Source organism: Schistocerca nitens, chromosome 2, assembly GCF_023898315.1.
Source record: "Schistocerca nitens isolate TAMUIC-IGC-003100 chromosome 2, iqSchNite1.1, whole genome shotgun sequence".
Taxonomy (NCBI): domain Eukaryota; kingdom Metazoa; phylum Arthropoda; class Insecta; order Orthoptera; family Acrididae; genus Schistocerca; species Schistocerca nitens.
In genome coordinates this window covers 101547942-101836299 of record NC_064615.1, presented here as the reverse complement: position 1 = coordinate 101836299, position 288358 = coordinate 101547942, and the positions used below count along the sequence as shown (strand labels likewise).

Here is a 288358-nt window from a genome sequence, read left to right as displayed (position 1 = left end):
CTTTGTGGATTAGTGCATTGATATGAGGAATATTTAAGATTCTAAAAGACTGTTTGATAAGATCCATTTGTTGCCATCTGTATCCAAGTGATTAATTTATCTTGTGGTTCGATAATAGAAATAGAACAGCTTACTACAAGGAATTCTTTACTTGTACCACTGCTTGAACATAAAACTACTGAATACAGTCCAAAAATAATTTTTTGTGAATCCTTTCCTTAATTACTACAAACTGTTAACTGTATTTGCATTAAGGGCATATTTATGCATTCACAAATAAGGAAAATTTTCGTATAAAGTAAATGGAAGGTGCAGTTTGCACTTTTCACTATCGGAAAATTGACTGTTAACCAGCATCAGCAACAACAGCTCAGGTATAAATGCTGACATCACAAATAGAAAATGAAGAGATAGATATGAGAAATTTGAATGTGTAATTCAGTATGTGAAGAGAGATGAAAATCTAATAATCACAGGTGACTGAAATGCTCTACTAGAGATATGAATAGGAGAGAGCATAGTGTGAGAATATAGGCTCGGTAGTTGCAATGAGAAAAGAGAAAGTCTAATTGTATTTTGCAATAAAAATTTCAGCCAGCGAATAGACAGGTCAGAATTCAAAAGAGTGGGAAATGTACTTGGAAAAGGTCTGGAGACATGGGAAGATACTAGCTGGATTACATTGCGGTCACACAGTGATTTAATTGTAAGATATACCCAGAGGATGATATGGACTCAGTTTACAATTTACTTATGGTGAGGAGTAGGCTGTAATTTAAGAGAATCATCCGGAAGAATCAGTAAGCAAAGAAGTGGGATTCTGAAGTACTAAAGAATGACTAGGTGTATTTGCAGTTCTATAAGGCGTAGGTACTGCGATTGTGAATATCAAAATAGATAGTTCCTTTGAGGAGGAGTGGATATCCCTAAAAAGGGCAATCACTGAAGTTGTACACTTAGGAATGGAATAAACATGACGTTTTGGGAAATCAAGGTGAAATGGCTTCAGGAAAAATATGAACTAATCGAAAGAGACATATTCGTTAAAGGACTGATTCAGAATGAACAGTCCGAACAATATTCTGTGAAGTTGAAAGCAAAGGCATCAACTTTATGAATGTAAGAAGAATTCTATTGTTAAATTACTGACAAGAATAATATGCAGAAGAATGGAAAAGAAAGTTGATGATCTGTCAAATAATAAATAAACAGTTCGGTTTTAAGAAAAGTAAATGCAGCAGAAAGACAGTCCTGAAGTTGTGACTGATTTGAAAGAGTGTAAGACAAGTATGTAGTCTACCGCTCAATCTATAAATCACAGAAGCAGTGACCGAAATAACAGAAAGTATTAGAAGTTCAATTAAAATTCAGGATGAAAGGATATCGATAAAAACATTCGCTAATGACATTGCTATCCTCAGTGAAAGTGAGGAAGAATTGACAGATCGATGGAAAGGAATGAACATACTAATGAGAACCCATTACTGATTGAGAGTAACCAAAGAAATCGAACGTACCGAGAAAAATCAGAAATGAAATAAGCGATAAACCTAACATGGACATTGGTGACCACGACGCGGACGAAATAAAGAAATTCTGCTACATTGGAAACAAAATAACACATACTGGACGAAGCAAGGGGGACATAAAATTCGGACTAGCGCAGGCAAAGAGTGCATTTTAGGCCAAACCAAGTCTACTAAAATCAAACAGAGAGTTCACATGGAAGAAGAAACTTCTGAAAATGTACGTCTGTTGCACAGTATTGTATAAAAAGGAATCATGGAATGAGGGAAATCTGGAGAAGAAGAGTTGTGGTGCTGTTGAAGAGTATTGAAGATTAGGTGGACTGATAAGAAATGAGGAGGTTCGCCACAGACTCGGTGAGGAGAAGAAAAATATTGTCTGTAAGGATGACATGATGATAGGACAAGTGTTCACACAACAAGGAATAATTTCAGTGATACCCGAGAGAATTGTGGAGGATAAATACCGTCGGGGAAGACAGAAATTGGAATACATTCAACAAATGAGGACTTTCGGTGTACATGTTATACTGAGATGAAGAGGCTGGCAGAGGGAAGGAATTCATGGTGGGTTGCATCAAAATAGTCTAAATACGAATCACCTAAATTAAAAAGATGTTGGCACTGGTGTTTGTGGGGGGCAAGGGTGTGCCCCCTTTCACACACTAGCCAATTTGCCTCATCGATAGCCAACTAAAAGTAATAGTATTTAATCTAATAGAATGAAAGAGCTTCAAACAGCAACACATATCTTTGTCTGCCTTCGTAGGACATTAATGGGCAAAGAACTGCCATAAAAATAAATTTATTTTCTTTGCTGTTTATGGCTCCTCGTAAAGTTGATATTATGTTTTACCATAGCAAGTCATGATAAATTCCCATCGTCTAGCCACACAAACAATGAAATCAAACCAAGACGTTACTCAATCTTAGGATTATTTCTTAGTGTACAGTAACAGGACAGAATAGTAATGATACAGTAACATTAAACAAATAGCAGACTACGCACACACTATGTTACTTACTTTGATGCGGCTTCCTGCCCTTTACGCGGGGAGCGCCTTCATTCTCGACAGGAAAGGGGCCTTTGCGTCTTTCTCTGGTCTTATATAGCCCGTTCCGTGTCACAGCATGGAGGTGGGGAAACTACCGACCTCGTGAAAGACATTCAGCAATCTTATCACGTACACCGCTAAGTACTGATTAGCCTAGACCTTCATTTTCTACTCTTTGTGATGCTAGTTGGGGAAAGTGAGGAACTACCGACCTCGTGAGAGACAATCAACAATTTTATCATGTACATTGCTAACAACTGATTTGACTGGACTTTGAGTTTCTACTTTTTGTGCTGCTAGTTGGCTGTCGATGTTACTGATTAGTGGAGGTAACTCAGTTTCAAATGAATTTACTTTCTTTACTTGATCTGTTATCTCATCGTCCACGTCTTCCATCTTCTTGCTCAACAAAACAAATGCAATCTCCTACTAATCTAATCGCATACCTGAGTTATCAGTCTTACTGTTTACAAGTTCAGACCGCTATTAAAATTTGCTGCATCAAACTGCATCGTGATTTCTGTATCTGATCGGCCGCAACTAGATTAGATGTGTCCATCAGATGAATGTGCTGAGGACCGGGTAGCTTGAGTTTTCTGTTTCATATTTGCGACAGCCGAACGATGGGATATTTATAGTGAGCCTAGATAGAGGCTCTATAGTTGGGGCTGCCATAATTTCTCTCTGACAAACCGAGACATTGCTGTTAAACTGACTAAGACTGGAAGTGATTTGGGAAGCGTAAACCGGGACGAATCGTGACACTTCTCTTAAGCTTAAACAGTGAATTAATTAATGGAAATATTTTCTCGGCTTTGTGATTACTACTGTCTGAGCTATAGCAAAATAAGGGATCTTTGAATGGTCATTACATATTTGTTTGACAGTTCCGCGCGCTAACACTGATTTCACAATTGCTTTTAATTTTGTTCTGCCAACGTTGCAGTTTTTGATGCTTCGGAATCATTAAAAAGTTTGGAGCCTAGCCTAGAAGTACAGTCCAGTGATGTCAAAGACATTTAATGTTTAACGGTATGATACAGTACATTGCTAATTCCGCTACTGTCATTAATTTGCCCTGTTTAAATGAATTTGAAACAAAATAACTGTCCATTTTTTTAAGTACTTGCGGAGTACACATTTGATTTATGCTTTACGGTAGCTAAATGATCCTTAATATTTGCTCTTCTCCCATGTGCAATGGAAACAGAAGACAAATTACACATTCTGTTTCACAGTCATTTCTCCCTCGTTTTATGAAGAATCATTCTGCTGAGTATTTTTCTGTGATTGAACAGTTCCTCTTTGGCATTTAGAGTTTACGTGAAACATTTTAATAACAGATTAATCGCGATATGATTCAGGCGGAGAAACAGAGAACCCCATTGCTGCAAAGATTAAACTGAACTGGGATAAGGGACAATAATGGAAACTCAGCAGCTAAACACGCAATAATGCCCTTTAAAATAATGAAAACTTCCGGTATTTAGCTTAACAGCGAGAGTTGAGTTTTCTTATTCAACTACCCCATCATTATATACTGTAAGGTGTACCCATTTTATCTCACCAAGTAAGAGGACTGCACTATAGAGGCTACATATGCTGTTGTTATCATTACTAGTATTATTATTACAAGCGTTCATTTTTTTCTATACAAGCCCTTTGCACGCCAAAACCTGATGGAGTTGGTAACACGGGTAACACGGTAGGGTGGGTGAAGCATCAGAACTTTGTTGTAGGTGACTGTCCTGTGATGCTGCAGAAGAAGACTGGGTTGATGTCGTTTGAGTGCGCAGTGACCAGAAAAATGGAAATGAGCATATGGCATCGTTGGCCGGCAGGCCCCCATTCGGGGAAGTTCTGCCGCCAAGTGCAAGTCTTATTTCATTTGATACCACACTGGGCGACTTGCGCGCCGGTTATGAGGATGAAATGATGATGAGGACAACACAATGCTCAGTCCCCGGGCGGAGAAATCTCCAACCCGTTTGGGAATCGAACAACCCGGGCCCGCTTGCATGGGAGGCGAGCACGTTACCACCCAGCTAAGCAGGCAGACTCGCAGTGACCAATTTTACACCAAAGCGTTGGGCGAGTTCATTCGTTTGTTCGGAAGGGAGGCCGACTGGGTTTGCCACCTTTCGGTCCGTCGGCAATGATAGAGTCGAGGCGCACGTCCTTACTCTTACGCTTCTTCTGCAACGGAGAGGCAGATGACGGTCTCGACTGCTGACAAGCTTCATGGTTCTTCTTCTTCCAGAGACTGACTGCGAGTGGGAGCAGTGACCTATCGTGCCCACCTTATATCCCCTGCATGACGATCACGTGACCGGAAATTAATTACTCATTCAATTTATTGACTGCAGCAGTATTTCTGGAACGATTCTCTGTGAAGCCTTTGCCTTGGAAGGAGATGTTGCATGCATTGTTATTCCACTGATGGGAGTTTTGGGGGTTTACCAGGTAAACACTGCTTTGTTTGCGGTTTGGTCCAACCATGACTGACAGCGTGTGCAGGACTGGCTGTAGCATGCTACAGGACGAGTGAGAGAGAGAGAGAGAGAGAGAGCAGGTGATTCGACAGGAATTTCTTGAGTATCGAATATCAAAGAGTTCCAGCCACCTGACGCTTTTGTTCGGGCGTTAGCACGACATCTGGTCTGTCAGTCGCAGGGCCCAAGTGGACACCTCTTGGACACTGGTGCATGGCACAGCTGCTGACAGATGCATCACCCTGCAGAACCCTGAGCAGCCTGCATGTCTGGTGGCGTGACCACCTCACTGTGCGGGCCAGCGGTCGGTTGACAGTGGACCGTGTGTACTTCACGATCGAAAGATTTTTGAGTAAGTACATGTTATGAGTGTTTCATGATGGTATTACTTGCGTGATTGGAATTTTAAAAATGCAATCAATTTACTGCTTTCTGATATATTTTATAAGACCTGCATCTTCCCAGACAGCAGAGAATGATGAGCAAGAGAGATCCAACCCTGACAAATTGAATATTTTTACAAATAAACAATATACCCTCTGCTGTGTAATTGAATTTCCTGTGGGATCCTTCCTTTCCAGCACAGAGCCGCCATTTTCCAGGTAGGGGGGATGTTAGGGGAGGGTTGGGGGATTTACCAGAGGGGGCGAGGCTTAATTAATTGATCAATTTAATTAATTAGTCAATCAAATTGATAGAGTGGGAGGGGGTATTCGAATAACTCAGGCCTGAAAGTGTACCTGTATCAGTGAGGGGGAGGGGGGATGGTTGGACATTTCCTGAGGTTTTGGAAGGAGGAGGGGAAAGGGTGGGGGGAGGTTTCTCAGAAAGACAGATTATCCACAGGGGATAGAAGAATAGGTTAAGGTCCTGTCAATCAAAAGAGAACAGTAGGTTTGCCCCTGAATGTATACTCGTCCCTCTTCTAATGTAACCACACTAACAAAACGTCCTCATTCTGTCTTTGTCCTCCTACTAGTGTGTAGGACACTTGATGTTTATGCTTCATATTAATGATCTTGCAGGCAATGTTAACAGTAACCTCAGTCTCTTCGCAAATGGCGCAGTTATCTGTAAGGAAGTAAGGTGAAATTCCGTATCATCCTCTGCCAATGGTATTATTGGATGCATTATGGAGGGGTATGTGCTCAATACACCGTTCTTCTGGTCGCTGTAGAGTGTATTGACCTTGGAACCACTATTAATCCGTCGATCAGCTCCTCAATTAGCGCCAAGAGGCTGAGTGCACCCCCTATCAGACGTACCAGCAAGGAAAAGTCCATGGAAGTACCGGGAAACGAACTGGGATCCTCCTCATGGCAGTCAGCCACACTGACCATTCAGCTACGGAGGCAGACATATATATAGAAGTACTGCCTGAAAAAAGCTACACAGATATTCACTCAGGTCTTGATGAGATTTGAAAGTGGTGTAAAATTTGGCAACTTGCTTTAAATGTTCATAAATGCAAAATTATTCGCTTCACAAAACGAAAAAAAACTACATTAACAAAGAGTCGCAGGTGAAATCGGCCAAATCTTTCAATTCCCAGCTATGAAATGGATCGATGACATAGGTTCAGTCGTAGATAAAGCAGGTGACAGTCTTTGGTTTACTGGTAGAACACCGGGCAGATGCAATCAGCCTACGAAGGAGGTTGTTTACAAATCACTCGTGAGACCAACCCTACAATAATGATCAAGTGTATGGGTTCCGTAATAGAAATCTATCTCATTCTGATGACCTGAATAAGGGGCCATCAGCACTCTTTCCCTCATTTCTATCCTGTGCCATAATCGTATGTGACAGTGTAGCTGAAACCAAAGAAAAGAGTTTATTCTGGAGAAGAATGTAGTCATCATATTGTGTTAAGTTGATAGAAACACTTTGCAGCAGTGTCTTTAGCGACATAGGGATCTTTACACTTGGGTGTCAATGTTTACTCCCTACTGATTATGTGGATCATAGCTAGAGTGAATTAAAGGTTAACTCTACAATTCGCTACTACTATGCTAAAAGTAAAACTTTACATATAGGTCTAGATAATGAATCTTTACCTAAAATTCGAAATGGCGTTTTATAACCTGATGCAAAAGCGTGTAACAACTTGCTGAAGGACTTTACGCTGGGAATAGTAAAGCCCTATATGTTAGCGGCAAGAATCAATGACAGTACTGCTAAAACAGAGTTACATAAGCGTAGCCTTCCGAAATTCCATCACCAAAGAAGATGAAGTAAACATTCCCTATTTCGAATCAAGAACAGCTGCCAACATGAATAACTTAGGAATAGAAATCCTCAGAGTAGTGAAGCAACTTAACCCTTCACTGCGTTGCTTTGCAGATGGGCAAAGCAAAGTTTCAACTCTCTTTTCGCCTTTGTTCTTGACGTTCAACGCTTGAAACTGCTTTGCTGATGAGCTATGTTGTATTATGAAGGTAACTGGTAAGATTCTGCCACTAGAATGCGCTACTGAGTGTATGACGCGACAATGTGTGTTGCTGTGAGTAGCATTGTAAATCACGCTGACATTGCTCTCTTTCGGCGGTGATTGTTAATGTTGTTGTTGTTGTTGTGGTCTTCAGTCCTGAGACTGGTTTGATGCAGCTCTTTATGCTACTCTATCCTGTGCAAGCTTCTTCATCTCCCAGTACCTCCTGCAACCTACATCCTACTGAATCTGCTTAGTGTATTCATCTCTTGGTCTCCTTCTACGATTTTTACCCTCCACGCTGCCCTACAATGCAAATTTGTGATCCCTTGATGCATCAGAACATGCACTACCAACCGGTCCCTTCTTCTTGTCAAGTTGTGCCACAAACTCTTCTTCTCCCTTATTCTATTCAATACCTCCTCATTAGTTACGTGATCTACCCATCTAATCTTCAGCATTCTTCTGTAGCACCACATTTCGAAAGCTTCTATTCTCTTCTTGTCCCAACTATCTATCGTCCATGTTTCACTTCCATACATGGCTACACTCCATACAAACACTTTCAGAAACGAATTCCTGACACTTAATTCCTTCAGAAACGCTTTCCTTGCCATTGCCAGTCTACATTTTATATCCTCTCTGCTTCGACCATCATCAGTTATTTACTACTCTAAGTGTCTCATTTCCTAATCTAATTCCCTCAGCATCACCCGACTTAATTCGACTACATTCCGTTATCCTCGTTTTACTTTTGTTGATGTTCATCTTATATCCTCCTTTCAAGACAATGTCCATTCCGTTCAAGTGCTCTTCCAAATCCTTTGCTGTCTCTGACAGAATTATAATGTCATCGGCGAACCTCAAAGTTTTTATTTCTTCTCCATGTTTCCCTTACTGCTTGCTCAATACACAGATTGAATAACATCGGGGAGAGACTACAACCCTGTCTCACTCCCTTCCCAACCACTGCTTCCCTTTCATGCCCCTCGACTGTTATCGCTGCTATCTGGTTTCTATACAAATTGTAAATAGCCTTTCGCTCCCTGTATTTTACCCCTGCCACCTTTAGAATTTGAAAGAGAGTATTCCAGTCAACATTGTCAAAAGCTTTCTCTAAGTCTACAAATGCTAGAAATGTAGGTTTGTCTTTCCTTAGTCTTTCTTCTAAGATAAGTCGTAAGGTCAGTATTGCCTCATGTGTTCCAACATTTCTACGGAATCCAAACTGATCTTCCCCGAGGTAGGCTTCTACCAGTTTTTCGATTTGTCTGTAAAGAACTCGCGTTAGTATTTTGCAGCTGTGACTTATTAAACTGATAGTTCTGCAATTTTCACATCTGTCAGCACCTGCCTTCTTTGGAATTGAAATTATTATATTCTTCTTGAAGTCTGAGGGTATTTCGCCTGTGTCATACATCTTGCTCACCAGATGGTAGAGTTTTGTCATGACTGGCTCTCCCTAGGCCGTCAGTAGTTCTAATGGAATGTTGTCTACTCCCGGGGCATTGTTTTGACTCAGGTCTTTCAGTGCTCTGTCAAACTCTTCACGCAGTATCATATCTCCCATTTCATCTTCATCTGCATCCTCTTCCATTTCCATAATATTGTCCTCATGTACAGCGCCCTTGTATAGACCTTCTATATACTCCTTCCACCTTTCTGCTTTCCCTCCTTTGCTTAGAACTGGGTTTCCATCTGAGCTCTTGATATTCATACAAGTAGTTCTCTTTCCTCCAAAGGTCTCTTTAATTGTCCTGTAGGCAGTATCTATCTTACCCCTAGTGAGATAAGCCTCTACATCCTTACATTTGTCCTCTAGCCATCCCTGCTTAGCCATTTTGCACTTCATGTCGATCTCATTTTTGAGACGTTTGTCTGCTTCATTTACTGCATTTTTATATTTTCTCCTTTCATCAATTAAATTCAATATTTCTCCTGTTATCCAAGGATTTCTACTAGCCCTCGTCTTTTTACCTACTTGATCGTCTGCTGCTTTCACTACTTCATCCCTCAGAGCTACCCATTCTTCTTCTTCTGTATTTCTTTCCCCCATTACTGTCAATTGTTCCCTTATGCTCTCCCTCAAACTCTCTACAACCTCTGGTTTAGTCAGTTTATCAAGGTCCCATCTCCATAATTTCCCACCGGTTTGCAGTTTCTTCAGTTTTAATCTACAGTTCATAACCAATAGATTGTGGTTAGAGACCACATCTGCCCCTGGAAATTTCTTACAATTTAAAACCTGGTTCCTAAATCTCTGTCTTACCATTATATAATCTATCTGATACCATTTAGTATCTCCATGGTTCTTCCATGTATACAACCTTCTTTCATGATTCTTGAACCAAGTGTTAGCTATGATTAATTTATGCTGTGTGCAAAATTCTACCAGACGGCTTCCTCTTTCATTTCTTACCCCCAATCCATATTCACCCACTATGTTTCCTTCTCTCCCTTTTCCTACTCTCGAATTCCAGTCACCCATGACTATTAAATTTTCGTCTCCCTTCACTACCTGAATAATTTCTTTTATCTCATTATACATCTCATCAATGATGAAGAAATTGATGAAATGATTGTTAGTAGTTGAATGGAAGAACACGTGAATGCAAAAAATTTGTAGTGCTTCTACAACCTTTGGAGAGTATTCCGCTCCGTTCATCTTGTATTTCTGCTAATAAATATGTGAGTAGCATACTAATCAATTTCGTTTGCATATGTGCAGTAGTGCGTAATAATACTTCTATCCACAATCGAACGATGAGAAAGTAGTGTTTCCTTCTTTCTGCTTTTTTCTATAGTTTATCGTGATAGTTCGAGTGCTGTAATGGAGTCATTCTCGTATTTCGACAATGGACGACGTAAAGTGATGAAGTATGAAGAGTACATGGCCCTAGAATGCCCTTCTGGCAGTGAAGATGAGTTAGATTTTGACGATTCAGATGAAGACCCGACAATAAACGTAAATTATCTGGAATCTGCAGATAGTGATAGCGAGCCTGAGGCTACTGTAGTTAATACAAATAATTCAAATAATTATTGTTTGAAGGATGATGAGAATGAAGCTTTTGCTGATGCACAGGCACCACAAGCTTTTGCATATGTGCAAAGTGTCACTGATAAAAACTGCTTTCTTGCATTCCATAGTGCTTAAGATATGTGTCTTTCATTAATTTTCGAATATGTCATTAATTCTTTCATATCTGTTGTTAATTTGACATGAAAAAAATATTTTTACAGTTGATAGCTTTTTTGTGTGAAAAATTTCACACGGTTTTGCATATGTGCAAAGAGTCACTTATGAGTGTATATGATACGTTTCTCACAGTTTTGCATAAATGCAAACTGAATAAAAATAATTTTTTTCTGAATTAAAAACATCTTATTTTTTTCAACATTTTTCCTGACATCCTTGAACAATTTGAAATAAAAAAAAATTTTTTTAACTTCTAAAAGATAAAGTGTGTAATGAAGGGTTAAATCACTTAATAAAAGCAGGTCTTCTGGTCCAGACCGTATACCAATTAGGTTCCTTTCAGAGTGTGCTGGAACAATAGCTCCGTACTTAACTATCATATACAACCGCTCGCTCGACAAAAAATCCGTACCCAAAGACTGGAAAGTTGTACAAGTCACACCAATATTCAATATTGGAGAAATACAATAGGAGAAATACATTAAATCAAAGGTCTATATCATTAACGTTGATATGCAGCAGGTTTTTGGAACATGTATTGTGTTCAAACATCAACTCGAAGAGAATGGTCCATTGATACGCAATCAACATGGATTTAGAAAACATCGTTCTTGTGAAACACAACTAGCTCTCTACTCACACGAAGTGTTGAGTACCCTCGACATAGGATTTCAAAATGATTTCGTATTTCTAGATTTCCAAAAGGTTTTTACACCGTACCTCACAAAAGGCATGTAATCAAATTCGTGCTTATGGAATATTGTCTCAGTTGTGAGACTGGATTCGTGATTTCCTATCGAAGAGGTCACAGTTCGTAGTAATTGACCGAAAGTCTTCGAGTAAAACAGAAGTGATTTCTAGCGTTCCCCAAGATAGTGTTATAGGTCCTCTGCTGTTCCTTATCTATAACAACGATTTAGGAGACAATCTTAGCGGCCATCTTTGGTTGTTTAGAGGTAAGTTGTCGTTTATCACTAGTAAAGTCATAAGAAGATCAAAACTAATCGCAAAAAGATTTAGAAAATATATCTATATGGTGCAAAAATTGGCAACTGACCCTAAATAACGAAAAGTGAGATGTCAGCCACATGTGTGTTAAAGGGAATCCGTCAGACTTCGGTTACACGATAAATCAGTCAAATCTAAAGACAATAAATTCAACTAAATACCTAGGAATTACAATTACGAACAACTTAAATTGGAAAGAACACATAGAAAATACTGTGGGGAAAGCGAACCAAAGACGGCGTTTTGTCGGCAGAACGCTAAGACACGATGCTAAAGAGACTGCCTACACTATGCTTGTCCGTCCTCTTGTGGAGTGCTGTTCTGCAGTGTGGGATCATTATCGATTAACACATCGAGAATGTTCAAAGAAGGGCAACACGTTTTGTGTTATCAAGAAACAGAGGAGAGAAGGTTACGGATATGATACGGAATTTGGGGTGTGCATAACTAAAACAAAGGCGTTTTTCGTTGCGGCTGGAGCTTCTCACGAAATTTCGATCACCAACTTCCTCCTCCGATTTGCGAAAATATTTTGTTGACCCCGCTGGCCTATGTATGGAGAAACGATCATCGTAATAAAATAAGGGAAATCAGAGCTCGCACGGAAAGGTACAGGTGTTCGTTTTTTCCGCAGGTTTTTCGTGAGTAGAATAATGGAGAGTCATTATGAAGGTGGTTCGAAGAACCCTCTGTCAGGCACTTAAGGGCGATTTGCTCAGTATCCTTGTACGCACAGATGTAGATGTAGATGTAGATCACAACCGATATATCACATTTGGAACTTCCTGGCAGATTAAAACTGTGTGCCACACGGGAACTTGAACCTGGAACTTCCGCTTTCCACAAACAAGCTCTCTATCGTTTGAACTGAGTTGGAACGTAAGACATAAAGTACTGTCGGAAGTATAGCTTTGAGGGAGGTTAGTGAGTCATGCTTAGACAGATCAGTCGGAAAAGTCGATAAAGCAGGTGCTCACAAAAGGCGAAGTTTCCAATTTCGAGCCCCATTCCATCGCACAGTTTTTATCTGCCAGGAAATTTCAAATCAGCGCACACACCTTTTTTTATAGATATTAAGTGGAACCTATACACGCCCACACTTGCATGGGATCATTCAAGATGTATCCCTGCTGTTTTGGTTTGCATCTAAAAAGGATTCCACCAAAAATTCAGCGATTTATTTTCGCCTGGTTTGTTAACCATTTGATAAAGAAGGACAGTAGGTGTGCGGTTCGATTGTCGCTCAGGCACATAAATTTGTATCCTTATTTTAGATTCAAACATCTAGCAGCTGGTAAGAAAAACCGATACGTAACATTTGATTTTACTTAGTTAACAATCCGATTGCGTGCTGGGTTCGTATCTCCGTCACAGAACTTCACATAATGCGCTTCATCTTTAAATGCATGAACACTTTGTTCCTTCTGAATGGAGGTCTATCACACATCTTTCATGGTTAGTTAACAGGGACGAAAGGGTCTTTACAGGAGTCCTGGTTTATTACAAAACTGTCTTTTTTTTTCAAGTTTAGATTTGGTTACTGATATTGGCGAAAATTTCTGTAATTCGTGCATCTTCATGACTAGTCAGCAATATGATATGATATGATTAGATTAGATTAATACTTGTTCCATAGATCATGAATACGACATTTCGTAATGATGTAGAACGTGTCATTTTAATGAAAGATTTCTTTACATACCACGATTCAGTTTCTTTGCAACAATTTTTTACTCTCTCTCTTTCTCATTCTTTTTTATTTTTATCTCTCTCCCTCTCTCTTTTTTCTCTCTCTCTCTCTCTCTCTCTCTCTCTCTCTCTCACACACACACACACACACACACGCACACACACGAGCGCGCACACAGTCTTTTTTTTATTTGTTTTTTGTGCTCGACTATCGGTGAGGCACGAAAACGTTCGTCAATGATTTTCTTAGTTTTGAATACACTTACAAAAGATATATAAAAACAACAATGAGAGTTACTGATTTATGAAGCTTAGTTTGCAGTCAGTTCTGAGTAGTATTAGTAACTACGCTCCAGTCCCTAAACCCAGTTACAGAAATGTGAATCAGATGGATTACGTATTCCAGACCGTAGCACCGGCGTCTTTGAGACGTCAGCTATGGTCACTTCCCAGCCCACTGTAGGATCACATCGGTTCGTCTTCTTCCTGCTGGTAATGTAACGGAGATGTGGCAACAAGGCAAGGTATATTTGGCAACTCTGTGATCGACGAGTTACTTCCTGTTGTGCACGGAATTAAGCCTCAAAGTTCACTTGATTTTTCCTGTCATTTCCATTGATTAATCTGAGTTATTACTAACGCTTGAGCTGTAACAAAGATTGTAAATTTACGGTATTCAGCCCAGGAAAGTCGTTGCACGTGAAAATCGCATCTAATCTCGTCCTTTAAATAGCGGTTTACGAGTTCTAGCCACTACTGGTCTCGTAAGAGGAGTACTAGATGTATGCCTCTTCCCTAGCTCTGTGGAAACGTGCTAACCTGAGCGAAAACGTCTATTGTAGTTTGCGGTTCCAGTGTTGCTGACTGTAACGTTTTTATCCCTTCTGTGAAAGAGCTACAAGCAGTCAGATCACACATCGATAAGGAAATCACAAGAAAATACTTTCGGCTCATGGTGCAATGGTGAAAAACTTACAATGCTGCACAACAGGTAACGCCTCTTTCTGCTGCTGACAAACAAATTTTGGGTTTCTAGGAATACATAACTTTATTTATGAAATGCCACATTTGCATACCACTTGAGTATGACACAGCATACCAATCAAACACTGACCCAATCGAAATCTAAGTGATTAGTATTTTACTAATTCGTGCCGATAGAGGCACGCCTGTGTACAGATACTCAGTTTTACTGAAACAGACTTTCGTCATAAGGTTACCGTGGGTAGCTTTATTTCATTTCTTATAATACAGTGCACCATTTTTGTACGGTTTCTTTTAGTGTTGTTAAAACATTAGTTAACATGAGAGAGAAATTAATCATTAACGATATATGCGAATTCTCTGATGTTATGTATAACAGTCTGACAATGCACATGCAGTTTATTGATTACATGCATGAAGAAAACTTGTTCTGAGTTAAAGCTGTCAAACAAGGTTTTATGAAGAATCAAATGCCACTGCCACACGACAGCTAATGTAGAAAATACTTTTCTGACGTATTTTGGCACGATACGCTCTCCCCATACATTATACAAAAGTTTCGAGATGCATCTGCAGCCTGGCTATCTATTAAACCTGAATAGAACAAAATGTCACAGACATGCGACTATTTTGGGTTGAGAAGTGAAGGGAATTATGTTCAAAGTTCGATTAGATCGATAACTTCAGCAGACAGCAGTATGGCGTTTTAAAAAACGTAACACTGAACGCACCCAAACTCGCGATGTCTTATCAACAGTGCGCGACGCTTACCGTTACGCTACTAGCTGACACATAGCTACTACACCTCCAGAACTCAACAACAATTCCTCCAGAACTTGCGCATTGCACAGTGCTGTGAGATAATGCATATGGCCGAATCTAGACTTCTGAGAGACAGACAGTTACAGCTTCTCTTTTGCACTGCACGACGTTTTTAACATCAGATAGCGCAATAGAGTAGCCCAAGTCGAAAGGAACACTTCCTGATTACAAAATAGAGTCGAATGTATGCACTGTGTAGCCGAGGCAGCTAGTTAATGGCAATTCGGTCAACCAAGTAAATGAATGTACTGAACATGCTGCAAACCACTACAGGGAGTCTGTGTGTCAGAATTCTCATCCGGTGTGGCGCAACATTGTTATGATATAAAAATGAGTGATAGAGAAGAGAATTTGGTGGTCCCTTGGATTGATGCTAGGTTCATATACTTCTGGTCTGGGTTCGATTCCAACTTCTCCTGATGATTTTTGGTAAGGAGAGACAGATTTTGTTCTCTTCTGGCTACGCCAAGTGAAGAAGGTATAATGGCATTGTGGTATGACATTCATGTTAAACATGATATTCCTTCTCTACCAAGTAGACATTAGGTTGAACCACAATAAAGTCAGGAGTCGCGACACGTAGAAACTCTAACAGTAACCTTTCTTATACTAGTCATTTATTTCTAGTGACGAAACAAACGCTATGTAGGGTCACAGGACACTTATTCCATCTTTTATTTGAGCTTCTGTATGTCGATAAAACTGGTTCTGATCTGGGAATGCAACTCAGACCGCCCTTAACGCGGAATTTGATCCCTTCCTGACAATACAGCTCGACTGCAATTTGTTGTTTGTTCAAAACTGCAGATTCCTCAACATATCAACCTATTACGCGTGAAAGGGTTCTAATCCTGGCCCGGCACTAAAGCTTTCATTATGTAGTATCAAGCTCTAGCATGAGAACACCTATCTGCTGGTGGGTAATAATTTGGATTTTTAACGTATTTTCATTCGTTGTCAACACTAACGGTATCTGACGTTTTTGAGTCCCAGTGAGACACAGAACTGTTTGCGAAATCATTGTAAACTCAAGGATGTTATTTCGAGCGGCTGATGGAAAAAAATTCGGTAGCTGACGTCTCTTTGTGTGCAGTCAACAACGATACGTGTGGGGCTCGATTCCCAGTCAGCACTGAACTCTTCGTCATATTATTTCTAGTTCAAACATGCTCACATGTCGCTGCTGGTGTAACAAACCCATTTTTAACGTTCGTTTTCTCTAGGATATAACAGCGATAGGTGCCAGGTTGGAGTCCTGGGAAAGAAAATATTAATGTTTCGTCTCGTCATTTCAGTTAAAACATCTAGCTACTGCCGAGAAAATCCGATATGTCACAGTTGATTGTGCTTCGACGACAATCCAATTAGGCTCTGGGTTCGAATCCCTGTCCAACACAAAGCTTTACCTCACGGCATTTCAAGTAAGTTACTTGTGAAGAAGCAATATTTAACATCTCTCGTAGTTCGTTAGCAAGGACAATAGATGCTGGGTAGGAATTCGCGTCCGTTAACAATGTTTACGTTATGTAATTTAAAGTTGATATTCGCTAACTGACACTGTCTGAAATCGAGCTATATCACTCTCTGTATGCCTAGTCAGGAATGACTGTTAGTATCCGTCAGTCACGAAGTCTTAGCTTAGTTGCATGACCTAGGTTTGAATCCATATGCAGAACGAGACGGTTCGTCGTGTCATTTGAAGTTCATACTTATTCTCAACTAGCTGCTCGTGAATAACTTAAATTTTTAATGTCATTTTGTGTTAAATAATAGGTACGGTATGTTATTTTGAAGAGGAAATCATGAATACGACGAACTTACTACGTGAATTACCTATCTGACGTAATAATGAGAATGGTAACATATCATGTATGTCATTTATTGTAATAAATGAGAACTTACAAGCCTGAAGAACCGTCTTATCTGTGATAAGATGTTCTCTGATATTTGTAGTACCTTGGTATTACTTTACATCTTGAGTTATTGCGATACAGAGCAGTGTTTTCTAGTGGTGACTTGTTGGAACCATTTTCAATAGTCAAACGACTGTACCGAGGGGCGATTAGAGGACCTGCTAGACTGCTACGCTATGTGGGTTGCATTCGAATCAGGCGAAATACAATTCAGGTCGTTCGGATACTTTTGAGCACGACTGTACATAGATGGAAAATTTCAGTCCTTCGAACGTAAAGTTAAGGAGCTATAGACGTATGCCCGGACCCTTCTGAGACTGATCAGTGAATTAAATGCCACTATTAAGGAACTAGAGGTGCACACCGACACCATTTTTGAGAAAGGAAGTTGACGACATAGCTGTAAAAGTTAAAGGAAATGAAAAGAAAGTACACGACTTAACTGTAAAGATTGAGCGAAATTTATGTACGGTGCAGCCTGTGAGACACCCCGCTTAGTATATAGCAAGCATAATGTCATTGCTGCACGGAAGGCCACTCGAGAGAAGATACGGTTGCTGAGGTTAGGACTTTTGGATCTGTAGCAGACATTGCGAGAAACATTTAAACCAGTTATTGGATCGCTCGACGAGCTCTCTGCGAAATTACAGAACGATGACGATGATGCTATTGTCGGTTTCATTAACCATCACAGCAACGCTAGAATAGACGAAACATTCGGCGTCAGTGGCGAGAAACCATACATGTTGGGCATACAGCCTATAAGTTTAAATGAAAAAATTAATACAGACAGGTGATAGGGAATTTCAAAGAACACCATGTCTACCGAATCTCATTTTCCTCAAACACTCAAAAACAGTAAAATTTTCCCCCAAAGATCTGGAGTTGTATGGTGAAATACTAGAACTGACCGGTGTACACAGGAAAGCAGAAAATAAACGCAGTGCGAAATACAGGAACATTATAAAACCATGATTATTAGACGGTCGGTATAGCAGTGGCGATGGTATTGAAATTCAGCATAAAAGAGTCAGCAGTCAAGTGTCCTCATACTACGATGAACCCAATGAGATAACAGCTCGACTACAACTGCTCATGGCAGCAGCTGCTGCAGGCAATATGGCTCATTCGAATGAGATTGTCTCAATGATTTCAGAGCTTAGAGAGAGGTGTGATCGAATAAGTATGGAGACAGTAGTTCGAGAACTGCACAAACCAACATACCCTTGTAGGCATGTTATGATTAAAGGTTTGAATGGCTTATGGCAGGCTGATCTTATAGATGTGAGAGAATATTCACATGAGAATAATGGATTCAAATATAAAAACAAAAACGGGCAGAAATGTCGAGAATGTGTTTGAGCGTTTGTTGCAGACAAGGACGAATCGATGCCCCGACAACCTCCAAACCGATCACGGTGGAGAGTCTTACAATTGGTATTTCAAGACTGTGATGCAGCGGTATGGGTTACATCTCTACTCAATATTCACCCGCCTGAAAGCGAGTATCGTGGAATGTCTGAACAGAACAATAAAAGCACAAATTTTGATGGCTTTTAATCTTCGCGGCTCATACAAATGGACATATATCCTCCCAGAAATAAATGCGCAGCATAATCGAGCCAAACAGAGCACAATAAAAGTGAGACCAATCGAAGTTCGTAATAATGGAATCACAAATACGGTGTCCAATTGTATTAAAATGCTGCATCCACGTAAACAAAAATTTAAAGCAGGTGTTGACGCATATCTCAAAACACAAGACGGCATTTGAGAAGCCATACCTCCCAAACTGGTTGAGTGAGATATTGGCAGTTTCCAAAGTGTAGAGAAGAAATCCCAGAACTTAGATCTTAAAGGATAGCAATGGCACTGAAATTTCGGGATGATTTTACACCGAGGAAATGCAGAAGAGCTCAGAACCACACGTTTTTCTCGTAGAGCGCGTCATAAGACGTCGAGGGAATGGAGCACTAGTTAAATGGCTCGGTTTTCCCAGGACACAAAATAGCTGCATTGACGCTGAGATTTGCTGTATAATGGGGTACACAGAACACAACCAGCGCAGTAGCATAACACGTACTACAGAAGGAGGTGGTATTCTAGACAAATTGCCAGTGGATTTGCACATTCCAGGATATAACTACTGTGGACCTGGTACGAAGCTTCAAAACCGTTTGGGCCGTGGTCATAAGGGGATTAACCTGCTTGACGAGGCGTCGTTGGAACACGACGCTGCATACGCAAAACGTAAAGATCTGCCACGACGTCACGCCTCAGATCGAATTTTAGCTTATAAAGCCAAGGCGATACACAGAAGAAAGGATATTGGTACACGACAGCGCATTGTTTCATTTGTAGTTGATAAAACCATGTGTGGTAGAATTAAGTTGGGCTTATGGGTGATGAATTTCAAGCAAGTTATGAATTCTGCATGTCGTGCACTGAAGAAGAAGGAGAAGACGATCACGACGACGAAGAAGAAGAAGAAGGGGTGTTTAAAAAACTGTATCCTGACAGCGATGTGTGCTGATAAAGGTACCCTGAAGTAAAACGACCTGTTAAAGCACCCAGGGTTCTGCCGATGCCCAAGACATCAGGTGGAGTAATCCCCTTCCTCATTCCTGCCCTCGCAAGTCTCAGCGGCAGGTACACTGGCTGGTGTGCTGCGGCTATTGCCAAAACAGTAACAAACGCACAAAACTCCCAGGAACAGCCAGGGGAATCAAGCAAACATGACCACATAATGGAAGCAGCAGCAATCGGGAAAGGACTATACTTGAAACCGTACAGGAAAGGACTTCATGAATAGGAAGAAACCCGTTAGCTATTCTACCGGACAGACCGCCTACAAATACAGATCTGCTCAAGTTTGTCAGGAAAAAATTCAGCATTCCGAGATTCCGTGGTGTGTTCATGCGGGGTACATTACCGGAGACGATGTGGAAATCCGGAGAATGTGTAATTATGAATTTAGATGTTGCTGGGGGACCAGGAACGCACTGAGTGGCGTATGTTAAGCAAAATACAAATAACGTCTACTATTTCGACTCATTTGGAGACTTGCAAACGCCAGAAGAGTTACAACGATACTTCACCAAGAGAAGACGTGTGTTCTACAATTTTCATCGCTTCCAAGACTTTGATACCTACTTATGCGGGCCTCTGTGCATCATGTCCCTCGTAACGTTTACGAAGAAGCACATACACTACTGGCCGTTAAAATTGCTACACCACGAAGACGACGAGGTGCAGACGCGAAATCTAACCGACAGGAAGAAGATGCTGTGATATACAAATGATTAACTTTGCAGAGCATTCACACAAGGTTGGCGCCGGTGACGACACCTACAACGTGCTGACGTGAGGAAAATTTCCAACAGATTCCTCATACACAAACAGCAGTTGATCGGCGTTGCCTGGTGAAACGTTGTTGTGATGCCTCGTGTAAGGAGGACGAATGTGGACCATCACGTTTCCGACTTTGATAAAGGTTGGATTGTAGCCTATCCCGACTGCGGTTTATCGTATTGCGACATTGCTGCACGCGTTGGTCGAGATCCAATGATTGTTAGCAGAATATGGAATCGGTGGGTTCAGGAGGGTAATATGGAACGTCGTGCTGGATCCCAACGGCCTCGTATCACTAGCAGTCGAGATGACAGGCAACTTATTCGCATGGCTGTACCGGATCGAGCAGCCACGTCTCGATCCCTGAGTCAACAGATGACGACGTTTGCAAGACAACAACCATCTGCACGAACAGTTCGACGACGTTTGCAGCAGCATGGACTATCAGCTCGGAGACCATGGCTGAGGTTACCCTTGACGCTGCATCACAGACAGGAGCGCCTGCGATGGTGAACTCAACGACAAACCTGGGTGCACGAATGGCAAAACGTCATTTTTTCGTATGAATCCAGGTTTTGTGTACAGCATCATGTTGGTCGCATCCGTGTTTGGCGACATCGCGGTGAACGGACATTGGAAACGTGTATTAGTCATCGCCATACTGGCGTATCACCTGACGTGATGGTATGGGGTGCCATTGGTTACACGTCTCGGTCACCTCTTGTTCGCATTGATGGCACTTTGAACAGTGGACGTTACATTTCAGATGTGTTATGACCCGTGGCTCTACCCTTCATTCGATCCCTGTGAAACCGTGTATTTCAGCAGGCTAATGCACCACCGCATGTTGCAGGTCCTGTACGAGCCTTTCTGGATACAGAAAATGTTCGACTGCTGCCCTGGGCAGCACATTCTCCAGATCTCCCACCAACTGAAAACGTCTGGTCAATGGTGGCCGAGCAACTGGCTCGTCACAATACGCCAGTCACTACTCTTGATGAACTGTGGTATCGTGTTGAAGCTGCATGGTCAGCTGTACCTGTACACGCCATCCAAGCTCTGTTTGACTCAATGCCCAGGCGTATCAAGGCCGTTATTATGGTCAGAGGTGGTTGTTCTCGGTACTGATTTCTCAGGATCTATGCACCCAAATTGCGTGAAAATGTAATCACATGTGAGTTCTAGTATAATATATTTGTCCAATGAATACCCGTTTATCACCTGCGTTTCTTCTTGGAGCAGCAATTTTAATGGCCAGTAGTGTATATTACATCCATCCGCCAGTCGAGGTTCAGATGCAATGTCGTATACTCTGACTTTAAAAGAACGATCGTCAGTATTACGTGCGAATTACTTCCCACCGATTGATTTAAGCATCGTAGAGTGGAGTATTGCTCTGATTGCACTGGAGACTTACAACAGCATTCCGAATATCACAGAGGCTAACAATAAACTTAATCTGGAAATTAACGGCGGAAAAGAAATTGTTAAAATAGAACCTGGTGCATACGATATCAATGATTGAAACGAAGTTTTAAAACGGCGTGGAAAAGGGACTGTGCTACGTGCAAACATCAATACACTTAAATCTGAAATAAACACAACTGGTACATCGATTGACTTAACCAGAAAGGATCAATAGGACGGCTACTGGATTTCGCAAAAGGAAGGAGCTTAATAAATTCTACAGATCCGACCAGTCAGTGGATGTACTACCTGTCAGTACTATTCGTGTCGTGTGTAACATTGCAACACACTCCTATCTGAACAACAGATCGATTCATACAATTTACGGATTCTTCCCATTACTGAGGTCGTTCAGACCCCTATCAACGATATTTACTTCCGAGTAACATTCAGGCTTTGGACTATCTGGAACTGCGTTTTGTGGACCAGGATAACCAACCTGTCGATTTTCACGGTGAGGAAATTATTGTACGACTACATATAAAGCGGAAGCAGCAGCGACCTTCAAGCTGCAGAGACCCAGAAGCGGCGGCGGTAACCCTCAACCAGTCAGGGGATCGCAGCAGACTCCTATTGTCAACGAAGACACGATGGGCATAAGGTATAAAACAAAAGTACACAAAGTGCAGCGCGGCACTTCACAACAGGACAGCAAGATGATAGCACGTGCAAACTATGAGTTTCTTAAATCAGTGGGTCTGTAGCCGCACAATGACGTCGTTCGATATAACTATAGTTCAATTCCTTTATCTTGGCGGTTCGCGCATGCCCGCCCAGACGCGGGAGATTGCTGCGTTGCCAGTTGCAAACGACGCACGCGCCAAGAGAAGCAGCGCCATAGTATAGTATAGTTCGCAAATTTATGTTTATGGGGAAGCGCGCAGTTCATGAAGCAAAGCCACCACGGCCGCGTTAGCCTTTCGCTGCTACAGAGAAGTGCTCCCCGCATTCCGCGCTGTGTGCGATTTTGTCATCACTGCACTTCCCGCCTGTGCAGAGACATGCTGTTCCGACTGCTTTGACACACGTATCATTCGCTTTCACAAAAACTAATTGGCCCAAAAATTTGATTTTTACACATCTTCTTGACTGATACCTTCCCTCCATAAATGACTTAATTTTGTTTCGATGTCCAATGCAGTTATTGTGCAGCATTAAATGTAGTAAACCACTGCACGGAATTTTGAAGAGTTTGCAGAGGTAAAAGTTCATAGCGTATGCTTTCTGTATGGTCGATTTTAGTTGCCACAATGTTGAGAATGAAATGTGGACAAGATACCTAAATTTCATATAAAATTTATTGTATAACAATATCTCTTTTAATTTAAGTACCAGATAGGTGTCGCATGTAATATTGAGAAATATTCCGTCTTTCGCGGCTGTAATGAAAGTTTTATTCACACCGGGCGCGTTTGGCTTTATTTTAAAGCACTTCAGTCAATAGAAAGAAAGTAGACAAAATACTTTAAACAAAACTGTGGACTTACAAAAGCATATCCCCAGTTAAAATGAACACCCTTTATAACATAAACAGTGTTTATAAATTGGTAAATATTCCATCTTTAGCGACTGTAATAAAACTTTTATTTACAGTAAAGTCATTTCGCTTTTTTTCCAAAACGTTATGATTAAAACAAAGTTGGCGAACTACACAAAAGTGAATTGTGGACGTAATAAAACATAGAAACTAAAATATATTTTCAGTGAGGCGCAGTGTGCAAACAATTTGTGTTTGTCACAACAGACAGCAAATACTTGCCAAAACATAAATCAGTCGTCGAAAACATTGAATATGATTTTGCCAAAGCAGCGAAGCAAAAAATTGCGTCAGACTATCAAGTAGCTCGGCAACGTACGAGCCGAAATTCTTCTCTAAATAATACTTTTAATACTGTCAAAAAAGAATATACCTCAATATGAATAGTAAAACAGCGACGGCGGAAGAGAAGAAATACAAACAAAACAGATAACATGAATATTGTATGTGTGCCTTTTCATTGTTTTTAATTACTGTGAAAAGAAATATTGGAGGAGAAAATTAGAAAAACCGAGAATTTATTATGATTACAGTGAAGAGACAAAGCACTAGAAATTTCAAAAAAATTACATTCAAACGAATAAAATTAATGAAATAAGACACTTCGATATTGTTTTTAAATAAAGAAAATATTAAGCTCCGAAAAAGGTTTGAACTAGGAACCTTTTGCTGAGCAGCCAAACAGTTTAACCATTACACTAACACAGCTCACTGTTAAATAGGTCTCCTGGAGGACTATAAAATATCACGCAAAATACCAACAAACACTGTTGGTATGACTATGAATTATTCACGTTTCGTCGAAATACAATAGGAAATAAACAATTACCGCTGTTCTTTGTTGCGAAAAAGTGGTTTGTGAGAATGATACAAACACATTTCCTCGCTATCACCTGAATTAGGAGGCTTATTGCTTGTTTGGTTTAATTAATTAATAGAATATGAAGCAATTGGTATAAATAATGCTTTTTCCAAAATTTCTATAAAAAAAGTATGCTATCAAGACATTGCTTTTGTTCTATTACTTTATTTATGACTGAACGTTTCTAAAACTGAAGACACTCGTCCGTGCTCTGCACTGCAGTCGAGCTCTGGCAACGTCGTTCTTTGTTCATTGGCTGACTGTTTTGTGACGTCAGATGCGCAGAACAAACCTAAACTTGGCTGCTGTCGTAAATGATGCGCACTATAGCCCTGTGGAATATGACGAGAATATTATAGGCCAAGAATACTTCTCACATAAAGCTTATGCATTAACCACATTTAAAACGAACTATGAAATTAGGATTGTCATCCAGCACCAGGACGCCTTAACCCTCCCATGCAAGAGTTTCATATATCTTGATGGATCATTTACGAAAAGGGATGGTACCGCTACAATAGCATTGAAACATACACGTAATCCTTTAGTGTTCCTGTTGCATGAGATACGACATGAATTTAACGGGCTCGAGATTGACCATATACGTAATGTAGGCATAATATCGACTATAAAAATGTACATCTCTGCTTCTCCCTCTAATCTGCACTATTTAGAAAATGCTGGATGGTTCATTGAGAGACAGCGGATAGAAGAGCGGAAGAGTACATGAGCTTTACTGCGTATATACCTTTAAAATTGCTTATGGGATACTTTGTGGACACACGGCGGAGTGTTCTGAACGCTAAACAGGAACCTATTCCAGTACAGAGTGCAACGGATAACAACTCATACGTTCAAGCAGCTCAAGAGGAGAACGAGATCACCATCAATAAAATAATATGGAAAAATGCTATACATCACAGTATCGGATGAGCAGCGTTTGAAGATTTTAAAATTTCTGAATGCTGGGGTGCTTCTACCACTATCTTTCTGTTCATGAGAAGTTTTCGAGTACCCAGAGCTACTGACTGCAAGCAGGTAAACGTGGTCTGTTAAAACCTCCTGTCAGCTAGAGATGCCTAGGTACTTGCGTTTCAGACCAATAGAAGAGGGAATATAGCAAATGATTCCACTGTATTCGACAACTGCAAGTTAACTAATTCAAGAGTCTACATGAACTATGAGTTCTACCCATATGATAATTTACACCTGCAGTGGAATGAAAATCTATACAGTCTAGCATATGATATGTATGTGAGATTCTGTGCTTCATACTATGAAGGGGAGAGATGTCTACTCAGTCCACGGAAATTCAAGGAGCTGGCGCCAAGCATCGTAATAGACTGCTCAAAACAGAACGAGATAATTAAATCTCGACCTATAGAGGTACGAATAGAATTTGAATCTTCGACAAATTTACTGGAACACTCTGCACCGTATGCTCTATTTCTACATGACCGTGTATTAACTACTGCCCACTCACGGGTGTTATGCAATGAATTCTATACATGAACAAGTGTTGCGCCATACCCAGAGCATTCCACAATGGTACCTCAAAGTGTCAACATCATTGTATACACTCAGAGTTTCTATGAGGACGAGCGTAGACAGTTCATATCTAAAGATGTTGCATTCGTAGCGTACACAGAAGATGCCGGAATAATGGAGACGTTCTCAGCAAACATTCCATCACTGAAGTCGTTCAAGGATGAGAAGTGCGCTAAAACACAGAAGAGTGCGAAGCAGTTAAGGGGACAATGTATGTGCAATTCGTTGAAATTTGACATTTTCTGTTTTCTACTCCATAATGTACTTTGGATTCACCTGAACATTTTGGTATATAATACATCAAAATCAGACAATTGTGAGACCTTCAAATAATATTTTGAATGAAACTTCCTGGCAGATTAAAACTGTGTGCCCGACCGAAACTCGAACTCGGGACCTTTGCCTTTCGCGGGCAAGTGCTCTACCATCTGAGCTACCGAAGCACGACTCACGCCCGGTCCTCACAGCTTTACTTCTGCCAGTATCTCGTCTCCTACCTTTCAAACTTTACAGAAGCTCTCCTGTGAACCTTGCAGAACTAGCACTCCTGAAAGAAAGGATACTGCGGAGACACGGCTTAGCCACAGCCTAGGGGATGTTTCCAGAATGAGATTATCACTCTGCAGCGGAGTGTGCACTGATATGAAACTTCCTGGCAGATTAAAACTGTAAAGTTTGGAAGGTAGGAGACGAGATACTGGCAGAAGTAAAGCTGTGAGGACCGGGCGTGAGTCGTGCTTCGGTAGCTCAGATGGTAGAGCACTTGCCCGCGAAAGGCAAAGGTCCTGAGTTCGAGTCTCGGTCGGGCACACAGTTTTAATGTACCAGGAAGTTTCATATCAGCGCACACTCCGCTGCAGAGTGAAAATCTCATTCTGGGAATATTTTGAATGTTCACATGTGACTGTCAAATTTCACGGCTACGCATGTACTGCCACAGTTGAGCAGTCATATCTTGGGAACTACACAGTCTAGAAGTCTGTGAATTGCTTTGTTTTGTGCCTACTGCTACGTCTCAGAAGTTGGCAAAACGAATAAACAAATCCGTCCTGTGCTCCTGATACTAGTTTTCGTTGAAAGTAGTGAAAATATCGGCTATTTTTGTAGTAAACTAACTTCTGTTGCTTTTTATACGCTAATAACTTGACTAAGCATAAAAGTATCTTCAAGAAACGCAAATTTGCGGGTAGCAGATATGTGAGACCTGCATTTTGTTCTGAAGTACTTGAAAACAGCTGTGCTAGCAGTGAAGGAAGGGTGACAGTGGTAAAAGTAATGATATTATGGACAACGTCATTATTGAGCTGCAAATCTTTGCACAAGTTCTTTCTGAAACTGTATCTTGCTGTCTTTGTGGTGGTGAAATTAACCTTTATGAGGATATTGGAGCTAGAATAGGTGTTGTGTCTAAATTAATTATTTAATGTCAGAAGTGCAGAAACGAAAAAGCATTTCATACTTCATCAATGTGTTCAGTTAATGAATTGTAAGAAACTAATGTGAGACTGCTCTATGGCCTTAGATGCATTGGCAAAAGTGCAAGGGCTGGTAATGTTCTCTGCACTGTGTTGAATTTGCCAAAACCACCTTCTAGGTATACGAATTATGTAACAGCAATTGGGAACTCTGTAAAGGCTGTGGCTGAAGATTCAATAGTTGCTGCTACATCAGAAGCTGTTGAACAAAATGAGGGTGACACAAACATCAGCATTGCTGTGGATGGATCCTGGAAAAAGAGTAAGGTTTAGTTCTAAAAATGGTTTTACATCTGCAATAAGTATTGACACTGGAAAAGTTTTGGATTTAGAAGTTCTCAGTAAGTACTGCCAAGGTTGTGAACCAGAAGAACAGATTCCTTCATAAGCAGCGGTGTATAAAAATTATGATGGCACAAGTGAAGGAATGGGGGTAAAAGGAGCAGTTAACATTTTCCAGCTTTCGCAGAAGGAGAGAGGTGCCAGATATGTGAATTACTTAGGTGATAGAGACAGCAAGGCTTTCATTCCAGTACAAAACAGTAAGTCATATGATGTTCTTATACAAAAACTTGAGTGTGTAGGACATGCCAAGAAAAGGATGGGAACACGTCTGCATAACCTAAAAACCAAGCTGGATAAGACAAAACTGTCTGATGGCAAGACAATAAAATGTGCTGGAAGACTAATGGACAAAGTAATTGATGAATTACAGGAATATTATGGGAAGACCATTAGAGATAACTGTGACAATTTAAAGAAGATGAAAAGAGCTGTGTGGAGCACTTTCTTTCATCGAATATCAACTGATAAAAAGCCATGTCATGCATTGTGTCCACCTCCACGAAACACTTGGTGTAAATATTGGAAAGCTGAATTTTCTGGCACGCTGCATTAATTTACACTTAAACATTCTCTTCCTTTGGCAGTAATGGAGGCAATGAAACCTATTTATAGAGATTTGGCAAATCCTGAGCTACTAAATAAGTAGTCCTTCAATAATGTTGTGTGGTGCTGTGTGTCTAAAAATGTATTTGTTGGCCTTATGACCCTAAAGTTAGCAATGTATGATGCTGTAATAATTTTTAGTGGTGGGAACTATGAAAGGCAAGGTTCTGGAGAAGTTAGGGATAAGATTTGGACAGAACACAGCTAAAGGACTGTGGGACATGGAAGAGCTTCGTGTACGTGAAGCAGAGTTAGCTGCTCAGCAAATGACAACAGAAGCAAGAAAGAAAAGGAGGAGGCAAGCACTGGGCTGTTGTGACACTGAAGAAGGCAATTCTAGTGCATAAAAGACGCAGAAATGTAAGTCCATATAAGAATTTGTAATAAAAAAGTTTTGAACCTCAATATCTCTGAACTACATTTAAATATCTCTGAACTACATTTTTTGCAATAAATGACCCATTTTCTAAAAAAGTCCTGATGGGAGAGACATGAAATTTCCACAGCACGCCAAGTGTGAGATTCAACACATACGGAACTAGAATAATTAAAATATACTGAGTTGTTTTGTTTTTATGTTCATTTACTTACAAAATTCTGTAAAAAAAATAGAGTGTTTAAAAAAAAGATAACATTCCCCACAATACAATTTTAGTAATAATTCTAGTTCAGTGTATCTAGAATGTTGCATTTAATAATTATGGAAAACTGTAAGTTGGTGTCTAAAAATTTTCCAAGATTATGGGTCACAAAATTCGATAATTTAACAATGGCGGCATAGGACATACAATGTCTCCTTAACAAGTTTCTACCAAGGAATTCACTGGGATTATCCTTGCATATCTTATAAAGATATGGTAACGTCACTGTGATTATTCGATCACATGGATACCATCATCAAGGTGAAGAGGAAGGAGAAGATCTCGTGAATGCTTTGAATCTTCAAGTTTGCTGCTATTCAAGACCTGGAATTCTATGAGTGTCCTCCTCTTACCTTTGGTAAGTATTTGCCTGTCTCTGTCACTGGGGTTTTCCTACATATTTGTGGTATTTTGTGGACTGAATACAAGTGTTATGACAGATGACAGTGACGGACATTTTTACCCAGATAAAATTGCAGTTACCTTGTCAAATGGACGTAAGCGAGCCACGATGTCTTCTACCAATAACCACTCTAGTGAATCCAAATTTTCTGGGTGTGATTTCGTTGTTTGTAAAGTGGCAGAGCTGTAGTAGGCGATCGAGCATGTAAAATGTACTGTTCCAGCGAGTGTGAACATCTTGATTTAGTTTGATTACGTCCAGATTAATTTGCTTCCGCATGGCGACCAAGGTACACGAAGATTTTGAGCTATGTTTAAAATGAAACAATCGCTCGGCATTTACTTAATACTTGCAATAACTGATTATTATTACGCAGATAAATGGTAAACAGTATTCTGCTTGATGTTTTATTTTAGTATATAAGCTTATTACGGCTTCATTGCCTTCATCAGTACATGTTCTGACGTTGTAGATGGGTGTATGTCAACTCTGAGTAAACCATTATTGCTGTCTGTAGATGCTGGTTGTAATATTGTTTCCAGCAACGTTTTAGTTGTTTGATAATTTGCTGTTCCACGTTTATAAATTATGTTTTTTACTATCTTACAATTGTAGACAATCAAGTTTGACAGCTAGTTGCTTATTACTAGACCGCGGATTTTAGGTAAAAACCTATTTTGTTTCTGAGTTCCTATTTGAATAAAAATTTGTACTTATGCGTTTCATGACTATTTACACTTAATAGCGTTAATTCTATAGGACCTAAAAAAGCCTATTTCGACGTTATTGCCTATTTTTGCCTATTTCGGCTTTAATATCTTAAAAAGTGCCTATTTCATCATATAAGACAGTGGCTCCAAGTTTTTCCACACTATACGACAGATGGAAAAAAAATATTTTCTGCCCAGCGTGCAGCAAGGTGGCTAGCTGATATGCGCTAATGCTTCGTATTTGCCTAACGCTTCGGTCTTTCTTTATTTTTTTATATCGCTATCCCTGTTAATACCAAATACACTTTATAGGTGTTTTATTATTCATATGTAAAAAATAGATCACGGATCTTTAGGTTAAAACCTATTTTTTTTACTAAGCTCCAGTTTGCCTATAAGTTGATACTTATGCGTTTCATGACTAGCTGAACTAAATACCATTAGTTCTATAGGACGTTGACGCCTAATTTTGCCTACTTCGGCATCAAAATCCTAAAAAGTACCTATTTCGTTAATCTGACATAGAGTTCTTGTGTTTTCAAAGATTAGAAAAAGGAAGTAAACTTAGGGCTTTACGTCTCGTCGAAGACGAAGGTCGTTAGAGACTGTTTACAATTCCTTTGCTTGCCTCACTACCAACAGCACTCGGCACTCCATCCAAGTACGCGCCGAGCACGACAGTGCTTAACTGCGGTGAGCGAATGGGAAGCGGTCAAAGATTTGAGTTACACATTAGAATCGAACGTGGGAGTACTAAATGTTATATTTGAAAATATTTCGTTCGTAGGATTCTGGCCAGCTGTGTATTTTCGCAAAGAAACGGTTTCATAGGCCTTAAACTGAGCACGGATTAAAAAATCACAATGTTAATCGTAGACGCCCTCTATAGCTAAATTACTGCCCTTCGCGCAATTTCTCGCTGCTGTCTACAGGCAGTTCTATCAAACTACTCTGTTTCGTGAAAGGTATTATACGTGAATTTTCCGGTTCGAAAAATAATTTGCCAGTAGTGAGAATTTTTCATCTGAAGCACCGGTAGATTCCATTCGCTTGTTCAGAAAGGGCGGCCGTCCGTCAGGTGCCATATGTCCAGCAACGAGTACGGTACTTCCCCTACCACTCCCATGCACCGCAGTAAAATGGAAAAAAAAAACAGGTCTTCGTTCACTTTTTCCCAGCGAAAACAAATCAGTACATTGTGTAGCGACCGACGTGTTAAGTGTTACTGACGTTCTAAGTGCAAAATAAATTCTAGTTTCTGTGTGAGAATACTACGCCATGCCGAAAACAGCTAGTTCAAAGTCTACTCATATAAGGCAGTGGCTGCAAGATTTTCCGCATTATACAACAGATGGGAAAATTATTTTCTGCCAAGCATGCAACAAGGAGGTTAGTTGATGTTTTTCTTAGACTTTTTATTTTCCTGTCACTTAGGATTCTTTTTTATCGCTATCCTTTAGTAATACGAAATACTCTTTATATGCGATTCTAAACTGCATTTCCTTTTTCTCTCGTATTAGGTTTCGAGTGTTAAGAAATCTCTCAGCATGCAGATGGAATCGCACACAAAGCTAATGTTGAACGAAAGTCAAAATTGAAGCAAACTCTTTTAACCAATAAATCTGGTGAATCCTCCGAAAAAAACAAGTTCTGCAGTGATTTGTGTCATGCACTTGTGGCAGCAAACATCCCCTTTCGGAAACTAGAAAACCCTATTTTCAGAGGTTGAGAAGTACTGCCATCAGTCTATTCCTGCAGAGTCAACTTTACGTAAGAATTATGTGGATTCAGCTTACAATGCTGCATTGCACAGAATCCGAGAAGATGTTGGAGAATATTGTATATGGATTTCTGTGGATGAAACTACTGACAGTCTTGGCCGTTACATTGCAAACCTGATTATTGGCAAGCTAGATCCAGATGCTCCATCCAGGGCTCATTTGATTTACTCAAAACAGCTTGCAAAAACTAACCAACAAACAATAGCACAGTTTGTGAACAATGGGCTTAAGATGCTACACCCAAACGGAGTGGATTAGAATAAGGTGCTTCTGGCCGTCACTGATGCTGCTACATATACACTCCTGGAAATGGAAAAAAGAACACATTGACACCGGTGTTTCAGACCGACCATACTTGCTCCGGACACTGCGAGAGGGCTGTACAAGCAATGATCACACGCACGGCACAGCGGACACACCAGGAACCGCGGTGTTGGCCGTCGAGTGGCGCTAGCTGCGCAGCATTAGTGCACCGCCGCCGTCAGTGTCAGCCAGTTTGCCGTGGCATACGGAGCTCCATCGCAGTCTTTAACACTGGTAGCATGCCGCGACAGCGTGGACGTGAACCGTATGTGCAGTTGACGGACTTTGAGCGAGGGCGTATAGTGGGCATGCGGGAGGCCGGGTGGACGTACCGCCGAATTGCTCAACACGTGGGGCGTGAGGTCTCCACAGTACATCGATGTTGTCGCCAGTGGTCGGCGGAAGGTGCACGTGCCCGTCGACTTGGGACCGGACCGCAGCGACGCACGAATGCACGCCAAGACCGTAGGATCCTACGCAGTGCCGTAGGGGACCGCACCGCCACTTCCCAGCAAATTAGGGACACTGTGGCTCCTGGGGTATCGGCGAGGACCATTCGCAACCGTCTCCATGAAGCTGGGCTACGGTCCCGCACACCGTTAGGCCGTCTTCCGCTCATGCCCCAACATCGTGCAGCCCGCCTCCAGTGGTGTCGCGACAGGCGTGAATGGAGGGACGAATGGAGACGTGTCGTCTTCAGCGATGAGAGTCGCTTCTGCCTTGGTGCCAATGATGGTCGTATGCGTGTTTGGCGCCGTGCAGGTGAGCGCCACAATCAGGACTGCATACGACCGAGGCACACAGGGCCAACACCCGGCATCATGGTGTGGGGAGCGATCTCCTACACTGGCCGTACACCACTGGTGATCGTCGAGGGGACACTGAATAGTGCACGGTACATCCAACCCGTCATCGAACCCATCGTTCTACCATTCCTAGACCGGCAAGGGAACTTGCTGTTCCAACAGGACAATGCACGTCCGCATGTATCCCGTGCCACCCAACGTGCTCTAGAAGGTGTAAGTCAACTACCCTGGCCAGCAAGATCTCCGGATCTGTCCCCCATTGAGCATGTTTGGGACTGGATGAAGCGTCGTCTCACGCGGTCTGCACGTCCAGCACGAACGCTGGTCCAACTGAGGCGCCAGGTGGAAATGGCATGGCAAGCCGTTCCACAGGACTACATCCAGCATCTCTACGATCGTCTCCATGGGAGAATAGCAGCCTGCATTGCTGCGAAAGGTGGATATACACTGTACTAGTGCCGACATTGTGCATGCTCTGTTGCCTGTGTCTATGTGCCTGTGGTTCTGTCAGTGTGATCATGTGATGTATCTGACCCCAGCAATGTGTCAATAAAGTTTCCCCTTCCTGGGACAATGAATTCACGGTGTTCTTATTTCAATTTCCAGGAGTGTATGATAGCAGCGTTTCAATTATTAAAAGTATTCTACCCATTGATGCTGCACGTAACTTGTGTAGTGCATGGGATCAACCGCACAGCAGAGCAAGTAAAGCTACAATTTCCTGAAGTAAATAAAGTAATGTCTATGGTGAAGAAAATTTTTGTTAAGGCACCATCAAGAATACAGGCATTCAAAGAACAGCTTCCAGATGTCCCATTGCCGCCAGAGCCTGTTGTCACCCGCTGGGGCACGTGGCTGATAGCAGCAGAATACTATAGTACGCATCTCTCAGCGGTCCAGAAGGTGGTTGAAAATATACCGGAGGATGCTGCATCCGTAACTGCAGCAACGGAGTTACTCAACGATTCTTCTTTAAAACTGGACTTATCTTACATTAGGGCCCACTGCACATTTATGGCAAGAATAATTTCACAATTAAAAGGCTCAGGGAGACCTATCTAACACAATATTTCTTTGATTGAAGAAGTCAAAATGAAAATTAATGAAGCGCCAGGTGAAGAAGGGGAAAAGTACAGGCAAAAATGCAAACGGTTTTGCAGAAGAACACTGGCCTGAAGGAGTTGTGTGCAGCTGCCGACATACTTAGTGGAAAATCCAGCACTCCTGACTGCAGCATTCCTGTCCAACATGTGCCGAAAATGAAGTACGCCTCTGTCACATCTGTTGATGTAGAACGTTCTTTTTCAGCGTATAAATTGATTCTGACTGAAAAGCGCCACAGTTTTTCACTAGAAAACCTAGAAAAGATTCTGGTCATTTGTTGTGAAGCCAACTATGGTCAGAATATGTGAAACTACGAATGTATTAATTAAACCATTGCCACATCCTTTTTACGAAGATCTTTGTCTTGCAGGAACTCAAAAATATTTGGAGTTATGTTCAACATTAATGTTGTAGATTGCTGTGTCTGTAACTGTGTAAATATTCATTCTCCTTGTTTTAATGACTAATAAGATGTTCGTACTGTCAACACTGTGTATTTTAATTAATTTTTATTTTCTCTGCATCGTTTTTATTAGAGCCTATTTTAGGTTTTATAAAGCCTAAATTAACTACTGAAGGAGCCTATTTTAGGTGCCTTAAACACACTTTTTTACGACCTAAAAATCCGTGGTCTACTTACTACTATTATTGTTATTATTATTATTATTCACTGTGCTGTCTCGTAAGTTAAGCCTGTCTTATTTCTATACAGCCTTTGGCTGCAAGATTGAGAGCATGAGCGACCCAGAAATGATTTCGCTTAAAAAAATTACACTAACGGCCTTTGCCGTTGAAGCTGCAGTGTCTGCAGCTACAGTCACTATTTTTGAACTTGTCTGCCAGTCTTCCAATACATGTCGAATAATATTTCCTATGTTTCAGCTGTATTTCCGAAGTAGAAATCAAAATTGACAGCAATTTTGTTTCTTCTATAAAATGGGCGGCCACACTAATAAATCATTTGTTACTTTCTGAAGTCCAAATATCAGATCTTTATTTAAAGCAATATTTTCAACCTTCTGCATTTGTTCTTATAAGCTGTGGAATCAACAGCATTTAATTTTTTTTTGTGTATTCGTGGAAACCTTCATCCTCGACAGTTTGCAATGTTTGCGAACCTCTTTGATTGCAGTTTTGTTTCTTATTTGAAACTGGCGATCAAACTGAAAACATTTTTTAAATTGCCTGGCATGTAAATATATGATGTCAAACAATATGCCCCACCTATTGCAATTTTCTTCTTAGAAGCTACATACCCAATATTATATAAATCTTCAAACGCACTAGCACAATTTTTTTCTTGAGAGCAGTTTTAGTCGGCGATCTAGTAGCCAAATTCTGCCGCGGTGCAGGCAACAATTTTGATTCTGTTGATATAAAATTCTGAAGATGGTGATACACCTGGAATTTTCAGTAATAGTTTGTCGGCCATCAGACGATCTTAAGGTAGCCAAATACCTCATCACGAGCATGAATGGATGGCACACTACAGGCTCGAATTTGAAAATACACTCATGAGACACTTTGAATTTGCTGTAAGATTTGGACGGTGACCGTACGATCTTAAAATAGGCAAATGCCTCGTCATGTGTGTGAATTGTTACCGTGCTATATAGGCCACAGTTCTAAAATATACTCATGAGACTCCCGGAAATTGATATAAGGATTTTGACGACGATCGGACGATACTAAGGTAAGGTTCTGTAATCAAACGCCGCGCACAGCGTGAACACAGCTCCACGATATCTCATTAAAGTGTTTCCACGGCTAAACGGAGTATAAGAACAAGTTTTTAAATAAATCATTAAAGTCAGCTTGGAGTCCCCCAAAATATGCTCCCCATCCACCCGCCCCTTTTCCCGCACTGCGGATAAAATGAGTTCAAACGAGAAATATGAATACTTAACTACATATTATGGCTATCTCTTTATAAGTGTTATTGAAATGACAGACGTTATAAAATGTCTTTTCGTATTCCACCCCATAAGAACGGTTAACTGTTTATTTTGTTTAATGAGGAATTTTTAGCAGGATAACTGAGCAATTAAGAAAACTGAGCACGAAGTTGCTATCAGAACTACCAAATTATAAGTGTGTTTACTGACTGTTTTTTTTTTTTTTGTTTAAGAGCGTTTAAGTTTGACCTCGCAAAAGAAACTGGCTGCAATCGATTATTAATAAACAACTGAAAATGCCCAACTGACTATTTTTGTTTAAAATACGTTATTCAACTTTAGGGCAAAAATGTCCAACTAAATATAACGCCGAGTCCGGTTTTCCTATTTTTGGACCTGCGAACCTGATTTCCTAGGCTACTATTCGTAGATTTAATCGTGAAAGCTGGCTCCTAAAATTTGCTATAGAGATAAATGGCGTCCCTGTTCGAGTATCTGTCGGCTGAAATTTTGCTCTATTTCTATTACATTCTCTCGAGTGTCAGACCTTTTTTTTTTTTTTATTGTCGTGGACCGGTGGGGGCTCAGGGGCGAAGTGGGCAGGGGTCGAAAACGTGAGGCCTGGCCACAGTGTCCCCCTCACCACCAACGAGCCTGTGGTGCTTAGGGAAGTGGGAGAAACAGGAATCAACAGTAGTGGAAGGCGTTGTTATTTATTTATTTGTATGTGTTTTTGTAATATTCACTAATAGCATGAAAATTATGGGAACACATATGCGAAAGAGAAAAGAACTATAAATTCTGGGTAAAGAAAAAGAAAGGAAAAAAGGAAAAGCAAAAAGAAATAAAATGCGCGCAATCTGCGACGCGCTCTCCCATCCGCGGAGGTCAGAAGTAAAATAGATCGTAGGCGGTTGAAACTCAGACACCGCCGGGGGAGGAGGGGTGGGTGCCCTCTGTGCCAGGCACCCCCCCCCCCCCCCCCCCCCAACTCAGTGGAGGTCTAACAAAGACCGCTCGAAGATAGTTAGCAAATAATGTTCGGTAACGTGGCGTGTTTTCGAGAGGTGCATGGGCTGTTCGTAAATAGGTCCAGAAGTCGAGGCGGGATTTAGGTCCCTCATTAAAGAGATAAGCGACCGCCCACCCTTTGACCCACGTAATAGCATGACATTTGGCGGCGGGAAAATGTCGGTCCTCCGGGTATAGAAACATTCGAGGCTCGACTGTGTCTGGTGGCACCCGGAGATAGCAGGCAATGATTTGCTGCACGAAGCGCCATACATCTTGCGATGAGGCGCATGTCAGACGGTGTTCATCAGTGTCCAGTTGCTGGCAAAGGAGACAAAGAGGGGATTCTGACAAGCCAATGTTGTGCAGGCGCTGCTTCGTGGCAAATTTCCTGTTGACTATGTGATACCACAGTGCCCGGACGTTCGTAGGGAGGAAGGGCCTGTGGACGGTAGTCCACACTATGGGCCACTGGATGGAGGGGTGTTTGGTCTCCATCACATTCCGGGGAACACAGCGCAGCAACAGGCTGTAAAAATCCTTAGTCCTAGGTGGGCGTGTATATGGGAGACTGGTATGTATGTAACTGTAGTCGACGAAAAAGGTCGAAATATGGGACAAATGAGGCACGATATGGCCGACAGACACTGGTGGTGAGGTGGAAGCAGGTAGGAGGACCTCAAGCAAGCTGCGTGTTAGAGATGTACCCTGGCCCATCCACTGTTTTCTCATGGTACTCATGTACAAGGCTGCAGCTCGCATACGGACATTGACGAGCCCGACGCCACCAGACCGTGAGGGCAGGGTAAGTGTCTCATAACGGACTTTAAACATTGAACCGACCATTCGCACCGTCCTGCTTCCCACACACTCCATATTCGCTGTCAGTTCGGCACTTGATGTTTCCTGTGAGTGATCTGGTGCGAGTATCACGTGGACAAACGCGCGGCGCAGAGCGGCACTTCTGTCATTTGTTTTTAATCTCTTCATGTAGTACCTTGTAATGTATATTCGTTTACTTCTGTTGTAGACTCTTATCGTGGTTACTGCACATCGGAAACGGGTAATTCTATTCAAAAAGCTGTCCGATCAAGAGAATAAAAAAAATGTGTTTGTAGGTGCGCAGCAAGATTCCGTTGTGCAGGCTTCCGCTTCAATAACAATGGAAAACAAGAAACGCTGTCCAAAGAGAGCCGCGCACGAACTATTTCCTTTGATGTACCGACACTGGACGGAATTTGTTCGTTGTTGCAGACAGGAGCGGTTTGACGTCCACACCGGACGCGTCACGTTTAGCCAAACCCCTTTCCACGGTTTTACGCGACGCAGCGCTACCAGTATGGACGCAGCTTTAGGTTTCACAGAAAATAAGGAGTGATTTATGTAGGTGTGATATGAAAACAGTCGGTTTTTAAATTTGACACGATTTGTTGTACCGTTAATTAGTTTTCTAGCCACTGCAATCTCAGATATTCACAGTAACATTATTTTCTGGATCATGTGCAGCTAGACGTTAGCATCGTGGTGCATTGGGATACGGAAATTTAGACAGAAATTCAACACTCTGCACGAAAATGAAATTTCGTTATTTTTTAGGATACTCACATTGCTTTGCTTCACGGTATCGATGAAAAATTCATTTCGACATTATAAAATTTAGTCAGCTTACACGCAAACACAATATTTAGGTTCATTTGCGCCTACAGTAGACATGACCATAATTGCAAAGAGTTATGAGAATACTAGATATTACTACACTTCGCCACCTCGCGATCTTTGACATTTCTTTTTTGTTGTGGTCTTCAGTCCAAAGACTGGCTTGATGCAACTCTCCGTGCTACTCTATCTTGTGCAAGCCTCTTCAACTCTGAATAACTGCTGCAACTTACATCCTTCTGAATCTGTTTACTGGATTCGTCTCTTGGTCGCTCTCAACAGTTGTTACCGCCCCTCCCCCTCCCACACACACTTTCCTCCAGTACATGATTCCTTGATGTCTCGGAATGTGTCCCATCAACCAATCCCTTCTTTTAGTCAGGTTATACCACAATTTCACTTCTTCCCAATTCTGTTTATTACCTCCTCCACTACTTACATGATTTACCTATCCAGTCTTCAGCATTCTGCTGTGGCACCACAAGCTTCTATTCTCTTTTTGTCTATATTATTTATCGCCCTTGTTTCAGTTTCATACATGGCTACATTCCAGATAAGTAGTTTCAGAAAACACTTCCTAACACTTAAATCTATATTCGATGGTAACAATTATTTTTTCAGAAACGCTTTTCTTGCCATTACCAGTCTACATTTTATATTGTCTTTACCTCGACATCATAAGTTATTATGCTGTGCAAATAACAAAGCTCATCTACTACTCTGAGTGTCTCGTTTCTGAATCGAATTCCCTCAGCATCACCTTATTTAATTCGAATACATTCCATTATCGCTGTAATGTCTCACGTCTTCCTACATTTCTCCGGAATCCAAAGTGATTTCGCGAGTTCGGCTTCTACTAATTTTGCCATTCTTCTGAAAAAAATTCGTATTACTATTTTGCAGCCTTGATTTATTAAACTGATACTTCGATAATATTCACACATGTCAGCACCTGCTTTCTTTCGAATAGGAATTATTACATTCTTTTTGAAGTCTGAAGTTTTTTCGCATGTCTCATACTTTTTGCACATCATATAGCAAGGTTTCGTCATGGCTGGCTCTCCCAAGGCTATCAGCGGTTCAGATGGAATATCGTCTACTCCCAGGGCCGTGTTTAGACAGGTCTTTCAGTGCTCTGTCAAATTCTTCTCGCAGTATCATATCTCCCATCTCACGTTCATCTACATGCTCTTACATTTCTATAATATTCCCACGCCTGTTTACGCAAATATTGGGATTTTGATCAAATTCTGCCTCCGAGAGTATGATACACGAATAGTTAAAATACGGTAATGCCCACAAGCATACTTAGCATTAGCAACAATAATTAATGCTTTACCTATAGGAATTGAAGTATTCAGATGATTAGTGAGATAATATGGAACAAAGTTTAATCCATGCTTTACACCATTCACAGACAGATGGCACACAATTACTACTCCCCCCCCCCCCCCCCCCCAGCCCCTAGGCTGCCTTGACGACTCTGGCGCCAGAAGGGGCAAGGGGCGTCCGGCCACAAAGTTAAATACTAAAATAAAATCTGCCAAATCCTGGAAAAGTGTAGCCTGCGTTAGACGGGATGAACGCTGGGGAGAAGTAGAAGGATCTTAGTTGTAGGTCCAAACAGCTTTCCTACATCAACAGTGCACGATGAGTATTAAAAATAGGCCAGGAGCAAGTAGGACTCTGGCATTGAGGGTTCCGTAAAAACTTAGTTATCACTAAGCAGATTCAGAAGGATGTAGGTTGCAGTAAGTACTGGGAGATGAAGAAGCTTGCACAGGATAGAGTAGCATGGAGAGCTGCATCAAACCAGTCTCAGGACTGAAGACAACAACAACAACAACAACAACACGTATATAAACATTTCTATTCCGGTAATGGGATTCTCAGAGGTTCGAGAATTTTTAATTTCAGCGACATAAAGCCATGCAGGAGACAGGCGACCATTATTATCATAATCAGTAGTCCTCCGGTCCAGGTTGACTGAGTCGCAATGGTAAAAGTCAAACATCAGGCAAGGAATGGCCTTATAACTCATATGACTCGTTTCGGAATGTATCCAAGGAGTGATTGTTGCACATACATATGGCGTTTCAAGTTGTATGTGAAACAAACATTTGCGGACTAGCAATAAAGTCATTCTTTGCCTGATATTTGACTTTTACCATTGCCAACCAGTCAGCCAGGCTGCAGACCTACTGACTGTTTTAATTTCAAGTTTGACGTCGAATAGCAAATAAGAAAAGAAATATTTTTTCATGCGATGCAGTTACAAATTAACCATTTTCGGATTTTTTCCTTTACTTGTACTGTGAAACCTTACTTCTTGGCAAATTTTATCACTGTGGATCAAATGGAACTACCCTAAGGGTTTTGATGATTGAGTTTGTAACAATCAAAATGTGTGACATAAATGGCGTACTCTTTGACTGCATTGACTTAGAAGCTAACGTTTACTACACCGCCAAGGGACCTTAGGCGTAAGTATGTGACATAAATGTCTACTTGATACGTCTAACCGTTCCTGAGAAAAGGAGTCTTGACAGACGGATGGACAGACAGTCTGATACCAAATGGTAAATTTTTTTTCGTGTGAGATAATTACAAATTTACAGTTTTCGCAATTTTCCCTTGGTGTTACGTGAAATTCTCCTTTTTGCCAAATTTTATGATTCTAGGCCAACGGGAAGTATCCTACAGGTTTTGCGATTATTAAAATATGTGACATAAACGGCCATAATTATTGACTGCATTAACTTAGAAGCTTCAATTTTTTACACGCCAAGGTGCAGCATCGTCGATTGAACCGACTGTGGTCCTTTGGTGCAGAGCCGAGTGGAGGGTCTGAATCAGAGGCTCAGGCGGTTCTGTGACCGTGTAGGCTGCAGATTCCTTGACTTGCGCCATCGGGTGGTGGGTTTCCGGGTTCCGCTTAATAGGTCAGGAGTCCACTACACACAGGAGGCGGCTACACGGGTAGCGGGGGCTGTGTGGAAGGGACTGGGCGGTTTTTTAGGTTAGAGGTTCTCAGGGAATCACAGAAGGGGCATTGTCTAAAAGTGGGCAGGTAAAACACAGTAAGGTAGTTGTAGAAACGATTGGTATTGTAGTTGTAAATTGTCGTATCTGTGTTGGGAAAGAACCCGAGCTCCAAGCCCAAATAGAAAGCACTGAAGCTCAAATAGTTGTACGTACAGAGAGCTGACTAAAGCCGGAAATAAGTTCAGCCGAAATTTTTTCAAACGATCTAACAGTGTTTAGAAAGTATAGATTAACTACAGTTGGTGGTGGAGTATTTATTGCTGTCAAAGGTAGTTTGCCTTGTAGCGAAATTGAAGCAGATAGTTCATGTGAAATAGTATGGGTAGAGGTTATACCTGACAATCGGACTAAACTATTAACTGGGTCATTTTACCGACCCCCCCCCCCCCCCCGACTCAGAAGACATGGTTGCTGAACAGTTCAAAGAAAACTTGAGTCTCATTTCAATTAAGTACCCCGTTCATACAATTGTAGTCGGTGGTGACTTCAATCTACCCTCGATATGCTGCAAAAATTATGCGTTTAAAGCCGGCGACAGGCATAAAACATCATCCGAAATTTTACTGAATCCTTTCTAAAAAATTATTTTGAACAATTAGTTCATGAGCCCACTCGAAGCGTAAATGGTTGCGATAGCATACTTGACCTTTTAGCAACAAATAGTGAGTGTTATGACAAATACAGGGATTAGCGACCGCAAGGCAATTGCTGCTAGGCTGAATATCGTAACACCTACAACAATCAAAAAGAAACGCAAAGTATATCTATTTAAAAAAGCTGACAAAAATAACGCCTTTTTAAGAGACAGTCTTCACTCCTTCCGATCTGATCATGTAAGTGTAGAAAAGTTGTGGAATGTTTTAAAAGAGAGTATCAACAGCAATTGAGAGATATGTACCACATAAATTAATAAGTGATGGTACTGATGCCCCATGGTACACAAAACAGGTCAGATCGTTGTTGCAGAAGCAACGAAAAAAGCATGCCAAATTTAAAAGAACGCAAAATCTCCAAGATAGGCAAAGTTTTACAGAAGTTCGAAATATGGCACGTAGTTCAGTGCGAGATACTTTTAATAATTTCCACAACGAAATTCTGTCTCGAAATCTGGCAGAAAACCAAAAGAGATTCTGGTCATTCATAAAGCACACCAGTGGCAAGACACAATCAATACCTTCACTGCGCGATAACAACGGTTAAGTCACTGATGACAGTGCCACTAAAGCAGAGTTATTAAACACGGCTTTCCGAAACTCCTTCACCAAAGAAGACGAAGTAAATATTCCTGAATTCCAGTCAAGAACAACTGCCAAGATTAGAAACATAGAAGTAGATATCCACGGTGTAACAAAGCAGCTTAAATCACCAAATAAAGGCAAGGCCCCCTGTCCAGATTGTATACCAGTCATGTTGCTCTCAGAGTATGCTGATACAATAGCTCCATATTTAGCAATTATATACAACCACTCGCTCACAGAAAGATACGTACCTAAAGACTGGAAAATTGCTCAAGTCACACCAATACCCAAAAAGGGAAGTAGGAGTAATCCGCTGAATTACAGGCCTATATCACTAACATCGATTTGCAGTAGGGTTTTAGAACATATACTGTATTCGAACATTATGAAGTACCTCGAAGAAAACGATTTATTGACATATAGTCAGCACAGATTCAGAAAATATCGTTCTTGTGAAACACAACTAGCTCTTTATACTCATGAAGTAATGAGTGCTATCGACAGGGGATGTCAAATTCATTCCATATTTTTAGATTTCCAGAAGGCTTTCGACACCGTTCCTCACAAGCGTCTTCTAACCAAACTGTGTGCCTGCGGAGTATCGCCTCAGTTGTGTGACTGGAATCGCGATATCCTGTCAGAAAGGTCACAGTTCGTAGTAATAGACGGAAAGTCATAGAGTAAAACAGAAGTAATATCTGGCGTTCCCCAAGGAAGTGTTATAGGCCCTCTATTGTTCCTGATCTATATTAACAACATAGGAGACAATCTGAGTAGCCGTCTTAGATTGTTTGCAGATGATGCTGTCATTTACCGTCTTGTAAAGTCATCAGACGATCAAAACGAATTGCAAAATGATTTAGATATCTGTGTGGTGCGAAAAGTGGCAATTGACCCTGAATAAAGAAAAGGGCGAAGTTATTCACATGAGTATGAGTACTAAAAGAAATCAGCTAAACTTCGATTACGCCATAAGTCACACAAATCTGGGGGCTGTAAATTCAACTAAAATACTTAGGGATTACAATTACAAATAACCTAAATTGCAACGATCACATAGATAATATTGTGGGTACCGCAAACCAAAGACTGCGATTCATTGGCAGAACACTTAGAAGGTGCAACAGGTCTACCAAAGAGACTGCTTACACCACGCTTGTCCGCCCTATTCTGCAGTAGTGCTGTGCGGTGTGGGATCCGCATCAGGTGGGAGTGACGGATGACATCGAAAAAGTACAAAGAAGGGCAGCTCGTTTTGTATTATCGTGAAATAGGGGAGATAGTGTCACAGACGCGATACGTGAACTGGAGTGGCAATCATTAAAACAAAGGCGTTTTTCGTCGCGACGGGATCTTCTCATGTAATTTCAATCACCAGTTTTCTCCTCCGACTGCGAAAACATTCTGTTGGCGCCCACCTATATAGGGGTAATGATCATCACGATAAAATTAGAGAAATCAGGGCTCGCAAGGAAAAATTTAAGTGCTCGTTTTTCCCGCGCGCCGTTCGAGAGTGGAACGGTAGAGAGAGAGCATGAAAGTGGTTCATTGAACCCTCTGCCAGGCACTTTATTGTGAACAGCAGAGTAATCACGTAGATGCAGATGTAGATGTAGATGTAGATGTAGGGACCCTAGACCTCAGTATATGACACAAATTTCAACTTGATACGTCGACCTCTTTCTCAGAAGAATGGTTTTTAATAGTCGGACAGAGAGATGACAACAAAGCGATCCTATAAGGTCTCCATTTTTACCAGGTGAGGCACGGAACCCTAAACAGGACATAGAATGATTCCCGTGCCAATCTCCTGTAGACGGTGCCTGCCTGTGTGTGATGTCTCGTAGTGGCACGTAAATGCGACTTTTAAACTAGAAATTGTAGACGTATTCATCGCGCAAAATTCACAGTTCCTTCTGCGACACCATGCATATGCATTACTCTGCACTTATCCCGCAGTCATTCTTGCTACATTTGACAGATGGCGAAACCGACGGTTTCGTCGACTTTCACATTATCGGTATTTGAACATTCAGTTTTTATGTAGTGATATGCAGTTCGAATTAATTTTTCTTTGAAAATAACTTATTCGTTTATTTTTGTTAAAGATTATCCAATAGTGATTGCCAATAGATGAAGTACTTATGGGCGTTTTTATTTCTTCAAAATTACGTTGCCGGGGCTGGCGCTGAGGGCGTCGTAAAGTACAGTAAAAGGTCCGGGAAGGCGTGCATCAGTGAGCCCCGGGCGGAGAATGCAGTCTACCGACATGAGAGCAATATACCGGTGGACCACTATGCGTGGCTCTTTGAAAGAAACGGTATTTGTGGCTCTATGGTCTCAGCAGGCAAGGTGGAAGTATTCTATGAGAACGCAACTTTCCCGTCCCACAAATACCTGTGGCTGTGCCCTCATATACATAAAGCGGATAGAAATCTTTCGGTGGTTGCAGGAAACAAAATGTTAACGCGCTCTTTTGAGGCATCTACAGGACAGAGCCAAAACACATTCCTTTCTTTAAGCCTCTGGGCATGGATGTGAATGATGTCCTTAGGTTGGTTAGGTTTAAGTAGTTCTAAGTCTAGGGGACAGATGACCTCAGATGTTAAGTCCCATAGTGCTTAGGGCCTTTTTTAAAAATTTCTTTTACTCTAAAATCTAGTTGTTACTTTTTGCTTCCATTTTAAAGAAATATGAATGTTATTGAAACTACAGTACTGTTTTTTAACATTACTTTTGTAGGAGATTACCTTATTTTGACTTTTTCTTGATTCCATCTTCAGCACTCGATCTTTCGTCAAATCTAACTCTCAAGTGTTTGAACTTTTTCTGAGGTCTCTTCAACTTCTAATTACCGAGCACTGACTGTACCTGAATCTGGGTGTCCTGTATAGGATTTGAACTCTGTCTCTGTGGAATGCAAGTCCACCAACGGTATCACTACCCCTGGGGGTGACGCAATGCAATCAGTCTCGCTCTGCATTACTAACGCCTCTGTACTTTCTTGCTCTTTTGGATCGATAAGGTAGCTCTTCTGAGTGTTAGTTGTGTAGTTGACACCTGTCAGAAATCATGGATTTCAAATACCTTCAACACTGTTGAAATTTTTGAGGATTTGTGTTCAAAATTCGTCTCTCCGCAAATCTGTACGAGTGCTAGTTCGCCCATACGTTAAGCGGCCCCAAGACAGCAAATATTGCTGTACAGTAACACTGAGCAAGCAGAAGAAAAAAGAAAGATGGATGATAATTTAGTATAAAGAAGCGTTAAAGAATCGTGACCACCAATAAAACTCATCTCTTCGAAATACCACAATGGTGGTTCCACTGTTTGGTCAGCGTCTGTGCTACTTTTCTTTGGGTCTCTTGTTCGTTGACCTTCTTTTTTAAAAAACATCTTCACTCTCAGCTGAAGAGTTCCACTCTGTGTATTACGTACGCAACAACTCAGAAGAATCACGATTTTCCAATTGTTATTCTCATTTCCCCTTACCTTCTAGATTGGCAGCAGTGATCTGTATATTTCAATGCATTCTAATGTAAATCACCGTTCTTCTCACTTTGAACTCATTTGAAGAAGATAAACACGGCAGCGAATACAAATTTGCCCTGAGACCTGTAGTTCAACGAAGCACGTGAGCGACTGGCAAGAATATTGTCTATATTTATCATAGGTGCAGTGTTTCCAGATTGAGTTCTCGAAATTCCGCTACAGCAAACAAACAAATTTTCAAAATTGATGCCATTGCGGCAACTTTTCCCCAAATATCTTAAACCTAACAATTCCCTTAATTATTATTTGTTATCAATGTTGACAGCTTGAAGATGCGGAATTATGTGTCAGCATACATAAACAAAAAATTAATCTGTAAATAAAAAACAATAATTTGGCCATAGAAATAAAATCTCTGCTGTAGGGGCGCCATGTTTGCTTTCCTCATACCTTATTCATTGTTCCGTTGATTTACCATTAGTGAACTACCTGCACCTCACTTAGCAAATCGACACGCCCATCATCATCCACTACATACTTCCATCGATTACGCTACTGCGAACACATCGTTAAGTATCTGAAACAGCATGTATTCATAGGACACACGTGATAATATAAAACCCATCAAATACAAACATCAACTAAAACGACGAAATCCAATATGGCGTCTCCTCGGAATTCGATACTATCACGAAGCTCAATAGACAGCCCAAAAGGTCGAAACTGGGCATGTACACTTCATAGTGACGTCAAGGAAAGGTATCACCGCAGTGCGTCGATTGATTTGAAGAGGCAGTGACATCTAGTGAACATCTAGAAAAATTGATATATGTTGTTTGAGTTAAAATATCCGAAATGGCATTAGGCAGATAAAATACTTCCCCAATTAATTGTTGGTAAGGCGGGTGCCAAGTTAAGATTCATTGGGAGAGGCCTTAGAAAATTTAGTCAATCTACAGAGGAGGTGGCTTACAAAACACTCGTTCGACCTATACTTGAGTATTGCTCATCAGTGTGGGATCCGTACCAGGTCGGGTTGACAGAGGAGGTACAGAAGATCCAAAGAAGAGCGGCGCGTTTCGTCACAGGGTTATTTGGTAAGCGTGATAGCGTTATGTAATGTTTAGCAAACTCAAGTGGCAGACTCTGCAAGAGAGGCGCTCTGCATCGCGGTGTAGCTTGCTGTCCAGGTTTCGAGAGGGTGCGTTTCTGGATGAGGTATCGAATATATTGCTTCCCCATACTTTTACCTCCAGAGGAGATCACGAATGTAAAATTAGAAAGACTCGAGCGCGCACGGAGGCTTTCCGGCAGTCGTTTTTCCCACGAACCATACGCGACTGGAATGGGAAAGGGCGGTAATGACAGTGGCACGTGAAGTGCCCTCCGCCACACACCGTTGGGTGGCTTGCGGAGTATAAATGTAGATGCAGATGTACCGAAGTTTTCTTCCCCAGTAATTTCCCCATGGTTTCGGTTTTCCCAAAAGTTCCCACAGAAAAATATTTTGCCTCAAAATAGCGAAAAAAAACTGCAATATGGGTCGCTGCACAGACAACACAACATTTTTCAGACAGCGCAATACATTCTGAAGTTTTTAATCTGCTGAATATTATTGCACAACCTATCAGCCAAACCAACACAAGTTCAGTATTACAAAACATCCGCAGATATCGAGCAATAATATTGAAAGTGCAAAGGCCGTTGTTTTAGTTCTGGTCCTGAATTTGCATTTGCCAACATTTATTGTTTAGCAATAACAATAACTTGGGCGAATTTTCAAACACGTCCGTGAATGATACAGACTTGAGAGACGTAACCACATAAAATGAGTAAGACAGCTTTACGCAGGACGCGAATGCACGTTCTAGAGATACACACTGTAAAAGGAGAGTGTATCTGCGCCGCTGCTTCCCGCTTGCAACGCACACGCCACGTTGCCTCCGCGTCAGCTTCCCGCTGCAAGCCGAGCGTGGGCGCGTTCCTTTTTCGCTTGGCAGAGATAGCGTCGCGGATGTCTTCTTATCGCACGCGCGCAGTCAGAGGAAGTCGGCAGCTGCGTCACTGCTGGCCTCTGCTATTCAGACTGCAGCTGCTGGCGGTTGCTCTGACCACTGCGCTGTACAAAACAGAAACCACTTTCCATGTGTACTATCCCACCGCCTATGCCTTTAGGCTATTAACCTGTATCGGTACGTAAATGCCCAATGGAGTCTGCGAACTAAAATTTTTTGATTTTTTTAGTAACGCTAAATTATGGCCCTGCAGACTTCAAAAGGGTGGTGGAATAGTGACACCGTAATTTAATTTTGTGGCCAGGTCAGATACGTATGTAATGAAAGTCAAAGTGGCCATAAGTTCTATTATTTCCTGTAAATTTTCACACAAAACGAGTGCAGAAGCCGCACTGAAGTATAACACGAACCATGTTTAATAACTATTCACTGAGAAATTATCACAAGGACATGAAACAGTTACAAGTAACTAAGGTTGGCCGAGATTGAAGACAAGGAGCCGACAGGTAGCTTAATACGCTATTAGCACACTGATCCGTTTCCGCGATCTGACGATAGTGATTGCCAAAATTTTATATCGTAAAATTCAGCATGCTAGAACGGCGTCTTCCTCCAGCTCACCAACACTCTAACGTTTACTGAGTACATTACGACCTTTATACGCCCAAGCCAATTGCAATTTTTTTTAACAGCGTCGTGTTGTCCGCCAGTGCTACTGTCGACGGCTACTTTGTCGGACAACGGCTGTGAATCCCGAAAAGCTACCTAAGGCAAACTTTACATCACGCTCTAATTGGAGCTGGAAAGTGAAATGACTACTTCTCACACCGAATTCTACGAGCAGAAATCGTAGTGATTCTCCCACTAGCAGCGGAAGAAGTGCCATCTTAGTTTCTCCTATCTTCCCTCGTAACATACGTCCCTTCTTCGAGAGCCAATCCTAGATTCTCATGAGCAGTCATCCAGTGACAAGTCTCCACTCTCCTGGACCGTCCTCCCGCTTCTCAATTATTTTCCAAAACTACTACGTCAGACCAGGCTGACCAACGAAATTCCCACATTTTCGCGCCCAGAGGCTTAAAGAATGACATGGCATTGAAACAAGCGTTCAGTTCATAGTGCTGTGGAATGTGGGAAAAAACCACAAATTGGCATTCCTACGAAGAAGAACAACACCAAAAATGCAACAGGAGCGTAACATGTAAGAAATTGTCCACGCAACCTGCCACTGATGATGCCTTGCAGAAAATAAAGGCGAAACGCGTATGGCACTAAAATAGTGTTTTATTCAGCTGCTGTCAGACGGTCCATAAGTAAAAATTGTCAGTATACCGTAAGATTACACGCAACTGAGGAAGACAGGACTACAAAAGCTGAGGATGCCTATTGTTCCAGTTATCAGGGTTTCTTCCCGTTTCGTTCACGTACGGAGCGCGGAAAGAATGATTTTTTGAAAGCCTCTGTGCGTGCTGTAATTATTCTAATTTATCCTCATGATCCATATGTGAGCGATACGTAGGGGGCTGTAGTATATTCCTGAAGCCATCATTTAAAGCTGGTTCTTGAAACTTTGTTAGTAGACTTTCGCGGGATAGTTAACGTCCATCTTCAATGTCTCTCTCTGTAGCAAGTAAATTTTCACTCAAAGCCAAACTCTAGATTTTAAACTTTCATTTCTTCAGTTTCAACATTTCGTTGACAGAAAAGAGCAACTTTACTTAAATTCCTTAAAGTGTTTATTAATGGTTCTACAACAGATGTAGTGTTTATTAGGAGACTAGTTTCGACCCTTACAGGTGTATTTTCAGACCTGGCCTACTGAGGCCACAAAAACACTACTTAGTTGTCAGCGAACAGTGAATACGAAAGTAACAGAAATTAATTATTTGAGTACAAACATACCTACACTGACAGTGCCTGATCTTAATAATAAACATTGAATGGCAACACAGGCTCTGTAAATGTTTGCAGGATGAGTGCCACAGTCCACACATGACTGTTACCAAGTCAAAGTCAATCTGGAGGTGAACATAGCCAACAGTTCCTGGAAACTTTCGGTGAAGCTAGCGTCGCGCCTTAAGTACAAGCGCACGTCCGCAGCCAATGGGCGTGTCGCGTTTTAAAATGGGGATGCGTCTAAGCACCTTCATTCAATCTGACATCAGTACAGTGAATGACAACAACAAATGTACAAGTACTACACAAATACAAATACTAGAGTCACGTGTGTGCCTCGTGTTATTATTTTCCAAGTAAATTCAGTGGTAGCACTTACGTTTCTATCGAGGACATTCTGCACCATTAAATCCACCGGACTGAAGTTAATCAAGTGGTGCCTTCAGTAGATTTAATGTTTGACAACTTAATATTAGAGTGAGCTCTAGTTTATTCAGTTTTGTTAACTTTTTTGCAAATTCTATAATGTTTTTTTTTCCTTTGTGATATAGGCTTCGCCCAATGTCAATTAGACAGCCATGTTGTCGCAACCAATCTAACAAAGAGTAGACAGTATCATAAAGCTGTTTCAGCTTTTGTTAGAAATTGAGTGGACAGTGTGAGGCACTTACGTATTATTGTGTGTGAAATTATTTGGTTTTTATTTTTTTACTTCTTGCTTGGTACTCGTCTCCATGCTCACACGAGAGCATAACTGCGTGGAGAAAGGACTATCTGCTTCGTAAGTTAGCTCAGGATAGAATTTGCGTGTGATGCGTGTGCAGTTTTGCTAATAATCTAAGAACGATTCAATATGATAAGTACATAGTTTTGCCGTTCAATTCTAATCACCCACATGCTGTTGACTGTAAGCGTTGATCGTTCTTGAGGAATTTCATATGAAGTTTTGTGTGTGATTTGTGTGCTATTTTGTTAATAATCCAAGAATGATCGAACATGGTGAGTACGTGACTTCACCATTGATTTCCAATCACCCACATGGCGTTTCCTGCACGGTTGATGAGTGATGATTGTTCTCGAAAAATTTCATGACAGGCTAAACGTGTGGTAGAGTGAAGATTTGTTAGGATTTACAGTTGATTTATATGTGCTGAGTGTCGAGTATTGGTGTCTGCGTGACCTTGACTTGATGCTTTATGAAATCTTACGATGCCAAATCTATTGTGACCGAAGAAACCTTGTTGTGTGCATAACTATTAGTAATGGTAGCTGTTAACAATGCTATAGGTGGCACGAGTATGAAAGCTACGCATGAGAACCACCATAGACCCGATAGCAACATGTTTTCCTCCCAATCGCGTGCGTAGTAAGTTACGATATCACTTAGGTTAAATATGCTATGAAGTCTTGTCCTCCTATGAGTGCCATAATAAATTGTATCTTTAAACGAGAATTACCATCACATTGTTCACGCTAGTAATTTCCGTCATCTGACGCCACCTAATAACGCAATCCTGAACATATTTATCTTCTGAAATAACATTGATTGAGTCATTAATTAAATGAGAATCCCATGTGGTTATTTATCGTGTCAATCTGTGTTGCAAACACTTCTAATCAGTTACTTCCCTTGGCTGCTGGTTCCCTCCCTATGCATCTGTTGTGTTAAGTTACTTTGATAAACATTGAGCTTAGACCTGTCGAGTGCTACTCAGGGGGAAAGTCAATAGACACACAATTAACTTTCAGCATGTTGTGTCAGTTTATGAATATTTCTGAACGGTGGCTGCTATGAAAGTACTGAAAAGTGCTGAAAATCCTGAGGTAAAATTCACATAAATAGGAAATTTTAATCAACATACAGGCATGGAAATGCTGGAGTATCAGTTTGGTAGCATTCGATCAAGGCGTTTACGGTGTAACATTTCCCATTTCGTCAATATATTTAGGTGACTGGAATATGAGATTATCTAAACAAGTAATGCACTAACATATGAAATAGAAGAGAAATATAGGAGCAGCACATGGAGCAAAGTTTAAAGCCGAAACGAGCAGATGCTTTAACCTTGAATGAAAGAAAAAAATATTTTTTATTGAATCAGTACAATACAGAGAACATGTTGTTGCAAAAAACTAACTAGATTGCAATACACTAAAGTCTGCAAATAAAAAAGTAGAGGTACTGTGAACTAATTCACTGTATTTCTGCCAAAGGCTCCCCTGAGCAGATTCGTAGTATCCCAAGCAAAAGAAACAAATGAAACCTAAAACCAGCGGTATAAACGTTGTTGACTTCGTTCGGGCTTTCAGTCTGAAGAATGGTTTGATGCAACTGTCCACGCTGTTGGATCACAGCCGCGCGGCAACGAGTAACGAAAGATGTTTGATGCAGGAAGCAGCAGGGAAGCAGGACACAGCAGACGCTGCATGAGTCAGTGCCCCACCATACTATACAGAAGTTACCATGTATGTAGGTCGTGTGACCACCTACAGAACTGAGTATTGCACATAGCGGAAGTATGAAGTCAGGCTGGAGTAGCGCAGACTGGGGTTACATCAACGTCTAGCCCAGGCAAAAGGCTTCCCCCCCCCCCCCCCCCCTCGGTCCTACATCACAAGGAATGCTGTTGTTGTTGTTGTGGTCTTCAGTCCTGAGACTGGTTTGATGCAGCTCTCCATGCTACTCTATCCTGTGCAAGCTTCATCTCCCAGTACCTATTGCAGCGTACATCCTTCTGAATCTGCTTAGTGTATTCATCTCTTGGACTCCCTCTACGATTTTTACCCTCCACGCTGCCCTCCAATACTCAATTGGTGATCCCTTGACGCCTCAGAACATGTCCTACCAACCGGTCCCTTCTTCTAGTCAAGTTGTAGCACAAACATCTCTTCTCCCCAATCCTATTCAATACCTCCTCATTAGTTATGTGACCTACCCATCTAATTTTCAGCATTCTTCTGTAGCACCACATTTCAAAAGCTTCTATTCTCTTCTTGTCCAAACTATTTATCGTCCATGTTCCACTTCCATACATGGCTACACTCCATACAAATACTTTCAGAAACGACTTTCTGGCCGGCCGAAGTGGCCGCGCGGTTCTGGCGCTGCAGTCTGGAACCGCGAGACCGCTACGGTCGCTGGTTCGACTCCTGCCTCCTGGATGTGTGTGATGTCCTTAGGTTAGTTAGGTTTAACTAGTTCTAAGTTCTAGGGGACTAATGACCTCAGCAGTTGAGTCCCATAGTGCTCAGAGCCATTTTGAACCACGACTTTCTGATACTTGAATCTATACTCGATGTTAACAAATTTCTCTTCTTCAGAAACGCTTTCCTTGCCATTGCCAGTGTACATTTGATATCCTCTCTATTTCGACCATCATCAGTTATTTTGCTCCCTAAATAGCAAAACTCCTTTACTACTTTAAGTGTCCCATTACCTAATCTAATTCCCTCAGCATCACTTAATTCGACTACATTCCATTATCCTCGTTTTGCTTTTGTTGATGTTCATCTTATACCCTCCTTTCAAGACACTGTCCATTCCGTTAAACTGCTCTTCGAAGTCCTTTGCTGTCTCTGACAGAATTACAATGTCATCGGCGAACCTCAAAGTTTTTATTTCTTCTCCATGGATTTTAATACCTACTCCGAATTTTTCTTTTATTTCCTTTACTGCTTGCTCAATATACAGATTGAATAGCATCGGGGAGAGGCTACAAACCTGTCTCACTCCCTTCCCAACCACTGCTTCCCTTTCATGTCCCTCGACTCTTATAACTGCGATCTGCTTTCTGTACAAATTGTAAGTAGCCTTTCGCTCCTTGTATTTTACCCCTGCCACCTTCAGAATCACTAATTCCCACTATATCTAAGTTTAACATATCCATTTCCCTTTTTAAATTTTCTTGTCTACCTGCCCGATTAAGGGATCTGACATTCCACCCTCCGATCCGTAGAACGCCAGTTTTCTTTCTACTGATAACGACGTCCTCTTGAGTAGTCCCCGCCCGGAGATCCGATTGGGGGACTATTTTATCTCCGGAATATTTTACCCAAGAGGACGCCATCATCATTTAATCATACAGTAAAGCTGCATGCCCTCGGGAAAAATTACGGCTGTAGTTAGCCTGACAAATACTACCCACTTTGACTAGTCAGTACCAGCCAGCTACAAGAGGAAATCTACGGCAGTCACCATCCTGAAATGGATTACCTAGCTGCCACAGCTAGATGTTGTCTCCGTTAAACTGCCAAACTGGCTGCAGCTTCTAAGTCTGAATGCCGCTGGGAGTGGAATTGGAGTCTTCGAGCTAGAAGGCCACCTGCTGGCTGACTTCCACCAACTGCACGTCCCACAACTGGGGGATCCATTTCATACATAAGTCCGCCTAGGTACCTTGGGTGGGTATACTCTACCGCCGCCCGTTCATCTAGTGCAGGCATACTCCACTGCCGCTTTGTCACACTGTGTGGGCACACTTTACCGCTGATATCCTCTGCCACTTCCTCTGAGGCCCACAGTTCAGCTCCACAATCTTTGACCGAGTCGAGCATCGATGCCAGCCTGTGCGGATCCTTCCCGGAGGGCACCACATCATCGTGTTTTGATGACGAAGTCTGGACTCAGCGTTTCCTCACCGCCATACAGCTAACGGTGGGACGCTGCGCTACCACAAGCTTGTTTACGCCACGGCCTGGCCACGCCAGTGGGGACTGCTTGCTGAACTTAGCACCGTCAATGCTCACCAGAGTCAACGTCGGTCCTTGGCCACTGCCTGCGACAACACAGTGTTGTACGCTGATGAAAAATCGTGTGATATTGTTACCCTCTTGTTTTATCAGAAGACATCCAACCGCTTCTTAACCACAACTACCATGCCCAGGGTGGAGAGCTGAACACCGTCCTGACAATTAGAAAAATGTCTCGTCCACCTCTTTCTCCCCTCCCCCCGCAGAGGTAAAGGCACCCCCGACCTTTACATTTGATGAAATAAGTTGTTTCTGCCGTCTCTAGACCTGGACTGAGGATGACGTTGACAGCGACGATGTGCAACTTCAAAAATGCAATTGAATGAGTGTAATAACTGATTTTTCCTCACTTTTGGTGCACATGTTTTATAGACTAACGACATGAGCGCCATAGGAACCTGAAGGTGAAACCTCTCAGGTCAGGTGAGGGCGTAGACTTGTCACAATGTTGCAGTAATACGAGGGAGGGCTATACTGGCATGCAACCTGTGTAACTCATCAGGCTACAGTGTGCCATGTTTGGAATTGGCCACAGTTCTATGTTACAAGGGATATTCGGAAATTAAGTTCCGATCGGTCAAGAAATGGAAACCACTGTGAAATCTGATAAAGCTTTGTACACGTGTGTTTGACAGTGTCTCTAGTATGCCTGTCGGTTACATCACTTAGCTCTTTTCAATTCTGAGTGCATGGTGAGCACATAAAGATGCGTAGAAAATAGTGTCTCCAGCCAAGTGTGAGGTCCTAGTGAGAGATTTCGCCTGATGTTATGCAACCCACATTACAGGACTGTCATACGGTTCCTACTTTGTGACAATTCTCGGTCGCAATCTGCAGGGGCAATGAAAATGCTCCTGCAGCGTTTTCGATGGGAAGTGTTTGACACCCGCTCTACAGCCCGTAATTGGCTGCCTCTTTGTTTCATCTCTGCTCACATAACTACTGGCTATGAAAACAACATTTTCGCACAGACAACGAGCTATAGATGAGCGTAGAGAATTGGCGGGAAGCACAGGCGGCTGCCGTCTATGACGAGGGTATTGGAAAGTTGGTACAACGCTACGACAAATGTCTAAGTCGGAGTGGCGACTATGTAGAGCAGTGGCTAGAAGCTGTAGCTGTTACAGATAAAATATTTATGATTTTCAAAGTGGTTTCCATTTCGCGATCAATCGGAACTTACTTTCCAAATAGCCCTAGTATATGCGCCGTAGGGATGGTCATTATAGCAAGCAGTGTAGTGAATCAAGATGGCTCATGATTAGACAAAAGAATTAGGAATAACGTCTTAACGTAACGATTCCCTGTGTTGTTATTACTTTTGTTTTGTTGTCGTATTCTGATGTTTGGATAGAGATGCCACAATGTCTGAGTCAAAGGCACAGGAGCTACCACGCAAGAGACAGCGCAAACTTTGTTAGAACATGTAGCTCAGAACTGATAATAAGGAAATTCATAGTCTTGACTCTTCTTGGTGCAGCCTGTATCGACTTGTAGTGGAAAACTGCCCACCTACCCGAGCTTCCTTCACACCAGACGCGTGTCGATTGGGTTAACCTTAGTAAATAATGATTAACATTAAAGATTAAGTTGAATTATTATTAGGAACTTGAATGCAATGTATATCTTAAGGTGTAGAGTGTTTAATGGAGCTATTTTTCGAGATGTCTGCAATCTGCAATGCGGTGAACTGGAACTTCCAAAAGGGGTAGGTGTGTTGCAGCACAGACTCTGTACTTGGCTGAAGTAATGCACGACACCATCACGACTTGACGCAAGGATCATCACGGGAGCAGATCACTGAAGCTTTCTTTGGCAAGAATGGCTAATGCTGACGCTACAAGAATCACTGCCTAGGCCATACTGTTTGCAAAGTTACCACGTATCTTGGTCTCACCACAACTGACGGAGATGAGCTCTGCTGAAACAACAGAAGTACGAAGCCAGTCTGGAGTAACGATGACAGGGTTAAAATAGAGCACACTCATGCACTGCGCACCTCTTTCTCCTATGTGACAACGAGTGCTAGCCTGGAAAAACTGTGCTGGGCCAAGTCTGCCCGAGTACTGCCCATGTTAGCCTGTCAGTATCAGTCACCACCAGGAGTCAGCTACGAGAGGAAGTCTGCGCCAGTCATCATCCTGAAATAGGTCATGTAGCTACCACAGCTAGATGCTGTTTCTACTAAACTGTTGGCCTTCCTGCTATCTCTAAGTTTGGATGACACTGGGAGTTGAAATGGCGCTTTCCAGCTGGAGGGTCACCTAACAGCTGACTTCAACCAGCTGCATGTAATGTCTCGGGGATCTCTAGTTCATGCCTGTCTGCCCAGCTGCCTTGTGCAGTGATACTCTACTTGCTGCCTGTTTACGTCATGTGGGTGTACTAGACTGACAACGGTTCATCCTGTGGGGCACCAGGCGCCCTTGACACATACCAGGGCCAACGTCTATCCCTGTATACTAACGAATAAATGTATGATATTGTTACCCTCTTAGTTTATTAGAAGACATCCACATGGTTCCTGCCAACCACCTTGCTGCAACACCACACCAACAATTAGAAGACCGACCCATCCATCTCCCTGTAGAGGACGTCACCTACACACCTCTACATTGCTAGTCTATCCTGAGCAAGCCTCTTCATCTCTGAATAACTACTGCAACCTACATATTTTTAAACCTGCTTACTGTATACAAGCCTAGATCTCGTTCTACAATTTCAGCCACTCATACTTCTGTCCAATTTCAAACCTACTACTCAGTGCTGTCACAGGATGTGACCTATGCAGTGACGTCGTCTTTGAATCAAGTTGTGCCGTGAAATTTAACTTTTCCCTTACTCGTTTCAGTACCTCCTCATCAGTTATTCGATCCACACATCTTGCAAAACGCCACATGTGAGAGAAAAATGTGAGATCTATCTGGCTCTAGATTAATCGACAATCAGTTACATCCTTGAGACCCAGGGCTAAGTTTAGTGTGCCCAACAGATTTACTAACCCTTTAATTGATTGGCCCTAGCAAAGAATCTGAAGGTCTGGAATTGACACAATATATTTATTTAAAGGAACAGGTTATGATAATGAAGATTTAAATAATACTATGGTTTATTATCAGAAAACCTATGGATATTAATGCAGCAAAACACAGTTTTGATGACAAGAACGTTTGAAAGATGTTCTCTACTATACGTATTGCTAACTAACGCTCTGAGTTGGAAAATTTGCTGAAAGGGATGGAGTTGCATCAAATCTCGGATCTAATTCTGTGAAATCGTCACAGTAGTTTGACTATGATGATCACAGACACCCAAAACGAAATGAAATGAGCGTATGGTATTGCTGGTCGGGAGGCCCCGTCCAGGGAAGTTTGGCCGCCAAGTGCGAGTCTTATTGCAGTCGATGCCACATTGGGCGGCTCGAATGCCGGTAATAAGGATGAAATGAGGATGAGGACAACACAAACCCAGTCCACGAGCGCAGAAAATCTCCAACCCGGCCGGGAATCTAACCCGAGCCCGCTGCATGGTAGGCAGGCACGTTACCATCCAGCTAAGCAGGCCGACAGACACCCAAAGATCCTACAGAACTAAAAGGTAAATGTCGTGTGACTAGGGCCTCCCGTCGGGTAGACCGTTCGCCGGGTGCAAGTCTTTCGATTTGACGCCACTTGGGCGACTTGCGCGTCGATAGAGATGAAATGATGATGATTAGGCAAGACAACACCCAGTCCCTGAGCGGGAATCGAACCCGGGCCCTTCGGATTGACATTCTGTCGCGCTGACCACTCAGTTACCGGGGGCTGACCCTACAGAACTGAGAGAGGGCTGATAAATGAGCCAGTGGCAGCTATCTTGCAATTGAATTGCAATACTATCGATTTCCCTAGTACGTCGGAGCTGTAAGCGATGCCAACCATAATCTTTTAACTATGAGCAGAGTGTAAACACAACGACCCCACAACGTGAAAGTGCCATTACAATCTAGCCTCCACGTCTCCCGCTCACGTCCTCTCTTCCGTTTCCCAGACACGATACTCCTCGTCCACGCCTTCCCATCGCTTCCCTCCGGCATCGTTGTCCCACTGACTCCTTTTGGCGTCTCTGAAAACGAAGGTTCTTGCTGTCTTCCTACCAACACTACGCATCGACCAATCCTCTAAAAAGTTGCCAGTGCCAGGCAATGTTGTAACTGTTTCATATGAAAGATTTCACGCCCACAAATGCCGAACCGCCAACAAGCCAATGAATCGTATTTATTCGCTTCTTTTCTAAAAACGTTTGTGCCGTGATACATCCACACGATACCGCAACTAACACGCCAATCGTCGCTTATTCTGTAGCCCAGAGCTGTTTTTGAGTTTTCTAGGAATGCTAGTAGATGTTTATCTCCCCAAGTACATTATGTGATCAAAAGCATCCGGACACCCTCAAAAACATAGGTTTTTCATATTAGGTTCATTGTGCTGCCACCTACTGCCAGGTACTCCATATCAGCAACTTCAGTAGTCATAAGACATCGTGAGAGAGCAGAATGGGGTGCTCCGCAGAGCTCACGAACCAAGAATCCCAGTATATAAAACTGTTGACAGCTTCAGTTTTGTACCAAATGAGGTTGTTCAAGAAGAGCTCCTGAGTGGTCCCATGGTCAGGTGATTGGGTGTCACTTGTGTAACATGTGCTACGCGAGATTTCCACACTCCTAAACGTCCCTAGGTCCACTGTTTCCAATGTGATAGTGAAGCGGAAACGTGAAGGGACACGTACAGCACAAAAGCGTACAGGCCGACCTCGTCTGTTGACTGACAGAGACCGCCGACATTTTAAGAGGGTCATAACGTGTAATAGGCACACATCTATCCAGACCATCACACAGGAATTCCAAACTGCAACCGTATCCACTGCAAGTACTATGACAGTTAGACGGGAGGTGAGAAAACGTGGATTTCATGGTCGAGTGGCTGCTCTTAAGCCACACATCACGCCGGTAAATGCCAGACGACGTCTCGCTTGGTGCAAGGAGCATAAACGTTGGACGATTGAACAGTGGAAAAACGTTGTGTGGAGTGACGAATCACGGTACACACTGTGGCGATCCGATGGCAGGGTATGAGTATGGCGAATGCCCGGTGAACGTCATCTGGCAGCATGTGAAGTGGCGACAGTAAAATTCGGAGGCGGTGGTGTTATGGTGTGGTCGTATTTTTCATCGAGCGGGTTTGCACCCCTTGTTGTTTTGCGTGACACTATCACAGCACAGGCCTGCATGGATGTTTTAAGTACCTTCTTGCTTCCCACTGTTGAAGAGCAATTCGGGGATGGCGATTGCATCTTTCAACACGATCGAGCACCTGTACATAATGCACGGCCTGTGGCAGAGTGGTTACACGACATCCGTGTAATGGACTGGCCTGCACAGAGTCCTGACCTGAAACCTACAGAACACCTATTGGATGTTTTGGAACGGCGACTTCGTGCCAGGCCTCACCGACCGACATCGATACCTCTCCTCGGTGCAGCACTCCGTGAAGAATGGGCTGCCATTCCCCAAGAAACCCTCCAGCACCTGATTGAACGTATGCCTGCGAGAGCGGAAGCTGTCATCAAGGCTAAGGGTGGGCCAACACCATACTGAATGCCTGCATTACCGATGGAGGGCGCCACCAACTTGTAAGCCATTTTCAGCCAGGTGTGTCCGGATACTTTTGATCACATAGCGTACGTCATTTCACAAGCTCCTAGTGCCTATCGCCCACCGGTCGAATTCTGTTTTATGCAGCAAAGGCCTTTTTATACCGGCCACCCACTGAACATTATAAATGGGCAATGGCTTATCCTCCAGCGCTCCATCTGCCTAAGTGACTTTCATCCCTTGGGCAGGACGTAGTCGCCCCATCTGCCATTCTTCCCTGTTTCTGAAAAGGGCTGTTCACTTCACCGGGCCTCGCAGTGTGACGCCAGTCTCATGTTCACAGCACTCCTCGTTTCTAAAGCAAGCTCAGAAAGCGGTTGGAAGTGCCCAGCAGCAAGTCAGATTATAAGAAAATTAAGAAGAGGAAGTGAACTCATCACATCTGATCACTGCGATAATATGTATTCCGTTCAGCTAATTCAACTCCCCTACATTTGTATACTTAAAGATGCCCAAAGAAGAGGATTGCTGCGTTTCAGTATAATTTTCAACAACCTTCTGGGACCGCATTTCAAAAGCTTCTATTCCCTTCCATTGTCTGGACTGCTGATTGTTCGTGTTTCACTTCTGAGCAAGGCTACATTTCAGACAAATCAGACAAATACCATTAGAAAAGACTTCCTAGCATTTAAAATTTATGTCAGATGTTAATAAATTCCAGTTTTTCAGAAACGCTTTTATTGCTATTGCCAGTCTGCATTTTATGTCTTCTGTACTTCGTGCATCATCAGTTATTTTGCTGCCCCAATATCAAAACTCATCTACTACTTTTAGCGTCTTATTTGCTAATTCCTTCAGCATCAGATTCAAGACACTATCCATTCCGTTCAACTGCTCTTCCCAGTCCATTGCCATCTCTGACAGTAACAGTGTCCTCGGCAAAATTTATAAAGCTTGTATTACTTCTCCCTGGGCTGTGATGCCTTTTCCTAATTGCTCCTTGTCCGCAGCTCGCGGTCGTGCGGTAGCGTTCTCGCTTCCCACGCCCGGGTTCCCGGGTTCGATTCCCGGCGGGGTCAGGGATTTTCGCTGCCTCGTGATGACTGGGTGTTGTGTGATGTTCTTACGTTAGTTGGCTTTAAGTAGTTCTAAGTTCTAGGGGACTGATGACCATAGATGTTAAGTCCCATAGTGCTCAGAGCCTAATTACTCCTTGTTTCCGTTACTGCTTGCTCAATTTACACATTGAATAACGTCAGGGATAGGGTTCAACATTGTCTCATTTCTTTCTCAACCACTGCTTCCTTTTCATGTCTTTCGAGTCTTACGACTGCAGTCCGGCTTCTCTACAAGTGAAAATGTTTTTCACTCCCTGTATTTCATCCCTGTTATCTTCAAACTTCCAAAGTCTGTCCTCCAGTTAATGATGTGAAAAGGTATCTGTAAATATACAAATTCTGTTAAACTTCCGGGCTAAAACTTACTCCTAACATTTCGTCTCCGACTGCGGGAGACATCTTCGAAGGTAAAGCGGCGAACTGCAACCAGAACTCGAAGGATCGCCGAGTATATGGGCAGTGCAGAGGTCACCACACTCCATCACGTGATGTCGGCTACGGGATTATCTCCGGTAACGCCAGCTTTTTCGACTGAAGGTAATCGATCGTCATTCTTGACACATACCAGGATCAATGTCCATCCCTGTAGACTATTGGATAAACATGTGACATTGTTACCTTCTTAGTTTATCAGAAGACGTCAGTCTGGTTTCTGTGCACCGTCTTGCTGCAACACCACTTCTTAGAAGAACGACTCATCCACCTCCCTGTAGAGGACAAGTCGCTTACACACCTCTACACTGCTAGTCTATCCTGAGCAAGCCTCTTCATATCTGAATAACTACTGCAACCTACATATTTTTCAACCTGCTTACTGTATACATGCCTAAAACTCGTTCTACAGTTTTTAACCACTCACATTTCCCTCCAATTTAAAACTTATTATTCAGTGTTGTCACAGGATGTGACCTATCCAGTGATGTCGTCTTTGAATCAAGTTGTGCCACGAAATTTAACTTTTCCCTAGTTCGTTTCAGTTGCTGTGTTGACATCCAAGTTTGATCTAATTTGACATCTTACTCATTTCTGTTTAAATTATTACTGAGTTTCTAAATCTCATACGCGCGTGACAATGCGATATTTTCTGTGTGACATTCGTTCCAGTGAATTTTATTTGATGATCACCCTCTTGGTAAAGACGTTCCGCTACGACCGACTCAACAGTACGCCCCAGGTGGCAATTCCTCTTGTGTTCAACCAAACGACTGTTAACACATCTTTTTGTGGTACCACTATAAACCAGTCCAAAACTTCAAGGAATACACCCGGTGTAGCCAAAGGATGTTGTATATCTTTTGCTGATCTTAAACATTCTTTCATCTTCCTAATGGGTCTGAACGTACTCTACTGGCCATTAAAATTGCTACACCAAGAAGAAATGCAGATGATAAACGGGTATTCATTGGACAACTGACATGTGATTAGATTTTCATACAATTTGGGTGCGTAGATCCTGAGAAATCAGTACCCAGAACAACCACCTCTGGCCGTAATAACGGCCTTGATGCGCCTGGGCATTGAGTCAAACAGAGCTTGGATGACGTGTACAGGTACAGCTGCCCATGCAGCTTCAACACGATACCACAGTTCATCAAGAGTAGTGACTGGCGTATTGTGACGAGCCAGTTGCTCGGCCACCATTGACCAGACGTTTTCAATTGGTGAGAGATCTGGAGAATGCGCTGGCCAGGGCAGCAGTTGAACATTTTCTGTATCCAGAAAGGCCCGTACAGGACCTGCAACATGCGGTCGTGCATTATCCTGCTGAAATGTAGGGTTTCGCAGGGATCGAATGAAGGGTAGAGCCACGGGTCGTAACACATCTGAAATGTAACGTCCACTGCTCAAAGTGCCGTCAATGCGAACAAGAGGTGACCGAGACGTGTAACCAATGGCAGCCCATACCATCACGCCGGGTGATACGCCAGTATGGCGATGACGAATACACGCTTCCAGTGTGCGTTCACCGCGATGTCGTCAAACACGGATGCGACCATCATGATGCTGTAAACAGAACCTGGATTCGTCCGAAAGAATGACGTTTTGCCATTCGTGCACCCAGGTTCGTCGCTGAGTACAACATCGCAGGCGCTCTTGTCTGTGATGCAGCGTCAAGGGTAACCGCAGCCATGGTCTCCGAGCTGATAGTCCATGCTGCTGCAAACGTCGTCGAACTGTTCGTGCAGATGGTTGTTGTCTTGCAAACGTCCTCATCTGTTGACTCAGGGATCGAGACGTGGCTGCACGATCCGTTAAGCCATGCGGATAAGATGCCTGTCATCTCGACTGTTAGTGATACGAGGCCATTGGGATCCAGCACGGCGTTCCGTATTACCCTCCTGAACCCATCGATTCCATATTCTGCTAACAGTCATTGGATCTCGACCAATGCGAGCAGCAATGTCGCGATACGATATACCGCAATCGCGATAGGCTACAATCCGACCTTTATCAAAGTCAGAAACGAGATGGTACGCATTCCTCCTCCTTACACGAGGCATCACAACAACGTTTCACCAGGCAACGCCGGTCAACTGCTGTTTGTGTATGAGAACTCGGTTGGAAACTTTCCTCATGTCAGCACGTTGTACGTGTCGCCACCGCCGCCAACCTTGTATGATTGCTCTGAAAAACTAATCATTTGCATATCACAGCACCTTCTTCCTGTCTGTTAAATCTCGCGTCTGTAGCACGTCATCTTCGTGGTGTAGCAATTTTGATGGCCAGTAGTGTAGTTTCCACCCCATACTTGCTCAACACACTCCCAATGCAGCCTGTAATCGTACTGATGAACGGAAGGAAAACTATCTCTTTGAGCGGCCGTCGTTCGTCGTCAATCATGATTCTCTCCCTAGGTCGAAGTGCTCGATCTATCTCCTTGTTAGAATAACTACTCTTCTTCAGCGTCGACCGTAGATGTTCAAGCTCATCTTTCAAACAAGCCGGTTCACAAATGTCGTGCGCCCTGTCTACTAAAGTTTTAATCGTACCTCTTTTTGTGTCTTGGGTGGTGGTTAGAACCTTTGCGCAGGTAACCGTCAATATGCGTAGCTTTTCTGTATACCCTATGGCCCAACATCCGTCCCCTCGCTTGATAACAGACACATCCAAGAAATACAGTTGGCCATTATTGTCCGTCTCCGTAGTAAATTCCATTTTCCGTTCGGTGCTGTTGAGATGTATCAGAAAGGCATCCAGTTCCTCTGCATCGTGTGTCCATACTACGAAAGAATCCTCGACGTAGCAGTATCACCTGACTGATCTTTTGCTGGCAGTCTGCAACGCCCATTTTTCAACGTCCTCCATATAAAACTTAATAACATAGGTTTGGCCCTCTTCAACTAATCTTCTAAGATAAGTCGTTTTTTTTCATTTTCTGTAAATAATTTGCGTACTCGTCCGAAAACACATTGCAGGAGCGGGACATCTAATGTTGTCTGCAGCTCGCTTCTGATTTAAATTTCGTGAACGAGATGAGAGGAAGCCACGTTTAGTTTACTTCTAAGAATGATAACATAGTGTATACACTATGTTGAAACTTCCTAGCAGATTAAAACTGTGTGCCCGACAGAGACTCGAACTCGGGACCTTTGCCTTTCGCAGGTAGGTGCTCTACCATCTGAGCTACCGAAGCACGACTGACGTCCGCTCGTCACAGCTTTACTTCTGCCAGTATCTCGTCTCCTACCTTCCAAACTTTACAGAAGCTCTCTTGCGAACCTTGCAGAACTAGCACTCCTGAAAGAAAGGATACTGCGGAGACATGGCTTAGACATGGGATGTTTCCAGAATGAGATTTTCACTCTGCAGCGGAGTGTGCGCTGATATGAAACTTCCTGGCACATTAAAACTGTGTGCCCGACTGAGACTCGAACTCGGGACCTTTGCCTTTCGTGGGCAAGTGCTGTACCATCTGAGCTACCGAAGCACGACTGACGTCCGCTCCTCACAGCTTTACTTCTGCCAGTATCTCGTCTCCTACCTTCCAAACTTTGTGTGGACTGGACGGGAGTCGTGCTTCGGTAGGTCTGATGGTAGAGCACTTGCCCGCAAAAGGCAAAGGTCCCGAGTTCGAGTCTTGGTCGGGCACACAGTTTTAATCTGCCAGGAAGTTACACTATGTTATCTTCCAAAATTGCTTTTTGGAAGGATATAACAATACATTTCTTATTTTATACCATCACACGGACGCAAAAATGAACTACACTCCTGGAAATGGAAAAAAGAACACAATGACACCGGTGTGTCAGACCCACCATACTTGCTCCGGACACTGCGAGAGGGCTGTACAAGCAATGATCACACGCACGGCACAGCGGACACACCAGGAACCGCGGTGTTGGCCGTCGAATGGCGCTAGCTGCGCAGCATTTGTGCACCGCCGCCGTCAGTGTCAGCCAGTTTGCCGTGGCATACGGAGCTCCATCGCAGTCTTTAACACTGGTAGCATGCCGCGACAGCGTGGACGTGAACCGTATGTGCAGTTGACGGACTTTGAGCGAGGGCGTATAGTGGGTATGCGGGAGGCCGGGTGGACGTACCGCCGAATTGCTCAACACGTGGGGCGTGAGGTCTCCACAGTACATCGATGTTGTCGCCAGTGGTCGGCGGAAGGTGCACGTGCCCGTCGACCTGGGACCGGACCGCAGCGACGCACGGATGCACGCCAAGACCGTAGGATCCTACGCAGTGCCGTAGGGGACCGCACCGCCACTTCCCAGCAAATTAGGGACACTGTTGCTCCTGGGGCATCGGCGAGGACCATTCGCAACCGTCTCCATGAAGCTGGGCTACGGTCCCGCACACCGTTAGGCCGTCTTCCGCTCACGCCCCAACATCGTGCAGCCCGCCTCCAGTGGTGTCGCAACAGGCGTGAATGGAGGGACGAATGGAGACGTGTCGTCTTCAGCGATGAGAGTCGCTTCTGCCTTGGTGCCAATGATGGTCGTATGCGTGTTTGGCGCCGTGCAGGTGAGCGCCACAATCAGGACTGCATACGACCGAGGCACACAGGGCCAACACCCGGCATCATGGTGTGGGGAGCGATCTCCTACACTGGCCGTACACCACTGGTGATCGTCGAGGGGACACTGAATAGTGCACGGTACATCCAAACCGTCATCGAACCCATCGTTCTACCATTCCTAGACCGGCAAGGGAACTTGCTGTTCCAACAGGACAATGCACGTCCGCATGTATCCCGTGCCACCCAACGTGCTCTAGAAGGTGTAAGTCAACTACCCTGGCCAGCAAGATCTCCGGATCTGTCCCCCATTGAGCATGTTTGGGACTGGATGAAGCGTCGTCTCACGCGGTCTGCACGTCCAGCACGAACGCTGGTCTAACTGAGGCGCCAGGTGGAAATGGCATGGCAAGCCGTTCCACAGGACTACATCCAGCATCTCTACGATCGTCTCCATGGGAGAATAGCAGCCTGCATTGCTGCGAAAGGTGGATATACACTGTACTAGTGCCGACATTGTGCATGCTCTGTTGCCTGTGTCTATGTGCCTGTGGTTCTGTCAGTGTGATCATGTGATGTATCTGACCCCAGGAATGTGTCAATAAAGTTTCCCCTTCCTGGGACAATGAATTCACGGTGTTCTTATTTCAATTTCCAGGAGTGTATATTCTAATAAGTGATTACGGAGTGGAAAAAATGTGACTAAAGACGACCGACAGAGAAAAATTTGTTGGGCATGATGGGATACTCGGTACATTGAACATGTGGAAGATAACGCCCGTCTTCTAGCAGCGGTCTGCTGTAAGTCGCTGTAAAGATGGATCGTCTCACTCAGTTAGAAAAAAGGTGCAGATGGTATTCGAGAAGGGTCTGAGGACAGATAAGCGGAACTGTAGACCTACACTGACGCCACTAATGATGTCACTAATGCTCGTGTATGAAAACTGTTTTGGAGCTCGAAAACCTGATCTGAAGGCACCAAAATGGATGCCGCAAACATTGAGACAGTTGTCTGGAGTGACAATTGTGCGGAGATTGAATGTGCTGACATTTCTGCGGAGCCCGAGACACTTCAGATAGTTTTTTGCTTTCACAATCAATCTGACACGCTCCAACCTAACCAAGACCTGGGCGTGAGGCACAAATCAACCCACATCAAGGTTTGTCGCTTTCACATTCGTTAGCCCTGGCACCTCACAACCAAACTGTCACATTCCAACCTAACCTAGACGTCGTCAGAAGATGAGCAACCAGCTTGAAACTGGCAAAGGCAAAATAACTTATCATAAACAAGTGACTGGTCGCATTTTTTCGACGTTTCAGCATATATTGAAACTATTTGCTCGTAATATGTGTCGTTGACTACACCACGCTGTGCTACACTATTAAAAAGGAAACAAATTCTTAGTGTGCCTGTATGATGCGTGCGAAAAGCCGCTTATCCCAGCAAGAGCCCCTGGCCACTTAGAAATGTCTCTTCCCAGAAGTGTCACTCCGCACAAGTTTTCCCTCCCCGATTCCGCCTGCACCACGCAAGTGGAAGAGCTTTTTCTGTCCATTCAGGAGACCCAGAAGGCTTTATAAAGCGACGCGCAGCTTGATGCCATGTTTTTTGACTTTCTGAAAGCCTTCGATACAATTTGCAGCGTCACGTAATAAATAAGACACGTACTTCCCGGAATATCGGAACAGGATGAGAGTGGCTTAAATATTTCCTAGCTATAGAAATACCAATACGTTGTTCCTAATGGGGAGGTGTCATCAGAAGAACCTAGCATAGCTCAAGGAAGATTGTTAGGTCCTTTAATGTTTGTGAATTACTTGAATGACCAGGCAGATCACTTTATGAGGAAGTTCACAGGCAAAAGTTCACAGCCAGCACCTCAGACACACACACACACACACACACACACACACACACACACACACACACACACATATATATATATATATATATATATATATATATATATATATATACAGAGTGGTCCATTGATAATGACCGGGCCAAATATCTCACGAAATAAGCATCAAACGAAAAACTACAAAGACGAAACTCGTCTAGCTTGAAGGGGGGAACCAGATGGCGCTATGGTTGGCTCGCTCATTTTTATTACAATTTCGTGTAATACGTAAAGAAATATGAATGTTTTAGTTCGACCACTTTTTCCACGACCTGCAACAAATGTTGATACCTACGTAGGTGTTTTAGTTGCTGTCGCGGCTAATCCGCACATCAGTAGCAGAAAAACTGCGCGAGAATCGGGAATCTCAAAAACGTCGGTATTGAGAATCCTACATCAACATCGATTGCACCCGTACCACATTTCTATGCACCAGGAATTGCATGGCGACGTCTTGGAACGTCGTGTAAAGTTCTGCCACTGGGCACAAGAGAAATTACGGGACGATGACAGATTTTCTCCATGCATTCTGCCGGCCGGGGTGGCCGAGCGGTTCTGGGCGCTACAGTCTGGAACCGCGCGACCGCTACGGTTGCAGGTTCGAATCCTGCCTCGGGCATGGATGTGTGTGATGTCCTTAGGTTAGCTAGGTTTAAGCAGTTCTAAGTTCTAGGGGACTGATGACCTCAGATGTTAAGTCCCATAGTGCTCAGAACCATTTGCATGCATTCTATATAGCGACGAAGCTCTTTCACCAACAGCGGTAACTTAAACCGGCGTAATATGCACTATTGGGCAACGAAAAATCCACAATGGCTGCGACAAGTGGAACATCAGCGACCTTGGCGGGTTAATGTATGGTGCGGCATTATGGGACGAAGGATAATTGGCCCACATTTCATCGATGGCAATCTAAATTGTGCAATGTATGCTGATTTCCTACGTAATGTTCTATCGATGTTACTACAAGATGTTTCACTGCTTGACAGAATGGCGATGTACTTCCAACATGAATGATGTCCGTTACATAGCTTGCGTGCGGTTGAAACGATATTGAATAGCATATTTCATGACAGGTGGATTGGTCGTCGAAGCACCATACCATGGCCCGCACGTTCACCGAATCTAACGTCCCCGGATTTCTTTCTGTGGGGAAAGTTGAAGGATATTTGCTATCGTGATCCACCGACAACGCCTGTGAACATGCGTCAGTGCATTGTTAATGCATGTGCGAACATTAAGGAAGGCGAACTACTCGCTGTTGAGAGGAATGTCGTTACACGTATTGGCAAATGCACTGAGGTTGACGGACATCATTTAGAGCATTTATTGCATTAATTTGGTATTTACAGGTAATCACGCTGTAGCAGCATGCGTTCTCAGAAATGATAAGTTCACAAAGGTACGTGTATCGCATTGAAACAACCGAAATAAAATGTTCAATCGTACCTACGTTCTGTATTTTAATTGAAAAAAACCTACCTTTTACCAACTGTTCGTCTAAAATTGTGAGCCATATGTTTGTGACTATTACAACGCCATCTATCACAAAGCGAAAAAAGTGGTCCAACTAAAACATTCATATTTCTTTACGTACTACACGAATATGTGATAAAAATGGTGGTTCCTATTTAAAAAAACGCAGTTGATATCCGTTTGACCTATGGCAGCGCCATCTAACGGGCCAACCATAGCGGCATCTGGTTCCCCCCTTCAAGCTAGACAAGTTTCGTTCTTTGTAGTTTTTTCGTTTGACGCTTATTTCGTGAGATATTTGGCCTGATCACGATCAATGGACCACCCTGTATGACCCACAAACACGAAAGTAATGCAGGTGAATGAGTGGAAAGACCTGATCACAGAATCGGTGGTCAGTCGCTGGAAACAGTCACAACCGTCAAAAATCTGGAAGTATCTTTCCGAAGTGAGTTGAGGTGGAATGACCACAGAAAACTAGCTAGGTAGGCGGTGGACAAGCTCAGATTTATCGGAAGAATCCTAAGGATGGGTAAGTCAGGCTGCTTGCAATTCTGTCGTTCGACCAATTCTTACGTATTACCTCTCGGTCTGGGACACTTACCAAGTTGGATGGATGAAGCAGATTGAGACGAAAAGAAAAAAAGATCAGATGCGAGAAGTACTCGCCCACTGATGGTTACGGACAAACTTAATTATGTGTATAACTAGTTCATCAATTCTGAGAATCGAGAATCTTGAGCATTTTTGCCTGTTATCGACATTGATGCTGGCAAGATATCAGACTCAGGGATTCCAAGATCTTCGTGAATGTTTTAATTTCAGTAATATAAATGTGACATAAATTCTTGTAGGGGGCAGGCGACCATTAATACAATAATCAGCTGCTCTGCATTCAGGCTGACTGGGCCGCAGTGGTAAAAGTCAAACAGCAGGCAAGGAGTGAGTCTATTGATCGTATGTCCGGTTCAAATGGTTCAAATGGCTCTGAGCACTATGGGACTCAACTGCTGTGGTCAGAAGTCCCCTAGAACTTAGAACTACTTAAACCTAACTAACCTAAGGACAGCACACAACACCCAGCCATCACGAGGCAGAGAAAATCCCTGACCCCGCCGGGAATCGAACCCGGGAACCCGGGCGTGGGAAGCGAGAACGCTACCGCACGACCACGAGATGCGGGCTCGTATGTCCGGTTTCGGAAATTATTCGTCATTAGATATCCAGGAGCGATTACTGCAGCTAGGTATGGCATTTCAGGTTGTGTGTGAAAGAGACATTCGCAGACTAGTATGAGGATGTTTGTTTCACATAGAACTTGAAACGTCATACCCACGTGCAGTAATCGTTCCTGGATATACCCAGTCAGCCTGAATGCAAAACTATTGATTTTTATTTATGTATGGAATGTGCGTATAGAAACAACAACAAGCGCTCCGAAACTTCTAAGATTGTTTACGCAATACCTAAGGGTGTAGCGGGAATATTTAGACAATTTAATGTGCATACCAAAACGAACTGGCTAAAAACCAGAATACCTAAGGGTGTAGCGGGAATATTTAGACAATTTAATGTGCATACCAAAACGAACTGGCTAAAAACCAGAAACGCTGTATGTAATTTGCTGGATGTTCTTGTCGAAGCGTGCGGAGTTTAATGTGAGACAGAAACGTGTGGTCTGCGAAGCCAGCTTTAGGAGATATGGACGCCATAGCGGACTGTTTGCCTTATTTGGAAATCCGCTCAAAGCCTTGACTTATCATCGAGGAGATAGCCCTGCCTTTCAAATGACCCAAGAAGCTATGAATCAGCAACAGATGTTCTGTAAGTATAATCTGTGAATATAAGTGGTTGCTGCATGCCGACGTACTGATCGGTTTTGTGCGGACGTCCATTGTTTCAGTTCTACATTGCGCGACGGTGGAATAAAGGATTCTGTTCCCACGCCAATTAGGTCTCCTGACCGCAACACTCCTGATATCGGAACTCACTAGTTCATGAAACCCAAACAGGTACAGTGTCTTGAAAGGAGGATATAAGATGAACATCAACAAAAGCAAAACGAGGATAATGGAATGTAGTCAAATTAAATCTGGTGATGCTGAGGGAATCAGATTAGGAAATGAGACGCTTAAAGTAGTAAAGGAGTTTTGCTATTTAGGGAGTAAAATAACTGATGATGGTCGAAGTAGAGAGGATATCAAATGTAGACTGGCAATGGCAAGGAAAGCGTTTCTGAAGAAGAGAAATTTGTTAACATCGAGTATAGATTTAAGTGTCAGGAAGTCGTTTCTGAAAGTATTTGTATGGAGTGTAGCCATGTATGGAAGTGAAACATGGACGATAACTAGTTTGGACAAGAAGAGAATAGAAGCTTTCGAAATGTGGTGCTACCGAAGAATGCTGAAGATAGGGTGGGTAGATCACGTAACTAATGAGGAGGTGCTGAATAGGATTGGGGAGAAGAGAAGTTTGTGGCACAACTTGACTAGAAGAAGGGATCGGTTGGTAGGACATGTCCTGAGGCATCAAGGGATCACAAATTTAGCATTGGAGGGCAGCGTGGAGGGTAAAAATCGTAGAGGGAGACCAAGAGATGAATACACTAAGCAGATTCAGAAGGATGTAGGTTGCAGTAGGTACTGGGAGATGAAGAAGCTTGCACAGTATAGAGTAGCATGGAGAGCTGCATCAAACCAGTCTCAGGACTGAAGACCACAACAACAACACAACAAACAGGTACACAGGTGGATTTACAAGCTGAGATTGTAGCTACCTGTAGTGGGATATGTAACACAAAATAGACATTTGGAAGGATGTAGCAGAATATTTGTATTGCAGCGTTTCACTAGAAAGATTGCTTCATCGACTTATTATTCAGTGTGTTCGTTACATTTCACGCCCGATGACTATGTTCTAGACCTGCGAGGAGAACTGCTTAATCTAAGACGAAGAGTTAAGGCAGACGAGGGATCGAGTGTAAATATACGATTACAAGGAAGTTTTCCCATTGTTCGTGGTAACAGCAGTTCATATCAACAGTTACGATGTAACAGCTGTGATCGGAGTCGAGCAGTCAAGTTACAGACAATGTGGACAAAGAAAGTGCACGTCGACGCCTTGATAATTTGACACCTAAAAAAATACACTCTAGACAACATATACTGAAGAATGTGGCATTTTGAATTAGCAGTTCTGTGAAAGGTGGGAAAGAATCGGAATTCGAAAACAGTGAACGGATAGCTGAGCGTACAAAACAGAACTATAGAAGAGACTGTGTGAAACTAACTGTGACATGTTGAGCCGAGAAATGGAAAAAATAGGACAAGTACAAAAAAAAGTACAAGGCGAAGTGGTTGAAATTTATTGTCAAGAACATAGATTAACTGTCACTCATAAACAAACGAATGTAGTAACAAAGAGAAGACATCAGCTATGTTCTAAAACCTCGTGTTCCACGCAGAAAGAGCTATTTGGTTTTAAGGGAAAAAAGGCTGCTTTCCTACCTCCAGGAGTCTCAACATTGGATATCAATCTCTTTCAGTTGCTAGTCCTTGAGCGCTTGCTGACGTTTTACAATGAATGAAAGTCCAAGTATCAGTGCTGCTAGAATTTGAACGTTTATGTGTAGTCTCCAACCATGACGTGAACGTAGAGAGATTCCATCGATGGTCTTGTCATAGGATACACTCTTTCTCGTTATGCTACGTGTAGCTCTCCAGTATGATACTAGTCAGTTTACTGTAATTTTGATACATAGAGAACAGCGGACGAATTAAATTCTGATCTGGTATATAGCCTAACAGAATCTGGCTACAATGTGGCTTCGATACTGTGTGACCTCGGCGATAAAAATCGATCCGTTAAGAAAAATCTAATTGTGACAGAGACCAGTTTTTTCTTTCCTAATTCGCAATATAAAGACAAACGTACATGGGTATTCTGCGATGTTGTATGATTATGTCTATAGATGAGAAAGCCCTTTCTGATAATTGTAAAGGACTGCTGGCTGTGAAAATTACAATCCAGATTTGAAAAAAATGGCAAGGTGCGAACAGGATCCGCGCACTGAGGGCTCCACACATACTTATGTATACAGACAGTTCATCCATTCCTGGAATCGAGAATCTTGACCACTTTGCCTGTTATCGACATTGATGCTGGCAAGATATTCGTCCCGGGGATTCCGAGGTTTTCGAGAATGTTTCAATTTCAGTAACATAGATGTGACATGAAGTTGTACAGGAGGCAGGCGACCATTGTTAGAATAATCAGGAGATCGCCATTCAGGCTGACTGCGCCGCCGCATCGGTAAAAGTTAAACATTCTGCTCATGCGACACATTTCGGTGTCAGATACCCAGGAGTGACTGCTGCTCGTAGGTATGGCGTATCAAGTTGTATGCGAAACGAAAATTCGCAGACTAGCAATAAAATAATTCCTTACTGATATTTGACTTTTACCATTGCGATACACTCAGCCTGGATGCAGAACTGCTGTCTGAAATGGGATAACATGTGACAAAAGAAATATTTTTTTCGTGAGATGTAATTACAAATTAAGAACATGAACAGCTGCAACAGCAGTAGGCCTCTGGAGACCTGTAGATAATCGACTCACTGTACAACCAGATGCTACTTGTCTCTACAGTGGCAAGCACTCTGCACAGATGAAAGTATGTGCCAAGAGCCACTGCTGTGGACACCTTTCACAGTTTAATAATGTTATATCTTATTCATTGGGGGTACTTCCAGGAATCCTAACATCCGGACATACTATTTCTATTTGTATAGACTCTAGACATATGGTGGTCACAGACTAACAGTACACAGCTCCAGGTATGGTAGCCACATAGTGACTTCAACAACCACATTCATAATTGTGATAAATGATTGATCTCTGTTCTCTCTCTCTCTCTGTTTCTCTACTCTTCGTCATCACTTTCAATACATAACAATCCACGATTGTTGTTGTTGTTGTTGTTGTTGTTGTTGTGGTCTTCAGTCCTGAGACTGGTTTGATGCAGCTCTCCATGCTACTCTATCCTGTGCAAGCTTCTTCATCTCCCAGTACTTACTGCAACCTACATCCTTCTGAATATGCTTAGTGTATTCATCTCTTGGTCTCCCTCTACGATTTTTACCCTCCACGCTGCCCTCCAATACTAAACTGGTGATCCCTTGATGCCTCATAACGTGTCCTACCAACCGGTCCCTTCTTCTAGTCAAGTTGTGCCACAAACGTCTCTTCTCCCCAATCCTATTCAATACCTCCTTATTAGTTATGTGATCTACCATCTAATCTTCAGCATTCTTCGGTAGCACCACATTTCAAAAGTTTCTGTTCTCTTCTTCTCCAAACTATTTGTCGTCCATGTTTCACTTCCATACAAGGCTACACTCCATACAAATACTTTCAGAAGCGACTTCCTGATACTTAAATCTATACTCGATGTTAACAAATTTCTCTTCTTCAGAAACGCTTTCCTTGCCATTGCCAGTCTACATTTGATATCCTCTCTACTTCGACCATCATCAGTTATTTTGCTCCCCAAATAACAAAACTCCTTTACTACTTTAAGTGTCTCATTTCCTGATCTAATTCCCTCAGCACCACCCGACTTAATTCGACTACATTCCATTATCCTCGTTTTGCTTTTGTTGATGTCCATCTTATACCCTCCTTTCAAGACACTGTCCATTCCGTTAAACTGCTCTTCGAAGTCCTTTGCTGTCTCTGACAGAATTACAATGTCATCGGCGAACCTCAAAGTTTTTATTTCTTCTCCGTGGATTTTAATACCTACTCCGATTTTTTCTTTTGTTTCCTTCACTGCTTGCTCAATATACAGATTGAACAACATCGGGGAGAGGCTACAACCCTGTCTCACTCCCTTCCCAACCACTGCTTCCCTTTCATGCCCCTCGACTCTTATAACTGCCATCTGGTTTCTGTACAAATTGTAAATAGCCTTTCGCTCCCTGTATTTTACCCATGCCACCTTTAGAATTTGAAAGAGAGTAGTCCAGTCAACATTGTCAAAAGCTTTCTCTAAGTCTACAAATGCTAGAAACGTAGGTTTGCCTTTCCTTAATCTAGCTTCTAAGATAAGTCGTAGGGTCAGTATTGCCTCACGTGTTCCAATATTTCTACGGAATCCAAACTGATCATCCCCGAGGTCAGCTTCTACCAGCTTTTCCATTCGTCTGTAAAGAATTCGCGTTAGTATTTTGCATCCGTGACTTATTAAACCGATTGTTCGGTAATTTTCACATCTGTTAGCACCTGCTTTCTTTGGAATTTGAATTATTATATTCTTCTTGAAGTCTGAGGGTATTTCGCCTGTCTCATACATCTTGCTCACCAGATGGTCGAGTTTTGTCAGGACTGGCTCTCCCAAGGCCGTCAGTAGTTCTAATGGAATGTTGTCTACTCATGGGGCCTTGTTTCGACTCAGATCTTTCAGTGCTCTGTCAAACTCTTCACGCAGTATCGTATCTCCCATTTCATTTTCATCTACATACTCTTCCATTTCCATAATATTGTCCTCAAGTACATCGCCCTTGTATAGACCCTCTATATACTCCTTCCACCTTTCTGCTTTCCCTTGTTTCCTTAGAACTAGGTTTCCATCTGAGCTCTTGATGTTCGTACAAGTGGTTCTCTGTTCTCCAAAGGACTCTTTAATTTTCCTGTAGGCAGTATCTATCTTACCCCTACTGAGATAAGCCTCTACATCCTTACATTTGTCCTCTAGCCATCCCTGCTTAGCCATTTTGCACTTCCTGTCGATCTCATTTTTGAGACGTTTGTGTTCCTTTTTGCCTGCTTCATTTACTGCATTTTTATATTTTCCCCTTTCATCAATTAAATTCAATATTTCTTCTGTTACCCAAGGATTTCTACTAGCCCTCGTTTTTTTTACCTACTACATCCTCTGCTGCCTTCACTACTTCATCTCTCAAAGCTACCCATTCTTCTTCTACTGTATTTCTTTCCCCCATTCCTGTCAATTGTTCCCTTATGCTCTCCCTGAAACTCTGTACAACCTCTGGTTTAGTCAGTTTATCCAGGTCGCATCTCCTTAAATTCCCACCTTTTTGCAGTTTCTTCAGTTTTAATCTACAGTTCATAACCAATAGAATGTGATCAGAGTCCACATCTGCCCCTGGAAATGTCATACAATTTAAAACCTGGTTCCTAAATCTCTGTCTTACCATTATATAATCTATCTGAAACCTGTCAGTATCTCCAGGCTTCTTCCATGTATACAACCTTCTTTTATGATTCTTGAACCAAGTGTTAGCTATGATTAAGTTGTGCTCTGTGCAAAATTCTATCAGGCGGCTTCCTCTTTCATTTCTTAGCCCCAATCCATATTCACCTACTATGTTTCCATCTCTCCCTTTTCCTACTACCGAATTCCAGTCACCCATGACTATTAAATTTTCGTCGCCTTTCACTATCTGAATAATTTCTTTTATAATTTCTTTTATTTCTTTTATTTCCACGGTTAACAGCAGCATTAAACCAAATACACATTCCATTGGGAATGGGTGATATCACATCCCATATATGGTTTATTAGGTCATTGACGTCGCGGAGTTTCCTTCTATAAACTTGCTCCTTTACTACGCCCAATAACAAGAAAGCACGTTGTGTTAAATCAGGAGATTTTGGAGGTCAGCACAATGATCCATCACGACCAATCCATCGACATGGAAACGTTGCATGGAGATAGTCTCCAACAGTACGGGCCCAGTGTGGTAGAGCGCCATCTTTTTGGAAATACCCTGCGTAGCTGATTTCTAGTGATAGTTCATCAGTACTGCTGCATCATCTGTAAATAGAGGTCAAACATTACTGTTGTGTATCAAAAAAGTAGAATCTGATTACTCCTGCGGAAGTCACATCACACAAAACATTCGTTTTGGGTGAGTTATGTACAACCATTATCAACTAAAAACAGAAGAAATTGAAGAAGTTATAGTGATCAGCCGTACAACAACAAAATACAATACAATACTTTTTATGATACATTTCAATAAACTGTTTCTGCCCTCTACATTTTATTTCCATTTCAGTGTTAACGTAATTTTGACTAACTCTGTATATGTCTCTAGACATATGGTGGTCACAGACTTTAACAGTACACAGCTCCAGGTATGGTAGCCACATAGTGACTTCAACAACCACATACTTAATTGTGATAAATGATGGATCTCTGTTCTCTCTCTCTCTCTTTCTCTACTCTTCGTCATCACTTTCAATACATAACAATCCACGATTGTTATATATATGTGGTTAGTCAAAATTATGTTAATACTCAAGTGGGAGATTCAAGTTATTAACTTAATACATATACCCATAAACGAAATACATCGACTGTGTTAAATGGTGTGCTGCAAGTGCTACATAACTACGAACTCAACCTGTTCAGCATCATATATATAATTTAACCCGTCTATCAGAACAGATGTTCCAATTATAGTACATGGCTTTCCCTCAATTAAATACCATAATGCTAACACTATTTAGCAATCAGAGTAACAGGCTGCCCCTCCTAAGAGTTGTCAGGCACATTTTTTGTGGTGTTTCAGTAGATATTGTCAATTTCGTTTTTTGCAGTTTTTACTTGGAGTAGACTCAAACAAATATTGCTCATCATAGCGTTAATATGGCGCCCAATGTCGAGGGAAAGCTTCAGTTTGTTTGCTGTTATGAAAAAAGTGATTTTAAGCATCCACTCATTGCGACAAATGTTTAAGTGAAATACATTAATAGAGAAGTTAGAACACAAAGAATAGCCAATACTCCAGCAAAGTGAGGTGGAGCACACCACTAATCCATCCATATCAGCTAAATACCAAATACACTGACGCCATCCAATCCATTAAGAGTACATTCTCTTGTCATTTGTGTATTGTATAGGTTATTACATCAGAGTATTGCTACATGGTGCAGCCTTTCCCTATATCCGTGCCATTAACAAAAACGTTCCAGTTTCCCAGTTCGATCCACCTTATACAGCACCCTCCTACAGTTCTTAAGTGCGCTTGGTGACATAGTTACCCAGATATTATGGCTGCCAACGTGTTGTGTGGAGTTTTGGGGTAACAAGTACCCTGTGCCACCTATGGGATGGGTACACTGTTAGACAGTAGTCTAGAGGAGAAAAGTTTTAAGGAATAGAATATAAAGAAAGGCAGATTAATACTTCTCCAGAGCAATGATCAAATAAGACTTGCAGCAGCATCTTTAATTATACATGTCTTGGTACAAAGATCTACATTACCTCATACAACAGTATCTTCTGCAAGATGCTAAGACACAATACAGAGCTGCTGTAAGTTTTCTACGATGTACGGTAGGAAGCAATATTTTATACACATTGCACAGGACATACTCTCTCAGATTCTTGACAGTAAAAACTCTCCATGATGCACAAAGCCTCTCTTGCGGTGTGTACCACCGGACTTTGTCGTCTTGAAGTAACTACACAACTGAGTTAGTGTCACTCTTTATTGGATTTTCTCTCTCTCTTTTATTAATCCAGTTTGGCATGGATTCCAGACTGACTAGCAATAATCAAAAATCTGTTGACCAAGTGATTTGTAAGCATCTTATTTTGTGTATGGGTTGCATTTCCTTCAAGATGGATTCAAACACACCAGTGATGTGACAGTACCATGATTTGCCCATGATGTCACAGGGATACCTATTCCTCTAGTGTGTGGTAGTACACTTGAGCATCCTGGATGGCGAAGTTCTGGGCCAATGATCTCTTGCTGTGTGCTGTGATTTTGGATAAATAAGATGAAAAAAAGTGAAAATGCGAAGTAGGTCCATGAGGCCTGTCACAAACAAACAGAAGGGCAGTCTGCCACTCTGTACAGTGGACGGATCAATGATGGAGCAAAGTTTTATGAATATAACAGAAATTACAGAAAATGTATCCAACTTACTACTGAGCAAGTTGGAAGTTCATCTGAAAAAGCGTTACATGATCTCATTTTTTTTTATCACATGAGGCATAATACAGTTCACAGGATCACACGAGAAACCTGCAAGATAGTTACAGACAATATGATGGACGAATTTGTGCCTACTCCAACAGAAAAAGTGTGGAGGAGCATTGCAAAGGATTTTTATGAAATGTGGAATTTCCCTAACCGTATGGGAATTTGAATGGGAACAAATGTTCAAATGTGTGTGAAATCTTATGGGACTTAACTGCTAAGGTCATTAGTCCCTAAGCTTACACACCACTTAACCTAAATTATCCTAAGGACAAACACATACACCCATGCCCAAGGGAGGACTCAAACCTACACCGGGACCAGCCACATAGTCCACGACTGCAACGCCTTAGGGATGGGAACACATTACTGTTCAGGTTCCTTGGAACAATGAATCACTATTCTTTGATTACAAAAAGACATTCTCCACAATTTTGTTGACTCTCGCAGATGACTGATGTAAGTTTGTTACTACTGATGTTAGGGCATAAGGAAAGGAAAGTGATGGGGGAATTTTTTCCAATGAAAATTTAGGTGAAGCTCTTCGACAGGGCTCTTTGAATATACTAGCAAAATCTACCCTCGAAACACTGATACTCGAGTTCCAAGCATTTTCTCTAAAAACGTATTAATGCGACCATATCCAGGGGATAATCTGAACGATCATAAGCATAACTTCAACTTCCATTGAGTCATGCCAGAGGGACATTAGAAAACAGTTTTGATATATTTTCTCAAAAATTTAGACTTTATAGTGGACATATTTAAACCACTTCAAAGTATAATCACGATCACTTGCTTACTGCGTAATTTTATTAGAAAGTAAGATAGTGATACGAATAATTATGCCAAACAGCAAATGGTTTTCAATAGTGAGGGTCACACATAACAAAATCTGCATTCGCAAGCAGGGAGCACAGCAACAGAAATATTCTCTGAATACTTCTGTTTTGAGGTTGGGCCTCTGCCTTTGTTATCAAATTCAAAAATCTGACAGCGCCACAGCCACGAATTGAGAAAATATCAGCCACAAGCAATGTGGTGGTAGTGGTGGAGCGTCAGTGATAGTAGAATTTGCACTGATACAGTCACACCACGAGTGATGGTGAACAATGCCCTTTAAATTCCTACAACAATACTTCAACGAAGTCGTAGAATCATAGGCCGGTCGCAGCACCGTCGTGTTGCTGGTGTATATAAATTCATCTTAAGATTTCTCTCTGTCAGGCATCTGCCTTTTTTTATGTACCATTCCACTTCAAATCAGTCCAGGCGGTTTCTTCTAGGTATTATACGGCTGCTACTGTTTCTACCGATAGTGAAATAGAAGAACACTATTTTTTCTCCTATGTACACAATCTAAAAAACACGTACTGTGCAAGCCACTGTATAGGACACGACGGCGTTGGTCATACGGTAACAGTGCTATCGATTATCTCTCACATACTGATGGTGGAAAAAGTGATCATCTACATACCTCTTTATGTGCCCTAATCTCTCTTTTATTCCCATGATCGCTATATCAGATATACAATGATATCATCGTCGCTAAATGCAGTTTCTCTAAACTAACATAATAGCTTTTTGCGAAAAATAGCCTGTATTTTTCCAAGCTTTTCTGGCACAAGTTTTCGAATTGGGTACACTGACCTGCCATGGAGCTTCTGATACTATCGACCAGATAATTTATGTTGATGCAGCTGCTTTGCAGGTCAGTCACAAACAATCACCTAACGTTATTTTATCGCTAGTAGTGATTTTGTAAACCACCTCTTTCATGGATGAATTACATTTCCTTACAGTTTCTCTCAGCCCAGCACTTGCTTTTCTTTTACGTAGTCACCTCACTTTAGATCACTTCGAATGGTTGCTCCTAGGTATTGTATCCCCCCCCCCCCCATGAGCCATGAACCTTGCTGTTGGTGGGAGGCTTGCGTGCCTCAGTGATACAGATAGCCGTACCGTAGGTGCAACCCAATAGAGGATTATCTGTTGAGAGGCCAGACAAACGTATGGTTCCTGGAGAGGGGCAGCAGCCTTTTCAGTAGTTGCAGGGGCAACAGTCTGGAAGATTGACTGAGCTGGCCTTGCAACACTAACCAAAACGGCCTTGCAGTGCTGGTACTGCGAACAGCTGAAAGCAATGGGAAAGTACAGCTGTAATTTTTCCCGAGGGCATGCAGCTTTACTGTTTGGTTAAATGATGATGGCGTCCTCTCGGATAAAATATCCCGGAGGTAAAACAGTACCCCATTTGGAGCTCCGGGTGGGGACTACTCAGGAGGACATTATCAGGAGAAAGAAAACTGGCATTCTACGGGCCGGACCGTGGAGTGTCAGATCCCTTAATTGGGTAGGTAGAATAGAAAATTTAAAAAGGGAAATGGATAGGTTAAAGTTAGATATAGTGGGAATTTGTGAAGTTCAGTGGCAGGAGGAACAAGATTTCTGATCAGGTGAATACAGGGTTATAAATACAAAATCAAATAGGGGTAATGCAGGAGTATGTTTAATAATGAATAAAAAATAGGAGGACGGGTAAGCTACTACAAACAGCATAGTGAAAGCATTATTGTGGCCAAGATAGACATGAAGCCCACGCCTAACACAGTAGTACAAGTTTATATGCCAACTAGCTCTGCAGATGATGAAGAAATTGGTGAAATGTATGATGGGACAAAAGAAATTATTCAGATAGTGAAGGGGGACGAAAATTTAATAGTCATGGGTGAATGGAATTCGATAGTAGGAAAAGGAAGAGAAGGAAACGCAGTAGGTGAATATAGAATTGGGGTATAGCTAACACTTTGCTCAAGAATCATGAAAGAAGGTTGTGTACATGGAAGAAGCCTGGAGATACTGGAAGGTGTCAGATAGATTATATAATGGTAAGACAGAGATTTAGGAACCAGGTTTCAAATTGTAAGACATTTCCAGGGGCAGATGTGGACTCTGATCACATTCTATTGGTTATGAACTGTAGATTAAAACTGAAGAAACTGCAAAAAGGTGGGAATTTAAGGAGATGCGACCTGGATAAACTGACTAAACCAGAGGTTTTAGAGAGTTTCAGGGAGAGCATTAGGGAACCATTGACAAGAATGGGGGAAAGAAATACAATATAAGAAGACTGGGTAGCTTCGAGAGATGAAATAGTGAAGGCAGCAGAGGATCAAGTAGGTAAAAAGACGAGGGCTAATAGAAATCCTTGGGAAACAGAAGAAATATTGAATTTAATTGATGAAAGGAGAAAATATAAAAATGCAGTAAATGAAGCAGGCAAAAAGGAACACAAACGTCTCAAAAATGAGATCGACAGGAAGTGCAAAATGGCTAAGCACGCATGGCTAGAGGACAAATGTAAGGATGTAGAGGCGTATATCACTAGGGGTAAGATAGATACTGCCTGCAGGAAAATAAAAAAGACCCATGGAGAAAAGGGAACCACTTGTACGAATATCAAGAGCTCAGATGGAAGCCTAGTTCTAAGCAAAGAAGGGAAAGCAGAAAGGTGGAAGGAGTATATAGAGGGTCTATACAAGGGCGATGTTCTTGAGGACAATATTATGGAAATGGTAGATGATGTAGATGAAGATGAAATGGGAGATATGATACTGCCTGAAGAGTTTGACAGAACACTGAAAGACCTAAGTCTAAACAAGGCTCTGGGAGTAGAGAACATTCCATTAGAAATACTAATAGCCTTGGGAGAGCCAGCCTTGACAAAACTCTACCATCTGGTGAGCAAGGTGTATGAGACAGGCGAAATACCCTCAGACTTCAAGAAGAATGTAATAATTCCAGTCCCAAAGAAAGCAGGTGCTGACAGATGTGAAAATTACCGAACAATCAGTTTAATAAGTCACGGCTGCAAAATACTAACGCGAATTCCTTACAGACGAATGGAAAAACTGGTAGAAGCCGACCTCGGAGAAGATCAGTTTGGATTCCGTAGAAATGTTGGAGCACGTGAGGCAATACTGACCCTACGACTTATCTTAGAAAATAGATTAAGGAAAGGCAAACCTACGTTTCTAGCAATTGTAGACTTAGAGAAAGCTTTTGTCAATATTGACTGGAATACTCTCTTACAAATTCTGATGGTGGCAGGCGTCAAATACAGGGAGCAAAAGGCTATTTATAATTTGTACAGAAACCAGATGGCAGTTATAAGAGTCAAGGGGCATGAAAGGGAAGCAGTGGTTGGGAAGGGAGTGAGACAGGGTTGTAGCCTCTCTCCGATGTTATTCAATTTGTATATTGAGCAAGCAGTAAAGGAAACAAAAGAAAAATTCGGAGCAGGAATTAAAATCCAGGGAGAAGAAATAATAACTTTGAGGTTTGCCGATGACATTGTAGTTCTGGTAGAGACAGCAAAGGACTTGGAAAAGCGGCTGAACGGAATGGACAGTGTCTTGAAAGGGGAATATAAGATGAACATCAACAAAAGCAAAACAAGGATAATGGAATGTAGTTGAATTAAATCAGGTGACGCTGTGGGAATTATATTAGGAAATGAAACGCTTAAAGTGGTAAAGGAGTTTTGCTATTTGGGGAGCAAAATAACTGATGGTGGTCGAAGTAGAGAGTATATAAAATGTTAACTGGCAATGGCAACAAAAACGTTTCTGAAGAAGAGAAATTTGTTAACATCGAGTATAGATTTAGGTGTCAGGAAGTCGTTTCTGAAAGTAATTGTATGGAGTGTAGCCATGTATGGAAGTAAACGTGGAAGATAAATAGTTTAGGCAAGAAGAGAATAGTAGCTTTCGAAATGTGGTTCTACAGAAGAATGATGAAGTTTAGATGGGTAGATCACATAACTAATGAGGAGGTATTGAACAGAATTGGGGAGAAGAGAAATTTGTGGCACAACTTGACTAGGAGAAGGGATCGCTTGGTAGGATATATTCTGAGGCATCAAGGGATCACCAATTTAGTATTGGAGGGCTGTGTGGAGGGTAAAAATCGTAGAGGGAGACCAAGAGATGAATACACTGAACAGATTTAGAAGGATGTAGGTTGCAGTAGGTACTGGGAGATGAAGAAGCTTGCACAGGATAAAGTAGCATGGTGAGCTGCATCAAACCAGTCTGTGGACTAAAGACCACAACAACAACAGGTATTGTATGGATGTTACTGTTTCCACCAGTAGTGTAATCATGGAGCACATGATTTATTCCCCTATGTATATGCAGTGAGTTATATTTATTTTTGTATTCAGTCTCAGTACCAATCATCTGTCCTCTGCAATTCACTACAGCCTTCCAGTGCTGCTATATTTTATTCTTATTGACAACCACATAATCTATGACCATGCTTATGGAGTTTCATTTCTTCCATCCTTACTGCGAGGGACGACAGGTCGACAGAGAATACAGATGTAACCAGCTATAAATAAACCAACAGCAGTATTTTCATCTCTGGTTTATTCTATAGGCAACCGGCTTTCTCATTCCTTTATGCCATCATCAGGCCTTCTATGATAACAGTGTGGTTGAGCTTGAATTGTCAGGCAAAATATCATGCAAAAGCAAACCAGTACCCGCAGTAGCGTATGTAACACCGCTGTAAACTCGTAAACAATCTGAGTATAACTCTAGTTGGTTTATGTATTGCTGCTTATAATCTCATGGAGCTTCTGACATTATCTGCTGGATATATGTTACTACACTTGTTTCGCCGGTCAGGCACTACTAAATCAATCATGTAAAACGATTTTATTTGTGATCTGTAATCAAACTTGCATATCATGACAAGTTGCCTAAGTATTTTTTGTACATATGCCATTGCTCTCCACCTTAAAGCCCCTATCTAGCATATTTAGCGGTCTATGTGCATTAAATGATCACTTATATAATACCATAGCTTGACAGGAGTATTACATCCTTGTGCAGCAAAGAGATTTATACTGCAAAGGCCCATTATATTTGCAACGTTTTTGATGATCATAATCCCATACAATATACATCGACTGAGTGGAGTAGTGCCTTCTGACAGTGCCTTACTACGAAGTGTGTTCTGTATGGAGTTCTAGGTAAGAGATTCGTGTTCTGGACTATCCAACACATTTAAAACACATCTACAAGAATTAATGTAAAGCATTCCCTCTTTATTTATAGAACATTGCCACCGATTCCTTTGCAAAGAAAGGGTTGAAACTGACTTTTCTTCTCGATTTCGCTGTGTAATTCACATTTAACATACGACAACGCAATTTTGACTTGTTGCAGATGTTATATTCTACTAAACAGCTCAAAGATGTTCGAACTAAAATTTTACTGGTAGGAGAGCAGTTTGTTACAACTGTTTTGCTGTAACATAGCAATGACTGGAGCTATAAATAACAGCTTAATATCATGCTATTTTGTCTGGAAGTGGCACATCAGGGCACTTCATTATGTCAATATGTTGACTAGCGTATCGTAATAGTGTTGGATTTTATACACATTATGCAGTTCTCCACATTTAGATACAATGTAACCATCTCACTGAGTTGATCTAAATGCAAAAGGAGATATATAAACAGGTTTTTCTTGCATGTTTTAATATAGTAAATGTCCTCTAATCCATTATTTTCTACAAGTACACCAATGCTAGGGGTCAATGTGGCTGAATGCCATGTGGAGGATCTTGGTTCGATTTTTGATACTGCCTCGGATTTTTCCTTGGTGGGAGGACTGCAACAGGGTGCATTCATCCCTGTGAGGTTAACTGAGAAGCTACTTGGCTGAAAAGCAGCAGTTACAGGTCTTGAAAACCGACAGTGTCTGAGAGAGTAGTATTGACCCCATACCCCACCATACCACATCGAATGATCACATTGCCAGAGGATGATATGGCAGTCAGTTGGTACTGATGGGCTCATTCAATACCTGTGGATGGAGTTTACATTTACATTTTATACCAATGTGTGGTAATTTTCAGTTGCTATTTACAGTAAATATAGATATCTTGTATTTTCCATTCATATTCTGATTTTTTCCATATATGGTGTTTTAAATAATCTGCAAGCCTTGCTTGCACACTGACTATGGGCTGTGGTACTAAAATGTTCTTAAGTCAGGGCTCCTTACAACACTGATTAGTCGACTACCGAATCAAACGAATGTCTGTTTGTCAGTATACATCACAATTTACCTATTAGAGATACCTATTATGAATACTGCTTGTGTCTGAAAAATGCGCACCAGCATCATAGTGTATAAACACTAGCTTTTACTATGTTTTTTAGTCGGAAGACACATATCAGAGCGTTTTATAAGATGATTATACAGTCCTAAATGTCTATGTCACATCGTTTTATTTAAACATTTATTGTGCTACAGTCCCTGTATATATCAGGATAGTGAGGTTGGTCGACATTTTATTCTAATGTTGGGAAGCAGTTTTATTTATTTGGATATTATGTGAATGTCTACAGACTGCCAGGGTATCCACAGGAGCTTGCCCAATCACTGCACTGGAGCAGTTGGCATTTTGTTAACTTTATTGTAAGATATGTGATCATGTGTCCCTAATGCAATGTAAGCTATGGAGAATATGTAAACTGCCTCTTATCTTCCAAGTCTCCCATGTCCAAAGTAAATGAAAACAAATGTGTATGGGTATATTACAGTAGTTTTATATATGTATTTTATATTCAAAATCTTTAGCTCTCAAGTGGGTGCACCAATTTTCGTAACAAGAGCAGGCACGCAGTGTACTTTGTACTCACGTAAAGAATAGTTGTTCCTTTATGTTACCTAGGTAAAGATGTATGAGAAAAATCATAGCTTAATCTTAATTTAATTACATAACGATAAAATGAACTTATACCACATATGAGCTAAACCACTGTTTACTTAAAATATAATAAAATAAACTTTCATTATGTAACTCTGCTGCCATGTATAAGTGTTACTGCAGAGTAATGACCCACTCGAGGCATTAAACGGCACAGTTGCATCAGATACGAACCAGTTGCATATTCCATTACTGATTATTTTGCAGACGACTACCTCATTGTGGGATTGTACTGCTAGCTCAGAATCATGGGGCTTTTCTTGCACAGATCGTAAATTTTTTCTCATCTAGCTCGCTGTTTATTTTATATTACTGCTGCTCACTTGGATCAATGGTAACACAACTTATCACTGTGTTAGATGAAGCAATAATGGATGAGTAGGTACAGGCTCACAATAGTAAAAGAACAATGGACTGGTTTAAGACAACGTAATTTGCTGCTGGAGCACTTTTTACACTGGTTAATAGGGAATGGTTCAAGTTTGTTCAACACACTGGGTCTTGCTCTTAAGACTTGTAGAATAGCAGTGTTTGTAGGAGCTAATCCTACTTCAGTAATATCTGTATTTATGGGCTTGTGAAGAACATTGCCCTGGTTTGAGAAAAGTGTATTTCTCCAGCTTTAGTATAACATCTCTGAATAACACTTATGTCGCCCTTGTTGGAGTCTGCATTAACAACCTCTGTATAGTTTACAGGCAACTGATTAAAGCCTTAGGCAGACAGAACATAGTTAGTTCTCTTGTTCTTGATTTAACGCTGTTATACAGTCCTCCACTGAGTCAAACATGTATATCCATTCCATAGCTACAAAACTTAATTTGTAGCCTGATGCTAGTATTCTGATAATACTATGTTCTTTAGCCAGGGAAGATATAAGTGTTTTTGCTAGATGTGTCTTAGGTAACTTTATGAAACTGACGAGATAGTTACCGATAACTTCGTTCACTCCTACATTTGTGATTTGACATACAAATCTGTTATGTATTCTACAACTGCAGCCTATCCACGTTAAGCAGTGTTAACATTGCTTACAATAACATCACCGTTTACTTACACAAGATTCGTTTTTAGGTAGGCACACATCTTTATTTTGTTAAAAATTGTAGTAAAATATTGTATTATATCCACATCCATAAGCTAAATAGTCTTCTATACGAAGCTGTTGCAATAGTCCAGGAAACTGATCCATTAGAATATTTATTTTAATGTCAACCAGTTCCTCTTTGTATAGTCAAGTTACATGATTTTCTCTAAATGGTTTCAAATGCTTGCTTGCTAAATTTTCCATTGTGCCTCTTGCTGCCACAGTATTGCTTTTGTGTAAGAGAAATGACAGTGTCGTTGTAACGCCATGTCTCTAGAATTTTTCTTCTTTTACCTATTAATATACAGATATGTAACATCATCCCTTTCTTATTTCTAGTGCTTACATTAAATCCCCATGGCTTCTGCCACAAATTCCGATTACTTCCACGCATTTTTCTGAGTGTGTCTTTAAAATCAGTGTTATATTACTACAGTAATATGACTTATGGGTGTAGGGAACGAATTATAACTGGTATACGCAGGACAATTGAATAAAAACCGTTCACTCACAATTTATTTCGTGTTTTGTTAAAGTAATTATTACTCCACAGCATAAAAACAGATAACAAAAAGTTCAACGGCATTGAAGTGTATAAAGTATCATGTCAAAATTGTCCTGCTTACTATGAATGGAAAACAGATAGAAATTTCGAAACCTGTTTCCAAGAATGTATGAGTGCATCCAGATTCAAAGACTTTGAAAAATCAGTTATTGCACAAGATATGCTAGAAATCTACCACATTATCAGCGGGTTAGAAGCCAATAGTAAGACTTTAAGCTCCAATTCACCTGGCTGCCATGGCCCTGTCACATCTCGGCACCGTCATGTCAGTGTGTATTCATACTGACAGTCACATCACGACACATCAAGTCAGTTCATGTCATGTGAACTCAACTCGCATGGTGTCCTCAGTTGCTTTTTTCGTGGGAACTGCGATTTTTGCAAGATGATTTTCAACTGTTTTTATGCCTGAAATGCCCATACACAATGTGGTAGCTTATATACATCGATGCTGGAGTCCACATTTATACGAAAATGACATTTATCGAACTCAAACGGTTTCCAACTTGCAGGAATAGCTTGTATTTTAGAGAAAGGAGACAAAAGTGTGAAACAACTTGAAAAAAGAGTGTGGGTCAGAAAAATATCATTAAATGGCAGAAGAGAGGAATTTCAGACGCTACAAGAAACTCGAGTAAGAGGAATCTGCAGTTTATAAATATTTTAGAAAGTCAAAGGACCATTTGTTTTCGTTTGTACAGTAAATTTCATCCAAAATTACTAAAGGGAAAAACACAGTATTACAAGTTACCATCACATCCTGTGAAAAACTGGTTTGTTTAAAGTTAGGTTTAATTACTAGCTCAGTGCCAATTTTTGTGCAATAATCTCCCTCAATAACTTCCCATTCAAGATTTATTGGTAGTCTTTACATCTTGTATTGGACTTTTAAATAGTTCAAATGCCTTATTTGTGCTGGGGTTAGCTAGCAAAACCACATAAAATTGTTTTATACGCAATCCAGAAAGATTCTTAACGATAAATAAACCTGCCACAAACGCATATTTAAACGATCAACTTGCAGTGTACGAAGGTTGCAGTCCATTTCTTTATGAAACACTGCAAATGCCTGACGACATACGAATAAATTCGACCAACTGATCAATCTGATTCTACTCACAGGAATTTTTTCACGTCAAGTTGCAGCGATATTGTAATCCATTTCATTGTAAAATATTAAATACAGTACCGCTATGTATAAAAATCCACTTTATAAATTTAATAGAGTGCAAGTATTTACTACTGTCATGTCATGCAATTCAGACTGCTGCCTCACTGCTTCAGTTAATCTTTCATTGTTTATTATAAATCTCTACAAAAGAAATAATGAAATGAAACAATTTATAACGAACTACAAATAACTGATATCAACCACGAAAACCACAACGATACGAAATATGGAGATGTGTGAATGGCCTTGTATCAGGAGGAAATGAGATTAGGGTCACTTGATCAACAATGGACAGATGACATCAGCTGTCGAAATTTCTTCCTGAGAAACCTAGCTGCAGCTGTGACATGTATTGATGAGATGGGATGGCCAGTGTGGATGCTGCCACTTGAGATGCATTGCCAAAAGATTTGATGCGACAGGACATGACGTGACATGACTGCCAGTGTGGATGGGCATTAAATCATCTGAATCTATGTTAAATGAACAGACAGATTTCGCTAGTCATATTTATTTTACTAATTTTAAACAATTATTTTAGTTTGTTCCTTGAATATGTTACACTGGCCATAATTATTTTAGTAATTTTAAAGACTTATTTTAAATGTATTTCTAGAATATGTCAAACTTCTCTCAGTACTCAGATCTCTGACCATGACTTGACACAATGTGATAAATTACAGCTTTGATCACATCATGTTAAACTACATCTGCAAAGCGTATTTAAAATGTGCAAACAAATGTGTGCTTGAGTGACATGATGTGTTATGACAGAATGAATAAACCAATGTATGCTGATCTCAAAAGGTTAAAAATAATCATCCTTGCCTGCTCAGTAAGTTTTTCAATTTTTTCCCACTGTTCCTAAAAATTTTTTTGCACTTGATTCACGAAATATGTAACCTAACATGTCACTTTCCCTTAACAGGAAGGTGTATTGCATCTCATTCAAGAACTATTGTAAATGTGTATTAGACTATTTTCTCCTGATGATGGATCCAAGAGCTCTAAGTGCATCGTGTAATTTAATAGAACACAATTCAAAATAGTGAGTGGTGGCATTTTTATACAGACTTCCTGTGTACTGAATACTGTCAACTTCACAGCTGCAAAATATGTAAAAAATTAAAAAAAAACGTAATTGGTATGCTAATATCATTCCTCACATAATCATCTTTAGCAAAATAGGTAGCTGATGAGTCAGAAGCAAAAGAGTGAGGTTCTATAGCACTACTCCTTGGAGAACATTCGCCAACCACCTCTTCATCTTGCAACAAAAAACCGAAAACGATTTGAAGACGAAAATTACAATGGCTAGCTACCGTTTAAGGCCAAATAAAGTTTAGATGGTTACCTACAGTGATAATATTGTCAACAGTGGAGTATATACTCCATATAATTAATACAAACAAATATTCCTTGTTACGTTATTTATGGTGGGGAAGGCTGATTCGCATCAACTGTACAAGATGGTAGGTGATATCCAACATTGAATGTCAACGTGACATCACTTAGATTAGCCCAGTAACAAATAGTGAAATTGAGGTTAGTGATACCGAACGATCAGATTATAATTTCAGAATTAAGGAATAACATTGATATTGCTGAGAAGTGAACCAATATGCAAACTGTCATCTAAAGGTTCTGAAACACTGACCTTTATTTGGAAGAAAAAATAGAAACATACAAACAAGTCAGTTAATATTTGGAAAGCAATACATAGAATCTTTTTTACTCTATCCATTTTGCTTTTTCTTTCTAAGTATTAAAGAAATATCAAAACAACTGTACGTGTCCTTCAATGGAACTGACCAGTATAAGGCAATTCACACTAATAGAAGAAAACGTTATGTCAAAACATTCACAGTACATTTCGAATGGTGGCATTTGCATAGGCCATCAACATCACAGAATCAGCGACCACACCTGAGGCTTTCCAGGAAGAAGTTTTTTATTGACATAGTCTTCGTAGACTAACACTGGAAATTGAAATTCCCCTGTTAAATTCATGGTATTGTTAGTAATGTATCAGCCTAATCTTTTTATTTAAATGACTATGATGTAATGGATAATTGTAACCGTTCTGACCAGTATGTGAGTTGTTTCAGTCGGATTTTGGCGGCTCAATAATGCTACAATCAAGAATAGAGGTTTTCGCATTAATCACAAAAGATATATTTACACTTTAAACACAGTTGCAGACAGTCACTATCATTCTCGTACATTTTCTTATTCACGTTTAAGCTCGGCACAGGTAAAATATATTAAAATATTGTCATATCCTGTTGTAGCAATCTGCATATGTTATCATCACTGCAATCCATTGGCTGGCATGGTACATATGAATGCTTAATTTCGGCACTCAGTGTTTACAGTGATCAGCCTGAACATTATGACCACCTAGCTAACAGCCAGTATGTCCACATTTGGTACGGATAACAGCAGCGACACGTCGTACCATGGAGGCAATGAGACCTTGGTAGGTCGCTGGAGAGAGTTGACATAACAACTGCACACTCAAATCACCTAATTCCTATAAATTCCAGGGAGGGGCGATGAGCTCTGACGCCACATTCGATCGGGTTCATATCTGGCGAGTTGGAGGGCCGGCACATCGAGTGAAACTCGCTACTGTATTTGTCGAACCTCTCCATCACACTCCCGGCCCTGTGACATGACGCACTATCTTGCTGAATAATGCCACTTCCCTTGGAAAACATGACCGTCATGAAGTGTTGTATGTGGTTGCAACCACTGTATGATACTCCTCGGCCATCGTGGTGTCTTGCACGAACTCCACTGGACCCATGGATGCCCACGTGAATGTTCCACAGAGCATCGTGAGTGGCTGCCAGCTTGTCTCCTTTCCACAGTACATGTGTCAAGAAACTGTGCCCCTGGGAGACGACGGGTTCGTGCCCTCCCATCGGTATGATGAAGAAGGTATCGGAATTCATCAGACCATGCAACGCCCTTCCACTGCGCCAACATCCAATGCTATGATTACATGCCCATTTCAGTCATAGTTGCCAATGTCATGGTGTTAACATTGGCACAATAGTTCTTGAATGAGATGCAATCCACCTTCCTGTTAAGGGAAAGTGACATGTTAGGTTACATATTTCGTGAATCAAGTGCAAAAAAATTTTTAGGAACAGTGGGAAAAAATTGAAAAACTTACTGAGCAGGCAAGGATGATTATTTTTAACCTTTTGAGATCAGCATACATTGGTTTATTCATTCTGTCATAACACATCATGTCACTCAAGCACACATTTGTTTGCACATTTTAAATACGCTTTGCAGATGTAGTTTAACATGATGTGATCAAAGCTGAATTTTGCACATAAATGGATCGTCAGCTACAGAGGCTCGTCATTAAGAGTGTTCAATATACTGTGTTTTCAGACACACTTGCACTCTGTCCAGCATTAAAGTCTGATGTTAGTTCCGCCACAGTTCGCTGTCTGTTCTATTTTATAAGTTTTCCCAGCCTACAATGTCCGACATCTGTAATGAGGGTTGGCCGCCCAACACCAAGATGTCTGGACGTGGTTTCACCTTGGTTTTGCCTTGTGTTGAAGACATTGACCACAGCACTCCTCGAACACCCAGTAAGTCGTGCAGTTTCCGAAATGCTTGCAACGAGTCCCTGGGCCATCACAATCTGCCTTCTGTCAAACTCAGCTAGAATGCACGCCTTACCCATTCAACATACAGATAGCACACTCACTGATGCTACATACACCATTCGTGTGTCTGAGTAGCTGCCATTCCTCAGCAAGTGATGCTGCTATCACCCAGACAAGTTTATATCGATAGTAGGTCGGTGATCATAATGTTCTTTCTCATCAGTATATAATCTCTTCTTGGTAAAAACACTTGTCACAACGCAGTATAATGCTCTTTTCCAGGGATCAGTCATGACAATGGGGACACTCTCAGCTGGCACAATATTGCCTGCTCCCACTACACCATTACAACAATGTCTCTCTCTCTCCTTCTAAACTGCATCTGACAGTAGTATCACTCATGGCGCACACACAGCACTTGACTATCCATTGCTGGCCTATTCTCGACCTGGGCGAGTAAAATATACTTATCTTTGAGTAAGGGACCATTGGTCCCTTACATTCCATCCTAAAAGACCTCTTTGGAGACAAATGTGAAAAAGAAGGTAGAAGAAGTTGTTAAGGATTACAAAAACGGAATATAGAGAACGTTAAGTCCAAGAGCAAACAATAAAAAAGATAATGTATCATTCATAAATTCCCTTTGACTCTGATAGAGACCTGCCTCTACAAAAATATCATGCAGAAATTGAGTATATCTTAATGACAAATGGTAAATATTTTCCCAAATTTTGTTCCATGACTAATCTTTCCTTTCAGTAGTTAGTGTGGACTGTGAGAAACAAACATACATTAAACAAAACATAATTCCAGAATATCACATTGTAGAACTAACTGACAGTCTTTACTCTTTATTAAATATTAACGCTCCAAAAATGTCTTACATAACTTAAGCCCAAAGAATTTGGCAATATCTCTTTCCTTTCAGATAAATGTCCCTCACAATTGATTATACACAATTGACTCTACTTAATTTATTTGTAATGCTTCTCTAAGTCTACATTACAACACAACAACAACAACAACATGTCTCAGTTATCAGAGAATATTTCAAGAGTTAGAATTCTCTTGATTTATAATTATCACAAATATAGTTAATATGCTGGCGCAGTATGGCTATTTGAGTTTACCATAGGGTACTTATTTTGGTTATTATTGTAAATAGGATTGGTGCAGTACTTTCTTGTTCAGTCAACATTTGGTTCGAAATATGAAATATTGGTACTCATTATTCATTAGAACTTTACTTTTGACGTTCAGTGCCAGAATATGCATTGTCAACCTTGACAGTTAACTAGATCATTACATGATTATTTTTTTGCCATCCATCAGTAATACTTTACTATTGTCAACATACTCTTTTCATCATGACTTACATATACACCCATGTAGATACAAAGATAACACCTTGTATGTAAATAAAATATTAGTGCTTAAAGTATTTCTTTAACTCACATAAACCTCCATTACACGTATCTCTCTCTACTCAATATCATCTTCACCTCAAATATATACTCCTTCAACATCTATTAATCCTCCTTTTTCACCTCAATAATTACATTAATATTCCTCCATACTTTTTAATCTCTCCATATGTCATCTACCTCATTACATTAATTAGCCTCATATTCTACAGCATTTATCTAAACAAGTATCCCCTCATCTCCAGGGTGACTCAAACGTTGTCCAACATAGGACCATTTTGTTATTTGTGCTGATACTGAAAAAACGATACAGGGCAAAATTCTTGGAAATACATTGTTAGAAATCATGAGCTTCATTTTTGTAACATAACATTCACCATTCAAGTTTACAGTTGAGTACCTTACTGGTATGTTTGAAATCACAAATTTAACAAAACAAAATGACTGTCAAAATGGCAAACTGAAGCAAACACACAGAAATCATTGTTATATCTATATACCATTTATGACTTAACAACAAAACTGACAATCGCAGTAGCTAACTCTTGAAGTGGCACTCTGAAAAAAAAAATTATTGACTTGAACTGCCATGCTATGCATCTGCAATGCTTGGACACTACTGAAAGTATTGTTCAAATTTATTGTCGTCCTGTTGATAACACTTCTGAATACAGTTCACTTAACTCTTGTATACTTTATGTAATACCATATGGTTATTGCTGTACAGGCTCCTCTGGAGTTCCTGTAGTATTTGGGGCCTGTTTGTGTATGCTACAGATTTCAGAAAGCCCTTGAAGAAAAAGTTAAGTGTTGTAAAGTTTGGCGACCTAGGCGGCCATTCCAGCGGACCCCCTTCGACCTATCCAACTCTCAGGTAAAATTTGATTCAGCAATTCGCAAGTCATTTATCCTAAATGCAATGATGCTCTGTCTTTCTGAAAGAAAAGTTCCCGACATTTTGCTAGGAATAGATTATCTAAACATGGCGAGTGTGTCATCTGAAGACACTCTCTATAGAGTTCATCAGTGAGCTAGTTGTTAAGGAATACAGGACTCATGAGAACATCCCTCTGTATGCCACACCATATTTTAAACATTGTGTCAGTTTGATGATGAGCATCTACAGCAATGTATGGGTTCTTGATTGCCCAATAAAAAGTGTTGTGTCTATTCACTGTTCTGTTCACATGGTAACAGGCTATATTGCTGAAAAGAATATAAGCGTAAGGGTGTGGCTGGTGATTTTGTCTTCCTGTAAGCCACTCACAGAACTCCACCTGTCTAGCTGTGTCATCTGCATGAAGTTCCTGGACAAAATGCATGTGATATGGATGTCAATGATTGCTAGATAGTACCATGGACATGGATGCTTGATTGATGCCACATTCTTGAGCCACTTTTCATGTCAACTGTGTTGGACTCATTGCATGATCTGTTGCTGTATTGGACCTCCCAGACTGTCATTTGTCATGGGTACAGCCTGTTGCCTTTAACCACTCCACTAAATGACAAATGGTTATGTGATATAGGGGTGGTTGATCTATATGCTGTCTGTGATATTCCTCGGCAGCTTCCCATAGACTCTTGCCTGCAGTACAGATAAGAACCACTTCCACCCTTTCTTGAACTGTGTGCTGGGGCATTGTTGTTGCTTACTGGAGAAAAACAAAAATTCAACATTTAGCTCATGATTTAAAACGTAATTTACAACTTTTTAACAGCCCTGTCTACGTCGTTTTACACCTTTTTCTATTTATCACTACCATCAGCTCTTCTGGAACTCCAACTCCTTATAGTTCCTCTGATGTTTCATGACCCATGAAGTAATTCTAGATGATTACACAGAATTATTTACTGATGAGAATTAGCTTCACTCAGAATTTAAACAGGTATTTCCTTTCAGGTATTCTTTTGACAATAATATATCTCTAGTTCCGACTTTGAACAGTTACACAAATTACGTATTTTCTGATATCTCAATTATTACTTTAAAACTGACTTCATATTTTTATGACGAATATACCACAGGTCTTACTACACTGTTATAATTGAAAATCCTTGACAACCACTACTTAATATATATAAAATTTCTACAGTTTTCTAAAAATAGGGGTAGGAAAGATGGGAGAGAAATTGAAACACAAAGTAAAATCTCTCCCAGCTGGGAATATACCATTCATCTATTGGTATACCACCAAAAGAGTTGCTGGTTCCTTACACCTTTTTTTATTCTGCTCTGTTGTCAGGGTTGCCCCTAAATATGTAAAGAAATTTGCAGATCAGTAAATATTTAATTATTGCATCTTGATAACTTTTTGACCAGCATTTCTTCAAAATCCCCTTTTAGACAGATTATAACCATTTCTTCTTATCTTCCTAACATCTTTAATTTATCACTAAATTGAACTAGAACATTCCTAGGACTACTATTAATCCCATCACTAATCTGGCTTACACCATCACAGATCAATATTATCTTCAATAAATTAAATCCAACCTTACACAATGAGTTCAAAACCTTGTTAGGACCAAAATCGTTTAATGGAACAATATTCATCTTCATCTCAATTTTTATTAACATGCTAATAAATAATTCTATGAAATTATATCCATATATTTTCTCTGGAACACGACCTCTAGCATTAACATTTGCAATTACCTTACATATGTGATTAAGTTTTACATTATTTGGATGAATTCATCATGACAATGACATGTTTGCACACCTTGTACCTTAAGGTATTCCACTCACACTAATATTATTTATGGTTTTAATTGAAAGCATTAGAAATGTTTTTCGACCAGGAACATTAGTGGTATGATTAGCCACAGATATAATCGCTCAACACCTACTGCTAACATTTTTAGGAAATGCAGGACCTTTAACACAAATAAATTTAATCTCTTTATCAATTATTGGACAAATACTGTTACTAGTCCTAGAATCAGCAGTTGCTATAATTCAAGCCAATGATTTCTAAATCTTAAGTTCTTTATATTCTAGAGAAGTATATTAGACTTTTTAACAACACACTCAAATCACCCATTTCATCTAACAGATTATAGACCTTGACCATTAATACGAGCATACCATTTGTCAATTGGTATATGAGCAAAAGAGTTGCTGGTTCCTTACATCTTTTTTAATTCTACTGTGTTGTCTGTGTTACCCCTACATATATTAAGAAATTTAAAATTCTGTAAATATTCAGTTGTTGCATCTTGATATATCTGTTTGACTAGCACTTATTCAGAAATACCTTTTCAAATTGAATGTAACCATGAATCTCGTCTTTTTCCTTAACTTTCTATGTGAGAACTTTGCCTTCTGTTTATTATGCACTGCTATGAAATGTGCTGGAAAAACTCCTCTTAACCACTTAGTAAAGGTCGCTGGGAGTAATGTCCCCTTTGGTGTATACTTCTGCCCCATTTTAACTTGAGTGTGTCCATTGTCACTGTTCACTAACACAGCAACAATACCTTCCTCCTCTGTCAACGTTGTACTGCTGATCCTCCTATCAATCTCTTAAGCTTTTTTCTCCAGTTGGTGTTTCCTTTCTTGTAAATGTTTCATCTCTGCCACGACTCTCTGATTGTCTTCATGCCTCTGTATTGCTACTGCATTCTTTAAATTTACAATCAGTCCATTAATAGCAATATACATTGTTGTTGCATCTAAGTTAATTCTTTAATCTATTGGTTATGATGTGTCTCTACTTCATAGATCTTTCCTTCTAATTCAGTTTTAACTCTGCTAATATCTTCCTCAGCTTTTCCTGCTACCTCCTCTTCCATTTTGCCCATATCTTTGCAGAGCTGATCCATGCTCTGGTGCAGTTTGCCCACTCTCTCGTCGGAATCGCTCTTCATTTCTTTGTGGCAACATCAGTCAGATGATGCACCACAACAAATGAACAGTGTTCCCTTTGGAAAGTGAAAGGATTATCGTTGTTGCTGTCAGAAAAGCAACTTTTATTTTGCTTTTTATGTTTTGTTATTTGTTGTGAGTGTTTGCAAGATAGATATAAATAATTTGAAGTAACCCTTCCACAACAAAGATATATGGTAAGTTCCCAAAGTGGCGACCCCGTAAAAAAGAAATGGAGAAACATATGTTGCCAGAAGAAATGGATTCGCCGACCAAAATATCGGCAGCGAGAATTAAGATGGTCAGGGTTTTTCATTGACTCAGGATGCTCGACAGTTAACCTGCCATCAACAACTATAGAGAATAATGTTCAAGAGAGGATTGCAAACGTCTGGAGAGGGAATGTTAAGCTTTTGTCATTGTGGATCATGAGATCACAGCTTTGGTTCACACATCCGAGTGTATTTTTGAGCAATGCAAAGTGTTCACAAACAGTGATAAATTCAATATAGTGATTGCACACTTGAGTTTGGAAGTTACAGAAAAATTTAAGGATGCCTTGGGACAACAGATAAGGATGCACTTATACAATGGTTACCTCCTCACCAGAGCTACGTTTACGAAAAATTTTTGCAGAACACCATATGCGGACAGGAACGTGTCACAGATACTCAGAACCCTTTGCACTTTGGCGGAAACAGATATTCTTCCTGAACAATCCTTCTGGGTGCTATGGTTACTAAAACTTCGGCCAACATCCGTAACGTCATAGCAGCACATACAAATACCCCCTTACAGGACTTAGCTAACTAAGACAGCAGATACTGTCGCAAACACTTTAGGACAGGCTTCTGTGTGTGCAACAATCAACGATAAGTGACAGGAGAAACTGAAGCAGATATGGAAACAGATGAGACAAGTATGAACTCTGTAACCAATACGAAGGTTTCACACTTACCATGCACGCTGACAGGATACACTGTGGCAGACAAGTAGCTACCCATCAACAACGGATACGTAGTCACAGCTGGAAGAAGTGCAAGAATACTGGACCACAACCATCAATGGGACAATGATCCTGGTCACAAACGTTTTTAAGAACCTTGCGCACCATTGCACTCAACCCTGCAGAAGCCTAAACTGCAAAGACAGGGGTTAAAGATCGCGAACACAGAAATGACTTAAGCGTCCAGAATAGTACAAAATGTGTGTAAGTACAAACACACCCTTGACGTCAAGCAATAGTTTGCAACGATTATTTGTGCAAGACTATGTTGGGGGGAGAAATTTCTGACAGCAGCCAACAATTCGAGAATTTTGACAAATGGCGAGAGACGATTGGAATTACAACTGAACAAAAATTTTCATCTGTTCTTATCATAGGTCCAGATTTTCTGTACAGTTACCACCTCATGTGGGATTTAGTCAACTGTCGATTGGTCCCAGTTCATACAGGAGAAATATTGTCTACAATGCCTTCTGAGTCAGGTTTCATAGAGTGTGAGTTGCTCGTGGCTTATCTCACAACGATGTCCGGTACCTCTTCCACGCCATTCGCATTAGGATTCAATGCTGCAGTTCTGTGTCTGCAACGACATGGGGAATACATGGGTGCTCCATGCAAGAAGAAGTCTGAATAGCGCTACAGTTCGGTTATCATACTTGACATTACAGCACTATCCATGGACAGTCCGTTTCACAATTTACTGCACGACTTCCCAGAAGTTATGGAACCCGCAAGTGCCATTAGGACTGCGAGCATCACACACAGCATCACATCCATATGACTCAAAGGCAGCCTGTCCCCTGTTGTCTGCGATCCCTGGCTCAAGACAAGCTGCTTGCAACACAGGTAGAGTTCGACTGCCTTCTAAAAGCAAGTATTGTAATTAGATCTAACAATGCATAGGCATCACCAGTTCACATGGATCCCAACAAAGATAAATCCCGGAGGATATTTGGCGATAGTAGAGCACTCAATGCATGGACAATTCTGGATTGGCACCCCATTCCTAACATGAAGGACTTCAACGATAATGTGAGTGATGCTACAATATTTAGTGTGAGACTGTGTGAAAATGCATTCTAAAATTCTGATGGCTCCGGGGGATGTTAAAAAAAACAGCAGTGACCACATTCTTCGGACTTTTCGAATACCATTTTATACTATTTGGTCTCAAGAACATTGCACAGACTTGCCAGAGGTTCATGCACGAGGTGCTATGGGAGTTGCTATTTGTGTTTTGTTACATGGATGACATTCTAATATTCTCTTCTTCAGTGGATCAGCACACAGACCACCATCTGCAACCTTATGGCACCATTATTAGTGAAATGAAGTATGCCATGGGAAAGAGTGAAGTTCGTTTCCTGGGATACTTAGTGTTAGTGGCAGATTTGACACCATTACCTGAACGGCTCAGAGCAGTGCAGCAAATGCCTCTTCCCAGTACATAAAAAGGTCTTCACACATTTTTGGACGTGCTAAATTATTATAGACGCCATCGGCCTGGGCTAGCAGTAGCCCAGGAACCACTCACAACGTTGCTAACCAGAAAGAATACTACAGGTAGCCAGATGATTCCTGTAGCCGTTATGGTAAAGGCAAGCCAGACAACAGTAGGCGCAGTGTTGCAACTAAAGGAAGACGGGAAGTGGCAGCCACTGGCATTTTTCTCTACGAACTTGACGCAACAACAACAGAAATGGAGCTCCAAAGACTGTGAACTGCTTGCAATGTGCCTGGGAGTCCTACTTTTTCGCGCGGCCATAGAGGTGAGACATTTTATAGTCTTCACAGACTACAAGCCCCTGGTTGCTATTTTCCAGTGATGCATGGAGCTTAAGTCACTGCATCAGTACAGGCACACCGAATTTATAACTCAGTTCACAAAGGAAGCTTGGCACACAGCAGGAAAGGAGACTGTGGTCATTGATTATCTGTGAAGGAATTGTGGCAGAGCAGCATGTTGACCCTTTTCTACCCAGTCTCCTCCAGAAAGGATAGACAGGATTATGACTCAAACGAGCCCCATTTCCAAAGGTCTCAGCAGAAATTTGGTGTCACTTGGTAAGAGATCAATTACGACTGTTATACTCAAGAACCATATCACCAGCAAGTTTTCGAAGCGCTGCACAATCTAACGCTCCAGGCATGCGAACCACAGCTAAGATGGTCGCTTTCAAAGTGGTGTGGCCTGGTATGCAAAGAGGTTGTTGGACGTGAGCACACACATATGCAGAATGTCAGAAAAACAAGATTGGAAGGCATGTGTTCACACCGACTGCTCAATTTCCGACGGGCACATTTTTGTATCTCTGCATGGACACTGTCAGCCCACTGCAGAGCTCCATAGGTCAATGGCATTTGTTAACGATCATCAATCGTTTTATAGCGAGGCCAGAAGTTGCAATACTTACCGAAATATCGGCAGAGTCGGTGACGAAACAAAAGGTACACACATGGTTCCCAAGGTTCAGTGACTTACATGATATTTCCACAAATGGCGGAAGGCAATTCGAGAGTCAGCTATTCAAAGAGCTCATGTCATTATGTGGCTGCACCCATCTGCACATAACAAGCAAAGATCCTGCCAGTAATGGCATGGTGGAATATTACCATCGCACAGTCAAGATATTGCGAATGTGTAGTCAGTCAGAGTGGGCCGAAGCTCTACCTTTCATCTTACTGGGAATAAGCAAAGCAATGAAGGAGGATATTCATTGTTCTACAAGACAGTTAGTTCACAGCTAACAGTTACGGGTTCCAGGGGAATTAATCTTCCTATATTCCACACAGCAAATGGAACCACAGTTTTGTATGCAGTATGTACAATGACTCAGAAATCGAATGAGGAACATACAACGAACCAACCTAAACAGACATGCTAAATCGAAGGTATTTGTGCACAACGAGTTGGGAACAACAACCGTTTGTGGCTTCGAGATGGCGCAGTTCATCTCGTACTTATTCTGTTGTAAGCTGGTCCTTACAAAGTGATATAAAGAGGAAGCTACACCTTCAAAACCGATAAATATGGGAGACATGTTCCTTGCATTCCTTCCACTTTCCTTGTAACATCTTTTCTGTACTCCCTTTAGTTTCCTTGGATATTTTCTTACTTTCTTGTAATGTTTTCGAATTTTCTTGTAATATTTCCATTATACTCTCTCGTGTTTTGAGATATTCATAAGTTTTCTTTGGATACGTAGGTGACTAAGTCTCCCATATCTAGCTTACCTTTTGCTGGTTTTTCTGGTTTTACTGGTGTCTGAGGGTAACTCATTGAGTGACCTAAAGGGCCATCGACTGACAATGCACAATCACTGATTCCTGAATCATCTTTATCTCCTGCACGACCTCTATTTTCCAGATACTTCATTCCCAACCTTTTACATTGGCTGAGAAGACATCCTGACTGTTCAAAATCCACTGGCAGGTACTGTTAAAGAACTCCTTGGTAACCTAAATGCTCTTCCTAATTAACAGCTAATTACGTAAGCTATCATTGTTCCACTTAAATTCACTCAGAGTAGCTATTTGTTACTTAAATTCACCCAAAGTAACTAAATAGCTATCACGACTGTACAGCCTTCAAACACCAAACACCAACATTACCATTCACAGTTATGCACAAAACATTTAAACAAGATATACATCGTAAATTAATATACATCTGAACCTGTAATTCAAAATAAATAGCGCCTGTAAAATTCCTGTTGCTTGCTACAATCATAGCTTAGTTGTGTAAACATGCACAGTTAAGTATACAGTACTTCAGAGCAAAATCTCGAAAATATTGAGAACACTGTTTATAAATCTGTGCATTAATGCAAAATACTATTTTAAGCCAATTACATGCTCTGAAGATTGCGTAATATGATTGCAATAGTGTCAGCAGATCGTCCTCACTCACCCCTTGACAGGAGTCTCGATTTTTTGCCCTCTGATTTGGGCATGCCTTTGTTTTACGTTAGTTCGCTGACCACATGTGTTCCACTGACGGCGTCACACAGGCAGTGTGCCCAGTCTCTCGGAATGCTAGCGCTGTTGAAGTCTACTGGCCATAATTGTTCAGTACTTGGCCACTTGGTGGTGATGTGGTTGTGGCAGTTCGCAGATCGGCTGCAAGGTGACGCTATTGCTGTATTAATGTGGAGTTTCACCACTAGATTTTGAGGCTGCCGCTTGCTGTTCCCAGTTTTGCCACTTGAAGTCTCTAGTATCACACAAGCTGAAGTAATTGTTCACGATGTCCAAAATCCTTCATCAGGTCTAGCAGCCTGTAAAATCACCACATTGTTCTTTGGCTCAGCTTTCCTGCTCGCCTGGGACTAACGAGATGTGTATGCTATGTGGTATGATTCACAGCACTTGACACTATGGGTCTTATAAGTTCCAGCGACCATCTCTGGCGGGGAAAGAGTTAGTATTTCCGATGAATTTAATAATGTACATTTAAATGCATGCAAGTTCTTGATAACAAATAACATTAAGACCTTTAATGGATACCATTATTTGATATACTGATTTCCCATAGGCCCCAGACAGAAACGAGTGTTCGCAATGTATGTGGGGCAAAGCAACTAGTGTGACCTCATGAGTTCATTGCATGGCCCATATTTCTCGTGGGCCTCACGCTCCCATGTGTGACGTCGCTTAACAGTTACGCTACCATTGTGAGAACTAGCATACACATTATAGTTTATAGGGCCGTGTAAACTCAATCGATTTTAACCATTTAAATATCTAATCTGGAAACAAAATCACAAAAAAAAAAAACACTTCGTCATGAATATTTGACCGGTTTCGTCGGAATAATGTCCACATGTGTCTTACTTTAGCACTTGAATTTCACAGTCTTACATGCAGATTTTCACGTTGACACTTTATGACACTGTTCTTTAACACTGTGTCTCTTGTTTGATGTGATGAAAACAAGTTTGTTCATGATATACAAGATATTATTGCACTGTGTAGTCAAAATTATATTCTTCCTTCCAGCGATTTTTGACTTCCAGAATTACATTTTATCACAGTCTCCACAGTTTAAGATGCACTATTGTTCAACTTGAAGAACAAGTCCCAGGTGCAGTAGCCAAGATGAAACACCCCCAGATTAAATTATGGTATTGTTAGCGGTCTAATAACGTAATGGCGTAACCGTTTTGTTTAAATGACTGTGACCTAAGGGATAAGTACTATCAGGTTTGACCACTATGGGAGTGTTTCAGTCGGATTTTGGTTACTCAGTAATGCTACTTGCAAGGAACAGGGGTTTTAAATTAATGAAGGTCATGAAAGGTTTGTGCAAAACAAAGCTATATGTTCACTTTAAAGACATTTGAAGGCAGTCACTATCATTGTCATACATTTCTATTCACGTTTAAGTTCATCACAGGTCAAATATTTTGAAACATCATCATACACTGTTGTAACAATTTGCACACGTTATCATCACTGCATTTCGTTGGCCAAACGATGCAACACGTAATTTCAGCACTCCGTATTTATGATCACTTCTTTTTAAAAACACCTGTCACAATTGAGTATCATTCAACCCATTCTGACTGGGACACATCTTCAGCCCATTCGATATTGCCTCCTCCCACTCTCTCTCCTGTTCAACAGTATCTGACAACAATAGCACCCACTGGGCACACTCTGTGCTTGACTGTCGATTATTGGCCAATCCTCGGCTTATGCTCGTATTTGAATGAGGGAATGAGGATCCCTTACAAAATTGTTATTTTCTGTGCACTGACTCGTGTTATAATAATGGATTTTAGGCTTTTATTAATTGTTAGTCTTTATTTCATAATCGTTTTTTATTTTCGTGACATATTCAAAACGTTCCATGATGACTCAAATATTTTCTACGAGAATACTTTCACACAAATGGCAAGATATCTGAAAGTATGAAGTTATTTGTGTTTTAGAATAACTGGACAGAATGAATTCTTATCTTATGAATAAATAAGAATGTAAACTAATGAAGCAATTTTCATTAAATAACCTTTTCTTAAGTGAAAACGTCATCTGTATTGCAGGTAAAAAATACTGTTGATCTCATGTTATTTGCTACACAGGAAAAATCAGATAATTTATAAAGTAAAACGACACCAAAGTTACCATGAATATCCATTATGATATTTGCTTTGGCCATTAATAAACTTGATCGTTATTATCTCCTTAATTCCGGTACAATACTTTGACTTTTTATCATGGATGGTATCTTATAAACTCACTTTCACCTTTTGGTACTAGCTAAGGGAATTTATGTTGTGCTGATGTTCTGTCTAGACAAGTGATTAAATTGAGCAAGCTACAACCGGAGTTCAGGTTGGATCACGTCACATTCCTCATGTCCTCCACCATAGCCTACTGTACACTTGGCTGTACCTCCACCATTTGATGGTTTCTTTACCTGACAGTCTGTTCCATTCTGCTGACATCTGGTGTGGATCAATCTTAGCCAAGGTCACTGAATGAAAATTGTTTCATCAATTTATGTCGTTATTCAGATTCACTGTAGGCTTTTTCATTGTCCAGGAATTGTAAAGCCTAAACCATTTGTAGAGTTACGCACATCAATCGGTAAAAACGGGACCCTTATAAATCACTTTGTTGTCTCTCTCTTTGTCTGTCTATCTGACTGTTCAAAACAGTTTTTCTCGGGAATGGGTAGACATAACCCACTGAAATTTATGTCACATTTGAAGGTCCACAGTCCTTTGCAGATGTAAAAACGGAAATTTCTAAGTCAATGCAGTTAAAAGACGTGGTCATTTATGACACATGTTTTGATGCTCGCAAACTCGCTCATAAAAACCTACAGGGTACTTATCGATGATCGAGAATCATGAAATTGGGCAAGAAGCAAGGTTTCGCACTACAACTAAAGGAAAAAAATCCGAAAATTGTGAATTTGTGTTTATATTACATGATTTTTTTTCATTTGTTGCAGTCAGGCAGCAGCAGACAGCCGAAATACAAGCAGCAGCAACAGGGAAGTAACCGATTTTGTGACATTCTACGAGTTCCTAGCCAGAAGCGAATTATATAATTTCATCTCTGTGCTTTGGTCGTTTAGTTCTTGAATTTCTGCGGGTTAATTTAATATTTAATAGAGACAGTTCTCGCGTTTTCGTTTGTGTGGGAAAGTAGCCGATTTTGGCACATTTTACGAGTTTCTAACCAGGAGTGAATTATTTAGTCTCATCTATGTGCTTTGATAGTCTAGTTTTCGAATCTCTGCGTGTTAATCTATTTTATTTAACACAGTTCTTGCGTTTTAGTTAGTGCCTAAAGTAAAATTGCGTAGTGTATGTCGGTGGTCGTTTTTTCGTTTGTTTTAAAAGCTAGTGATCGCTCGTCAACGTTAGATAGTCAATCAGGCAGGCAGGCAGCATGAGCCGGTCGAGACACAAGCAGCAACATGAAAATAACAGATTTTCTGACATTTTACGAGTTCTTAACCAGGAGTAAATTATACCGCTTCATCTGTGTGCTTTGGTATTTTAATTTTGATTTTTCTGAATGTTAATGTAATATTTAATAGACATAGTTATCGCGTTTCGTTTGTGTCAGAAAGTAGCCGAAATCTCTGTGTGTTAATCAAATTTATAAAACACAGTTCTTGCATTATCGTCAGTGTGTACACTAGAACCTGGTAGTGTGTGGTGAAAGTCGTTTGTGTAGTGTAGTTTTCTACCGTCTTTAGTATGGATAGGGATTGTAATTGCTGTGTGTGGATGCGAGCTGAGTTGGTGACACTTCTCTTTCAGCTCCAGGCTTCAGTTACACAGCTTGAGGCTGCAGTGAATAGGAATCACTACTGTGGACGAGCCATGGGGACCCAATGGACGTTTAGCACGATCCACGAGTCCGCTGGTCCGCTGATTGGCCCGCACCGGCAGCTGGCCCAGGTACTGCTTGCAGTGAGGTTGACCCCTTACCTGTGGTCGAGTGGGAAGTCGCCTCGGGGTGTGAGAGGCTGTGAAAGACTTCCCAGGGGGCCGAATATAAGGTCTCCCCAGTTAGTCTGACAGAAAGGTTTTAGGTGTTCTCTTTGATTGGCAATGTCCCCCAGCCAGATGCAGTCACTTGTCCTATTTCAGGGAAACCTCTCAGACTGCAAGACTGAAGCAGTCATAGAGGGTGGAAATATTGGTGGCTGGAAGCTCCAATGTTAGGTGCATTATGGGGCTGCTTGGAAACATGGATGCCAAGGAGAGCAAGAAAGACAGCGTGCAATCTGTGTGCATACTGGATGGAGTCATTCCACGTGTAGAACAGGTCCTTCTGATTACCATGAAAAGCACAAGGGTATAGCCAACTGCAGGTGGTGTCTCATGTTGGTACAAATGAAGCGTGTAGCTTTGGATCAGAAGAGATATTCTCTCTGGTTTCGAGCAGCTATCAGAAGTGGTAGCGGCTGTCAGTCTTGTTTGTGAGATGAAAGCAGAGCTCACCATTTGCAGCATAGTCGACAGGACTGATTGCGGACCTCTGGTATAGAGCTGAGTGGAGGGATCTGAATCGAAGGCTCAGATAGTTCTGCGATGGTGTAGGCTACAGATTCCTCTACTTGCGCCATAGAGAAGTGGAGTTTTTGGCTCCACTAAATAGGTCAGGAGTCCATTACATGCAGGGGGTGGCAATAAGGGTAGCAGGGGACGCATATCGCGGACTGGGCGGTTTTTTATGTTAGATGTTCTTGAGTAAATACAGAAAGGGCTTCAGTCTCAAAAGGTGCAGATCGAACACAGATCTAGCAACCATCGGTATAAAAGTTGTAAATTGTCATAGCTGTGTTGGGAAACTACTAGAGCTCCAAGCTCTAATAGAAAGCGCTGATGCTCAAATCGTTACGGACACTGAAAGCTGGCTAAACCTGGAGATAAGTTCAGCCGAAATTTTTGCAAAAGACGTAATGGTGTTCAGAAAATTTAGGCTAAATACAGTTAGAGGTAGCGTGTTTGCTGCTGAAATGAAATGTTGTGTGGCTAGGGCCTCTGGTCAGGTAGACCGGTCGCCTGGGGCAAGTCTTTTTAGTTGACACCACTTCGGCGACCTGCGTGTCGATGGGGATGAGATGATGATAAAGACAACCCAAAGTTTGCTGCTGTTAGGAGTAGATTGTCTTGTAGCGAAACTGAAACAGATAGTCACTGTGAATTAGTATGGATAAAGGTCATTCATGGCAACCAGAGTGGTATAATAATTGAATCCTTTTACTGACCTCGAAACTCAGATGATATGATTGCTGAAAGCTTCAAAGAAAACTTGAGATTAATTTCAAACACGAACCCAACTCGTACAATTATAGTTGGTGGTGACTTCAATTTACCTTCGATGTGTTGGCGAAAATACATGTTTAAATTCGGAGGTATGCATGAAACATCATCCAAAACTGTACTAAATGCATTTTCTGAAAATTATTTCAAACAGTTAGCTCATGAGCATACTCGAATAGTAAACAGTTGTGAAAACACACTTGATCTCTTAGCAACAAATAATCCTGAGCTAATAACGAGCATCAAAACGGATTTAGGTATTAGTCAACTCAGGGTTGTCGTAGTGAGACTGAAAACCGTAACTCTCAAATCCACCAAAAATAAATGAAAAATATATCTATGAAAAAAGGCAGATATAAATTCGCTTGACGTCTTCCTGAGAGACAATCTCCACTCCTTCCAAATTGACAATTTAAGAGTAGAACGGATGTAGCTTGAATTCAAAGAAATAGTATCGACAGCAGTTGAGCGGTTTATTCCAAATAAATTAAGAAACGATGAAACTGATCCCCCATGGTACACAAAATAGGTCAGAACACTGTTGCAGGAACTACGAAAAAAGTATGCCAATTTTAAACGAACGCAATACCCTGAAGATTGGCGATCTTTTACAGAACTTCGAAATTTAGCATGAACTTCAATGCAAGATGCTTGTAATTGTTTTCACAACGAAACTTTGTCTCGAAACGTGGCAGAAAATCCAAATATATTCTTGTCGTATGTAAAGTATGCTAGCAGCAATAATCGATGACAGTGCTGCTAAAACAGAGTTACTAAACACAGCTTACTGAAGTTCCTTCACCAAAGAAGACGAAGTAAGTATTCCAGAATTCGAATCAAGAACAGCTTCCAACTTGAGTAACTTGGATGTAGATATCCTCAGAGTAGTGAAGCAGCTTAAATCACTTAATAAAAGCAAGTCTTCTAGTCCAGACTTAGGCTCCTTTCAGCGTACTCTGATACAATAGCTCCATACTTAAAAATCATATGTAACAGATCGCTCACGAAAAGATCCATACCCAAAGATTGAAAAGTTACATAGGTCACCCCAGTATTCAAGAAAGGCAATAGCAGTAATCCAGTAAATTACAGTGCCATATCATTAACATCGGTATGCAGCAGGATTTTGAAATATATATTGTGTTCGAGCAATATGAATTATCTTGAAGAGAATGGTCTATTAACATAGAATCAAAATGGATTTAGAAAACATCGTTCTTGTGAAACGCAACTAGCTCTTTAGTCACACGAAGTGTTGAGTGCTGTTGACAAAGGATTTCAAATTGATTCTATATTGACTTTCCAGGGTTTCCCAACGGGTCTGTTGCAAATCCACTTCTCAGGTTTGCTGCCAGATAGTACTGTGTAAATCTCACAATGTTTCGTCATTTCAGCTACTCGACATCTTCAGATGTTGCTGTCACTGCTGCACAGTGTAGGATCCTTACCAGATAGGATTAATGGAGCACATGGAGAAAATTCGAAGAAGGGCAGCACGTTTTGTATTGTGGAGAAATAGGGGAGTCACAGACATGGTACAGGATTTAGGGAGGACATCATTAAAATAGTCGTTTTTCGTTGCGGTAGGACTGTCTCACGAAATTTCTATCACCAACTTTCTCCTCCAAATGCGAAAATATTTTGTTGACGCTGACCTACATAGGGAGAAACCATCATCATCATAAAATAAGGGAAATCGGAACACACATGGAAAGATGTATGTTTTCGTTTTTTCCACACAATGTTCGAGAGTGAAATAACATAAATTTTGAAGGTGCTTCGATGAACCCTCTGCCAAGCACTTAGGCGTGATTTGGAGAAAATCCATGTAAATGTAAATGTAGATGTTATCAGACTGTCTGTTTATCTGTATGTCTGTTAAGACCCCTTATACGTATCAAGTTGAAATTTATGTCACATGTTAAGGTCTATGCTCCGTTGGCGGTATAATAAACGTTAGATTTTAACTCAATGCAATCAGAAGATATGGCCTCAGAAGATATGGCCACTTCTGTCACATATTTTGACACTTATAATAACCTATAGGATACATTCCACAGGTCTAGGATCATGAAATTTGGCAAGAAGAAAGGTTTCACAGTTCAAGTAATAGAGAAAATCTGAAGTCATTAATTTGTGATTATATCAAACGAAAAGATTTTTTGTCTTCGTTATCCATCTGTTTGTCTGTCTCTCCATCCGTTAAGATCCCTTTTTCTCAGGAATGGGTAGATTCATTTTTGTCACATTTAGAGGTCTGTAAGCCTTTGGTGGTGTAAACATTGTTAATATTCTATGTCATTTCAGTCAAAAGGTATGACCATTTATGTCAGATATATTTTGTACTAGCAAACTCACTCATTAATACCTACATAGAACTTCCCCTTGACATAGAATCATGAATGTTCGAAGAAGAAGGGTTTCACAGTACAAGTAAAGGAAAAGATTGCAAAAAAAATAGTTCTTTTTTCATTTGTCATCCGATTTCAAACTTGAAATTAAAACGTTCTCGAAAGCCTTGGAATCCCTGGGACCAATATATTGCCAGTATCAGTGTCCATAAAAGGTAAAAATCAACGATCTCCTCGGTTTCCAGGACAGACGAACTGTCTGTATTCAAAATTCAATTTGTATGGAACACTCAGTGCGCGAGTCCTACCAGAACCTGGCCAATTTTTCGCTTTTAAATGTGTGGCGTCTTTTGTGCAAGAGCTCTTAATGCCAGTTCACACTGGTCATCACATCGTGTCACAGCTCCATCCACCAGCACGTTGTGCACCATCATATCAGGGTGTATTCACATTGCCCATCACATCAAGTCACATCCATTCGCTTAACACAGTCCAAACAGTGAAACCAAGGCTACAAGTTACCATTCGTGATGCAAAAAGTTGAAGTATAGTATAGCAATTGAGGAACTAACAATGATAAAGTTTATTAATAGCCATGGCAAACTTCACAAAGTTATGGTGTTGATCTGTATTGTGTGGCAATGTGCTGCAAAGTAAAACAACATTTCAAAATATCGTCAGTTATTTGATACGAAAATATGTAAATATAGACACATCAAAAAATATTTATAAGAGAATAAATAAAGCCTGTTAACCTTATTCATTATGTTTATTTTCTTACATAACTAATAATGTCATAAACAACTGTATTTCATTAGAGCTGACATTTTCAGGTGAAATGTTATTTAATGAAAATTGCTTCATCAACTGATGTTCTTAATTATATACAGCATAGGCAGCAGTTCTGTTATTGTGAAACTTAAATAATTTTTCACTCTCAGATATCTGTTCTCACTTGTGGAAGAACACTCAATGGAGGAAATAAAATGGAAATTTTGAATTTTGCCACGAAAACAAAGCATAATAACACATTGGTCAGCCAGAACATAATGACCAATGACCTACTATCGATATAAACCCGTCCAGGCGATAACAGCGACACCAAGAGAGGAAAGACCGCTAGTCAGAAACATCAACAGAGCATGTATTATCAGTGAATGTGCTGTCCATGTGGAGAATGGGGAAGGTGTGCAATCTATCTGAGTTTGACCGAGGGCAGGTTGTAATGGCCCAGAGGCTTGGCACAAGCATTTCAGAAACTGCATGACTTTTTGGGTGTTTGAGGAGTGCAATGATCAGTTTCTTCAACACATGGCGAAACTAAGGGGAAACCACATCTGGGTGGCCACTCCTCATTACAGATGATGGATGTTGTAGACTAGAAAGATCAGTAAAACAGGACAGGCAGTGAACTAGGACAGGCAGCGAACTGTGGCGGAACTTACATCAGACTTTAATATTGGGCACAGTACTAGTGTGTCCGAACAAACACTGTACCAAACACTCCTAAGAATGGGCCTCTGCAGCTGGCCACCTATGCATGTGCCAATATTAGCACCAAGACATAGGCAACAATGACTGACCTAGACACGTGAGCATCAGCACTGAACACTCGTGCAGTAGGAGAGCATTGCATCGTCTGATGAATCCTGATATTGTCTCTATCATGCTGATGGGAGAGCGCGAATCCGTCGTCTACCAGGGGAACAGCTCCTTGACATGTGTACTGTGAGATGGAGACAAGCTGGCAACAGGTCCATTATGCTCTGTAGAACATTAACGTGGACATCCTTGGCTCCAGTCGGGCTTGTGCAAGGTACCATGATGCCCAAGGAGTATCGTAAGCTAGTTGCAGACCACGTACACTCCTTTATGGTGATTGTTTCCTACGGTAGTGGTATTTTTCTGGAAGGTAATGCATCATGTCATTAGGGCATTAGCGTGATAGAGCACTTGGAGGAACACTCTGACTAGTTCCAATTGATATGCTGGCCCCAATTCACCAGATGTGTACCTGATCAAACATATTTTGGATTTGATTGAACGTGGTGTCAGAACTCATCACCTCCCTCCCCAGAATTTATGGGCATTTGGTGACTTGTGTGTACAGATTTATTTATTTATTTATTGTTCCGTGGGACCAAATTAAGGAGAAGTCTCCATGGTCATGGAACGAGTCAATACATGAAATTATAACACGATATTAGAAACAGATAAAATGAAATATAAAGAAACATATTCAGGTGACAAGTCGTAAGTTTAAATGAAGAAAATCAACAATGTAACACTGGAATTTGCTTAATTTTTTAGCTCTTCCAGGAGCTCCTCGACAGAATAGAAGGAGTGAGCCACGAGGAAACTCTTCAGTTTAGACTTAAAAGAGTTTGGGCTACTGCTAAGATTTTTGAGTTCTTGTGGTAGCTTATTGAAAATGGATGCAGCAGAATACTGCACTCCTTTCTGCACAAGAGTCAAGGAAGTGCATTCTACATGCAGATTTGATTTCTGACTAGTATTAACCGAGTGAAAGCTGCTAACTCTTAGGAATAGGCTAATATTGCTAACAACAAACGACATTAAAGAAAATATATACTGTGAGGGCAATGTCAGAATTCCCAGATTTTTGAATAGGGGTCGACAAGAGGTTCTCGAACTTACACCACATATAGCTCGAACAGCCAGTTTTTGAGCCAAAAATACCCTTTTTGTATCAGAAGAATTACCCCAAAATATAATACCATACGACATAAGCGTATGAAAATATGATGTGGTGCCAACTCCCTCCAGCGACCTACCAAGGCCGCATTTCTTCCACGACACGGCGCGTCGCCGCTGCTACTCGTGCCAAATGTGGACATATCGACTTTTGGTAGGTGGTCTTAATGTTCTGGCTGATCAGTGTAAAATAAAAATTAAGACGTAAAGGCACGAAGTCCACTACTATGAAATGACCGAGAACGGTGAAAATAGATTAAGTTAGCAGACGACAACACCGTCAAAACTTTCTTCGCGAGACAGATGGACGTGACGTGAAGTGACGTGACGGTTCGCTAACGGCCTGCGTGGATGCTGCCATTCGAAATGCACTGTGGAATGTTTTGATGTGACACAATTTGACGGCCAGTGTGAATTGACCATCTGAAGAAAAATTTTGAAGTGCTCATGGAGGCTTTGCAGCGTACTACGAAAACAAAGCAAACAATAAAATAAAGTCTGCGAAAATACAGAAGCGCAAACTCTACTACTTACTGTAGAGAAAACACAGAAGCACGAACTCTACTACTATAGAGTTAGTGGACGCGACGCAACTTCCAATGATAACAAACGATGTGACTCTTCTATCCACAAACATCAACGACAAAACTTTCTTCCCAAGAAACCTTGATGCTGACTATCGTTTCGCTCGGCATGTGTGAATACTACGATTTGCATTGCATTGTGGCACATTTTCACATTCTGTTCCATCGACTTTCAATCTACCTCAACTATGACGTGCGAGTAGTTATAAGCGATTAATATTTTAGTTTTCCCTAGGAATGAGCATACCAGAAAGTAAAACTGAAGGAAGTTCGTCGCTACGAAATATTGCAAACATTGATAAATCACTATTGTGCCAACTGTCAGGTCTTTGAGTACACTTTCATTTGGTGTTCTAGGAAGCCATATCACAACGCTGCCGCAGCATAATTTATTACAACACAGACAAAACAGTACAACAACGTGCAGGAAAAATTTAAGAAATATCTTTGGCCATCTCTTCTAGCCAATAATAAAAAATGTCGAAATGTGAACTGTAAGTGTTGTTGCAAAGAGGGGAAATGCCCTTGCGTGTATCTCTTCACAGCTTTAAAAGCTCTTGTTCTACATATGGAATACAAATTACAAAAATGCTTATGAATCGTATGTGTAGTATCCATGACACTTTTGAATGGCATATGTCTGGGCCAGTGAAGAACGCGAGGTGCTTGCAAGTGAACTTTAGTCGAGACATTACAGCAGAGATCACTGCGTTACAGGCAATATATTCTCACTCTAACTTCGACCCAAGGCCCCAAAATCCCGTAAATGGCCTACAGTGAACAGCGGACAAATTGAATAGCGGCCACTATGGTGGTAGAATTACGCCCGAAATCTGCTTTTGTTTGTATCGTAGTGTCTTTAAAGTTCGATAGTCAAAACAAAATATGATAGGCCCTATGGTTTACGATTATAATTTATATTCTGCTGTATATGTTTAGATTGGTTGGTTGGTTGGTTTTGGGGAAGGAGACCAGACAGCGTGGTCATCGGTCTCATCGGATTAGGGAAGGATGGGGACGGAAGTCGGCCGTGCCCTTTTCAGAGGAACCATCCCGGCATTTGCCTGGAGTGATTTAGGGAAATCACGGAAAACCTAAATCAGGATGGCCGGACGCGGGATTGAACCGTCGTCCTCCCGAATGCGAGTCCAGTGTCTAACCACTGCGCCAGCTCGCTCGGTATATATGTTTAGAGATACGAAAGATAGATGGAACTACACTATCTTTCAGTCTCTTGCAGTTTGCAAAGTTCGCAAGGAAACAACTTTCCTCAGATTGTTCTGAAAATAGAAAATGGTTTTCTGTCAGTCGAAAACCTTGCCTCTTGACGCCATTTAACCATTTTTCTAAAAGCTGTGGTTATGAAACAGAGAACACTCGATTAAATGCACATTCATTATCATGTTGTTACATTTTTATCAGACAAGTGCATTAACATACAAAACATCTAAAGGTATCATTGTACCTGTGAAAGGTAACATTCATTACGTTTACATGCGACACTTCTTATTAGGTACGAAAACAGATCTTCGGAGGTCGTTTTTCGCAATCGTGTTTACATGTTAAGGTCTGACATCGATTTGCTAGCCCAGTTGAATATGGCGCCTGGGAAACAGCTATTCTAGTTTCTGATTTAGCCAGAACAGTTGCTATTTCTTTTCGCTTAATTATTAGAGGTAGACACTTTCATGCTCAGCCCAACATAATAACAATAAGTCACACTGTCCATATTAGGCGAATATTTTGAAATCAAGCCATAACCTGACAGTCCAAGTAAGTTTCAAAAACGATTGTGCCTTTACATGGGAGCAAAATTCGATTGTGGAAGAGGAAAACCGGCAGCTAAAAACAGATTTCCAGAACCGATACAGGCGTGTTTACATGATCAAATAGAAACGGTATTGTGAAATTGGCTTACAAAATCCGCTTTTGGGTGCCCCATGCAAATAAAGTGATTGGTTACTTTATCGACTTTATTTATGCATTTAAATGCTATCTTCGTTAGTTTTCTTCACATAAACTGTAAAGTGTAGACAGCAATTACGACCGACAAATACTGTATATATCGCCCAATAAATACGTAATGTTCGATCCGTGTCCTTGCACGCCACAATGAACTACTGCAACTGCATCGCTCTTTTGGAGTCTGGTTCCTTTTACAAATGCTCTGCTTTATCCATAGATAGTTTCGATTACAGTGTAACATAACAGTCGCGACATTTCGCGCCGATTTTATTGCCTACTGCACCAGCAGTTCGCCAAGTGGGCAGTAAGTAAAAATGTTGAGTTCGGTGCGATCGTGAAAGCGAAAGCGAATAGTAGTTGTGTATTTCGGTATGTACAATGGTTTTTACAAACGGGAGTGTCTGTAGCACAATAAATTGTCGCGGCACTCACTGCTGTAATAGTTGTCACCATTTGACAGCTGGAGCGACACTAGCGTTCCAAGCGGCGAGAAAGGAGAACGTCGGATGCATAATGTTTGTTTTGTATCCCTTTGTTGCGTGATTTACGAAGTATTTGATTTATTTTTTGCCTACAAGAGCTTGTGTAATATCAGAAGATATAGATGGTTCTAAACTAAGAGCAAGTAGAGATAAAAAAAATCATGAATCCAGTGACAAGCTACAACACAGTCATGAAGAAACACTTGTGACATTAGATAGAACTGCAGCTTGCCATGTTTATATCCAAAGAGTATAAACAGACAGATTCACACGTAAGAAGCACAGACATCCGCCTCTATGTGCAAAAGATATCGACGACCCATTTGCCGTTTGGTAGGCGTACTGTGTTTTGGTCTTTGTCGCTTGCTGCCACAAGTACGACTTTCATCTTTATATTATTCAAAGTGGAACAAGCAACTGCCAAATAGTGGGACAAATATGCTATGCATGTAAACTCCACGTCCTCAAAGCCAATAACACTTTCAGACATGCTGTTTTATATTAAATTTGCCATTAGAGACATTTCGTCCAATGACATATTCACTAGTTTATCAGTATCAGAGAAATGCTATATACATTGTGCTTTAAAAGGTGGAATATATTGTCACTTATCCCACATTTTATTTGTATGTTCCATATACCTTTGTAATGTACGCACTGATGGAAGCATGAAACATTCTGACAAAATCCGTATACCAGAGTGCTGTAATGTGACAAATTTAGAGCAAACAGCTTATTTTCGTCTTTCCATCTTGCAGCACGTTTCTCCTTCTATAGTATGCTAATTTTGCTTAACAACGAACAAATGGCAACTGTTTTAAAATATCAGGATCTCATAGTCTTCGAAATTTGCTTGTCGTCCTTCGCTTGATCCTTCTCATACAGTTTCTGTTGCTGTCTGTACTTAAAATGATAGACACTTTCCTTGTCCTGTAATAGTTTTTCGCGAAGTCTGGCGATCTGCACATTCTGATACTCCGCACGCATTTCCTAGCCACAAATAACTGCACTTAACCTAACCATTCCATCGCCAAAGCAGGTCTATGGTGACGATTCAGATGAATTCGGCACTGATGTATGAAGAGTTGAAGTGGCTGCTTCTGTGTCATAGGACGGTTTTACAGCTTTAGACGGATTGTCGAACCTTTGTGACAGTTTCTTCTTCATTGTCGGTTGACGTGGCTAATTTGGGATGTCAAACATTCCGCATGGGTTTATTATTGTCCGCATTCATGAACAAAACTTGGCATTACTATAAACGTAAAGAGGGTCTTTTTTCATAAGATCTTCTTCTATTCACTACCCATTTTCTGCTCTTAAAACGAAACATTAATCATTAATACACATATAGTTTGCAAGCCAGTCCTAACGACACAGTATAGTAACATGATGGTATACACCTCTCAGGGTCCTTAGGAAACCTAAAAGGACAGATGTGACGTCTTCTTCTTGTTGTTGTTGCAATTTATTGCACTGCAGACGCTCCCGTTTGAAAAACCAAAATACACAACTACTATTCGCTTTCACGATCGCGCCAAACTCAACATTTTTACTTACTGGCCAATTGGCAAGCTGCTCCGCAGTAGCAACAAAATCGACGTGAAGTGTCACTCTTGTTATGTGGTCGCGACTGTTACGACTGTGGTTTCGATAGTTATCTAGGATCACAAAGCATATCTATGGTTTAAAACTTTAAAATGTTTGTAAACAAAACGATAGAAACTTGAGTGAGTGCGTTGGTTTTATGGTTATGTGTTTGTATAGTGTACTATAGTACCAGAATGCGAACTCTGCGACTTGTGCATGTGGGTAGACTGCGCATACCACCCGTGCCACATGAATTCGGTGTACTAACATTCGGAACCTGCCTAAGAGATTTGGTGATTCGATGTTCGTCTGCAAGTACCAAAAGACTTTATCACTTTACACATTCGCAACATAACTTAAATTATGAAAAAATCATCAGAAACGATAATAGAGAGAATTTTGTTTTAGGCGAAATTAGGTCTAAAATTATATACAATTCTGTTCTGCACCGATTAGAATGGGAAAATAGATTGGCAGGCTTCAAGAAGAAAAGAAAAACGTTGAACCGCGGTGAGTCATATCACTGCAGCCCTGTCGCATTAAAGTACGTAGAAGACATTGCAGATAGCGAGACGGAAGAACAGCCAGAAGCGGTGTTCAAAGATGAAAAAGTGGACTTTCCGTACAGGACTTACAGTGAATTTGGCAGTAGTAGTCTACATTATTCTCGGAATAATTCTGGTGAAAATGGTACTGGAAAAATAATGGTGTCTGAGTTTACTACAGAACCTGTTCCAAAAGAACAGACCAGTGAGCATTATATAAAAAGCTGGATGAATGATTATGAGTGTTATGATGGTGATATAGAACCACCCTGGGAACTTAACTATGGTACACCTGACACAAATATTCCTGTGAGTAATACCCCATGTGGGGGATGTGGTGCTTTATTACACTGTCGGGACACTGCAATACCTGGCTATCTACCAAGTGAGATATTTCTTCGTCTGAATGAAAGTAACATTAGTGGGACCCTGTGCCAACGATGTCATTTCATTAGGTATTACAACACTGTTCTTAGTGTCACAGTACCTGCCACTGAGTATCCGAAACTTTTATCCGAAATCAGGAACAAACTTGCACTTGTTGTTTTGATGGTAGATCTCACTGATTTTCCGTGTAGCATTTGGCCACAAATACTTGATATAATTGGCAGAAAACGACCAGTGGTGGTTGTTGGGAATAAGATTGATTTACTGCCACAGGACTGCGGTGGTTTTCTTGATCATGTCAAGAAATGTATCATTAAAAGTCTTGATCAGACTGGCTTGTCTGCTGCAAACATAAAACATGTAGAGCTGATAAGTGCTCGCACTGGATATGGGATTGAGGAACTTATTACAAGGTTACAAAATATGTGGCACTACAAAGGTGATGTATATCTGGTAGGTTGTACCAATGTTGGAAAGTCTAGCCTGTTTAATGCTCTTCTGCAATCCGATTTCTGCAAAGTAAAGGCAGTGGACCTTATTGAGAGAGCTACTACATCCCCTTGGCCTGGAACAACAATGAATTTGCTCAAGTTTCCTATACTTCGCCCGTCTGGGTGGAGGCTATATATGCGCACTAAGCGTCTTTTGGCTGAGAGAATACGCAAACAAGCAGAAGATAAACTCCGACATTTTCAGTTGAAACGTATGAATGATGTTCAGTACGCCACACTTGTGGGTCACATTGGAAGGACATTTCAAAATGAAGAACAACCTGAAGTGAACGATCCATTTTCTGTTAGTAAATCACTCACTATCCAACAGTCAGGTATAAATCCAGAAGATCCTGAATTTAGTGAAAGCAGATGGTGTTTTGATACGCCAGGAACAGTTCAACCCGACCAGATCCTGAATTTGCTTACTACAGAAGAACTTATTTTGACATTGCCAAAGAAGATGTTGATCCCTCGCTCATTTTGCTTAAAACCCCAAAGAACTTTGTTTATTGCTGGTCTAGGAAGACTAGACTATGTTGATGGAAACGAATCTGTTAGGTTCACAGTATTTGCATCAGATTGTCTGCCTGTCACTATATGCCAAACGGACATTGCAGACACTGTATATTCATCGCTGCTGGGCTCTTCACTGTTTGTTGTACCATGTGGTGGAGACAAAAGATTATCACAATGGCCACAACTTGCAACTACTCCAAAGAGCATTTCTGTTGTGGGTATCAGTTCACAAGAAAGCTGCGCTGATATTGTGTTGTCATCTGCTGGATGGATTGCTGTCACTCCTCCTAAGGATCATGTATGCAAATTGCAAGCATGGACTCCAGATGCAAGAGGAATATATGTGCGTCAGCCTGCCTTACTGCGGTATTCTGTTAACCTGCGTGGTGCCAGAATACGTAAAACTCCAGCATACAGAATGGGGCGTGCTGTTTATGTCAAAAATTAATTTTGACATGATGCGAGTTGCTCAGGTACATCTAATACAATATAGCTATATAGCTATAAAAATGAATTATATTTGGCTTATCAGTAATTATTAAGAATAAAGTTAAATTATAGCTCACCAGTAGTTTTCTTCTGGTATAACTTGCCCCTTTTGCTCTAGAGAAATGTCTTAATTTAAAACAAGCATTTAAAGATTTAATTGACAGATTTTACAATGAAACTTTTTGTTTTGAAACAACATTGTTCTTAACAGATACCATTCTGAATTTCTAGTGAAATAGACAGTAGAACTGAAACATAAGTGGCAGTGTGAATAACATTTTAGGACCAACAAAATGATAAATTTTTGACTGAACTAGAATACCTCAGTAACCATTCAGGTCAGATTCATTATATTTTACCAGTGGGATTAACTGAAGTCTTCGCTACTGCAGTGCTTCACCAATTCGCGCCAAAATTGTAAATTTTCAACTGAACCTTGGCCTTGGGCTACACTACAGATCGGTATGTCGCCACAACTAAGATTTCCTATTCCCTTAAATCCTCACCTTCCAACATAAACTTCTAGCTTTGCTGCAGGTAAGCCTGTCACAGCAACCTACATTCCAAAAAATAATGTGGACACAACACAGGTATTGTCAGTGTTCTGTTCTCTTACTGTTTGTGCATGCATAACTTCATACACCACAGCATTGTTACCTGACAAGAAGGAGGAGTCATCTGATACTGGTAGGTTCAGTTGACCCTTCCAAGATTGCTAATATGATAAATGTATGTGTAGATATTCAAATGCTTGATATTTTAAATGGAACATACTGTATGCTATTAGGAAAATTCTTGTTAACATTGTGGTATTTCAGCCACCTCTTGAAATCTTGGTTATGGTGACAGACTGATCTGTCGTGTAGCCCGTGGTCTATGTTGGGTTGGAAGGTGACAATTTGTTTGTAAGTTTTCAAAGCCAACAAATGTGAATCCCAAATAAAGGTTGTGGTTACAAATTGACCTTTCATGTGCCTTAATGTTTACGTTGCACCACAAGTAACACACTGTTAATCATAAAACCAAAAAATTGCAAAGTAAATTCAAAAGACCTATATTAGGCAATGAACCTGTCTCCAAGCATTTTGAAGCATATTGCATATGTGTATCATGCATAAACTACGAAAAATGCAAGGAGGTCCACAAGGTACCTTTCACCAAATTTTTGACATCAAAACTTTGCCAGACTGGGACTTGTGTTGACATCAGGCATTGCTCTTTCTGATAGGTATCATGGCAAGACCCCATTACCCAATTTCATTCACAGAATCAATACTGCTGACATCTCTTGACTACTTCCCAAATGGCTTATAAGCTGTTCTGAATGTAAGATAAACTGTAGCATTACGGATTTATCGAAATTCACATATCAAAAAAAGTTTTGCATCACTTCGTTTCTGAGAGTTCCAGAACCTGTACAGAAAATTGGACTAGAGATCAACATAAACATCATTTCTGCTGTTTTTGTTGCTCATGAAAACTAAAAATTGCATGTTGTACCACCATACAGCGAGACCTTCAGAGGTGGTGGTCCAGATTGCTGTACACACCGGTACCTCTAATACCCAGTAGCATGTCCTCTTGCATTGATGTATGCCTGTATTCATCATGGCATACTATCCAGAAGTTCATAAAGGCACTGTTGGTCCAGACTGTCACACTTCTCAATAGCGATTCGGCATAGATCCCTCAGAGTGATTGGTGGGTCACATTGTCCATAAACAGCCCTTATCAATCTGTCCCAGGCATGTTTGATAGGGTTCATGTCTGGAGAACATGCTGGCCACAAGATGTGCATGATAGGGGCGCGAAATGTCGTTCATGAAGATGGGCGCCTCACCAATATGCTGCCGCTATAGGTGCACTATCAGTCGGAGGATGGCATTCACATATTGTGCAGCCATTACGGCACCTTCCATGACCACCAGCGGCATACGTCAGCCCCACATAATGCCACCCCAAAACAGCAGGCAACCTCCACCTTGCTGCGTTCGCTAGACAGTGTGTCTGACCAGGTTGCCTCCAAACACGTCTCCTACGATTGTCTGATTGAAGGCATATGCGACACTCATTGGTGAAGAGAACATGATGCCAATCGTGAGTGGTTCATTTCACATGGTTTTGGGCCCATCTTTACCATGCTACATGGTGTCATGGTTGCAAAGATGGACCTTGCCATGGATGTCGGGAGTGAAGTTCTGCATTATGCAGCCTATTGTGCACAGTTTGAGTCATAACACGACATCCTGTGGCTGCACGAAAAGCATTATTCAACATGGTGGCGTTGCTGTCAGGGCTCCTCTGAGCCATAATCCTTATGTGACGGTCATCCACTGCAGTAGTAGCCCTTGGGCAGCCGGAGCGAGGCATGTCATCAGCAGTTCCTGTCCCTCTGTATCTCCTCCATGTCAGAACAACATCACTTTGGTTCACTCTGAGACGTCTGGACAATTCCCTTGTTGTGAGCCCTTCCTGGCACAAAGTAACAATGCGAACATGATCAAACCGCGGTACTGACCGTCTAGGCATGGTTGAACTACAGACAACATGAGCCGTGTACCTCCTTCCTGGTGGAATGACGGGAACTGATCGGCTGTTGGACCCCCTCCGTCTAATAGACACTGCTCATTCACGATTGTTCACATCTTTGGGCAGGTTTAGTGACCTCTCTGAGCTGTCAAAGGGACTGTAACTGTGATACAATATCCACAGTCAACATCTGTCTTCAGGAGTTCTGGGAACCGGGATGTTGCAAAACTTTTTTTGATGTGTATAGTATTCAGGAATTAACTAAATGTATAGTTACATTTCAGTTTGACACAGCACTGAATCCAGCCCACTCAGATTTCTTTTAAATTTGGTGCATTCAGTAATCCAGATAAGAAATGGAAAACTACAAATTTGCAAATGACAGGTGTGAAGTAAGGTACAGGTCTGCAAAATGTGTGAATTGTGAAATCTTCATGTGTCTGTCTCAACATAAATAACTATAATTCTGGTTCTACTCCAGATACAGCAACAAAACTTGTATAATTCAAAAATGAGTGAGTAGAGCTTTACACTGATATGCAATATGGTGAGTTTCTAAGACTCGCCACATTTAGGGTCATTGACCTTGACCATGAATATATCAAAACACCCCACTTTCAAAACACAGACACACAGCTACCTGTTTCCATTTTTTTCCAGTACAGCAGACAGTAGCACTCACTATTATGCTAACAAATTGGTGAAAATTTCCTGCTGTGAAGAGCCAATCAGAGGTACTTTCATTTCAACCTGTTGTCATTAGCTTGTTTCATGGGAGTGGATTGTTTACTCAAACTACAGTATACATGTGCTAGGAAGTAGTACTATATTTAGTTATAGTTTGTAAAAAATGGATTTCAAGCCAAAATTGTATTGTTGTACTTCATTTAAAGAAGAACATAATGCAAGGGTACAGAAGAATTCGAGGAATGTTCAGGAGTGGATGGTAAACAAGTCTCCTGATATACTGCCAGGTGGGAAATTTGCAGCAAATATCACAAAACCTGTCAATTCCTGCAGGTGTTGCCTTAGCTGTGCTAGGTATTTTGAGCGACGACATTAAGTGCAGATGAAATAGCATCGGATCTGGCACTGGATTCTTTAAATACTAGCCAGGTGAATATCCCTTGAAGAAAAATCAACCTCAGCATGAGAAATATCACCAAAAGCAAAAACTGAAAAATGTTGCCTTAGTGTTGGAGCTTATATACCAGGTGATCAAAAAGTCAGTATAAATTTGAAAACTTAATAAACCGTAGAATAATGTAGATAGAGAGGTAAAAATTGACACACATGCTTGGAATGACATGGGGTTTTATTAGAACAAAAAGAAAAAAAAAGTTCACAAAGTGTCTGACAGATGGCGCTGGACAGCACAATGTCAGTGACTGCGCATGACAATCGTGTATAAAAGGAGCCATAATGAGAGAGAGAATCAGATGCGCCAGCAGTCGCAGCATGTTGACGTTACCTGAAAAGGCGCTTTTAGTGAAGCTGTATTATCAGAATGGGGAATGTGCTAGTTCAGCGTTATGATCCTATCCAGGAAGGGGATTTGAATGGGTAAAGGTCCGTTGACAAATGCAGCTGTGGCGAGAATGATTTCGAAGTTCGAAGCCACGGGTTGTTTGGACATAGACCCCGTAGTGGCTGACCGAGCACAAGGCGTAATGCTGCCGAGACAGTTCAGGAAGAAATGGAGACTGTAGCGGGTTTGTCTATGGACGGGGAAGTCAGTGCTCATGCAGTCGCACGTCGCACCATCATTCCATACACAACTGTTTGGTTGGCACTTAGGCGTAGCCTCTGATGCTATCCGTACAAAATCCATTGGCATCATGAACTGTTACCTGACGATTTAGTGAAGTGGGGGGCATTTGTGGTGTGGGCGTTTCAAAAGATGGCGGAAGGTGACGATTGGTTGAGTAACGTGTTGTGGACCGACGAAGCTCATTTCATGCTCGGAGGGTCTGTCAATGCCCACAACTGCAGAATCTGGGCTACCGCAAATCCTAGAACTGTCGTGGAAACTCCATTGCATGACGAGAAAGTCACGGTATGGGTTGGATTTATCACATCTACCGTTATTGGGCCTTTTTTCTTCGAGGAAATGTGTGATTCTGGTTTTGTAACTGCTACTGGGCCGGGTGAGAGGTACGCCGATATGTTACAGAATTGCATCATCCCCAGCCTGGCTGATAAACAGCTGCTGGAACGTACGATGTTTAATTCAGGATGGGGCTCCACCCCATATTGCTAGATGCGTGAAAGATCTCTTGTGTGCGTCGTGTGGTGATGATCGTGTGCTCAGCCACCATGTTCGTCATGCTTGGCCTCCCAGGTTCCCAGACCTCAGTCCGTGCGATTATTGGCTTTGAGGTTACCTGAAGTCGCAAGTGTATCGTGATCGACCGACATCTCTAGGGATGCTGAAAGACAACATCCGACGCAAATGCCTCACCATAACTCCGGACATGCTTTACAGTGCTGTTCACAACATTATTCCTTGACTACAGCTATGGTGGTGGACATATTGAGCATTTCCTGTAAAGAACATCATCTTTGCTTTGTCTTACTTTGTTACGCTAATTATTGCTATTCTGATCAGATGAAGTGCCATATGTCAGACATTTTTTTGAACTTTTGTATTTTTTTGGTTCTAATAAAACCCCATGTCATTCCAAGCGTGTGTGTCAATTTGTACCTCTATCTACATTATTCTGTGATTTATTCAGTTTTCAAATTTATACTGACTGGAAAAAGAAGAGTGTGAAAAAAAATGGAGAAAGAGGAACCACAGTCCAGCAGAAAGACAGGTTTCACAATACAGTATGTGTGTGTGACAAAATACAAATTTTGACAGTACTTTCGAAGAGCTGGCGTATGATGAGTAACATGAAAGAATTTTCCGCTTCAGATTCCATAGTGTGAAGAGCAAGGAGTTAGCAGCAGAACATGGTATATCAGTGACAAAAAATCCAAAGACAGGTAAGACATGCCCTTAAAAAACCATTGAACTACATGATTTTTACCGTGATTATAATGTGAGCCTTGTGACGCAAGAAAGAAACTCAAATTAGAGCACATAAGCCGAAGCAGCTAGGATTGCACAATCTTAAGGAATTGTATGCGTATTTCAAAGACACATTCCCAGATGTAATTACTGGATTCTTTAATGGGCATTGGAGAGTCAGTGATTGCTATTTGGAAAGAACTGCTGTTAAGAGACACATGGATTTGTTGCAGGTATGAGTGCCATTGATTGGTGAGTTGCTTATGTCTTACAAAATTATGAAGAAACAGATGAAGTACAGACCACCTCCTTCACTTATGTTTCCTACAAGAATGGCTCCAGTGACACAAACTGGGAGGTCATACTCGTTCCCTGCATCAGACCTGGTTAACATTAACAATGTAATTATTAGAGACTTGTGAAATAAGATGTAACCACTTTTTATTCCCTTTCCAGTGAAGCTATACTGTAAATGATTAATAATACCACTAAAATTATATAAACTATATTTCTGTACATTACTTATGAATTATATTTTTTTTTAATAATTTGTATTCCATATTTATGTGCTCCCCCCATGAACCATGGACCTTGCCGTTGGTGGGGAGGCTTGCGTGCCTCAGCGATACAGATGGCCGTACCGTAGGTGCAACCACAACGGAGGGGTATCTGTTGTGAGGCCAGACAAACATGTGGTTCCTGAAGAGGGGCAGCAGCCTTTTCAGTAGTTGCAGGGGCAACAGTCTGGATGATTGACTGATCTGGCCTTGTAACATTAACCAAAACGGCCTTGCTGTGCTGGTACTGCGAACGGCTGAAAGCAAGGGGAAACTACAGCCGTAAATTTTCCCGAGGACATGCAGCTTTAGTGTATGATTAAATGATGATGGCGTCCTCTTGGGTAAAATATTCCGGAGGTAAAATAGTCCCCCATTCGGATCTCCGGGCGAGGACTACTCAAGAGGACGTCGTTATCAGGAGAAAGAAAACTGGCGTTCTACGGATCGGAGCGTGGAATGTCAGATCCCTTAATCGGGCAGGTAGGTTAGAAAATTTGAAAAGGGAAACGGATAGGTTAAAGTTAGATATAGTGGGAATTAGTGAAGTTCGGTGGCAGGAGGAACAAGACTTTTGGTCAGGTGATTACAGGGTTATAAATACAAAATCAAATAGGGGTAATGCAGGAGTAGGTTTAATAATGAATAAAAAAAAATAGGAGTGCGGGTTAGCTACTACAAACAGCATAGTGAACGCATTATTGTGGCCATGATAGACACGAAGCCCACACCTACTACAGTAGTACAAGTTTATATGCCAACTAGCTCTGCAGATGATGAAGAAATTGATGAAATGTATGATGAGATAAAAGAAATTATTCAGGTAGTGAAGGGAGACGAAAATTTAATAGTCATGGGTGACTGGAATTCGTCAGTAGGAAAAGGGAGAGAAGGAAACATAGTAGGTGAATATGGATTGGGGGGAAGAAATGAAAGAGGAAGCCGCCTTGTAGAATTTTGCACAGAGCATAACTTAATCATAGCTAACACTTGGTTCAAGAATCATAAAAGAAGGTTGTATACCTGGAAGAATCCTGGAGATACTAAAAGGTATCAGATAGATTATATAATGGTAAGACAGAGATTTAGGAACCAGGTTTTAAATTGTAAGACATTTCCAGGGGCAGATGTGGATTCTGACCACAATCTATTGGTTATGAACTGCAGATTGAAACTGAAGAAACTGCAAAAAGGTGGGAATTTAAGGAGATGGGACCTGGATAAACTGAAAAAACCAGAGGTTGTAGAGAGTTTCAGGAAGAGCATAAGGGAACAATTGACAGGAATGGGGGAAAGAAATACAGTAGAAGAAGAATGGGTAGCTCTGAGGGATGAAGTAGTGAAGGCAGCAGAGGATCAAGTAGGTAAAAAGACGAGGGCTAATAGAAATCCTTGGGTAACAGAACAAATATTGAATTTAATTGATGAAAGGAGAAAATCTAAAAATGCAGTAAATGAAGCAGGCAAAAAGGAATACAAACGTCTCAAAAATGAGATCGACAGGAAGTGCAAAATGGCTAAGCAGGGATGGCTAGAGGACAAATGTAAGGATGTAGAGGCTTGTCTCACTAGGGGTAAGATAGATACTGCCTACAGGAAAATTAAAGAGGCCTTTGGAGAGAAGAGAACCACTTGTATGAATATCAAGAGCTCAGATGCAACCCAGTTCTAAGCAAAGAAGGGAAGGCAGAAAGGTGGAAGGAGTATATAGAGGGTTTATACAAGGGCGATGTACTTGAAGACAATATTATGGAAATGGAAGAGAATGTAGATGAAGATAAAATGGGAGATACAATACTGCGTGAAGAGTTTGACAGAGCACTGAAAGACCTGAGTCGAAACAAGGCCCCGGGAGTAGACAACATTCCATTAGAACTACTGATGGCCTTGGGAGAACCAGTCATGACAAAACTCTACCATCTGGTGAGCAAGATGTATGAGACAGGCGAAATACCCACAGACTTCAAGAAGAATATAATAATTCCAATCCCAAAGAAAGCAGGTGTTGACAGATGTGAAAATTACCGAACTATCAGTTTAATAAGTCACGGCTGCAAAATACTAACGCGAATTCTTTACAGACGAATGGAAAAACTGGTAGAAGCGGACCTCGGGGAAGATCAGTTTGGATTCCGTAGAAATGTTGGAACACGTGATGCAATACTAACCTTACGCCTTATCTTAGAAGAAAGATTAAGAAAAGGCAAACCTACATTTCTAGCATTTGTAGACTTAGAGAAAGCTTTTGACAATGTTAACTGGAATACTCTCTTTCAAATTCTGAAGGTGGCAGGGGTAAAATACAGGGAGCGAAAGGCTATTTACAATTTGTACAGAAACCAGATGGCAGTTATAAGAGTCGAGGGGCATGAAAGGGAAGCAGTGGTTGGGAAAGGAGTGAGACAGGGTTGTAGCCTCTCCCCGATGTTATTCAATCTGTATATTGAGCAAGCAGTAAAGGAAACAAAAGAAAAATTCGGAGTAGATATTAAAATTCATGGAGAAGAAGTAAAAACTTTGAGGTTTGCCGATGACATTGTAATTCTGTCAGAGACAGCAAAGGACTTGGAAGAGCAGTTGAACGGAATGGACAGTGTCTTGAAAGGAGGATATAAGATGAACATCAACAAAAGCAAAACGAGGATAATGGAATGTAGTCAAATTAAGTCGGGTGATGCTGAGGGGATTAGATTAGGAAGTGAGACATTTAAAGTAGTAAAGGAGTTTTGCTATTTAGGGAGTAAAATAACTGATGATGGTCGAAGTAGAGAGGATATAAAATGTAGACTGGCAATGGCAAGGAAATCGTTTCTGAAGAAGAGAAATTTGTTAACATCGAGTATAGATTTAAGTGTCAGGAAGTCGTTTCTGAAAGTATTTGTATGGAGTGTAGCCATGTATGGAAGTGAAACATGGACGATAACCAGTTTGGACAAGAAGAGAATAGAAGCTTTCGAAATGTGGTGCTACAGAAGAATGCTGGAAGATAAGGTGGGTAGATCACATAACTAATGAGGAGGTATTGAATAGGATTGGGGAGAAGAGAAGTTTGTGGCACAACTTGACTAGAAGAAGGGATCGGTTGGTAGGACATGTTTTGAGGCAGCAAGGGATCACAAATTTAGCATTGGAGGGCAGCGTGGAGGGTAAAAGTCGTAGAGGGAGACCAAGAGATGAATACACTAAGCAGATTCAGAAGGATGTAGGTTGCAGTAGGTACTGGGAGATGAAGAAGCTTGCACAGGATAGAGTAGCATGGAGAGCTGCATCAAACCAGTCTCAGGACTGAAGACCACAACAACAACAACAACAACATTTATGTGCTACCTTCTGCATTTTGATAGTGTACTGATGTTGAAAAAATAAACTTTTGGGCATGATCAATTAGTGTGCCATCTTGATACATACCATGTTTACAGCAGCATATTGGAGACGTTTTTAAAAAGACAAAGGTCAAAGTTTAAGATCAGTGATGCTGAACGTAAAAATTCCTAGAAACCAACCGTGTTGCATGTCAATGTAAAGCTCTACTCTGTAGCTTTTCAAAGATACAAGCTGCATTGCTGTGTCTGAATTACATACAGAATTATAGTCATGTATGTTGAGGCAAACATGTAAATTTCACCCAATCTCCAAACTTTCAGACCTGTAACATTCTTCACAATGCTCGTATACCTTTGGAAATTGGTAGATTTCCATCTCTTATCTGAATCATTGGATGCACCAAATTTGAAAGAAATCTGATATGATCAGTTTGAAAATGTTACTTTTCTGCGTTGAGTTGACAAACTGCCCAAATGATATTTGTTGTAAGTTTAAATGGTTCTCGCATTACAATATCCCAATTGTTAGTTTGCTGGTTTTAAGTCTTGCACATTCCAAAGTAACTTAATTTTAGTTAGGTGGTGGTTCAATGGGTCATTAAATGCCAAAAAGATCCTACTGTTCTCTCGAACAGCTGTGCGTAGCTCTCTTGTATACCTTGGTGTTTAGATTCAAGAGATTCATCTTCCAAGCTTCTGAATTTAGATTTTGTGACAGCTTTTTACCAACCATTCTTACTTTGGAGTTTATGCCCCCATCAGTTTTTGAAATGCTCGGCACAATGGCAAAATTGATATTTGAATACCGTACAAAAAAATTCCTCTGTCCATAACGAATTTCAAATCAGTGCTTGTTGCCCAGTGGGGATCTGTATAATGTAACATAATAAATGATCACGCAAAGCCTTTAATGGTGTTAGCTGCATTTGGGCATTGAAATCAATCAATGGTAACAGGTGAAAATTTGTGCCAGGCCAGTACTCAAATTCAGATTTCCCACTTAAAGTGAGTGGTCGCATGAACCTTATCTGAAAAGTAGGGTAGCTCATGGTGCATGAGTAGCCAGACTGTATTTGTTCAATATTTGAGGATGAGAGAACTTACTGATTTGCAACAAATTTTACATGTAATTTTACATAAAACTTTTTCTTACTGGCACCCCCCCCCCCAACTCAAATTAATGAAAGGAATGAAGTTTATTGCTTACTACATTTTTGCTGTTCATGCAGTATAGTATTCATGTATACCATTGAATGTACCCGCAAAATTATATCATTGTATGACATACATCAGGAGATACGACATCATAAATGCTAGGATGTGTCAAAAACTGCTGCATAATGCATACTGTTGTTCGCAACAAATTTTGCAGACAGTATCCATATATTCCACTGGATGTAGCTATGAAAATATATCATCGTATGACATATTGTCCAGGAGATATGATGTCAGATATTGAGACGCATGAAAACTGCCGCATTATGTGTAATGTTTTAATTTATTACTTCTTTGCTACTAACTCTGTTCGTAATACCTTTCACAGACAGTGTCCATCTATACCTGTGCAAAATTGGATCATTTTAAGATACATAGTTGTGAAGATACGACACCATGAACATTGAGCTGCATGATAACAAAGCTGGATTGTGATTTTGATACAAATAAGGTGAAAGATGTGTAAAAATATGCATGAAATATGTTACATATATGGGAAATCTCTTACGCGGGCAAAGCCTAGGGTAGAAACCTCCTCATAAACCCCTTGCTTGATTTCAGCCAAATTACGTACACATATTACTTACTATCTGAAAGAAATATTGTGGAGGTAAGAACCAGCAACTGCACATATGGGTGAGGGTGATTATTAGAGAGAGAAGAGGGAAGGAGGAGCTGGACAGATAAGGGGGGGAGGGAGAAGGAGGGGATGGGCACAGATAGGTTGGAGGAGTAGTTGTCCTGGAAGACAGGTAGGAGGAATGGTCAGAGAAAGGGAAGAGGGGGAGATGGAGAGACAGACAGGAGGGACAGTTGGGAATGGGCAAAGAAAGGAAAGAGGAGGAGATGGACAGAGAGAGGAGGAGATGGACCGTGAGAGGAGGGAGGAGCAGGTGGGCAGAGCGGAGCAGGAGCATATGGACAGGGAGTGGGAGAGGGTGAAAGAAGTGGATGGAGAGAGAGGGGGATGGAGGAGATGGACACAGAGAGAGGGAGAAGCATACGATGGACTAATAGAAGATTGAAATAATACATACTCAGACAATGCCGGGTGCTCAGCTAGTGTATATATGTAATTAATAATAACTTTTACTGGAGCAGCAGTTCACAATCTTACAATAGATCTATATGGTACTGGAAATTTCTGGTAAAATGTAATTGAGTTAGGAGTAAAAGTAACAATTCACTGAATGGCAGAGGCATTGACAGGCACATAAGCAAGATTCAGAACATTGCCACCTCTGGCATGAATCCTTTATCGATCTCTCTCTCATCTAGTTGGAAACAGAATAATGATATTCATTTGCTCTGAAACAATTAACAATTTTGATAATGATTTGAAGAGACAACTTTAAAAAAATTTGTATCAGTGGTGTCAAATCTGAAATGACCATTGATGTATGTCATGTTCTCATAACTAATGTTACATTACTATATTTGTGACATTGTAGGTCAGTGCTATTGTTTATTTCTAATATGTAGTGTTCTTTTTCAGTTGTCTTGTTTGAACCAACTAAAGAAATGATTCGGAATGATCAAAACATGTTTGCCTTACATCGTATGGCTTAAGGCAGCACAGCATACAGAGTGAAGCAGTTTCTGCATGTAGGTAAAAACAATTAAGTTAGTCAGATGTTTCTTCCTCTCTCTCTTCATGTGTTATATCTGTGAAAGAACAGTGCAGAGATAATAACTTCTCACTTCTTGTGGGGACTGTTGGGAGTGGAGGAGGCGGCAGATGTCTGATGACTTCAGGCAGGTACTGAATTGTTTATAGCTGTTGCCAGTCTCATTAGCAGATAGCATTGTAGTAGCCATTTGGATACAATGGTTATCCCACTGTCCATTTCCGTGGTTAGTATATTATTTTACAGGTTAGCTCTTACAAAAAAGTAAAAACGGCAACAGGTCATCTTCAGATGACTTTTTGTGTTTAAAGCTACATTTGCCTTATGCTGTACACGAGATGTTGGCCACTTTTCATGGTGACAGAAGGCGATGTGTCATTTTATACTTCATGCCATAAACTGATGCGGGATTTTTCGACGGGACCAACACCGTAATGAGAAACAGCCGAAGTCGCATGTACAGCATAAGGTGAACATAAATAGCCATCTGACAATCAACCCATTGATTTGAAATGAGTAATATCATTATTGGTTCTTAAGCAGCAGCTTTATTAACAGTGGCTGATTGCTGTTTTTTACATTTTGTAAGAATTAACCTGTATTTTTACAAAGCCACAATCCCACCAAACTCAATTATTGACAAAATATGAGGGTTGAAACTTTAATAGTGGCAACTATTTATTTACAGCTTCTACAAAATAGATACATGTTTCAAAGTTTTACTGACCTTCAAAGTAGTCACCAGCATTGTGTATAACCCATTGCCAGTGTTGTGGAAGTCGTAGGATACTCTTAGCAGTGCCAGTTGTGTTGACAGTTCGAGCAGTGTGTTCTGTTGTATGACGAATTTGTAGCAATTCTGAAGCGAATGCCGTGAAGTGTTTCCTTCAGTTCAGAAACTGAGTTGAACTCACGAGGGCTCAAGTCAGAGAAGTGCAGTAGGTGGTCTAGCACATAGCAGCCCCATCAGTCAAACAAATCAGTAACAGCTTGCACTATACATGCTTGAGCATTGTCCTGCAAAATGATAGTCAGGTCCTGCAGAAAATGTCATCGCTTCCTTCTCTAAGCTGGTCGTAGGTTGTGTTCCAAAAATGAACAGCATAGAGACAGAAGTGATGACACTTTCTGCAGGACCTGACCTCAAGCACATACAGTGCAAGCTGTTACTGATTTGTTTGACTGATGGGGCTGCTAATTGCTATACCACCCATTGCAGTTCCCTGACTTAAAGCCCTCTTAAGTTCAACTCGATTTCTAAACTGAAGGAAATACTTAACGGCATTCGCTTCAGAACTGCTACAAATTTGTCGGGCAGTAGACCGCGCCGCTCGAACTGTCAACACAACTGTCACTGCTTAGAGTATCCTATGACTTCCACAATGCTGGTGACTAGTTTGAAGGTAAATAAAACTCTGAAACACTTATCTATTTTGTACAAGCTGTAAATAAATAGTTGCCACTATTAAAGTTCCAATCCTCATATCTTTTATTTAATTTAGAAATGGGTGCCAAATCATACTTGGTCCTCCACAGAGGTTGGCATTGCACGTAGAATTAGGTTGAACATTTCGAAATTCTGTGATAGAGAAAAAGAACAGCTTGAACTGCTTCACACAATAACCCACACATGGCAAAAATGAGCAAATTCTGCTACAACTATGAAGTTTTACAGGAATCATCCTGGTGAAGTGCTCAAAACTTGTGGTAAGAAGTGGTCAGCTGCAGTTTTAATTTTTCTGTTTGATAATCATCTTTTAGGTTTAAATATTCTAAAAGTACATGTTATTACTTCCAAAGCACTTTGTACAACACACAACAGTGCTTGTTTATAGACTATTTATTTAATCTTACCATACTTTTAAATACAATGGCTATTCTTAAACTCATCCGACTGGCTATAAAAAAATGTTGTCATTATTTATCCAAGCGTTTGTTGTTCCGTGACACCGGCTTCTTTATCCCTTCACCAAAGAATGGTCTCACTTGATGCTTCAGCCAGTTACTGACAGCATCCTTGTGCTCATCATCAGTTGTAAGTGCAGAGTAGCCAGCCAGGTCTTCCTGTAGGGGAAGTGACAAAAGTTGCTTGTGCCAATTCCAGAGTATAGGGAAAATGTTGAAAAACCTCCCAGCAAAAACGTCATGAGTTTTTACTTTGTGTAACGCACAGTATGGGGTTGTGTACTGTTGTGAAGATCAGTGATGCCTTTGCTAATCATCATGTGTTATTTGTTTGGGATTGACTTTCGGAGTTTCACAAATCTCTCACTACATCCTCCATGTCACGGCATTCTCTTGTCTACTCTCGTGAAATGTATTGCCAAATTTCTTTTGTGATCCCAAAACAGTGTAACCATCATTTTGTGGTTTGACATTACTAGAATTCTTTGAACTTATTGGAAGAATGAGTGTGCATTCACTGTTTGGACTGTTACTTAGTTTCAGAGTTCACATACTGCACTCGTCACAGTTCTGTTCAGAAGTTCCTCATCCTCTTCATGGTAGCACTGAAGGAATGTCAAGCCCATTCTTTCAGTTTTGTGAACATTTCGGTACCCATCATGCACAAAACCTATGGTGACCTAACATCTCTGTGACAACATATCAGGTACCATAATTTTCTTTTCTTATTTCTGACTACATAAAGTAGCAGTGATGACAAATGTCAAATATGTCACACTGGCTATTAATGATTTTGGTCCTGTTTATTGGAAAATAGTGGTACGTGATATGTTTTGTGAGACTATTATAATGTAATCGGATCAATATTATGGCTTCAGAGGAACCCTCAAGTCTTAATTGCTTTTTGATACAATGACTTTTATATTATGAGGTTTGCCGAGTGTAATGTGTTCTCATTAAAACTTTCATGAACTCTGAATTCTATATTTAATCGTCAATACATTTTAATTTTTATCTTCAAAAGAGAATGTGTAATCATGTTATAAGTGGTGATAATTCTTTTAATGTGCTGCTAGCTGCCTGTGCATTATCTCTGACACACAGATGCTGCAGAAAAATACATTTGTTATTTAACCACAAGAACATACAAACAGCCCTCCATTTCTTTTTTTATCTATAAAATTTCTTTTGCACCTGACTTTGTATTTCAGTGTTGTTGTTCGATGTATATATTTCTTGAATATTGGCAAAATTGGAACCAGTTACCGACATGGAAACCATAGTGGTAGCGATCATCACAACCTTTTTTGTCTACTGAATCAGAAAACTTTATTATTGATCACAGTAACACTTATTTAATCAAAACATATATAGTGATCGGCATGGAGCTGAGTCAAGAAAGAATCTGATAATCCCACTACTTCTCTAATACTTCAGATTGCACAGGGCTACTCATAGAAACAGTCAGAGCTAGTCCTACATGGCACTGGCACTTTTCAACGTACCAAACAAAAACAGATGTCTTCCTTCTTCAGGCGTTGTCTTCTACCCTGCATCAAAAATCTCCCAATGTGACTCTATATAATATTCTACCAGTTATACATGCAACACTATGCCTGGCTTGAGAATCAAAATATACTCCTTTTCCTGTCTACCAGTGTATTAACATAAACATATAGAATATACGTCGCCATAAAGCGGTTCGACATTATGATTTGGGACAGGATGGGAGGAGGAGGAGGAGGAGGTGAAAGGGAAATAGACAGAGATTGTGATCAGAAGAAAATGGTATCTCACAAATGTTAAAGAGGGTTGTTCTTGATATCTGCAGGGCATATTCAGAAAGTTCGGAAATTGTACATGGATTTCTTGCACACGCAATTTGTCAGCATGTTGCACAATTTCATCAGTCTGAATGTCTTCCTCAATCACTTTCGACATGTTCATCAGTGCGACTAGCCTTGAATTTTCTGCACAGATCACTCATAATCCCATCCCAATACATAGAACACAATTGTCAATTTGCCTTGGTGGCATTGGCTCCTCTGGCTTGCGGGAAGCGAATAACAATACTTATGTATCAACTGCCATGAGAGGTAATAAAACCATCCATTTCAGTTACCTGCTAGTTACACACTATTGAATGTGACAGACCTGACTGATACAACATGACCTTAAAAGTTTCTTTTTTAAACCACGCAGGCATCATGAAGCACAAGCATTTGATTATTTTTAATAGCCAGTTGGGGGTTATTTTTTGAATATCCCTCAGAAATTCAGTGAAAAATGCAGCTCATCATTCTGAGAAATATTTTTCTTCAAAACCATTCTAACAAGGGAACCTCCCCATCGCACCCCCCTCAGATTTAGTTATAAGTTGGCACAGTGGATAGGCCTTGAAAAACTGAACACAGATCAATCGAGAAAACAGGAAGAAGTTGTGTGGAACTGTGAAAAAAATAAGCAAAATATACAAACTGAGTAGTCCACGCGCAAGATAGGCAACATCAAGGATAGTTTGAGCTCAGAGCGCCGTGATCCCGTGGTTAGCGTGAGCAGCTGCGGCATGAGAGGTCCTTGGTTCAAGTCTACCCTCGAGTGAAAAGTTTAATTTTTTATTTTCAGACAACTATTATCTGTCCGTCCGATGCGAGGTAACTGCGCCGTAGTGTGGGAGTAGACGTGATTACTATTCCTGCAGGTTGTACACCTCTTGTTCAACTGTTAGATGTGTTTGGTTTTCGGCAAGTGAAATACTTTGTGAAAAGATTCTATGATTTTGCGAAGCAGCACAGGTACACAGAGCAGTTTTGTTTACATGATCGTGTGTCAATTATCAAAGTTCACACACACACACACACACAATCAACTTCGCTCTCCAAAATTCCAAGACATGTTCAGGTTTGCTTGGACATATGCAGGATTTGACGGTCTACACACGGAAAAATTTGAAAACGTTAAAAACATATGTTTTGACAGAGCACAGGGAAAACTGTGCGACTGTGAAACTGTTGCATTCATTTGTTGCAGTTTATGTGACAAACTCTTATATTTTCATCACTTTTTTGGGAGTGATTATCACATCCACAAGAAAACCTAAATCGGGCAAGGTAGAAGAATCTTTTTACCCATTCATCAAGTGTACAAATTAGGTGGGTCGACAACATATTCCTGTCATGTGATGCACATGCCGTCACCAGTGTCGTATAGAATATATCAGACGTGTTTTCCTGTGGAGGAATCGGTTGACCTATGACTTTGCGATCAAATGTTTTCGGTTCCCATTGGAGAGGCACGTCCTTTCATCTACTAATCGCATGGTTTTGCGGTGCGGTCGCAAAACACAGACACTAAACTTATTACAGGAAACAGAGACATCAATGAATGAACGGACAGATCATAACTTTGCGAAAATAAAGAAAGTAAACTTTTCACTCGAGGGAAGACTTGAACCCAGGACCTCTTGTTCCGCAGCTGCTCACGCTAACCACGGGACCACGGCGCTCCTGAGCTCCGATTATCCTTGATGTTGCCTATCTTGCACGTGGACTACTCAGTTTGTATATTTTGCTTATTTTTTCATAGTTCCATACAAGTTCTCCCTGTTTTCTCGATTGATCTGTGTTCAGTTTTTCAAGGCCTATCCACTGTACAAACTTATAACTAAATCTGAGGGGGGGTGCGATGGGGAGGTTCCCTTGTAAGCAAAGGAATGATGACCTCCATAAAGATTATAGGATTTTAACAGATGGGTTGTTAAAGTGCTATTTAAGAATCTGACTTACTAAAGTACATTTAACTTTAGTAAACTTATGCCAGGTTTGAGGGAGTGGGATGGGAGGGGACTGAAGATGGAGAGATCCTGAGTCAAGGTACATGCGTTATGAAAGAAATATTTTGGGACCTATTTCGTAATGTATCTGGATAAGTGCAGGATGAAAGTAACCTAATGTGTGGCAGAGGTTGGCAAACCAAATGTACCACAGCATGGGAAGATTTTAGGTCCAAGATTGGTTTCCTAAGATGTGCAGCTGCATTTCTAGACAACATCTTTCCGGTGTGATTATTCGAGGCAGATTTGTTCCAACCACACCATTCCTCTCTTGTAATTACTCCATGTGCAAGGTGGGGATTGCATACTTAGGTTTTCAGCACTCCTTTTACCAAATGTTGGGTTACACTGAGAATACTGTACTAGTTACAGTTTTAATGGTGTTTCAGTGTCTTTAATGTGTAAAATGTGGAAAGGAGAGGATGTTTTTACTTATTGTCCATTTTGTAGTATAAAGCATATGACCAGTAGGAAGATGTATTACTTTAATTGATTTTGATGATGTATGATACATGCTTATACCTGTCATTTTTAATCCACTCCTAGTCCAAGGTCTCTTCCAAGTATTAAGAATTTTGGAGTTTTACAGGCAAATATGTCCAGCATATTTCTTGATTATTTTGTCCTTGAGAATGTGTGTGAGGAGGAGGAATCAAAGAAGCATTCAATAACTTTGAAAGTAAAATTTTGTTAACTGATTTGACAAAAACCCTAAGAGGTTATGGTCTTACATAAAATCTATAAGTGGTTCAAAATCGTCTACTCGGTCACTCAGTCCCCATAGTGGCACTGAACTGGAAAATTGTAGAGAGAAGGCTGAAATACTGAATTTTCTGTTCAGAAACCGTTTCACAGCAGATGATCATAACACGATCCTTCATTTCAATTATCATATGAACTTTCTGAAATGGCAGACACTGAAATAACTGATCAAGGAATGGAAAAACAACTAAATTCACTTTGTAGTGCAAAGGCACCTGGACAAGATGAGTTACCTGTAAGATGCTACTTTCTCCCCTTCTAGCAGAAGTTTATCGTAGGTTGTTGGAGCAACAAAAGGTACTAGCCACGGGGAAAAAAGTGCAGGTCAGTCCTATTTTCAAGTAGAGTTGTAGGGCAGATGCACATAATTACTGGCCTGTATCATTGATGTTTATCAGTTTAGAAAAGTGGAACATATTTTATGTCCATGTAAAGTATTATGACTTTTGGAGGATGGAAATCTCCTCTGTGAAATTCAAAATGGATTCCACAGACAGAGATCTTACAGAACTCAGCTTGTTCTATTCCACCATGAGATTCAAGGCACAGTGGACACTGGCACTCACGGTCGGTTTGATGGCATGTTGCTCAACTTCAGAAAGGCATTTGACACTGTCCTGCACTGCCATTTAGTGGAAATAATATGAGCTTACCAAACATCAAACCAGATTTTTGAGTTGATTCAAGACTTCCTTACAGATAGAACTCAACATGTCGCTCTTAACAGAACAAAATCGACAGATGTAAAGATACTTTCAGAGGTACCCCAAGCAAGCATGAAAGGACAGTTTCTGTTTACAGTGTGTATAAATGTGATCTAGTAGAATGCGTCATTCAGGCTGTTCGCAGATGATGTGGTTGTTTGTAAAGTGGTAACAATGCCAGAAGTTAGCAACAATCTGCAGAAAGACCTACGGTGGTTTGATGAATGGTGCAGGTTCTGGCAGTTGACCCTGAATGTAAATAAATATAACATATTGCACATACATAGGAAAAGAAATCCAGTACTTAGAACTGCACTATTGATGACAAATAGCTGGGCACAGTAACCACTGTAAAATATCTAGGAATATCTGTCGAGCTGATATGAAGTGGAAGGGCACATAAAACAAACTGTAGGAAAAGCAGATGCAAGACAGATTCGTAGAAAGAATCTTAAGAAAATGTAATTTATCCACCAAAGAAGTGGTTTACAAGGCACTTGGTCAACCGATTCTTGAGTATTGGTCATCAATCTGGGACCCTTACCAAGTAGGACTGATAGAAGATAGAGGAAAGATCCAATGAGGAGTGGCATATTTCATTCACGAGTGCAACAGGGAAGGGGTGGGGAGGAGGTCGGTCAGTGATACCAGAAGTACCTTCCATGACACACTCACTGTCAGGTGGCTCTTGGAGTATTGATGTAGAGTAGATCCATGGTGGCTTAAGAACACCACATCTGTTTTCAGCAATGTCACTGAGGGAGAAAACTGCAACCAGTCACACTGAAATAAATCATCCATTCAAAAACTGTGGATGATTGCAGTTTTCTTCCGCATTGGTGTCCTATGTTGTGGGCTCTTCTTCATACAAATGCATTTATACAAATCCATCATAGAACCAATAACAAGCTATGAGAGTGAGTGCTGGTAACTCACAGAAAGAAGTAAAAAGAGACTTAGAAATCGACCACTTCAGAAGAGCATGTAGAATTTCCTGACTTGGCCACATAAGAAATGAGAAAATAAGAGAAAGGATGCAGACTCATTATACGAGGGTGGTTTGAAAAGTTCTCAGAATGGAATTGGAAAAAAAAAAGTACTTACATCACTGAAACTTTTTTATTTCTCAATGTAGTCTCCTTGTAGGTTAATGCACTTGGTCCAACGATTTTCCAGTTCCTAGATCCCATTTCGAAAATGAGTTTTCTCCAGGCCTGCAAAATAGTTGTCAACTCCGGCTATCAGTTCTTCATTTGAAGTGAATCTTCACCTACCAAGAAAAATTTTCAGTTTCGGTAAGAGATCGAAGTCTGACAGAGCCATATCAGGTGAATAAGGCAGGTGTGGCAACAATTCATACCTTAGTTCGTGTAATTTTGCCACGGCGACGGCACATGTGTGCGAGCGCACACTGTCTTGATGGAAGATGACTTTCTTCCCTGCTAAACCTGGCCTTTTTTGTGTATCTTTTGTTGCAATTTGTCCAGGAGGTTAGCATAGTATTCTCCAGTAATTGTTTGCCCAGTGGGGATTTAATCTACAAAAACAATCCCCTTCGCATCCCACAACACTGATGCCATGTTCCCGCCAAAGAAATTGTCTTTGCTTTATTTGGTGGTGAAGAATCAGCATGTTTCCACTGCTTTGACTGTTGTTTTGTCTCTGGGGTATAGTAGTGCACCCTAGTTTCATCTGTGGTCTCAAACTGGCGCAAAAAATCTTGTTCGTTTCTCCCGAAACGGGCTAGACATTGTTCTGATATGTCCATTGTCATGTGTTTTTGATCCAGCATCAAGAGTTGGCACACCCACCTTGTAGATAATTTTTTCATTTCTAATTCTTCAGGTAAAATTTTATATATCCTTTAAGATTACATCTGGCAAGCAGAGCCGCCATGATCATTTTGTGCACTTCTGCAATGATTTCTGGAGAAGTGACACATCTTAGCCAACCACTGCATGGATCAGCATCTAAGCTCTCCCAACCAAATTTAAATTCATTTGTCCACATGGCAACAGTTGAATATGAAGGAGCAGAGTCCCTCAGTGTATTCTGAAAATTGGCTTGAATGTCCTTTGCTTTGTAACCTTTCTTTATGAAGTACTTAATCACTGCTCAAATCTCGATTTTTTCCATCTTTGCTAATCACTACGCAGGAACAACAACCGAGCCATGTCATTGCCACAGCTCTCTTCCAAGAGCACTGACATGGCACGTTTACAGGCAACAGTCCAATGATTATCACATGAACAACTCGTTGCGCTAGCGAACAACTCTTTGCGCTAGGGCTGACCTCTCGTGGTGATTCCGAGAACTTTTCAAACCACACTCGTAATATTGTGGGTAGAAAAGAAGAAAGACAGCAAGCATGGTAGAGCATGTAAGGAAGAATGAATGGAGACAGATGACCCCAAGAGAATACTTTCATGGCAACCACCTGGAAGGAGAAGAAGAGGAAGACCACAGAAAGTGTGGTTAAGGAGTATCCAAAAAACAATGGAGAGAAGAGGAGTAAAAGAGTATGAGGAAGCATGGCAAGGTTGAGGCATTTGGCAGTGGATGCAGGTGTGGCAACAGCTGTGGGACACCTCCCCCCCCCCCCCCCCCTCTCCGCTCCCGCATCCTTCTTCACACTGGTTTTATATTGTATCCAAACCAGTATGCATTGTGATGTCCTGAACATCTGTACATTATTGCTTAATTTTGTAACTACCTAATTAATGTTATAAATGCCTTTTCTTTTCAGGTGCTTTTTGCAGCACAAAGGAACTGTGACATCAACAGTGCTTCATATTGTATGAAGTAGTGTGTGTTTGTGTATATTACATACAGTAAACTCTTGAACATATTTTTTATAATAAAAGCATACATTTCACATGAAAAGAAATGTTGAAAATGTATTATTTTCAGAAGTTACCGGTAAAAACAAGCTGGGAAATGCAATCCTACAAAAAGAGACATACTCTTAACGTAGTACACGAATTTACTAGGTCACACTGTTCAAAATTAATATATCACTTTGCATCTGTCTAGTACACAAAGCTAAGTATATGTCTATATCCTACCACTGTCTCAGATTTTGAGAAAAATGTGTGTGACTGCAAACGGAATGTCAGTACAATGTAAAGACTTTACACAGCAGACAATTTGGAAGCCTTGTGCATTATATAGGCAGATAAACAAGAAGTTCAACTTTTGAATTTGCACTCCAATTGTACAAAAGACTGATAAATGCAGATCCTTAAACAGATGGTCTTTATTTTACACACAGTGTCACAGCATTAAAATGAGAACGAAAATTCAGAACCTGAACTACATTGTTGAATTTCTAATTTATGTGCTTATCGAACACTCAACACATTATCATGATGAGTGCTTGTCTTTACTCAAATGAATTTTTATATTCCAACAAGGATTTTCCATTATTGTTTTAATACTAGCATATTACAAAACCTTGAAATGCAATAGTACCCCTATCACGTATTCTCACTGTGCAGATGAATATCTGGCATCTGTTTATGGTTGAATGCTTTCCTCGAAAACTAATCTCAGCATTCTGTGAGTGTCAGTCAGAACAAGATGTTCTTGTGATTGTTTAACATGAACTGAGAGATACAACTGGCTGTCTGTCAGAGATGTTATTTGCTGTTGGAATGCTGGGAAGTGAACCCTGCAAAAATTTACCATCAACTAAAGGAAGTGTATAATGATACAGTAATGAATGAACAAAAAGTAGAGAATTATGTGAAACATTAAACAAATATACCTGACTAAACTTGACACACACACACACACACACACACACACACACACACACACACACACACACACACAAATATATACACCTCTGCCAACAGAGTAGCAAGCTTTTTTGGTATAAACATCTTTGTACAAGAGACGCAAAAAGTATGGCTGAAATACTACTAACAGTTTTCACAGAATGTGTGATGGTTGACAGGAAATCTAAAAGGAAACTTTGAAAACAAATTATATTATATAAAGTCCAAAATTTGCAGCATGTTTATTGTGAATAAGACTAGCAAACTTTTTACTGAGCATCAAACCGAGGTAAAGCAGCAGTCTGAAAATGAAATATAGCAATGTATTTTAATTACATGCCTCAGAGCATGAAACATATGCTATCTCTTATTCTGTATCACTCATGTCACTGAGCTCCCACACCTGAAACAGAAAGCAAATAGGATGTCAGTCTTTATTGCCATATGTTGTGGAGTAACTGTGACATTACACTAGAACATTAATCAAAGGATAATTTTTTAACATTTTCTCTATGACAAAAGTAATACAAAAATTCATAAAAACTGTAGGAAATAAAATGTAGAACTTTTGTGTATTCAAATGTAAAATCTAGCCCATGACACTGAAAATTACAGTGAACTCTATCTTTTGTACCCTCAAAAATTAGTATGTCAGTCAGTACATGGCTGATAATCAACTAACTTAAAATACAAGGGGAAAATATCATTACCTCTGCATCTTCACTCTTTTGGTGTATTTCTGTGAGGCCTGTGAGATCTTCCAGATGATGAGGATTGTTAAAAGCTGCCATCAAGAAAGCAAATCCTTGCTGCTGATATTCTTGAATCACCTAAAATTACATAGGAAATGATCAGAAACTATTGCAGAAGGTACTGGGTGAAAATGTCAGAGAGAGAATGTAAAACACACACACACACACACACACACACACACACACACACACACACACACACACACTGCTATACAAGATAGTTGTTTCTAAGAAAAGATTTCCATATTCATCTTAACAACAGGCTACACCTGAATGTGGTATGACAGTGGAGGAGAAACCAGATGATATACATAGAATACCATCCTATGTTTCATAAGTGTTGCCTCTATTCAGAATCCAAAGAATGGACCTGCTCAGTAAGAGCTCTGGGATCTAACATACATTTGATTATGTTTCCTCAATTGTTCAATCTATATTATGCTGACAGGCAAGAGAAAATGAGATTTTTCAGGCATACATTATGAGGTTCAATTGTGCTTTCTGAATGTGATTGCTGTAAAGGAAGGAGGAGGATTGGGATTTGGGATGCCCTTCCACAATGACAACAATGAGGTCACCGGAAACAGAGCACAATGTATGGGAGGAAAAGGATAGAGAAGTAAATTTGCTCTGTGACGGAACCATCCATACATTTGCCTAATGCAATTTAAAGATACCACAGAAAAACTACATCTGGGTGCTGGGTGGGATTTAAACTCCTCATGTGAATGCATTACCATTGTGCCATCTCAGTCGGTCATATGGGTGCGACTTTTTCAGAGCATAACTTTACTAAATAGTCTGTAGAAGAAAACATGACATTAGAATGTAAGCGTGTGTATCACAGTTAACTAAACTCAATAGTTACGTTTAAGACCAATGAACAAACATGATTGCACCAGATTATGAGCTACACAAAATAGTAATACACAAATTCAGATTTGGATGACATTGGGTCTTAAAAGGTGAAATTGACATAAAATAATTAAGGTAAATACATTCATTGCAGTCTTCTGAAGCAAACAACATGCAATACTAGATGGAAATATTCAGTAACATCAGATCCACTGAAACAATTTATTTTAGACATGCTAGGGTAGGTAGGTTTAGAGCAGAAATTCCAAGCCTATCTTAATGCTGCTACTTACAAAGTAATAGCATGACTACTTAAGTTGATCAATTACATCTAAAGCACACAAGATTGTAATTTTAATGAATGTAGACACATCAAAAAAACTTTTGCATCACCTCGGTTCCGAGAGTTCCGGAACCTGTACAGAAAATTGGAATAGAGATCAACATAAACATCATTTCCACCCTTTTTATTGCTCATGAAAACCACAAATTGCATGTTGTACCACCATACAGCGAGATCTTCATAGGTGGTGGTCCAGACTGCTGTTTACACCGGTACCTCTAATACCCAGTAGCACGTCGTCTTGCATTTATGCATGCCTGTATTCATTGTGGCATACTATCCACAAGTTCATCAAGGCACCGTTGGTCCAGATTGTCCCACCCCTCAACAGAAATTAGGTGTAGATCCCTCGGAGTGGTTGGTGGGTCACGGCATCCACAAACAGCCCTTTTCAGTCTATCCCAGGCATGTTTGATAGGGTTCATGCCTGGAGGACATGCTGGCCACTCTATAGTCGAAGGTCATTTACGAGATGTGCACGATGGGGGCGTGAATTGTTGTCCATGAAAATGAATGCCTCGCCAATATGCTGCTGATATGGTTGCACTATTGGTCGAAGGATGGCATTCACGTATTGTACAGCTGTTACGGCACCTTCCATGACCACCAGCAGCATACGTCGGCCCACATAATGCCACACCAAAACAGAAGGCAACCTTCACCATGCTGCACTCACTGGACAGTGTGTCTAAGGCATTCAGCCTGACTGGGTTGCCTCCAAACACGTCTCTGATGATTGTCTGGTTGAAGGCATACGTGACACTCACTGGTGAAGAGAACATGATGCCAATCCTGAGCGGTCCATTTGGCATGTTGTTGGGCCCATCTGTACCATCTCTGCATGGTTGCAAAGATGGACCTCGCCATGGACATTGAGAGTAAAGTTGCACATCATGCAGCCTATTGCGCATAGTTTGAGTCATAACATGACGTCCTGTGGTTGCACGAAAAGCATTATTCAACATGGTGGCGTTGCTGTCAGGGTTCCTCTGAGCCATAATTCATAGGTAGCGGTCATCCACTGTAGTAGTAGCCCTTGGGCGGCCTGAGCGAGGCATGTCATCGGCAGTTCCTGTCTCTCTGTATCTCCTCCATGTTCGAACAACATCGCTTTGGTTCACTCAGAGACGCCTGTACCCTTCCCTTGTTGAGAGCCCTTCCTGGCACAAAGTAACAATGCAGACATGATCGAACCACGATATTGACCGTCTAGGCATGGTTGAACTACAGACAACACGAGCCATGTACCTCCTTCCTGCTGGAATGACTGGAACTGATCGGCTGTTGGACCCTCTCCGTCTAATAGGCGCTGCTCATGCATGGTTGTTTACATCGCTGGATGCGTTTAGTGACATCTCTGAACAGTCAAAGGGACTGTGTCTGTAATACAATATCCACAGTCAACATCTATCTTCAGGAGTTCTGGGAACTGGGGTGATGTAAAACTTTTTTTGATGCGTGTGTGTATGTATAAATGCCGCCCTCAGTCACAAATAATTTTACACTGAATCATGCATTACTGAAAATAAAGCTAACTGTGACTGTACATATGAATGTTATCTTCATTAATTAATGAAACTCATTACATATGCAATGCTTAAAAAATGCTAATGAATAAAAACAAAGCCTTTCTCCCTTGAGGGTGCATCAAAAAGCACTCTTGTAATCTGAAGCATCATTTTTCCTTGGAGCACCTGTACATAAGGTTTGTGCAAAAAGATAAAAAGTACTATGTGAGTGCACTATACATGTAAGATAGTAAGTTCCTTGTCTGTTAAGGGAACCTTGTAGTGTTCACAAAACTGCCAAGTGATCTAGTACTTCAGAAAGCCAATTCATAGCTCCATGAAGTAAATGTGTGATTAAGGACGCCAGTTACTTAAAATGAACCTGCAGAGTATCCACACAGGTGAGTCATATGCCTTGGAGAGGAATTATTCTCCAAGTCCATGTCATCTAAATGGAACTGTTCACTCTGCAGTGTTTCATAATGAAGAGATCCTTATCCCAAGCAGCTGTATGTGTGCTGTCGAGTCACCTTATAATGACTACCTCTTAGATGTTAAGTGTGAAGTGCATAATTCACAATGTACATCACATTATCTCCAGTAGCAAAGTAAGTATCTATGAGTACTGACAGACTGCCTGAAACTCTATACTCAATGCTCTCCTTGACAACAGAAGTCCTGCATCCACACTGGGAAAACAGGCGATCATAGTCTTCGAGACCAAGGAAGCTAGATTTTTGAAAATATGAAGTTTGTAGATTTTTCACGTATATGCGAGCATGCTAATGACAGCATTGTGAACCTTTTGTAGAAATTGCATAGCTCTATTTACTGTTGTAGAAAGAGGTGAATGTGAATTGTAAGGAATGTTCAAATGAAAAGGTACAAAATGGTATAACAACAAAACCAGTTGAAATTTGATTATGCTGCTTTGGGATAAAGTACTGTGACATCTAGGAATGCGAAATGTGTCACCACCTCCCCCTAAAAAATTCAAAGCTGTGCCCACAGCAGGCAAGGTGACGCCCACTGTCTTTTTCAGCATCCCAGGTCAGATACTCACAGAATTCCTTGAACACAGAAAAACCATTAATGTGGCATGCACTGTCAAATCCTCCGTAGCCTACACAAGTTTGTCAAGAGCAAATGGTGTGGGCTGCCCACAGTGGGAGTGATCCTTCTTCATGATAATGTGTGTCCACATGTCTCCAACTTCACACAAACTTTAATGGCCAAGTTCCAAGTGGGAGCAGCTTGAGTATCCGCCCTACAGTCCGGACATATAACCTCATGACTTCCATGTGCTTTGGTCCATGAAAAAATATCTCAAAAGGAACCGCTTCAACTCGGACAGCTAACTGAAGGACACAATGGAGGACTGGCTCCTATCACAGCCACAGGAGTTCTAGGAACAGGGAATCCTTCAGCTTATGAAACAGCGGAATAATTGTGCTCAGCCGTCTGGTGATTGCTTCTGGATAAGTACCTTTTCTTTTGAACACTCATCATACAATGGCATGTTATGGCCAAATGACTTGATACAACGAAACATATCTCTGTTCAAATAAACCAGGGAGTTGCTATGGGAATCCTGTTGTAGATGGAAACAGTGTGCAGCCATATTAATGTCAGTTCACTAAGAGCAAATACAGTACTTTAATATCCCCAATAATATCCGAACTGTACTGCTGCTGATTGGCAGTGAGTACCCTTCTCCCATAAATCAAATTGCCAGTTTTATATGATAAATGAGTGTTGGCATGCCTGAAGAGAAATGCCAGAACAACTAGTCAAACTATTACTGTAAGACTGTAACTAGTGGGCATCATATTCATCTAGGAGGTGGGCTGTCTTATTGATTGTCTTTCGGCAATATAGCATGCCTTGCCAGCTCCTCTCTTGAGCTATAAATACTGCTAGAAAATGATTAAGACATCAGATCTATCTGTGGTTCCTAGTTTCCTCATATCCCACACCAACTAACATATGTAGGTTATCTTGACCATATTGTTTGCCATATGGATCTTCTGCCATACTTCATACAAAGTCTATGCGAAACACTGCAGTAGGTATGACTCCAGACACATTAAAAACTTTTAGTTGCTCTGTGTACAATAAAAACTGCTTTGGAAACTATGCAGCAGTTATGCCAATGTGCCACAACAATGTAGTCTCAGTCAATAGGTTCCACATCTCTTTCACATAATAGAGCCAGAGAAGACATTAGGCTTCATCTTGATCATCTAACCATCTTTAAGGTATTTTCAACTGTCATGCTGCAGATGTGATGCCATGCTGGAAACAACAGCTGTGACGAAAAACATATTATTAGTGCCCAAATCATTCCAGAAACTCCACCATGCTTCAAAGTTGGCAGAACACCGGCTGAATTGTATCCTTCTCCCTGTGTTTCCTACATGTAGTTACCATATTGGCCCGATAATAAGTTGCCACTGCTTGTAAGCTACACCCTTGAATTAAGAAGAAGAAATTAAAAAAAAAAAAATCTTGTTCTATAAAATGAGCCACACATTGACAGAAAAGAAAAATTGCCAGAAATTTACTTGTAGTTACATGAAGTATGTGCTGTAAACATTTGTTCTAACATATGACACGGAACATTGGCACCTAACATACTGGTACCATACTTTGTTCTATTCACTCACATCACAACCAGTGCCAGTATTTGCTTCATCACTCTCATTCCCATCATTTTCTTATTCTCTTCCCACAGCATTTTGCACTCGCTGACATCCAATGCATTCAGTATACAGCATTTCTTGAACCCCTTTATGACAGACCCTGAGAATATGGAGGACCAAGAAGCAAGAATCCACTGGCACAGAAGCGTGACTGATGGCTTCTTCTTCTTACCAGGTGGTGAAAGGGATGGTCTTCTTCCACGAGCCAAACTGAAAACATTTTTCATAGATTGTCCTTGAATGACTTGTCCTTGACCAGATCTAGAACCTGTAGTTTTGAAGGTATTCCTCTGGGTATTATGACACGATCTGTCTCTTATGCAGCAAGTTTATTTTGTACTTCAGCAGTTAGATGTCCCTTAAAAGCATCCAAAAACTAGTATCTCTCTCTTAGCAAGCTGTGTGCCAGGTCTGTGACTCCAAACAGCAGACAGCCAGTCAACAATCAGTTGCACTGGCATCCCACCCTCTCCTCGGCAGTGAATCATTAAGTCCTTAGGAAAGATTTCTTTCGACATTGTTTTTATCTTCAGAATGACAAAGAGGTAACTTCCTCCCATCGGAAGTAGTAGCTAATATCACACTTATTCTATTTTTCATTCGCAGTTCCTCTTAAATGAGATAGTTTATGCTTGTTTCATGTCTACAGTCATACTGTTTGGCATGTCAAAAAATAATGGTACTTCATCAGCATTGCCACTCTGATGAACAGAGCATGATTCACACTTTCAGCAACTGGATGACATACAAATGGAAGTTAACTGGTTTCTCCACGAAATCTGCCAGGATTCTCTGTGCTAGAGTAGTACTTCACAGGAGAGCAAGGCCATTTTTCTGCATAAACCAATGACACCAACCAGTACTCACACAGAAGTCTTCTTGTGGCTTGTTTAAGACTCTTGCAATATCCAGGGCCTTCAGTTAGATTATATCTCAAGAGATAGGCATCCCATCTTTCCTCTTACTTTGCACATAGGAAAGAACCTTAGCTTCTAGTTTCAGATATATGCCACATTTTGGTGCCCTGAATGATTTTCTTGTGGAAACTGCTTTCTTCCATTTTTTTTTTCTGAAGCAACATAATATTGCACATTATATTTGTCCAGGACATACTTTCTTCTGGCTTCTCTGTCGGTTGTGGTTTTGGCATAACGAACAACTGTAGTTTGAAGCTTGCATCATAAGTACATCAAATTCCTTGGCTTGATGATGCTTTGCACTGTAAATGGTCATTCATATTGGCATAAATCTGTTTTTCTTACCAGTATCCACCTGAAACTGAATTATAAACTAACAAAACTATATCAATAGACCTACATAATGTTAAAGCCAATAAAATACTGGCAAAAGTTTGCATTGTTGTGTAGCAGAATGCCTTGCCAGCAGTTTCCATTAAATGCACTAATTGTACAGCTGCATATGAGCATAACACTTTTACAGAAAGTGTATGTAAAAAGACAAAGTAGTGGATACAAGCTGAAGCCTAAATTTTTGAGAGGGAAATTTGGGTAAAGTTGGCAGCTTTTTTTGGGACAATACAGTACATCCTGTGGTAGATAATAATGTAAAATTACACTTGTCAGACCACACTACCTGTGATGGAGACCACACCACTGGTGACATGAAGTATCACCCAGCTAAAACTCTCTGACAGCGATGTTACTTAGCCCTCACAAAGGGAGGGATATCTTTGTCACTTGAGCCATCCTTAGTTCATTGTGAATGATTGTATTGTAAGCACATGACCTTTCTGTTTGTTCCATTGCTAGTAATAAACAAGTGTTAACCTCACTCACTAGCAACCAGCTTCATTCCACAAGCGTCCTGCATTGCAATTTCGACAGTCTTGACCCCACAACAAGCAGCAACCTTTATCTTGACATAACAAGTGTACTTTAAAATGGAGTGTTAGCTTTGATATCTTTTCAGACAATTCGTATGGAATGGTCACACTAAGAGTGACTCACACGATATTCTCTTCCACTTGGATCAGATGTGAAACATGAAAATGAGATTCTTCTGTATCTTACCATTGACGGCAACTATGCTCAACATGTGCACAAACAATTTCAATGCATTTTGAACGCCTTTGTGCTTTTGGTGATGATGAAAATCTTGCTTCACATCAACAAGACAGCATGTGGGCAACTATTTCATGTCTGCGTGACAAGACTTCATGTTATTTTACTGGTCAATCTGTTTCGGGAATGATCCAGACGAATTCATTCATAATCGATTGTGGGGCCCAGCCAGTTGAGCCACATCGGAAGAAGCCTCTTGGTTTTCCATCTGTGTCATGCACGGTACATGGGATCTCATCTACCATTGACCTCCGACCGAACATTCCAACACATCCCCAGTAAACTTCTGTGGAGCACATATACAATCTGGTTCTCAACCTAAACTACCAACTTTCCAACCAAAGCACCTGGCAGCATGGTTCATGAACATCAAACTCATATTATACAATTATGGAATCATCAATGATACTTCCATGTTTGTGGCCCTAGACATAACAGTTATGAAAAGTAATTTATGAGGAAAGATTGGGCAGCAGGACACTCTCCCAGCTGTGTAGATATCTTATGAATTGATCAACCTGACTGCCATGTTACATAGCACACACTGGTTAATTAAAGTACTGCCTCAGATACAGTCAATGATAATTGTACACAAATATGATATGAGGGAAAGCAAATTTTTTCTGGCTGACAGACTTTTCGGAATCCCACAGCAACAGCAATACTCAAGTGCGATGTAACAATAAACACCACCACCAAAGTTCTGGCACAACATGCTGGCTGCAGCCATGAGGAGACACTGAAACTTGAGAGATTATGTACACTGACAAGATTGATGTCACGAATGACGACTCCAAGAGCAGTGATCACTGGCTGGCCATAACTTCCACACCTGTGACCAACAATAACATACCTCATGGCAGTGAAGGGGCATGGCTGTGACTGTGTTGGCTTCACTCATGTTTCAGCAACCAGGCATGCAGCTGCTCCATGCCATGCAATTACCTAAAGGCAAACTGCAGTCTGCAGTAGATGCCCTGGATCATGATGCACAACATAGCTCAAGCAAGTGGGCCAAACTAATTCTGCCCCATCTAAAAGTGGTAGTGTTACAGTATATGTGCTATATATCTCAACAAATCAATAGTTCCTTGTAGACACTGGCTCTGAAGTGAGCAGCATTCCTGGGGAAATGCCACAAATGGAACATATGACATCTAACTGCATGCAAAACGCCACTTTTATCAGGCTATTTGAAACCATGACACACACTGTTGTCCTTGGTTTGCATAAGAAATTTACATAGCAGTTTATTGTCATGAACTGATTTTGGGAACGAATTTCGTCCATTGATTTCACTTCTCCCTGATATATCACTATCGATCCCCCACACAAACTAGCAGTGGAGACTCAGTACCTGGCAGTCTGCCAGCATAGTCACATGAAGTGTCAGAGGGGAAACTTCAGTACAACCTCCTTCAAATCTTACATGTGGCATCTGCAAACAACTACTTAACAACCATGGGGCTTTGGAGTCCAAATATAAGTGGTGACAAAGAGTTATGAAGAACAGAAAAGGAGAGTCTCAGGCTACCCAATGATAATTTTGCATTGGAAGCTTGGGCACATTTGTGAGGTGACTTGGAGGCCACAAAACAGGCACTTAAAGCAGGAACAGCACCCATTCAAGTGTTGCCGGACTGCACATACGGACAGTTGGTGAATCCTACCCCACATGACTCACAACAAATACAGGTCTGTAGAAGTTTTCTGCGAGTATGCATGCATCCACTGTGTGTGTGTGTGTGTGTGTGAACCTATATTCTCAATGCAATGTGTGCAATGTATAAACAGAGAAGCATTAGACGTGACACAATGGACAAAATCAACACCATGCTAGCCCACCAGTCTACCATAAAGCAAACTGGTTGGCATCAGAAATGCTAAAAGTGATCAAAACCACTATCAACGAATTGCTGCAGGCAGGCAAACACAGGCAGTCAGACAGTCTGTGGGCAGCTCTGGGGGACCTCATCATCAATGATGCAAAATATAACAGAAGCAAAACTCTTTGGAAACGAGTTTATGTAGACCTACCACAGGGACAAATATCTTTTCTCACTCGAGCTGTCCTAAGCTTGCTGTGAATGATTGTGTACTGTATCCATGTGATCTTTCTATACACTCCATTGTTTGAAATAAATTCATGTTAATCTCACTCACAAGCATCCAGCTTCCTTCCAAAAGCCTCCTGCAGTGGAAGTACTACACATTTCCACTGCTCAGTAATGCTGATATCATGCTCTTTGCAGCACTGAAGCCCCCCTCCTTTGTATGTGCCGAATTTATATTTTGGCAATAGCAAATCCACTATGAGTATTTTGTGTTTGTAGCTCCTGTCACTCTGTGATAATTGGATCCATGTTCTATATATGCATATTGAGGTCAGAAATTACATTTGTGGCACTGATTTTCTTACTGCACAAAGCAATCTTCTTTAATTCCTACCTGTATGAATTGCTAAGTTTAGTTTTCACTGTTGTGTTTGATGTACGAAATTTTCCTAATGAACTTTATATGCTATAAAGGGTGCCAGAAAAAGTAGATTTAAAATGGGTGCAACTGGTGCATCAACTACATGGGCGAGCACTGACTGTTACACTTCATGACACACTGCTACCTCATCAGGATAAAAAACTTATAAATGTTGTAGGCTAACAACTCCTTAATGAAAAATGACATTTAATGACATACTAGCTATTTTCCTCTGCTAAATAGTCTGTAGAAATAAACAATGGAATTAATTTTCATTCTAGAGATTCATGGCAGGCGTTGTGAGTATCTGCCTATTTTACCATATTACATTTAGAAGCACATAGTAGAAGTTTTCTCACTACCTGCAAATGTCTGTTTTTGTTCTAATGAGAAGCTTACAGTATTTACATACCGGTAGCGACAGTGTATCACATGCACATTTTACAAGAAATAAACTTTTTCAAAGTTATATTTTTTCATGCAAATTTTTATTGGAAGTGCACATATATCTGTATGAACAGAATACAATAAAGAGAAAGGCTCACCATTTTGGAACAAGCTGTGCAGTTCTGGAATGCATGGCTGACGCATATCAATTGTTCATATGATGATAAGAAACCTCTTATTGAATGAGGGACAATGCCCAGTGGACACTGACTGTCATAAGACGGTGTCTTATTTGAGTCCAACACACCCTCTGCTGGGGCATGCCCTCTGTAAAACAAAGCAGATTCAGTTGCAGATCATGAGGCAAACAATACATTTATTGTGTCCTTCCTCTGAGTGGATGTTTTTCACGTCACAATGGGTTATCCGTAACAGATATGGATCTCCTGGATTCTTTCAATGTTGATACACTGGTGTCACACAATAGAAACCAACCACAATATATTCACTATAAGTATTTACATGACAGTACCAATACTATTTCAGTTTTCCAATTATAGCAAGTACCTTTCATTATCTACATGTACTGCCATACACTACAGGTCACCGTGAAGTGCATGGGAGATAGTACTTCTCACAGTTACACGCACTAGGGTTTCATCCTCTTCCAATCACTTATAGTGTGTGGGAAGAATGGCAGCTTAACTGCCACAGTGTGCACTGTAATTAATATAATCTTGTCTTTCGAATCCCTATGGTGTCAATACACAGAATATATTCCTAGAGTCCTCAATTAATCATTGTCCTTGGACATTTACAAGTAGACATTTGTGGGAAGCCTGGCATCATCTTTGAGTGTCTGGTAATTGATGTTTACCATGATTCTCTCTGCTGCCTCTTCTTTGAATACGTAGTATCCTCTGATAGTTCTGTTTTGTAAGTGCATTGCCCAAGATTCTATGATAAATCACAAAAGAGTTTTATCTTCTCTTTATACTGACTGCAATTTCCCAGCATTCCATCAATGCACTTGAAGTCTGCTACTTACTTTATCTATGGCTAAGCCTAAGTGATAAAATAATTTAAAATCTGCACAAACTGTTTCACACAGGTATTTGCATGAATTGACTGACTACAGTTGCCTCACATTGATATTGTGGCCACATGATACATTTTAGCATTTTTTCAAACAGTTTTGCATTTCAAACAATGGAAAATCCAGGGCTGAATGTAATGGTAATACAAAAAGGATAGTTGCTACTTACCATATAGTGGAGATGCTGAGTCACAGAGAGGCATAACAAAATGACAGTCAGAAAGTGAGCTTTCGGCCAACAGCGCCTTCGTTATAAATAGACAACACACACACACACACACACACACACACACACACACACACATATGCATGATCACTGTCTCTGGCTGCTGAAGCCAGACTGTGAGGAGCAGCACACAATGGGAGAGGCAACTGGGTGGTGGGGATAAGGAGGAGGCCTCCTGGCCCTCCGTCTAACCTCCCGACAGCACTTAGCTGCCCTACTGTCTCTCCACCTCATCCCTGAATGCTCCCACAAGGAACATTTTACCATCCCTCATGTGTATTCTGACAGATGTTTTTGGAGTCCTTGCTGGTTGGCATGAGGGAGATAATTCTTTTTGAAAAACCTCCATACGTTTAAGCTCAGAATATGTTCTACAATTCTACAACAGATGGATGTCAAAGATAATGGATGGTAGTTTTCTGGTTCACGTCTGCTACCCATCTTGTAGACTGATGTGACCTATGATTTCTTGCAACTATTGTTTATAGCATCTCAAGTGATGGGTGTAAGACATATTACAGTTAGAAACAGTGGCTAACTCAATGGAAAATTCTATATAGAATCTGATAGGGATTCCATTGGGTTCTGTGGTCTTGAACAACTGTAGGGTCTCTGATATTTGTCAACACTACTGACACCATTATCTACATCTCTCACCTTTACAGTGGTGACAGAATTAAATTAGGGCAATACTCATGGAGCCTCCCTTGTAAAGAAACATTTGAAAAGGGAGTTCAGAACTTCTGATTTTGCTTTGTTACTCTCAGCTTCAGTTTGTGTGCCAGCCATGAAAAATGACACTACCTTTGGTGCCCTTGACACTCTTTACACACGACTACAATTTATTTTCATTTTATTAGAGATGATTTTATGATAGTCACTGAAGGCTTCAAGCACTGTCCTTATGACAGCCAAAAGTGGTTCATTAGGTATAACTCTTTTTGTAGCCCTATGCAGTGTTTCACTGCAATACAGTTTCTCTTGCAGTTTGTTCACAGGGACTGTATATTATGGAGGTTCCCTCCCACCAACTTGAACTCTTATGCTAGGTACATATTTACCTAATGATTGGTCAACTATTGCTGTGAATTTGAGCCACAGTTTTCTACATGACCCTGCACAGATCTGAATGTCTTGAATTCCTCTTTGGGATACAACACTACTACCTGCCTTTTTCTACTTTACTGAACACACTAATCTTCCAACTTGTTTTAGTTGCCCTTTGTACTTTGGAACAAATTGTTACATTCACTTAGTTGAATTATATCACAAGTCGTCTCATATAGGGGAAGTATTCCTGTCTAACAGACAAGATGGCTGTGAGAGTAGAAGTGTGTGATTCTAACTTGAAAAATAGTTATAGTTATGTGGTTAAAAAAGGAGTTTATAAGAATTGTAACACTGAAATAACAATGCTAAAAGAATGAATTGTAAGCTTACAATTTGTACTCAGTGCTTTAAGAAGTGATATTGATTCACTCAAGAAAGAAAATCGGGATCTACGATCGAAGCCAACACCAAGTGAAGTGATGCAAGTCAAAAGTAATAAATTGTCTGAGTGGATAAAAGTGTCATATAAAGATAGTTTTCCAACTGCAAAAAGATCAACAAATTCTGTTAAAACTGTCACATTTTCCGATAAAAAAGCGAAAATGGCTTGTCTGTAGTAACAACACATGTTCCATAATTCCTGTTAGGTATAACTCCAACAGCAAAAGTGCGATAAGAAATAATGTCCCTCTCGTTGTAGGCTTCCAATCCTTCAAGAGGTTTGTCAGTACCTCTCAAAACAGCAATTGTTAACCATGCATTGCCACTGACAACTTCATTTGTAGTACAAGAAAACTGTATCTTGCAACCAACAAAAGTAATAGGTCCTTGCAGTAGCTCCAGTTGTTGCCCAGCCGCCTCTCTCTTAAGAACTGACTCTTAACACGGAAGTGACTGCGCAACCACAACAGGAAGTTGCGCAATCCTTATTTTATCTTTGATTTTTGTGAAACACGGGCTAAGTGTTGTAGCCCTCTGGGGAACTCTGGGATGCACTCTGTGTTCTCTGGGAGTGCACATTAAATGTTTTGCAAACAAGTGACTGTGATAACGACTCCAAATGATCGTGAACTTGCAAAAATTAGTGAACTGAAAATGAATAGTGTTTTTGCAAGAAATGTAAACAACAAACACAGACCATCACGGAAGAAGTATAATGTAATATTACTAACAGACAGTCATGGCAGAAATCTATCCAGCATGCTCCATGAGAAAAATCACAACAACAGTGATTAGTGTAGTGAAACCAGGAGCGGGATGTCAAAATGTTGTAGACACTAACTCTCAGAAGAAATGGAAAATGACTTTAATGTCTGTATAATGGGTTCAAACGATGGGGCAAAAAATGAAGCAGAGGTTTGCATGAAAACACTGCAGAATTTTCTACAAGCTAACAAATGCAGAAAAACAGTAGTTGCCACACTGCCTCATAAGCACGATCTAATTTATAGTTCGTGTGTAAACAAAGAAATTCGGAAAACAAACATTAAAATAAGGAAAGTTTGTTCTCAATACACTAGGTGCAATGTACTTGATATAAACAAGCTGCATTGAAATCTGCACACAAAGCATGGAATGCATTTGAACTATGAAGGGAAAAGGTTTGTTTGTGATCATGTTAGTGAAATAATTAAAGAAAGACTTCTAAGGAATAGAACAATCTATCAGCTTCCTTTATACATCCTCAGTGAGGGGACACAACTTGCTAGAGCAAGACAACCACCATCAAGAAGTGAGGATTTTTACTGGCCACAGATGAAGACAGCACCTCCATAGTTCATCCCGGAAGTGTTCTTCAGATTAAAATAAAAGGAAGGGAGAGACAAATAAAAGTAAGTGATGAATCAGATATGCCAAGCAGAAACCCCAAGTTTATAATTGTCCATCAAAATGTGCAGTCATTGTGAAACAAAATTAATGAGCAAGAAGTTTTACTGTCAGATCAATTAAAAGAAGTATCTGTAATGTGTTTCAGTGAACATTGTCTAACTGATGAGATGTTAGCAATCACAAGTACACAGGGTTATGTTATGACATCTCGTTTCTGAAGAAAAATATTTACACATGGAGGAACATGTATATTTGTGAAAGACAGTAACAGCTATTGCTGCCTAAAATCTCTCGGAAATTTAGGAAAAGAAGGCGATTTTGAAATCTTTGTTGTAGAACTAACCTAAATAAAAACAATCATCATCTGCCTGTACAGAAGTCCAAACTCAAACATAAAAATATCCTTTAACCAACTTGAAGGTAGTCTTGACAGTATAAGGGACCTAAACAAAACAGTTATAATATGTGGAGACTTTAACATTGACTTTAACAAAGTTTCAAAAGATAGAGATGATCTAATGGCTATTTGTGCAACAACCTGCTCCCAATTATAAATTCCCCTACCAGAGTTACAGGTGTATCCAGCACCACTATTGATATGATACTAATAAACAAGGAAAGCCATGAATATGCAGCTAGAAACTTCAACACAGGTTTCAGTGACCACTATGATCCGATTCTTGAAATATCTTCGGTGCTAAACTTAATTAAACAATCAGAAACAATAAAAATAGGAAGAACCTTCAGCCCTCAAAACATTGAATACTTTAAGAATTTACTAAAGAAGGAAACATGGACTGAAATGTACGGATATGAAAACACAGATGAGAAGTTCAACATATTTATGGATGTATGATTTTAGCATGTCATTTACAGCTAAAAACCAGAAAATCAAATGTAGTAGGCTTAACAGAAAAAATTGGTGGTTGACAAGAGGTATAAAAAAGTCATGTGCAGAAAAACGAAGATTATATGAGATCGCCAAGTCTTCCATAGTATCCAATGAATTTCTTGCATATTTCAAGAATTGTAAAATGATACTTAAAAAAGTGATCAAAGAAGCTAAAGTAATGGCAAATGACTGCTATATAAATAATGCCAATAACAAAATGAAAGCTGTGTGGAGTATATTGAAACAGCAAACTGACAATATTTCTCCTCTAAATTCCAATATTAAACTGAATTGTCATGGCAAAGAAATTAATGATCCTAAAGAAATAGCAAATGTGTTCAATACTTATTCTACCAATATAAGTGAGCAATTAATCACTGAAATCAAACCTTGCAATACAAACTGCCCAGTATCATCTGTGAATACCAACATAAATCCCACTTCACTGTTTCTCTTTCCAACAACCCAGAAAGAAGTCCTATCAGTTATTTGAACTTTAAAAGTGAATCATTCCACTGGAATAGATGGCATCCCAGGCAGCCTTATTAAAAAATGTGGAGATCTCATTAGTGTACCATTAGCTCACCTTTATAATAATTCCTTTCAAACCAGAATTTTTCCATCGTGCCTAAAAACAGATAAGTTCAAACCACTATTCGAACTAGGATGAAGTGGCCAACTAAAGGCCCACTGCTCTACTATCTGTATTCTCAAAAACCATAGAAATTTTTTTTCAAAGAAGAGTAGTAGATTTTCTGGAAGAGCACAAAATAGTATCCACAGCACAACATGGTCCAGGGAAGGCCGATCAACTGATACAGCAATTTTTGAACTATTATGTGAAGAACTTCAGAGAATAGATAATGGTGAAAATGTCATTGGAATATGTCTAGCTCTCCCTCAGGCTTTTGATATAGCAGATCACATAAAACTATTGCCTAAGCTTGACAACATGGGGATTAGCGAACATCTAACACCTGGATAAAGTCATAACTCAGTGGTCGAAAACAAGTGGTTGAAGTGCAACATCAAAATTTCATCAAACTCACTCAACACTATTCAAACTATGAAACCATTAAATACGGAGTGCCACAAGGTTTAGTTCTGGGATCTCTTCTATTTCTGTTATATGTGAATGACCTAAGCAAATTCTGTGGGAACGTCATCCAGTTTGCTGACGATACAAGTGTGCTAGTGAGTGGGAAAGAAATGGAAATGCTTCAGAAGTCTATAACAGAGACACTGAACAATATCGAAAACTGGTTCAGTCACAACAAATTGGTAATAAATGCAAGAGGACAGTGGCATTAAATTTCTATAATGTGAAAAAAGGTAAGCAAACTGTTCAGATTCAGATATCTAACAAAGACCTTTAGAATATAATAGAGGGAAACATGGGAAAAATATATCTGGAAACAAAGATGATGTAACTTACCAAACGAAAGCGTTGGTATGTTGATAGAGACACTAACAAACAAACAAAATTCAAGCTTTCGCAACCCACAGTTGCTTCATCAGGAAAGAGGGAAGGAGAGGGAAAGATGAAAGGATGTGGGTTTTAAGGGAGAGGGTAAGGAGTCATTCCAATCCCGGGAGCGGAAAGACTTACCTTAGGGGGAAAAAGGGACAGGTACACACACACACACACACACACACACACACACACACATATCCATCCGCACATATACAGACACAAGCAGACATATGTAAAGGCAAAGAGTTTGGGCAGAGATGTCAGTTGGGGCGGAAGTACAGAGGCAAAGACGTTGTTGAATGACAGGTGAGGTATGAGCGGCGGCAACTTGAAATTAGCGGAGGTTGAGGCCTGGTGGGTAACGGGAAGAGAGGATATATTGAAGGGCAAGTTCCCATCTCCAGAGTTCTGATAGGTTGGTGTTAGTGGGAAGTATCCAGATAACCCGGACGGTGTAACACTGTGCCAAGATGTGCTGGCCGTGCACCAAGGCATGTTTAGCCACAGGGTGATCCTCATTACGAACAAACACTGTCTGCCTGTGTCCGTTCATGCGAATGGACAGTTTGTTGCTGGTCATTCCCACATAGAAAGCTTCACAGTATAGGCAGGTCAGTTGATAAATCACGTGGGTGCTTTCACACGTGGCTCTGCCTTTGATCGTGTACACCTTCCGGGTTACAGGACTGGCATAGGTGGTGGTGGGACGGTGCATGGGACAGGTTTTACACCGGGGGCGGTTACAATGGTAGGAGCCAGAGGGTAGGGAAGGTGGTTTTGGGATTTCATAGGGATGAACCAAGAGGTTACGAAGGTTAGGTGGACAGCGGAAAGACACTCTTGGTGGAGTGGGGAGGATTTCATGAAGGATACTTCCCATCAACACCAACCTGAACTCTGGAGATGGGAACTTGCCCTTCAATATATCCTCTCTTCCCGTTACCCACCAGGCCTCAACCTCCGCTAATTTCAAGTTGCCGCCGCTCATACCTCACCTGTCATTCAACAACGTCTTTGCCTCTGTACTTCCGCCCCAACTGACATCTCTGCCCAAATTCTTTGCCTTTACATATGTCTGCTTGTGTCTGTATATGTGCAGATGGATGTGTGTGTGTGTGTGTGTGTGTGTGTGTGTGTGTGTGTGTGTACCTGTCTCTTTTTCCCCCTAAGGTAAGTCTTTCTGCTCCCGGGATTGGAATGACTCCTTACCCTCTCCCTTAAAACTCCTGATGAAGCAACCATGGGTTGCGAAAGCTTGAATTTTGTGCGTTTGTTAGTGTCTCTATCAACATACCAACGCTTTCGTTTGGTAAGTTACATCATATTTGTTTTTAGATATAAGACCTTTAGAATGTAGACAACATTAAGTTCTTAGGAATATGGCTCCAAGATAATCTTAAATGGGGGACACATATTGAAAAAGTTCGTAAGAAATTAAGCACTACATGCTACTTAATGAGAATATTAGAGGAATGCTGCAACAAAGATTCTCTGAAAACTGTGTATTATGCCTATATACACTCACAACTGAAACATGGAATTATTTTCTGGAGTTACTTTTCTCTTAGCCAAAAGCTCTTTAGGCTACAAAAAAGAATTATAAGAGTAATGGAAGGTGTAAAATGGAACAAAACCTGTAGACCACTCTTTAAAAAGCTAGAAATCCTCCCACTTCCATGTATATATGTGTATGAGATAACCGCATTTGTGAAAAAATATTCAATGGAAAATCCCACTCTCTTCCAGAAAAATGAAAATATCCACTCCTATAACACCAAGCAAAAAGGAGACTTTCATCTAGAGCCCACCAACACCACTCTGAATAAAAAAGGAACCCTGTATTATGGGAAAGTTATTTATAAGAAACTTCCCCACAAATTAAATCAATAAAAGACCTGGCAAATTTCAAGTCAATGCTATGGCATATTTGACTCATCACTGCTTCTACAGCCTCCACGAGTTCCTTCAGAAAGTTCACTAACGATTTGTGCCTTTGCCTTAGTGATGTATCATATAAATGTTACTAGAACTTTAATGATTTACCATGTAATTTTTTTTTTGTACAATATTTGCTCCGTGTATTGTAACTCAGTGATCATTTAAGGTAGAAATAATGACATTAATCAAATGTAATATTATATTTTGTTATACATTGACTTGTCTTGCATCAGACTGTACTATTTGTGTACTATATGATTACCAGGACCAATAAAACTCTAGTCGACTCTACTCTTCCCTAACAAACTAACATACTGACATATACCTACATGGTGACAGTTACTTTTACCCTGATTCTGCAACAGCATCAGAAAATTGATAGACACAATGGATGCAATGTTTATATCAACAACAAGTAAATTACAATTAGAACAGGGGAAAACCATATCAACTGTGGCTAATAATAGTTTTACAAGCAGAGGTAGATAATTGTGAGGCACTGAATTGATGAAATTTCACAGATACAGTCTCCAGTGAAGAAATCTTGACAGTTATTTTGGCTTTTAGCTTATCTCTCTACAGTGTATAAATAAATCAAAAAGTTGTGGGCTTCAGTCAACATAACTATAATAAGTTGGCAAGTTCATGTGGTGGGCAAGTGGTGAAGCTGACACACTTTGAATTTCTGCACTGAAGCTCAGACCGACATCCTGATTGTGTTGAAAATTTTCTATTATATGAAATGTATTACTTCTCTTTTCAATATGTTACAAATAGTCTGGTACTATATTTAATGAGGAACAGGTCTTAAATCTGAACAAAATTTACATATTTTGTATTTCTTTAGCAGCTAATATATTATACTAAAATAAAGCTGTGACAAATAAAAGATATTCACCACCTGAACAGCATAGCTGCAGCGTCACTTTCATTGTAAATGCAAAATGAACAAGCATTTCCCTATAGGAAACTTTTTCATCAATGTGCTCTGCTATTGCAAAATTAAAGAATTTACACATTCACAGAATAGAACTATTTATAGTACTGTAAATTTTGAGAAAAAACGTATTTTACATAAGTAATTAAGTTTCATCAGAAACAGGAATCATGCTTGAATCAAAGAGAGAATGGCCAGTATCTTAATTTTATTTCATACTGTAATAATGTACAAACTATTGAGGAACACCCATGTTGCAAAAATTACATTTGTTAAACACCTGCTAAATGTTCCCAAGATATCCTAAATAAAAATCACTGTGGAAGAGCATGAGTATTAAAACTATGTACTGAACTAGGACATACAACCAGATATTTTATTTCATAATAGTAACACGCTCCAGCTTCACATGGGTAGCACTAAGGCTACGCGCAAACTGAGACATGTATGGCACATGTGAAGTGACACGGCATAACAGTGTGACACCCAAGTTCTGCGTGTTGTGCAGGTCCTTCGTATATTGAGATGCATAGGCATTCTTTGCCTGCACCTGTTGGTGATGCATTGCTCTGACAGAAATGAGGCAGGCACCCTGCAATCTCTGTCAAACAATTTCATGGAAACTATTCAGTAAAAAAAATTGATTTTCACTAAGATTTTGTGTTTGGTGCATATTACACAATATGTTGCTGCAAATGAAATTTAGACTAACATATTGAATTTTTCTTTAGACTGTATCTGTCTCCAATCTTCAGAAAATGTATCATATGTCGCCATTCACTTCCAATCGTGCACACACAAGAATGAAGTATTTGTAACATCCCTCGTAACTCCTGCACTAGTCGAGGTTGGTTAGTGGTGTTTAACGTCCCGTCGACAATGAGGTCATTAGAGACGGAGCGCAAACTCGGGTTAGGGAAGGATGGGGAAGGAAATCCTTTCAAAGGAACCATCCCGGCATTTGCCTGAAACGATTTAGGGAAATCACGGAAAACCTAAATCAGGATGGCCGGAGACGGGATTGAACCGTCGTCCTCCCGAATGCGAGTCACTAGTCGAGATATCAAAACAATATTTTGGCAAAAGATAGCATGCGAGGTGGAGAGTGTTTTGCCAAATGGTTAATGCATGGAAATTTCTTATCTACATTGATATAGCTGAAGCTATAGTTTTTACTTTATTTTATTTTTAATTCCTTACTGTAATTTTTTATGAGTCATTGACAGCAAGTGAAAACAGAATTTCCTAGTATGAAAATAAACAGTAAATTTTGTTTCCTTATGTTACTGCAAACTGACACAATGATGTTTTCTGTAGGTTATTGACATCCCTGGCTTATTTAATGAGGCACTGTTTCAGGATTCTGTTGCAATAGCTACTGCAAGATGCGCCTTTGCAAACTATACTGTGTTTTGGCAAAAGAAGCACAATTAAACCTGTCAACAAGAAAAATGTAGCTGTTACTCATAAATGATGCTTCTAAAATGAGAAAAGATCAACAATTCACAGAAAAGTAAATCACCTGTTCTGTAGGAGTTTTGGCAGAATTCCCATAACACATCATGTTTTTAACAGTGAATGACTGGTATGGAAACTTACCAAAGGATTTTCTTCCTGTTCTTCATCTGACAAATATGAAAATAATGATGAGTGTGCCCTTGAGGCCTACAGCTTGCCAAACTGACAATGTCATTCATGATAAAAAGAGTTATTATTGAGAAAAGTAAATACCTGATCCACCACAAGATGGTTAGTGCACTGTAAGCAGGTGAGATAATGCATGTGGAAGGAATGTGGAAGCTAGCCAGGTGTGCCTTGTCAGGAAAAGAGTCCACGTCGTTTGAAAAACATTGTCATGGATGTAGAGCTGCCTTAGTCAGCAATACATTTCAGAAAATTAAATGTAGTACCAAATCACCAGACTCTTCCAGGATACTGATACTTTTGGAATAATACCGAGCACGTTATCCATTTGTTCAGCCTGTTGTATAATTAGTTTATTGACTCTAATACTATGTATGCAAGCACTAATAAGATTTTGCTCATCACTTTGCACCAATTACAACATTCTAATTCACTGCGGTTTCTTGACTGTTTCTAACTTACAGTGACAATGTGATGTCTGCATACACACAGTACAATGTCTCTTATTACATCTGTATCAAAGTTATCACAGTGAAACTTAATACGTACTTCAGCTCTTGGATGCTACCTCAGATCTTGGACACTTTTTACCAGGAGCACAAAGGGTATACACTTGTAGAAATTCCCACTTTTCAAATTTTTGTATTACACTAGCATAATATACAGCATGTAGACAATCTAGTTTCACTGAGTATAATATTTAAAATGTCCCACCTTGCTTCTTGATCACACAATTTTATAATACTCCTTACTATTTAACTAACCTCACAATGAATCATCTGTCCCTTCTTGCGATCTGAAGACACTATGGAGGCATAAGATATAATCTCAGTGACTAAAGGTTTATGAGTAACTGAACTGTGGATTGTTCTTGACAAAATAAAAACAATAACAAAATAAAAAGCAAAACTAAATAGATATAAATAAATGGAAAACATAATGTACTAATGAATAAAGATCGAGAGCTTAAATGGAAAAATGAAACACTACTCTATAGCAATAAGTACAGTAACAAGTCAATATTTTTCTGAAAGCTAACACAACCACCCATATGTGCGGTATCGAAGGGAGCATATAGGAGGACTGCTTTCCCACTGCCCACTTCACCTCTCCCACGGTGCTAGTATGGCACGCAGCCAAGAAACTGTGCCACTACCACAATGCCGCATGGCTTGGCACAGGCGTGAGTTGTGGCACAACTGTGTTACATCCCAAATTGCGTGGTCTCACTTGAACCTATTAAGTTACAAAAATGCATGTTGCCCTGCACTGTGCTATACATGTCTCAATTTGCACCTAGTGTAAATACTTTCGGCCAGATGACTAGTCTGGCATAGCAATTATAAATTATATACACAAACCTTCTTCATGAATCGGTCTATCTATTAGCGAGAACTGTACCAAACTCCCTAAAGTAATTCTTGAGGTCAGACTTCACATACAAATAGGACAACACATCTGGGGCTTGAATTTATCATAGTTTAGCCAAATGGTGTGAAATTATTAATAAATTATATACACAAATCTCTCTGACAAATCTGTCTTATCATTGAGAACCATATCAAAATGCCTAAAATGCTTACAGTAGTTCTTGATACTAGCATTTATACGCAGATGAAAAATATGGTGAAGGACTTCAATTTATAATATGTAGTGATATCTGCAAAAGGCAATCTCAGTCTGCATCCATGTCTTGGTTAGCACACAGCTCTACTGTGTCAGTAATGTTTCAACTAAATTTTAATGTCATATATCCTACACTTCCCCTCCCCCAACCCCCTTCCCCCAACTACAAAAACAATCGCAGAATCATACCTGTATACTTGCAAAAACATATATATAATTTACATCAGAATGTGTACATGTTGGATACAACAACACCTATGGTACAGGTTAGATCAGAATGAGTGGGAAAAGTTTGCATTTTGATAGCTAAACTGCATGTATAAGCTACAAACTATTTACCATGTAAATTTTACACCATATAAAATTTACTGCACTGTACGTACTAAATGTGTTTACAAATGATAAGCAAGCCTTCCAAGGGTGTATACAAATACATACATGTAAATTTTACACCATATAAAATTTACTGCACTGTACGTACTAAATGTGTTTACAAATGATAAGCAAGCCTTCCAAGGGTGTATACAAATACATATATAAGATACAAAAATAGTTCTTCTGGCAAAATATATTGCTTCACTCTGCTGAAAGTCTTTAAATAATATACCTTTATGTTCATCTTCTCTTATACTAAATAGAAGTAAGGACAAAATGAATAATCACAAGTAAGCATAAAATGAGTATGATTTAATGGTAAGTCAACACTGAGGTCATTAGATACCAATTGGTGATTTGTTTAATGTGATTTAAGGAAACCAAGGTACATTCTGGAGGGAGGGCGAGGGATTCAAATCCCAGTCCTCCAGAATGCGAGTTCAATATTCTGATCATTGTTCCACCTAGCTGAGTAAATTGTGAAGTGTTCTGATGCCTTACCTTAGTGGATGTTGCAAGACTGACACCAATAGCTCGGCAGCCAATGCTGCTGCAACTGCTGAGACTCCTGGCCTCGTCACAGTGCACTGCTGATCCAAAGTTCGATCTACCTGTGACTGTCATAATTTGAAAAGTGGATCAGGGTCGCATAAATCATTGTCTAACAAAAATTCATCTAACAAAGGTAAGTTAAAAATATAGCATTTGACACAGGAGACTAAATGACATAAGTACTGAAACAAGAGGAAAACATTGCATTAGTTTCTGCCCCCCCCCCCCTGTCCTATCATCTCTATCATCTAATGCCGATTCATGCCCCTTACCCTCACTGTGCACCGCTCTCTGCCAATACAACACCGACCTTTTCTCCTTCTCTGTTCCTCTTCTTTTCTGTTCCCCATCCCTGCCACCCCCCCCTCCCCTCCACCGCCTTGCACATCCCATCCTTCCGATGCTGCACCTGGTGGCAACTTTGTCCTGCCATCATCTAGTCACTATACACTCCAGCAGGCGGCACTGACACCTTTCCACCCACTTGTACTCTGCTATCCCACCCCACTCTGGATTTCTGTTTCTGTTCGATGTGACATGTTTGCACTGTGGCTAGAGCGGCTAGAGAGAGTTGTTTTGTGTGTATGTGTTTTCCATTCTGAAGAAGGTTTTGGTCTAAAGCTCAGATGTGTAACTGTCTATTCATCGTGGCTATCTGCACCTCAATGTGTCATCTTTACGGTGAGTAGCAATCCAGCCTTTTCATAAGGTTGTTGATACTCCAACCTGGACTTTCTATTATTTGATTTTATTCCTGGTGTACAGACGATGGCAGCACAGTAACTATGGTAGCAGCTTGGGCTAACAGCTGTAAATAAAAGATATGCATTCAACCAATTAGTTGTGAGCAGGCAGTGTTAAGAGGTGGACGTACGACTGTAGCGTGTTGATGCTGTTGTGTCATAAATCACAGTGGAGAAGTATCTCTACATCAAGTGTTCAACACATTTTCCAGAATGTTTTGAAGAAGAGAGAAGTACATACAAAGTTTATTCTTGACACACTGACTCCTGAACAAAAACAATGACATGAGGATGCCTCCAGCAACTTGATAGAAACGCAAAAGACAAATCTTTTCTGGAAATTGACTCCAAATTATTTCAGACAGGGTTCTGCCTGAACCTCAATGCAGTTTCCAAACCTCCAGAGGCACAACAGATATGATCTTCTGTGTTACACAACTCCAGGAAAATGCAAACAGCAACACAGACCTCAATATTTAGTTTTCATGACCTAGGAAAAGTCTTTGATTCAGTACCTAGATTTGCCATGTGGGAAGTACTGAGACACTCTGGATGTCCTGTGGGATTGTTTCAGGTTCTTCATTTTGGTATGTTTGGGCAGGTTCTGTACTGTACCTCTGCATTGGGTTCATTCCCAATTACTCAGGGTTCAGTACAAGGCTGTGTGCTTGTTCCAACAGTCTTTGCACTGTACATGACTTCTGTGCACATGAATCATCTGCAAACAACCAAGGCATAGGGATTAAGTTTCAGTTTGATGGGCATCTCTTCAGTATGGCAACACTTCATTCATAAAGTCATACCCAGGATCCAGGTTACGTGGATGACAGAACTACAGAATGCTGACGACACTGCATCCTCTGCTCTAACATCTGCAGAGTTACAACAGTAACTCAACTGCTTTAAATCTGCACAAAATTATTTTAGTCTTACCATCAGTTATTTAAAAAAAAAAAATAGAATACTTGCACAACCTGCCCAGGATTAATTCTTCCTGAGATCAATATCTCCATCTTAAACACAACACTGGAACACTGGATTAGGCTGATCGCTTTTCATATCTTGGAAGCAACTTGTCTAAAAGGTGTACCTGCAAACAGAATGTTTTTGAAAGAATTGGGGCTGCCCACGCAGCTTTCAGATGGTTAATGTTCAGTCAGAGAATAAAGACCAAAGTTGCATACCAAACTCATGGTGCACAGATTTGTTGTCATTCCCACACTGTGAAACTTGGACACTACTGCTGTGTTATCAAAAAACTTGAGAGCGTCCATCAGCTAAAAATGAGATACATCTTAAACATTACATGGGAGAACTATGTGACCAACAAAGTCATTCTCAAGAAAATGAATCTAAACAGCACTGAGGAAATCATCATCACTCATCAACTGAGATGTTAGGCCATGATCACCACATGAGCGATACCAAGCTGAGTTGAAATGCTCACTCTATGCAGGAAGGAGTTATGCACGCTCAGAACTGAGTTGCAGATGATGAAGGGAATTATACAAAAAAAAAAAAAAAAAAAAAAAAAAAAAAAAAAAAAAAAAAAAAAAAAGTTGTAATATAATTGTTAATTTCTTGCTTAGTACTGGTTCTTGAAACTTTGGAAGACACTTTCAGGACATTTGGCCCCTAACTTCAGACTGCAATGTTTTAGGACAGTCTACATCTACATCTACATGACTACTCTGCAATTCACATTTAAGTGCTTGGCAGAGGGTTCATTGAACCACAATCATACTATCTCTCTACCATTCCACTCCCAAACAGCGCGCGGGAAAAACGAACACCTAAACCTTTCTGTTTGAGCTCTGATTTCTCTTATTTTATTTTGATGATCATTCCTACCTATGTAGGTTGGGCTCAACAAAATATTTTCGCATTCGGAAGAGAAAGTTGGTGACTGAAATTTCGTAAATAGATCTCGCCGCGACGAAAAACATCTTTGCTTTAATGACTTCCATCCCAATTCGTGTATCATATCTGCCACACTCTCTCCCCTATTACGTGATAATACAAAACGAGCTGCCCTTTTTTGCACCCTTTCGATGTCCTCCGTCAATCCCACCTGGTAAGGATCCCACACCGTGCAACAGTATTCTAACAGAGGACGAACGAGTGTAGTGTAAGCTGTCTCTTTAGTGGACTTGTTGCATCTTCTAAGTGTCCTGCCAATGAAACGCAACCTTTGGCGCGCCTTCCCCACAATATTATCTATGTGGTCTTTCCAACTGAAGTTGTTCGTAATTTTAACACCCCAGGTACTCAGTTGAATTAACAGCCCTGAGAATTGTACTATTTATCGAGTAATCGAATTCCAACGGATTTCTTTTGGAACTCATGTGGATCACCTCACACTTTTCGTTATTTAGCGTCAACTGCCACCTGCCACACCATACAGCAATCTTTTCTAAATCGCTTTGCAACTGATACTGGTCTTCGGATGACCTTACTAGACGGTAAATTACAGCATCATCTGCGAACAATCTAAGAGAACTGCTCAGATTGTCACCCAGGTCATTTATACAGATCAGGAACAGCAGAGGTCCCAGGACGCTTCCCTGGGGAACACCTGATATCACTTCAGTTTTACTCGATGATTTGCCAGCTATTACTACGAACTGCGATGTTCCTGACAGGAAATCACGAATCCAGTCGCACAACTGAGACGGTACCCCATAGGCCCGCAACTTGATTAGAAGTCGCTTGTGAGGAACGGTGTCAAAAGCTTTCCGGAAATCTAGAAATACGGAATCAACTTGAGATCCCCTGTCAATAGCAGTCATTACTTCGTGCGAATAAAGAGCTAGCTGCGTAGCACAAGAACGATGTTTTCTGAAACCATGCTGATTATGTATCAATAGATCATTCCCTTTGAGGTGATTCATAATGTTTGAATACAGTATATGTTCCAAAACCCTACTGCAAACCGACGTCAATAATATAGGTCTGTAGTTCGATGGATTACTCCTACTACCCTTCTTAAACACTGGTGCGACCTGCGCAATTTTCCAATCTGTAGGTACAGATCTATCGGTGAGCGAGTGGTTGTATATGATTGCTAAGTAGGGAGCTATTGTATCAGCATAATCTGAAAGGAACCTAATCGGTATACAATCTGAATCTGAAAACTTGCCCGTATCAAGCGATTTGAGTTGCTTCGCAACCCCTAAGGTATCTACTTCTAAGAAACTCATGCTAGCAGCTGTTTGTGTTTCAAATTCTTGAATATTCCATTCGTCTTCCCTGGTGAAGGAATTTCGGAAAACTGCATTCAATAACTCCGCTTTAGCGGCACAGTCGTTGGTAACAGTACCAACGGCACTGCGCAGCAAAGGTATTGGCTGGCCAGTACTTCATTATGGATTAGTTTTGGTATTTATGTTAGAATTATTTTTTCCCAATGACAGCTGCTCATGATGTGGAACATGTCAGTTAGTTCACAAATAAAAAAAATAATCTTCTGTGAAAGCATGGCTACGTGCTGGCCATTTACATAACTAGTTGTTGTTTTAACCTTGATCTACAACAAAATTTGATATCAGTAATCCAAAGACATACATACTAATTAGAGATTCAGATATGGATTATGATTTGTTGCCAAGGGAACTGATTTCAATTTGTTTTTAAGACTTCCAGCATCTGCCAGCACCTTTAATCCTCAAGGGAGGTAGTCAAATATTTTTATGGATGAATACTTTGCTCCTTTCTGTATGAAGACAAGGATAAGTTGTGGATTGTGGATAGTAGAGGCTATTTTTGTTCCTAGTGGTATATTTATGAATACTATTACTATTTTCAAAAAATGCCTGATTCTTCACAACACATTTCACAAGAGTGTACATGTATTGTTAGGCTATTGTTAACACATCTAATTTTTTTTAACAGTTGCTTACATGTAGCTTAAGGGTGGACAGCATATTTTATCCTTACAGGAAATTTCTGAGCAATGAATGTGCCACATCCTTCACAGCAGCTTGATATGAGATTTCTAATTCATGTTCTCTTCAATATCTACACCCAGGAATTCTGAACAATCAGTTTTATGTGCCAGTATTTGCTCTCCCCCATTATGTATTGTTACTGATGAAGATATTTTTAGCGCAGCACTGAATTGAACAAGCTGTGTTCTTTTTTAAGTTAAGTGACAGACCATTTACCAAGAACAAATCAATTATACTTTTGAATATTTAATTTACTGTTCATTATGTCGGAGTTTATATGCCCTTCAGGTGAGAAAAAAGTGAGTTGGTTTCCACGTAAATGAGATAAAGTATCTGCACATTTGTGTGTTGAATACTGAGATGTGAAGTTTCGAAGTGATACAGCTGCTTGGAAGTTATTGTAAATGTAGCTAGTAATATGCTGTGTGTGTGTGTGTGTGTGTGTGTGTGCGCACAATTATTAAAACAGAATAAGCAATTATTATGAAGCAAGTGTCTGAAAGCACTAATGGTATATTTTTGGCATCATTGACCTGTATTACAGCACACATAAGAGTACTGAAAGCTGTCATTACAAAGATTCTGGCAAGCGGAAGCATTTCCATAAAGGCCAGCACACTTTTGCATATGAGAGTATTCAATCACAAGCTCTCACACTTCCGTTTCCAATTCTGCCGGACGTATTGGAGGATGATGCCATACTATCAGTACACTTCTTTACACCTATGTCTAATGGTGTGGTGTGCTACATCGAATCACATCTCTGGCCTACAGGTTACATGGGCCCATCAGCTGGCCAATTTAAGACCATGTGGTTTCAGGTCAATTTTCACTTTTGCCTGAAAACTGTTGTTTCTCTACATGACTGACCAAAGGACTGGCGACAACTTTGCAGTTAACTGTTTATATCTGGATATTTTTTGGACTGATCATATTATTTGTTCATGACACCTGGACCTGCTTGGAATCTTAATATAGTGAAGCCCACCTACTGCTATTAAGTTACACTTCAGTGGTTTCTGACACCATTTCTGCCAAGTGATTGATTTCAATCTGACCTACAAATGGTTTTTCACTACTTTAATTCAAGTTGTGTTAATTCTGGACACTATCCTAATCCCAACATTAAATCGTGCCTGTACCAGTTCATATCACCACCCAACTTTGAATCTCCTCTCTCCCATCTAACCACATGATGGTTACCATACAGGTATTCATTAACTCCAAATTGGGCTCACCCTCCTTCCCCAGTCATTCTCAATGGAAGGAAAAACAGCCATCACAACTTCAAGACACACCTTGATTTAATCACTGTTACAGAAGACAAAGGCTCCACAAGCGTTGTGATGAATCACAGCTGTCACCTTACAGAAAGCATCTGGCAACTGTCACAGTGATCCCATGCCGGAAGTCCAAAAAAAACTTCACGTCCTAATTTGAATCCTTAAACCCATCCCAGAACCTCTCGCATGAATCCATCTTCATCTTCAACTTCTCCTTAATGACCTCTGCACACCCGCATTTTCCATGCTTCCCAGAATCCATAAACCCAATGATCTTAGTTACCACATTAAAGCTGGCCACTGTACTTCAGCTGAAAGAATCTGTGCTCTGTTAATTCCCATTGGGCGGCCACAACCATGTCGGAAACCTTTTCACAAGAATCACTTAAACGCAAATGTCAACTGTCAATTCGCTGCCCTTTTATACCTTGTGTACGTGACAGTATTGTCATCTGTATATGTGCTTATTGCTATCCCATGACTTTTGACATCTCAGCATATAACTCATTCGACAAGGGGCTGGTGGTACACTGCTGGCGCTTGAAATTGAAATATCATAAAGGCAGCATACAACACATGTCAAATTTGCACAACATGAAGTAATTGATTGAAAATGCATTTCAGTGCAACCACAGAAAGTAGGTAGGAGTAATGCTTTCTACATTCTGTAGTAAAGGAAGGATTATGAAGTTGGTTTCTCATTCATGAATCACAGTTGAATGCCGGTTGTTTGTGAGAAGATTGTGTTAAATTTTCTGTGACAAAGAGAAATGTCAATTGGCACAGGGTGGAATTTGGCAACAGCATGATTGTGCTCTATCAAGACTGCAGATTATGGGACTGTGGTACTGCTGTTCATGTTGCTCTGGATCCTATCAACTACCATGGAACTGATGGGTTCAGGATAGTCTTACTCAGTGCCACGATGGACTTCAATGGCCCCCACATGATTAGAGCCTGAGAGAATACACATATTGTTCACTCCACCATGCAGCTCTGTACAGCCACATTGCATACCTTCAGTTAAGACTGTTTGCAGCAAGACAAGTATCCACACAGTCAGTGTGATGACATCTGGAGTACTCTACGAACTATCAGCACAGTGACCACTGTCAAAGCTTTGTTTGATGTGGCAGAAAAGATATATGTACTGACAGTGGTGTGATCCATGACACTACAGAACATAGAAGTTACATCACATCATCTTTTTAGACAAGTCTTGGTTCTGGATACAGCACCATGATGGACATATTTGTGGGTGAAGCCTTTGAGAAGCACAAACATAGCTTGACTGCATTCATTGTCATCATATGAGCTCATCACCTGGTGTGATGATGGAGAATGCCACTGGGGACATGAACCCTATCACGTCTGGTTTCGACAGCAGTCATTACATTTATGGTGTGTTAATGTTGCTGGCTATGCCCTATCTTCAAGGTTCCTGTGACATTATCTTTCAAGATAATATTGCAAGACTGCATGATCCTTGTGCTGCCCTGACTACATTGATAGGTCAGCACATTCTCCAGACCTACATCGATTCAACTGTTGCCCTGGTCAGCACATTCTCCAGATCTCTCACCCACTGAAAAAACTTTGGTCATGGGTCGCCAACATACTGCCATGCCATCACTTACCAACCTGTCCAATGCTAACTATGAGCTGAAGCAGCATAGAAAGACATAATTGTATCAGTACATTTTGATTTAAATGGATTGTAGACACTCGCTTCAAGATATGCAGACAAAGCTCTTCTCAGGAAGATTAATCCACCGGTAATGGACACTATGAAAGCCACAAGAAAAATAGTAATCTTGGGAAGAAGGTATAATTAACGTGGGTCGAGGGGATCATTAAATATAATAAAATAGTTGATGACTTAGTGAAGACTTCTGCTCAAAACAGCACATTTAGAACCATCTTCTTACTGCCATCGGGCCTACAGACTATGTTACATAGGATGAAAAATTATTTCAATGGACAAACTCTGGGAGGTTGCACAGGACACTGAAACAAATATTTTTCTCTAATTTGTATTTTTCTGTCATTTGTTTTGTTTTGTTTTAGGGTACAAAAACAACTACGGTCATACACGTCGATGGCAGGACTGTAGAACACGAAGACGAAGAGAAGAGTTAAAAACAACTACATGTTAATCCCAATAGGCGGAAGAGAAGACTGCTAAAAACAGGGATGTGGAGAAAGGTCTAAGCAACACACCATAGATAAATGGAGGTCCTGAACTAAAAATTAAATGGCCTTTACCATATTGCTACAACAGATAAAAAGTAGAACGCAGTCGACAGCCCGCGTGTTGTTTGCTGAAATGGCCAATAACTCAGACGGCAAACACAAATGAGGACATAAGTGGTTAAAAAAAGGATATTCTATCAAGAAATGGTAGACTGTCAGATGTTGTAGATGATGAGTACAAAGTGGTGGGAAGCACCACTTAACAAATGGCAATGGCTAAAAAGACAATGCCCGATATGCAAATTGGCTAAAATGATCTCCTCACAGTGAGAGGGCCAAGACGATGTGGTCCAAGCTGCTGGGAGTGGCTTAATAACCTGGAGCTTGTTCCCATGAAGGGAGAACCGGTGGTGATGCCAAAGTGACACCACCTGCTGACAGAAGGCAACACAGAGATCATCAGAGGGAATGTAAGAACTAGCGGGCTGAGGTATGAGGACTGCAGCTTTGGTAGAAGTGTCAGCAGCCTCGTTTCCTGTCAGACCAACGTGACCAGGAACCCACATAAACATCACAGTGGCTCCATCAAGAGTGAGTAAGTGACAGCTTTCCTGGACTCTTTGCAAAGCATACAGAGGCTTTGAAGGGCACTGAGAGAGTCAGAGCAGATGATGCAATTGAGAAGCCTGTGTCGCCAGATGTACTGTGTGGTCTGATACAGTACAAAGAGCTCTGCTGTAAATATTGAGCAGTGTTCTGGAAGCCAATACCTAAAAATGTTGGTACCAATGACAAAGGCACACCACAGTCAGTCTGAGAGCTATCAGTGTACACAAAACGTACTATCGCTGAGTTGTGTGCGAAGGTAATGAAAATGAAGGCGATAGAGCAAAGTTGGTGTAGTGTCCTTAGGAAGCAAATGAAGCTCAAGGTGAACACGGGCTGCTGCACGAAGCCAAGGTGGTGAAGACTTTACACCCACTGGGACAGTTGCAGGTAGTGTGAAGTTAAGCTGCTGAAGCAAGAGCCGAAAGTGAACTCCAGGATGCACCCCATACTCGTGATCAAAGGAGTCATCGAAGAAGGAGGCATAGGATAGGTGGCCACACATGGCAGACAAACGACATGCATATATCTGCTGAGGAGAAAGTCACGGCAGTAGGACAGCAGTAGTTTGGCAGCTTCTGTCTTCAGACTCAACTGGGCTAGTGTAAAAGGCGCCAGTGGCCAAACAGATGCCACGATGGGGATAGTACTGAGATGGCATAAGGGGGGTGGATGTGCAGATGCATAAATGAAACACCCATAGTCTAGTTTTGAACAGACAAGGGATCAGTACAAGCAGATGAGGGTGGTTCAATCTACTCCCCAGGTAGTACCACTGAGGACACGTACACTGAGGGACCACATATAGTGTACTGCCAGGTAAGACACACAGGAGGACCAAGAATGTTTCCTATTGAGCATGAGCCCCAGGAATTTCATAGTTTTGATGAACAGAAGAGCAAACAGGCCCAAGATGTAAAGACATTGGAAGAAAATAGTTGCACTGCCACAAATTCATACAAACGGTTTTGTCAGTGGAAAACTGAAATCCATTGTCGATGCTCCATGAGTAAAGATGATCGAGACATTGCTAAAGACGCCACTCAATGAGACAAGTTCATGGAGAACTGCAATATGTGGCAAAATTGTCAATGAAAAGGGAGCTGGAGATGCCCCGTGGGAGATAGGGCATTGTACGGTTAATGGAAATAGCTAAAAGGATGACACGCAAGATGGAACCCTGAGGTACACCATTTTCCTGGATAAAGGTGTTCAACAAGGCAGAACCCACACGTACCTTGAAAACTCAGTCTTTTAAAAATTCCTGATCAGGAACGGGACATGTAGCCGCGGAAGCCCCACATGTATAGAATAAGTAGGATACCAGTCCCCCAGCAGGTGTTGCAGGCTTTCTCCAAACTGAAAAACATGGCCACAGTCTGGGATTTCTGCAGAAAACTATTCATGACATGGGTGGAGAAAGTGACGAAATGGTCAACTGCAGAATGGTGTACGTGAAATCCACACTGTGCAGTGGTTAGTAAATTGCGAGACTCGAGCCACCATACCAGCTGGGCATGAATTATATATTCCATCACCTTACAAACACAGCTGGTAGGAGAAACGGGACAATAACTAGAAGGAAGGCATTTGTCCTTACCGGGCCCAAATGCAGTTGTACATATGACGCAGAAAGTGCTTGCCCACAAGAGCAAGGTGCAACAACTGAATGTGAACATTGTCTGGCCCTGGAGTGAAGGATTGGGATGATATGAGAGCATTATCTAGCACCCTCATAGTAAAGGCTGCACTGTAGCACTCATGATTCAGAGAAGAGAAGGCTATTGCCTGAGCCTCCTCCACTTGTTTCCAATGGAGGAAGGCAGCGTGATAGTGGGAAGAGATCTAAATTTCCACAAAATGGCAGCCCAAGGTGTTGGAGATAGCAATACAGTCCATGATGACATTGTCTGCTACTGTCAGGCCGGAAATTGGGGAATAGATCTTGTTCCCAGAGAGCTGTTGGAGGTTGGCCCACATGATGGAACATCGAGCGGAACTGTTAAAAGAACTAGTGAATGAAATCCAGCTAGCTTTCTTGCTGTCCCTAAGAACACAATGACACTGTACAGGCAACTATTTATAATGAGTGCAGTTTGCCATTGAACGACAATGGTTAAAAACAGGAAGAGCATGTCTCCAAGTGTGAATTGCATCATGGCATGCCATAGTCCACCAAGGGACTGAGACACGGTGTGATGAAGAGGAAGTGTGAGGAATGGAACATTCTGCAGTGTTAAGGATAATGTTTGTAAGATATTCTACCCAGTAATCACGACTGGGGAAATGTTGTTCACTGAAGGTCACCAGGGAGGAGTAAAGCCTCCAGTCGGCCTTAGTAATCTGACATTTGGGTGGCACGTAGATGGGGTACGAGTCAGCAAATGGACAGCACAGGGGAAATGGTTGCTTGAGTATGCCCCAGAGAGAACGGACCACTCGAGACGATGGGCAAGCTGTGTAGTGCAGAAGGAGAGGTCCAAATGGGAATAGGTGTGCGTGGAATCTGAAAGGAATGTGGATGCTCCTGCCTTGATTGAGGAAGTCAGCCAAGAGGGCACCTCTTGGACAGGTTCTGTGAGAGCCCCAAAGGGGATTTTGCGAATTAAAGCTACCGAGCAGCAGAAAGGGGTGAGGTAGCTGCCTAATGAGCTGGAGGAAGTCTGCCCTGCTAACATCGAATGATGGTGGGATGTAAACTGTAGAGAGGGAAAAGGTCACGAAAGGAAGGAAAAGGCGAAGTGCAACAGCTTGAAGACAGGTAGTCACGGAGATGGGTTGACTATGATCATCATCCCATATGAACAGCATGACTCCCCTGGAGATGGAATGCCGTCCTCAGTGAGGTCAAAACGGACTGGGAAGAAATGTGAGAGCTCAAAGTGGTCATGAGGACACTATTTTGTTTCCTGGATGCACAGAACAAGCTGACGCTGTGATTCTAAGAGCAGCTGAAAAATACTCTGTTAGATTGAAGGCCGCAAATGTTCCATTGGAGGAGAGTCATAATGAGGATAGGGGAGGAGGGAAAAAATGAAGGGATGTCACTTCGGCGGCTGCTGAGTGCCAATCTTCGAAGACTCATGGCTACAGGGAGCAAAGGGTGGAGGATCCTGCTCCATGGGATCTAAAGAGGCACTGGCTTTCTCCCTCTGTCGTTCTGCGGAGTCCAGGGCAGAAAAATGGTTGGTGATGCACACTGGCAATATGCAGGTTGGCCATGTGAGGGTATCACGTGGCAACACCATTGAAGAGGATGTCCAAGTTGGTGAAGGAGAAGACCATTATCTTTGTTTGACTTCTTGGAGCCTTTCCAGTTGGAAGAGGAAGACTCAGATGTTTGCTGTCTGGAGGGCCATAGGGAGTCTATGTGAGAATATTCCTTCTATCCATACCATCCTGCCAGTTGTGTAGCAGGTGACTTCGCCTTGCGAGGCAAATGTTTGGTGGTTTGTGGCACAGCTGGATGAGGAGATGGCGATGCTCCCATGACACTGGGCGATTTCTCAACCGCAGTGCTGAATCTGAGGTCACATGTCTGTGTGGCCATGTCCTTCACGGAGCGAGATGTAGCAAGGACAGTACTGTAAGTGCCAGATGATAGAACACAGGGTCTGCGACTAGCCAATAACTTGTGAGTGACCGGGTAAGATGCTTTTTCCTTTACCTGATCTCCTGGACACTTTTTCCTTTACCTGGATCTCCTGGACAGCCCACTCATTTAGATACATGGGACAGAGAGGAGGTAGCATGGTCACCATTGCAGTTGATACAGTGGAGAGAAGGAGGCGGACAATTGCCCTAGTGTGCCTCCTTACCACTGGATATACATTTGGCTGGGTGTCAACAAGACATTCAACTGTGGTTGAAATGACACTGGTAGCAGCGCACTGGGTTCGGAATGTACAGTCAGAATGTGATAACCATAGTTTGCATTGATCTTGGATGAAGCACCACTCTATTAAAGGTGAGAAAAAGAGTGCATGTGGGCACTTTTTCATCACCTGATGGACGGCAGTGAGACGCTGATCAGAGAGGTACATTTGGATTTCTGCCTCAGTGAGTCCATTGAGTAGTCTAGTGTAAATAACACCATGGGAAGAACCCAGAGTTCTATGGGCCTCAACTTGAACAGGATAGCTGTGGAGAAGTGAAGTGGCATGCATTTGTTGTGCTTGAGAATCAGAAGTAGTCTCCAAAAGCAAAGTGCCATTGCATAAACGAGAGCAGGATTTCACAGGGCCGGCAATTGCACCAACACTTTTCTGAATAAGAAATGGATTTACTGTTACAAAGGACTGACTGTCCCCAGTAAGTGAAACCATGAGGAACTGTGGTGCAGCTGGAAGGGTCTCTGAATCAGGATGTTCATTCCATTTATGTTTGGTGGACGTGGGTTATGAAGATGATGATTGGCGCATTGCGAGAAAATCCCCCATGGTTGCCACCATCTCTGATGGCATGCTCCTTCCAACTAGGGGCCCACCCTCTGAGGGGGACTCACCCGTCTTAGGTGATTGTTCAAAATTCAGGTTACACCTCCTGAAAACCTGACAAAGGGACCAATCGGCAATTTGGGAAGGTAGTAGCTCAGGCAATCACCCCACCCTGGGCCTGGCCTGTACCAGGGGGTACATGCGAACCCTATCTGTCAACCCAGGGTTGGGAATTACACATTACCCAGTCAACTGTTATGCATCAGATGCATGGGCCAGCCTTCAGGGGCCCATAGGGAGGAAGAAGAAAAAGGAGCGCATCAAACGCCAAAGCAGAAGAAGGATAGGAGAAAGTGAACAAAAAACAGTGGTGAAACAGTTCTTGCGTCAGGTACTGAAAATGCAGAACACATTCCTAAAAACACCCCAGTCATGTTCCCCAAGGGAGGGGAAAAGGAATAGCAGGAGTAGAGATATACAGCACAGAAGGGAAAAGATGCTGCAAAGGCTGGGGCCCCGTGGTAGCCAAGGATGAACCCGCCAAAGTGTGGTGTGGTGAGCCCCCTGGGGGGGGGGGGGGGGGTGTTATTTTTCTGTGAGGATTTTTTAAACTGGTAGTAGTAGTTTTCACTGGATGAAAATCAATCAAGCTAAAAAGCACCTTTTCTAATGTGTTTTCCTCTGAGGACAAAAAGAGACACAAACAATTCTTTATTACCAAGAGACATCACCATTAACACAATTACTTCAGCTACAGATGAAGCTCAAAAATGCTTCCATTGACTTGTAAACAGAGGTTACACTGGTGAGACACGTTCTGTCTAACATGGTCAAAAGCTACAGGAGTGTCCTTAATACCTACGGCTGCTGCTACTATCTGGACAACCAGATCCTTCTGTGATTTGACAGGGGTTTTGTGAACTAGTCTGCATATCTCTCCACACACAAAAAAGTCCAGAGGGATCAAATCAGCGAATACAGTAGGCTGTGGTACAGGACCACCACTGCCAATCCACTATTCTGGAAACTTTTGATTCAAGAATCAATGCACAGGGTGTTTAAAATGTGCCAGTGTCTCATCATGCTGGAACAACATGCACTGTCTTGTAGTGAATGGCACTTCATTCATTAACTATGGCAATGCTCCAGTGAGGGAGTGGTAATAATGCATGTCCTTTAATGGTCTAGGTAGGAGATATAGCCCACTTAAACAGTCTCCAACATCTGCCCACATATTCACATAGAACTGCACTTTATGAGCACCAGTAAATATGCCATGTGCATTAACTTCGTTCACAAGATGTGAATTGTGGATACTGAAGATGCCATCATGCCTGAACATTGCATCATCTGTAAACAGCACAGAGGACGGAAGTGTAGGATGCATTTGACACTGCTCCAGGAACGACTGTAAAAAACTGTGCTCTGAATGGTTAATCATCTGGTACCAGGTTGCGCACAAGCTGTTAAGTCAAATGGATTAACAATTGCTCATGAAGGACATTTCTTAATTTCATCTGATTCATCCCCATGTTAAGCACAATTGCACGAGTGCTGAGAGTGATTACACCCTCTACCAGATTAAAAAATGCTAACAGGTAATTAAAGCATTAGAGAAAAATGTCTGTTTTAGTGCCCCATGCAACCTCCCAGAGTTTGTCATTTTAAATAATGTTCATACTGTATAGCAAAATAAGAACCAATAAGAAGACAAATATCAGTTATTGATATGTTGAGAAGGGAAATATTATGGACAAACACAGCCAAACATTCCCCTGAAGCTTTGGTTCAAGACAATTAAGGTATAAAAAATTTCCAAGTTCCACAATTTGCATGAGATTTAATCATGGATCATTCATCCATTTTCAGGATTATCCTTATTTCAAATGTGATGGAGTAACAGTAGAAGATATCATTCACATTTTTAAAAATATAAACTATATGCAAACAAGCAAATTGATTTCATATAACAGCTAATCATATCTCATCAACTGTTACTAAGAAAGCAGCTCTCCTTCACCAGGATAGTATATTCATTTTAAAACTAATTATAAAATCTTGAACTAAATATAACCTTACCCTGTAAAGTCCTAGTAAGGCTTTCGCCAAAATCCAAGTTAGTATGATTCAATATCTGCTGGGTTAATGACTACTAAATTCCACAGTCTGCATAGCACCAAATCAACTACAAATTAAGTCATGTATTCTTTCTACTATACTGTACATTCACAGAAAGTAAAATTTTGATATTTAATTCCTTCCTAGTGTTGCAATTGTAAAGGCTAGCACTGTAGGTATGATGTAAAGATAGCAACAAATGTTACTTTGGGAGTGATAGGAAGAGTTGTGGGTCAGATGTTCATCTCCAGGTATAATGATGGCTGTTGGTTAACTTTGCAAAGGCACTGGTTACATTGCTCTGATCCAGCGCGATAGTGGACAGAGATTTGAGGGGGTGGGGGGTGGGTTGCTTGTTTGCAGTTGGTTTGTGAGTGTAGTTGAAGGATGAGGGATACATATAAATATAACATGGGGCGTATGTTTGTGGACAATGTCTGAAGGACAGAGCCTGTGGGTGAACCTCTTATGAACTCCTTCAGCAATTGGCCACGGGATTGCTCATAACTGAAGATGTGGTGTACACAGATGACCACACTATATGGGAGAGATTTTTTAGTGTGAAAGTGTGAAAGAGATGGCAGCTATCAAAATGATAGTTGGAGAGCTTGACAGAGACTAAGGCTTCTACAGAGCCATCTGAAAAGGCAGCGTGTTGGGCTGAGGAGAATCAGGTGAAGAAGATAGGAGAGAATGTGTTGAGGCTGTTGATGAATTAAGATACAGTGTCTTGGCCCTGGATTCAGACATGAAGACATCATCAATGAATCTGAACTTGGTAAAATGTTTATGTTCTAGGGTAGCTAAGAAGGTACCATCTTACAGCCCCAAACACAGGTCAGTAGGTCAGGATGCTGTGTGGGAGCCCACGGAAATGCTAAATTTCCCTTTGAAAGAGAAGTATTTATGAGTAAGGATAAAGTTCGATGTATAAGGAATGAGGTGGTGATTTTGGAGTTGGTAGGATTATGGAAGGAAAAGCAGGAAGTTTCAAAGAAATTAGAGATAAAACACAAGCTAAGATTGGGGAAGGATGCGGATGGAAACTGGCTGTGAGAATAGTGTAGTGACTTATTTAGCATATGGCACAGCATGTCACAACTGATTACATACACAAGACAAAAACAGTTGTAAAACAAAATAAACACTCGGATTTTTTTATGTATTTGTTTGCATGTTGGGTCACAGTGAAGAAGATCGACCACTGTTCAGAGTAAGATCATAAAGAATTTTCTGGTGTACATGATGGATGGTTTGTCTGTTGGCTCCAGATTGACATTCTAGTGAAACCACTGATATAATGAGTCCACACATCTGCTGTGGGTTGTTGTTATCCTGTTGAGGCTGTACTTTTCTTTCTGTGCAAGATGAAGCCTTGGGGTTTTTCTGTGATAAAGGGAAGCTTGTCCGTGCATATTGGTGAAGACTTTTCCGATGGTTTTTCCACACTTCATTAATATTACAGTTGTTAATAAGTAGTTTCTTTGATTTCAAGTACAAAAGGGTTCTGTAGAGTACTCTGTCGATTTATACATATTTGAAGATTTGGTGAACTGGGAGTAAAGGTTTAGTCATTATTTTACTGACTTCTCTGAAAAGAGAGGAGTTTGTAGGAGGGTGAATGTGAATAAACAGAGGAAGTAACAGTTAGACACAGACCTTATTGTTCCAGACATTATCAGCATGGTGCAGTTTGGCTCAACACAGTGCACTGAGATGTAAAAGGAAGGCAGCAATATGTGCCATTTATGTGGGAAGTTTGGCTACCAGTGATGGATCAGAGGCATTGCATTCAGATAGATGGAGAAGGCTCCATTCAGGATGGTAAGTCCCTACGCAGAGAGAAAAATGAATGCAATGCTGACAGAGGCTATTCTCCATGCATCATAGCCAAATGTATTTTAATTTACTGTCTTCCTACACCTGCCCAATGGCACCTGTTCTAAGCCCAATAATGCCCCCCCCCCCCCCCCCCATCCCAAATCCACTACTTCTCAAAACTCCTCTTACCAACCAGACACTGCCTTGCACACTTTTTCCATCTGTATGTCTGTCTGCCACATTCCCCAAAATCCCCTCTCAAACATTTCACAAAACCTAGAACCAAACAAACAGAGAACACTGTTGTCACATTGTACATCCTATACAGCAAGAACCTCACTCTGACTGAAACTTCAGCCCTTTACAAAGTCCTTTAGCATCATGCACAAATTCAGTCAAGCTGGACTGCTCAAAGATCAACTTAGCTTCCCCTCTCTGACCAAACCAAGCCAAAAGCTAACACTGAACCATGCCTCCCTCACTTCAAACCTCCACCCAACCATCATCAACCACACTCTGATCCCCTGGTTACCTTCCAGGAATTCCTTACCTTCAACATGGCCTTACCGTCCTTTCCAAGGTCACTTGCCATGAACAAAAACATTTTTACAGAGGAAGGAACAGCTACTCACAACTATTAAGCAGATCTTGAGTTGATCATCTCCCTAAGAAGAAAGGCTACACCACTGTTTTGATTACCCACAGTAAGTGACAGAAGGTATCCACCAACTGCCTGAGTGTTCCATACACAATCCCTACAGCAGTGGTCCCATCCCAGAAATCCGGGATAATTTCCAGTCACTACCCAAATTCATAGTTCCATCTCAGAAGCTCTCCCTCAAATGCGTCTCCTTCCTCATCAAACTTAATCTTACTCCTCCTCATCTCTCACATACAGCCCCAGAAAATCCATAAAACTGGACACTCCATTGCAGCTGGTTACATGTTCCCATGAAAACAGTCTCAGCACTTGTTGGCCATGTGCACTCACATAGTAACTTCATAGCTCCATCTTGTTCAAATGTCATCCTGGAGAAGCCTTCCAAGTCACCCAAGAATCTTAACCTTTAGCCTGGTCCAGAATCATTGGCGATCGCTCTATAGTCTGGATGCAGGGCCATGAAACTCTATCCTCAGTCATCCACAGCCGCAACATCTGATCCCCAATCATCTTCATTCGACATCTACATCTACACACATTTTCTGCAAGCCACCATATGGTGTATGGTGAAGGGTATCATGTACCACGAGTCATTTTCTTTCCTATTCCACTCACAACTGGAGTGAGGGTAAAACAACTGTCTATATCAGGGCCGGCCAAATGCTGCACAGTGTGCAGACATGCTGAAGTGCTGCACATGTGCGACAGCAACATCTGTTATTAGACATGTGTCCTAAATGAATGGCGAAGGCTCCACTTACCTGTTTATGTGGTACAAGCAAGAGTGCAACATACCAAGTCTCGTTTAGCCCTGGTAACCATAAACTTAACAGAGAAGTACTGAGAAATGGCAGGTACTGTGAAAAAGCAAAGGACGGAAGATCTATGTTCTCAGTCGTTTAAAAATGACTGGGAACTGCAATTCTTTTTTGTAGCTGTTGGTGAAAACTCACAGTGTTTGCTATGCCGCCGAATAATAGGCGGCCAGCGTAAGTTTTCAATTGAAAGACACTACAATACATATCACAAAGACGAATGTAGTGTACTCAACAGTGAAGAACGGAAAGCAAAATTAAATGTCCTTAAGAAAATGGATGAGACACATCAACTCGATTATCATTTCTCATGACCAGTGATAAACGTGTTTAGATTTATTCCTTTCATAATTAAAAATTATTGTTTACTAACTGTGCATTATTGCCTCGTTCTGCTCCATGTTACATTATTATCAGGAAAGTTGGTCATTAAACAGATTGTTCCAATGTATACTTACATTTAGGTTTTTTTTTTTTTTTTTTTAATGTGTGAAGGGCTACGCCCAGCTGAAGTTGATAAAACGGAACATTCATCTAATTGTCGGTTATTATGCAGATTTCAGACGGAACTGATGAAAAATGTAGCAATAATTGTATTGAAAAAACAGGTGATCATCGAGAGGTCTGCGGTTATCATTCTGTTCAGATGTCAGTGAGACAGAAATTATGTGAGGGTAACTGAGGGCACCGAGAATTAGTTATAGGAAACCTTGCATTAGTTTAATGTTATTTGAAATCATGAATAAGGTTCGTTGGAAGTCGCTAAGTGCTCTCTTTCTTAAATACTAGATCAAAAACATTACGCGTATTTACGTGCCGTCAGTCAAGCTACCTTAATAAAAACCCACAGTTGTTAACTGTATTACTTGTCTTACTGGGTTAAACTGTTAACATAAAAGTAGACGCCTCAATGAGTAGACTGTGACAGTATTTTAAATGTTTAATACGCGAAATACCTTCCCATGGTTGGCATGCAAGCTGTGGAAAGAGCACTAGAATGCGCCGGTACAGTCTCTCCCAGCAAGCGGATAAAGCGACATCTGTGGGTAGAAACATGCACTACATGAACGCTGACAGCTGCGGCGTGCACGCTGTGACCCGGAAGTTGCACATGTGCAGGAGCACCGCACGCGTGCAGAATTTCTGGCCGGCCCTGATCTATATCCTTCCGCATGAGACCCAATTTCTCTTATGTTGTCTTCGTGTTCCTTACACGAAATGTACATTGGCGGCAATATGATAGTATTGTAGTCAGCTGCAAATGTCTATTCTTTAAATATTCTCAAGTCATGTTTCATGAATAGAACAGTGTCTTCCTTCTAGGGATTCCCATTTGAGTTCATGTAACATCACTGCAACACTCTTGTGTTGATCGACTGTACTGGTAACAAATATAGTGGCACACCTCTGCATTGCTTCAATGTCTTTCTTTAATCTGACTGAGCAAGGTGGTGCAGTGTACATGAACGCTGACAGCTGCGGCGTGCACGCTGTGACCCGGAAGTTGCACATGTGCAGGAGCACCGCACGCGTGCAGAATTTCTGGCCGGCCCTGTACACTGGATTCGCATTCGGGAGCACGAGGGCTCAAACCCATCTCTGGCCATCCTGATTTAGGTTTTCCGTGATTTCCCTAAATCGTTTCAGGCAAATGCTGGGATGGTTCCTTTGAAAGGGCATGGCTGGTTTCCTTCCCCATCCTTCCCTAATCCAAGCTTGTGCTCCATCTCTAATGACCTCGTTGTCAATGGGACGTTAAACACTAATCTCCTCTTCCTCCTCTTTAAACTGACCTGGTGGACATCCCAAATGCTTAAGCAGTGGGTTGCACAGCAGTTCTATATGCGGTTCAAATGGCTCTGAGCACTATGGGACTCAACTGCTGAGGTCATTAGTCCCCTAGAACTTAGAACTAGTTAAACCTACCTAACCTAAGGACATCACAAACATCCATGCCCGAGGCAGGATTCGAACCTGCGACCGTAGCGGTCTTGCGGTTCCAGACTGCAGCGCCTTTAACCGCACGGCTACTTCGGCCGGCCTATATGCGGTTTCCTTCATAATTGAACTACACTTTCCTAAAACTCTCCCAATAAACCAAAGTCAACCATTCACCTTGCTTATTACTACTCTTATGTGCTTTATCCATTTCATATCGCTTTGAACTGCTATGCCTATATATTTAATAAAAATGTCTTTGTCAAGCTGCACACCACTAATACCGTGTTTGAACACTACAATATTATGTTTCCTACTCATTAACTCTGAGCTTTTTACACTGACAGCATGCTGCCATTCAGTGTACCAAATAGAAATTCTGTCCAAGTCATCCTGTACCCTTCTACAGTCACGCAACAACAATATTTTCCTATATACTATAACATCATCAGCAAACAGACACAGATTGTTCCTCACCCTATCCTTCTCTGTCCAAATTAAGCACACCAACTATTAATAGTACCTTCTTTTTGATAGGTACCATTCCTCTCACAGTACAAAGTACGAGTGTGAGTCACATGAAAACCTTAAATATTTTTTTTAATATTATTTATTGTGCAGAAGTGGTACAAAGCTGCACCACTTTTCTACATAATCTCCCCCACGCTCAGTGGTGCAAGTCCTCCAGCACTTACAAAGTGACAAAGTGCATAAATTCCTTTAGAAAAAAATTCTTTTGGCAGTCCGCGCAACCACTCATGCACCGCGTGGCATACCTCTTTATCAGAATGGAACTTTTTTCCTCCCATTTCGTCTTTGAGTGGTCCAAACACATGGAAATCACTTGGGGCAAGGTCTGGTGAGTATGGTGGATGAAGAAGACACTCAAAGTGCAGTCTATGATTGTTGCAACTGTTGTATGGGCAGTGTGGGGCCTTGCATTGTCATGTTGCAAAAGGACACCTGCTGACAGCAATCCATGTCGCTTTGATTTGATTGCAGGCCGCAGATGATTTTTTAGGAGATCTGTGTATGATGCACTGGTGACAGTGGTCCCTCTAGGCATGTAATGCTCCAAAATTATGCCTTTTTCATCCCAAAAGAGAGTCAGCATAACCTTCCCTGCTGATGGTTCTGTTCGAAACTTCTTTGGTTTTGGTGATGAGGAATGGCGCCATTCCTTGCTCGCTCTCTTCATTTCCGGTTGGTGCAAGTGAACCCAGGTTTCGTCCCCAGTAATGATTCTTGCAAGGAAGCCACGACCTTCTCATTCAAAGTGCCAAAGAAGTTCTTCACAAGCAGCAACACATCGTTCTCTCATTTCAGGAGTCAGTTGCCGTGGCACCCATCTTGCAGACACTTTGTGAAACTGGAGCACATCATGCACAATGTGGTGTGCTGACCCATGACTAATCTGTAATGTCATTCAGTGTCACTCAGCGGTTTTCCTTCACTATGGCTTCAACTGCTGCAACGTTCTGTGGAGTCACAACTCATTGTGCCTGACCTGGACGAGGAGCATCTTCCACAAGTCACACCATTTGCGAACTTCCTACTCCATTCGTAGACTTGCTGCTGTGACAAACATGCACCACCGTACTGAACCTTCATTCGTCGATGAATTTCAATAGGTTTCGCACCTTCACTACGCAAAAACCTAATAACAGAACGCTGTTCTTCCCTGGTGCAAGTTGCAAGTGGGGTGGCCATCTTTATACTGATACTGCAACGGTATGTGTGCATCTGCACTATGCTGCCACCTACAGGCCGTTCTGCACGCTGTTTGTAGCACGCTTACCAACTTACAGGATGACAGTGTGAAATTTCGATTTGTTATTACAAATTTAAGGTTTTCATTTGACTCACCCTTGTATCTCACGTATAGTTGGGCCACTGAGACAGCAAATCTCCTATGATGAACACTGGCCCAGTATGCTGAAATTCTTACTAAGGACTTCACAGGCAGGCACTACCCTCCAAACCTAGTGAACGAGCAGATCTTCTAAGCCATATCCATACAGGCCCATAACCCTTCAACTACCCCCATGAACCAACTACAAAGAAGCACCCAGCCCGTCACAACGGATTGGAGCAAATGACTGACCAGGGCAATGACTTCTTATTACCATGCCTGGAAAGGAGGAACTTCCCATCACTCCCAAATTGGTATTAGGTGCCTATCCAATCTGTGAAATGTCCTGTTCTAACTTTAAACCATACCCACATTTATGGCCATTAAAGTTGCAACACCACAAATGAAGCAAATAATGAAATTTTACTTACTGTGTATATACAGTACACTAGGAAGAATACGTAATGAAATTTGAAAGTTATTTGGTAGAATACAGTATTTAAAATTTAGTACCCAGAGCTTTACATCTACCACAACAACTGCTCTAATCTGGCTGGGCATCGAGTTGAACTGAGCTTGGATGACATATACAAGAATGTGATTCCTTGCTGACGTGGCTGGCTAGGGGTGGCTCCTGTCCTTATGAACATCCCCCCCTCCCTCCCTCTCTCTCTCTCTCTCTCTCTCTCTCTCTCTCTCTCTCTCTCTCTCCAAGGGTGTCCATACAACAGTTTGTAAGTGGGGACTAGACCTGGGATAACACCTGAATACACTATATTCTTTCATTTCTCTGAGAGCTAGGAGGGGCCACGGCCTATAGGTATGGGCAGCATTGCCCCCCGCCCCCACCTCTTCCCCCACACAAAAATCAACAAAAGTAAAGCATGGATTGTAGTGAAATTACATCACATGACACCATGGACACTAGGAAATGAGACACGAAACATTGTGGAAGACTTTTGGTATTTACAATAATAAGCAGTTCAGACAAGAAGAAAATATAAAGCTTTTGAAATATGGTGCTACAACAGAAAGCTGAAAATTAGGTGGGTAGGTTGAATAACTAATGAGGTGATACTGAATTAAATTGGAAGGGGGGGGGGGGGGGGGAAGAAATGTGTGACACAATTTGATTGAAAGGAGGAATTGGTTGGTTTAAAAGAGGGGGCAAGGGACCAAACTACGAGGTCATCGGTCCCTTGTTCCTAATAAAACAATGCCAAAAGTGTGAGAATAAAATGGACGAGACTTATAACACAAAATCGAAAGAAAGGAAAAACCACAAGAACGGAGGAAAGGCAACAAACACCAAAAGTAACAAAAGAGGACAAGAAAACAACTGAGAGATGCTAGAAACAGATGAGAGTAAAACAAGAAAGCAGATTACAGTGGCTGGCTGACCACGAGAATAAAAAGGAAAAGCCAGCCACTCTGCAACACCTTAAAACTTCTACCCTAAAAGCACTAGGGTGGAGGACACAGAGGGACAAACGACATGTGCTAAAACATACATAGAAGTATAAAACCCATTCTCACAGATAAAATGTAAAACTAAAGCTGCTGTTGAGGTATCGTTGCCCAACACTGAAGGTAGGGAACTGAGAAAGTTAAAAGTCCACCGAAGAGCGGCTAAAAATGGGCAGTCCAGCAAGAGGTGGACGACTGTCATTTGGGAGTCACAGTGACACTGAGGTGGGTCCTCGTCGTGAAGCAGGTAACCATGTGTTAGCTATGTATGGCCAATGCGAAGCTGGCAGAGAACAACTGATTCCCTGTGAGAGGACCGCATGGAAGACTTCCACACATTCTTTATCTCCTTAATGACACACAGCTTGCTGTGCATACTGTTATGCCATTCCGTCTCCGAAAGCCTGAAAAACCCTGCGGCGTAAGACAGAACGCAGGCCAGCTTCGGAGATGCCCATCTCCAGAAGTGGTTACCGCGTTGCCTGTTTGGCCAGCCTGTCGGCTAGTTAGTTGCCTGGGTTCCGACATGTCCTGGGGTCCACACAAACATCACTGAACAACGGGACCATTCCAGGGCATAGATGGACTTCTGGATGGACACTACCAGAGGATGGCAAGGGTAGCACTGGTCGATAGCTTGTAGGCTGCTCAACGAGTCAGTGCACAGGAGAAATGACGTGCCAGGGCATGAGCGGATGTGCTCAAGAGCACGAGATATGGCTGCCAGCTCTCTAGTGAAAACACTGCAGCCATCTGGCAAGGACTGCTGTTCAATATGTCTTCCAGGAACATATGCAAAGCCTATGTGACCATCAGCCATCGACCGTCGGTGTAAACCATGTCAGAGCCCCGGAACACATCAAGAATCGAGAGGAAGTGACAGCAGAGAGCAGTGGAGTTAACGGAGTCCTTAGGACCATGCAAAAGGTCCAGACGAAGCTGCAGCCGATGCGTACACCATGGAGGCATATGTGAATGGATCTCAAGTAGAGGTGGTAAAGGGAAGGACTCCAATTCGGAGAGAAGGGACTGCACACGAACTGCAATTGTTAGCTCCAACCTGCGCTGCCGATGCGAGAGATGGACCACCACGAGTGGGAAAAGGAGACAGTAATTCGGATGCTCAGAAGAACTATGAATGTGTGCAGCATAACTGGCAAGCAGTTGTGCATGTCTGATCTGCAATGGAGGGATGCCAGCCTTCACCAGTACGCTGGTCACCGGACTCATTCTGAAAGCTCCTGTCACTAGTCGAACCCTGCAGTGGTGCACAGGGTCGAGTAAATGCAATGCTGAGGGCGCTGCCAAACCATAAACCACACTCCCAAAGTCAATTCGGGATTGGACAAGGGTTCTGTAGAGCTGCAGCAGCGTAGAGCAATCTGCACCCCAACTGGTGTTGCTGGGATAACAGAGGGCATTGAGGTGCTGCCAGCACTTCCTCTTAAGCTGACGAAGATAAGGAAGCCACGTCAATCGAGCATCAAAAACCAGTCCTAAGAATCAATACATCTCCACTACAGTGAATGGATCATCATGAAGTTAAAGTTCTGGGTCCGGATGAATGGTACGATGCCGACAGAACTGCATGACGCACGACTTTGCAGCTGAAAACTTGAAGCCATGGGCTAGAGCCCATGACTGCACCTTGTGGATGGCTCCCTGTAGGCGCAGCTCAGCAACACCACTACTGGAGCAGCAGTACGAAATGCAGAAGTTGTCTGCATACAGAGAAGGTGAGATGGACGGCCCGATAGCTGCTGCTAGACTGTTAATGGCCACTAAAAATAGAGAGACACTCAATACAGAGCCCTGCAGGACTCCATTCTCCTGGATATGGATGGAACTATGGGAGGCAGCAACTTGGACATGGAAAGTGCAGAGCGACAGGAAGTTTTGAATAAAAATCGGGAGCAGGCCCCAGAGACCCTACTCATACAATGTGGCAAGGATATGACATCACCAGGTTGTTTCAGCAGCTTACAAAGAATGTTGGTAAGGCTGATGAGCTGATAGCTATTGACATAAAGTGGATTTTTACCGGGTTTGAGCACCAGAATGGTGGTTCTCTCCTGCCATTGCAATGGAAAGATGCCATTGCACCATATCTGGTTGGAGGTGAGGAGGATATGTCGCTTGTAGTCAGATGAGAGATGTTTAATCATCTGGCTGTGGATCTGATCAGGCCCAGGAGCTGTGTTGGGGCAATGTACAAGGGCACTGAGGAGCTCCCACTCTGTAAATGGCATGTTATGGGGTCACTGTGGTGTGTAGTGAATGAGAGGACTTTCTGTTCCAGTCGCTGTTTGAGAGTGTGAAAGGCTGGGGGGTAATTCTCCAACAAACAGGCTGAAGCGAGTGCTCAGAAAAGTTCTCGGCAACCGTGTTTGCATTGGTAGATAACACACCATTTATGGTAACACTGGGAACACCTGTTGGGGTCTAGTACCCAAAAAGACGTTTGATCTTTGCCCAGACTTGGGAAGGTGATGTATGGCACCCAATGGTTGAGACGTATCTCTCCCAACATTCCTGCTTCCGTCGTTTGATAAGCTGGTGAATGCGGGCACGGAGCCATTTAAATGCTATGAGGTGCTCCAGTTAAGGGTGCCGCTTATGCCACTGTAAAGCTCACTGACGTTCTTTAATTGCTTCAGCAACTTCTGGTGAGACCACCAAGGGACTGCCTTATGCCAGGGGTACCCTAAAAAGTGAGGGATCGTGTTTTCTGCCGCAGAAACAATTGTGGTAGTCACCTGCTCAACCATGACATCGATGTTACCATGTGGGGGAGATTCAACAGTGACAGCAGAGGTGAAAGTTTCCCAGTCCGCCTTGTTTATAGCCCATCTGGGCAGGCATCAATGGGCCTGACGCCGGGGCAATGACAGGAAGATGGGGAAATGGTCACTAACACACAGGCTGTCATGTGCTCTCCAGTGGATAGAGGGCTGCAAATTGATAAATCAATGGCCGAGTAATTACCATGAGCCACACTGAAATGTGTGGTGGCCCCAGTATTTAAGAGGCAGAGGTCAAACTGAGACAGTAAAGTTTCGACATCTCTGCCTCGGCCAGTAAGCACAGTGCCACCCCACAAAGGGTTATGGGTGTTAAAATCTCCCAAAAGTAGGAAAGGTTTAGGGAGTCGATCAATCAGTGCAGCTAATACATTCAGGGGTACTGCACCATTTGGAGGAAGATATACATTGCAGACAGTTATTTCCTGTGTCATCCTTATTCTGACAGCCACAGCTTCAAGAGGGGCTTGAAGGGGCACAGTGTCACTACAGACTGAGTTTAGGACATAAACGCAAACTCCACCCAACACTCAATTATAGTCACATGGTTCCTTTAATATCCCTTATAGCCATGGAGGGCAGGGGTCAGCATTGCCGGGAACCAGGTTTCCTGGAGGGCAATGCTGATAGCAGGTGTAAGGCTTAACAGTTGCCGTAGCTCAGCCAGGCGGTGGAAAAATCTGCCGCAATTCCACTGGAGGATGACGTAATGTGAGACTGGGAAGGCATGGAACATTCAATGAGGCCTCAGAGTCACCTGCTGCCACTGACTTTTTGCCTGAGCAGTCTATACCCATTGTGTCTGAGGTTCTGGCGAGATCTAGGTCCTCAGCGGACGCCAGAATCTCCACCCCATCCTCAGACGCAGAGCTTGTAGATAGCGGTGGTGTGGGTGCCACCACAATTTCCTTGGTCTTAGGGGTCTTCTCTTTGGATTTCTCTCACTGCTCCTTGGGTTTCCCTGGCTGGGAGGACTTCGCTGGCTCAGTCTGCAGGACTGAGGATGAGCATGAAGCACTAGTTTTACAATCCCAAGTTTTAAAAGGTTGTGCAAACATTTATGTGGGCACACTAATCAGGCATGTTATGGTGCAGCATGCCCCCTGACGGGCACTGGTCACACAAACAGCACATCATCTTCAACAGTCCCCCCCACTGCTCCACAAGCCAGATAACCTCATAAACAACCCCATCTAAGGTGATGGGCTGTGTCAACAGCAGCTCTGATGCAAAGCTGTAAATATTGTTTCCCTCACCATACTCACAGCATGTATCCCCATTGGTGCATAACATGCCACAGGTGAGGTAAGAAAGGACTCTCGCAAGAGGTATGTTGTAGGAGTCCAGAGGCAGATATTCCCCGACCTATGAAAGTGTGCTGAGTGAGTGATAAATCTAAGGAACTGCAGACTTCTCATTTTTACAAAATTAATAATGCAGCCACAAAAGCAGCTGATATATTTGAGGATGCTGAAGACAATGACCGGATTGACAGGAAAAAGACATAAAAAACACCGAGCGAGGTGGCGCAGTGGTTAGGCACTGGACTCGCATTCGGGAGGACGACGGTTCAATCCCGCTTCCGGCCATCCTGATTTAGGTTTTCCGTGATTTCCCTAAATCACTCCAGGCAAATGCCGGGATGGTTCCTCTGAAAGGGCACGGCCGACTTCCTTCCCCATCCTTCCCTAATCCGATGAGACCGATGACCACGCTGTCTGGTCTCCTTCCCCAAACCAACCAACCAACATAAAAAACAAGAGTGAAAGCTAACTTCCAAATATACATGAAAAAGAAAATTTACAATCAATGGGTATTACCAGTTTTGACGTATGGCAGCGATACACATACTTTCACTGCAAACATAACTAAAAAATCTGGAGCATTACTGAACAATGGAGACATGAATGTTAAGAATTACTAACAAGGGAACCTCCCCATCGCACCCCCCTCAGATTTAGTTATAAGTTGGCACAGTGGATAGGCCTTGAAAAACTGAACACAGATCAATCGAGAAAACAGGAAGAAGTTATGTGGAACTATGAAAAAATAAGCAAGATATACAAACTGAGTAGTCCATGTACAAGATACGCAAAATCAAGGGTAATGTAAACAGAGGAGCGCCGTGGTCCTGTGGCTAGCGTGAGCAGCTGCGGAATAAGAGGTCCTTGGTTCAAATCTTCCCTCAGGTGAAAAATTTTTTTCTTTATTTTTGCAAAGTTATGACCTGTCCGTTCGTTCATTGACGTCTCTGTTCACTGTAATAAGTTTAGTGTCTGTGTTTTGCGACCGCACCGCAAAACCGTGTGATTAGTAGACGAAAGGACGTGCCTCTCCAATGGGAACCGAAAACATTTGATCACAAGGTCATAGGTCAACCGATTCCTCCACAGGAAAACACTTCTGATATATTCTATATGACACTGGTGACGGCATGTGCGTCAAATGACAGGAGTATGTTGTCGACCACCTAACTTGTACACTTGGTGAATGGGTAAAAAGATTCTTCTACCTTGCCCGATTTAGGTTTTCTTGTGGATGTGATAATCACACCCAAAAAAGTGATGAAAACATAAAAGTTTGTCACATAAACTGCAACAAACGAATGCAACAGTTTCACAGTCACACAGTTTTCCCTGTGCTCTGTCAAAACATATGTTTTTAACGTTTTCAAATTTTTCCGTGTGTAGACCGTCAAATCCTGCATATGTCCAAGCAAATCTGAACATGTCCTGGAATTTTGGGGAGCGAAGTTGATTATGTGTGAGTGCCTGAACTTTGATAATTGACACACGATCCCGTAAACAATACTGCTCTGTGTACCTGTGCAGCTTCGCAAAATCATAGAATCTTTTCACAAAGTATTTCACTTGCCGAAAACCAAACACATCTAACGGTTGCACAAGAGGTGTACAACCTGGAGGAATGGTAATTGTAGTAGCCACCAGAAAGATCGCGGGAGGCACACATTGGCACGGCGCGTCACGGGCGGTAGTTGCCGCAAGTAGAGTCCTGTCCACCAGAGGGCACGCGAGAATTCGGACGCGACCTCTGCCGGCGTAACAACAAGAACAACAACAACAACAACTCCAGCAGCACGTGCCGTGCCCAGTCAGTCAACATCGGGCATGCCTAGGACACAGTCCCAGTCTACGCTAAGTGAAGTGCGACGTAAACGTGAACAGTGTTACTACACAATTGGCGACGAGTAGGGTCGTTCTTTCGCGTGTTGCGTCGTTGTTCCGGTGTCGCAGTTTCTCCACGGCATGGAGGATTTGGTGCGAGTTTTGGTTGCGCAGCAGACGGAACTCATGGCCACCATGAAACAAGTGCTTCCGGCGTTGCTCTCCACGCCGTCTGCTCCGGCGCAGTTCCCTCCTCCCTTTCCCCCGTATGACGAGACGGCGAAGGATTGGGACGCATATGAACATCGCCTTCGGCAGCATTTCCAGGCGTTTCATGTTGCTGAGGCGGAGGTACGTCGTGCTCTCTTCTTGTCTTGGATATCTCCCTCGCTGTATCAAGTTTTGCGGCAGCTAGCGCCGTTGCAGGAACCCTCGTCCTTGTCTTTTGACGCATTGTGTTCGTTGCTGTCTTCATATTATCGCCGCCGCACGCATGTTGTGGCGGCTAGGGTCGAGTTCTATCAATGCAAGAAAGAGCCCCATCAGTCTTACCGGGCGTGGGCCGCTACCCTGCACGGTCTTAGTCGCAAGTGTCATTTTGTCACGGAGCAGTCGCGAGAGTCGTATGCCCACGTTATGGTACGCGACGTCATTGTTCGTTTGGCCCCTGATAGGGAGGTCCGGCAACGGGCCCTGCAGTTAGAAGACCCTTCCCTCGAGGAAGTTCTGTCCATTGCTCAATCGTATGAAGTCTCTCACGCGGCAGGTCAACAGCTGGAAGCGTGGTGCGACGTCACGGAGGTTCAGGGTGGTGCGGCCGCGTCCACTGTGTCCGGGGTGGACGACGTGCGAGCGGTACAATCCGGCCGTTACGGCCGCACCCGCACGGCGCGTAAACAGAATTCCAGCCGCCGGCCCCTGTTGCCGTCCTGTGCGTCGTGCTATATACATCACGATCGGTCAGAGTGCCCCCAGCATTGGGCCGTTTGTCGCAAATGTAATAAAAAAGGTCACATTGCTAAAGTTTGCCGCTCAGCCTCAAAGGCATCGAAGGAAGCAAGTACAGAGGACATGGACGTTGACATTCAGGAAGTTTCATCGGGCCAGGCTCCCGATGCATCGGCCCACAAACTCTTTATCGAGGTGTCGGTTCGGTCGCGCCGGTTACAACTGCAAGTAGATACGGGGGCGGCAGTTTCGTTGTTGAATGCACAAACTTATTCCGACCTTGGATCGCCCCCGTTGGCGCCAGTTTACCGGCGTCTACGCGGTTATGGTAAACAGTTCATTCCCCTACTGGGTCAATTCACTACCGACGTGACTTACAAATCAGTCACTCGGCCTATTACTTTTATTGTTGTCAGTGATGCGAGCTCCGCTAACCTTTTTGGCCTGGATGCCTTTCAGGCTTTCGGTTTTTCTATTGCTGACACCATACAGTTGGTCTCCGAAGACGTTCCCTATCACTCATTGGAATCTTTGATCTCAGACTTTCCAGATATTTTTGAGGAGGGCCTGGGGCGTGTTTCCGATTTTGAAGCTCACTTAACGTTGAAGGCGTCGGCTCGCCCGCGTTTTCTACGCGCGAGACAGATCCCCTTGGCTCTCCGCCCTCAGGTAAAGGAAGAGCTAGACCGACTGACAGCCCTAGGGGTCGTTCTTCCCGTTTCTTCCAGTGAGTGGGCTTCGCCCCTCGTTATTGTCAAGAAGCCCTCAGGAAACTTACGTCTTTGTGGCGATTTCAAGGCCACCATTAATTCCCAATTGGTGGTGGACACCTATCCTTTGCCTCATGCTGATGAATTGTTCTCCGCCGTGGCGGGTGGCCAATATTTTTCGAAAATCGATCTGTCGGAGGCTTATCATCAGATACCTCTTGATGAGGACTCCAAACGGCTGGCGGTCGTCAACACCCCGTTTGGCCTTTACCAATACCAGCGGTTGGCTTTTGGAATATCCAGTGCCCCGGCGATATTCCAGCGTTATCTTGAGCATGTCACGTCGACAATCCCTCATTGTATTAATTACCTGGATGACATAATTGTCACAGGCCGCAGCACGAAGGAACACTTGCACAACCTTCGCACCCTCTTTCTCAAATTCAGGTCTGTGGGCTTGCGTTGCAACCTGCATAAGTCAACCTTCTTCCAACCGTCCATTGAGTATGTGGGCTACACCATATCTCGGCATGGCATACAGCCACTAGGAAGTTTGGTCCAAGGTATCGTCAACCTTCCTCGGCCCACTTCGCTGAAAGAGTTACAAGCTTTTTTAGGCAAGATAGCCTATTACCACCGGTTCATTCCCAGGGCTTCCACTATAGCCCACCCCTGTACTGCCTTCTGCACAAGGGTGTTCCTTTTGATTGGTCGCCTGCATGCGAGCGAGCGTTCACCTCGTTGAAGGGCCTCCTCACTTCAGCCCCTTGTTTGGCTACTTTTGATCCCCGTAAGCCGTTGGTCCTGGCTACAGATGCTTCGCAGTATGGGGTGGGGGCGGTCCTGGCCCATCGCAACGCAGACGGTTCCGAGCAACCACTGGCGTTTGCGTCTAAAACGCTTAGTCCCGCGCAGGCCCATTACTCCCAGGTGGAAAAAGAGGCTTTGGCCATTGTCTACGCTGTTACCAAGTTTCACCCTTTCTTGTATGGCACGAAGTTTCAGTTAATCACTGACCATAAGCCGTTAATATCGTTATTTGGCCCCGCCTCTCAGATTCCGGATAGGGCGGCCCACAGACTACAGCGCTGGGCCTTGTTCCTCTCTAAGTACCATTATGACATTCATTTTCGCCCTACAGGACAGCATGCCAACGCCGACGCTCTTTCCCATCTTCCGGTGGGCCCGGATCCTACGTTCGATCGAGAGGAGATTATGTGTTTTCATTTGGATGTGGCATCCCGCCAAGCAGTTGATGGCTTTCCGATCACTAGTTCTCGAGTCGCCAGGGAAACGGCGGCTGACCCGGTTCTCCAGCAAGTAGTTCGCCTCATTCAGCAGGGGTGGTCCTCCCGCCCTCCAGGCCGGGCCTCGGACCCTCTTCGTAATTATTTTCTTCTACGAGACCGCCTCTCGGTCTTGGAAGGAGTTCTCCTTCTGGCTACCGATGATACAACTCCTCGCGTGGTTGTTCCTGCAGGTTTACGAAGGGAGGTCCTCACGTTATTACATGCGGGGCACTGGGGTGTTTCCCGTACTAAAACCTTGGCTCGCAGACATGTGTACTGGCCCGGTATTGACAGAGAAATTGAGCACTTGGTGGCCGCCTGTTCCCAGTGTGCGAGCCAACAAGCATCTCCCAGGGCAGCGTTCTCTTCATGGCCGCCGGCAACACAAGCATGGGAACGTGTTCACATCGATTTTGCGGGCCCGTTTCTCAATGGCTTTTGGCTCATTGTCATTGATGCTTATTCCCGATTCCCATATGTGGTTCGCTGCTCCTCAACCACTTCAGAAGTTGCAATCCAGGCACTAGCAAAAATCTTTTCTGTGGAAGGTCTGCCAATCACCCTGGTCTCAGACAATGGACCGCAGTTTATTTCGCAGACCTTCCAGGATTTTTGTAGGCGCTTCGGTATTCGGCACGTTTGCTCTCCCCCCTTCCATCCACAATCGAATGGGGAAGCTGAGCGCATGGTGCGCACATTTAAGACGCAGATGAAAAAGTATGTGCACGAATTTCCTGCAGAGGAAGCCTTGACGTTTTTCTTGACGGCATACCGGACCACACCAATGGGCGACCGCAGCCCCGCAGAGCTCCTCCATGGGCGTCAACCTAGGACTCTGCTGCACCTCCTCCGGCCTGGTCCTCGCCAGTCTTCACAAAACGAAGTACCTGGCTTTCCACTTGGTATGTCGGTCTGGGCCCGTGGGTTTGGTCGCAATCCACGTTGGATACCGGCGGTGGTCCTGCGCCGAAATGGCCGCCGGCTCTATACCTTGCAGGCGGGGGATCGGGTGGTACGTCGTCACCAAAATCAGCTACGTCCACGTTCGGGTACCCACCCTCCGACCTCTCGGACACCGGCTTCCCCATTGCCGGCACCTGTATTGGTTTCACGGGGGACGTTACCTCCTCTCCCTGCTGTGACTCTGCCGCACTGCGATGGTTCTCAGCCTTGGCAGCCTCCAGTAGCTCCAGCACCGGCATCGCCATCATTCGAGATGCCCCAGCGAGAGCCGGCCCCCCTAGCAGGTTCGGTTTCTCAGGGGGCTAGTTCACCTGTGGTTGTCCCTTCCCCTTCGTCCCCACCACTGGGTCTTGCCCCTCCCGAGGTGGAACGGGATCCGGAGTTCGACAGCTTGTCACCCGTTCTGTCCCGAGCTCCGGTTGTGGGACGACGGGGGCCTCTTCGTGTGGGTCACTTCCAGCCGTATTCGAAGGTTCCAGCTCGAGGGTTGGCAGATCCCCTCGCCTCCGGCCATCCAATGGATGTGGAGGTCATCGATCCTGCCCGACGCTCCATCTTCCGACGCAGTGGATCACAGTGGCTTCACCCCCCGAAGGAGGAGGAGTGTAGTAGCCACCAGAAAGATCGCGGGAGGCGCACATTGGCACGGCGCGTCACGGGCGGTAGTTGCCGCAAGTAGAGTCCTGTCCACCAGAGGGCACGCGAGAATTCGGACGCGACCTCTGCCGGCGTAACAACAAGAACAACAACAACAACAACTCCAGCAGCACGGGCCGTGCCCAGTCAGTCAACATCGGGCATGCCTAGGACGCAGTCCCGGTCTACGCTAAGTGAAGTGCGACGTAAACGTGAACAGTGTTACTACAGTAATCATGTCTACTCCCACACTAAAATTGTACAATGCCTGATCCTTCTGTCCTGTATAGCTGTCAATGAGTAAGGCAAAATCTTTGTCCGCGTAAGGAGCAATCACACGCTCATTAAAGTCTTTCACTAGTCTTTTCTCCATTTTTCCTGACGCACTGCAATTCACAATGACACTCGGCGTTTGCGTAACTACCCTATTCACCTGTTGCTGAACTTGCAGTCCAAATATACCATTTTTTTCCTGCAAACATAAGTAAAATGTAGGTCAAAGACATCATGCTTTGTTCAGAGCATATTGTATGGTATAACTATGTGAAGTGGCATGCAGCTGGTCTACAGTACATTCCGTGTCGCCTTCTCCAACTAACGATAATGTGCGGGTCGATTTCATTTCATAGTTAAAACCGGACTGATCTGTGTTGATAATATATGCGTCTTCATATTGTTGGAATCTCACGTTAGTTTCTGTAACAAATGTCTTGGAACACTCTAAAAGTTCTTCCAGTTTATTCGCATAGTTCTTGCTTACATATTTCGTAATTTTCCTGCTTGTAATTTTGTATTTTCTTTTGAACGCGACAAGCCAATGAGATGAAACCTTGAAGTCCAGGCCGATTTGTTTAGCGTAATTCAATCCCCAAATCTGTAGGTCTGTATCACGAACTGCACTTAATTCATTTCTGGCTTTAATAAATTGTCGGTATACATGGTTTTCTAGTTCACTGAACTTCTGTCTTCGGGTTCCACCTCGTTCCACGACTTCTTTGCAATATTTAATTGTGCTTTTTTCCTCCATCCCTTTAAATTTATTAAATTTATTTGTTACTTCACTCCATAATCTATATTTGCATCTTTTAATTGGTTTGGACAGTAACCTGTATTGGAGCATTTCCTTCATGTAACCCAAAGAAATACCATCAGATTGAAGTCGCAGTATGTCCTCTTCGTGTTCTTCGTACAGATCGTCAACAATCTCATCATCTGGTACATACAGCCCCGCAGCAATCAGCAAGGTATCGTCATCACCGCACTTCCTGTTTATCAACAAATGTAGGAAATAATCATACAAATGTTCGACAATCGTTCGATCCCTTCAGGAACTTTCCGATTCCTTACAGTTCAGAAAATATTCATTGACCTTGTTATTGAAGTCGCGAGCTATATTTGCTGGATTCATATTGCCCACGGAATACAACTCACGTATTTAATGCACTCTCGTCCAAAGTAGCGAACAGTCAACTGCCAGCCAGGGAGCCTCGTTAGCAGGAATACTCTCTCTTCCGTGTGCTGTAGTCGACTGACATCGTGTGTTTCGATGTTTGTTTAGGTGTAGCGTCCCCATACTACGGCGCAGTTACCTCACATCGGACGGATGGACGGGCAGATAATAATTGTCTGAAAATAAAAAGACTTGAACCATGGACCTCTCGCTCCGCAGCTGCTCACGCTAACCACGGGACCATGGCGCTCCTCTGTTTACATTATCCTTGATGTTGCCTATCTGGCACATGGACTACTCAGTTTGTATATTTTGCTTATTTTTCATAGTTCCACATAACTTCTTCCTGTTTTCTCGATTGATCTGTGTTCAGTTTTTCAAGGCCTATCCACTGTGCCAACTTGTAACTAAATCTGAGGGGGGTGCGATGGGGAGGTTCCCTTGTAAGAGAGAGAAAAAAATATCGACCAGGAATCAGACAGAGGGGTTTGCACTTGTCCTGAAAGCAATTGGCTCCCTCTTATCCTGTGGTCTGAGTTACCTGTCACTCTTTTCTAATCTTTCCCAACCATCCCTCTTTCATCTCAGCATAAGGAACTGATATTTCCAGAAACTATGATTGGTACTCTCACATTTAAATGAGTCTATTGGCAGTGATGGAATTTCACATTCTGGAGTATTAGCCAGATGTGTAGATGTAATTATGACTTTAATGGAAATGAAATGGAGGTAGATGTAGCCAGATGAATGGATATAGAATGTACCAAGGTCATTCTGTGCTGAATTCAAAACACACTAAAAATAGAAAGGAAGGTAGAAACAAATTGGGCATGAATTCCTGAAAACCACGTAATGCAAGAATACATCTAGAGAGCACCTTTATCTAGCAATGGTGGATGTCAAATGCCTGACAATGATGGATTTCCATTTTGCCATAAGATTGTGTGGCTATTTCTTATCAGTTATATTTATGGTAGAGGATAGTGGATTGTATATCTGGAGTTGGGGTTGGGTTGTTTGGGGAAGGAGACCAGACAGCGAGGTCATCGGTCTCATCAGATTAGGGAAGGACGGGGAAGGAAGTCAGCCGTGCCCTTTGAAAGGAACCATCCCGGCATTTGCTTGGAGCGATTTAGGGAAATCACGGAAAACCTAAATCAGGATGGCCGGACGCGGGATTGAACCGTCGTCCTCCTGAATGCGAGTCCAGTGTCTAACCACTGCGCCACCTCGTTCGGTATATCTGGAGTTTACTGGCAGATATAGTTACCCCCCCCCCTCCAGTTTTCTGCACAGCATTTGAGAAAACTGGTTACATTAATTAGGATGTTGCTAAGGAATAAATGAAATAGCACCCTTTAAAACTGTGTCAAACATTTGTTTCTCCAAGTGGTAATGATACTGTAAACCAGAAGGAATACACAACAGTAAAAATTATATTAAATAATAAATAAAGTATCTTATCAAGCAAAATTAAATGTTCAAGTATTTAAATTGATACTAACATTCCCAGGTGCTAGCACATCACTGCAGAAGTAGCATCCAAGCTGAGGACCATCTGGTGCAACAGCTACATCCTTCTTCTGATTGCGCATCCCGTGTCTCATGACGACAAACGTATCAAAGCCCAAAGCAGCTGTCATCACTAACTGAAAGATACAAATAAAATTAATAACATAGAAATTAAATGTTCATAGAATTTCAAAAATAAATCATCATCATCAAATTATTTTACTTGCATTGACAGATATCAATTTGTACTGTTGAATTCAACACTATTATGAAATTGTTTGATTGTACTGTTAAATTCTGGTTTTTAAAAGTTTTAATCAGATTTTCTTCTCTGGACACAGGATATGAATTCGCTCAAAATTTAAATGTTCAAATGGCTCTGAGCACTATGGGACTTAACATCTATGGTCATCAGTCCCCTAGAACTTAGAACTACTTAAACCTAACTAACCTAAGGACATCACACAACACCCAGCCATCACGAGGCAGAGAAAATCCCTGACCCCGCCGGGAATCGAACCCGGGAACCCGAGCGTGGGAAGCGAGAACGCTACCGCACGACCACGAGATGCGGGCTTAAATGTTCAAATGTGTGTGAAATACTAAGGGACCAAACTGCTGAGGTCATCGGTCCCTAGACTTACACACTACTTAAATTAACTTACGCTAACAGCAACACACAAAAACCTATGTCCGAGGGAGGATTCAAACCTCCAGCAGGAGGGGCCGCGCAATGTGTGACATGGCACCTCAAACCGCGTGGCCACTCCGCATGGCTATGAATTCATTCATTCATTATGTACCGTAAATCCAATCAAGACTGACAACCTTCAGAGACTGGATGAATCAAGATGTAAATTAATTAAAGACAAGCATATCATAGAAACTTAATCTGTAACAATGAACTACAGTATTCTGCTCAGTGCTGTTCATGTTTATGTCAGCTAGTATTCAACCAAGTACCTTAGAAACATGTTAGGCATGCAAACATAAGTAGAAACACTAGTTTAAGGAATGACATATTGTATCTAATCTGACTTGTCATCTGAAAGATGATTTCTTAATGTGCTGAAGTTAGCAGGTGAACTATAGTGAACGGCCAGCACTGAGTTTGTGTGAATATTGCTTCACATGAAATCGAACAAATGATGGGGATCATTCCCTTCTCTTTAACTCATGTATTTATAACAGACTACAAGTAGGAATTTTGCTCTTCTATCCTTTTGAGATTTGAAGAAGACTGATTAACAGTCAAAACAAGTACTTTGAATTATAATTTGTGACAAAAGAAACAAAAATTGTAAGGACAATCACATAATGTACTTCACAACTTAATCATTTAAGCTTTATAATCTACTGCAGTGTTCAGTGGTACAGGTGAAAGAGAGAATTGTGACTGACATTGTGGAGCATCATTTCAGGGTTGACAAAAAATGTGAAATATATATGTAAAACTTTTAGTGTATAACCCCTTTCCATACAGCTGTTGCACATCTTCCATTTAACTTACATGGTATTTTGTTTCTGAAGTTTGTTTTATGGTGCAACATTTTCCACTACTCTTCACCACAGTTCATAAACCTTTAACCTCTGCAAAATGGACATACATTTTTTATATATTAAGGCTGGCAAGTTTATATCTCATTTTACTGTACACAATTTTACACAGTGAACCTGATGAATAAAACCTTACTAAATGCTAAGTCACATCAGTTTGGTTTTAGTTCTGAGCCTTCAGTAGCGTCCATCAGCATTGTCATCAAACACAGTTGTCACTGAAATTCACACTGTCACATGGCTTGCGGAGTATGGATGTAGATGTAGATGTAGAGATGTACTTGCTTGTGAAGGCAAGGGTCTGTGTATAGACCACTGATAACAGAAAGATTCATTTGGAAACCTATCAAATTCTTTTGTATTCAAAGTACATCAGCCTCCCTCTCTATCTTTCCAGGACTCTTTATACAGCCAGTGCAGAGTTGGGACTGGTATGGTAATTCTCCAATTTTCATGAAGCACAAACCATATCAGTGTATAGGTTATTATTATCATGGAGTCACTGCTCCCAAAGGCATTTTAAAGCTACTGCCAGGACCCCCAAGTGATGAATCCGTGTACCCCCTCTATCTGCAACTAGTGATTAAATGTGACAATGTTTTCCAAAGTGCTCATGCATTATGTGCCTGAGGTGTGATGAGGGAACCAGCTCAGTATTTACCTAGGTGGATGTAGAAAACCACCTAATAACCGCATCCAGGCTGGCCAGCACACCACTCCTGTTGTTTATCCACAAAGTGGATTTCATCTGGAGCCAGTGCAGTTCTCTGTGTTCTGGAAGCAGATGCTTTAATATGATTCACTACCCTGATGGATAAAGTACATCAACCTAAAGGCCATAATTACGTAAACTGTAGCTTTGTTAAAGGAACTTCAAGTCAATGATCGTTAACTTATACTGTGCAAAATGCGACTGGAGTGTAAATTTTGTAAAATTTTCTATTTAGAGCAGGATATCATTTCTTAGAAGTGACTTTCACATTGTAATAAATGTTCTTGGTGATGCAGCTTTCAGGGGGAAAATTTCCCTGAAATAACACACATTCTATTGGAGGCATTCTTATGAAAAAGTGTAATGTTATTTTCAGAATGAATCTTTCTCTCTGCAGTGGGATGTGCACTGTTTTTAAACTTGTTTTTGACATTAAAAACTATGTACTGGAATAGGACTTGATACTGGAACCTTTGTCTTTCCAGGCAATGGTCCTACCAAGTGAGCTATCAGTGCACAACTCATGACTTACCCTCACAGCTTCAGTTCCGCCATTACCTGTTCCTACTTTACAAACTTGATGGAAGCTTGCTTTCACTCCTGGAACAAGGGATACTGCAGGGCAATGTCTTAATTGCACTCTACAAATTATTCCTGAATTGGATCTTTCACTCTGCAGGATAGTGTGGGTAGATTAAAAAAAAACACGAGGGCACACTGTAGCTTGTGCCTGGGCAACACAGGCAGTATGATGATTGCCTGTGTAAGACAAGGTTCAAGTACCAAGCTTCAGAGTAGCACACAGTTTTGATCTGTCTTGAAGCTTTGTAATTTTATATAATATTATGGTACTCACCACTGGAATCAGCAGCTACTTCTTACTAATACTGACCTATGGTTTTGAAGCAGGCACCCTCACAAAGAGACAGTCATTGACACTCCAGGCATCAGAAGTGAGATTCCTTGGATTCACTTTCTGGCAGACCATGATGAATAAGTTAAGAAATGAGGAGGCAAGAAAGAAAGATGGAATCAAGACTCCCTTTTAGACCTACTCAGGACATCAAGACTATGGTGGTAGAAGAACAGCCTGAATAAATTTGGAAAGAAAAGTGGAAGGATATCTTCCTGTAGGAAGATCCAGAACCAATTGGATGGACATGATCAAGGATGACCTCGCTGCCAAAGGAAGGGCAATGGATAATGTTCTCCATGACAGATTATAATGGGCAGAAGGAAGTGGTAGAGGCTCAAACAGCACCCTGGAAACTGGAAATGTTTTTTCACCAAATAATAATAAGTGAACAAATTGTTTTCTAACTAACTGATATATATTTGTTGTAACCTTCAATAGAGTAATTACACCACGAACCTACTATGCTGTCATAGTAGGAGGAGAGGTGATACTCCTACGTGGCGCGTCCCAGGTGGTGGATAGGGAAGTCCTCACTGGTTTACTGGCGGACTCGAGTGAAATAAAATAGCTCTCGTGGACCAAACACACCCTCTGCGGTTAACAACTGTAGTTGTAAATTGGATCTTGCTGCAACTAAAGTTGACAACCTTCGAAAGTCAAAAATGGAAAGGTCTTTTAGGAAAAAAATTCCACCGTCCTGCTCAAAAAGGCAGGAAAAGGCTACATCGGATTCAGTGGGTAGTCAACTAGAAGACAGCAACGAATCGAAGTGTTTGCAACCATCCAAATGCACACTAAAACACAAAAAGAAGATTAAACATGAGCAAATAAATTATATAGCAACACACAACATAAACTCACTACTTCAGACCGGAAAACTCAAGGAGCTCATAGATGAACTAAATAAACAAAAAAAATTAATAACAGGGATCCAAGAAATGAGAAACACCACAGAGGACCCATTTGAATCACAAGGATACAGAATTTATAATGGGGACCGAGGGCAATGAAACAATGTCCCCAGTTTGGAACAGGGTTTTTAGTAAACATAAAAATAATGGATTCAGTAACGGATTTCCAAGCAGTATCACCAAGAATTGTGACTCTAAGCTTTAAAACAATGAATAAAACCTATACAATATTAAATGCTCATGCCCCAACAAATGAAAAAAAAAAATTGTCTAACAAAAACAAAGGAAGAGGAAGATAAATTTTGGGGCCTTCTAGAACAAACTATGAACAGAGTAAATAAAAAGAATGTAAAAATCTTATTGGGAGATTTCAATGCTCAGTTGGGAAACGAAAGGAAATATAAAGATATAATTGGAAAATGGAGTCCACATAAATTTACGAACAAAAACGGCCAAAGACTTGTAGAACTCTGCAGAGAACACAACCGTATATCTAAATCAACAAACTTTAAGAGGAAGCCAAGTAAACTTTAAACTTCCTCCAGACTGGAGGAAGGGCGAGTGGCAGCTAGACCACGTCTGTATGGACAAAAATTTTCATAAGGAGATCCACAATGTTAAAGTAATGAGAGGAGTAGACACAGGCTCAGACCATTATATGGTTAAAATTAAAATCAAATTCACTCCATTAAAGAAGAGGACCGGAAAAACTAATAAAATAAAAAGGAAGTTTGACCCACATCAGCTAATTAAAAATAATAGGTACCAACAAATAACACAAACCATCAAATTAACAGATGATCTAGAACAATTAGTGCTTAATCTTAAAAAAGAAGCAGAGAATCTAGCTCCCTTGAACCCACGAAGGAAACATGCGTGGTGGACATAAGAATGTGAAAAATTCCATGAAGATAGACACCAAGCATGGTTAAAGTTTCCAACACACAAAACTGAAGAAAATGCCATCAACCTAAAAAATGAAAGAAAAAATTTCACTCAAAATATTAGAAGAATCAAGAGAGGATTTCATAAAGATATTATAAACTCTATAGAAGGTAATATTCATAAAACCAACTCCAGGAACTACTATAAAATCTTTGGGAAACAACTACAACAATATGAGGCCCCTACACTAATACTGAAAGATGAAGATGGAAGAATGACACACAGTAACAAGGAAAATGTAGAAATCAACATAAATACCCCAATAAAAACCAAACCTAACAAACTAGACCCTCCAACTTTCCAAGAAGTGGAAAAAATTCTTAAAGAACAAAAAAATTATAAGGCATGTGGAGAAGATCTAACAAAAATTTGGGTAACAGAGCGATTTCCCGAACATTCGACCACAGCTATCATCCACCCACTACACAAGAAGGGAGATAAGAGCAACCCAGACAACTACAGAGGAATCTCTCTCTTAGATTGCATACAAAATTCTATCCAAGATCCTATATGAAAGAATCAAGGAGCAATTAGAACAGGAGTTAGGGGAATATCAGGGAGGTTTCAGACCATGGAGAAGCTGTGCAGAGCAGATAATTAGTTTAAAATTGATTATGGCATACTACAAGAAACGGAACAAACCTCTGGCAATATTTGTAGATTTTAAGAAGGCATATGACTGTCTCCACAGACCTTCAGTACTAAAAATTTTAAGAAATCTAGGACTCCATCCAAAACTAATTAAAATAATACAACTCACTCTAACCAACACCAAATCAAAAGTGAAGTTTAGAGGAGAAATTTCGGAACCATTCCTCATAAAAACAGGCTTAAGACAAGGCGACTGCCTATCACCATTACTGTTCAACTGTGCACTGGAATACATAATGAGAGAATGGTACAAGGACAATCCAAAGAGGATAAGAATTGGAAGTGCAAAAGATGATATTAGCTTAAACTGCTTGGGATTCGCTGACGATCTTGCTCTCCTAGCCAACACTGTTCAAGAAGCCAGGCAACAAGTGAAATCACTACAAGAAATAGCAGAGAAAGTAGGCCTTAGAATATCATTTGAAAAAATGGAGATTATGCTAACTGATCCACCACTTGCAAACAAAATTACAATAAGAGAACAGGAAATCAAAATCGTTGATAAATTTAAATATTTAGGCGAAATAATAACATACAATCTAAATGAGAAGCCGTCATGGCAGAATAGAATAAAAAAACTGAACTACACAAATTACATTACCAAAACTACATACAACAAAAAAAGCCTATCTATAGATGCAAAATTAAAACACTATAAAACAGTTACACAACCAGAAATAATGTATGCAGCTGAAACTATCTTCAAAACAACTAATACAGCAGAAATTGACAGAATACTAAAAATAGAAAGAAGAATAATTAGGACATGTATAAATAAACAGTATAAAATAAATGGACATTGGAGAATAGCATCAAATGAAACAGTATATAAGAAAATAGAACCAGTCATGAGCACAATCAGGAAGAAACGGATCTCATTCTTTGGACATCTGATGAGAACTCCAGAAAACAGAATTAGTAAAAAAATAATACAAAAATTGTGGAATAGCAAGAGCGACATTAAATGGAACACAGAAATTAAGGAAGATATAAAAGAACTTCAAATTACAGTAGATGACCTAAAAAACAAGACAGAGAAAACCAGAATACTGCAAGACCCGCAAACCAGACTACAAATGAAAATCAATAAAAGGAGTACAGGAAGAGTGGTCTCAGATGAAGAAAGAAAAAAAATATCTGAAAGAATGAAGAAATATAGGGCAGACAGAAGAGCAAAACACCTTTCATATAAGAATAGACTCTAATAATTATATTACCTAAATATCATATTAAGTTATTGTTGAACTAAATTGTATCCCTGTGTAACAACTTGTTTAGAACTTTGTATTTTTGACTAGAGTGGTCCAATGAAGGCCATAAAATAAATAATAATAGTAATAATAATAATAGTAATAATAATAATAAAAATAAAGAGTAATTACAATTGATAAGGATAACATAGCTTGCTATTATGAAAATAATGTTTACCTTTTCCTTACTGGTCGCAATAACTGTTGGTAGCCAACGACTTTCTCTTGAATCTGTCAGAAGAAATATCACATCGTGGTTCTCTATCAGCTGCTCCAGTTTCAGAACAGCTTTTTGGACCTCAGGAAGCATGACTTCCCCAACAGTGTGTCCTGGCATCGGCATATGTAACTGATAGCCAGACGCATTCTGCAAATGTTCAGAGAGTTTCAGCAGGCAGCTGAAAGTAGATAAAGATGTATATGGTTTTTGAAATCTTTTGACATTTCAATATTATTCCACTTCAGTGAGGATAGAATGCCTGTTTTTATCATTATATGGTCTACATTTGCACACAAAATAATCTGTGTCTGTAATTCACAGGAGCTCACAGATTTTTCTTTTAAACAGTGGAACATGTCTCAGTCTCTCATACACGTATTGAACATGGAGGCATTCAGATGGTTTGCTTTCAGATATTTTCAAATTATGTTAACTGCAATAAGTTAAAGAAAACATAACTATACAGATTACAATGATGATCATGTCACACATGCATGTACTTACATGTTTGAAAGACTAGCCGTGTAATAATAAGTGCGCTTATAAAAATAATTTCAGATGAGTATTTCTAAACCATCTAAAATGCTAAAACTGGTGAGGTATAATTTTAACTAGAATCATATTCAATCTCTCCCATTTCACACATTCATTAACAGACAAACTTGAGCATGAACATATCCTTTGTTTTAAAATATTCTGTTGCAATTAGATTGGATAACCAGAACAGAGGCTGAAGAGAGAACTCAGAAAGAATTTTAAGGCTCATCCCTTACAGATATAGAACAAGAAAGACATCCAATTTGACAATATACTTAAATTTCCTCTCTAGCAACCTAAGAAGAGGTCTGGACATTACACAAAATGTTTCATTTTATATCATATCCAGTCACACAATAAGCACCAGACAACTATGGGACCTCTCACCAGAGAAGTGATCAATGCATCAAAGGGCAGTCTTATATTAAAAAATAGTTTTACAAGTATTTCATCTCAGCTGGATGACAAAAACAGTACACCTCAGCTAGGTCATTGGCTACCTGTAGCTTATGGTCTCTAATTTTAGGCCATTCATTCAACTGTGGACACATGACACTGTGCTTTCCTCAACAGTGAAATGAGTGTGTGCAGGATGGGTACATAATCTGTCACAGTACATCCCCAGTCAGATTTTGCAAGGTGTCATGTTAGCAAAACTTCTTTGACTACATTTCCATATCGAAAATAGTGTTGTTGGTAGTGATGCCACCATGTGCTGTTATTAAAATAAAAATGACACTGATTTGTACATTAGTTTGAATTTGGCAGCCATTTCATTAAGATGTGCTTTATGGTTCTTGCCAAAAATGAAAAAAAAGTGCCCTATTGTTTGACGATTCACTTTTCGCTTTTGAATGAAACAACTCATGTGAGATAAAAATGAAAATGTATTTCACTTATAGTGGTGCTTTGCTATCAGTGTCAACAGTTAGATGTTGATTCAACGAATTTAAACATGGTTCAACATGTATTTTTGATGACGTAACAGTTCCACTGTTAAGTGTAGAAGAGAGAGCCGATAGGTGGAAAGGGTGCATTGGTGTCCTCTATGAGAGGGAAAACTTATCTCATTACATGATAGAAGAAGAACAAACAGGAGTCAATATAGAAAGATATGGAATCCAGTATTAGAATCAGAATTTCAAAGAGCTTTGGAAGACTTATGATAAAATGAGGTAGAAGTTATAGATAACATTCCATCAGAATTCCTAAAATCACTGGGGGAAGTGGCAACACAATGACTATTCACATTGGCGAAATACCATCTGACTTTTGGAAAAACATCACCCACACAATTTTGAAAATAGCAAGAGCCACCAAGTGTGAAAATTATTACACAATCAGCTTAATAGCTCATGCATTCAAGTTGCTGACAAGAGTAATATACAGAATACTCTAAAAGAAAACCGGAGGATGTGTTAGATGATGATCAGTTTGGCTTTAGGAAAGGTAAAGGCACCAGTGTGACAATTCTGATGTTGTGGCTGGTAATGGAAGCAAGACTAAAGGAAAATCACGACATGTTCACAGGATTTGTCGACCTGGAGGAAACAATCGACAATGTCCAATGGTGGAAAATGTTCAAAATTCTGACAAAAAAATATAGGGGTGTGCCATAGGAAGAGATGGATAATATGCAAAATGTAAAAGAGCCAAGAGGAAACAATAAGGGTGGAAATCCAAGAACAAAGCACTCAGATTAAAGAAGATGCAAGACAGAGACGGCAGACTGACAGAAAGGCCATTCCTGGTCAAGAGAAGTCTACTAGTATCAAACATAGGCCTCAATTTGAGGAGGAAATTTCTGAGAATGTATGTTTGGAGTACAGCATTACATGGCAGTGAAATGTGGGCTGTGGGAAAACTGGAAAAAAGAAGAATCAATGCATTTGAGATATAGTCCTATAGAAGAATGTTGAAAATTAGGTGGACTGATAAGGTAAGGAATGAGGAGGTACCCCACAGAATCACTGAGGAAAGGAATACATAGATGGCACTGACAAGAAGAAGGGCCAGCAGTGTAGGACATTTATTAAGACATCATGGAATAACTTCCATGGTACTTGAGGAAGCTATGGAGTGTAAAAACTGTGGAGGAAGACAGAGATAGCAACACATCCAGCAAATAATTGAGACCATAGGTTGCAAGTGCTACTGTGAGGTGAAGAGGATGGTATAGGGGAGAAATTCATGGCTTGCTGCATCAAACAATTCAGAAGACAGATGGCTCAGAAAATAAAATTAAATTTTTAAGCTTCCTCAAGTGCCACGTAAGTTATTCCATGATGTCTTAACAGATGTCCTATGATCTTTCCCCTTTTTCTTATCAGTGTTTTCCCTATATGCCTTTCTGTGTTGATTCTCTGGAGAATATCCTCCTCAGTACCTTATCAACCCACCTAATTTTCAGCATTCTTCTGAAGCACCACATATCAAATGCTTCGATTCTCTTATTTTCTGGTTTTCCCACAGTCCATGCTTCACTACCATACAATACTGTGTTCCAGATGTACAGTCACAGAAATTTCATCATCAAATTAAGGCCTATGTTTGCTACTTGTAGGCTTCTCTTGGCCAGGAATGGCCTCTTTGCCAGTGCTAGTCTGCTTGCTCCATCCATCACGTGTTATTCTGCTGCCTAGGTAGCAGAATTCCTTAACTTCATTACCATCAATCTCGATGTTAAGTTCCCTGCTGTTCTCATTTCTGCTACTCCTTCTTATTTTTGTCTTTCTTTGGTCTACTCTTAATATATATTCTGTACACATTAGACTGTTCATTCCATTCAGCAGATCCTGTAATTCTTCTTCACTTTCACTGAGGATAGCAATGTTGTCAGTGAATCTTACCACAGATATCCCTTCAAATTGAATTTTAATTCCACTCTTGAACCTTTCTTTTATTTCCATCATTGCTTCTTCGATATATATAGACTGAACAATGGTGGCAGGAGACTACATCTCTGTCTTGCACCCTTTTTAATCCAAGCACTTTGTTCTTGCTCTTCCATTCTTATTGTTCTCTCATGGCTCTTGTACATATTGCATATTATCCATCTTTCCCTCTGACATACCCCCATATTTTTTTCTCAGAATTTTGAACATCTTGAACCATTTGACACAGTTGACTGGTTTCTCCAGGTCAACAAATCCTATGAACCAGTCATGGTTTTCCTTTAGTATTGCTTCCCCTACCAACTGCAACATCAGAATTGCCTCTCTGGTGCCTTTACCTTTCCTAAAACCAAACTGATCATCATATAAAACATCCTTAGTTTTCTTTTCCATTTTTCTGTATATTACTGTTGTCAGAAACTTGGATGCATGAGCTGTTAAGCTAATTGTGCAATAATTTTTGTACATGGCATTTCTTGCTATCTTCAGACTTGTGTGGTGATGTTTTTTACGAATGTCATATGGTATTTTGCCAATGAGAATAGTCATTTTGCTGCCACTTCCCCCAATGATTTTAGAAATTCTATTGGAAAGTTACCTATAACCTCTGCCTTATTTGATCATAAGTCTTCCAGTTCCAAAGCTCTTTTAAATTCTGATTCTAATACTGGATTCCGTATATCTTCTATATTGACTCCTGTTTCTTCTTCTTCTTCTTCTTCTTCTTCTTCTTCTTCTACCATTTCATCAGATAAGTTTTCCTCCTAATAGAGGACTTCAATGTACTCTTTCCACCTATCAGCTCTCTCCTCTGCACTTAACAATGGAATTCCCATTGTACTCTTAATGTTACCATCCTTGCTTTTAATTTCACCAAAGGTTGTCTTCACTTTTCTATATTCTCAGTCTGTCCTTCCATCAATCATTTCTTTTTCAATTTCTCCATATTTTCCATGCAGTCATTTTGTCTTAGCATCCTCGCACTTCCTATTTATTTCATTCCTGAGTGAACTGTATTTCTGTATTCTTGAATTTCCCTACACATTTTTGCACATCCTTCTTTCATTGATCAACTGAAGTATTTCTTCTGTTACCCATGGTTTCTTCACAATTGCCTTCTTTGTATGTATGTTTTCTTTCCAACTTCTGTGATTGCCCTTTTTAGAGGTATCCATTCCTCTTCAAATGAACTGCCTACTGAGCTATTCCTTATCGCAGTATCTATAGCCTCAGAGATCTTAAAGCATCTCTCTTCATTTCATAGTACTTCTGCATCCCATTTCTTTGTGCATTGAGTCTTCTTGACTAGTCTCTTACACTTCAGCCTACTCTTCATCATTACTAACTTGTGTTGCGAGTCTATATTTCCTCATGCCTACACCTTACAATCCAGAATCCGATTTCGGGATCTCTGCTGACCCTGATGTAATTTAACTGAAATCTTGCCATATTTCCTGGCCTTCTCCATTTATACTTCCTCCTATATAATTCTTGAACAGAGTATTCAGTACCACTAGTTGAAATTTATTGCAGAACTCAACTAGTCTTTCTTGTTTCTCATTCCTAGTAACAAGCCCACATTCTGTCGTAGGCCTTTGTTCTTCTCCTACAACCACATTCCAGCGCCCCATGACTATTTGATTTTCACCTCCCTTTATGTACTGAACTATCTATTCAATATCATCACATGCTTTCTCTATCTCTTTATCTTCAGCTTGTGACTTCAGCACATAAACGTGAAGTATTGTTGTCGGTGTTGGTTTGCTGTCGATTCTGATGAGAACAACCTTATCACTGCACTGTTCACAGTAATTCACTCTCTGCTCTACCTTCCTGTTCATAATGAATTCTACTCCCATAATTCCATTTTCTGCTGCTGCTTCTATTACTCCACAATCTTCTGACCAGAAATCTTTGTCTTCTTTCCATTTTACGTTGCTGACCCCCACAATATCTAGATTGATACTCAGCATTTTCCTTTTCAAATTTTCCCTACCATGTTTACAAATTTTCCCTACCATGTTTACACTTCTGACATTCCACACTATGACTCATAGAATGTTATGTTTTTGTTGGTTATTCACTCTTTTTCTCATGGTCATTCCTCCCTTGGATGTGCCCTTCTAGAGATCCAAAGGTGGAGGTGGGGGGGAATACACTGCAATCTTTTTTGAATAGGGAGATCATCATGACACTTTTTCAATTACAGGTCCTATGTCCCATGGATACACATTGTGTGTCTTTAACACTGTGGTTTCCATTGCCTTTGCGTCCTTATGCCATTGGTCATTGTTGATTATTCCCATCTCAAGGGCAAGAGAGTGCCCTGAACCTTTGTCCGCTTCTCTTCCCTCTCTGACAAGGCCATTGGCTGAATGAGGGTGACTTCTTATGCCTGAACTCTTTGGCCACCATTACAGATATTTTTTATTCAAAATGTAAGCAGTGCCAGGGTTTGAATGCAGGACTGAGGACTTTTGATTACTAATCAATGATGCTCCCCCTAGGCCCTGGGTGCCTGGACTACAAGGAAGCTGTAGATGTTAACTGTAGAGGAAAACAGAGACTAGAATACATCCAGTAAATAAGTGAGGAAGTATGTTACTAAATTTTACTCTGAGAAGAAGAGGTCGGCACATGAGAGGAAATTTTGGCAAGTCATGTCAAACCAGTCAAAAGACTGATGACTCAAAAAACTCCCTAGGTCAGGGACGGGCAAACGTTGCACGCAGCTCATGAGCGCACAGCTCTGCACGTGTGCTGCTCGCGTGCAGTCGTCGACTGGGGCAGTGGCGACAGCTGGCAGGTTGCGGCAGTGTAGTGCCAGGCTAAGCTGCGGACGTTGATGCGAAGCGACCGCTATGTAGTGAACGTTGTATTTGAAGTACCGGAAAATGCAGAGTGAAACAAGGAAACGGAGAAGTGGAGATTTGCTATCTTTTAAAAAGGAGTGGGAGAATCATTTTTTCTTTGTGCAAAAACGTGAAAATTCGAGGTTTTTAATATCTGGCAATATTCTCCCTGGTCAGCGGAAGTTTAGTATTGAAGGCCATTATAATAAATTTCAGAAGGACGAGTACAATTTATTGTCAGATTCTGAGCGGATGGGGAAACTGACTGAGTTTAAGGGCAGGACTCGAACCTCCGCCGGGACCAGCCGCACAGTCCACGACTGCAGCGCCTTAGACCGCAGGAGAGGAATCTGTCGTAGTTGCTGTTGTCCAGTGAGATCTGCGACTTTCTTTCGTCATGTCTCTCAAGTAACTGATTTAACATTTTATGGAGCACTGTTTTCAATTTTTCAGCACAACAGTGATAGCCCAGCGGTATGTGCAAGTCATTAGATTGCGCTTAATATAGCGAGAGCTGGAAAACCATTGGCTGAATTAATACGTCTCAGTTAAGAGCAAACATCAGTGATGAAAGTTTGCGTAACTGTTTGCGTTTGAATGTAGAAATTTTGTTCCAGATATTAAACGTATTGTAAACTCCACCAGTGATAATTAAATAAAACGTATCGTAGGTAATACATACTCTTTCAAGCCATGATTTCTTTCAAGCACTCCTAATAACATTATTCCTTCATTCAATAAAGCAAGCTAGGAGACAAAACACATTACAGAGAAAGGAGTGGACAGACGGTATGGTGTGGAGGGGAGATAAGCGGGTTGCCAGCTTGCCCCTGTGTGCACGCAGAACACCTGTTAACTGCACGCGTGCAAGTGCACCGCACACATGCAGGATTCCTGCCCGCCCCTGCCCTAGGTGATTACTTGCTAAATGCTATGTCTCCCTGTACCCACACAGATTGTACAGTTGCTTGATAATGTTATTTATTCCTGTACCTGTAACCCGAATAAACAGGTCGTTACTTCTAATCTACTTTACTGCTGTTTTATCTGTATGTACCGAGTTCCAGTCCATACTGGTTGTGGATGGTAGTTTCGAGTGAGGGGTGAGGTAGATGGACATCAACTTTTGAAGTATTTAACCAATGGTATGAGTAGCTTCCTCACCTAGTGTGAGACATTTTGCTTAATTTTATGGTTAGTTTGAAGGTCAATTATATTGTGTGTGCTCACAGACTCAGATCTTTCCTACAAACAAATCTCCTGGCAGTCTCTTCCTCTGACAAATATGGCTCTTACTTTCACCCAGGAACATCCAGGAATTGAATGCCCCGATACGTTACATCACCAAGAATATGACTTTCTCAAATCAGGCCCTGAAATCAGATCATCCATCACTAATATCCTCCTTATACCACCACTGTCATATTCTGCCGGCATCTTAACCTCTGTAACATACTCAGGAAACATATGACATTCCAAGGCTGTCATTTCGACAACTACAATGGTTCCCACTGTAAAATCTGTCTGATGTACCCACTTCACTCCATTTATCCCAGCCACACCACTGATACATTCTAAAGTGTCCAAGACAGTGCAACATATGAATCTTCATGATTTGTTTACCAACTATCATGTGTTCAATGCACAGTCCTTTTTTTTTCTTATAGGGATGACAAATACTAAATTTTTTACTTCACTCTTGTCTGTTCTGTCATCTCCAAACTGATGCTGGCTGTATTAGACCTACTCTCTGATGCCTGCTCCTAAACATTTGTCTCCCTTCATCCACTCAACAAATGGATCCTACTTAATCTATGGTCTGAGTGAATAATCCCTCTTTCCAACCTTCCCTGACCAATTTCTCTTTCCTCTCTGGAGGAAAATGAAGTTCCTAAAGCTACAATTAGTATATTATACTCTTGTTTCTGTTTATGTTACTAAAAATTTTTAGCCCATGAAGATAACTACTGACCAGCCATTTGCCTCCTTATAATACACCAGTTTTCCCATTTGAATTTTCAGACTGATAAAACTCTTAACTTTAATTACTTACAACTCCAGGAAAAATAGTTTTCAAAGATTCAGCTGCTGCAACAGCCTTAGGATGGCCCCCATGCAAACAGTCTTCATATTTGTACAGTGACTGCCTAACTGGATTTGAAAAAGAAACAGTGCCACTGTCTACAAATGTTATGGTGTGCACTCCCCATGCCTGTAAAGAAAATACAAAAAAGCTAGAGATCAAACATTACAGGTATTAATGACGTACTTCCAGGTGTTCAATTGAGTTTTGATTTCCATTTCTGCACAATACTTCGTCCAACGACCCAGTTGTCTTCTTCAGGTGTGATGAGTTACACTATTGTGTGTACTCATTGCCTATACTCCAACCAGGCCGTCAGAATACAGGCAATGAATACACATTATAGCATAACTCACAGTACCTGGAGAAAACAACTGTGTCAGTCATTAATATATTTGCAAAAACAGAAATACAGACTTGACTGAACACCTGGAAGTACATCTTAATCAATCACGACAAGAAAATCTGAGAGATCAGATTACCTATATTCTTCTTGAAAATGATATATTAATTACAACTAGGATTCATCAAGAATTGTTAGCAAATGTTCTGCAGAAACACTTTATATCCAAGCAATGTGATAAACATAGTGACAATGTTAATCTTTATGACTTTCAGCAATTGCCTTACTTCCCAAAGTTTCAGAAATTCTGTAGTTTGTACAAACATTAATTGAGAGCTTTTTAGCTGAAATTAACACACCAAGACTGAACAGAAAGCAAAATAATTGTCATAGGAAGATAACAAGAACAATTCATACTAAACAAAAACATAAAAAAATTGTAAAGTGTAGTTATTAGGCACCAACCACTATCAGTTCTCTCTGAATGTAATTAGACATTAGATGTGAATAGGGAAAAAAGGACGATACTGTCCACCCATGAGCAAATACTGAAACACAAATGATATCTCCAGTATCTATAATGGGAACAAAATCATAGATTCTTCAAAGAAAAACAGACTATAAAAACAGCGTGAGAAACAAAGGAATACTAAATCCTCTCACTGACTAGCAGACAGAATATAGTTGACTGTTGATGCAATGGGGAAAAGAAAAAAAAGGAGTTGCAGATAACTAAAAGATTAATTCTGCAGAAAGTGAAACATATCCAAGAAAACATGCAATAGCAAGCTAAAATATAAAACAATGAAAAACAGACAAGCACGTATTTTAATGAATGTCGGGGGAAGAGTTTATAGATAAGAGATATTATTTATATTGAATCCTAATTTTATTTTCTCTCTTTGAAATTCTGAACAGGATATCTTCTGACTGCCTGATAACTACTGTGCTGTAGTGGTTTACATTTATCTGAATGATATTAAGTTGATAAATAGTATGAATTTATATGCATTATGGCTGAAATGCAACATGTAACGCTCTCTCTTATTTTTTTCTTTTGTAATAGGGTCACTGGCCTTTCTGCACACTGAGTGAGCAAAAGACATGGGAAAGCACTGTGACATGAATCAGTTGTTGGCAGCTGAAGCCTATGTGGTGCATTTGTCTCTATTATTGTCTTGTTAGAAATGGATTCTGGATGCATGATGCACCTCATTCAAAATGGCAGTGATCTGACATTGTCCTTTAAAGATATGCAGAGGTGACATGGCGTCCATCCTTCAGACACTTGTGGTTATTCTGTGCAGTGGTTTTTTGCATGTGGAAATACTGTCTCAACAATACTGACAATCCACTCTAGACAGAGTTTAACTTGGAAAACTGAATTCTTGTGTATTCTCCTATATGCTGTGCCCCATGCCTCTTGCATTATCACAACCCCATGTTCAAACTGGGTAAACACGTGATGTGGAGCCATGATTACAGCATGCATGTCTGTAACAGATGTCTCACATATCATGCCTATACTCACACTTTAAGCATCATCCAACCACAACATTCAGACATCATACATGGCTCATTTTCAGCTGGGATGAACCTTCCCGTGTCTTTTGATCACTAAGTTTATAATGGTTTGTATATGTTTACAATGAAGGTACATCATTAGAACACTGCTTGACAACTTCTAAGGAACAACTGCCAATTGCTATGTAACTGCAGACAATAGCTACAGAACACCCAACCAATGATAGTAAAATGAAATGTAGAGGGCGAGATGTGTTAACTGTACTAAAGCTTGTGCACAAACGTTCTGTACGCATTTGACAATTCATGCAGCAAGGTGTTTGATGGTTGTCGTGGAACCGATTAGTGAGAAATTCTGTGTGGTGTCACAACATGTCTGCAAAACACCATCTGAGTGCTTACGATTGTGGATGAGCAGTCTGATGGTTTGAAGTCAGTTAAAGTGTTACTACTAAAGCCACAATAACTGGGTGTTTCCAAAAGTGTCATCACGCAATCAAAAAGGCCACTGAAGGTGGAAATGCTATACAAAAGCATGGCAGTAGTCACATCTGGACCACTGCACCACAAGAGGATTGTGATAGTAAAAGACGAAAAGGATCAGACAGCTCATACCTAGGCAGATCACTGGACACATTGCAACCACTACCAGTACAACTGTCTGTCAGAATCATTCTGCTATGATTATGTCAGAATGGTTTATATGCCCAGGAGCCTGTAAAGTGCATCCCACTTCAACCACGACATCATTGAGAAAGAGTTCGTTGGTGTACGGAGCATGTTGGTTGCGGTCAGCAATAGTGGCCCAGAGTGGCGTTCTTTAATGATTCCACTTCACAGTGGCAAGTGATTTGGGGCACCAATTACTGTGGAGAGAGAAGGGAACATGTTAAATACCAAACAATGTTCATGGACATCATCCGTATGGCCTAGGCATTATTGTGTGAGCAGGCATTGTGCATGATGGCCAAACACGGCTGTATATCTTTGCATGAGGTACTGTTACAGTACAGTGGTGTTGCAGGGAGAATATTCTGGATCACGTTCATCTGTTTATGGATGGCAATGCCTGCCCACACAGGACCGTTGAGATTCGGATACACTGGAAAGTAATGTATTGAATGTATGGGGGAGCCTGGACACTTCCCAAACCTAAACTCTTCAGAGCATACCTGGGATGCTCTTGGCAGATGTGTTTCTCAATGAACACCCTTCCCTTACCCATGCAAGAACTGAAAACAGCCTTGAGAGAGAAGTGGGACAGTATCCCCCAAGACTCCGCAACAGTTTGGTAGCCCAGCATGACTAACAAGTGCAGAATGTGCATTAGTGCCTGAGGAGGGCATATTCTTCACTGAGAGTCTGACCTGTGTCAGACATGAATGTTATTTATATCTGTTATCCTGCTTTCCCATATGGTGTAATCTGTACCATTTTTAATTATAAACGGGAAGGTAGATGTAAAGGCATGGAGCAACTGATTGAGTGTGAGTTGGGATACAATTTTGAAATACATTTATTAATATAAGCAAGGTTGAGACAATCTTAAGAAAACAGCAATAAAATATGATATTTTGTAAATAGAGACTAGACTCGAACAGACTGATGTATCAATACCCGTGCCACCACAAAAACACAGAAGTTAATAACCACTGATATAGCAGATCCAAATGATCTTTCAACATATCGATCAAAAGCTTTCTCAGTAATGCACAAATATTTGGGGGGGGGGGGGGGGGGGAGACCACATTCAGCACAAAATTAATCATTAACTGACATTAATAAGAAACTAGACAATAGGCCATAAAATTACTAATTCCATATCACCATTAATCTCAAACATGAGAAATGGATTTAACGAATTCTCAAAGTGGAAAACTAATAATTAACATCAATGCATTAGAAAGGCTAATTTAGGAAAATCATCACATCAAGTATTTAGCTAATCAGTCTTAGCCAAATAGTCATACATTACAACCAACACTTTGAAATGCACCGCCTTCAAGAATCCTCGATAGGGAAATAACATGGGTGCATTAAAATGATTCCGTTAAATACATCGTTACCTTGAGTACGTCATGAATTACACTTTGCAGAATGAGCATACACTAAAACAGCACCCTGAGGTTTAAAAGACAAAACATATCTTCCATTACTCTCTGTGTGGCGACAAAAGGGTAAGTACCTGGCACAATCACAAAATGTCTGCACCAGTCATGTCTCACGGAAGTTACACAACTTTCAATGTGTCTTACTTTCCTACTATGACATGCATTCACCTATTACAAGTCTGAAGGGGGATAGATTGCCCCACTGGGTTAATGATACCAATTCAGCCAGGACTAATGCACGCCTCCGAGTACAAAAGTCACACATAGTTCTTGGAGCTGTTCTGCCAAACCACCAGAGTTGACAGACAGCTTGGGCACATGATTCCAGAGACCAGCAATACGGGCACACCACATAATCCACAATCCACCCAAGTCTGCTGTCACATCATAAATGTCCACCTCTATCCTGGCTGTCGCTCCCAGCTCCATTCGTCACTGCACCATCTAGCGCGTGCGACCTCGTCATGCCATTGTGTGGTGTTGACCACACACTCTATCCTTACAGAAGGAGGGCTGTCGCTCCCAGCTCCATTCGTCACTGCACCATCTAGCGCGTGCAGGAGCGTGTGACCTCGTCATGCCATCGTGTGGTGTAGACCATGAACTCTATCCTTACAGAAGGAGGAAGATAGAAAATAGGTGGTACCAATGATGACGTGGTACACTGCACAAAAATTTCTCTGTTCCTTAGCAGCTGTCAAGCAGTGTATATTAGCATATAAACATTATGGAAATTAATATATTATATATTGTGGCATACAGAAGTAAGTACAGAAGATAAACATATGAAACTCCAGAAAAACAACCACACTCGTGTAAAAGAAAACTACCAGATCAAGGCTGACAGACGGGAATAGGAAAAGAATCTTCTCTTTAAGTTTTGAGGATTGGGAGAAAAAGTGATAACTTTTCCTTTGATACATCACTAGAATAAATTTTCTTTATCTTGACCCATTATCTGTGTCATGTTTTCTTCTTAATGTGGGATTTGCCAGTTGTTGCATCTGATTTAACATTTGCATTTGTGTTTACGCCACTCTTGCTATGAATGCTTTCATGTTAGCAACTGATAAATACATACTGCTCATACCTTCATGTGATGAAAACCATTAATATTTTTCCAAATATTGCAACAAAGCAAATTACTTATCTGCTAACAAGATATATATAAGAAATTAGGTAGGTAGGATGGAATTCACTGAACTAACAAGAAGAGTACGCGCAACGGCACAGCCCAATGTTCCAGCTCCAAGGAGGAGGCAGCGAGTTTGTCGCACCACATCAAGATCCAGATTTGGCACAAGTCGCCACTTCATCAGTTTTAAGTTCAGCTGTACAGATGTTTCAGCAAGCCTGTGTAAAAGGGTTAATAACTTCATTAATTAATAATGAGTACTGAAACCGAATAACAAGAAATGACAAACATGTACTAGAATGTAATAGCAAAGGCTATACAGAAAAAAATTCATTCAGTTTGCAGCTAAAATGGAAATGAAAGATTAAAAGACACACAAAGCTGGAAAATAAGTTGTTATTATGCTCCTTGAGGAAGTACACACCCCTCAAAGCTGCTTCTTATGAATGATTCTGTACTGGAGTTTTTTTTGTATTTCTAACTGCTTGACAGCAAGTACGCAGACATGAAATAACTCTTAAGGACACACTAATTACATTTACTAGCTCACACTGAGATTGATCTGCCTCTCTCATACACCAATGGCTCCCCATGGCACAGATTCTGGCACATCAATTGCAAGACCTTTACCCACACGGTTTGCATTATATGAATATTATGTGCATAATGTGAAAATATTTAAATTTAGTGTTTGGTTATTAGATGTAACACAAAAAGTGAGTACAGAGCAAGGATAGCTCAAATGGTAAATTATGTAGATCTAATACTGAACTTGTTTAAATAACACTGATTGCAGACACACGTTGCTCAAATTGTTTACTTTTCAAACTGAATGTCTTTCCAACCAAAAACCATTCTGAACTGTTGAACATCCAGCCAAAGGAGGCTGAAAATGGTGCCATTAAAACCCTTTCTATGGCTGCAAGGCAGTGGTCCTACCAAACCCATAATACTGAACATTTGGTCTACTCCAGAAAAGTAAGTCACCAGCCATGCTACCTGACAGCTGTCATGGTCGGAGATGGAATGATGTGAAGGTCAAGCTAATAAATGTGGCATTTATTTTCCAATGGACTGAAGAGCAGCCTGTACAGTTATTGCTAAGCCACTGGCAATGTTGCAAACATTAGTTGTAGAATAAAAATCATTGCAAGCAGATGAGGCAGGATAAAAAGAAAATATTGTAGCAGAACTCATGTAATTCCCTTCACTAGGAACAACAGAAGGGCGAAGCTAGTACTGACATTTAGAAACAAGGATCCAAAGCAACTGTCATATTCTATGTAACAACAATACTTTAAGAAATTAAATGCAGAGGATTACAAAAAATATGTATATGGTACACTGAAGACTGGATAAGGAAGTACTAGATTTGGTAACAGCACATGGGCAATGAGGATATCTTCTAAATGTAATGACTATCTGATCTAAGGACCATCACACCTAAGTTCACCAGACAAAATATTAGTCATCCTCTTAAAGCAGTACACTGCTCACTTCAAAGGGATGTTGATGGTGTAGAAATGGTGACCCTCCACTGGTCACCCCAGTTGTGGCAGTCATGTGGTGTGAATGTGCTAGCTGGTTGTATGTACCGTATTTACTCGAATCTAAGCCACACTTTTTTTCCAGTTTTTGTGATCCAAAAAACCGCCTGCGGCTTAGAATTGAGTGCAAAGTAAGCGGAAGTTCTGAAAAATGTTGGTAGGTGCCGCCACAAGTGACTTCTGCCGTCGAATATAGGTAGCGCTGCATAGGCATGCTTTGCAGGCACAAAGATAAATACTAGCGTCAAAACCTCCGCGTCAGTAAATAAGGGTGGAAGACGAACCTTCTTCTCCGCCCCGAGTTTCGACCACTGCATTTTATACATTATCCAACGAAGTAAATACAAATTCCGTATTGTTCATCTTCGAATGTAGCAGCATTTCAATGTACTACGAAAATCCGACTGGCAAGACTGTTTGGGATGTTTATCAATATGGCCAACCCCATGTTCTGAATTTTTTCCTACCTGTGAGAAGAGATGGTTGCTAATAGGAACTTTTATGAATTGTGAATCACATACAGTATTCTCTTCGCCATAAGAATGATACGAATATAAACATTTTGGCGTGTATTCTTTCATGTTTGCTGCTATCTCATTTAAATCCTGCCTGCCTAATAAACTACGAAACTAGGGTGAGACAACAGCAAACGCGGAAGAATATACATATCATGTCATGTTTATATTCGTATTATTCTTATGCCTAATAGTGATACAGTCAGAAATGAAGCACAGCAATTGATTAGATTCTTAAATCTAAGATGACTCTAATTTCTGTGCAGAATGTAATGTACTGAAGAGGCGTCTGCAAAGATTTTCAAACGGAGAAAATTTTTCGCTAAACTCTCGTTCAGAACGTCTCCTATCAAAAGCAGTCTATTATTTGGTTCTTGTTGATCATTATCAAAGAAAGCAGCAGTGTAAGTAACAACAAATAGCAGTCTCTTGCCGTTGTTTTGCTAATGAAATGATTTCTCTCTTTTTTTTTATTGTAAGTGGCGGTAGCGCGCACGAAAACAAGCCATGCCGCGAGTGGGGACAGGCCGTATACACTCATATTAGAATGCGACAAACAATTCATGACACAGTACAGTAATGCATTTTCAGCTTAGAGTGACGGAAACACCTATAACAAAGAGAACGGCACTTACCAGATCAAAGCAAAATAAGCAATCAATTCAAACCAGACGTGAAAAAGGAAAGGTACCCGTATAAATACGGACGGAGTGCGTGACGCATAGCAATGGCTACCCAGTAAAGCTTAACTGCTAAGCTTACGACTCAAACCTACTGTAGCTGTATCGTCATTCATTCGACCTAAATTGTGTCTCATATTACAATGGACCAACTTTGTTTCGATTTATAGGTGCGGCCTAAAACTTTTCTCTCTCCCCTTGAATTTCGAGTCTCAAATTTCAGGTGCGGCTTAGATTCGGGAAATTTTTTTTTTTTTCTTGATTTCGAATCTCATTTTTCAGGTGCGGCTTAGATTCGAGTGCGGCTTAGATTCGAGTAAATACGGTAATCAGCTTAGAAAGAGTGATCAACATGGAGATGTGATAGAATGGCAGAAAGGAGATATTGTGTTTGAGTGAGCCCATGACTCCACAGTGAATGAAGTTCTCATAGCTACTGGTGCATCAGTGCAGATTGTCCAATGTGTCAACTGCTGTTATTCTCACACAGGAAGAGACTTACTCATGACTGTCGTGGCCTTTCCCTAGGCAAGTAAATAGTATTGTGGAAGTGCTGGATGTGGACACCTGGTGATAAGGAAACTTGGGTCAGTCCTGGAAGCATGCTCAGGCAGCAGAATTGGTTAAGGTGACAGCTCACATAAAGTGGGAAATCTAGCAGATATTATGGGAGGTAATTTATACATAACAAGAACAAGAGTGGACCCAGTATCAATCCCCATGCTACACCTGTAGTGATTATTCCCCATTCTGAAGATGCTGTTTCATTGTGTACACTGAGTTCTGTAAGGTAACACACTGTCGTTTTAGTTAGATAGGATGAAAACTAGACACCAGTGAACTCTCCAATACCATCATATTTGAGTTTCTCTAGGACAGTTCTGTAACAGCACAACCAGATAACTACTGTGACATAATATACACACATATAACTCAGTTTCTTAGTAACTGTTATGTTTTCTGATTTAATAATTTACATTTATAGCCTCAAGAAGTTCCGTGTTTTTTGGAAAAAAAACTCTTTGGGGAACTCACTTGGCAGGATCCATAGAAGCACTGAGTTTGGCAAGTCGAGGACCAAATTTTCCTTTTTCATTGCGTTGCCAACCAATCCACGATGGAGTTATCTTTGGTGGCGCATTATCTTCAGTAGGTAGTTCAATGTTTAGTACAAGACTGGAGAATGCAGACCAACTTTGACCATCTCCACATTTTTGTAGGCGTAGAGCTATTAACTGAAGTGGTTTACCTAAAATCTCTTTACTAAAAAGAAACAATATGTATTACACACATTATGTAATGGGAAATTATAACTTAATATATGTTTTGGATTATTTCATCATCTGAAAAGATAGCATGCTAAAGCTGAAGTATGAACGAAGAAAAGCAAGGATCTTACTTTTGTGAAATGGGCCCTTATAAACATGCAAAAGCAGACTATAGAATGGTATGCAAGTAGAGTGAAACACTGGAAAAATTTATCGGTATAGCTCCCTTCAGTGTTTTTTGATAGTTTACTTAATGATTTATAATGTAACTAGGCAGGTAAAAAATCTACTCACCAAGTGGTGGCAGAAGAACACACATACAAAAAAAGGTTTTAAGTATGCAAGCTTGCAAAGCCAGTGGCTCCTTCTTCCGGCAGAAGAGTTGAAGGGAAGGAAGAGGGTTGAAGGAAAAGGACTGGAGTGCTTTAGGGAAAGGGGTAGAGTTCGGAAAAGTCACCCCAAATCATGTATCAGAGGAGACTTATTGTCCGGTAAGTCTCCCCTGACATAGGGTTGTCGTGGCTTTTCTGAACTGTACCCTTTTCCATAAACCTATCCAGTCCTTTTCCTTCACCCTTCTTCCTTATATATATATATATATATATATATATATATATATATATATATATATATATATATATATATATATATATAAAGATGATGAGACTTACCAAACAAAAGCGCTGGCAGGTCGATAGACACACAAACAAACACAAATATACACACAAAATTCAAGCTTTCGCAACAAACTGTTGCCTCATCAGGAAAGAGGGAAGGAGAGGGAAAGACGAAAGGATGTGGGTTTTAAGGGAGAGGGTAAGGAGTCATTCCAATCCCGGAAGCGGAAAGACTTACCTTCGGGGGAAAAAAGGACAGGTATACACTCGCACACACACACATATCCATCCACACATACAGACACAAGCAGACATATTTAGAGACAAAGAGTTTGGGCAGAGATGTCAGTCGAGGTGGAAGAGTAGAGGCAAAGAAGTTGTTGAGAGTATGAGTGGTGGCAACTTGAAATTAGCGGAGATTGAGGCCTGGCGGATAACGAGAAGAGAGGATATACTGAAGGGCAAGTTCCCATCTCCGGAGTTCGGATAGGTTGGTGTTGGTGGGAAGTATCCAGATAACCCGGACGGTGTAACACTGTGCCAAGATGTGCTGGCTGTGCACCAAGGCATGTTTAGCCACAGGGTGATCCTCATTACCAACAAATACTGTCTGTCTGTGTCCATTCATGCGAATGGACAGTTTGTTGCTGGTCATTCCCACATAGAATGCCTCACAGCGTAGGCAGGTCAGTTGGTAAATCACGTGGGTGCTTTCACACATGGCTCTGCCTTTGCGTGGAATGTTTCCCTCTGTTATAAACAAAGATGATGTGACTTACCAAATGAAAGTGCTGGCAGGTCGACAGACACACAAACAAACACAAACATACACACAAAATTCAAGCTTTCGCAACAAACTGTTGCCTCATCAGGAAAGAGGGAAGGAGAGGGAAAGACGAAAGGATGTGGGTTTTAAGGGAGAGGGAAGGAGTCATTCCAATCCCGGGAGCGGAAAGACTTACCTTAGGGGGAAAAAAGGACAGGTATACACTCGCACACACACACATATCCATCCACACATATACAGACACAAGCAGACACACACACACATATATATATATATATATATATATATATATATATATATATATATATGTGTGTGTGTGTGTTCTTCCGTTCCCACTTGGTGAGTAGATTTTTTATCTATCCAGTTACATTATATTGTCAAAAACTGATTATTTTCATTGTTACTTAGTGACTCAGATTTTCTCAACATGTAAAACGACTCCCAGTCACATGATTGAGACACACTGTTACTGCAGGTCTTAGATTTGACAGCAACTGCATGCTGCTCTCTACATACATTAGATGATGTGTGCTGACAAAGTATGTAGTATACAACAGGACCCACAGGCTGTGGGACCACTGTGACTCCTATATGCACTCTTCTGCATCCGTGGGAAATGCTGCAGAGAGCATGACTCCAGATACTTGTAGTGACCGGTCAGTTTGTTACTGAACAACTTCCACCTTGTATAGCTGCTGTTTATTTGCAGCAAGTCATAAAGTAATGGCAGCATAGTTCATCACGACCTTAGGTTACAACAGTATTTCAGTCAAATAAATTTCCACTACAAATTTGATACACATCCTGCTGTTACATTTTAACACAATGTTACTCATTTTTGTTTCCTTAATTACTCATAATGTATTTGAACATTTTACAGATAGGTATCCTACATGTTATACGTGCAGGAAATTACAAAATAGTATTTTTCCAGGTTAGATTGAGGGTTCACTGAAAGTAACCACTAGTGCCAGGCAATGTATCTCAGAGGATCTCTGAATCCCTGGCATTTATAGGGAAATCTTGTAACAACCACACTATCTGGGCACACCTTAAATAGTGACCAAGAGAACATTTGGTTGGCTGGTTGGATTGAGAGAAGGGATCAAACTATGTGGTCATCAGTCCCTCCGGCCTTGGGATAACTAAAACCGATAAAACCTCACACTATAAGAGGGAACTACAATGGCCATAAAATTACAAACTATTGACAGAGTAGGAAGGAAGAAGGCAGAAGAAGAAAGGAGAGATAGAAAGCAATGAATGACAGCAGCATGAAGAAAGAAGCACAGGTAGACAAGGTAGACACTCAAGATAAAACAGACTCCATAAGGAGAGGAGTGGGAAAACAGATGGCTAGGGTGAACCACCAAGCCCAATCAAAGCCAGTCCAATCGGGACGAATGGGGGAGCAAGACAGCCTGCCATCCCCTCCACACACCAATAAGGTTGAAGGTTCTACCCTTAAATAAAGCAATAAAAACCCCATCACAAAAAAACTGTAAAATGAGATCAGCCGCTGAGGCATTGTCAGCTAACACCAGGGGTTGCGAGTCAGGAAAGCCAGAATTCTGTCGCATGACGGTTAAGTTGGGACAGTCCATTAAGAGGTGAACCACAGTCAACATCAATCCACAACGACAGAGAGGGGGGTCCTCACAACGGAGGAGATAGCTGTGAGTCAGCCAAGCATGGCTGATGCAGAGCCAGCAAAGGATGACAGAGGCCTTACGAGAGGCCCGTAAGGAGGACCGCCACATAGTTGTAGAATCCTTTATCATCCTGAGCTTGTTCAGAGAAGAAAGAGTGTACCATTCTGCATTCCAAAGTCCCAAAACCTGATGACGTAATGCTAAGTGAAGATCTATTTCCGGAATGCCAACAGCAAGTTAGTAGCCAATTTAGCCAGTTGATCAGCAAGTTCATTGCCATGGATCCCAACATGGCCTGGGGTCCAAATGAAAACCACTGAGTATCCATGTTGATCAAGAAGAGAAAGGGAGTCCTGGATAGCTATGACCAACAGATGGCGAGGGAAGCACTGGGCAATAGCTTGCAAACTACTCAAGGAGTCACTACAGATAGCGAAGGACAGTCCTGAGCAGAAGCGGATACGGTCCAGTGCGTGCAAGATGGCTCTCAATTCTGCAATAAAAACACTACAGCCATCTGGCAAGGAACGAAGTTCCTTGTGTCTCGCATAGGTGTAAGCATAACCAGTGTGACCAGCAACCATGGAGCCATCAGTATAAATCACTTCTGAACCCTGGAATGAACTGAGGAGACAGTAGAATTGGTGGTGAAGGGCCTCCGGAGGGACAGAATCATTTGAATTCATGGAGAGACACGACAGAGCTGTGGCCGAGAGATGCACCACAGAGGGGTACGTGTGTGAGCGGAGAAAAGAGGCGGTACAGGGAAGTGCTGGAGCTCAGAAAAGAGCAACTGAATGCGGGCAGCCATGGTAAGCCCACATTGTGGCCGCCGCCGTGGGAGGTTGATCTCCGTGTCTGGATAAAGGAGACCATATTTAAGTCATACCGCACGATGGCGGATGGGGTCTAGTATCTGGAATGTCAAAGGTGACGCAGAACCATAGACATGACTCCTGTAGTCTAAATGAGACTGGACCAGTGCTTTGTACAATCACAGTAGAATAGAGCAGTTTGCACCCCAGGTGGTATTGCACAGACATCTAAGAACATTGAGATGTAACCAGCATGTCCTCTTCAGCTGGCAAAGATGAGGGAGCCATGTCAACTGGGAATCGAAGACCAGACCCAAGAAGCGCTGGCCGTCCACCACCTCGAGGGACTGGCCATCGAGGAACAGGTCCAGATGGGGATGGACTGTACGGCAACAGCAGAAATGCATGACACACAACTTGGCCACCGAAAACTGAAAACCATGGGAGAGAGCCCAAGGTTGCGAGAGGTAGATTGCCCCCTGTAGACAGCATTCTGCAGTTCCCATGACGGAGGAAGCAACGTACACTCATGCTCATAAATTAAGGATAATGATGATACATGGTGAAACAATGGTCTGGTTGGTGGTTTGCGGGTTTAAATCACCTCAGGTGGTGCATTTGACCTGCGGTCATCGCACAGTGGCGCTGGCAGCAGTCCACATACGCAGAGGTGTGTTGGTGCATGTCAGAGTATGGCGCAGCGAGTAAGTGTGCAGATGTTTTCAGACGTGCTAATGGTGATTGTGTGTTGAAAACGGCTCAAAGAACACACATATTGATGGCGTTATGAGGGGTAGAATACTAGGGTGACTGGAGGCTGGTCAAACACAGCAGGTCGTAGTACGGGTCCTCCGTGTGCCACAAAGTGTGATCTCAAAATTATGGCAATGATTCCAGCAGACAGGAAATTGTCCAGGACGTCCACAGTGTACAATACCACAAGAAGACCGATATCTCACCATTAGTGCCCGCAGACGGCCACGGAGTACGGCAGGTAGCCTTGCTCAGGACCTTACTGCAGCCACTGGAACAATTGTCTGCAGACACACAGCCTACAGATGACTGAGCAGACATGGTTTATTCGCCTGGAGACCTGCAAGGTGCATTCCACTGATCCCTGGTCACAGGAGAGCCAGTAATGCCTGGTGTCAAGAACACAGTATATGGTCATTGGAACAGTGGTCCCAGGTTATGCTCACAGACGAGTCCAGGTATAGTCTGAACAGTGATTCTCACTGGGTTTTCATCTGGTGTGAACCAGGAGCCAGATACCAACCTCTTAATGTCCTTGAAAGGGACCTGTATGGAGGTCGTCGTTTGATGGTGTGGGGTGGGATTATGATTGGTGCATGTACACCCCTGCATGTCTTTGACAGAAGAACTGTAACAGGTCAGGTGTATAGGGACATCATTTTGCACTAGTATGTCTGCCTTTTCAGGGGTGAGTGGCTCCCACCTTCCTCCTGATGGATGATAATGCACGGCCCCATTGAGCTGCCATCATGGAGAGAGCCTCGAAACAGAAGATATCAGGCGAATGGAGTGGCCTGCCTATTCTCCAGACCTAAACGCCATCGAGCACGTCCGGGATGCTCTCAGTCGACGTATCACTGCACGTATTCAAACCCCTGTGACACTTCAGGAGCTCCGACAGGCACTGGTGCAAGAATGGGAGGCTATACCCAAGCAGCTGCTCAACCACCTGTTCCAGAGTATGCCAACCCGTTGTGCGGCCTGTGTACGTGTGCATGGTGATCATATCCCATACTGATGTCAGGGTACATGCGCAGGAAACAGCGGCATTTTGCAGCATGTGTTTTGGGATGGTTTTCTCGACATATAACCAATACTGTGCACTTAAAGATCTGTGCCGTCAGTGTTCCCTATGTGCCTGTGCTATTAGCACCAGTTTTGTGTAGTACCATGTTGTGTGGCACCACATTCTACAATTATCCTTAATTTATGAGCATGAGTGTAGGTACAAAAATCGTCAGCATACAAAAAGGGGGACACTGTCAGCCCAGCAGCCACCACAAGTCCATTAATGGATACAAGAAAGAGAGGGACGCTCAGCAAGGAACCCTGTGGAACCCTATTTTCTTGCAGATGGGAAGTGCTGTAGGTGGAACCAATTTGGACCCAGAAAGAGTGACAAGAAAGAAAGTTACGGATAAAAACGGGCAGAGTGCCACGAAGGCCCCATTCGTGAAGGGTGGTGAGGATCTGGTGGCACCAGGTGGTGTTGTAGGCTTTATGAAGTTCAAAGAAGACTGCAATGTGTGCCGATGGGCAAAAGCTGACCGGATAGCAGACTCCAGGTGGACCAAGTTATTCACCATAGAGTGGCCACGGTGAAAACCACCTTTAGTCGATGATAAAAGGTTGTGGGATTCAAGCCACTGACTCACCAGGCATTCAAGGAGCTTGCAGAGGGTGTTGGTAAGGTTAATTGGACAGTAGCTATCCAACTGAAGAGATGGCTTCCCAGGCTTCAACACCAGAATAACAGTGCTTTCCTGCCACAGGGTAGGAAATACCCCCTCACTCCACAGACGGTTGAAAAGGGTCAGTATACGACGGTGGCCAGCCACCGATAAGTGTTGGAGCATTTGGTTATGTATCCGATCCGGTCCAGGAGCCGTGTTGGGACAAAGGGCGAGGGCGCTGGTGAATTCCCACTCGCTAAATGGGGCTCTAAGCAGCGAGAAACAAAAGACAAAGGCAGTCGTTCCGAGCACTCTTTCAGTAGGAGGAACGTGGGCAGATACTGAGTGGATGCAGAGGCTTGGGCAAAGTATTGAGCGAAATGCTCTGCGACAAAGTCCGGATGGGTAAGGACAACACCATGCACAGAAATTTCTGCAATGCCGGTGGGAGGACGAGGGCCAAAAATTCGCCTGAGTTTCGCCCAGACTTGTGAAGAGGGGGTGTATGGTCCTATGGCAGCCACATATTGTTCTCAGCAAATCAGTTTCTGAAATTTGATTAATGCGCCCAGGTGCGGAGTTGTTTAAAGACTAGAAGGAGAGCAGTATAAGGGTGCCACTTGAAGTGTTGATGAGCATGGCAGCGGTCTTTTATGACCACAGCAATTTCCACAGTCCACCAAGGGACCATCTTCCGACGGGGGGAACCTGAGGAAGAAGGGATGGCTGAAACAGCTGCGGAAAGAATGGCGGCAGTCAAAGTCTGTGTAGATTCATCAATACTGCTGGTGGTAGTAAAAGGGGGGATGGTAGCAGAGGAGAAGGCACCCCTATCAGCTTTAGAGAATGCCCACCTGGGGGGGGGGGGGGGGGGGTGATGGAGCGAGATACACTGAAGGAAGGTCAAAACAATCGGGTAATGATCGCTGTCACACGAGTCATCATGGACACCTCACTGAATGGAGGGAAGAAGGCCGGGACTGCAGATGGGGAGGTCAATGGCAGAGAAAGTGCTGTGTGCCACACTAAAGTGTGTGGGAGCATTGGTGTTTAGTAGACAGAGGTCAAGCCCTGCCAGAACAGCTTCAACTGTCCTGTCCAGGGCAGTAGTTGTGTAACTACCCCAAAGAGGGTTGCTGGCATTAAAGTCACCTAGAAGCTGGAAGGGAGAAGGGAGTTGTTGAAGAAGGGTGGTTAGGGCAAGGGATAAAGGGCGGCCTGTCAGGCAGGAGGTAGAGATTACAGATTGTGACTGGAGCGGCCAGATGGACCCTGACAGTAATTTCTTCCTGGGTGGTATGGAGGGGAACCCATTTACTAACAATGTCCTTGTGGACCAAGGTGCAAACACCACCAGAAGCCCACAAGGGGCCGATTCGGTTACGACAGAAAGTGTGCAACCCATGAAGGGTGGGTGAGTAAGAATTGACAAAATGGGTCTCCTGGAGAGCAATGCAAGCAGCAGAGTAGGAGGAAAGAAGGGGCTGCAACTCCGGGAGGTGACACAATTATCCATTACAATTCCACTGGAGGATTCTCAAGCTGGAATCCAAATGGGAAGTGAACAGACCAGAGCTGGTCACTCCGCTGAGTCACCATCCATCACCGATAAGGATGGGGTAATGTTCATGTAGTTGGGGTCAGACTCTGTTGGTTCATTGGCTGGAGGAGGGGAAGGCGCCACCTCATGGGGTACCAGAGGGGCCTTGCTCTTGTTCTTGTGTTTCTGCTTCTTCTCTTGTGGAGGAAGAGAAGGGCAGACTGCAGCAAGGTCGAGCATGAAATTACACCTAGCAATCTTGGCGCCCACCGGCCGCGGATCACGCGGCTGATGTGGAGTTGCAGGTCGCCTTTCAGGGGGGTACCAGGAAGAGGAGTCCCGGGAGTGAGCTCCAACACCAGCGGCTGCCGAAGACGGGGAGCACTTCTCCAGTGGGGGAGCAGCACTCGAAGTGGTGGGTATGGGCACTGATGGGGAGGGGGAAGGGGAGTGGGAGCAGAAGGGTGAGGAGGAAGGTGCAGTACAAATGGGGTGGGGCTGGGAAGAGGAGGGGGTAGGAGGGGCATGGACGTAACTGAAGCAAAAGAAGAAGTTATAGGCACGGGATGGAGCTGGTCATACTTTCAACAAGCCTCAGTGTAGGTAAGTTGATCTAAGGTCTTATATTCTTGAATCCGCTGTTCTTTCAGGGAGCACGGGCACTCTCCTCATGGAGGGGCGCCCACAGTCACTGCAGAGGGGATCATGGGTGCAGCGGGAAGACGTGTCCAAACCGTAAGCATTTAAAGCATCATGTCAGTGGTGGAATGTAAGTTTTTATATCACAATGATACACCATCACCTCGACCTTCTCTGCGAGCATATTCCCCTTGAAAGCCAGGATAAAGGCACCTGTATCGGTGTGATTATTTTTAGGGCCTCGTTGTACACGGCGGATAAATCGAACTCCTCACCGCTCGAGGTTTGCACAGAGCTCCTTGTCAGTTCGGAGAAGAAGATCCTGGTGGAAAATGATGCCCTGTACTGAGTTCAAGGATTGGTGGGGTGCGACAGAGATTGCGATGTCCCCGAGATGGTCACAAGCATGCAGGGCTTCAGAATGGGCAGCAAAAGATGTCTTTATGAGCAAAGAACTGGACTGCATTTTACTCAAGGATTCCACTTCGCCACACTTATCTTAAATCGTCTACATGAAAAACAAAGGCTTGGTCATGGCAAAACTTTCACCATCTGTCCTGGTACAAACCAGGTACCGAGTTTCAACCCAAGCCGGTGAGCTTGACCCTCTTCCCAGGGGGTGGCCAGGGAGTGGAAGGCCGAAGGATCAGAAGAAGGAGTGTCATGTCTTCTATCACTCTGAGAGATGGCCACAGAATGGCCAGGATGTTGACACTTTTGTTGCTTCATGTGCAAGGTGTCCACCCTAGTACCACCCACTCTGACCAGGGGCTCACCCTGTTGGCGCCACCCAGCCACAGCAAGGGCCGTCTGGCACGGCGGCCATTGCAGGGAGTTCTGATGCCCCAAAGTGATGAGCATTGACTCCTTGGCACACACAAGGCGTTAACAGCTCAGGTACTAGCAGTGTGATCCCTGTGTTGTCAGGGGGCTCAGCCAAGTGGATACTTAACAGCCCCACCACACGGACTGGCACCTTGCTGGTGACCTAGCAGGAAGGGAACCAGGGTGTAAGGGGAAAAGGGAGGGGGAGAGGAACCTGCACCATGGAAACTAGGTTGGGAGATCATCCACAAATGGCTCACACTGAACAGAAAATGTTTCAATATAAAGAAGTCCACCAAGAGGGAAGGGAGGGGGCAGGAAGAAAGGTTCAAGGACAAAGAAGGAGAGGAACAGGGATGGTAATGCAGTCTGGAAAAAGGAAGAAGGCTGCAATAGCTTGGGGCCCCGTGCACGCTAGACACGTACCCACAAAAGGGACTGTGGGCCGCCTGGGGGAAAGAGAACACTTGGTACTCTGTTTCTCTCCTTGACTTGAAAACCCTAGAGACAGTTCTTTTCTATATATAAATTTCTCCCCAGTGGAGAAAAGATCCTAGCATGTGGGTCTGTTCTGAAATGAAAACTTTCACTCTCTGGAAGAGAAGTCAGCAAAGTGAAAAATGTTGAGAGGTTGCAACTGTGTCCCAGAAGATGAATTAAATCTGAATTTATTTCTTCAAATGTGGTGTTCTGTCACAGACAGGATCAGTGCTTTACCACGTTACTAGCTCCAGTTATAAACAATACAACGGTTGTAGTCAAGTCTTTCCTGGCATAACATTTTATCCTTTATGATAAGCAGTAGTGTTTCTGAGGAGTTCAGAAGAGTATGTACAAATATAAATTAAAAATATAAAATGATTAAGGTTTTTAAATCACAGTTTTTAAAAAAATTAAATTATATAAATAATTTGCATGCACTCAAAAAATTCTATTTCTTATGCTACAACATCGATGGCTCAGTTCTTGAAATTCACAAAGTGGTCACATTTTTTTTTTATATTACTTGCCAAATATTGATTTGTAATGATGTATATTGAAACTATGAACTGGTCTGTGACACAAACACAGATATATTCATAAACAACTCATTCTTTGTATTATTACAGATGTCAGTTTATACCTGTTCCTTAATTTACAAAGAGCCAAGGTCAATGAAATTACTACTATTTCTTGGTGGACAATTTCATTTTGCCACAATGCATTAGATGGATTAGAAATAAGCATTACTTAAAAGACATCAATAAACACTGATGATGGAAATTGAACAAAATAGTAAGTGAAAAAGAAGCCAGTAGTATTTCACTGCCTGAAATTAATACTGCTTTGTTATGAAGTTACTGATTACTGAGAAGTCTTGTACCCAATATATGACATCTGTCAGCCACAGAAAAATTTCAACTTTAAAGAATTAAAAGATTTTTAACACAATATAATCAAGAATGAAGACCAAACTTTGTTTCCATTACTATTGTACTTTAAGAGATAAATGCAGTGAGAGAAAAATCACAAATTACAATTCAGGCAAACTCCTAGACAACATACCAGTGGTAGATGACAAGCGCCAGTAGGTTCCGTAATGGCCATCCAGGATTAGCAGGTAATACTGATGGATCAGCAAACCCAAGATACAATCCATTTGTTATATTATTTTCATTTTCTATATGACATTCTTGTTTCAGTAAATCAATGTCACATAGCGGAAGTATGGAAACTTTACCACTTTGTACTTGTACTAAGAAAAATGGACGTTGTTTCCAGTCTTTAATATTTGTATAGGCATCCAGAAGTTGCTGCATCTAATGAGATAAGCAATGTACATATAAGTTCATGTTCTTAATGCTCATATGAGCATACATAAATATGTAGTAAAACCATCTCGGAGAGGAAGTCACCTGGAATGACACTGAGTACTTGCTTTTTTGACAGCCTAAATTTTCTTATCAGAGGTAAAATTCTGACCACTGTCAAGATGCACAGAGTTCTTTACACAAAAAGTTGACATTGTTTCAATTGATTAGTTGTTAGCTACAAAAAATAGATGACTCAGAATTTTTTTCGATTATGAAGAGGATCACTTAATGATGAAGCTACTAATTAACAGGTTTCCTAAAAAAAAGTTCAGTTTTCTTGATTGGTCTGATTTGATTTCTTACTTGATCATGTTGATTACATATTCTACAAATGGTGTACAAGTAATATAGGACAAGTCATGTGAAATAATAGAAAATTATGTGAGCATTTTATATATTATACAAATACTTACATTATGAAAAGGATATTTGCTTACATATATGGGAGATGCTGAATTGCAGACAGGCACAACAAAAAGACTGTCTGAGAGTGAGCTTTTGACGAACAAGGCCTTTGTCGAAAATAGACAACACACACTCTATATGTGTGTACGTGTGTGCATGTGTGTGTTTTGTCTTGTTGGCCAAAAGCTCAATTTATGACAGTCTTTTTGTTGTGCTTATCTGTGACTTAGCATCTCTGCTACAAGGTGAGTAGCAACTATCCTTTTCATAATACTGTCACATTCCATCTTGGATTTTCCACTGTTTGATAGAAGTACTTATTTTCTATGAATGATTGTTTGCAGAGAATATTACAACCTGCATTTCACTGGTATTAATTTAAGTGTGCACATTTTAACCTATGACATAAATAAATTTATATTTTATAATTATAATTTATGGCAGAAATACACAATTTTGTTACATTCCATCCTGGATTTTCCTTTGTTCAATTTTGTCTTCATGATTTAAATAAAGATTTTATTTTAAGAATGTTTTTTCGTTATTTAATCTAAGTGGTTTTCCCTATTTTGACTCAAAAGGTTGTTTTATCCCACTACGAATTAATTCATTTTATGATAAGTTTGTTCTCTGAGGAATGTTTTTAGTTTCCCTTGGAATATCTGTATGCTATTAATTTCCTTTTTTTTACTGATGGGAAGCTTAGTTGCTCCCCTATGGACTTTAGTGAGAGTTGCCGAGACTTGGTTGAAATTTTTCCCCAATCTCGTGTTATTCTTGTGAATGTCACAAGTCGTCCCCCCCCCCCCCTCCCCCTAGAATAATTCCTTGTTGCTGGCTACAAACATCAGTGAGTATATCAAACAATGGAAACCCCAGGTAGAAGTATCAACAATGTGCTGATAACCATGAAGAAGACATGTTAGGCATTGAGTATACATATTGATCTGTAAAAGTAAATATTCTGAGAGTCTTAGAGAGAGAGACCACTGCAGGATGTTCTGTTAGAGAACCCACATATTAACCTCACTGCTTGTTTTTGCTGTTTGAACACTTTTTCAACTCCTGTAGCATTTCCCCAGAAGATAATACCATAGGACAGAACAGAACAGAAATATGCAAACTATGACAAGAGCAATATTTCTCTGCCAAAATGTGAGAAATAGTTCTGAGGGAAAACCACGCTGTGCTAAGTTTTTTGACCAACTGATCAACTTGCTCTTTCCATCCAAGCTATCTGTCTATCTGGATGCCTATGAATTGTGTATGAATGATTTCATAAAATTTTTGGATGTTGATCTCCATTTCAGGAAGTTGAAGTCTTTTATTTACTGTCTGAAACTGTATAATGTTAGTTTTTCAAAATTTATGGTTAGGCTATATGGTATGAACCATTTGTGTACTTGGTTAGTGACTGAGAGGGCTGTATGTATCCTGCATTGCGGAGTTGGGACCCTTGATCAGAATAATTGTATCATCCGCAAACATGACTATTTTTGCTCGGCCATTAATTGTAACTGGTAGATCATTAATGTAGATCAGGAAAGTCAGTGGGCCAAGGACTGAGCCCTGGGGAACTCCATATTTTATAAGGTGTGATTGAAAAGTTTTAAGAATGGATCTGCTACTGCTTACTGGTTTGGTGGGCAGGTACACGGTGGGTGGGGAGTGAATCATTGCCTTGTCCTTGAACGTCCTCTGACAGGAAACTGTGTTTCCTTTATTCAGTTCATTGAGGCAGCTGGTTGAGTGTATGTGTGTTAGGGCTTGTTGCCGCATTCTGTCTGTGTGAAAATGGATGTAAAAAGGGACCAACGAGTTTGTGTGAAATTTTGTTTAAAACCGAGAAATCAGCTTCTGAGACTTACCAACTATTAAAAACAACCTTTGGAGATAATTGTATGAGTCAGTCAAATGTTTTTGTCTGGTTCAACAGATATAAACATGGCCGTGAATCATTTGAAGATGAACCACTGTCCGGCCATCCTTCCACCTCAAAAACAAATGAAAATGTGAAAGTTCGTGACTTAGTGTGCTCTGGTCATAGATTTACAATTAGGGAGATGGCTGATGAACTTAATTTAAGTTTCTATGTAATTCAGTCAATTTTTAACTGAAGATCTGAACATGCGTCGAGTGTCCGCAAATTCATTCAAAAAGTGTTGTCAAGTGACCAGAGACAATACCAACTTGAAGTGTGCCAAGAACTGTTTAATCGGACTAAAAATGACCCAGATTTGTTAATTGGATAATTACAGGCGACAAATAGTGAGTATTTGAATAATATGATCCTGAAACCAAAGTATAGTCTTTGCAGTGGAAGACCCCAGGTTCACCAAGACCAAAAAAAGCACGGCAAAGTCTATCGAAGGTGAAGACAATGTTGATGACTTTTTTCGATTCTACCGGTATTGTGCAGCATGAATTTACCCCTGGATGATAGACAATTAACCAGGAATACTACAAATGTGTCCTTGAGCATTTGCACGAAAAGGTGTGGAAGAAAATGCCTGTATTGTGGAAAGACAGGAGTTGGGTGCTACACCATGACAATGCTCTGGCTCATCGTGCCTTCTCCATCATTGAATTTCTGACCAAATTCAAAATTCGTGCGCTTCCACAACCACCGTATTCCCCACTTTCCAATCACACCTCATAAATTTCCCAGTTTGAGTTTACTGTTAGACTAGCCCCTATTAAGATAACACTTTGCTGCCTGTTGTGTAGATAAGATTCTAGCCATGTCAAAAGTTTGTCTTTGATGCCATAGTGTGGAAGACTTTTTTAGCAACATGTTCTGATCTACACAGTCAAAGGCTTTAGATAGGTCACAAGAGATCCCAATTGGATAATTTCTGAGATTTAATTCACATTCAATTTCATCTGTTAGGCTAAATATTGTTCTCTTTGTGGATAATCCCTTATTAAAGTCGAACTTTGTAGATGTCAGTAGGCCATTTTGTGTCATGTGGCCACAAATCCTATCATAAACTATTGTTTCGAACACCTTTGAGAACACTGGCAGCAAAGAGACGGGCCAATAACTGGATAGTACATTCATTGGCCCACTTTTGTGGATGGGCGTCACTACTGCATGTTTTAGTTCCTCGGGAAATGTCTCAGTTTTCATTGACAGAATAGTATAATATGTGACTGATTAAGTCTGCACATGATTTTAAAATACAATTTGATATTCCATCATATCTGGAAGATCCAGGGCTTTTAAGTAATTTTTTTTTTTTTTCAATTTCTTTAGGAGCTGTCCTTTCGAAATGAAGTGCTACATTTGGTGTGATTTGAATGTGATTTAGTAGGTCTATGGCTTCTGTGGGAGACTGTTTATTATGGTTCCCTGCACTTCCAGCTATAGTGAGAAAAAAGTTATTAAAATCGAGGCTGCAACTTTTTGGTTATTCTTGTCTGAAACACAACTAGAGGACTATGGAGTCCCTGCTAGTTCAGATTTTATGTTCTTATTTGTCTCACTTTTTATGATGTTCCATATGGTTTTTACTTTGTTGTTTGACTTGCTAAATTTTTAGTCAAAATGCATTTGTTTAGCCTTCTTGATTACCCACATTAGAATTTCACTGTATTTTTTGTATTGTAGTTTCACTGATAGGTTTGTTCTAGCCCTATGTTCTACACCTAAGTCTTTCTTTTTAGCACGTGATATTTTGATACCAGCTGTTATCCAAGCTTTCCTCCCACAACAGTTTGATATTTTAATCTTTCTTTGGGGAAAGCAGGCTTCAAAATGTTTGAGAAATAAATCCAGGAATGAACAGAATTTCTCATTCATTGTAACTGCCTGGTACACTTCCTCCCATTGCTCGTGTTGTGATTAATGTACCCAGAATGTAATAACACCAATCTGTGGAAACATAGATGGACCAAATACATTAACGCATAACCTTGCAGCAATAAGAATCAATAAAATCATGCTGAGTTTTCAGCTGTGCCAAGTGTTTAAATTTCTACAACCTTTCAACAGCTCACTTCTCAGCCACTGTTAAGCAGTACCTGACTGGTAAATCTGATACTGCTTGTTCTCTAGTCCCTGTAAAATTGTGTTTACAATCATTGTCTTGCTAACCAGAAGATGACAGTGACTTAAATTATGGGCCTAATTTTTCTTGGAAAGTATTTAGACTCATTGACATCAGTTCCTGTGCGTTAGCAGTAACATCGGCATTATCTCCTGAATATGCATCTAGTGTTGCAGTGACTGTTACTGCGTTCGCCACTTCGTGCTTCCTGTATGTGTTTATGAATGCTAATATGTGATAGTTCAACCTTAAGTAAAGAAATTCTGACACAAAAAGTACCATTTATTAAACATCTTCACAAAGCCTACAGCCAATGAAAGACACTTCAGATCATTTGAGGATGGATATGCAAGCAGGTGGCCTCCAAGGAACAGAAAAAGAATTTTGTGTTGTTGAAGAGAGACAACATTAAATCAGTATTGAGGTTTCCAGAGAGAGAGTGAGAGTGAGAGTGAGAGTGAGAGAGAGAGAGAGAGAGAGAGAGAGAGAGAGAGAGAGAGAGAGAGAGAGAGGGGGGGGGGGGGGGCGGGGGGGTTATGCGATAACCCATAATGCCCTTGAAAAGTGTTGTAGGACTAAGAATGTCAAGCGCATAGAAGAATCCTTGTGAGTGGGCGCTATTACCTTAGGCAGACAGTGCACATTATAGAGCAACAAAACTGGGTATACCGAAACTGTTGACACCTAAATTCTTTCACGAAATCACCTATGATGAAAGATGCGTTAGAAAATCTGCACAGAATTTTAGTCAAGAATGGGCCTGCCACCAAATTTCTGGGCTAGTAAAATAAAAGCTGTGATTGAGTGCCTAATGAAAACACACACAACTAACATGGTGGCTTATAGTTGCGTTCAGTTTAGGACATGGCAATTTCAAAGTTGAAGCAGGAGTTGCAAAGCACCAAATATTGCTTCATACAGCATGCCAAATCAAAAACCTTTCAGCCATCTAATTTTGAAGCTGTTATTTTTTTCAGCTGCCAATTTTGGCGATTTACTATGCCATCTTCGGGCACCTCACCAATGTGTATCTTCAGGCCCCTGACCGATGTGTAGGAAGAGTCGGCAGATGATAGCTGAAGGGATTGCTCTAGCAAGCAGAAACCTGCAGATACCAGTATCTGAATGCTGGACCCCATTTTGACTGGAAACGAGGTTGGAATCTTCCTATACATCAATCAGGGGCCTGAAGATGGCATAGCAAATCACCATAACTGGTAGCCAAATAAAATAACAGTTTGTAAATTAGATGGCTGAAAGGTGTTGGAATTGACATCCTGTAGTGAACAGCTGAGTCCCACAACCATCTCTAAAAAGATGGACATGCAGAGAATTGCTTCATATGGTTATGGACTAAGCACCACTGATGTCACAACTAACAGCATGGCAACATAAGGATGAAGTCATCAACCACATAACATTGTGTTACCAATCAACAATGCTTCAGAAGTACTCTACTAAAATCTTGTGAAAATTTAATGACGTGATGGAGAATGAAGAAGTGTAGATATTGGTGTTTAAGAGCCTATCAACAATGACGTCATTAGAGAGACAGTACATATTCTGGCAAAAAACTAGCCATCTCCTACTCTCATCTACACCCATATTCTGCTAACCACTGAGAAGTGAATCACAAAAGGTAACCCCCCGCCCCCTTCCCCCATTGTACTATTTATTAAGGTTTCTATCTGTTCCATTCACATATATAGCTCAGGAAGAAATATTGGGTGAAGTCCTCTGTGCAAACCATAATTAGTCTAATGCTGTCATGGGGTACTTACAAGAGCCAAATGTGGGGAGCAGTACTATACTGCCAGACTACTTACTTAAAATTTTTGAAATGGGCTTTTGTGTAATAGTTTGCATCTATCTTCAAGCAGCTGCCAGTTCACGTGTTTCAGCATTTCCATGACACTATCCTATGGGTCATACAAACTGACCATTAGTGCTGCCCTCCTTTGTTTACATCCAATACTCCCTGTTAGGCCTATTTGGTATTGGTCTCACAACCTAAGCAACATGATGGGCTGCATGAGTATCTTGTATGAAATCTCTTTTAGAGGCTGACTGAATATTCCTAGTATCCAATTACTGAGCAGATGTCTGATACTTGCTTAGCACAGGACTGAGAGTATGTGATTATTCTATTTCATATTCTGATAAATAGCTACAACAAGATTGTATGAGTTGACTGATTCTAATAGTGACTCACTGATATCGCAGTCACAGAAAACTACAATTTTGTGTTTCATGAAGTGCAAAATTTTACATCTCTAGTATAAAGCACACAACCAATCATTGCACCATTTACAAATCTTATCAAGATCTCAATGAATATTTGTGCAGCTTTTTCCATACAGTGCTTCATTACAGCTAACTGCGTCGTCTGCAAAATGTCTAAGGTTACTATTAATATTGTAGATCAGATCATTAATATACAACATAAACAGCAAGTGCCCCAACAAACTTCTTGGGGGATGTCTGAAACACTCAGTTAGCCCCACAATACTAACTGGCCATTGCATCACCTTCGCTGTACACATGATGCCATCTGGATATGGTACGGATGGGCATAGTGTCATCTCACCACTCTACCAGCCAGGACAGAAACCAGTAATACCTCAACTAGCCTCACGAGGTTGAGTGTACCCTGTTACCGCCCTTTCATCAAGGAAAAATATCCATGGCGGTACTAGGAATTGAATCTGAAGCCACCACACAGCAGGCAGATGCACACACCTCTCAACTATAAAGACAGACAGTGTGATACTGTGTTGAATGCTCATGGCCCACATTAAACTTTCTGCAAGATGCTCAGCTAATCTGTCTTTCTGCTACCTGTTCTGATAAAGGACATGATTTGTGTATTCCCATCTCTCATTGCAGCAACAGGTACTGTAATTTTGTCATATGATGACATGGTTGGAGACCATGGCTGTTATTTGAAGATAAATGTTGATGGTGTATTATGTCACTCACGCAAAGTGAAGTGTAACGAAATTGTGGTCATGATAGCTGAAACCATGTATTAGTTTAATAGTTATGGATGGAAAACTGTTTGTGGGTTTCTGTCATCTGTTTTGGACGTAACACTTATAAGCATGGATGCTGCTTGTCTCCAAGCCAGGACAGCAATCACACTGTTACCATGAGTTGCAGTAAATGCATGGGGTGTGTAATCTCCATGAGTCGGCATCCCACTCCAGAGCAGTGCAATGCACCATCGAGAAAACACATGTGCATGACAATGCTGAATGATGTCACGGCAGAACAGAAGAGTTCTAGAGAACTGTAAAAAAGTCATTAGTCGAATATACAAACTCAGATTGTACATATGAGTAACGTTTCCCTGTTGTTAGAGGTTGCACAATAAGTGATTGTATACTGAGATGCAATATAAGCACTTCTTAAGAGAAGAAGTACGTTGTATTCCTTTGTAGAAGGTTAAAAAATTGGCAAAATTTTTCACATTCCAGTATAGGTGTAACTGTAATGGTAATAAGGTCCAGCAAGCTGCTCTGGCATGGCCTGAGAGGAAATTTTAAATTACAGCTATTCAAACTTTCATGACAACATCAAATTTGAATCTAAACACAAATACTGTATTTAAAATATTTAAAGCAGAATGCTGCAATACACAAGAGACCTAATCTTTCTTCCAACTACTGGGCACAGTGTTTTGTTTGAGGGATCTTGCAGTATATTATGGTTAAAAGAGGGGCTAATTCAGCTGTAAATTTTGTATGGGCATTAAGAGGGTACCCACTAGGTCCTTTTTCAGTTTTGCTAACTTCAATCATTCCCCAATTCTCCTGAAGTTAATATCTATATATTTTTGCAATGTCGAGAGAATTAAACTGAAGCAGTATTCCTGGGTACTCCTTTGTAAAGAAACACTTGAAAATCGACTTTGGCATTCATGCTTATGGTTTGTTATACTCAGTTCCAGTGTCATCCTTAACAATAACTTTGGTGATACTAACAGTCCTTACAGACAACCACTATTTCTTTCTATTTTAGGAGGGGTGTTTCAATAAGACTGAGCTATGCCAGCCACTGTGGATTTGTTGTTCATGCCCTCTTGACAACCAAACTTGTTTCATTTAGCTTATCTCAACCTATAGCCCTATGCTTTGGTTTTTATCCAATGTGTAGTAGAGGTTGTTTCCTTACACAGACTGTATACTGTCGAGCATCCCTCTCATAATGAACTGTTTTTACTATTCATGTATCTATATAGAATTACGTCAGCCGTTTTGATAAATCTGATCCATAGTTCTTCTACACACTCCTGTCCACAGCTTAATGGTTGAAATTCTTCCTTGAGATATGATGCTACTGTTTCTTTTTCTAATTTACTGGTCATGTAAATCTATCTGTTGTAGTTAGCTTTTGTTCTTTAATAGTCACAGTTGCTACTCTTCCTCGCTGTCGCTCACCATACTAGTTTCTATGTGAACATTTTCAAACAAACTAAAGTTGCATTCACTTCAAGTGATTTAGTGGAACAATGTAAAATCTAAATCTAGAGGGTTGCATAAGGGTTTCAATGCCCACTCCTCCAAAATGTGATTTCAGTATTTCAGTCAATCCACCACCTGATTCAACTCCTTTAATTTAGCTGGAAGCTTGATGAGATCACACATAGATTAGTTTACACAACTTAATACGTGTGTATTTTTATCTTACAGAGAGGAGGGTGGAGAACACAGAGATGTTGCCATATGCCGTCATTATAGGCTAATGTTTTCAGGGGATATGGCTGGTTAAAACAGTGAAAGAAATACTAGTAACTTACAGAGTCAAATTTCGAACATAAAATTCTTTATTCACTGGTATCCACATACACATGCACCTATGAATGTGTCCCACACCCCTAGCACATGTCACAATATTTCTGAGAAATAAAGTCAATCACCAGACACACCATTTTTTGTGTTGGACTCCCCCTGAAATCTTATTTGTGGTGACAGACTGATTTGTAGTGTAGCCCAAGATCTATGTTAGGGTGGTTGTGAGCTGGGGAAGTCAGCGAATGTGAAAGTAGCAAATCTGGTTGTTGTAACAGACTGACCGGTAGTGAAACCGGGTCGACAGAAGCGTCCGATCCCACGCGTCGGCTTTGACCCGTGACGTAAGGGTGTTGTCGTGTGTGACGTCATGACGGCGCGGAGTTTGGTTTGAGTGTGGCTGTCTCCAGTTCTGTTTTCTCTTATTTTATTTACTTTTCTGATCTGTTCGTTCTATCTCGTGAGATTTTTTTTTAAAATTTAAAAACACTTATTACTTATTTTAATTATCTGTTTCCTCCAATTTCTGTTTTAGTTTATTATATTTATCTTTCTGATCTGTTCATTCTATCCCGTGAGATTTTTTTTTAAAGACAAAAAACACTGATCAGCTACTGAAGCATCTTTATCTTCTATGGGTTGCAGGGGTTATGACCCCTGGGGAGGTGGGTGGGTATTCATGCATGGCTGTCTTCACTTACACGTTGTAGCTACGCAAGGCGTCTAAATTTGTTTATATTTAGTTTGCCCCCCACCCAAAACACCCCATTTCCCGCGCTTGTCCCGTTAGTGTCATTAGGCTTCTTGTGGAAAGTGTGTGTGTTTGTTTTTGTTTCCGCCATATTTGTGACGACATGGGTCAAAGCAGACGGGCGGGATCGGACGCTTCCGTATTTCCGTGAAACCTAATATATATGTCCGCCACATTGGAAAATGCAAGGGGGCTCCAATACATAGCTTTTATCTGTAAGACAGTAGGCCTATACTTGCGAATATTTTCTACAGTAAGTTACTGCCTTAAATTTCTCTCCTGGAATTCACAATACAGCTGGTGTAGAACACAAAGGGCACCAACATATTATGTTATCAGCTGATCAGATGATACAACATTACCAAAATAATTTACAACTTATTTGACATATCTTTACCAATAGTGGCAACAGGATTTGACAGCCTGAGTGCAAGAAAGGGTCATGTCAGATGTGCAGTGGGCAGGTATGACTTCAGATTTACTATATATTACAGAAATATTGTTCACTGCAGAGGGTAATACTGTATTAGGGTTCATTTACAAGGATTACTGTTAACACTTTGCTGCTCCTGACTTCAAGCAAATGATATTTACACTGATATTTAATTTGATTCAATAACATAATATTGAGCATATGAGCAGCACTCACTTTTATGTTGACAAACACCAGTGCCCTTACAGTTCAGCTTTAAGGACTTGTCAATTTTATAGAGCCCATGAAAAGCAAGTATCCAGGTTCAAGTCTCAGTTCAAGGTTACCATTAATGAGCACTACAGCAAAATTTTATAGAGCCCATGAAAAGCAAGTATCCAGGTTCAAGTCTCAGTTCAAGGTTACCATTAATGAGCACTACAGCACATACTCTGCTAAAAATTACACACACTATGTACTTACCTGATCTCCACTAAATAATGTGTTCAGTTTTCTTGGCGGTCGAAACAGTTTAATGGATGGCAAGTTTATGGCTGGGAATGCAAACCAGTAATAGAAGTGGTATTTTTTTAAATCCTGCAAAAGATGTCATTGATTAGTACTCCTGAAATAACTGTTATGCTGAAAAAAAATCAATAGAATTAGATATTGTTTCCGTGTAACTGATGGAAAGTCACGACTTATTAGTTAAAACAATGATATTGACGGAAAAATTCTTCCATGAAAAACACTTTTTTTTGCAGAAATTCTGATTATAATACTTACAGCGTATGTCAGCAAGATAAACCTGGAAAGCAGAGACGGATTTTTCAAAGCTTCTGCTGTCCTTATAGAAGACAGTAAGTTTTGTCCATATTCATCTAAAAGCTGCACTTTGTTATATTCCTTGAATGACTCTAATGTGTTCTTATTTATAATTGTCCCATGCATCGGCAATGCAAGTGGTTGATCTTGAAAGTCTCTGTACAACGAAATGTACATTGTTAACAGTCGTTATCTAGGTAAATATTGTATATGATGATTGGCTTACTTTAATGGTGGAAGGAATGTTTATATGTATATTACTCACTGATTATACGAACTAAAATCAACATGAGCAGAACACATTGCGGGAGGTGTGGTACAAGTATAACAACCCCATACTGGTCTCGCTTCTTCTTTCAGTTTGTCTATTTCAAGTTTAATTTGCGAGAGTTTGTGCCAAAACGTTGTATGTACGAATGACTCGAAAGGTGCATACAACAAAACATCTCGGTCTTTTTCCTGACTCATAACGCTTGTGATACTTTTGACGTTTTAAACAACGCGAACAGATTGATTTTCTGACAAGAATTATGTGAACACTCTACGCTTACACTGGCGAACACATTAAGCGAATACAGTGAACAACATTTATTAAGTACTTCATGGCCCGACCAGTGTCATATCATTTTCGTCAAGCACCATACTGTTTTTTTAATTAAAAATTACGAAACAACACAGCACTGTGCACGTGACATTTGTTTCCAAATAGAATCGAAATCTTTACTGTCGACTCGAAACAAATTGACAGAAGTCGATGCCAACTGTCGATTCTATCACGTTATGTGTACATTTTAGTCAATACATCTATTTTTTTTTCTCGTATATATAGCTTGCATCATATGTACTTTTAAGCCATCAAAATTTAGAAGTCAACAATAGTACTGAGTTCATTGTTTCCTTCAGTCTTGTAATTAATTACTTTTTTATAACTAACGTTGCGTTTTAATACTTATAAGATTTTGTTTGCTTGGTGAGCTATGACTCTACACTGAATGATTCAAGAGTAGTTTGCACATTACACATTTATTGCACTTTCCTTTTGTACATTACGTGACACAGGCTTCTCCGCTTTGCAGCGGTGATGGTATCTACAGCCTTAATTGATTCGGTGGAATGGCTCGAGCTTCTCCCTGGTTTTCAGAGTCTGAGGGCATGTGAGGGGGAGAGCGATGTGCACTCTCCAATCTGATGGGCGTATTCGACTCTTATTTGTGTCACTGACTGACACCGTCACTTCTTTGGCGTTCCGTTCTGTTATCAAGGTGTACACGTCTCTCTTTTGAACACAGTTGGGTCCAGTGTAGGGCGGTCTTAAAGCAAGCCGTAAGCTCTCATTTCTCGGCCAGAATTGCGTCGTTGTCCGGTCTTGTGTACGAAGTTCGTTTTAGCTCCTTGATTCTGCGTTGTCATGGAACATACTTGTGCCATCTTTCTTTGTAACCGCTGACTCTGTAGTCGCCTCTGGTATTTAGTTTCATGTTCCATGGATCATTTTGCACGATCAATCGTAATGATTTGGAGAAGTAATTTTGCATTCACATCGGAAATTAATTTTTAAATATGGCTACATGATGAACGTTTATAAGCTTCCTCTTCTTCTTTTTCTTCTTTTTAACATATGGATGTGACTTAGTAATTCCTACCGACTACAGTTTACACTTTACAGTAATAGAAGAAATTCTTGTATGGAGTAGAAGCTAATGCAACAGCCGGGTGCTTCAATGAATGAAGTCACACAGGACTGCAAAACACTAGCAGGCCCACTAACTAAAAAGGACTTTTTTTTACTATTTGGTGGTGTAAATGATGTCTACCAAAACAACGCCAGAGAAGCTATCAGATCTGCCAGAAGGGCCCTGAATAATTTAAAAAATCTAAATGTAGTGTTATCGAGCATACCACTCAGAAAAGATCTAGGCCTAGTTCCAAGTTTGTGTGTGAACAAGGAAATTGAAGTCACGGACAGAAAACTGGAAAAGATTACCAAAGCCTTCCCAAATACATTGTTTTTAAAACTTGATGGCTTAGAAAGAGTGCATTATACCAGACATGGTACACATTTGAATAATATGGGAAAGCAATAGGTCTGTACACAAATAAAAAAGCTCATCTGAAAATTTATAGACAAGAAAGATGATGATCCTATTGTATTACAAATAGAAGCAGAAGACCCAACACAGTACTCTAATATGTGTATAGATATGAAGGTAACAACCACAGCACCTTCTGTAACTATGAAAGCTGTGCCTAAAGGACTAGTCCAAAACAAATTATGCTCTCCAACAACTTCAAGAACCAATGTAATAACAAATGCAGTACAGCTCAATCCTGCTGGAACAAGCACACAGAAGTCTGAAAGCGAGATCAATAATCCAGGGGAACACTCCACTATTCCAAGTAGTTGTAAGAATAACGGAAAAACAAGATCAGTGCAGCCTACAATGGCAACCGACATACCGAAGAATGGAAACATGAGCTTATGGCCAAAACGACCTTCAAGAATGTACCGGGATTTTTTCTACCCCAGAACGGAAAAGTTGCAGTATAGAACTTTCAACAAATGTGCAGACAACCAACTTCTCTATGGCCAGTTCGATAAAATAAACTGTAATAACTAAATCTAGGCTCCCATCAAATTCTTTTCAAGTTATGAATCTAAATATTCAGTCCCTATGAAATAAATACCTTGAACTAGAAGTTGCTTTAGATGAGTTTAACATTGAGTGCTTGTGTCTTTTGGAGCATTGGTGTTGGCAATATGAATTAAACAACATCATTATACACCCTTTTAGACTAGCTAGCTCTTACTGTAGGGAAAATGCCAGAAGTGGCGGTGACTGTATTTATACAACAACAGGGACAAAATTCGAAAGGAGATGTGATATTGAAAAGTTAAGTGCAGAAAAGCATTTTGAAGCAGCTGCTATTGAGTTGTATGGTAAGCAAAGGAAAATGATAGTAATGATTGTGTACAGGTCACCATGTGGAGATGTAGATAAATTTTTTTCAAAACTAGAAATTATGTTAAACATTGGGTAAAATGAAAAAGCTACTGTGCTTCTTTGTGGGGATTTTAACATAAATCTTATGTGCAATAATATGGTTAAAGATAAATTTCTGAATATTTTACAGAGTTTTAACATGTTACCCCATGTAATAGGTCCTACCTGAATAACACACACATCACAGACCCTCATAGATAATATATTCTCAAACATAGATTCCACTGAAGTGGAGGTAAATAACACTGACCTTGGTTTATCCGATCACAATGCTCTTGTGCTTACTGTTTCCAAAATGCATGTGAAAAAAAAACATATTGCCACACTTGTAAAAGAATTTTTTCTAAAGAAAACTGCACACATGTTGTTTACTTCCAACCAATGAAAGCTGGACAGATGTGAGATCAGAATCAAGTGAAAATAATGCATATAATATGTTTTCTTCTATATTCATATCACAATTTTAAATGTGTTTCCCTAAGAAGTTAGTGAGGTCCGAGTCTTCAGAACAAAAAGCACACAAACCTTGGATAACTACAGGCATTAGGATTTGCAGTGTAACCATGAAAAGACTGAACCAAGAAATTAAAACTTACTCAGATACACAGTTTGTAGAATATCTAAAAACATACAGAAAATATACCAAAAGGCAATAGCAAAGGCAAAGTTGCTATATAATGGCAAATTAATCAGTAACTCAGACAACAAACCACAAACTAGATGAGACATTGTGAGGAATGAAACTACTGCCTTGGGAGAAGAGGAAGAAATAATACTCAAAAGCATTGAAAATTGCTATATAGAAAAGAAGGAAATAGTAAACTATATCAATAACTATTTTTTAAATGTATCACATTCACTAAACTTAAACTTCACAAAACGAAAAATAATACATGCTCCAAGGGTTGCCTGCAGCATGAATATTCCTTCAACAAATGAACAGGAAGTAATTAGAGTGATCAGAAGCTTAAAACCAAAAATGACAGTGGGTGTTGATGAAGTACCAGTTTCAATCATAATAAGGACTGCAGTGCAGATTGCAAAACCTTTAGCACATATTGGAAATTTATCCTTTAGCGAATGTGTGTTTCCTCAGCGACTGAAGATCTCAAAAGTGAGGCCACTATTTAAAAATGGAGACAGACATAAAATAGAAAACTACCGCCCCATATCACTTCTTCCTGCTCCCTCCAATTGGGTAATTGATGAAATTGAGAGTCACTAGTTACCTAGACAATAATAAACCTTGGAATAGTAATCAACATGGTTTTAGTGCAAAACGAAGCACAGAAACTGCAGTCATAGACTACACCCAAGAAATAATTAAAAATTTGGAAGAAAACAAAAGTGTAGTAGGAATCAATTTAGATTTATCTAAAGCTTTCGATCCTCCTTGATAAGTCGGAAGCAGTAGGTATTAGAGGAAGAGGTAAAATGTGGTTTGAGTTTTTTTTTATTTGGTATGCGTATTCCATAGATCCGTACATGCGAGTAATTCGCCTGGATGTGGAATGTGTCAATACAATTGTACAAATACAATTAATGCTACAGAATAGTAATATAATACAATTATATATATATATATATATATATATATATATATATATATATTATAATATCTCATTTACAAGCTGTCATTAAACTAGTATAGCAATTCTCAATATAACATTAACACTATGACATTAACATAATATTGTATCATCCATCTAATAACTAAGAGACTAAATACATCTATTATTAAGGGAGGGCATTACTTCTGGAAAATAATTCATCTAACGAGTACAGTGGATGGTCGAGCAGGTATTTTTTTAACATACCTTTGAACAGCGTTTCATTTTCTATTGTACATTTAATATAATTAGGCAATGCATTAAAAGTCTTTATAGAAGCATACTTTACTCCCTTGTGTACAAGTGTTAAATTTTTTAGTTCAACATGTAGATCATCTTTACCTCTAGTATTGTAGTTATGATATGAACAATTGGTTTCATACTGAGCATAGTCTTTATTAACTACATTCATCAGAGAGTATATGTACTGACATGTTGTGGTCAGAATACCTAACTGTGGAAAAAGTTTTCTACATGAGGTTCGTGGAGGAACCCCACACATGATTCTGACTGCTCTCTTCTGAGCAGTTAAGATTTTTTTGAGGCTGGTGAATTACCCCAGAATATTATTCCGTAACCCATTAATGAGTGAAAGTACCCTAAGTAAGATGATTTTAAAATGTTGATGTCCCCAAAATGAGTAATTATTCTTAGAGCAAAAGTTGCTGATGAAAGTCTTTTTAGAGTAAGGGACACATGCTGTTCCCAGTTGAGCCTACTGTCAATGTGAACCCCCAGGAATTTAGTGGATTGCACCTCTTCTAGTTCCTGGTTGTCATGAGCAATTACTATATTTTCTAGAGTTTTATTTTTTGTGTGGAACTGTATAAAATTAGTTTTTTTAATATTAACTGAAAGAGAATTAATTGAAAACCAAGCTGTAACTTCTATGAGTATATCATTAGCATCAGTCTCCAGATCAGCAGTAGACTTACCATCTACGACAATGCTTGTATCATCAGCAAACATTGTGAATTCACAATTTTTACTAATGGACAGGGGTAAATCATTAACATATATTAAAAATAGCAAGGGTCCAAGGACAGATCCCTGGGGAACTCCATGCTGAATTTTGCCCCATTCAGAGTCCACTAGATTAGGAGATCCTTTGTTGCAGCCATTTAGAACCACCTTTTGTTTCCTGTCTTCAAGATATGATTTTAGCCAGTTACCTATAGGCCCTTTGATTCCGTAATGATAGGCCTTCTCCAAGAGTATCTTGTGGTTTACACAATCAAAGGCCTTGGAAATGTCACAGAATACACCAACTGGTGACTTCTTACTATTAATAGACTGCAAGACATCATTTGTGAGTGAATATATGGCACACTCTGTGGAAACGCCTTTTTCAAACCAAACTGTCCATGGTTAATAATATTAAGTTTATCTAGATGTGCCATAATCCTGTTATACACTGCCTTTTCAAGAACCTTTGAAAATGTTGTTAAGAGAGAGACAGGACGATAATTTGTTACATCTGTAGCATCGCCAGACTTGAAAAGAGGCCTCACAATGGCATATTTCATTCTCTCTGGAACAACTCCCTCATAAAGAGACGTGTTGCAAATGTGAGCAAGTACTACACTTACATCATTACTGCAGGCTTTCTACAGTTTATTAGAGATGTTATCTATACCTGAAGATCCTTTACTTTTCAATGAGTGAATTATTTTTTTAATTTCATTAACAGTCATGGGTGTTACATTTATATCATTAAAACATTGTGGGAGGTTAAGTTTCAGAATATCTAAAGCTTCCCCAAGGGCACCACTGCAACCTATTTGAGAGGTGACACTTAGAAAGTGGTTGTTAAATGTGTCTGCTATCTGTTTACTATCAGTTATTTCCAAATCGTTAATTTTTAGGGCAGCAGTTTTTTCATTGTCAGATGGTGCAGTACCTGTTTCCCTCTTTATTACATTCCAAATCGTTCTGATTTTATTGTTTGAACAGTTAATTTCAGATTGCATGCACATACTTTTAGATTTTTTAATGACTTTAGTTAAGATTTTGCAGTATGTCCTATAATATTTCATCTGCAGGGGATTATTGGATTGTCTAGATATTATATACAGTTCCCTTTTTATCTGGCATGATATTTTTATGCCCTTGGTGAGCCATGGTTTTTTGCTTGATTGCCTGTTCTGTAGTCTACAGACCTTTTTTGGAAAGACATTTTCAAATATACCTGATAATTCATCAGTAAATAAATTATATTTTGTATTAACATCATTTGCAAGATAAACATACCTCCAGTCAGTCTCCCGAATGCATAATTTGAATTTTTGGATATTTTGGAGTCATATCTCAAAAACAGATCTCAGATTGTAGAGCTCAAAACTGTAAATTCAAATAAAAAAATAAGGTTAGTTTCAGAAGCAAAAATAGTTCCTTTAGGAACACCCTGGGGCAGCATCTTAGGGCTGCTACTCTTTCTCATATACGTCAATCATTTACCATTACAATATGGTACAGCCAAAATTGTGCTATATGCAGATGACACAAATCAACTACTGACAAAATCCTAAAAAGTATTGAGACTTGGTTCAGTGCAAATAAACTTACACTTGTGGCGCCGATGAAATCGACACCAACATCGATATGCATTCATCTTTGGACCCTAAGCATTATCTTTGGCTGTTCCGCCATGTTCAGTTCTTTGTGATCCTTGTATGTCTTAAGGTTAATAAATGAACTACTGCTAAAGGGGTGTGATTATTGGTGCAACCAACCCGAACACACTCCTCACACTCAATGCAAAGAAAACAAATTACATACAGTTTGGTAAAATGATTCAGGATGAAGACATTAATCTAGAACTGGATGACAGACTAATAGAGAGAGTGCATTTTGCAAAAGTGTTAGGAATGCATATAGATGAAGCTGTGAATTGGAAACACCATGAAAAATTTCTTAAACACAGACTTAACTCAGCCTGCTTTGCACTGATAGTTATTGCAAATGTTTGCACCCTAGAAGGTATCAATGGCATACTTCGGATACTTTCATTCTGTTGCCTCATTTGGAATAGTGTTCTGGGTCAGCTCAAAATCTAATTTGAAAGACATTTTTATTTTACAAAAACGGTCTGTTCGAATAATTACCCACAGTCCGACACAAGCTCACTGCAGATCTCTTTTCAAAAAGTTAGGAATACTTACTCTGCCATCAGTCTATATATACTTAAATGTGTACTCTTAACCAAAGCTAATCTAAGCAATCTCCACACAAATGCAGACTGTCACAACTATAACACAAGGAACAAGGATGATCTCCACATAGAACAAGTAAGAAGAACACGAACTCAGAAGCATGTAAGCCACATGGGCATGAAGCTCTATAATGCACTGCCTCAGTACATTAAAGATTTAAAGGACAATACAAATTTGAAATTGGAATTTAGAAAATTTTTAATTAATAAATGTTGCTACTCAATAAATGAATATCTTGAAGAACAAGGAAATGACTTTACGAACTAACCTCCAAAATTTTCCATCTTCGTTTGTTTCAGCCTTTATTATACTTTAGCATCTATAGTACTAGTTATATATTATTACTGAGAAACAAATTACTATAAACCATTTATGTGGAAAGAAACTGTAGGTTTGCTGTCATTTATTATAGACAGTTTCATTTTGTACATTCTATATTTTAATTTCTGTGTATGACAAATCCAGTTGTAGACAATTTCATTTTGTATATTCTATATTGTTAATTTCTATGTATGACAAGTCCAATATCGTTTGTATGATGACACACATGCTAAATAAATACATAAAATAAAATAAATAAAAAGGAGTTGTCAAGGCGAAACCTTTTCAGTTTGTTTTCAAATTTTACTTTACTGTCTGTCAGTCATTTTATGTCACTGTGTAAGTTAGCAAAAATTTTAGTTACAGCACTGTGAACCAGTTTTTGTGCTAAAAACAAGACAATGTGGAATAACGAATGTCTTTTTTTGCTGGTATTGTAATTATTTACATCATTGTTCCTTCTGAAGTGCAATTAATTTTTTACAACAAACTTCATAAGGGAATAAATGTACTGTGAAGCAGTAGTTAGAATGTCCAACTTCCTAAACAGATGTCTACAAGATGATCTTGGATGAGCACACATATTATTCTTACAGAGTGCTTTTGAGCAATGAAGACTTTCTTTTTTAAAGATGGGTTCCCACAGAACGTTATTCCAAGTGACATCTCTGAATGAAAATATGCAAAATATGTCTACTTGCTGATTTCTCTCTCCCAAGATTTCCAATGTGACTGAACTAAGTTGTTTTAGGAGTTTCAAAGTGTGCTTTTTCCAGTTTAAATTCTCATCAATATGGACACCTAAGGATTTTGAGGTTTCAACAATATTTATTATTTCCTCACAATGTGTTATGCTTGTCAGTGCAGTAATGTGTTCATTGTAAATAAGTATTATAGTAGTTGTATTACACGTTTATTACATTATAAATAAATAAAAAACCTTTTTTATTTTAAATCCAGTGCATTTGTATTTGTAAAATTATTCTTTCATATAGTGTTCATTAAAAAATGACGATCATTCCACTGGTCATCTGCAAAAACAACTAATTCTGCATGTTGTATACCAACAACCAATGAAATTCAGTTTAAGAGAAGCCTAAAGGATTTATTGGTGGACAACTCCTTCTATTCCATTGATGAATTTCTCAGTAGAACCAACTGATTTCTGTGTGTGTGTGTGTATATATAAGTACAATATAACTTCTGCACAATTTCAGTGCAGTAATGTGTTCATTATAAATAAGTGTGTGTGTGTGTGTGTGTGTGTGTAAGTACACTCTAACTTCTGCACCATTTCAGTGCAGTAATGTGTTCATTGTTAATAAGTATTATAGTAGTTGTATTACACGTTTATTACATCATAAATAAATAAAAAACCTTTTTTATTTTAAATTCAGTGCATTTGTATTTATAAAATGATTCTTTCATATAGTGTTCATTAAAAAATGACGATCATTCCACTTGGGACCTGTGGAATGGTACATTAGCTTATTTGTTTGAGTTGTAAATATTTGTCATGTATTGTTGTTTTTCCAACATGTTCCACATCCTGGAGGACCTACTCACTATGGATCAATTGGAATGAAAGTAAATCTAATCTAATCTTATATGAGGAACAATAATATACCTAAGACTGAGCCTTGGGGAACCCCTTACATTTATCCTCCCCAGTCAGAATGTCCTCAGACTACACTGGTTGAGTTACTAAGTAGAGCTTTCTACATTCTTTTGGTTAGATTTGACATTATCCACTGGCTGACTATACCATGGCTTCTGTTGTTGGAAGATGCTGTGGTTTGGTAGGGATGAGATTAGCAGAGCCATAATTGTTCTCCATGCACCATCTGTACTGTGGAGCAGTTCTGGTCATTTTTAACCACTGCTCTGAGACCTAACAGCACTACTGATTTTGATTCTGCCTACTGGCCATTGTTGGATATTAAAGCTGCTTTTAAGGCTCTGTGGAACCTAGTTGGTGCTTCTGATATGGTTGCAATCACATTGATGCAGGAACTCGTGGAACACTGAGACTTGAACTGTTTCCCACCATCAGTTGTTAGGGATATCCTTAAATCTTGTGATCCAGTTCGAAATCAGGGCTCTGCCCACTGTTCTGCTTCCATATCTGTGATGGGAACAGTCTTACCAAATCCACATACACATGCATGGCACCTAATGGCGCCAAGCTGTGACTGGCAATCTTGTTTTGCTGACAGATCTCATAGGATTATACACATTGACAGCAATCGTTCTTTATGCCTGGCCAAATAACCTTCTAGGTGACCAACTTGACTGATGCTTTGACATCAGATGCTCTGCGTTATGGAAGGCCACAAATATCTGATGTCAAAACTCTTGTGGTGTACATGGGAACTGCATGTTTGGGCCATGTTACACTACAACATTGGTTGTAGTTAGAGGCATGTAAAAGTGCGTTAGGCTGAGTGCGGAATTTTGCTGCACAAGGAGTTGTTGCAGCCTGCTGTCTGCCTGTTGTCACTCTGCAATTTATTTTCCTGGAATAGCCTGCACCTTAGCGGAGCAGTGCGCGAAGAAGTTCACTACATTGTTGTGTTTGCCACTGATGTGAGTTATGTTGATGGTGAACTGCAAGATGTATACTACTGACAGTTCCTTGGCTAGCCATGGTTCATGGCAAAAAACGCTTTTAATAGAGTGCAATAAGTGTAGACTATGAAATGATTTCCTTCCACTGAGCCTCTGAAACGGGTACTGTATGTAGATTTTGTACAGTTTCCTATGTATTTCTCTCCACATTTGCTGTGGTTGAATGAGCAGCTGTTCAAAAGAGTGCCAATGGTTGCCTTGTTCCTCTGACATGCTGCTGCAATGCTGGCATCTACCATTAATAGTATTGGTGCGTCATGATAAGGGTGTGTAAGAAGTACAGCATGAGCTGGGTAGTCCTTGAGTTTATGGAACACATCTAACTGATCCTGTGGTTACTTCACTTTTTGTCTTCCAGATTACTTACATTTTAAGATGTCTTTCAGCGGTGCTTTTAGTGCTGTGACTATGGGCATGTGCTGATGGTACTAGTTTAGCATTCCCAAAAAGAGTCTTAGTCCCTTGTAGGTATGCAGAACTGGTATATTTTGATTGCTAAACACTCTCTCTGGTGAGATGGCAGGATGCCTGCTGCTGACATTCTAAAACCAAGGAAGTCCACATTCTCTCTGCCTAAACATTTGTCTTTATTTAAGACTTTCTTGTGTTACCTTTGTAATTGAAAGAGCTGCCTGAAATGTAATCTGTGTTGTTCCAGTGAGATGGTGAACACTAGGATGTCATCTAAATAACAGAATACAAAGAACTTGGTTTAAGAATCCAAGGCTTTAGTTGGAAAAATATAATTTCTGGTACTCACTTAATCCTTCAAAATTTTCCAGACAGGCTTGAAGAGACGTTACTCTGGTGTCATTTTTCTTTAACAGCAGGGGACTTCCTCCGCTGATGGCCCCCCAGTTATAAGCCAGGATTTCGCATATGGTAGTAGGTTGAAGTCAGAAAGAGGAGGTCCATTTAAAGTGACGTACATCAAATTAGACATACGATCCACCAAAAGAGCACTTATTGAAGGGGCTATACTCTCACTCATGGAGATAAATGAGCATTCAAAACTCAACTGTTGATATAGCAATAGTGTCTGAAGCACAAAGCAGTGGCAGTAGATCAAAAGGTTTCCTTTCAATATTTCTGTATTCCTTGTACTTCCCGAAAGCTCTTATAATTTTCCTGTTGTCTGAGACTGTTTGCGGAAATTAACTCTATTTTCTTCTCCACACATTATATCTAAGTTCTTGGTCCATTCACATGTACTTAACACAGTTACATGACAGAGGAGATAATAACCACTACCACTTTGCAAACCCAGAGACATTCCAGTGTAAGAGTACTGAGTAGTTAATAATACTGATTCTAAATGGGCAGGAAGAGTCCTGTAAAACTTTCCCACATGAATGATTTGCTTTTTATTGGCTCCTGACAGAGGCACAGATCTGAATTCTCTTAATTTAGTCATACTGTTATCTACGTTGACATAATGACCAGGATTTTGCTGTAATGACTGAAATACTCTAACACTTCTTTATATCAGTTTATCTGCTGTTAGGAGTCTCATTTCCGTCTTTTGAAGCTCACACGTAAGATCACCTATTCTATCAATGCATCCAAATTATTCCAAAATTTTATACAAGCTCAGCACCTACAAAATATTTCTGTAAACCAGAACATTTGCCTCCTTCTTTCTGATGTCTTGAAACTTCATTCACAGCCTTGTAGAAATACGAATATAAACTGTCAAAGCTTTCCAATAAATTATTCCAAATTGTTTTCTGAATGTGTCAAACAATATGTATGTTGTAGAGATCTTTTTCATGATGAAAACCATGGAACTGCGAAAATTTTACCAATATGCAACATTCACTGCCCTTAAGCTTTGACACAGGGGTTTAGTTCCCTTTGGTTCTTAGGAAACTGATTGTTTAGCACATACAGGTTTTCTACAAACATCGGAATGTAATTTATTCCATGGACTTCTATGATGGAGCCATTAATAGCCAGCTCCAGTCAGTGGTTGCTAAAATGCCAGTATACAATAGAGGGAAACAAATTTTTAAGTTGTGCCCCTACACCATTGTTTATGCTCATCATTGTTGAGGCACCATCACATAAAAAACATATAACACATTCTTTGCAATATTCCTTACTCATTCCAAAGAAGCTGAGTTTTTTTTAAAAGAGCAGTAGTAACACTAGAAGCTGTTCCACTGTATAGTTCAACCATATCTATGAGTAGTTTGACAACTGTCAGTGTCCTTCATACAAAGTTTTAAACACACAACTAGTGTCTGCTTTTTACTTAGTGTGGTAGGTTCCTCTATTAATAAACCTATTTTCTATTTGTTTTTTACAGCACATTTCATGATCCTTTCACGCAGTCTTTTAGCGATATGAGATATGATATTAGTGCAAGAGAAATTTATATGAACGATTCACTACATATTGAGCCCATTAAAGAGAGTGGAGATCTACATCACCTGTCATATCACTATAAGGTCTTTGATATTTTGCAATTTTTTAAGCTGTACAAAAAACACGATCAGTAGTTTTATCTTCTTCTTGTTGCATTTTTATAGCTCCTGGTTCTAATTATTGCTTTTTCGTTAATTCTACCATTTCTGATGCAAATATGTATGATTTACTAAATTTATGTTCACGAATATTTTTCCTCAAATGCAGTTGTTGACTTTTTAACGCTTATATGGCAATTTATTTTTCCCAGCACCCATTCCTGTGAAATATGAAGTCCCTGCAGCTTGTTAGGAATAAAATTTTCTTCTGAACATATCTTACATCCTAAGTTATATTTATTAATAATTATTCATAGATTCTCAGCATTAAAATAACTCATTGATCTGAGATACAACAGTGAGGCAAAAGAGTGGTGTCATTGAATGACCATGTTACACAGTTTCTTGAAGAGCTTTCAGAGGCACCTACTACACTCTTCACTGAAATGGGCCTTTTCGCTGCACTTTCAGCACTGTCACTATCTTTATTCAAAATATTTGCAATATTATTTTCACCTTCACAGGTTTCGGCACATTTATTTTGTTTTAACCTGTTTAGTAAACTCATTTGCTTCTTATTTCATGCCCACATACATAACTTCTGGTTCCTAATAAGTCACCATACCAAATGCTACTGGAATAGAGATTCTCTTTCAAATGTAAACAAACTCTAGACATAATGGGTCTCTTTAACATAAAACATAGATTAGATCTTTGTCTTAAAGCTAAACATTGAGGTATTTTATTGACTATTTCTGATTAACGTTTAACTTGGTTTGGTATAAGCTGTCGATGGTGGTTAATGTCACTGCTGAAGCACACTTTTCTTTGTAGTCCTTTGTAATGTACCGAAAACGATAATATCTGTCTTTAATATTATTGTCTCACTCATTATTAGATGTAGCATATGAGATTATTTTCTGTTAACTGACCAACTCAGAAAATTCATAGAATTTTTAAAGAATTGTAGGACTGGTATTCTAAGAGCTTGTCCATATTGCCATAGAGTTGCAGGTAGTAGTACTTCTGGTACTCTATATGGTCAATCCTATAACTACTGGTACTGAGTGCTGGTAAGTACAGGTCGAGCTAAAGCACTGAATGAACAGTTGTCAGGTTTACACTGTGTTCTTTGAACTGTAAGGGATGTATTGATACTCGAACAGACCAAATAGGGTAACGATGGCTGTTTCTTTCACGTCTTCTGGGGTGAGCAGTATTTGTGCGTACTCTTTCTCACAATCAATGACGGTAAATATCTCGGCGTTCACATGTTATATTAGTTATATAAGTCTGTTACATGAGGTATGGGGTATCTGTCCAGCACTGGCCTTACATAGTGTGCTCTATAGCGCTGCACAATGAAACATATTGTTCTGTGGGGATACAAAAATCTTGGCTGCAAAACAGGCTTTATTGTATCACAGTAATACAAGTTTATATGTCAACTAGCTCTGCAGATGATGAAGAGATTGAAAAAGTGTATAACATAAAATAAATTATTCAGATAGTTAAAGGAGAGACAAAATTTAACTGTGATGGGGGATATGAGTTTGCCAGTAGGAACAGGAAGAGAGGGAAAAATAGTAGGTGAATATGGGCTGGAAGAAAGGAGTAAAATAGGGAGCTGTCTGGCAGAATTTAGCACAGAGCACAATTTAATCATCACTAACTCTTGGTTTAAGAATCATACAAGAGCTTGTATACACAGAAGTGATCTGGAGACACCAGAAGGCTTCAGATTGATTATTTAATGGCAAGAGAGAGAGTTTGGAACTTGATTATAAACTGTAAGACATTGTGAGTGCCACGTGGAGACTCTGACTACAATTTATTGGTTAGAAACTGTAGATTAAAACTGAACAAACTGCAAAAAAGGTAGGAAATTAAGGAGATGACAAATGGATAAGTTGAAAGAACCAGAGGTTTTTGAGAGTTTCAGAGGGGCATTAGGCAACAATTGACTAGAACAGGCGAAAGGAATAGAGAAGAAGATGAATGAGTAGTTTTGAGAGATGAAATAGTGAAGGCAGCAGAGAACCAAATAGGTAAAAAGACAAGGCCTATAAGAAACCCTTGGATATCACAAGAGATATTGCATTTAACTGATGAAAAGAGAAAATATAAAAATGCACCAAGTGAAGTAGGCAAAAAGGAACACGAACATTTAAATAATGAGAATGACAGGAAGTGCAAAATGGCTAAGCAGGAATGGCTAGAGGACAAATGCAAGGAGTTAGAAGTATATATTGCCAGGGAAAAGATAGATACCACACATGGGGAAAAAAAAGAGGCCTTTGGAGAAAAGGGGAGCAACTGTATGAATATCAAGAGCTCAGATGGAAAACCACTCCTAAGTAAAGAAGGGAAAGCTGAAAGGTGGAGTAGGTATATAGAAGGTTTTGCAAGGGAGATGAATTTAAAGACAATATTGTAGAGATGGAAAATGATGTAGATGAAGATGAGATGGGAGATATGATGCTGTGAGAAGAATGTGACAGAGCTCTGAAAGATCTACGTTGAAACAAGGCCCTGGGAGTAGATGACATTCTATGAGAACTACTGATACCATTGGAGGAGCCAGCCATGACCGAACTCTTTCATCTGGTGAGGACGATGTGTGAAATGGGGGAAATACCCTTAGATTTCAAGAAGGTACAATGATTCCAATTCCAAATAAAGCAGGTGCTGACAGGTGTAAACATTACCGAACTACCAGTTTACTAAATCATGGTTGCAAAATACTAAGATGAATTCTTCACAGAAGAATGGAAAACTGCTGGAAGCCGACCTTGGGGAAGATCAGTTTAGATTCTGGAGAAATGAGGCTATACCGACCTTACGAATTATCTTCGATGATAGTGTAAGAAAAGGCAAACTTAAGTTTACAGCCTTTGCCAATGTTGGCTTTGAAATTCAGAAGGTGGCAGGGATAAAATACAGGGAGCTAAAGACTATTTACAACTTGTGCAGAAGCCAGACAGCACTTATAAGAGTTGAGTGGCATGAAAGTGAAGAAGGGGTTGACACGGGAGTGAGACAGTGTCGTAGCCTATTGCTGATGTTATTCAATTTGTACATTGAGCAAGCAGTAAAGGAAACAAAAGAAAAATCTGGAATAGGAACTAATGTTCATGGAGAAGAAATAAACACTTTTAGTTTTGCTAATGACACTGTAATTCTGTTGGAGAGAGCGAAGGTCTTAGAGGAGTAGTTGAACAGAATGAACAGTGTGTCAAAAGGAGGATATAAGATGAATGCCAACAAAAGCAAAACATGGATAACAGAATGTAGTCGAATTAAATCAGGTGATGCTAAGGGAAAGATTAGGAAATGAGACTGAAAGTAGTAAACGAGTTTTGTTATGTGGGCAGCAAAATAACTGATGATGGCTGAAGTAGAGAGGATATAGAATAGAGACTGGCAACGGTTCTTGAAAGAGAAATTTGTTAACACCAAATATAGATGCATTCGGAAGTTTGGTATCAACGTTCGATACCACACTTGTTAGGGGTTGCAGTTATCGACCGCGGTCTGTATAAGTATCGTTGGACCCGCGAGTCGCGACCAGCGCTGCTATCGCTGCTCCACAGCTTGTATCAAGTTTCTAGTGAGCTCTTGTCCACTCTTGCTCGGAACGTCCAGTAGTAAAGTAGTATAGCCTTCAGCTGATAGGAAGCAACCTCTAACAAGGCACTTAGTAACGTATGGCCTAAGATTAGAGATTAGATTAGATTAATATTAGTTCCATGGATCATGAATACGATATTTCGTAATGATGTGGAACGAGTCAAATTTTCCAATACATGACATAATTAAGTTAATTTAACAACATAATTAAGTTAATATAACAACTTTTTTATTTTTATTGTTTTTTTTTTAAATTTTTTAAATAATTTTTGTTTTTTTTTTCTTTTTTTCTTAATTTATATCTAAAAATTCCTCTATGGAGTAGAAGGAGTTGTCATTCAGAAATTCTTTTAATTTCTTCTTAAATACTTGTTGGTTATCTGTCAGACTTTTGATACTATTTGGTAAGTGACCAAAGACTTTAGTGGCAGTATAATTCACCCCATTCTGTGCCAAAGTTAGATCTTGAATAGCGAAGATAATCCTTTCTCCTAGTATTGTAGTTATGCACACTGCTATTACTTTTGAATTGAGTTTGGTTGTTAATAACAAATTTCATAAGAGAGTATATATACTGAGAAGCTACTGTGAATATCCCTAGATCCTTAAATAAATGTCTGCAGGATGATCTTGGGTGGACTCCAGCTATTATTCTGATTACACGCTTTTGTGCAATAAATAGTTTATTCCTCAGTGATGAATTACCCCAAAATATGATGCCATATGCAAGCAATGAGTGAAAATAGGCGTAGTAAGCTAATTTACTAAGATGTTTATCAACAAAATTTGCAATGACCCTTATTGCATAAGTAGCTGAACTCAAACGTTTCAGCAGATCATCAATGTGTTTCTTCCAATTTAATCTCTCATCAATGGACACACCTAAAAATTTTGAATATTCTACTTTAGCTATATGCTTCTGATTAAGGTCTATATTTATTAATGGCGTCATACCATTTACTGTACGGAACTGTATGTACTGTGTCTTATCAAAATTCAGTGAGAGTCCATTTACAAGGAACCACTTAGTAATTTTCTGAAAGACATTATTGACAATTTCATCAGTTAATTCTTGTTTGTCAGGTGTGATTACTGTACTTGTATCATCAGCAAAGAGAACTAACTTTGCCTCTTCATGAATATAGAATGGCAAGTCATTAACATATATTAAGAACAACAAAGGACCCAAGACTGACCCTTGTGGAACCCCATTCTTGATAGTTCCCCAGTTTGAGGAATGTGCTGATCTTTGCATATTATGAGAACTGCTTATTTCAACTTTCTGCACTCTTCCAGTCAGGTACGAATTAAACCATTTGTGCACTGTCTCACTCATGCCACAATACTTGAGCTTGTCTAGCAGAATTTCATGATTTACACAATCAAAAGCCTTTGAGAGACCACAAAAAATCCCAATGGGTGGTGTTCGGTTATTCAGATCATTCAGAATTTGATTGGTGAAAGCATATATGGCATTTTCTGTTGAAAAACCTTTCTGGAAACCAAACTGACATTTTGTTAGTACTTCATTTTTACAGATATGTGAAGTTGCTCTTGAATACATTACTTTCTCAAAAAATTTGGATAAAGCTGTTAGAAGGGAGATTGGACGGTAATTGTTGACATCAGACCTATTCCCTTTTTTATGCAAAGGTATAACAATAGCATATTTCAGTCTATCAGGGAAAATGCCCTGTTCCAGAGAGCTGTTACACAGGTGGCTGAGAATCATACTTATCTGTTGAGAACAAGCTTTTAGTATTTTGCTGGAAATGCCATCTATTCCAAGTGAGTTTTTGCTTTTAAGCAAGTTTATTATTTTCCTAATTTCAGAGGGAGAAGTCGGTGAGATTTCAATTGTATCAAATTGCATAGGTATGGCCTCTTCCATTAACAGCCTAGCATCTTCTAATGAACACCTGGATCCTACTATATCCACAACATTTAGAAAATGATTATTAAAAATATTTTCAACTTCTGACTTTCTGTTTGTAAAGTTTTCATTCAATTTGATAGTAATACTGTCTTCCTGTGCTCTTGGTTGACCTGTTTCTCTTTTAATAATATTCCAAATTGTTTTAATTTTATTATCAGAGTTGCTGATTTCAGACATGATACACATACTTAATATAACACAGAATTTTTTATATTGTTTGATAGTTTCTGGGTCACTACTCTTTCTTGCTGTCAGATACATTTCCCTTTTCCGGTTACAAGATATTTTTATACCCTTAGTAAGCCATGGTTTGTTACATGGTTTCTTACGAGTATATTTAACTATTTTCTTGGGGAAGCAGTTTTCAAATGCATTTACAAAAGTGTCATGAAATAAATTATATTTTAAATTGGCATCAGGGTCATGGTACATCTCATCCCAGTCTAACTGCTGTAGGCTTTCCCCGAAATTTACAATTGTTAAATCGTTGACTGAACGTACTACTTTGGAGGACTGTTTAGTACTGCTGAATGGAGCTATGTCATATATTGTAACTAGCTGTGCACCATGATGAGAAAGAGCATTCTCAATAGGCTGAGCATTTATCTGGTTAAACTTATCTTGGTCTATAAAGAAGTTATCTATCAGTGAGCTGCTATCCTTTACCACCCAAGTAGGAAAATCAATAACGAGTGTCAAATTGAAAGAACCGAATAATACTTCAAGGTCCTTTTCCTATTACTCTCTTTCAGAGAATCTACATTGAAGTCCCCACAAATAATGATTTGTTTCCCCCTGTCTGACAGATAGCACAACAAGGAGTCCAATTTTTTCAGAAATAGATGAAAATTTCCCGATGGGGACCTATATACAGTTACAATTATAAATGTGCCTTTATTTAATTTAAGCTCACAGGCACATGCTTCTATATGTTTCTCTACACAAAACCTTTTTTGTTTCTATACTTTTTGCACAATGATAACTTTTGACATATATGGCAACTCCTCCTTCCTCCATATTTTCTCTAATTACATGTGCAGAGAGCTTATATCCACTTACATTTACCTTATCCATATCAGTAAGAATGTGATGCTCAGACAGGCATAGTATATCTATTTCATCCTCAGTTTCTAAATCTTCTAAACAAACCAAAAGCTCATCTATTTTATTCTTTAAACTCCCAATATTTTGATGAAATATGCTTACATTATTTTTAATTCTACTTTTATGAGAACCTTTGCTTATTCTAACATTTGTAGTACTCTCCTGTCTGAGTTTCTCATTGTGCTTAGGCCTAGTTCCTATACCAGTGGTCACACGGTGTTCAGAGAGGCAGATTATGTCAACTGGGTTGGGTGACTTTAATTCATCAATGCAATAACCTAGGACTGAGATACAACTTGGTGGAGACAAAATTTCTGGTGACTGGTGAAAATTTATAATTGACAGCTGTGATTGGTGATCCAATGTGCTAGAATTGTGCTGTTTAATTTCTTTCCTAAATTGAAGATTTGTTTCAATCCTAACCTCTCACAGAACTTGAAATCTTTCTATCTTACCTATCCTAAAAAAGGTGTTGATCCAACACCTGTAACCACTGGTATTTTACCATTCATGGCAGTGCCTCCCCCCTTAAATCTAAGGTCTCAATAGCTATCTGTTTATAATTATATATATGCAGCCAAGAAGAATCCTGTACAACCATTTTTGCCAAAGACTTCTAATTATTTTAGTCTTTGCAGATCCAGACCAATGTACCAACACCTTATCGACGTTTCTTACAAACCTGCTGTGATTTATATGTTTCTACAAGGGTCACTCCAAAAGAAATGCACACTATTTTTGTAAAAATACAGTTTTTATTCTGCATGTGTGAGAGTTTTACAGTGTGTAGATACATCCTTCCCACTTGTTTTCAAACTTAGTTCAACCTGTTCCTATGAGTGGCGCCGTCACAGCATGTCTTCAAGATGGCTGCTAGACTTGACGTTCGTCAGAAACAACTTGCTGTCATAGAATTCCTGTGCTGTGAAAACGAGACTGTGGGAAACATCCACAAGAGGTTGAAAAAGGTGCATAGAGATGCTGCTGTCGATCGCAGTACAGTTAATTGGTGGGCAAGCAGGTTATGTGATGAAAGTGGGCATGGCAATTTTGAGGATTGTCCTCGCTGCAGAAGGCCTCATGCTGCACAAACTCCAGACAATGTACAGAGAGTTAACGAATTGGTGACTGCTGACAGATACATCACAGTGAACGAATTGTCACGCTATGTTGGGATAGGGGAAGGAAGTGTTTGCAGAATACTGAAAGTGTTGGCGTTAAAAAAGGTTTGTGCCAGGTGGGTTCCCAGAACAGTGGCTCACAAGGAAACAAGAAAAACGGTATGCAGCGAACTTTTGGAACAGTACAAGAATGGTGGAGATGAGTTTCTTGGAAGAATTGTGACAGGTGATGAAACATGGCTCCATCATTTTTCACCAGAGACGAAGATGCAATCAATGGAGTGGCGTCATGCAAATTCACCCAAGAAAAAAAATTCAAAATGACACCTTCTGCTGGAAAAGTTATGGTTATGGTGTTTTCGATTACGAAGGACTCTTGCTTGTGGACATCATGCCAAGTGGAACCACCATAAATTCTGATGCATATGTGACGACACTAAAGAAACTGCAAGCTCGACTGAGTCGTGTTCGACAACATTGGCAAAAGCAGGATGTTTTGCTGTTGCACGACAATGCACGGCCACATGTCCGTCAAAAAACCATGGAAGCGATCACAAAACTCGGATGGACAACACTGAAACACCCGCCTCACAGTCCTGACCTGGCTCCATGTGACTATCATCTCTTTGGGAAACTGAAAGATTCTCTTCGTGGAACAAGGTTTGAAGACGATGACTCCCTTGTGCACGCTGCCAAACAATGGCTCCAACAGGTTGGTCCAGAATTTTACCATGCGGGTATACAGGCGCTGGTTCCAAGATAGCGTAAGGCAGTTGAGAGGGATGGACATTATGTGGAGAAATGAAAATATTGTTCCTAAAGGATGTATCTACACACTGTAAAACTTTCAAACATGTAGAATAAAAGATGGATTTAAAAAAAAATAGTGTGCATTTCTTTTGGAGTGACCCTCGTATTTAGCATTGGCCACCAGTCAACAATGGCGACGACTCGTTCGTCGTCATCATAACAGGAAGAATGATAGTGTGTGTATTGGAAGACACTATAACCATAAACCATACGCCCATAACACTCCAATTTGGCGCCCTCGTGCAGGTAATGAATTAGAAGTGCTAAAATAAGAGAGCTTCAATAGTAAAAACAAGAATTTGTGAGAATTTCAAAGCGAATAGTAAGTTCCATTTACAAAAAGGGAAACAGACAAGACTGTAATAATTATAGAGGCATCAGTGTAACCAACTCAATAGGAAGGTTGTATGCTCGGATTTTGGGAAACAGAATCGAAGTAGAAATTTTAGAGTGAGTTCAAAGCAGGCAGATCGGATACTGATAAGATATTCTCTCTACACAGTTCGATAGAAAGAAGATCTGAAAGAAATCTGGAAACACATTTAATGTTCATCGATCTCGAAAAAGCTTGTAACAGTGTCCCACTAGCCAAGCTGTCTGAAGCATGTGAACTTTATAGCATTGATCTGCTACACATAATAAGTACACTGGTCAAAAAAATTAGAGGATCAGTTGAGGTATCTAGGTTCTGAAGTATTGTCATCGGCAGAATGAACTAAAATGGTTCGACGCCTTTCTGTCAGTTCTATGGACTGGAGACAACATTATGGTCACTGAGATAGTGGTAATAGCGAAATTTTTCTGCAGAGAGGGTTGGTGTTGAGTTGTGTTTACCAAACAAATTACACAAGCAGCTGGGTTCAGATAGTGTAGTGAGCAAGTAATGCAATGCAACGTCAATGTGACTTACCCGAAGCTATGGCATGGACAGCCATAGGATGATTGGAAGCGGGACAGACACAGAGGGAGGTGGCTGCAGCTATTGAAGTGTCCCCAAGTGTAATTTCCAGGACCTGGACGCGACTTTAGACAACAGGAACCGTTAAAATAAGTCAAGGCCAAGGTTGTCCATGAGTAACATCAGCAAGAGATGACCGGTATCTCCGATTAACAGCCAGTCGAGGCAGTAGGCTGAATGCAACTCAGCTGCAACGCATCCTCCAGGCAGCAACAGGATGTGCAATATCAACACAAACAGTCCGAAATCGCCTTCTGGAATGTGGCCTCTATGCACGGAGGCCTATGCTGTGTGTCCCATTAAAACCACGACACTGTTTAGTCTGCAGAAACTGGGCGGAGGAACATTAGGATTGGAGTCGTAACAAATGGGGCCGGTTGCTATTCACAGATGAGTCAAGATTTTATGTTCAGCTGGACAATCGTCGTTCCGTCATCTGGAAAGAAATGGAACTCGGAACAATCCTGCTTATTTGCAGGAAACATCACCATATCATGATGGTGGACGAATCGTATGGATCTCCAAGCCATTCAGAATGGCGCTTTGACTGCTAAGAGGTATGGAGATCCTTCGACCTTTTGTTGTGCCCTACGCTGGTGCCATAGGAGATGGGTTCCTTCTGGTGGACGATATCGCTCATCCACACAGGACTGCACTGGTGGACAACATGCTTCAAGCTGAGGTAACTGAAGGAATGGAGTGGTCAGCTTGTTCACTGGACTTAACCCGATTGAGTCTGTCTGGGATGCACTTGGCAGATGCACTGCAGCCAGACCAGCACTTTGAACAACGGTTGAAGAGATAGATACTGCACTCATGGAAGAATGGTCAAATATCCCTCAAGAACTTATTGATAACCTCATAACAGTCCATGCCATGCAGGTGTGCAACTGTACTGGCCATCCGAGGTGATCACACACCATATTAGAGGGCGATGGGAATGAGTGTTTCACTATTATGGTAGCCCCATGGTGCTCCACTCTACTCAAACGCCATGTAAACCTCAAGTAAAGAGTTGAGACAGCAAAATATTGTACGGTATCACACACAAATTACAATTGTAACCGATATCTGAATAAATTACCTTACCACATGTCTATTGTGTATGATATCTCACCTGATCCTCTAATTTTTTTGGGCAGTGTATATGTAACTTATATAAAGATGTGCACGGAAAAATGACAGGATCTGTCATTCATAAATTGTTTAAGATAAACAAACGATTGAGACAAGGTCATTGTTTACCTCCAACATCTTTCAAAATACATATATCTACAAATCGCCTCAGAGAACTGGAGAAGTAAAAGCAGTAAAACAGAAAGTCAGTTAGAAGACCACTGTGAGTAGCCCACTTTATTCGCAGATGACCAAGTGTTGTTTGCTATTGATGAAGAAGATATCTCGTATATGGTAACAAAATTAACAGAAGAATACAACAAATGGTACTGAAGATGAACATCAAGAAGACAGAACATTTAACCATTGGAACGCAATCAGTAGATCTTGAAACATGAGACACTGTAGCTGTTAGTAACTGGTTGGTTGGTTTGTGGGATTGAAGGGACCACACTGCTAGGGCCATCGGTCCCTTTTTCCACGAACTTTAAACACCCACAAAGAATAAAAACAAGCAATGGAGACCACAAGAGACGACACTGGACAAAAACGACTCAGACAGAGACCAGACAAAAGGAATTAAAACTACACAGAGTGTGACAGTGGTTGGCCGACCATAGAGACCAAAAAAGGAAAAGCCAACCACCAAGAAACACACTAAAAAACCCAGTCTAAAATCGTAGGCCAAAGGCCAGACGTAACACAAAAAAGGACAAACACTTAGATCAAGTGATAAAAGCCTCCTGCCCGAATAAAACGCAAAACTAAGCCTGCCATGGCAGTGTCACCTGTTAAAAGTGCAGGCAGCGTATCAGGCAGCACAAACGTCTGCCTGAGCGCAGTTAAAAGGGGCAGGCCAACAAAATGTGTACCACCGTCAAAGCTGACCCACAGCGACATAGAGGTGGGTCCTCATGGCGCAATAAATAGCTGTGCATCATGCGGTTGTGGCCAATGTGCAGCCGGCAGAGAACAACAGATCCCTGCGAGAGACCCGCAGGGAGGAGCGCCACGTACCAGTAGCCTCCTTGATGGCCCGAAGTTTGTTGAGTAAAGGAAGGGTGCGCCATTCTTCACCCCAGGTGTGAAGTACCTTCTGCCACAAAACTGACCTGAGGTCACTCTCCGAAAGGCCAGTCGCCAAGGCTGGTGCACCGATAGCCTGTTTGGCCAGCATGTCAACACGTTCATTTCCTGGGATGCTGACATGACCTGGGGTCCACACAAAGACCACAGAGCTTCCGCAATGGGCAAGAGTATGGAGGGACTCCTGGATAGCCATCACCAGGCGAGAGTGAGAGAATCACTGGTTGATAGCTCATAAACTGCTCAGGGAGTCACTACAGATAATGAAAGACCCACCTGAGCAGGAATGGATATACCCTAGGGCGCGAGAGATGGCGACCAGCTCGGCAGTGAAAACGCTGCAGCCAGCCGGCAATGAGTGTTGTTCATAATGATCCCCTAGAGTAAGAGCATAACCGACATGACCAGCAACCATCGAACCGTCAGTATAGACAACGTCAGAGCCTTGAAACGCGGCAAGGATTGAAAGAAAGTGGCGGTGGAGGGCCTCAGAAGGGACAGAGTCCTTTGGGCCCTGTGCCAAATCGAGTGGCGCACACACCCGGGGTGTATGCAGAGGGGCCCGGAAAAGAGGTGGAAGAGGGAAAACCTCAAGCCCAGAGAGAAGAGCTCTGATGCGAACTGTGATCGTACAACCCGACCGGGGCCGCCGTTCTGGAAGATGGACGACAGACTGAGGGAACAGGAGACGATAATTGGGATGCCCGGACAAGCTACAAAAGTGTGTAGCATAAGCGGCCAGTAATCGTTGGCGCCGGAACCGCAGTGGAGGGACACCTGCCTCCACAAGTATGCCGTTGACAGGACTTGTCCGGAAAGCTCCAGTGGCAAGTTAGATCCCACTGTGAAGGATGGGATCCAGCAACCGCAATGTGGAAGGGGATGCTGAACCCTAATCCAGGCTTCCATAATCTAGATGGGACTGAATTAACGCCTGGTACCTGGTAGAGCCATAGAAGGATAGACCGATCGGCATCCCAGCTGGTGTGACTCAAGCAACGAAGAGCGTTAAGATGCCGCCAGTATGTCTGTTTAAGCTGCCGAATATGAGGGAGCCAACTCAACCAGGTATCAAAAACCAGTCCCAAAAACCGATGTGTCTCCACCACAGCAAGAGGTTCGCCGTCAAGATAAAGCCATGGCTCAGGATGAACAGTGCGTCGCTGGCAGAAATGCACAACACAGGTCTTGGCAGCTGAAAACTGGAATCTATGCGCTACAGCCCAAGACTGCACCTTGTGGATAGCGCCCTGCAGCTGCTGTTCAGCAGCTGCAATGCCAGTGGAGCTATAGTATAGGCAGAAGTCGTCAGCGTATAAGAAAGATGAGACAGACGTTCCCACCGCCGCAGCGAGCCTATTAATTGCAGTCAAAAAGAGGCAGACACTTAAGACAGATCCTTGTGGTACCCCATTCTCCTGAACTCGGGAGGAACTATTGGAGTCTGCAACTTGCACACGGAAGGAACGAAGCGGCAGAAAATTTTGTACGAAAATTGGGAGTGGACCCCGAAGACCCCAACCATGAAGTGTAGAGAGGATGTGATGTCACCATGTTGTATCATATGCCTTCCGCATGTCAAAAAAGACGGCGACCAGATGCTGACGGCGGGCAAAGGCCGTACGGATGGCAGACTCCAGGCACACAAGATTATCACTGGCAGAGCAGCCCTTACGGAACCCACCCTGAGATGGAACTAGAAGGCCCTGAGAATCAAGTAGCCAACTCAAACTCTGGCTCACCATGCATTCGAGCAACTTGCAAAGAACGTTGGTGAGGCTAATGGGGCGGTAGCTGTCCATCTCCAGTGGGTTCTTGCCAGGTTTCAACATGGGGATTACGATGCTTTCCCGCCATTGCGATGGGAACTCACCCTCAACTCATATACAGTTGTAAAGGTCGAGGAGGCGTCGCTGGCAGTACACCTAGAGGTGTTTGAGCATCTGACAGTGGATGCGATCTGGCCCATGATCTGTATCAGGGCAAGTGGCGAGGGCACTTTGGAATTCCCACTCACTGAACGGAACATTGTACAATTTAGGGTGGTGCATGTGAAATGAAAGGCTCCAATGTTCCAATCGCTCTTTCAGGGAGCCGAAGGCCAGTGGGTAGTTTGCAGAAGCGGAACTCTGAGCAAAATGCTCTGCTAAGCGGTTTGCAATTGTGTTGGAGTCAGTATAGACTGCTCCATTCAGTGAAAGCGCAGGTACGCTGACAGGGGTCCAGTAGACATAGAGGTGCCTAATCTTGGCCCAAACCTGCGATGGAGAGGTACGGAGGTCAATGGTGGAGACATATCTTTCCCAGAACTCCTGCTTGCGATGGCGAATGAGATGGTGGGCTCGTGCACGGAGCCGTTTAAAGGCAATGAGGTGTTCCAATGAGGGATGCCGCTTGTGACGCTGGAGTGCCCGCCTGCGATCTTTAATCGCGTCAGCGACCTCGGGCGACCACCAAGGCACAGTCCTCCACCAAGGGGACCTGGACGAACATGGAATGGCAGATGCTACGGCAGTAGCGATGCCAGTGGTGACCGAGTGAACCACCACATAAATGGCATCATTGGAAAGAGGCTCAATAGTGGCAATGGGGGTGAACAAGTTTCAGTCAGCCTTATTCATAGCCCAGCTGCAGGGGCGCCCAGAAGAGTGACGCTGTGGTAATGACAGAAAGACTGGAAAGTTGTCACTACCGCACAAGTCATAATGCACACTCCATTGGATATATGGTAATAGGCCAGGGCTGCAGATCGAAAGGTCGATGGCGGAGTACGTGCCATGCACCACACTGAAGTGTGTGAAAGCACCAGTATTTAAAAGAGGAAGGTCGAGCTGTGTCAATACTTGCTCAATGATGCTGCTTCGGCCTGGGGCCACTGATACACCCCACAGAGGGTTATAGGCGTTGAAGTAGCCCAGTAACAGAAAAGGTGGTTGCAATTGGGCTATCAGCGCAGCAAGGACATGCTGTGGATATCACCATCCAGTGGAAGGTAGAGACTGCAGGCAGTAACAGCCTGAGGCATCCACACCCAAACAGCGACAGCCTCTAAAGGTGTTTGTAGAGCTACAGACTCTTTGTAAAGGGAGTGAAGGACATAGATGCAGACGCCACCAGATACCCTCTCATAAGCTGCCTGGTTCCTATAATAACCCCGATAGCCACGGAAGGCGGGGGTTCGCATTGCCAGAAACCAAGAGCAATGCAGAGGAAAGGGTGAAAGCTGAGAAGCTGTCGGAGCTCAGCAAGATGGTAGGAAAAACCGCTGCAGTTCCACTGGAGGATGACATTGTCCATGGCTGAGAAAGGCGTGAAGAGACCAAGGAGGCAAATTACGCCACTGGGTCACCTACTCCCACCGGTTGAGTACCGACAGGAGGGACAGCCATCATGTCTGAGGGACCAGCTGGATCTAGGTCCTCAGCAGACGCCAAAATCTTCACCTCATTCTCAGATGCAGAGCTTGTAGGTAGCGATGGAGTGGGTGCCACTGCAGGTTCCTTGGTCGTAGGGGTCTTCAATTTCGATTTCTCATGCTGTTCGTTTGGTTGCCCTTGCTGGGAGGGCTTCTTTGATTCAGTCTCTGGGACTGAAGAGGACCGTGAAGCTCTACAACCAGCGACCTGTGGCTTCTTCAGCCACTGGCGGGTGCCTGTTGTGCCACTGGTAGGAGCCTGGGAAGCGAGTGACCCAAGGGATCCCTTGCTAGCGAGAGGAGCCGAAGAAGACTTACGCTTCTCCAGCTTAGAAGTGGGGACTGGTGTCCCCAGTGGTTGGGGGGGGGGGGGGGTTGCTGCTCCCAAGGCAAGTGGTGTGGGAGCAACAAGGAGGGAAGTGCCCCCCCCCACCATCAAGGGGGCAGGTATGGTCCTTCAGCTCTGAGAGCTGACTGTATGTGGTGCAGCTGATGAAGCTGTAACAGGAGTGACAGTGGTGGCATAAGATGATGTCATGTGCACGGGATGAAGCCATTCAAATTTACATTTAGCCTCAGTGTAGGTCAGTCGGTCCAGAGTCTTGTATTCCATTATTTTCCTTTCCTTCTGTAGAATCTTACAGTCTGGCGAGCAAGGGGGATGGTGCTCTCCACAGCTGACACACGGGAGGCGGGGCACATGGAGTATTGGGATGGGACTGACGACCACAATCGCGAAATATGAGGCTGGAAGCACAGCAGGAAGACATATGGCCGAACTTGCAACACTTGAAACACCGCATTGGGGGACGGATATAGAGCTTGACATCACAGCGGTAGACTATCACCTTGACATTCTCAGGTAATGTGACACCCTCGAAGGCCAAGATGAAGGCACCAGTAGCAACCTGATTATCCCTCAGACTCGATGGTGGACGCGCCGGACGAAAGCCCTCCACCTCCCCGAACTTCTCCTCTAAATGCTCTACAAAGAACTGAGGCTTTATGGACACAAAGGATTCCCCATCAGCTCTGGTACACACTAGATACCGGGACGAATACGTTTCGCTGTCATTCATAGGCTTTCGTTCCTCCCATGGTGTGGCCAGAGAGGGGAACGATTTGGGGTCATACATGTTAACATTAAAGTGAGCCCTCGAACGATTAGAGACTGCTGGTGGTTGACCACAAGCAAGAGAAGATGTGCCACGCTTCATTGCGCGTCATACACCCTGATGCCACCCCCTCTGACCAAGGACCCTCCCTATGGGCGCCACCCAGCCACAACAAGGGCCACGTGGCAGGATGGCCATTGCCAGGAGTCCTGATGCCCCAGGGAGATGGGCATCTAGTCCTTGGCATACGTGGGGAGTTAACGGCGCAGGCATCAGTAGAGCGATCCCTGTGTTGTCAGGGGGCTACAACTAACAGGGTACATGGCGGCCCCACCCCAACAGATTGGCTACCATGCTGGATATTAGGTGACAAGTAGTCCATGGTCCTCGTACTGCAGAAAGCGACACTGCACATTGCACGGCGGAAAGTGCACCCAGGAACGAATCGGTGCCCAAGAGATGGAGAGCGGACAGGACGGCAATGCAACGACGAAGCAGCTGGCGAAAGGTCTCAACGCACGATGGACACAATGCACCATGTAAGGCGCCCTTCCCCAACCGGCTCGCTCTTCGGAATAATTTTGAAATATGGAGGTCAAACCTGAGAGGGGACCATCACATAAAGGCCGAAACGTTTAAGACTCCTTTTTAGTCAGGAATACCGCGGGCCTATTCTTACCTCTGAATCCGCAAGGGGGTGTTAGTAACTGTGAAATATGTAAATATAGGGAGTATAATCAATAAAACTGGAGCAAGTGAAGATGAGAACCAGACTGAGCTCTGGAAGGAGAACAATATCAGAACTGAACTTCATTTTATGTTCCACAAAAATCAGATTGAATACAAAACTTAATACACATAAAGCCATTATTGAGGCGATTACCATCTGTGGATGGGGTAGGGAGAAGAGCTGCAAGAAGATCAAAGCTGAGGAATTTCTAAGACGAGCATAGAGGATCTCCTGCTTGGGACATACAACAAATGAAGATATACGGAAATGTTACACACGAAAGATACCATATTGGATAAAGTAGAGCACAGCAGCTTTCCTGGTTTGTACACTTTACGAGAATAGGAAGAGAATTAATACCAAGAATATATTTGCAAACAGACCAGGAAACAGAAAACACAGAGGAAGATCTTGTCTTAAATGGATTCAAGGTATAGAAAGGAGTAGACCGATAGAAAACTGACCATTAAATACACACAGAGTAGGATGCGGCAGGAGCCAAAGGACCCCCGACAATTAGCATAGAGAGTGAAGGTCGCTGGTAGTATTGGTAAGATCTTTCAGAGGCAGTTGCTTGTTTGAGTTATTCAGTGTGATTGTATGTGCCCATTTGTACTTGTTTTTTGTTTTTGAGTCATCAGTCCTATGACTGATTTGATGCAGCCTGGCATGAATTCCTCTCCTGTGCCAACCTCTTCATCTCAGAGCAGCACTTGCAACCTATGTCCTCAGTTATTTGTTGGATGGATTTCCATTTCTGTCTACCTCTACAGTTTTTACGCTCTACAGCTCCCTCTAGTATCATGTAAGTTATTCACTGATGTGTTAATGGATGTCCTACCACCCTGTCCCTTCTGCTTGTCAGTGTTTTCCATCTGCTCCTTTCCTCATCGATACTGTGGAGAACCTCCTAATTCCTTATATTATGAATCTACCTAATTTTCAACAATCTTCTGTAACATCACATCTCAAATGCTTCGATTCTCTTCAGTGCCGGTTTTCCCACAGTCCATGTTTCACTACCATACAACGCAGTGCTTCAAACGCACATTATCAGAAATTTCTTCCTCGAAGTAAGGTCCATATTTGATGCTAGTGGACTTCTCTCGGCCAGGAATGCCCTTTTCGCCAGTGATAGTGTACTTTTTATGTTATCCTAGCTCCGTCTGTCTTGGATTATTTTGCTGGCTAGGTAGCAGAATTTCTTAACTTCATCTACTTTGTGACCACCAATCATGATGTTAAGTTTCTCGCTGTTCTCATTTCTAATACTTCTCATTACTCTCGTATTTCTTAAATTTATTCTCAATCCATATTCTGTATTCATTAGAGTGTTCATGATATTCAGCAGATCCTGTAACTTTTCTTCAGTTTCACTGAGGATAGCAATGTAATCAGTGAATCTTATCATTGATATCCTTTCACCTTGAATTTTAAATCCACTAATGAACCTTTCTTTTATTTCCGCTATTACTTCTTCGATGTGTAGGTTGAACAGCAGGGGCGAAAGACTACATCCCCGTCTTATACACTTTCTAATCGGAGTACTTCGTTCTTGGTCTTCCACTCTTATTGTTCCCTCTTGGTTCTTGTACATATTGGATATTATCTGTCTCTCCCTATAGATTACCCCTATTTATTTATTTTTATTTATTTATTTATTTATTGTTCCGTGGGACCACATTTAGGAGAAGTCTCCATGGTCATGGAACGAGTCAATACATGAAATTATAACACGATTGTAGAAACAGATAAAATGAAATATAAGAAACATATTTAGGCGACAAGTCGTTAGTTTAAATAAAGAAAATCAAGAATGTAACACTGGAATTTGCTTAATTTTTTAGCTCTTCCAGGAGCTCCTCGACAGAATAGAAGGAGTGAGCCATGAGGAAACTCTTCAGTTTAGACTTAAAAGTGTTTGGGCTACTGCTAAGATTTTTGAGTTCTTGTGGTAGCTTATTGAAAATGGATGCAGCAGCATACTGCACTCCGTTCTGCACAAGAGTCGAGGAAGTGCATTCCACATGCAGATTTGATTTCTGCCTAGTATTAACTGAGTGAAAGCTGCTAACTCTTGGGAATAAGCTAATATTGCTAACAACAAACGACATTAAAGAAAATACATACTGTGAGGGCAATGTCAAAATTCCCAGACTTTCGAACATCTTGCACCATTTTAATTTGTCGAATGCTTAGGCTTGCTTCCATTATCAGCTGCAACATCAGAACCGTATCTCTGGTGTCTTTATCTTTGCTAAAGTCAAACTGACCGTCATCTAATATACCCTTAACTTTCTTTTCCACTCTTCTGCATATTATTCTTGTCAGGAACTATTAAACTGATTGTTTACTAATTATCGCACTTGTCGGCTCTTGCAGTTTTCGGAATTGTGTGGATGATGTTATTCCGAAAGTCAGATAGCATACTACCAGACTCGTACATTCTACACACCAACGTGAGGAGTTGTTTCGTTGCCAAATGATTTTTAGAAATTCTGGTGGAATGTTACGTATCCGTGCTGCCTTATTTAATTTTAAGTCTTCCAAAGCTGTTTTAAATCATGATTCTAATACTGGATCCCCTGTCTCTCGTATATTGACTCCTGTTTCTTCTTCTATCACGTCATCAGACAAGTCTTCCCCTCATAGAGGTTTCAATGTACTTTTTCCACATATCCTCCCTCTCCTCTGCATTTAACACTGAAATTCCCATTGTACTCTTTAATGTTACCACCCTTGCTTATAATTTCATCGAAGGCTGTTTTGACTTTTATGAATGCTCTGTCAGTCCTTCTGAAAATCTTTTCTTTTTCGATTTTGTGACAATCTTTTCTTTTTCATGCAGCCATTTCACCCTAGCTTCCTGCACTTCTGATTTATTTCATTTGTAAGTGACTTGTATTTCTGTGTTCTTGAATTTCCATGAACATCTTTCATTTTTCCTGTTACCCATGGTCCCTTCGCAGTTACCTACTTTGTACCTATATTTTTCTTTTAAACTTCTGTGATTCCCTTTTTAGAGATGTCCATTAATTTTCAACCGTAGTGCCTACTGAGCTATTTCTTATCACAGTATCTACAGCCTCAGAGAACCTTAAGCGTATTTCTTCATTTCTTAGTACTTCCGTGTCCCATGCTTTGCACATTGATTCTTCCTGACTAGTCTCTTAAACTTCAGCCTACTCTTCATCATTACTAAATCGTGATCTGCTCCTGGGTACACCTTACAATCCAATATCTGATTTCGGAATCTTTGCCTGACCATAATGTAATGTAACTGAAATCTTCCTGTATGTCCTAGTCTTTTCCAAGTGATTTCCTTGTGATTCGTGAAGAAAATATTCGCTGTTGTAAAGTTATTGAGGGCTAATACTGAATTTCGTTTGTTGGGGCCCTACGCTGATTTAGATTAGTCTCTAGGAAATATGTGGATTTGTTTAGAATAAGTTTCTTATCTTATTATTTTACTGCGTCTATTTTAAATAAGAATATTTAATGTATCTGATTACGGTCGAAATATTGTTTACTTTTGGTATTATTAGTTTAAAAGATATTTTTGCGATCAAGTGCAAGAGTTACAAGTGTATGTGCTTATGTGAATATCGGAACAAAGCCGATCCGGAGCACTTTCGATATCAAATT

General features: G+C 41.0%; 2 protein-coding genes and 1 long non-coding RNA gene across 4 annotated transcripts in view; 1 reads left to right on the top strand and 2 right to left on the bottom strand.

The window, feature by feature from the left end:
* Nucleotides 1-2704, bottom strand: part of LOC126235767 (uncharacterized) — a 9405-nt gene extending 6701 nt beyond the window's left edge. Inside the window, exon 1 of the long non-coding RNA XR_007544808.1 lies at nucleotides 2552-2704. This is a non-coding gene — a long non-coding RNA (uncharacterized LOC126235767). The remainder of the gene's footprint in view (nucleotides 1-2551) is intronic.
* Nucleotides 2705-119741: 117037 nt separating this feature from the next.
* Nucleotides 119742-144478, top strand: LOC126235763 (nitric oxide-associated protein 1). 2 transcript variants are annotated; one of them, XM_049944561.1, is made up of 3 exons: nucleotides 119742-122097; nucleotides 134246-134355; nucleotides 144328-144478. In XM_049944561.1, the coding sequence occupies exon 1, from the start codon at nucleotides 119877-119879 to the stop codon at nucleotides 122070-122072; it is 2196 nt and encodes a 731-aa protein (XP_049800518.1). In that variant the 5' UTR covers nucleotides 119742-119876; the 3' UTR covers nucleotides 122073-122097; nucleotides 134246-134355; nucleotides 144328-144478. The 2 variants fall into 2 exon arrangements, with proteins under 2 accessions (XP_049800518.1, XP_049800519.1); XM_049944562.1 differs by having other exon boundaries at nucleotides 134246-134359; nucleotides 144328-144469.
* Nucleotides 144479-144875: 397 nt separating this feature from the next.
* LOC126235764 (ubiquitin-like modifier-activating enzyme ATG7) lies at nucleotides 144876-255157 on the bottom strand. The gene is made up of 13 exons (XM_049944563.1): nucleotides 254720-255157; nucleotides 254416-254611; nucleotides 254113-254226; nucleotides 242915-243168; nucleotides 231836-232063; nucleotides 228132-228276; nucleotides 222916-223074; nucleotides 214538-214726; nucleotides 207411-207554; nucleotides 170053-170168; nucleotides 156622-156790; nucleotides 146071-146190; nucleotides 144876-145763 (listed from the first exon to the last, which is right to left on the bottom strand). The coding sequence occupies exons 1-13, from the start codon at nucleotides 254920-254922 to the stop codon at nucleotides 145728-145730; spliced, it is 2073 nt and encodes a 690-aa protein (XP_049800520.1). The 5' UTR covers nucleotides 254923-255157; the 3' UTR covers nucleotides 144876-145727.
* Between the last annotated feature and the right edge of the window lie 33201 nt (nucleotides 255158-288358).

Excerpts from the sequence above, each read along its gene's own strand:
- LOC126235764 (XM_049944563.1), bottom strand. The coding sequence starts at position 254,922 with ATGAGTCAGGAAAAAGACCGAGATGTTTTGTTGTATGCACCTTTCGAG. Across the intron at positions 254,612-254,719 it reads GATTTTAGTTCGTATAATCA|AGACTTTCAAGATCAACCAC; the intron begins GTGAGTAATATA and ends TTCGTTGTACAG. Across the intron at positions 207,555-214,537 it reads TTGCGACCAGTAAGGAAAAG|TTAGTGATGACAGCTGCTTT; the intron begins GTAAACATTATT and ends TGTATCTTTCAG.
- LOC126235763 (XM_049944561.1), top strand. The coding sequence starts at position 119,877 with ATGCGAACTCTGCGACTTGTGCATGTGGGTAGACTGCGCATACCACCC.